The sequence below is a fragment of the Dendrobates tinctorius genome, unplaced genomic scaffold, assembly GCF_039654945.1.
Source record: "Dendrobates tinctorius isolate UK_male_01 unplaced genomic scaffold, ASM3965494v1 ptg000120l, whole genome shotgun sequence".
Classification (NCBI taxonomy): Eukaryota; Metazoa; Chordata; class Amphibia; order Anura; family Dendrobatidae; genus Dendrobates; species Dendrobates tinctorius.
In genome coordinates, this window is record NW_027361788.1 from 33,834,630 (window position 1) to 34,103,051 (window position 268,422).

Below are 268,422 nucleotides of genomic sequence, written 5' to 3' on the forward strand. Positions count from 1 at the left end.
TCTCTCTTGGAAAAACTGCACTTCTCATCGATCACACATTAACAGTTCCCATTACCAGATCACACATCTAGCCAGCAGCTCTTGTTTTGGCCAAAAGATTTTTTAAATAATAATAATAATCTTTATTTATATAGCGCCAACATATTCCGCAGCGCTTTACAGTTTAACAGTTTCAAAACACAAGTCATAAGTAACAACGTTAACAATACAATAATTGAAGCAAAATAAGACGAAATGAGACGACCCTGCTCGTGAGAGCTTACAATCTACAATGAGGTGGGGGAGATATAAAGTACAGGTGTGTATTTACAATTGTGTATTTACAATGAAGGTCCAGCCATCTTGAGGGAGTGAAGGATGGATGGAGATAGTGAATGGGCTACACAAGCACACTTACACTGATAATTACTTTGATCAGTGAACGAGATAGGACGCTCTGAACAAGTGTGTTTTGAGGGAGCGCCTAAAACTATGCAAATTGTGGATAATCCTGATTTCTTGGGGTAGAGCATTCCAGAGGATAGGAGCAGCACGGGAGAAGTCTTGGGAGTCGGGAGTGGGAGGTACGGAATAGTGCAGAGGTTAGTCGAAAGTCGTTTGCAGAGCGCAGCAATCGGCTAGGCCGATAGACAGAAATGAGGGAAGAAATGTAAGGGGGTGCCGCACTGTGGAGAGCTTTGTGGGTGAGAACAAGTACTTTGAATTGGATCCTATAATGAATGGGCAGCCAATGTAAGGACTGGCGAAGAGCGGACGCGTCCGAGTACCGATTAGCCAGATGGACGATCCTGGCCGCTGCATTAAGTATGGACTGGAGGGATAGTCGAGTGACAGGGAGGCCAATTAATAGAGCATTGCAGTAATCCAGGCGGGAGTGGATCAATGCAACAGTGAGGGTTTTTGTTGTTTCCATAGTGAGAAAAGGGCGGATTCTAGAGATGTTCTTTAGATGTAAGCGGCAAGAGCGGGCAAGAGATTGTATATGGGATGTGAAGGAGAGATTGGTGTCAAACAAAACACCCAGACAGCGTGCCTGCTGCCGGGGTGTTATTGTGGTACCATCCACGGAGAGGGAAATGTCAGATTTAGGGAGGTTAGTAGACGGCGGGAGCAGAAGAAGTTCAGTTTTAGAGAGGTTGAGTTTCAGATAGAGAGTGGACATGATATTGGAGTCTGCGGACAGTCACTGGCGTTCTGTAGTACAGCGGGGGTGAGGTCGGGGGAAGATGTGTATAGTTGTGTGTCATCAGCATAAAGATGGTACTGAAAGCCAAATCTGCTGATGGTCTGTCCAATTGGGGCCGTGTAGAGAGCGAAAAAAAGGGGACCAAGGACTGAGCCCTGAGGTACCCCAACAGCAAGAGGAAGAGGAGATGACGTGGAGCCAGAGAACAAAACACTGAAGGAGCGGTCAGAGAGATAGGAAGAGAACCAGGAGAGAGCAGTATCCTTAATGCCTAGTGACTGGAGCCTAGAGAGTAGGAGATGGTGGTCAACAGTATCGAAAGCTGCAGATAGGTCAAGAAGAATGAGCAGAGAGTGGTCACCATTACGTTTTGCTGTCAGAAGGTCGTTGGTCACTTTGATGAGTGCAGTTTCAGTCGAATGTAAGGGGCGGAAGCCAGACTGTGAAGGGTCTAGACGGGAGTGAGTGGAGAAGTAACGGGTAAGGCGGGAGTAAACTAGGCGTTCCAAAAGTTTAGAGATAAAGGGGAGATTGGAGACTGGTCTGTAGTTGTTTGTGCAGGATGGGTCGAGAGCAGGTTTCTTTAGTAATGGAGTAACAATGGCGTGTTTGAAGGAGGATGGGAAAATGCCCGAGGAGAGGGAGAGATTAAAGATTGTAGTTAGGTGGGTTGTGATGACTGGAGGAGATGTGAGGGCATGGGGTCGGTAGTGCATGTAGTCGGACGAGAAGAAGAGAGGAGTCTGGAGACTTCTTCTGTGATGGGATCAAATGTGGAAAGTGAGCCAGGGGAGATGCAGGAAGGGATGGGAGTCACAGCACTTGGTGGTTGGGAGCAGATTTCTTGATGGATATTATCTATTTTTTCTGTAAAGTGGGAGGCCAGGTCATCAGCACAAATGTCTGTGATAGGGGCTTGTGCTTTTGGCCTGAGGAGGGAGTGAAAAGTGTCAAAAAGTTTCTTGGGGTTGTTGGCTAGTGAGGAGATCAGGGTGGTGAAGTAGGTCTGTTTGGCGAGGTGAAGGGCAGCGTTATAGGTTCTTAACATAAATTTGAAGTGGATGAAGTCTTCTGGTGTGCGGGTTTTTCTCCATAGGCGTTCAGCACTCCTGGAGCATCGCTGGAGAAGTTGAGTTTGCGATGTGAGTCAGGGCTGTTTTACTCTGTTTGGAGGTTCTGAGGGTGAGGGGAGCTACTTGGTCAAGGGTGCTTCTAAGAGTGTCATTGTAGTGATGAACAGCCAGATTAGGACAGGAAAGAGAGGAGATTGGGGACAGTGATGAGTGTAAGGAATCTGAAAGTGTCTGAGGGTTAATGGCTTGTAGATTTCTGAATGTGTGATAGGTAGGAGTGTGCTGGGGTGGGTGAGGATTTGTGAGCGTGAAGGAGAGAATGTTGTGGTCAGAGAGTGGAAGCGGTGAGTTATTTAGGTGGGAGATTGAACAGAGCCGGCAGAAGACCAGATCAAGGGTGTTACCGTCCTTATGTGTCTCAGAGATTGAAAGCTGTGAGAGGCCTAGAGAGGTGGTTAGTGATAGAAGGTGGGATGCAGATGTGGAAGTAGGGCTGTTAATGGGGATGTTGAAGTCTCCCATGATGAGGGTTGTTAGTTCTGAGGACATGAAGTGCGGCAGCCAGGCTGAAAAGTGGTCAAGGAAGTGGGTGGGTGAGCCTGGGGGCCGGTATATGACCGCTACCCTGAGGGAGAGGGGACGGAAGAGCCTGATGGTGTGGACCTCAAAAGAAGGGAATAAGAGTGATGGAACTGGGGGGATGACCTGGAAAGTGCATTGTGGGGACAGGAGTATGCCGACTCCACCACCATGTCTGTTTGTGGGTCTCGGGCAGTGAGCGAATTGTAAGCCACTCTAACCTATTAAACATTTGCTAAAATATCCAATACAATTTAGGGATATTTTTTTATTTTTCAATTTTTAAAATGACCAATAATATCACATCCAAAGGGACAAATACCACCGCACCATGTCCAGACCACATATTACCACCACATAGTGAGCTATAATACCACATACAAAGAACAAATACAGCCACACCATGACCAGACCACATATTACTACCATATTTACCAAATAATATCACATACAAGGAACAAATACCACTGCGCCATGACCAGACCACATATTACCATCACATAGTGACCTATAATACTACATACATGGAACAAATACAGCCACACCATGACCAGACCACATATTACCACCACAGAGACATAATAATAGCACATACAAGGGACAAATACCACCACACCATGTCCCAAACACATATTACCACCACATGGTGACCAATAATACCACATACAAGTAACAAATACAGCCACACCATGACCAGACCACATATTACCACCAGTGACAGAATAATAGCACATACAAGGAACAAATACCACGGCACCATGCCCAGACCACATATTACCACCACATGGTGACTGAATACTACAATACTGATCATTCATAAAAAAAACATACTGTCACCATACGTGCTATTATACACAGGAGAGCTGTACTTAGCATGTAGTGTCTGTGTACAGGTAATACAGTGATCACCGGTGACATTATGCACAGGACCTCTGTATATAGTGCCAGTGTACAGGTAATACAGTGATCACTGGTGACATTGTACAAAGGCACTCTGTATATAGTATACAGGTAATACAGTGACCACTGGTGACATTATACACAGCTCTGTATATAGTCTCAGTGTACAGGTAATAAAGTGATCACTGGTGACATTATACACAGGAGCTCTGTATATAGTGTCAGTGTACAGATAACAGTGATCACTGGTGACATTGTACAAAGGCACTCTGTATATAGTGTATAGTGTCATTGTACAGGTAACACACTGACTCACCATTGACGTCTCTAGGTGAAGTCCTTCATCTTTGTTTTTCATCTTTCATCCAGCATACACCGCCATCACGTCTTCCAGCCAGGGCTCCTCTCTGCAGGAAATAACAGATTTATCTAGAGCTCCGCTTGCAGAACACATTACTTCTTTTTTTCCCAACTTCTACACTATACCAGATGAAGAAAAAAAGGCGACAATGTCGCTCTGCACAGTAACAGGACCGCCTCCCCCATTTAAAACAGTATCATCAAAAAAATAAAATAAATACATCACTGCAGTAATAATATCCCCCATCCTGGCCCCCATGTGTCTCATTCCTGGCTTCAGCCATATTTTCTCTCATCCTGCCCTCAAGAGTATCCATTCTGCCCCCATATGATCTCCCGATCCTGCCCCGTCTACATGGTATCCATCCTGCCCCATAATCCTGCACCATGTGTCTCCCATCCTGCCCCCTGTGTCTCACATTCTGCCCCATCCTGTGTCTTACTGTCACATTTTGCCCCCATGCCTCACATTCTGCCCCTCCTGTGTCTCACTGTCACATTCTGCCCCCTCCTGTGTCCTATTTTCACATTCTGCCCCTTCCTGTGTCTTACTGTCATTCTGCCCCCGTGCCTCACATTCTGCCCCCTCCTGTGTCTCACTGTCACATTCTGCCCCCTCCTTACTGTCACATACTGCCCCATGTCCATTCTGCCGCCTCCTGTGTCATTACCGTCACATTCTGCCTCCTCATGTCTCACTGTCGCATTCTGCCCCCTCCTGTGTCACTACTGTCAGATTCTGCCCCCTCCTGTCTCACTGTCGCATTCTGCCCCCTCCTGTGTCCTATTTTCACATTCTGCCCCTTCCTGTGTCTTACTGTCATTCTGCCCCCGTGCCTCACATTCTGCCCCCTCCTGTGTCTTACTGTCACATACTGCCCCATGTCCATTCTGCCCCCTCCTGTGTCATTACTGTCACATTCTGCCCCCTCCTGTGTCTCACTGTCGCAATCTGCCCCCTCCTGTGTCTCACTGTCACATTCTGCCCCCTCCTGTGTCTCACTGTCACATTCTACCCCCATGTCTCGCATTCTGCCCCCTCCTGTGTCTCACTGTCACATTCTGCCCCATCCTGTCTTACTGGCACATGTCTCGCATTCTGCCCCCATCATGTCTTGCATTCTGCCCCCATCATGTCTTGCATTTTATAATAATAAATTTTATTTCTATAGCGCCGACATTTTACATTTTAGAGGGGATTTGTACAGACAATAGACATTACAGCATAACAATCACATAGATCATAGCAGATACCAAGAGGAATGAGGGCCCTGCTCGCAAGCTTACAATCTATGAGTAAAAGGGGAGACACGAAAGGTGGGTGGTAACAGTTGCCCTGATTGTATGGACCAGCCATAATGTTAAGTGTGTATAGGTACAGACACAGAGGGCTAATGGATGCATAAAGCATGTGGGAACATGATGCGGGGAACCTGGTTATGGTAAAACTTTTGGCTGTGCCACACAGGGATAGATTAGGTTAATATGTTGAGGCGATAGGCCTGTCTGAATAAATGCGTTTTCAGGGCATGCTTAAAATTGTGGGGATTGGGGACTAATCGTATTGACCTGGGAATTGCATTCCAAAGAATTGGCGCAGCACGTGTAAAGTCTTGGAGACGGGAGTGGGAGGTTCTGATTATTGAGGATGCTAACCTCAGGTCATCAGCAGAACGGAGGGCGTGGGTAGGGTGGTATACTGAAACAAGGGAGGAGATGTAGGATGGTGCTGAGCCATGGAGGGCTTTGTGATAAGATAAGATAATCCTTTAATCGTCCCACCATGGGGAAATTCAGAGCATTACAGCAGCAAGGCAGGAACAAGTACAGATACAGATGCATAAAGGCATTACATTGACAGTAGGTAGGTACATAAACGAAAAAAAAAAAAAAAAATAATCGGACTATCACAACTTTGGATCTATCAGTTCACTGTTTGGGTCTTCTCCGTTTTGGACAGTGCTGGTTATACAGCCTAACTGCAGCAGGAAGGAAGGACTTTCGATAGCGCTCCCTCTCACATTTAGAATGAAGTAGCCTAAATATGATGTGGGTGAGGGTAATAAGTTTATACTGAATTCTGGAGTGGATGGGTAGCCAGTGAAATGACTGGCACAAGGTAGAGGCATCGGTGTACCGATTGGTGAGGAATATGATCCTGGCTGCAGCATTCAAGACAGATTGGAGGGGAGAGTTTGGTAAGAGGGAGACCGATTAGAAGTGAGTTACAATAGTCGAGACGAGAATGAATAAGAGAAACAATAAGAGTTTTTGCAGAGTCAAAAGTAAGAAAAGGTCGAATTCTAGAAATGTTTTTGAGGTGCAGATGACAAGAGCGAGCCAGTGATCGAATGTGGGGGCAAAGGAAAGCTCGGAATCAAGTATGACCCCAAGAGAGCGGGCATGTTGCTGGGGAGTAATAGTGGAGCCACACACAGAAATGGCAATGTCAGGTATAGGTACATTAGTAGAGGGAGGAAACACAAGGAGTTCAGTCTTTGACAGGTTCAGTTTCAGATATAGTGAGGACATGATGTTAGACACAGCGTTTAGACAATCGCCGGTGTTTTCTAAAAAGGCTGGCGTGATGGCAGGAGAAGAAGCGTATAATTGGGTGTCATCAGCATAGAGATGGTACTGGAAACTGTTAGGGACGACGGAACGCACTAAATATTAAATAGAAAGTGTGTTCGCCGCCCAGGGTCCACCGTGCAGTAGGTGTTAAAACCGCTGCTAGACAATGGCAGATGCGCTATATGGTGGTATAATGCGCACGGGTTCAACGTCACCCGATGTGCGCAGAGCGGACTCTGTTAACTCACAGAGGCGCTGTAACATGTCAGGAGAAGCGTATAATTGGGTGTCATCAGCATAGAGATGGTACTGGAAACCAAATCTACTGATTGTTTTACCAATAGGGGCAGTGTACAAGGAGAAGAGGAGGGGGCCTAGGACTGATCCTTGAGGAACCCCAACAGTAAGGGGAAGGTGAGAGGAGGAGGAACCGGCAAAAGATACAGTAAAGGAGCGGTCAGAGCGATAGGAGGAGAACCAGGAGAGAACGGTGTCCTTGAGGCCAATGGAACGGAGCATAGTGAGGAGGAGCTGATGATCCACAGTGTCGAATGCTGCAGAGAGATCCAAGAGAATTAGCATGGAGTAATGACCATTAGATTTAGCTGTTAGTAGATCATTAGAGACTTTAGTGAGGGCAGTTTCAGTGGAGTGTAAGGAGCGGAAGCCGGATTGGAGAGGGTCGAGAATAGAATTAGACTTACCGGTAATTCGGTTTCTAGAAACCTTCTACGACAGCATAGCATAGGAGGTTGTCTCCACGCCCTAATGGGGGACAGGAAGTACGAGAGATTAAAAGGTCCCACCCACCTCCCTCTCACCAGTGACTTATAACTGATTATCATAGCACCGGTTACCTTAAGATTCTCAGAATTTTGTCCAAGAATGCAGGGAGGGAAATAGTGGTGTCGTGGAAGGTTTCTAGAAACCGAATTACCGGTAAGTCTAATTCTATTTTCTCTAGCAACCTTCCACGACAGCATAGGAGGCATAACAACCTATACTGCACTAGGGGAGTGACAACGGCCTGAAGAACTTTTCGGCCAAAGACTAGATCCCTGTTGGACACAAGGTCCAACCTGTAGTGTTTAGTGAAAGTATGTAAGGAGGACCAGGTTGCTGCCTTACAAATCTGCTCCGAAGATGCGCCTGCCCTCTCAGCCCATGAAGTAGCAGTAGATAGTGTTGAATGCGCTTTGATCCCCGTAGGGGGAGCGATGTTCTGCGCCAGGTATGCTTCGGAGATGGCTTTCTTAATCCAATTGGCAATGGTGTTTTTTGCTACCTTCTTTCCCTTGTTTGGACCAGAAGTATGGATAAATAGGTTGTGATCAATTCTATAGGGTTTGGTACACTCTAAATAGTAGAGAATTATGCGCCTCACGTCCAGCGTATGAAACACCTTTTCCTTAGGGTTCGCTGGGTTTTGACAAAACGAGGGAAGAATGATTTCCTGCGATCTATGAAAATCAGACACAACCTTTGGTAGGAACGATGGATCAAGGGAAAGAACTATGGAATCGTCCCTAATGGTTAGATAGGGATCCCTGATTGAGAGAGCTTGGAGCTCTCCTATTCGCCTTGCCAAGGTTATCGCTATAAGGAAGGCCACTTTACAGGAGAGCAGCTGAGAAGTACAGGATGGCAGGGGCTCAAAGGGTGATTGAGTGAGTCCCGTAAGTACCACATTCAAGTCCCAAGGTGGAATGGCGACTAGCCTTTTTGGCTGTAGCCTAGTGGCTGATGTGATGAATCTTTTTATCCACCTATGGTTGGCCAAGTCACAGTCGAACATGGAACTTAATGCTGATATCTGAACTTTAAGCGTGCTGGGTTTTAGACCTAGCTCAAGCCTCCTCTGTAGGAAATCCAGGATACGGGGAAATGTTAGGGTTTTCTGGGTCAGGCAAATCTGGCAGACACCAGGAGGAAAATTTTTTTTCATATTTTGTTATAAATAGCAATGGTGACCGGTTTCCAAGATTTCTGGAGGGTTTTTATTACTGCTTCTGATAGCCCCCTGGCCCTCAGGTTCTGGGTCTCAGTAACTAGGCCGCTAACTTCATTCCCCGGAGGTTTGGGTGATGTAGAGGGCCCTGCAACAGAAGGTCGTCTTCCAGGGGTACGTGGAATGGCCCGTCTACCTGTAGCTCCATAATTAGAGAGTACCAGCTCCTCTTTGGCCATAGCGGGGCTACTAGAATGGTTTGGGTCCGATCCTCCCGGATTTTCCTCAGGGTTGCGGCAAGGATTGGAACTGGCAGGAATGCATACGCCAGACGAAATCTCCACCTGTGGGCGAAGGCATCTACCCCCAGGGATCTGTCTCTGGGGTTCACGAAGTAGTTTCTCACGCGGTCATTTTCTCTTGAGGCCAGTAGATCCACCTCTGGAAGACCCCACCTGTTGACCAGCCTCTGAAAGACTCTTTGGTTTAGGCTCCACTCTCCAGGCTGGATGCATTTTCTGCTCAAGAAATCTGCTTGAAGATTGGAGGTACCCTTTAGGTGGACTGCCGTTGGAGAACGGAGGTGTCTTTCGGCCCAGCAAAATATTCGACCAGAAAGGCCCTCTAGGCTGCTGGATCTCGTGCCGCCTTGGTGTCTGAGATGGGCCACTGTTGCTACATTGTCCGAATAGACTCTGATATGATGGCCCTGGACTAGGTGTCTTGCTGCCAGAAGAGCTTCCTCCACGGCCTTCAGCTCCCTGAAGTTTGAGGATTTTGCACTCATTTTCTGGCTCCACAACCCCTGGAATGGTTGTCAGGACACCACAGCTCCCCAGCCTTTTTTGCTGGCATCTGATGTTACCGTGACCAGGGGAATCTGGGACCAGTTGATTCCCTTGCACAGATTCTTGCGGTCCATCCACCATACTAGAGAAGCTTTCACCTTTCCTGGGGTCTGGACTCTTTTGTTCAGGCAGGTATGATCCGTGTTCCAGCTCCCAAGATGTGGGACTGGAGTATTCTGGAGTGGGCCTGTGCCCAAGGCACTGACTGGATGCAGGAGGTCATTGACCCTAGTATAGACATGGCTGACCTGAGTGTTGGGGACCTTTGTTCCCTGAAAGCTGAGATCCTTGATATTATGGACCTCTGATGTTCCTCTGGGAGGAAGGTCATTTGTTGTCTTGAATCTAGGAGGACTCCTAAGAATTTTATCTCCTGGGAGGGCTGGATCTGTGACTTTTTTATATTCAGGATCCACCCCAATGATTGAAGAATACTCAGGGTTTGAGTCACCTGGCTTTCCAGGATCTGGTAGGAGGCTCCTATTATCAGCAGGTCGTCCAGGTAGGGCACAATGCATATGCCCTGCCCTCTGATGTGGGACACAGCTTCTGCCATAACCTTGGAAAATACTCGAGGGGCAGAGGATATTGCAAAGGGAAGCACGTTGTATTGATAGTGCCTGACTTCTGTACCCTGGCGGATCACAAACCTCAGATACCTCCTGTGAGAAGGATGTATGGGGATGTGAAAATAGGCATCCTTTAAGTCTATGGTTGCCATGAAGAGAGACAGCCCTATCAGAGGAATGGCGGTCTTCACTGACTCCATCTTGAATCTGTGATATACGATGTGTCGGTTGAGGCCCTTCAGATTTATTATTATTCTTGCCTCTCTTTTCTCATTAGGAACAGTCTGGAAAAATGCCCTCTTCCCCATTCCTCCACAGGGACCGGAGAGATGGCGTTTGATTGGAGCAGGAGCTGGATGCCAGTTTTTAGTGCTGGGGACTCCCGAGGTGGTAGGGAAGTAACTCTTATACCCCGCGGAGGGAAGGATTCGAGTTCTAGCAGCAGGCCCTCCCTGATCACGCTGAGGACCCAGGGGCTGTTGGAAATCATCTGCCAAGAGTGAATAAACCTCGAAAGCCTTCCCCCCACCGGGGTCGAGTCATTGTTTTTCTTGTGGCTGTTGCTGCTGCTGGGGGACCAGGATGTTCCTGACTCTCCCCTTAGCATAACTCCATCTTCCCGTCTTTCCCTTTCCTCTCGCCTAGGATGGCTGATTCTGGGGGGTTCGAAAAAGCCACTTTTTGTGGTCCTGTGCTCAGGAAGCACCTTCTTCTTATCTGTGGCCTTTTCAAGGATTTCATCTAAGGCCGGGCCAAAGACATGTTCACCCTTGAAGGGTGAGGAGCAGAGTTTAACCTTAGAAGTCACATCCCCGCTCGTTTTAAGCCAAAGGGCCCGTCTTGCAGAATTGGACTGGACCATGGCTCTGGCAGGGGTGCGGATCATCTCCATTGATGCATCGGCCAAAAAGCCTTTAGCTCTCTGTAGTATGGGAAGGGAGTTAAGGAGGTCACCTCTTGAGGTTCCTCGGGAAATATGACTATCTAGTTCCTCTATCCATTGGAAGAGAGACCTAGAGACACATGCGGACTCTATTCCTGATTTTAGGGAGAAGGCAGAAGTTTCCCAGGCTTTTCTTAGGAGGCTTTCTGCCTTACGGTCCATCGGGTCTCTAAGCTGGAACACGTCATCAAATGGAAGGACCGTTTTTTTCACCACTCTCGCCACCTGGACATCAACCTTCGGGATGTCCCAATTAAACTCCTCTCCTTCCAGGGGGGGGGGGGGGATCTATGCCTGAGCTCCGACGGGGCTGAGTAGCGCTTCTCTAGGTACTCCCATTCCTGAGAGATCATGTCTACTATGCTCTTATGAACTGGGAAACCTGTTTGTCTGGGTCCCTCAAATCATCCGAACATGCGGTCCTGTGCTGACTGAGTAACTGGTTCGTCCTCTAGGCCCATGGTGGCCCGCACTGCACTGACCAGCTCCTCCACATATTCCGTAGAAAGGAGGTATCTCCTAGTTCCGGCTGATTTAGAAGTTCCCGGTTGTTCCCAACTCTCGGAGCCTGAATTATATGACCTCTCTGATTCGGATTCCGAGTCCTCTATTTGTATTTTCCGTTTTTTTGGGGATGGGGAGCATACAATCGGAGGAGGAGGTGGTGGTGGGGGAGACAGGGCAGCCAGAGAGGTCTGGACCTGATGAGTAACCAGGCTGCGGATTTCGTCAATTAGTGACTGGTGCTCAGCCCTGACCACCCTGTCCGTGCAAGCCTAACAGTTTTTTCACCCAATTTGAGGGATGTTTTGAACTGCATATGGCACATTTGGCTGACTTGCTGGTGGTATTGGTGCTTTTGTGGGCAGGCTTTTCTCCCTATAAAAAAGGGGGAGAAGCATTTTGAGGACCTCTATCCCAGGACCGCATCACTAGGACCCACCCCAGGTAACACTCACTGTGGCTGGGACAGCGCTGGGCTCTGCAGACGCAGGGCAGGAAGAACCGTCCATGCTGACAGGGGATTTAGTCTTACCTGTCGGCGTCTTCCGGCGGGTTAATAAGGGGTTAACCCCGCCCTCAGCGCAGTTTTTCTTTTTTCCCCCCTCCTCCTCCCTGGGTCCTGGAGCAGGCACAGCGGGTGCTGGCGAGGTCCACGTGCCAGCAGCTGAATGGGGGCCGCCATGATAGGAAGTCGTCAGACATACCCCGGAAGTGACCGCGCGTGACGTCACGTCCGGGTCACCGCACAGCACGCAGCAGGAGGAGGGGAGACCGGAGAGCTGCGGGAGGCCTCCGGTCGGGGATCACTGGCCTGCTTTACTCCCCCTGGGAGAGCACGGGTGGGCCAGGAACGGTCCCGAATTCTACGAAGACGGGAGCAGTCTGGAGGAGGGGAGGCAGCGCCACCGACCACCACTGCCCGGCTTAGGATACTAGGTACGCTGCAGCAGCCGGCCACACAGCATACCGAACCTCTCCATGCCCCATGGGGGACAGAAAAGACACTGGTGAGAGGGAGGTGGGTGGGGCCTTTTAACCTCTCATACTTCCTGTCCCCCATTAGGGCGTGGAGACAACCTCCTATGCTATGTTGTCGTGGAAGGTTGCTAGAGAAAAGAGAGTTATCAGAGAGATAGCGGATAAGACGGGAGTGGACCATGCGTTCCAGGAGTTTAGAGATGAAGGGAAGATTAGAGACAGGTCTATAGTTAACGGCACAGTTTTGGTCGAGGGATGGTTTTTTAAGTAGTGGATGTATGATGGCATGCTTAAATGAGGAGGGAAAGATACCAGAAGAGAGCGAGAGAGGTTAAATATTTTAGTTAGGTGAGTGGTGACAGCAGGGGAAAGGGACTGGAGGAGATGTGACGGAAATGGGTCACTGATGCAAGTGGTTGGGCGAGAAGATGCAAGGAGCCTGCTTACTACTTCTTCTGTGACTGGTTCAAAATCAGAGAGTGAGCTAGATGCAGTGGGGGAGGGAGGACAGTGCATGGTATGAGGTGATTAGGAGATAATTTCCTGTCGGATCTGGTCAATTTTTTTCTTTGAAGTAATTGGCCAGATTGTCAGCTCGGAGCTCCGTGGTTGAGGCCTGTACTCTTGGGTTGAGTAGAGAATGAAAAGTGTCAAAGAGACATTTCGGGTTATTGAACAGTGAGGTGATGAGGGGGTTGGAGAGGTGAAGGCAGTGTTGTATATTCGAATCTTCGTGTAGATTGAATTTTCTCCACAGACGTTCGGCGCACCTGGAGCACCGCTGCAGGAAACGTGTTTGCAGGGTGTGCCAGGGTTGTCGCCGTCTGTGTGGTGTTCTATTTATAGCGGGTGCAAATTCATCCAGGGCACTTTGAAGTGTTTCTTTGTAATGCTTCAGTGCAGAATCAGGACATGAGAGGGAGGAGATAGGGGCCAATGTAGACTGCAAGTTCTTCGTAAGTTTCTGGGTGTTAATGGCCTGTATGTTTCTAGAATTATGGACAGTGGGGGTGACCTGAGCAGCCTGGCAGTTCTTGATAGATAATGAAAGAAGATTGTGGTCAGAGAGCGGGAGAGGGGAGTTTGCGAAATCATCCACTGCACAAAGCCGAGAGAAGACCAAGTTGAGGGAGTTTCCGTCTTCATGCGTTGGAGAATTAGTAAGCTGCAAAAGGCCAAACGAGGAGGTTAGAGATAAAAGGTGAGTAGCAGATGGGGAGAGGGGAAGAGCAATGGGGATGTTGAAATCTCCCATGATGAGGGTAGGGATGTCACAGGAGAGAAAATGTGGAAGCCAAGTGGCAAAATGATCCAGGAACTGAAGGGAGGGGAGGAGGACGATACACCACCGCCACTCGCATGAAGAAGGGGGTGTAGAGTCTGACGGCATGGACCTCAAAAGAAGGGAAGACTAGTGAGGGTAGTTCACGGATAACCTGAAAGGTACATTTTGGTAATAGGAGCAGACCAAGGCCTCCACCTGCTCTATTGTCTGATCTTGGGGTATGAGAGAAGTGTAGTCCACTATATGAAAGAGCAGCAGCGGTAGGGTCTGACTGCTGGATCCAGGTTTCAGTAAGAGCCAGGAGCTTAAGAGAATTAGACAGGAAAAAGTCATGAATGAAGGAGAGTTTGTTACACACTGAGCAAGAATTCCAAAGTGCACAATTAAGAGAGACAGATGGCATGCAGGGAATATTAAGATTAGAGGGGTTTCTGAGTGTAGCAGTTGGGGGGTTTGACTTTCTATAACATGGGAGACCAGGGTTGGGAGCAATGTCTCCTGTGACTAGGAGGAGGATAGAAAGAGTGAGCAGATGGTTGAGTGATTTGTGAGAGCGTCTCTGATGTTGAATGGTGGGACTGAATGGATCTGTGCAATTTAGCAATGTGAAAAGAGCATGAGTGCTATACATAGGAGAGGAAAGGAGTGAGGGGCCAATATGGATGGAGTGTAGAGAGTTAATGCCAGGGCGGTGGATGTGTGTGAATGCAGCGACCAGGATATAAGTTACACAAATGCATATGGTATATATTTGTTGTACTCCAAATGTACAGGGAGTAGATGTATATAAATGTCTTACCTGTCTCCTGCCTTGTCTAACTGCCATGTTATAACTGCCAGTACTTTGATAAACTGTACTTCAATAAAGTGTGCATAAATGCCCCCTGCATAAATGCTTTCCCCAAACTATGTCTGAATATATAGGAGGCTAAGGATTGATTAACGAGGAGAGAAAAAAAAAAAAAAATCAAACTAAATTGAAACAGCAGGGCACAATAAAGGTAATTATCAGACAAACCAATGTCCAGGCCTACATGCATCATAAACCACTTTGAAAAGTTCCTTGACCTCAGAGCAAAAGGGGACAAGCAGAGTAAGTTGAAACAAATATATACCAGATATAAGCTTGCAGAGTTGAAAAGACATATATAGCATTCAGGATTAACTGCTTGCTGACACTGAATGGAGGAGTTGATTCAGAGCAGAGATTGAAAGAGGTGGTTACCAGATATAAGCTTGCAGAGTTGAAAAGACATATATAGCATTCAGGATTAACTGCTTGCTGACATTGAATGGAGGAGTTGATTCAGAGCAGAGATTGAAAGAGGTGGTTACCTGTATGAAGAGAATAGAGAGGCATTTTGCCTCCGTGTCTACATATTTGCCCCTGTGTGTCTCCAATCCTGCCCCCGAGTCTCCATTCCGCCAGGGAAACATATTACCCCTTTCAATAATAAAATAAACTTTTTTCTTACCTGGCCTTGCTCCTGTGTTGAAGATGGAGCTGCAGCTGTGTGAGCTGAAAGAACCTGTGGCGACGTCATCGTCATGTGATCAGGGGGCGGAGCTGATCAATGGTGAAGGCCTGTGGTAATGATGACGTCACCACCGGTCCTTCAGCTCCGATGTCGACCGCTGTGGCGGCTCTGCTGATGTGTGCGCTGCAGGCCCGGCCGCAGTGCACATTTGGGGCCCGCATGGCACCCCATGACACGCAGCACTTGGGGCCCGATGACTGGAAGCACAGGAGCGGGGCCCCTGATCTGCGGGGCCCCCTTCTGTATTGCTGTTCATGGGGCCCCATACAGCAGTAAGTGCTGTCATGCCCTGATGGCGGCCCTGATCGAGGGTGTCAGGGATGAGTATGGCAGTTTGGTGAGTTTGTGTACATTTTTCTTTACTATTCAACATAGTAGCCGGATGATGGAACTACTATCCCATCATCGGCTAATGCTGTCGCTGTTCTATGTGACAGCAGACATAGCCGGATGGGACTAGCAGTCCCATCAAACAATGCCTGGCTAAATACAGACAAGCACAGCCGCAGACACACGCACATCTTCTCCGCCCACACACTCTTCCTCCTCCTGATCTGCGTTTTCCTCACGCAACTCCGCAAGCAAAACCGCAAATCTTTTTACACCTGCGGTTTTGACTGGCTCAATGGGTGCAGAAACGCTGCAGATACGCAAAAATAATTGATGTGCTGCGGAAAATAAAATGCGAATCCGCGCGGATTTTTCCACAGCATGTGCATACCAATTCTGGATTTCCCATTGATTAACATTGGTTGTACACTACAGATTTGATGCAATTCTGTGCGTCCAAAAACGCTGCAGATCCACATTAAAATGCACATGTTCACATAGCCTAATACTCCTTTGGGAATTTAACCCCTTTCCCACATCGGGCGTACATTTATGCTGATGTCGGACTCCCCTCCCTTTGATGTAGGCTCCGGTGGTGAGCTGACATATGCCCGCAATAGTCGTGGGTGGATCGTAATCCACCCGCAGCTATTAACCCGACTACGGCATTTAACAAACACTTCCAGCAATCACGCCAGCAATCCGCCCACTGGTGACCTGCGTCACATGATCGCGGGTCACTGGTTCGTTAGCACGACAGCCAGCGGTCAACGCTCAGAGCAAGTGAGTAATTCTGCTATATAGAGGCGATCTGATCATCACCTCTATGTAGCAGAGCCGATCAGGTTGTGGCAGCTTTTAGTCTCACTAGGAGAATATTGAAACATGCCAAAAGTAAAAGAAAAAAAAGTTTTAAAAATATAAAAGAAAATATAAAAGTTGAAATCACCCCCCTTTCACCCCCAAAAAAACCCCACACATTAGGTATCGCCACTTTCAGAATCGACTGTTCAATAAGAAAATTAACCTGATCGCTAAAAGTCGCAGCGACAAAAGGAGATTTTTGTGTACTCACTGTAAAATCTCTTTCTCTTAGCCTTTAATTGGGGGACACAGAACCGTGGGTGTTATGCTGCTGTCCACTAGGAGGCGACACTATGCATAATCTGAAAAAGATTAACTTTGGCTCCTCCTCTGCAGTATACACCCCTGGACGGCGTCGGCCTTCTCCAGTTTTGTGCCAAAGCATAAGGAGGAACGTAACCAAATAACATAACCATGCCTGTAAGAAGGCTACTATGTACGAGCTCAAAGAACAATATGAGAACTCAACAGTAAACAACGGCCCGTAAGGGCAACAGGGTGGGAGCTGTGTCCCCCAATTAAAGGCTAAGAGAAAGATTTTACGGTGAGTACACAAAAATCTCCTTTACTCTGTCGCCTAATTGGGGGACACAGAACCGTGGGACGTCCCAAAGCAGTCCCTGGGTGGGAAGCAGTGGACGAATATTGTGTTGACAGTTCCCTAGACTTGGGGTACTGCCGCCTGCAGAACCAGTCTACCTAGGCTCGCATCCGCTGAGGACTGGGTATGAACACTGTAGTGTTTCGTAAACGTGTGTAGGCTAGTCCAAGTGGCCGCCTTACACACTTGTTGTGCCGAAGTCTGATGCCGAATGGCCCAGGAGGCCCCTACTGCCCGTGTAGAGTGTGCCGTGATACCGGCCGGAAGAGGGGAACTGTTAAGTCGGTAGGCCTCATGTATGGTGGACTTGATCCACCTGGCAAGGGTAGCCTTGGAAGCCGGCAGTCCCTTGCGACTACCTTCTGGAAGAATGAAGAGGGAATCAGACTTCCGGAAAGGTGCAGTCCTGGACACGTAAATCCGCAATGCTCTGACGAGGTCAAGCGTATGCAGAGCCTTCTCCACTCTATGAACCGGAACCGGGCAAAGGGATGGCAGTGAAATCTCCTCATTGAGGTGAAAGTTGGACACAACCTTCGGAAGGAAGGATGGTACCGTGCGGAGAACCACCTTGTCCTGGTGAAAGGCTAGGAAAGGCCGTCTGCAGGAAAGTGCTGACAATTCCGACACTCTGCGTAACGAGGTGATCGCCGCTAGAAAAACCACTTTCAAAGACAGAATGGAGAGTGGAACTCCTCTAAGAGGTTCGAAGGGTGAAGCTTGCAATGCTGTCAGGACCAGATTGAGGTCCCACGTATCCAGCGGACGTTTGTAGGGAGGAACCAATCGGGAAACTCCCTGGATGAAAGTCCTTACTTGCGGTTTAATAGCAATACGCTTTTGAAAAAGGACTGAAAGCGCCGACACCTGACTCTTAAGCGAACTTAAGGATAGCTTGGCATCTAGGCCCGATTGAAGAAAACCTAGTACCTTCGGGAGGTAATAAGGGAGTGGGACTTGTCCATGAGATTCGCACCAAGAAAAGAAAGCTCTCCACCAGGTACGATAATAGATCTTGGTGGAGGCAGGCTTCCTTGCCCTGATCATAGTTGCAATGACTGCCGGTGAAAAACCTGCCTGGGTTAGAATCCAGGTTTCAAGGGCCATGCCGTCAAATTGAGAGCCCCTGAATTCTGGTGGAAGAACGGACCTTGAGACAGAAGGTTGTGACGGTCAGGTAGACGCCAGGGGGCGTCTGCTGTAAGTTGGACGATGTCGGCGTACCATGTACGTCTGGGCCAGTCTGGCGCGATGAGGATGGTCGGAACTCCCTCTTGCTTGATCTTCCTCACGACCCTGGCGATTAGGGGGAGGGGTAGAAAAATGTACAGGAGTCGGAACTGGGACCAGTCCTGGACCAGAGCATCCGCTCCGAGCGACCGCGGGTCGTGTGTCCTGGCCGTGAAATTGGGGACCTTGGTATTGAGATGGGATGCCATTAGGTCCACCTCCGGGGTTCCCCAGCGTTGACAGATCTGGTAAAAAAATCTCGGGATGGAGAGACCACTCCCCCGAGTCCATTCCTTGCCTGCTGAGGAAGTCGGCTTCCCAGTTTTCTACACCCGGAATGTGTACCGCAGAAAGTACCGACCTCGTGTCTTCCGCCCAGCGGAGGATATGAGCCACTTCTCTCATCGCCTGGGCGCTGCGGGTCCCGCCTTGGTGGTTCACGTATGCCACAGCCGTGGCATTGTCCGACTGTATCCGTATGTGCGAGGCTGCAAGCGAGTGATGAAAGGCTCTCAGTGCCAAGAGGATGGCCCTGATTTCCAGAATATTGATGGGCAATGTCACTTCCCTCGGTGACCACTTGCCTTGTGCCCTGTGATGTAGGTGCACCGCCCCCCAGCCTGTCAGGCTTGCATCGGTAGTCAGGATCTTCCATTGTCCTGAGAGGAATGGCTTCCCTCGTGTAATCGAGGTTGGTTTGAGCCACCAATGCAGGGACCTCCTGGTTGATGACGTCAACCTGAACTCCCTGTCGAGGGAGAAGGGGTTCCTGTCCCAAAACCTGAGTATGGCTAGTTGAAGGACCCTGAGGTGAAACTGGGCAAATGGCACTGCCTCTATTGCTGCTGCCATCCGGCCTAGGACTCTCATGGCAATCCGGAGAGATCGAGGAGGACTGCGAAGGAGTGTGCGAACTCCCAGACGGATGGCCAGTGTCTTGTCCTTGGGAAGGAGTACCAGGCCCCTGGCGGTGTCGAATACCATTCCCAGGAATGTTAGAGTCCGAGTTGGGACAGTCGACGATTTCTGTAGGTTGACTAGCCATCCCAGGCGACTCAGAGTGTCTAGTGTGATTGAGACACTGACCTCGCAGTCCTTGAAAGTGGGAGACTTGATGAGGAGGTCGTCCAGGTACAGGATGACTAGAATGCCTCTTGAGTGCAGGGCGTCCATGGTGGCCGCCATGACTTTGGTGAACGTTCTTGGAGCCGTGGCAAGTCCGAACGGAAGGGCGACAAACTGGTAGTGATTTTGGTTGACCGCGAACCTGAGAAACCTTTGGTGGGCGGGAGCAATTGGTATGTGGAGGTACGCATCCTGTATGTCTATGGAGGCGAGGTATTCTCCCTGGTCCATGGATGCAATGATGGACCGGAGGGACTCCATGCGGAAATGACGGACCCGTACGTAATTGTTGAGCTGTTTTAGGTCCAGAATGGGTCAGATGCCGCCTCCTTTCTTGGGGACTACGAACAAATTTGAGTAGAATCCTCGGAATCTCTCGTTCGCGGGAACCGGCACCACAACTCCTGATTGAAGGAGAGAGGAAACCGCTTGGTGGAATGCACGAGCCTTTTCTGGTGGTGTTGGAGGAATAGAAAGGAAGAACCGGTTCGGTAGAGTTCACTTCCGTTCCATCTTGTATCCGGAAGACACTATTTCCCTGACCCACCTGTCTTCTGTAATAGGCAGCCAGACTTGCTGAAAGAGTAAAAGTCGGCCGCCTACTGGTGGGGTGTCTTCCGGAGGTCGCGAGTCATGATGAAGCGAAGTTCTGAGGTTTTCCTCCCTTGGGTTTCGCTTGGCCTGCTTTCGACTGCCTAGCCCTGTCCGGTCGCTGCTGCGTCCGTGGGTTGTCCCTGCGTGGAGAACGGTTACGGTTTTGCACTGGGTGCGAAACGGACCAGCCCGAGGAATTCCGAAAGGATCGGAATCGCGTCTGGTTTCTTCGTTTAAACGTGCGTTTCGGTTTTAGTTGAGGGAGAGAGGTACTCTTACCCCCAGTGGCATTGGCAATCATGGTGTCCAACTTTTCGCCGAAAAGTCTCCCAGTAAAATACGGAAGTCGCGTGAGGGACTTCTTTGAGGCCGCATCCGCTTTCCATTCTCGCAGCCAGAGGATGCGTCGGATCGTGATGGCGTTTGATGCTATTCCCGCTACACCTCTGGCGGAATCCAGGGCTGCATGAATCATGTAGTCTGCTACCACTGCTATCTGGACCGCTTGGTCCGAGAGCTCAGGATTTGAAGCCTGAAGACCCTCCTGTAGTTTTTTGGCCCAAGCCAGGATGGCCTTGGCTGCCCAAACTGAAGCAAACGCAGGGCCCAGAGAGGCGCCTGCCGCTTCGAAAATAGAACGAACCATGCGTTCTACTTGCCGGTCTGCTGCGTCCCTGAGGGTTGAGCTATCCGGCAGAGAGAGTAAAGTCTGCGCTGCTAGCCTAGAAACCGGAGGGTCCACTTCAGGTGGATCTGTCCATTGTTTGGTGTCTTTCTGTGGGAAGGGGTACTTCGCTTCCAAATATTTGCGATTAGCGAATTTTTTCTCAGGCTGCGCAAACTGTTTGGTAAGTATTTTCTCAAACTCATCGTGATTAGGGAAGACCTTAGGTGGTTTCTGAACACTTTCGAAGCAAATCCTATGTTCTGGGACTTCCGGGGCCGACTCTGGAATTTTTAGCACCCGATGAATGGCAGAAATTATGTCCTCAACTAGCGCTGTATTGCTAGGGGGAGAAGGTACCACGGACCTGACCGTTTCGTTATCTGAGTCGGAGTCACAGATGCCCTCCGAATCCTGTGCCTCGCTAAGGAGATCCCTGGAGGGCGACCTGGGGCGGGGGTCTTCTGTGGTGGGGGATCCCTGTGGTAAATTGCACTGTCTGTCTGTGGCAGGGGACTGCCCAGGAGACCTGGAATGACGCTGTCTCTCCCTGGAGGGGGACGACCTTGTGCTATAGTGCGACTCAGGTGATCGAGACCTGTGGGTCCGCTTACGTCTGTGAGAGTCGGAAGCAGCATGTTCCTGAGACAAGCTGTCCGTTTGCTGTGTACCGTCCATAGCCGGGGCCCGACTCTGCAGAGCTTGCAGCAATGTGGCAGTTAGGTTGTCTATGGACTGTGTCATAGACTGTGACATCTGAGTTGCCCATTCCGGCGTGGCCTGTGACACTGAAGCGTCAGTAGGGACTCCCTGGGGTTCTGACCCAGAGTTCAGGATGCAGTCCCAGCAGTGCGGATACGTGCTGCCACTAGGGAGCGTGGCTTTGCAGGCTGTGCAGAATGCATAGAAACATCCTGCCTGGTTCTCTTCCTTGAGCCCGGCATAGTGCACAGAGGCTGGCTATAAGGGATCGTACAGGGGTGGCTACGCAGAGGGAACCCACAGAGAGCCTTATAGGAAGTATAGATTCACAGCTGAGTATGAGAACCCAGCTGTGAGCTTACCCCTCCGGTGTGCCCCTAGGTCCAGCGCCGACAGATCCCAGTTCTGTGCCCCCCGGAGACCGCTGTGATGCTCCTCTCCTGGATCTCATCCAGAAAAAATGGCCACCGGGACTCTGAGGAGAGGGAGGAGGGGGCGGAGAGCTGAAAAGGGCGCGCTGGGCTGTGTAAAAACGCGCCCTTTCTGCCTCAATCCGCCCCTTCTATGACACTCCAGCGTGTCATTTTGGTCATCCGGGGGGCGGGGAAAAGGCGGTGGCTTCGGCTAGGCCGAAGCCGCGGTCTAAATTAGAAGCCTGATGCCCGGGAGGGCTCCAGAGCGGGGCGGTAGTCCGGGGGGGGGGGGGGGATTTGTACCAGACCCCCCCAGAATGGTCGACTGGATAGCGGTGGGGGTAGCAGTTTCCATATGGGGGGCCCCTGAAGCGCTATGGAGCCGCTGCTGTTGCAGAGACAGGGATGCAGAAAAGCCCTGTCTCTGCTGTGCCATCCAGTCCGCACCCTCCCCCGGCCCCAACAGGATCCCTCAGCCGGCCTGGGGTCCCTGGAAGCTGCGGAATGCTGCCTGATCTCCGACCCTACCTGAGGCGTCTCAACCTAATGCCCCCTGCGGGGGAAGAGGGAGGGTGCGTCTGTCACCGTCAGGGGGTCTTCATCCTCACCTCAACCCAGACCCCTTAAAGGGGTTGGGGAGGGAGGGGGGTCTCGACCTCGAACCAGGACCCGAAGGACTGGGGAGGGAGCGACATGGGGAATAGCCACCTCGACCTCAACCGGGTACCCCTGATAGGGGACCGAGGAGGGAGCCATGCCGGGAGTCTCGCTGGAGACCCACTTTTCTTCATCTGTATTTCCGGACGAAAAAAGGAAAAAATGGAAGAAAAAAAAGGTGTGCCTCCTTGCGACACTAAGCAAAAACTGGAGAAGGCTGACGCCGTCCAGGGGTGTATACTGCAGAGGAGGAGCCAAAGTTAATCTTTTTCAGATTATGCATAGTGTCGCCTCCTAGTGGACAGCAGCATAACACCCACGGTTCTGTGTCCCCCAATTAGGCGACAGAGTAAAAAAGTCAAAACGCCAAAATTACGCTTCTTTGGTTGCCATGACATTGCATTAAAATGCAATAATGGGCGATCAAAAGATTGTATCTGCACCAAAATGGTATCCTTAAAAACGTCAGCTCAGCACGCAAAAAATTAGACCTCACCCGACCCGAGAACATGAAAAATGGAGACACTACGGGTCTCGGAAAATGGCGCTTTTTTTTTTTTTTTTTTTTTTTAAACAAAGTTTGGAATTTTTTTTCACCACTTTGATAAAAAAGAACCTAGACATGTTTGGTGTCTATGAACTTGTAATGGCCTGGAGAATCATAATGACAGGTCAGTTTCAGCATTTAGTGAACCTAGCAAAAAAGCCAGACAAAAAACAAGTGTGGGATTGCATGTTTTTTGCAATTTCACCACACTTAGAATTTTTTTCCCGTTTTCTAGTACACGACATGGTAAAACCAATGGTGTCGTTCAAAAGTACAACTTGTTCCGCAAAAATAAGCCCTCACATGGCCATATTGAAGAAAAACAAAAAAAGTTATGGCTCTGGGAAGCGAACGGCGAAAAAAGCTCTGGGGGTTAGATATGCAAATATCCTCTTCAGAGAAGAGGACAGGAGCTCTAGTGCCACCTACTGGGTGCAGTAATCCTAAAAGTCAATAGCGACCCTTTAGCAAGATACTTCTTGGTCAAGGTGGACAACCCCTTTTAATAAGATTACCTGTCTATAGTCACAAGTTTAACTCGGTCTTTTTCTTTTACATATCAGACACTGCTACTATTGGATTGTGCTAAAGCATTGCTCTGCATCAGCGATGTAACTACAGTCTGATGGGCACTGGTGCAAAATTTAGACCTGGGCTCCCAGCTGCATCTTGGTTATATGAATGGCTCCTCGTAGTGTTCTAGATCCTATAAAGACGTGTTCTGCAATCCTTCCCCCAATATAAGATGCCACATCCTGTAATGTCTCCCATCATGGGCCCCTTCTTGGTATAATAGCCCCAATCATGGGGCCCCTTCCTAGTCTGTCTTCTGTCCTTTTCTCCTTTTTTTTTTTTTTTTTTTATTTAAAGATTTTTCTTACCTTCCTCTGTTCCCACGACGAGCAGCATCCTCTTCTATAGCCCGTGCAGAAGCCAGTAGCTGACTTGACTGTGTCATTCAGGGGCAGCACGACTTCAGTGCCATGATCTGCCTGTGAGGGGCACCCCGACGTCGGCTCCTAGCCTCTGCTGGGCAGGGAGCAGGTATTGCAATGCAACCGGCGGGTCTCTGTACCAGAATACATTTCAGCAGAATGTGCGTCTTCTTCTGATGCACATCCAAATGAAATTTGGCAGTGTCAGCTAGCCCCCTGCTGCATGAGCCCAGTCATATCCTCTGCAACTGTTACACCCCATGCTCTGCATCCCCCACTTCCCTTTATATAACAAAAAAAAAAGTCTAAATGAAACTGGCCATATGTTAAAATGCTTTAAGACAAGGGACACTTTTCACAGATAACACTATTACAACATTATACTATTATATAGCGCCCCCAAGAGGCAGCACTAAGTAAAACTTCACGGTCATAAATTTTCTACGTTGTAGGTAATAAATTAGAGTCTTCAGTTCCTTCTGTAAAGGAACTGGGCCACCTTGTGGAAATACATGAAAGTCGCTGGCATTGTACGGAGGTTAGACCCCCTCACCCTGCTGCGAGGGCCTGCTCGCTCCGTTCTGGTTTAGCTGCTCTTGGAAGTCACGTCGGGCCTGACGATTGGATTCTAGAAGATCCTGAAGCTGAGCGTGCAGGAGATCATTTTTCTCCTCCAAGTGATCCAAGCAGAAATTAATCTGGTCCAACATGAAGTCCAAGGCGGCGTAGTCTGAAAAATAAGCAGAAGATGTTAAAAAAACAAAAACAAGCCACCTTGGGTTGAATTGGGATGAAGAATCAAATAGGAATTCGCTTTCCTCCCCCTTCTCCACTCCCTCGGGGCCAGCACATAGCCTAGGAGCAGTCAGGTGAGAGATGTAAAAGGTCGAGAGACTTTATTTTCCCTGTCTTCACCTTCCTTTTGTAGTAAAGTTACAACACCCAGAGCTAGTTACCGGCTGTTGTAACTTGATCTAGACAACTGGAGGGCGTGCACTGATGTCCAGGAGTTCCACAAGGGTTAAGTAACTGAAAGACGCATATAATGCTGTTATTTCCAATGCAATAACAAACTGTAAGCTAACTGAAAAGATTTGGCCCCCTTGAAGTGATATTGTTAACAAACGTATGTATTTTTGGCTATAAGTTATTTTCGCAATCGGGTTTCATCACAAATTTTGCACCGTTTGCATTTGATAGCTTGTGTGCTGCACGGTCTATTCCTGGTTGCAGAATGAGTTAACTGAGAATCCATCAGTAAACTTATTCTCATGGGACTTTTCCTTCTTGTGAGCGCTCAGGTGATTTATGACCATACAGTTCATCTCTTCTTTCCTGGTTACCAGAGGTTGTAATGGAATCCTGGGGGGGGGGGGGGCATTTTCTCACCATCTCTTCCCATTCAGGGTTTTTTTAATCTGTTCTGTATTAAAGTGAATGGTGATATACAAAACTACGCCTCGTCCAGCAAAAATATTACAGCTATGGGGATGGAAATAAGGGGGAGTTCTGTCTTATTGAAGACGGGAAGAGGAAAAAAAGAGCACAAAACCAAAGTGTGTCCAGGAGCGAAGGGGTTAAAGACCCCCTAATCCAGGGTCTGTGACCGCCTGGAACCAGGCACTGCTGCCCGCATACAGACAGATGGGTGTTTATGGGTAAACAGGACCTGGCCGAGAAGAGATGGCGGCTACCAGTGTTATGTATAGCAGCTATTGCACAACTACAAGTCCCAGCAGGAGACGCCCAGCTTGGGGAACAGCGGGTTAATAAGCAGGTACATTCTCACCTTCCTCCGCGGACACTTCGCCCAGAGGAACCTGCGGATCCCCGTTAGGTCCTGACATGATCACCGCCACCTCGTCATGTGACCGCCAGTCATGTGACCATATCCTTATATACCTCTGCCGGCTGTGACAGGCTGCTGAGTTCTGCGTGCTGATTGGTTCACTTTCTGGCGCTTACTGTGAAGGGGCGGAGTTTTCGTATGTGGGCAAGATGGCGGCGCACAGAGTTCAGGAGTTGGGCAGGGTGTCATGGCGACTAGCGGGGCAGTTGAGGGTTGGGGCCGTAGTGACGGGCAGTGGAGCCGGTGTCAGGAACTTCAGCCGGATTTCTTATCCAGTGAGCCAAATAAAGGGGAGACCTGTACCCTTGACTGCACAGCAGAGCTGGGATTGCCTGCAGTACAGCTCCTGGCGTGGGTACAGGGCTGGCTGGCGATGGCAGGAGGCAGGAACAGGGGGCTGGAAGACCTGGGGGCTGCTGTTTGCCTTCGGGGGAGCATTTGGGGTGATGCAGACCCTGAAATATTCCTTAATGGAGGAGAGAGCGGCACAGGAGGAGAAGGTATGGAAAAATGTGCCAGGGAAGGTCATGGCTATTACAGGGGCAGACTGACTCATTGCTGTCCTCCATACAGGGCTAGGGAATAGCTTTAGTAGCTGTTGCCTGGTACATTGGAAACACATCCTGGCGTCTGGGAGGGGAGATGTTTCCCTCCGTCCCGGCTGTGGGCGCTGGTATGACCCATGTATGCCCAGCTCTGCCGATCGTGCATGTGTTGTGTGTGGGAATAGGAGACTGGCAGACCCCTCTGCTGGGGGCTGATCTCCCCACAGGACAAGCCCACCCTACTGCTGCTATGGGGGAGAATCGGGCCTCATACACATTAGATGGCTTGCTTTTCCAATATATTCTCCGCCTTAATTATAAAGGTTGGGGTCATTGAAGAATTCTTCCTATCCCAAAATAGAAATCTGTGCCTTGATCACTGGTGGTCCAACCATTGGGCCCCCCAAGAATACTGAAAACTGAGTCTTGTCCTGAGTACAGCGATGGTGCACATGCCCGACCTCCACTCCAGTCTTTATACATGGGACTGCTGGAAATAGTGGAGCGCTGCGCTCGGCCTTCTCCAGCAGTCCCATGTATAATGAATGGACCAGAGGTCGGGCATGTGCACCATCGCTGTACTCAGGACAGGATTCAGTTTTCAGTATCTCTGGGGGTCCCAATGGTTGGGCCTCCAGCGATCAGAGCACAGCTAGCAGTTTTGGGAATGACCCTTTAAGGATGATCTGTGCTCTCCATGCGGTACGTGCAATTGTAATGCTAATATTGTCTTTTGTCAGGACTCCGGAGGCCTACAGCTCACCCTTTACCAGTACAAGACGTGCCCTTTTTGCAGTAAGGTCCGCGCGTTCCTCGATTACCACCAGCTGCCCTATGAGATTGTAGAGGTGAACCCCGTCCTCCGAAAAGAGATTAAATTCTCCAGCTACAGAAAAGTCCCCATTCTCATAGCCAATGCTGCCTCCACGTTGGTAAGTGGCTTTTCTCAGCATAAAGACACCGAAGAAGGCGCAGCCGCTTTAAGAAAACGCAGCTTCGCCTTGGAAAATTCAGCGGCTGTGCCGGTATCTAAATGATGCTGTGTGCATGTACCCTAAGTGGGGTTTTCTCATTAAATGTTTAACAAAAAGAAAAAATATATAAAACTATTATATTTGGCCTTTTCCTAAGACGCCCCCACTGATAGGAGAATTGCCAGGTCGTTCTGTTCCTCGCGTGCCTGCCATATTCTTCTGGTCTGTGCGGTTTACGAGTCACCGTACGTTATATGTGATAAGTATAGCGTGGCACTACCACAAGGTGCACAAGTAGGTTACCCAGACCCAAGTGAATAATAAAGTAACTTGGCACTCAACTTAATGATCCTTTTTTGAAAAGAATTTTATTGTGTGTAGTCTTAAATACTGTGACTGCAGTCGGGTAGGCCAACCTTTTCATTTTTTTCATTCTCTTTTCTCCACCTAGTCCTTTGGTCACATGATTATTACATGTTATGGAATGATTTTTTATTTGCATTCTCTGTGATCTTGTATTTATTCTCCTTATTGGATGTAACATACTTGTCAATTATGTATTGTATATGAGGACTTGTCATATATATTTTTTTACATGTCCGTCTCATATTTGTCATAGCTGACTGACTAAGGCCTGTTGTGGGCCAAAACGTTTCTAAGACTGCACACAATAAAATTCTTTTCAAAAAAGGATCATTAAGTTGAGTGCCAAGTTACTTTATTATTTTCGTACGTTATATGACTGTCGCAGAGTGGTCACTTTGGGAGGGGGGCACTTTTTTAACACTTCTTACTTTATTCATTTGTTTTTTCCATCAGCAATTAAACGACTCCTCTGTGATCATCAGCGCTGTGAAAACTTTCCTCGTGTCCAGGTAAGAACAGCTGGGCTAATGTTTCCCAGTTGCGTAACGTCACGTCAGCTTTGTGCTTTCTTCATGAAGAATTTTTCTTTTCTTTTTTTTTTTTTACTTGTCAGTATTTTTATCTTAATGAAGGAAAAGCCTGGAGGAGATTGTATCTTACTATCCGGGTATAAAAGTGACAAATGAGAACGGGAAAGAGGTGACCGAGTACCAGAACCGATACTGGCTCATGCTGAACGAACAGGAGACGCAGCGTCTGTACAAGTCCAAAGAGTCCCAGAAGTGAGTGTTAGATGTTATGTAGGAGCAAACGTATCCTGGCTTTGTGTGTAAGAACAGTATGGGCCTAGAATTGCCCTCCACACATAACTAGCCATGAGACTGTGCTGGTTATATAGCGGTGCCCATATGTGCCAGGCATGGGGTCCCTGGAATAACGCTATGGTCTCCATCACAGTTCTTTGTTCTAGGTGAGAGATGTCAGAAATCTAGTACGTTGGGTGTCTGCCAGATGTGAAATCTTTTCTTGCAGGGAGGAAATGAAATGGCGTAAGTGGGCAGATGACTGGCTGGTTCACCTCATCTCTCCTAATGTTTACCGGACCCCCGGAGAGGCACTGGCTTCGTTTGACTACATTGTTCGTGAAGGGAACTTTGGCTCAGTGGAAGGCATCTTCGCCAAATACTTGGGCGCAACCGCTATGTTTTTCATTGGCAAAAGACTAAAGAGCAGGTGTGTGTAAAATATTCACTGCACTTATCGATTTGGTCCTAGTTTACTGTTCCTAGTAAACTACAGATAGACGTGTGGAATTACATGATGGGCTTTGAGCTACAGCATGCAATGCAGTTTAAGATCAGAACAGGAGCGTTTCCGTTCTGCCTTATAGGAGATCCCCCCCCCCCCCCCCCCCCCCTCTCCGATCGCCTTATGCCCTATTAGGTCTTCAGGAAACAACCTCTTTAATAGGGTATAATATCTGCCTCCACTACTGCATCCTTATTTGCAGAGGTGAGGTGGTTTATACTGTATATTACCCTTAAGCCTATCATTGGACGTCTAGCTTGCGACAGATTGCATACCAAGGCTTCCTTCAGTCAGAGAGGAACCCTTTGTAAAAAGGTTGTATACAACATTGTTTTTTGGTGTACTATAAAGCACAAGCCACTACACTCTATAATAAAATGATATGCCGCTGGTTACCTGTCAGATTGAGACCAAGAGGATTCTCTATGGCCTCCATCCGGTCAATTGGGGTCTACACATTTTTGCTGGGAGCTCAGTGCACAGAAAATTCTAAGACCCTTGAATTACTTTTATTTCCTTGCAGACACAACCTACAAGATGATGTCCGTCAGGATCTGTATAGAGCGGCCAATACCTGGGTGGCAGCCTTGGGAAAGGAGAGAAAATTCCTGGGAGGCTTACAACCAAATCTGGCGGATCTGGTAAGACCAACTTCTTTCCCTTACTCAAAGGCCCCCATTTTACATTCAATAGCTGTCAGATGAACGATCATTCCATTGACAGCCATTTCTTTATGAGAAAGTTGCTGTCAGATTCCTCTCTCTAGTAGTATGTTATCTTCTGCATACAAAAGGATTGGACATTAGAAATCTGACATGCCTGATCCTTCTGTTATGTCAAGGGGAAGTCGGCAGGCCCCCCCATAAACATTACTGTTGGCTGATATTGGCCTACTGAAGTTTGATGTGTATGGTGGCCTTAATTAGCATTAGGTATCCCCACAAAGAACTAATCAGCCTGGGGACTCTCTTCTTCTCTGCAGGCTGTTTATGGGGTCCTGAGAGTCATGGAAGGTCTACAGTCATTTGATGATATGATGGCAAACACCAAGATCAAGCCCTGGTACCAGAGGATGACCAACGCCATTCAGGACCACCCAAAGTCATAATGATACCTGAGGACATTATATAGGACATATCAATAGTTTAAGGGCTTCACATCCTTGATCAGAGTCTAAACGTTTTTTACTCTGCCCCACAAGATTACGGTTAATTGTGAAATCCAGGTAGTGACGGACAAGTGACTGCTGGGGTCGTATTAAAGGGATATCTCCAATTGTGGTGGCTGTTGGGTGACATGGCTGTTCCTTACCTGCTTTTAAAATTGGGGGTACGTCTCTGCATACAAAGTCATTGTTGCTGCATCTCTGCATCGAAGGTCTCCAGAGTCAGAGACACGTTTCTTAAAACCAGGCAATCCCTTTAATAGATTCGGAAGCCACGTTTATTCTGATGACATCCTATGCTTGGCACTTGATGGCAGTGGTGCTTAAAGCATCATAGGTATTTAGGTAACTTTCATTAATGACGTCCTAGATACCATATCCCCAGCCTTAATACAAGTGTCATCATTGCAGTGATTATATTACTTCTACAGTATCTTTAAAGGGGTTGTCCAGATATCTGAAGGATAGATCATCAGTATCAGATCGGTGGTGGTCCAACACCCAGTATCTCCACAGTCGGCTGTTACCAGATATGGTAGGTCAGTACATGGAGTAGTGGCCTTTCCTGGGTACTATAGCTTAGCTCCTATCCTAAGCAAAGGTCACCAGTATCTAAGTCTTGGACAGTCCCTTTAAGAGTGAAGTAGTGAAACTTTTACTTGTTTCTTTGGTTATTTTAGGATTTTTTTTTTTTATTTATGACTATACAGATTTGCACTTATTTTTAAAATGGCTGTAAATTGTAAAGTAAAAGAAGTTAAAGATGTATCTGCTCTCAGTTCAGATCACAGTCTGACTTATGACCCACGGCCCACGGGCGTCAATGAAACCGGATCAGAGCCATGTTATGAAATATTCTGGATTACTGGACAGCCATAGATGGAAAAAAAAAAAGTATATGCTGTTAATCTGCTACTAAAAAAAAAATTATTGCAGTTCTTAACCAAGCAAATATTCATTCATGTTACAATTCATACAAAATCTTTTATTGCTGTACGGCCGGGTTGTGGTTCACACAGCAAATGTGAATATAAATCATTAAGTTAGCACTTTTCATAAATAATAGAAAAAAAGATATAAAATACAATGCAAACTCAGTAATAAATTATCTCCGGTGCTTGGGATTTAGCCTGGCTGGGGGCTGTCCAGTCCCTGTACCCCTTAAGGGATTCATTATTAGAGGACGGTCCTGTGTTTGGGATCCCCAGATCCTGACTGGTGGAGGGGGTCTCACTCTGGAGGACTAGTTCTGTCCTGAATCACACCGATAACCTGTGGACTCGGTGTAGTGCCTCACTTTTCCTGTATTGTCGGGGCAGGGAAACTAAACGCTTCTTGCTAGATTTGTGCAAAAATTATAGGTGACCAATGAGGTTCTCCATAGAGGATACTGTGATTAGCTCGTTAAGGGATTCTCCAATGGATGTCCAAAGTGGAGATCCCTTTAAGGACACCTGGTTAGTTTCTTTAAATTCTCAGTGGCTTTTTCTTTATCACTTCATTGGGGACACAGATTACCATGGGTGTATGCTGCTGCTGCTAGGAGGCTGACACTATGCAAAAAAGGAAAATTAGATCCTCCCCGGCAGTATACACCCACCAACAGGCACCAAGTACCTCAGTTTGTGCTTAGTGTCTGTAGGAGGCGGACCGGGATCTCCCCAGATCCGCAGTTAACAATCCCTTTTTTCCTTTTAGGTTTTTAGTTGTGTGTATTAATGTTTTCCCATTTATTTTTCAGATTCAGCTTCGGGAAACGGGCTAAATGTTCACCCTGCTTTCCCATATCAGGTGACTGAGCGAGCAATGTGGTGTTGCCCACATCGCAACTCTCAGGACTGCAGGCAGGACCTTTTCCCTATCACCTTCGGGTGCTACGGGCTGACGACAGGTGGCCGGTCCTTGCCGATTCCCCTCCTCACCCCTCTCCCGGGACAGGGCTGAGAGGAAGACGGCGGTCATCGGCGGTGACGTTCCCTTCTGATAAAAAGTTTTGGCGCCGTCATCTGCACTACTCAGACATGGTGCGGGTACAGAGGATCTTCATTCCCAGCGGCCTCCCCTCAACGTGGGCCCCTGTGGTTATCCTCGTCAGGGAAGCATGTGGACGTCAGGTAAGCGGTCTAATGCTCCCACCAGCCCCATGCTCGCCCCACATGGAAGTCACCGAGGTCTGCGCCGTTGATAGCCGACTTGGACCATTCTCCTTTTTGAAATTCCCGACGTTTTTGGCAGGCGCGTGCCTCTCAGCTCTCCGCCCGCAGGGGGGTTCGGCATTGAAGCCGTAGACAGCGGGTCCCCCATCCCCTTACCTCCCTCATTGCTGTGGCATCACGGGCACCGGGTGCATCTATTCTGGATGAGAGACTACGGGGGTGGAAACCGGCACCACGTTTTTACTTTCACTTTCTTCGCCCGTTAATGCCCCCTGCCTTGCGCGCGCGCTCTGTTGGCGCCTTTTCTTAGCCCATCACAGAGCTACTTTCTTTTAGTTGCTCCCCTCCTCTCCTCCTTATCCGCACCCCTCGCATTCTCCAGCCAATCACGCAACACTGCCGTCCAGCACCGCCCATCGCTAAGGTCCTGCGGCTCTCTGGGACCCCGTGTGACGGCACACCACGGATCTCAGCTTGGGGGACACATCGGCTGTCTGCTGCGCATAAGATTAGCGAGCTGGACACGGTAGGCTCTTCCCATATTTCTGAGCCCCTAATTAGCTTTCCTCGGCAGTATTCCCTCACTCCCTGCAGTACTCTCTCACATTTGCTGCTGTAATACTGCAGTCTTCACATATGCCCAACCCTGCAAGGGCTCCTTATCCTAGACCCACTGTTACTCACTACGTCTGCGCGCGCTGTAAAAAGAAGTGGGCGTCAGGTCAGTCGTCTCCCTTCTGCCCGTCCTGCAGGCCTTTCACTATGTCTGCCCCACTGGACCACCCAGAGTCCCGGGATGAGAGCACTCCCCCCTCCCCCAGAGTGGGCCGTTGCAATGTCTGTTGGTCTCTGACCTGCCTAAAGTTTCTCAGTCCCTGGTCCAGGTCTTAGAATGATTACCTCAGCTATCTACAGCTACCTGTGCGCTGACCGCCTCTCACGGTGAGTCGCCTGCACCTGACCGTGACCTCCAGAGGGACAGACCGGGTTGGAGTTCTAGGAAACGGGCTCTGTCTGGCTCTTCTTCCAGCTCGCAAGGTCCTTCCGCTCTGCCCAGGCGACTTTCCTCGTCTCCTTCCTCAGAAGACGACTTTAGGTCAGACTATGATTCCCAGTCGGGATCTGACTCAGAGGCAGACATGTCTAAAACACAGGACATGGTAAATAGTCTCATATCGGCTATTTCTCAAACGCTCAAAATAAAGGAAGACAAGGCGCCCCTCCAGGACTGCTCTGTCCCCTTTAAACGAGCGAAACCTCCCTCCCAAACCTTTCCTAATCACAAGGAGTTCGAGACTACTTTAACCAAACACTGGGAACACCCGGAGAAGCGTTTCTCAGGCCGCAGGTACTTAGGCGTCCTATATCCCTTTTGATGCGGATCTTCTCACTTCATGGACAAAAGCTCCTGAGGTGGATCCACCAGTTTCCCGTCTTTCCTCTAAGACGGTTCTATCCCTTCCGGACGGGGCATCTCTTAAAGATCCAACAGACAGGCAAATAGAATCACTGGCTAAATCAATTTTTGAGTCATCCGGCGCATCTCTCTGCCCTATTTTCGCCTCCTCCTGGGTGGCAAAAGTCCTTTCAGCTTGGGCAAAAATTCTTTGCAAAGGCATCTTGGCGTCGGCTCCTCAGGACGAGTTGGCAGATTTAGCAGACCAAATTAATCATGCGGGTAAATACCTCTTGGCCGCCTCCTTAGCTCTTGCTGCGCACCCCGCCGCATCCAACAGCAACATAGTAGCCATACACCGTATCCTTTGGTTGAAGGCATGGAGTGCAGACACTACTAAAAAGTCACTCACCAGCCTGGCATTTCACGGTTCTAGGCTCTTTGGCGCCAAGCTGGATCAGATAATTTCTGATGCCACTGGAGGTAAAAGTACCTCCCTTCCCCAGTCTCGGCCTAAACGGTTCTTCAACAGAAAAGCTTCTCGGCCGTTTAGGTCCTTTCGCCCCTTCTCTTCCGCGGAAGGGTTATCTCAGCAGGACCGGCCCTCTACCCCCAGTGAATGGAGAAAACCATCGTATAAGCCCGCTCCCCGCTGGAAATCAAGAGGCCAACCCTCCAGGTTGTCAGGCTCCCGCTCCGGTATATTTTCCTCTAAGTGACGGGTCACCCCCACCTGGAAGTTCTTCCAGGGTGGGAGGCAGACTTTCTTCTTTCATGGACGCATGGCTGTCTGTTGTCACCACATGAGGATCCTCCACTTCAAGATAGAGTCCCTGCGCTCGGTGATAGCCTCGATGGAACCCGGAGAGTTCCTCTGCTCTGTGGACATACAGTATGCCTATCTTCACATCCCTGTTTATCTGCAACATCAGAGATATCTTCGTTTTGCAATTCAGGAAAATCACTATTAGTTCACGGACCTTCCCTTCGGCCCTTCCCCCGTGTCTTTACGAAGGTGATGGCAACGGTCATGGCCATTCTTCGCTCCAGGGGGATTCTCATTATCCCTTATCTGGACGATCTGTTGATCAAGGGCTCGTCCCGCCAAGACTGTCTTCAAAGTCTTCAGCTATCTCTGGATACTCTTGCACGTCTCGGTTGGATGGTCAACAAAGAGAAGTCCATCCTGCACCCTACTCAGCGTCTGACTTTCTTGGGCATGGAATTCGACACAAATCTAGCCCGTGTGTTTCTTCCGAGGGACAAATTTTCAGCCCTTTGCAAGGGAATCCGACCCCTAAAACGACCAAGGCCCATTCCCCTTCGGTCCTGCATGAGGGTCCTGGAGAAGATGATAGCTTCCATGGAAGCAGTGCCTTTCGTGCAATTTCACACTCGTCCTCTCCAGCTGTCCCTACTTTCAGCCTGGGACAAGACCTCTGTTTCTCTGGACCGCCCCATAATCCTTCCTCTCAGAGTACGGCAATCCCTGACTTGGTGGACAATTCCGGCGTCAGTTCTACAGGGGAGGTCCTTTCTCCCACTTCAGTGGCAAGTCATCACCACCGATGCCAGTCTTCTAGGATGGGGGGCGGTTTTCAACCAGAAAACAGCTCAAGGGCGCTGGAACGCCCAGGAGACTTCTTCCCATCAACCTTCTGGAAATCAGAGCGATCTTCCTTGCCCTCAGCTGGCAGCCTCTCCTCGCAGGCAAACCAGTCCGCATTCAATCAGACAACGCCACGGCCGTGGCGTACATAAACCACCAGGGCAGTACTCGCAGCAGGCAGGTAATGGCAGAAGTGGCAAAGATACTGCGTTGGGCAGAGCGTTATGTTCCGGCGATCTCCGCCGTTCACATTCCAGGGGTGGAAAATTGGGCAGCCGACTTCCTAAGTCGCCAGGGCCTAGCGTAAGGCAAATGGTCCCTTCACCCCACAATCTTCAGTCAGATATGCCAGCGTTGGGGCACCCCAGACATCGATCTCATGGCATCTCTGATGAACCACAAAGTTCCTCACTTCATAGCCAGGTCCAGGGACCCTCTAGCTGTCTGTTGCGACGCCCTGGTAATTCCGTGGTCCCAGTTCCAACTTCCTTACCTGTTTCCTCCTCTTGCCTTGATCCCAAGGGTGGTCAAGAAAATAAAATCAGAAGGCATCCCAGTACTTCTCGTGGCCCCAGACTGGCCAAGACGACCTTGGTATGCGGAGCTGGTGAACATGCTCGTGGACGTTCCCTGGAGGCTTCCAGACCGTCCAGATCTTCTCACAAGGCCCCCTTTACCACCAGAATTCTCAGTCTCTGAGTTTAATGGCATGGCCGTTGAGGCCGCAATTCTGAGAGAATCAGGTTTTTCCAACCAGGTCATTCAGACCATGATCAGAGCTAGAAAGCCAGCTTCCTCCGGCATTTACCATAGGTACTGGAAGGCTTTTTTCCGTTGGTGCGACGATAATGTTTTTCCATTGTCGTTCTCCATTCCATCCATACTTGGCTTCCTCCATTCCGGCCTTGATGTGGGCCTGTCCCTCAGTACCCTCAAAGGCCAGGTCTCGGCTCTGTTGATTCTTTTCCAGAGGGATCTGGCCCCCTTACCGCAAGTTAAGACCTTTCTCCAGGGAGTCGCCCACGTGGCTCCTCATCATTCTCCGATAGATCCGTGGGACCTTAATCTCGTTCTCGGCTCTCCAAAACACGCTGTTCGAGCCTATCCAGGACATTCCTCTTTCCCTTCTCTCATGGAAGGTAACTTTCCTGATCGCCATTGCATCCATTAGGAGAGTTTCGGAGCTGGCGGCTTTATCCTGTCGTTCCCCGTACCTAATCCTCCATCAGGATAAGGTCGTTCTCAGGCCCGTCCCCTCCTTCCTTCCCAAAGTGGTATCCTCTTTCCACATTAATGAGGATATCGTCCTTCCCTCTTTTTGCCCTGCGCCTGTTCACCCTCTGGAAAAGTCACTCCACAAACTGGATGTGGTGAGAGCCTTGCGTGTCTATCTTGCCAGGACCGCTTCTCTTCGTCAATCCGATTCCCTGCTTGTCATCTCTGAAGGTCGACGGAAAGGGCTTCCGGCATCCAAATCTACAATTGCTCGCTGGATTCGTTCTACCATACTGGAAGCTTACCGCCTCCAGGAGAAACTGCCCCCTTCCGGAGAGCCCACTCCACCCGGGCAGTAGGGGCTTCTTGGGCTGTTCGACACCAGGCTTCGGCTTTACAACTTTGCAAGGCCGCGACCTGGTCGTCTTTGCACACGTTTGCGAGGTTCTACAAGGTTCATACCCAGGCCTCGTCTGATGCAGGTTTCGGTAGGAAGGTTCTGCAGGCGGCGGTAGCACACTGGCCGACCTAAGCCTTTCCTTCTCGTTCCTTTATTGCTGTTCCTACCCTCGGGACTGCTGTGGAACGTCCCATGGTAATCTGTGTCCCCCAATGAAGCGATAAAGAGGGATTTTTGGGTTCTTACCGTAAAATCTCTTTCTTGGAGCCTTCATTGGGGGACACAGCACCCTCCCTGTTTAAGTTGTACCGTGTTGGGTCTTCGAGTCCCTTGTTGGGTTGGTACATATTTTAAGAGTTTTTGTTGCTTCTCCTACTGCTTTTTCACTAACTGAGGTACTTAGTGCCTGTTGGTAGGTGTATACTGCCGGGGAGGAGCTAATTTTCCTTTTTTGCATAGTGTCAGCCTCCTAGCAGCAGCATACACCCATGGTACTCTGTGTCCCCCAATGAAGGCTCCAAGAAAGAGATTTTACGGTAAGAACCCAAAAATCCCTCTGTTTGGCCCATTAGAGAATCTACTAATGGCCTCAATCTGAACACTAATCCTGTACATCTAAATATCCATAGGACAATTATTGAAGTTGCCATGAGGCTGACGTCCCACATCCGACCTTCAGCGCCTGAGTACGGCTGAAACGCGACCGACTCATATGAGTCAGGAGACCCAGGACCTGTTTGTACTCGGATGATGAATGTCGCATGGGTGAAGCCAGCTTATTGCATTACGCCTTCAGGGCTGCAGCTATCCTGCTTGGTGATGGTTTCTGGGTAGCATCAGAGTAAATGAAAAAAAAAAAAATTATAGATTTGCAAAAAAAATTATAAAAACACTATTGTCCTGAGTTTTAAAGCCCACCCAAGAATGAGATAAATATGGAGATCATGGTCCCTGGGGCCAGGACACCCAATTAGTGAGAAGATCCCTTCATACAGTGCACAGCGACCTCTGTGTATTAATTCTTGCACCAACTTCTAACTGATCAGATGTCTTCTTCCATTTTGTAACCATCATAGAATAATAAAATCTGGTGCTCAGATAAAGCCTGTACCTTGTTACACAAGATAGTATGTGATCAGGGTGCACAGTAATGGATGAAAACCGAAGTCTGAGCGCAGAAGACCTGGGTTTATACCTGGATTTCCAGAAATGTAAAAAAAAATATAAATTAGGAGAGGGTTTCTAATTTAGCCTTTTTAGTCAAATTTTGGTCCCTGCAATTTGTCCTTTCGTCGATGTCCTGTTATCCGTGGACTGTGCAGATCTAACTTCAGAGAGGGGTTCGAGGACGGATCGGGGAGCTGGATAAAGTAGCCTCCCCAAAAACATTGTTATATGAGGATTTCAGGAACTGGACATAGTTCTGCATGCTGCGGTTGGTGCTTTCGGACTGTTCCAGTCGGTCTTTTAGATCTTGTAAGCGACTCTGAAACCGTCTCTCAGCCTGGATGGGAGAAGAGGTATCAAATTGTGATCTTGTAAATAAGCCAGAAGCTCAAAAAGTAAAGCAAAAACCACTGCACACAGTAAACATCTATAGGAAGAAGGGGTACAGCTTGTACTCAGCACACAAACGGTCACCTTCCAGTACTGTCTCCACTGCACCGGCCATACGGCGGCAGGGGGGGATAGGAAGAGGGAGGTGTCAGGATTACAAAAGGGTTAAATTAAATCTTTGTATATGGTCTTACTGAAACGGATTAAAGGGTTAAAAATGCCCAAATTCACATAATACGGCCCTGTAACTCACATATTCAGTAGCTGCAGGGCCTCCTACAAGTACCCGTAATCCTTACCCACCAAAGTACAGGTGTCCCTTCTTATAAAGGCGCTATATGGAGGGACTGGAGCGGTGGTCGAGCGTGTGCACTAGGGTGACTGGATCTCAAATTGGGGGAAAAAATGTCAGAATCTTGTTCGTCTGGACCCCACAAAACGATTCCCCTTTCCAGATATTGAGAGAGCCAAAATTTGAGCTCGATCAAACGACGTTAACCCGTGCCGCTCATCGCTCAAAGTTTGAAAAAATCCAAATTGAGGTGTTTTAAGATTTAGGTATTTCTCGTTCGCCTTATTGGGGGACACAGAGACCTTGGGTGTATGCTGCTGCCACTAGGAGGCTGACACTATGCACAAAAAAAGGTTAGCTCCTCCTCCGCAGTGTACACCCCACCGACCGGCAGAGAATTCCTCAGTTTAGCTTAGTGTCAGTAGGAGGTGGACACGGGTCTTTTATTAGACCCATATCTACCTCGTCGTGCGTCGTTCCTTTTCAGGTTCTACGGAGGGATACAGAGTGAAAAGTCACATCTGTACTCCCACATGGAGTCTGCAAGTACGGCGTGTACTGCCACCCCGTATCCTTGCAGTTCTCCGCGGCAGGACCAGCCAGACGGACGCCGACACCAAGACGTGCCAGCGACTCCAGGGGTCCTTGTCGCCAGTCTCCCTCCCACTCGCCTACCAGAGCCTGTCGGTTGGATGAGACGCAAGACTTCTTCAGACAGGTAACGGATCGTGGATGGGTATTTTTTTTTTTTTTATTTTTATTTATTTACCTGGCTGCCCATTCCCGACGGTCGCCTCTTCAATGGTCACAGGGGAACCCCGGTTGTAGGCGCTGCGGTCGCTCGCAGTCGCCACAAGGCTATAGGCAGCTCAATGTTGCTGGGCATCCCCTCCTTCCCTCCCCCCTTTCTGGGGACAGGGAGCACAGGGTTTTTTCCCATTGGGAGCGGCTTGCGACTGCGGCGTCCCACTTTTTCGGACCTCCGCGCCGACCCCCTGCTGACAGGCGGCCGCCGCAACTAATTTAGGCCCCGGCTTCAGTTCGGGCCTACCGCTGCGTCGCGGCCACGCCCCCCGCCCCTTTCTTCTAAGCGGGCTTCTCTCCCGCTCTTCCCAGGCCCTCCCACCGCCTGTCCTTCACCTGCCCAGCCTGTTATTGGCTAGAGGGCGGTGAATTATTAACCCTGCGTGGTGCTCCGCCCTCCCTCCTCTCCTGAACGCGCGCTTTTTCTCAGGAAGGCGCCATTTTCCCAGCCTGTTAGCCGGGCACCAGCTCCTCACTGGATAGCATCTTCTCCAGCTGGTTTTTTCAGGAGGTCTGTCGGCCGGATTTCGCTCTGACCTGCATCCACTGACAGGTCGCAGAGCATCGCTTCTGGGGACACCGGACCGTGAGTAGCTCTGCACTGCAGACTGACCCTTCTCCGCCCTCTGTCCCCCAACCTTCCGGCATTACCTCAGCTTTTCACTATGTCTAACTCTAAGTCTGATCGTACCCGCTCTACCGCCCCCCCCTGCACTTTAGTCAAGTACTTTGCATGTTCTTCGTGCAATCGCAAACTTCCCTCAGGCCAGTCCACTCCCCTCTGCCTGGATTGTAGCAATCCAATTCAGCCTGAGGCCGTCCAGGAGCCATCTGCGGCCCCAGGTGAGAGTGAGCCCCCCATGCCTGGCTGGGCCTCCTCGCTATCTCAATCAGTGGCAGACCTCACCAGGGTGTCTCAGTCCCTGGTGGCCGTTCTTGATAAGTTGTCCCTGGACTCTTCAGCAGGGCCAAGCAGGTCCCAAATTGTTCCATCTGAATCAGCCAGCGGTAGTCGCAAAAGACCCAGGCAAGATTCCCAGCCGGAATCCTCTCCTAGTCCCATCTCACCGCATAGCCCTTCTCACCAGCCTCCCTCTCGGGCCTCCTCCCGAGTCAGGGGAAGCGCTTTCGGAGAGGTCATCTGAGGGGATTTTAGAGCTGCATTCAGACCAGGATGCAAGCATGAAGGTCACAGTGCAGGACCTCATTGCTGCGATCCATCATACCTTCGATATTGCTGACTCCCCTGCGAAATCCTCAGATCAGGAGGTTTCGTTCAGACGGGCAGAAACTCCCTCCAGGGTTTTTCCTTTCCATTCCGAGTTTGGGAAAATTTTTACCAAGGAAAGAGAGGATCCGACCAGACGCTTTCAAAGAGGAAAACGTCTCGGCATACTCTACCCATTTGCTAAGGAGCTCACGGACAACTGGTCGGCCTCTCCCTCGGTCGATCCGCCCGTGTCCAGGCTATCCAATAACACGGTTCTCCCGCTTTCAGGCGTGGCGTCCCTAAAGGATTCTAATGACAGCATTATAGAATCCCTGGCGAAGTCTGCCTTTGAAGCGGCTTCAGCGGCGGTGTGTCCAATTTTTGCTTCATCCTGGGCAGCAAAGGCCATAGCCACGTGGGCAGACGACCTTCGTCAGGGCATCTTAGATAAGGCGCAACCGGAGCATTTGGCCGATCTCGCCAATCAGATCTCCCATGCTGGGGACTATCTTCTCTCCGCTTCCTTGGATGCTGCATCCTGTGCAGTTCAGGCGTCAAGCAACGTTGTTGCAATTCGACGTACAATTTGGCTAAAGGCATGGCAAGCTGACTTGTCTTCTAAAAAGTCCCTCACTAACCTGCCTTTTCAGGGGGTGCGCCTCTTTGGGTCCCAATTGGACCAGATTATTAAGGACGCCACCGGAGGCACGAGTTCACTCCTCCCTCAGTCCAAGCCTCGCAGACCCCCACTAAGGTGTCAGTTTCGACCCTTTCGGACTTTCCGCCGTTTCAATACGGCGGACAACTCCTCCAGCCAACAGAGACCGCAGGCTCGCCAGGAGAGAAAGAAAGAGTTTCCTTCAGACCCACTCCTTCCTGGCGACCCCACTCCTCCCAGGGCAGACCGTCCAGATCTAGATCTGGACGGTCTACTTCAGCATGACTATCATCGGGCACGCGAGGGGCCTTTCCAATTGGGAGGTCGACTTCTTTCCTTCAGGGACGTTTGGCTGGCCGCCGTGGAGGACGCCTGGGTCAGGGAGGTCGTATCCTCAGGATACAAGATAGAGTTCGTCTCTCTCCCACGGGATCGTTTCTTCGAATCCCGGCCTCCAAAGGATCCAGCCTTGATCCCGGGGTTCTCTACGGCTATCGCCGCTCTCCTCAGTTCCGGGGTGATTGTGCCCGTTCCCGAATCGGAGCGCTTCACGGGGTTCTACTCGAACCTGTTTGTAGTGCCGAAAAAAGACGGCGCAGTTCGACCCATCTTGGATCTCAAGCTGCTCAACAAGAGGGTCCGCCTTCGCCACTTCCGCATGGAGTCGCTTCGCTCGGTCATCGCCTCCATGGAGGAGCAGGAATTCATGTGCTCAATAGACATCCAAGATGCCTATTTACATGTTCCAATTTTCTCCGGACATCAGAAGTTCCTGCGCTTTGCGATTCGACAGCACCACTACCAGTTTGTCGCACTGCCCTTCGGTCTTGCCACCGCTCCCAGAGTCTTCACGAAGATCATGGCTGCGTTGATGGCTTTGTTGAGAGTCAGAGGCCTCGTTCTTTTCCCGTACCTAGACGATATTCTGATCAAGGCTCCCTCATTCCAAAAGGCTCACCAAAGTTTGTCAATCGTCCTGGACACTCTTTCCAATTTCGGGTGGATCGTCAACAGGAAAAAGTCCTGTCTGGTTCCTACCCAACGCCTGGTCTTTCTAGGTCTTCTGTTCGACACTCGTCGGTCAAGGGTCTTTCTCCCACAAGAAAAGATTCTCTCTCTGCAGCAGGAAGTACGATCGCTGCAGACCTCGAGATTCCCATCCCTCCGTACAGCCATGAGGGTCCTGGGAAAGATGGTGGCGGCGATAGAGGCAGTTCCCTTTGCCCAATTTCACGCCAGGCCTCTCCAGCAAGCCATTCTGTCGAAGTGGAACAGGTCGCCTCGGTCCCTGGATCGCCCTGTCCATCTTTCTTACCGGATCAAGCGGTCTCTCAACTGGGGGTTGTCGTCACCTCTCATTCTATCGGGTCGATCCTTCCTTCCCATTCACTGGCAGATAGTAACCACAGATGCCAGTCTCGGTTGGGGTGCTGTGTTCCGCAACCACACTGCCCAGGGTCGATGGTCGGATCGGGAATCAGCGCTGCCGATCAACGTTCTGGAGATTCGAGCGATCCATCTTGCTCTGGTCCACTGGGAAAGGCTCCTCAAGGGACTGCTGGTACGGATTCAGACAGACAACGCCACAGCGGTGGCATATGTCAACCGCCAAGGGGGAACACTGAGTGTCTCAGCCCTGGCGGAGGTGTCCAAGATTCTTCGTTGGGCGGAGATTTCCGTTCCGACAATTTCCGCGGTTCACATTCCCGGCGTAGACAACTGGGCCGCCGATTTTCTCAGCCACGAGGGTCTCGCGGCGGGAGAATGGTCCCTACATCCGGAAGTGTTTCATCTGCTCTGCCTTCAGTGGGGAACCCCGGATGTAGACCTCATGGCGTCTCGCCTCAACAGGAAAGTCCCACAATTCGTGTCCAGGTCTCGGGACCCTCTGGCAGTGGGCGCCGACGCCCTGGCCGTTCCTTGGTCCCAGTTCGAACTTCCCTACCTGTTCCCTCCTCTGCCTCTTCTTCCCAAGCTGTTGAAGAAGATCAAGGCAGAAGGACTTCCGGTCATTCTCATCGCCCCGAATTGGCCCAGAAGGTCTTGGTTCGAGGACATTGTCAACCTTCTCGCGGACGCCCCCTGGAAGCTTCCAGACAGAACAGATCTGCTGTCTCAGGGTCCGATTTGCCACCCCAATTCTCGGCCGCTCAATTTAACGGCGTGGCTGTTGAGACCGAGGTTCTGAAACGAGCAGGATTTTCCGACCACGTAATTCAGACCATGATCCGAGCCAGAAAGCCATCATCTTCCAAGATTTACTACTGTACTTGGAAGGCCTATTCCACTTGGTGTGAGACCAATGACGTCGCGCCCATGTCCTTTTCGCTCCCTTCAGTCCTAGCGTTTCTTCAGGCAGGATTGGATGCGGGGCTTGCCCTCAGTTCCCTGAAGGGTCAAGTTTCGGCGCTGTCCATTCTGTTTCAGAAAACGTTGTCTTCCCTTCCTCAGGTTAAGACCTTTCTTCAGGGCGTGGCTCACACGGTCCCGCCGTACCGGGCGCCCGTGGATCCATGGGATCTTAATCTGGTTCTTGAGGTTCTGCAAGGTCCGCCCTTTGAACCCCTCAGGGATATTTCCCTTTCTCTCCTTTCTTGGAAGGTAGCCTTTCTGGTGGCCATCACCTCCGTCCGGCGCGTGTCAGAATTGGCAGCTCTTTCGTGCTCTTTCTGGTTCTCCACCAGGATAAGGTAGTTCTGCGGCCTCCGCCCTCGTTCCTTCCGAAGGTGTGGTGTCCTCGTTTCACCTCAACGAGGATATCGTGCTACCGTCCTTTTGTCCGAATCCAACTCATCCCCGAGAGCGGTCCTTGAACAAGCTGGACCTGGTTAGGGCGGTAAGAGTCTGTCTAGGACGACTTCCTTGCGAAAGACAGAGTCTCTTTTCATTATCCCTGATGGAGCGCGGAAAGGTCACCCGGCGTCAAAGGCCACCATTGCTCGCTGGATCAGATCGGCTATCCTGGAAGCCTACCGTGTTAAGCGTCTCGGAGCCCCTCCGGGTATCAGAGCCCACTCTACTCGGGCAGTGGGTGCCTCCTGGGCGGTGCGCCACAGAGCTTCCGCACTGCAGCTTTGCAAAGCTGCAACATGGTCATCGGTTCACACGTTTGTGAAATTCTACAAAGTCCACACCTACGCTTCGGCGGACGCCAGTCTAGGTAGACGGATTCTGCAGGCCGCGGTGGTGAGTCCGCTGGCCTGATGGAAGTTTGTTTCCCACCCCAGGGACTGCTTTGGGACGTCCCAAGGTCTCTGTGTCCCCCAATAAGGCGAACGAGACAACAGGATTTTTGGGTTGCTTACCGTAAAATCTGTTTCTCGGAGCCTTCATTGGGGGACACAGCACCCTCCCATGTTTTACAGCTCCTGTTCTTACTTTGGTTGAATGGTTACAGTTGAGTTGTTTATGTTGTCAACCTATTCTGTTACTTCTCCTACTGCTTTCTCACTAACTGAGGAATTCTCTGCCGGTCGGTGGGGTGTACACTGCGGAGGAGGAGCTAACCTTTTTTTGTGCATAATGTCAGCCTCCTAGTGGCAGCAGCATACACCCAAGGTCTCTGTGTCCCCCAATGAAGGCTCCGAGAAACAGATTTTACGGTAAGCAACCCAAAAATCCTGTTTTTGCATAGTCTGTTAGACTATAAAGAATGTGACAACAACATTGCAGAAATAGCCCTGACCAAATTTTCGAACCATTTGTGGTATTTGAATGCAGAGTTGGTGGAATTATCGTTTTTTGATCCCACCATTACAGACAATGAAAAGTTGTTAATGGCTAATAAATTGCTCAGTAGCACAGATGAACCATCAGAGCACGCTAAGCTACACGAGTTGATAATTTTACATAGTTATCTAATCTATTCTAGAGCTTTTGTTAAAGTAGTTTTTGAAACGTCAGAATATAATGCTCGGCATTTGCTTACAACTTGCAGGACAAATTGCTTTTGTTCTTCATCTTTTGTCAGAAGGTCGTTAAAGTCGGTTACTTCCTACCTCTTAATTTTTCTTTCCTAACTTTTGGATTTACAACCCTAGCGTGCTCTGATGGTTCATCTGTGCTACTGAGCAATTTATTAGCCATTAACAACTTTTCATTGTCTGTAATGGTGGGATCAAAAAACGATAATCCCACCAACTCTGCATTCAAATACCACAAATGGTTCGAAAATTTGGTCAGGGCTATTTCTGCAATGTTGTTGTCACATTCTTTATAGTCTAACAGACTATGCAAAATACCTAAATCTTAAAATACCTCAATTTGGATTTTTTCAAACTTTGAGCGACGAGCGGCACGGGTTAACGTCGTTTGATCGAGCTCAAATTTTGGCTATCTCAATATCTGGAAAGGGGAATCGTTTTGTGGGGTCCAGACGGACAAAATTCCGACATCGATTTTTTGCGGTCACCCTAGTGTGCACTGCCGATCAGGTTGGGTCCCAGCCGTCGCACACCCACTGATCAGCAAGTATTCACCTTCCTGGCTTGTTTTCATTGGACAACCCCTTTAAGAGGTACACTCCCAGTGCATTTTCCTCTGTCTTCATTTTACAGTGTCAGCATTGAGTGTGAGATTTAAGAAATGGCATGAACACGTAGCTAAAATGCGGCATGTCTGCTGTACAGATGCTATGTGAGAACAAACGGTAAAGAGATGAAGGGAGTAAGTCTGGCCCTGCACAGAAGATAGTAGTCTGCTGGACATTCACGGTTAGCTGAGAGCGATTCTTCCTAACCTCACCAGCTGCTTATTTCATTTAAAAGAGAGGTCCAGCATTAGAAAAAGATGGCTGCCTTCTTCTGAAAACGACGCCACACTCGTCCTAGACGCTGGTGGTCTGCAGGTCACCAACTTTGTGTAGGGATAAGACATGATATTTCCATTCTGACATTCACATGAATCTGAACCCACAACTTACGTCTTCTTTGCTGCGGCGAAATTGGTTTAATTCAGTTTTGGTTCTGCTTAGTTGAGTTTCCAGATCCAGAATTTTGGATTGTGTGACCCTCTCTTTGGAAGACGCTCGCTCCCTGGTCTGCTCTACCTAAAAAAAAAAAAAAGTGTTTTTGATTAGGGCTTAGAAAATTATGGCAGGGGACATCTTGTATAGTGATTGCTGGATGCAGTGCCGTCGCCTTACGCACCTTGTATACGCCCATAGGCGGAAAGTTACCATAGACCCCTATTCATACATAGAAGGCTAAAAAGGGTGTGTACGATGAATACAAATGCCTTAAAGCCCAAATTCAGGGTGCAAAGATCTTGAAAGGGAATATGGTTGCATAAAATCAAACCAAGCACAGGTGCTCAGTGCACCCTTGGTGTGGCCAGACAGTTCAGTGTGTTTTCCCTCCCACTTGTTTCCCCTCTATCTTAGCCCTCTTCCTTGAGTGACAGCTTTGGCTTTACAGGAGCCAGATGAGGGGTGATGGATGTAAAACAAGTAATTAGGAAGGAGCACTGAACTGCTCTGCAGCACCAAGAGTGCACCCTGTACCTGTGCTTGGTTTGAAAAGTTGTAAATGTCCCTACTTGCCTGTCTACGGGAATCCTCGATGGCAGCCTCCAACTGTCGAGATAAAGAGGCACACTCCCGGGTTTTCTCCTCCAGGCGGAGCTGGTTCTGATGAATCGTCTCTTCTCGTTTGGCCACAACTTGTAGAAGTTCCCGGTTCTGAGCTCCAGCGTCGTCCAGTCTCCTTTATCAGAAGAGCATCGCGTAAAGTTTAGCCATGTGGGCGAGTGTGCAGCAACATTGCTGGGTCTGTGTCATGTGTGGTGCGGGTTGGGGGGCTGTACAGGACAAGAGTCCTCTCTGATGCCCATGAGTTGGGTCTTGCAGTATGCACGCCCAGAGTACTGATACTTGGCGCCCTCATGTTACAGATCACCTACCTTTCTAACTCTTCCAGTTTTAGAGCTTGAAGTTTGTTCTCTTCCATTGCAGACTGATAGCGATCTCTTGTGGACTCCATCTTGTCTCCTTGCTGCTCCATCTACAACATGAATAAAAAGTAGAGCCATTTGTATTCATTAACAACTTTACACTGCAGGTTACTGGTTGTCAGCCAGCTCTCCGAAATGCCTCTATCCTTTGGTCCACTTCCTACATTCTCTGTCTGGCGTTTGCTAATCCAGAGTCTGATGGTCCGATACTGTATGAGAACTGTGGTTTTGCCTCCTTTCCACCTCGCTTCTCCAGAATCTTCATGGTAGAGCCTGTTCCTTACCAGAATCCGCAGATCGGAGATGATGGAGGAAAGCTCGGCATTCTTCTGCTCGTACCCCTGCAGCTGGTCCTGACAGTCCTGAAGCTTCAGCTCCGTCATCTTCAGCATCTCTGGTAGCTTTTCCAATTCCTCCAAGCGATTCTGAAACTTTCGATGAATCTGCAGACAAGGGGGAGGCTACTTTGAGATACATCTATGTGCAGGGAAAAGGCTAGTCTACGGGTACTGTTCTGGAAACTGGTGGACACAGACACCAAGAAGTTGGATCCCTTCGTGGAGTAAGAGGTGGCCATGCCTGGTCCTGGAGACTGGCATCGCTTCATATCCCAAATCTAGCTATAGGTCTGGCGCTCAATTACAATGGTTGTCCAGTTTGGCAAATCCATTTCCATACACGCCATTAGTTAGTAGAGGGGATCCATGTCTTGGACCGAGTGGATAACAACGGACCCGTCCTGTCCAAAATTTTACAAACTACTGACTTGAATGGGCTCTGTGTAATACTTCACTTCCTCTATGGTGGCGCTGCAGGAAAAACTATAAAGTGGCAGGAGTTACCACAGATCAGTGGAGGGTCCCAGCAAGAGGGATGTATTGTGATCATTTTAGGGCTTGTCCAGTCCAGAGAACCCTTCTAATACATGTTGCAGATGGACGGCACAGAAGTGTAGAAAAATCGACATCAGATCCAATCATTTTACTAAGTTGGAAAATTCATAAGTAGCCATTTGTAAGAATAAACGTTTTAGGTCAATCCTGTAATCTTCGGTAGCTGGCGCTGATCATCTGCTGGACCGGTTGTCCGATGCCTCAGTATTGTTAATAGCAACGTCTGATAACTTAATATTTTCACGAATGTAAAAATATCTGGTAATATGAAAACTGTAAATGTCCCATCCTCCATTGTGTCTGTGTCCACCAATTTCCAGAACACATCGGATTATGCAAAAGGAAGCCATGGTGGGTATGTGCTCAGACGGTACGTTCAATGTTTTATTATGCCCATATACCTTACATAAGGCAGCTGATCTACTGACATTGCCCCCACCATACACATTAGAGGGGGCTTTAGGTTATGAGGACAGCAACAGTCTCTGTATAACGCTGCATTCACACATTGGTCTCTCAGAGTCTGTGATTCACGGACCAGCAGGATACACAGTCCTATGTGCCTATGAGGCTGTTGAGTTCAAGTCAGAAGACCCTCATCTGGTCTGTGAATGCGGCCTAAGGGTGCTGTGCAGTCAGCCTTGTCCCAAAGCTGGCTGGTCAATATGAGCCGAATGCTGTGGCGCCACTACACTGCAGACATGGCACATGTAGGACTGCATGTGTATCCTTTATTAGAGGTTATAGACTTGGAGATCGTGTTGTCCAGAATTAGGAACACAAGGCTGCCTTTCCCTTTCAGAGACAAGTCCAGCAATACCTTCACGTACTTAGTTCTTTATTGAGAAATCAGAATTTGATTTAATATGCAAATGTGGCTGAAGAGCGATGGTAGATCTGAAGCCTCTGTCACTCCGGCTCTCTTCACTGACAAGCATAGCCTCCTCCTCGGGATTCGGTGCTTGACCCAGGGAGTAAAGCATACCTTGGTTGCCTTTCGTAAAACTGCAGCTAGGTGACGGGGTTCCAAAATCGGAAAAAAAACTCTTTAAAAAGGTGAAGAGTGCAGAGGTACAATCCCATAGCCAACCTGCAGACAGGTGGTGCTGTTTTGAAGCAGCGTTTGGTAATCCAAGCCAACCACTTTAAATAAATCACTTATACCTGCTCCAGCTCCACGTTCATTTCCTCCTTCATGTTCTTATTCTCCATGTCCGATCTTTCCAGCCGGACGCACATTTGATCGGCCTCCTGACGAGTTTTCTTCATCTATAGGAGAGAATTAGTGGGGTCTTTATGGATTGAACATGGGCGGTTGTGGAGCTTTGTCAGGGTGTAGCGCTAGGTGGTCCATGATATGGTATGTGGAAGGTAGTAGGATCAGTATTGGTTCTCACAGTGTATATTAGATTATCAGCCATTACTAGCGAGGGGGAACAAACCTGATCCTTGTAGGTGTCTACGAGACCCTCGTACTGCCGCAGAGAGCCCTTGAGCTGCTGCACCTCGCTGTGAGCCAGAGTCAGCTTTTCCTCCACCGTGGTTAGTTGTGCCTAGATAATAGTAACACAGTGACATTTCTTCTGACCGCTGCCCTGTATCTCTTGACCGCTGCAGCCAATCAACACTTAACAGCTGCGGCCTTCAGTATTCCCTTAGAGAGGAAGTAAAGGCTGCAGCTGTTCAAAGGTCGCTGATTAACTGTAATGGTCACATGGTGTAGTCATACGACTGCTGGGAAAAACAGCTTTGTGATTGGAGGAAGGGTTCCTGGAAGACAGTATGCACTTTTTTCTATACTACAGTGGAGCTCTGAAGAAGGAATTATCCAGGGGTAGAAAACCCCTTTAAATATCACTATATGGGTCATAAGACATTATCACTATCATTTACCTTCTATTAAAACACACAAAAAAACACACAGAGTTATGCGATTTACTCAGTATGGTGCCATGACACACATGCTCAGTCACTGCTGCCGAGTAGGGATCATCGCGAGCAGCCAATAGACAGCTTTCTGGCCTGTGCATGGTTGTGGAGCCAAAGAGACACTCAGCAGGGATAGTAATAGGGGATGTCCGAGGGAGAAGGAGACGGATTTTGCTTATAGCCCACCATCAGCAGATCAGTGGGATAAGTAATTGCTGCGAGACCCAATTAAAAGCTAAAACAAAAAAAGGGGCACATTTTTTTTCCTACTATTAACAGACCTTAAGCTTCTCATACTCCAGGCGGAGGCTAGTGTTCTCTGCTGTCTGCTGGTGCAGTCGGTCTAGTATGGATTCTCGTTCAGAGCGTGACTTCTGCTCGCCATGCTGCTTTTCTTCTAACATTTGGCTCATGCGGCTGTGAACACAGGACAGATTCAGATCTGAGGGCACAACTTTGGTAGATTTACAGTGAGTAATCAGAAAACACCCCATTAAAAGGGGTTCTCTGGGAGTTTTAATATTTTTGTGAATGGGGCTAACAAATTACAGGCAGATTCTGCATGGCGTGGATCTCTGCCAGCGATTCTGCGACTTCTGATGTCCTCACGTCAACAAAGTAGAGTCTTACGCTCTGTTGATGGGGCGACTCTGCCCATGCCATGCTGATTGATAGGAAGTAGGGGGCCAGCGAACTGAGGGGGTTTTGTATCAATCAGCCTGGCATCAGCAGTCAGAAATCACAGAGATCTTCCCTGTGCAGAACAGGCAGGTAATTATCAACTACCTGTTCATTTGTCTTTAGCCCCATACATAAAAAGAATAATGGTTCTGGATAACCTCTTTAAAGCGTAGAAAAAAAGATCATAGTGCAGGACCGGGCAATATAATTTTCCCCATTATTAGAGGTTTTTGCTGTAAATCTGCAGCACCGACCACTGAAGTCCGCTCTGCACTAACCTGTGTCCTGCTCGGCTGCGTCTTCAGTGCGGGAGTGAGAATCATATGATCTTACACCGTTAGTTCCAGCACTGAAGCCGGGAGCTGCCTAGGATAGTGCAGCACAGACTTGGGCTGTCGGTGATGCAGGTTAATAGCAAACACCTCTAATAAAGTAATTGTAAAGAACGATTATACTGCCCAGTCCTGCATATTAATGGTTTTTGTTCTGAAAGTGGATGAACATGTTTTTTTCCAGTTCAGAACCAGTGGTTTATACTGGTGTCGGCAATGTTCCCAGCACATCTGGTCTCCTGTCCTGTAGAAGCACTGCGTTGGATTGCAGTCGATAGTTGGGCTCATCTTACTCATTCAGCAGGGCAATCTCTGACTCCGTCTGACTCCTGTCTTTCGTCAGGACATTACATCGGCTCTTCAAGGTCTCAATACTTGCTAGAGCTGAAGAAAGCTCGGCGTCCTGTCATAAAAAATGGTGGCATTGAGCTCATGCGACCTACAGACAATAGGACAGCCAATGCGGACATTGATGGAGACTCAGCGGCTGGGTCTCACCCGTTCACACAATGACACTGACTGCTACTCGCCTTTGCCAGGAGCTGATTATTAAGCAGCTGCACAGTCTCCTCACTTTTCTCTGCCCGATGCTTCTGGGCACGAGCAGATTTCTTCAGACCCTCCTTGTCGGACTCCAGTTTGTGCCGGAGTTCATCAAGTTGTGCCGTCAGCAGTTCAAGTTCTTCCTTATGTCGGACTTCATTGTGCTCCATGTTCTGAAACCAAAAGACTGGTTAAAGGGGTACCCCAGGCTAGATAAACTATCATCAGTGGGATAGGTTATAATTGTTAGAGGAGTTTGGGTCCTACCGCTGGGACCCCTCTGACTACCAGAATAAAGGATTTGTGTCTCAGTTCTGCAGCTCCTTTCAGCTCCTACTGGTTTCAACCGTGAAGGAACCAATGGAGACTGATTGCTGCGGGTCATACCTCTGAGACCATCCCCGAAAAGGAGAACAATTATCCCACTTCCATTTAAGTAGGTTAGTTATAGTGTGCTGACTCCTTTCCCTGCATTGTACTGCACATCCCCAATTGTCACAACTCTGTTGTCAGATTACCAGGGGCTCCTTCCCTGTCCCTAACACTAGGGGCGCCCTAGCTATCCCTGCGCCCTGGATTACTTTTGATGGTGAAGACGCCGGGGTCATGTACCTTGCTAAATTTCTGAAACAGCACTATATCTGCCTGCCCAAGGGAGGACGTACAGGGATAAATGAATAGAGCAATCATACAAATATGCACTCACAGACAACAGAGAGGAACCCCGGGGAGAAAAGGAAGGAAAACAAAATAGGAGAGTATGAGGATTTGCATGCAGCAGAATTATTATGCACCACTCCCAATGCCTCTACCAACAACGGACTCCTCCACTCCACACCAGGCAGTACAAGACTAACTCTGGCAATCCAGATTGTCAGGTTGAGTATATATATATAAGAGGAGAGAGTGGCCAACACTGAGCAGCTGAGATCATCCAAGCAGGAAAGCTTCAGAGACTCTAAGGTGAACGGTTTAATCCCTCGACTGCTAACAGAAACCTGCACAATTTAATATGAAGGAAAAGTGCTTCTAACCAGTAGGAAAGCTCAGACTCTGCAGTCTTCTGGCTCTTCTCTGTGACGGCAAACCCATGACACCAATAAGGCAAACATGGGGCTGTGTTCTTACCCTCATCTGGACGGACAGTCGATTATTCTCAGCCTCCCGGCTCCGTAGCTGCCCCTGTAGGTGAGCTCTCGTTGCTTCTACAGATTTGGTAAATTCAGTTGATGTTCTACATAAATCCTATGGAAAAATAAATAAATCAGAACTAAAATTAAGAACTTCCCCAATCCCCTCTCTGACAGACAGATGGGAATATTCCTCAAACCTTTTCTGTCTTCAATTGTACCCTGAGGTCTTCCAGCTCTTTATCCCTCTCGTGGAGTCTCAGCTGGAGATGCTATGGGAGCACAAGAAGGATTAGAGGTGGTCTTAGTGTACAGATGAGGGTCTTGGCAGAATTGAGACAGGGTGTATATTTTCCATCTTTAGCAGCAGACGTATCCTAAGTGCTCACTTTGTTAAGGTCAATTTATCCCCTTTGCACACACTGATGTACATGTCTGTATGTATGAGTGAGCACTGGCAATTATAGGGCAGATGTCGGCTGCGTAATACAGCCCGCACCTGCCTCTAACAGCAGAGACCAGAGCTAGGTCTAGTAGGTGACGATGTGCGTGTGTATTGGTGCTGGCTCTGACATGGCAAATCATAAAGGAAAAAAAAATGGAAAATGACTTATTTCAGTGTCACCGCTCCCAAAAAATGCAAGGAAAAAGTGATCAAAGTGTTGTATATATCACTAGGTGGTATTGTTTAAAATGCCAGCTCGCGACACAAAAAGACAAGGCGTCACACAGCTCCACGGACAAAAAAAAAGTTACAGGTCTCTTAAGTTTAGAATTGTTTTTTTAAATTATATATATAAAAAAAGTTTGGCAACACTGTAATTGTCATGACATGGAGAATCGTGTCACTGGGTCAATTTTACTTTATGATGAATGTCGTAAAAACAAAACAATGGTGAAAGTTTTATTTTTTAACTATTTCACTGCACTAGGATTTTTTTCCTGTTTTTTTTTCCAATAAATTAAATGGTGAACTGAAAGTTTTAAATCTATGACTCGTCCAGCAAAAAAAAAAAAAAAAAAAATCACATGCTTATGTTGACCGTAAAATAAAAAAAAAAAAAAAAAAAGTAGTTCTTGGAAGAAAAAGCGGACAAAAAAACGGAAGTGCAAAAATTAAAAATGCAGTCAGGAAGGGGTTAACTACCCATGGCTAATATATATATATATATATATATATATATATATATATATATATATATATATATATATATATATATATATATATATATATTATACAGGTTTTAGATTTCTGCAAGCAGTAGTGAGGAATCCCATCACCTCTGGATTGCTGTCACCTCCCTCAGTTCCCCAGTGGAGGGCAGTGTCCATACCGCTCTCTCCGTGTCTGCATCTGACAACTTTCTCAGTAACAGCTCCTTCTGCTCCAGTAGTCGATGAGTCTCTGTCTGTTGGAAATTCAGAGTACATATGCCATCAATTATATTGCTATTGGAAAGCGCCTTTGATGTACTTGGGAACGCTTTCTCTAACCTTAATGAGTTCTGTGATCGCTAAAGTGTCTCATAATTTATAACATTTACCTGTATATCTGACGGATTTATCGAAATTGTTGTGCACAAAATGTATGGAGGATTGATGAAATGTGTGGCATATTGGTGAAATGCGGGGAGGATTGGTGAAATGTGGGGAGGATTGGTGAAATGAGGGGAGGATTGGTGAAATGAGGGGAGGATTGGTGAAATGAGGGAAGGATTGGTGAAATGTGTGGAGGAGTGGTGAAATGAGGGAAGGATTGGTGAAATGCGGGGAGGATTGGTGAAATGTGGGGAGGATTGGTGAAATGAGGGGAGGATTGGTGAAATGTGTGGAGGATTGGTGAAATGAGGGGAGGATTGGTGAAATGTGTGGAGGAGTGGTGAAATGAGGGAAGGATTGGTGAAATGTGTGGAGGAGTGGTGAAATGAGGGAAGGATTGGTGAAATGAGGGGAGGATTGGTGAAATGAGGGGAGGATTGGTGAAATGAGGGGAGGATTGGTGAAATGAGGGAAGGATTGGTGAAATGAGGGGAGGATTGGTGAAATGAGGGGAGGATTGGTGAAATGAGGGGAGGATTGGTGAAATGAGGGGAGGATTGGTGAAATGTGTGGAGGAGTGGTGAAATGAGGGAAGGAGTGGTGAAATGTGTGGAGGAGTGGTGAAATGAGGGAAGGATTGGTGAAATGTGTGGAGGAGTGGTGAAATGAGGGAAGGATTGGTGAAATGAGGGAAGGATTGGTGAAATGAGGGAAGGATTGGTGAAATGCGGGGAGGATTGGTGAAATGAGGGAAGGATTGGTGAAATGAGGGAAGGATTGGTGAAATGTGGGGAGGATTGGTGAAATGAGGGGAGGATTGGTGAAATGAGGGGAGGATTGGTGAAATGTGGGGAGGATTGGTGAAATGTGTGGAGGAGTGGTGAAATGAGGGGAGGATTGGTGAAATGAGGGAAGGATTGGTGAAATGAGGGAAGGATTGGTGAAATGTGTGTAGGAGTGGTGAAATGAGGGGAGGATTGGTGAAATGAGGGAAGGATTGTGAAATGTGTGGGGGACTGGTGAAATGAGGGGAGGATTGGTGAAATGAGGGGAGGATTGGTGAAATGAGGGGAGGATTGGTGAAATGAGGGGAGGATTGGTGAAATGAGGGGAGGATTGGTGAAATGAGGGGAGGATTGTGAAATGTGTGGGGGACTGGTGAAATGAGGGGAGGATTGGTGAAATGAGGGGAGGATTGGTGAAATGAGGGGAGGATTGGTGAAATGAGGGGAGGATTGGTGAAATGAGGGGAGGATTGGTGAAATGAGGGAAGGAGTGGTGAAATGAGGGAAGGAGTGGTGAAATGAGGGGAGGATTGGTGAATTGAGGGGAGGATTGGTGAAATGAGGGGAGGATTGGTGAAATGAGGGGAGGATTGGTGAAATGTGTGGAGGAGTGGTGAAATGAGGGGAGGATTGTTGAAATTTGTGTAGGAGTGGTGAAATGAGGGGAGGATTGGTGAAATGAGGGGAGGATTGGTGAAATGAGGGGAGGATTGGTGAAATGAGGGAAGGATTGGTGAAATGAGGGAAGGATTGGTGAAATGTGTGTAGGAGTGGTGAAATGAGGGGAGGATTGGTGAAATGAGGGAAGGATTGGTGAAATGAGGGAAGGATTGGTGAAATGAGGGAAGGATTGGTGAAATGAGGGGAGGATTGTGAAATGTGTGGGGGACTGGTGAAATGAGGGGAGGATTGGTGAAATGTGTGGAGGATTGGTGAAATGAGGGGAGGATTGGTGAAATGAGGGGAGGATTGGTGAAATGAGGGGAGGATTGGTGAAATGAGGGGAGGATTGGTGAAATGAGGGGAGGATTGGTGAAAAGAGGGGAGGATTGGTGAAAAGAGGGGAGGATTGGTGAAATGTGGGGAGGATTGGTGAAATGTGTGTAGGAGTGGTGAAATGAGGGGAGGATTGGTGAAATGAGGGGAGGATTGGTGAAATGAGGGGAGGATTGGTGAAATGAGGGGAGGATTGGTGAAATGAGGGGAGGATTGGTGAAATGAGGGGAGGATTGGTGAAATGTGGGGAGGATTGGTGAAATGTGGGGAGGAGTGGTGAAATGAGGGGAGGATTGTTGAAATTTGTGTAGGAGTGGTGAAATGAGGGGAGGATTGGTGAAATGAGGGAAGGATTGGTGAAATGAGGGGAGGATTGGTGAAATGAGGGGAGGATTGGTGAAATGTGTGTAGGAGTGGTGAAATGAGGGGAGGATTGGTGAAATGAGGGAAGGATTGGTGAAATGAGGGGAGGATTGGTGAAATGAGGGGAGGATTGGTGAAATGAGGGGAGGATTGGTGAAATGAGGGGAGGATTGGTGAAATGAGGGGAGGATTGGTGAAATGAGGGGAGGATTGGTGAAATGTGTGGAGGAGTGGTGAAATGCGGGGAGGATTGGTGAAATGAGGGGAGGATTGATGAAATGTGTGGCATATTGGTGAAATGTGGGGAGGATTGGTGAAATGTGGGGAGGATTGGTGAAATGTGTGGAGGAGTGGTGAAATGAGGGAAGGATTGGTGAAATGAGGGGAGGATTGGTGAAATGAGGGGAGGATTGGTGAAATGAGGGGAGGATTGGTGAAATGAGGGGAGGATTGGTGAAATGAGTGTAGGAGTGGTGAAATGAGGGGAGGATTGGTGAAATGAGGGGAGGATTGGTGAAATGAGGGGAGGATTGGTGAAATGTGTGGAGGATTGGTGAAATGAGGGGAGGATTGGTGAAATGAGGGGAGGATTGGTGAAATGAGGGGAGGATTGGTGAAATGAGGGGAGGATTGTGAAATGTGTGGGGGAGTGGTGAAATGAGGGGAGGATTGGTGAAATGAGGGTAGGATTGGTGAAATATAGGGGATTGGTGAAATGAGGGAAGGATTGGTGAAATGTGTGGGGGATTGGTGAAATGTGTGGAGGAGTGGTAAAATGTGTGGGGAACTGGTGAAATGAGGGGAGGATTGGTGAAATGTGTGGAGGATTGGTGAAATGAGGGGAGGATTGGTGAAATGAGGGGAGGATTGGTGAAATGAGGGGAGGATTGGTGAAATGAGGGGAGGATTGGTGAAATGAGGGGAGGATTGGTGAAAAGAGGGGAGGATTGGTGAAAAGAGGGGAGGATTGGTGAAATGTGGGGAGGATTGGTGAAATGTGTGTAGGAGTGGTGAAATGAGGGGAGGATTGGTGAAATGAGGGGAGGATTGGTGAAATGAGGGGAGGATTGGTGAAATGAGGGGAGGATTGGTGAAATGAGGGGAGGATTGGTGAAATGAGGGGAGGATTGGTGAAATGTGGGGAGGATTGGTGAAATGTGGGGAGGAGTGGTGAAATGAGGGGAGGATTGTTGAAATTTGTGTAGGAGTGGTGAAATGAGGGGAGGATTGGTGAAATGAGGGAAGGATTGGTGAAATGAGGGGAGGATTGGTGAAATGAGGGGAGGATTGGTGAAATGTGTGTAGGAGTGGTGAAATGAGGGGAGGATTGGTGAAATGAGGGAAGGATTGGTGAAATGAGGGGAGGATTGGTGAAATGAGGGGAGGATTGGTGAAATGAGGGGAGGATTGGTGAAATGAGGGGAGGATTGGTGAAATGAGGGGAGGATTGGTGAAATGAGGGGAGGATTGGTGAAATGTGTGGAGGAGTGGTGAAATGCGGGGAGGATTGGTGAAATGAGGGGAGGATTGATGAAATGTGTGGCATATTGGTGAAATGTGGGGAGGATTGGTGAAATGTGGGGAGGATTGGTGAAATGTGTGGAGGAGTGGTGAAATGAGGGAAGGATTGGTGAAATGAGGGGAGGATTGGTGAAATGAGGGGAGGATTGGTGAAATGAGGGGAGGATTGGTGAAATGAGGGGAGGATTGGTGAAATGAGTGTAGGAGTGGTGAAATGAGGGGAGGATTGGTGAAATGAGGGGAGGATTGGTGAAATGAGGGGAGGATTGGTGAAATGTGTGGAGGATTGGTGAAATGAGGGGAGGATTGGTGAAATGAGGGGAGGATTGGTGAAATGAGGGGAGGATTGGTGAAATGAGGGGAGGATTGTGAAATGTGTGGGGGAGTGGTGAAATGAGGGGAGGATTGGTGAAATGAGGGTAGGATTGGTGAAATATAGGGGATTGGTGAAATGAGGGAAGGATTGGTGAAATGTGTGGGGGATTGGTGAAATGTGTGGAGGAGTGGTAAAATGTGTGGGGAACTGGTGAAATGAGGGAAGGATTGTGAAATATGTAGGGGATTGGTGAAATGTGTGGAGGATTGATGAAATGAGGGAAGGATTGGTGAAATGAGGGGAGGATTGTGAAATGTGTGGGGGACTGGTGAAATGTGTGGGGAAATGGTGAAATGAGGGTAGGATTGGTGAAATGAGGGTAGGATTGGTGAAATATAGGGGATTGGTGAAATGAGGGAAGGATTGGTGAAATGTGTGGGGGATTGGTGAAATGTGTGGAGGAGTGGTGAAATGTGTGGGGGACTGGTGAAATGTGTGGGGGACTGGTGAAATGTGTGGGGGATTGTGAAATATGTAGGGGATTGGTGAAATGTGTGGAGGATTGATGAAATGAGGGAAGGATTGGTGAAATGTGTGGAGGATTGGTGAAATGAGGGGAGGATTGTGAAATGTGTGGGGGACTGGTGAAATGTGTGGGGAAATGGTGAAATGAGGGTAGGATTGGTGAAATGAGGGTAGGATTGGTGAAATATAGGGGATTGGTGAAATGAGTGAAGGATTGGTGAAATGTGTGGGGGATTGGTGAAATGTGTGGAGGAGTGGTGAAATGTGTGGGGGACTGGTGAAATGTGTGGGGGATTGTGAAATGTGTGGAGGATTGGTGAAATGTGTGGAGGAGTGGTGAAATGTGTGGAGGAGTGGTGAAATGTGTGGAGGATTGGTGAAATGTGTGGAGGATTGGTGAAATGTGTGGAGGATTGGTGAAATGTGTGGAGGATTGGTGAAATGTGTGGAGGATTGGTGAAATGTGTGGAGGAGTGGTGAAATGAATGGAGGAGTGGAGAAATGAGGGAAGGATTGGTGAAATGAATGGAGGAGTGGTGAAATGAGGGGAGGATTGGTGAAATGTGTGGAGGAGTGGTGAAATGAGGGGAGGATTGGTGAAATGTGTGGAGGAGTGGTGAAATGAGGGGAGGATTGGTGAAATGTGTGGAGGAGTGGTGAAATGAGGGAAGGATTGGTGAAATGTGTGGAGGAGTGGTGAAATGAGGGGAGGATTGATGAAATGTGTGGAGGAGTGGTGAAATGAGGGGAGGATTGATGAAATGTGTGGAGGAGTGGTGAAATGAGGGAAGGATTGGTGAAATGAGGGGAGGATTGTGAAATGTGTGGGGGATTGGTGAAATGTGTGGGGCAATGGTGAAATGAGGGTAGGATTGGTGAAATGAGGGAAGGATTGGTGAAATGTGGGAAGGAGTGGTGAAATGCGGGGAGGAGTGGTGAAATGAGGGAAGGATTGGTGAAATGTGGGGAGGATTGGTGAAATGAGGGGAGGATTGGTGAAATGAGGGGAGGATTGGTGAAATGAGGGGAGGATTGGTGAAATGAGGGGAGGATTGGTGAAATGTGGGGAGGATTGGTGAAATGTGGGGAGGAGTGGTGAAATGCGGGGAGGATTGGTGAAATGTGTGTAGGAGTGGTGAAATGAGGGAAGGATTGGTGAAATGAGGGGAGGATTGGTGAAATGTGGGGAGGATTGGTGAAATGAGGGGAGGATTGGTGAAATGAGGGGAGGATTGTGAAATGTGGGGAGGATTGGTGAAATGAGGGTAGGATTGGTGAAATATAGGGGATTGGTGAAATGAGGGAAGGATTGGTGAAATGTGTGGGGGATTGGTGAAATGTGTGGAGGATTGATGAAATGAGGGAAGGATTGGTGAAATGAGGGAAGGATTGTGAAATGTGTGGGGGACTGGTGAAATGTGTGGGGAAATGGTGAAATGAGGGTAGGATTGGTGAAATTAGGGTAGGTTTGGTGAAATATAGGGGATTGGTGAAATGAGGGAAGGATTGGTGAAATGTGTGGAGGAGTGGTGAAATGTGTGGGGGACTGGTGAAATGTGTGGGGGATTGTGAAATATGTAGGGGATTGGTGAAATGTGTGGAGGATTGATGAAATGAGGGAAGGATTGGTGAAATGAGGGGAGGATTGTGAAATGTGTGGGGGACTGGTGAAATGTGTGGGGAAATGGTGAAATGAGGGTAGGATTGGTGAAATGAGGGTAGGATTGGTGAAATGAGGGTAGGATTGGTGAAATGAGGGAAGGATTGGTGAAATGTGTGGGGGATTGGTGAAATGTGTGGAGGAGTGGTGAAATGTGTAGGGGATTGGTGAAATGTGTGGAGGAGTGGTGAAATGTGTGGAGGAGTGGTGAAATGAGGGAAGGATTGGTGAAATGAATGGAGGAGTGGTGAAATGAGGGAAGGATTGGTGAAATGAATGGAGGAGTGGTGAAATGAGGGGAGGATTGGTGAAATGTGTGGAGTGGTGAAATGAGGGGAGGAGTGGTGAAATGTGTGGAGGATTGGTGAAATGTGTGGAGGAGTGGTGAAATGAGGGGAGGATTGGTGAAATGAGGGAAGGATTGGTGAAATGTGTGGAGGAGTGGTCAAATGAGGGGAGGATTGATGAAATGTGTGGAGGAGTGGTGAAATGAGGGAAGGATTGGTGAAGTGAGGGGAGGATTGTGAAATGTGTGGGGGATTGGTGAAATGTGTGGGGCAATGGTGAAATGAGGGTAGGATTGGTGAAATGAGGGTAGGATTGGTGAAATATAGGGGATTGGTGAAATGTGTGGGGGATTGGTGAAATGTGTGGAGGATTGGTGAAATGAGGGAAGGATTGGTGAAATGAGGGAAGGATTGGTGAAATGAGGGAAGGATTGGTGAAATGAGTGGAGGAGTGGTGAAATGAGGGGAGGATTGGTGAAATGTGTGGAGGAGTGGTGAAATGAGGGAAGGATTGGTGAAATGTGTGGAGGAGTGGTGAAATGAGGGAAGGATTGGTGAAATGTGTGGGGGAATGGTGAAATGTGTGGAGGATTGGTGAAATGTGGGGAGGATTGGTGAAATGAGGGGAGGATTGGTGAAATGAGGGGAGGATTGGTGAAATGAGGGGAGGATTGTGAAATGTGTGGGGGAATGGTGAAATGAGGGGAGGATTGGTGAAATGAGGGGAGGATTGGTGAAATGAGGGGAGGATGGTGAAATGTGTGGAGGATTGTGAAATGTGTGGGGGATTGGTGAAATGAGGGGAGGATTGTGAAATATGTAGGGGATTGGTGAAATGTGTGGAGGATTGGTGAAATGTGTGGAGGAGTGGTGAAATGAGGGAAGGATTGGTGAAATGTGTGGAGGACTGGTGAAATGAGGGAAGGATTGGTGAAATGTGTGGAGGAGTGGTGAAATGAGGGGAGGATTGGTGAAATGAGGGGAGGATTGTGAAATGTGTGGGGGAGTGGTGAAATGAGCGGAGGATTGGTGAAATGAGGGTAGGATTGGTGATATATAGGGGATTGGTGAAATGAGGGAAGGATTGGTGAAATGTGTGGGGGATTGGTGAAATGTGTGGAGGAGTGGTAAAATGTGTGGAGGAGTGGTAAAATGTGTGGGGAACTGGTGAAATGAGGGAAGGATTGTGAAATATGTAGGGGATTGGTGAAATGTGTGGAGGATTGATGAAATGAGGGAAGGATTGGTGAAATGAGGGGAGGATTGTGAAATGTGTGGGGGACTGGTGAAATGTGTGGGGAAATGGTGAAATGAGGGTAGGATTGGTGAAATGAGGGTAGGATTGGTGAAATATAGGGGATTGGTGAAATGAGGGAAGGATTGGTGAAATGTGTGGGGCATTGGTGAAATGTGTGGGGCAATGGTGAAATGAGGGTAGGATTGGTGAAATATAGGGGATTGGTGAAATGTGTGAGGGATTGGTGAAATGTGTGGGGGATTGGTGAAATGTGTGGGGGATTGGTGAAATGTGTGGGGGAGTGGTGAAATGAGGGAAGGATTGGTGAAATGAATGGAGGAGTGGTGAAATGAGGGAAGGATTGGTGAAATGTGTGGAGGAGTGGTGAAATGAGGGGAGGATTGGTGAAATGTGTGGAGGAGTGGTGAAATGTGTGGAGGAGTGGTGAAATGTGTAGAGGAGTAGTGAAATGAGGGAAGGATTGGTGAAATGTGTGGAGGAGTGGTGAAATGTGTGGAGGAGTGGTGAAATGAGGGAAGGATTGGTGAAATGTGTGGAGGAGTGGTGAAATGAGGGGAGGATTGGTGAAATGAGGGGAGGATTGTGAAATGTGTGGGGCAATGGTGAAATGAGGGTAGGATTGGTGAAATATAGGGGATTGGTGAAATGAGGGAAGGATTGGTGAAATGTGTGGGGGATTGGTGAAATGAGGGAAGGATTGTGAAATATGTAGGGGATTGGTGAAATGTGTGGAGGATTGATGAAATGAGGGGAAGATTGTGAAATGTGTGAAGGATTGGTGAAATGAGGGAAGGATTGGTGAAATGAGGGGAGGATTGGTGAAATGAGGGGAGGATTGTGAAATGTGTGGGGGACTGGTGAAATGTGTGGGGGATTGGTGAAATGAGGGGAGGATTGTGAAATATGTAGGGGATTGGTGAAATGTGTGGAGGATTGGTGAAATGAGGGAAGGATTGGTGATATGTGTGGAGGATTGGTGAAATGTGTGGAGGATTGTGAAATGTGTGAAGGAGTGGTGAAATGAGGGAAGGATTGGTGAAATGTGTGGAGGAGTGGTGAAATGAGGGGAGGATTGGTGAAATGAGGGGAGGATTGTGAAATGTGTGGGGGATTGGTGAAATGTGTGGAGGATTGTGAAATGTGTGAAGGAGTGGTGAAATGAGGGAAGGATTGGTGAAATGTGTGGAGGAGTGGTGAAATGAGGGGAGGATTGGTGAAATGAGGGGAGGATTGTGAAATGTGTGGGACAATGGTGAAATGAGGGTAGGATTGGTGAAATGAGGGTAGGATTGGTGAAATGAGGGTAGGATTGGTGAAATATAGGAGATTGGTGAAATGAGGGAAGGATTGGTGAAATGTGTGGAGGATTGGTGAAATGAGGGGAGGATTGTGAAATGTGTGGGGGACTGGTGAAATGTGTGGGGGATTGTGAAATGAGGGGAGGATTGTGAAATGTGTGAAGGATTGGTGAAATGAGGGAAGGATTGGTGAAATGTGTGGAGGATTGGTGAAATGAGGGGAGGATTGGTGAAATGAGGGGAGGATTGGTGAAATGAGGGGAGGATTGTGAAATGTGTGGGGGACTGGTGAAATGTGTGGGGGATTGGTGAAATGTGTGGAGGATTGATGAAATGAGGGGAGGATTGTGAAATGTGTGAAGGATTGGTGAAATGAGGGGAGGATTGTGAAATGTGTGGGGGACTGGTGAAATGAGGGGAGGATTGGTGAAATGTGTGGAGGATTGGTGAAATGAGGGGAGGATTGGTGAAATGAGGGGAGGATTGGTGAAATGAGGGGAGGATTGGTGAAATGAGGGGAGGATTGTGAAATGTGTGGGGGACTGGTGAAATGTGTGGAGGAGTGGTGAAATGAGGGAAGGATTGGTGAAATGAGGGAAGGATTGGTGAAATGAGGGGAGGATTGGTGAAATGTGTGGAGGAGTGGTGAAATGAGGGGAGGATTGGTGAAATGAGGGGAGGATTGGTGAAATGAGGGGAGGATTGGTGAAATGTGTGGAGGATTGGTGAAATGTGTGGAGGAGTGGTGAAATGAGGGAAGGATTGGTGAAATGAGGGAAGGATTGGTGAAATGAGGGGAGGATTGGTGAAATGTGTGGAGGATTGGTGAAATGAGGGTAGGATTGGTGAAATGAGGGTAGGATTGGTGAAATATAGGAGATTGGTGAAATGAGGGAAGGATTGGTGAAATGTGTGGAGGATTGGTGAAATGAGGGGAGGATTGTGAAATGTGTGGGGGACTGGTGAAATGTGTGGGGGATTGTGAAATGAGGGGAGGATTGTGAAATGTGTGAAGGATTGGTGAAATGAGGGAAGGATTGGTGAAATGTGTGGAGGATTGGTGAAATGAGGGGAGGATTGGTGAAATGAGGGGAGGATTGGTGAAATGAGGGGAGGATTGGTGAAATGAGGGGAGGATTGTGAAATGTGTGGGGGACTGGTGAAATGTGTGGGGGATTGGTGAAATGTGTGGAGGATTGATGAAATGAGGGGAGGATTGTGAAATGTGTTAAGGATTGGTGAAATGAGGGGAGGATTGTGAAATGTGTGGGGGACTGGTGAAATGAGGGGAGGATTGGTGAAATGTGTGGAGGATTGGTGAAATGTGGGGAGGATTGGTGAAATGAGGGGAGGATTGGTGAAATGAGGGGAGGATTGGTGAAATGAGGGGAGGATTGTGAAATGTGTGGGGGACTGGTGAAATGTGTGGGGGACTGGTGAAATGTGTGGGGGATTGGTGAAATGTGTGGAGGATTGATGAAATGAGGGGAGGATTGTGAAATGTGTGAAGGATTGGTGAAATGAGGGAAGGATTGGTGAAATGTGTGGAGGATTGGTGAAATGAGGGGAGGATTGGTGAAATGAGGGGAGGATTGTGAAATGTGTGGGGGACTGGTGAAATGTGTGGGGGACTGGTGAAATGAGGGGAGGATTGTGAAATGTGTGAAGGAGTGGTGAAATGAGGGAAGGATTGGTGAAATGTGTGGAGGATTGGTGAAATGAGGGGAGGATTGGTGAAATGAGGGGAGGATTGGTGAAATGAGGGGAGGATTGTGAAATGTGTGGGGGACTGGTGAAATGAGGGGAGGATTGGTGAAATGTGTGGAGGATTGGTGAAATGAGGGGAGGATTGGTGAAATGAGGGGAGGATTGGTGAAATGAGGGGAGGATTGTGAAATGTGTGGGGGACTGGTGAAATGAGGGGAGGATTGTGAAATGTGTGAAGGAGTGGTGAAATGAGGGAAGGATTGGTGAAATGTGTGGAGGAGTGGTGAAATGAGGGGAGGATTGGTGAAAGGTGTGGAGGAGTGGTGAAATGAGGGAAGGATTGGTGAAAGGTGTGGAGGAGTGGTGAAATGAGGGGAGGATTGGTGAAATGTGTGGAGGAGTGGTGAAATGAGGGAAGGATTGGTGAAATGTGTGGAGGAGTGGTGAAATGAGGGGAGGATTGGTGAAATGAGGGGAGGATTGGTGAAATATAGGGGATTGGTGAAATGAGGGAAGGATTGGTGAAATGTGGGGAAGATTGGTGAAATGAGGGGAGGATTGGTGAAATGTGTGGGGGACTGGTGAAATGTGTGGGGGACTGGTGAAATGAGGGGAGGATTGTGAAATGAGGGGAGGATTGTGAAATGTGTGAAGGATTGGTGAAATGAGGGAAGGATTGGTGAAATGTGTGGAGGATTGGTGAAATGAGGGGAGGATTGGTGAAATGAGGGGAGGATTGGTGAAATGAGGGGAGGATTGTGAAATGTGTGGGGGACTGGTGAAATGTGTGGGGGACTGGTGAAATGTGTGGGGGATTGGTGAAATGTGTGGGGGATTGGTGAAATGTGTGGAGGATTGATGAAATGAGGGGAGGATTGTGAAATGTGTGAAGGATTGGTGAAATGTGTGGAGGATTGGTGAAATGAGGGGAGGATTGTGAAATGTGTGGGGGACTGGTGAAATGAGGGGAGGATTGGTGAAATGTGTGGAGGATTGGTGAAATGAGGGGAGGATTGGTGAAATGAGGGGAGGATTGGTGAAATGAGGGGAGGATTGTGAAATGTGTGGGGGACTGGTGAAATGTGTGGGGGACTGGTGAAATGAGGGGAGGATTGGTGAAATGTGTGGAGGATTGGTGAAATGAGGGGAGGATTGGTGAAATGAGGGGATTGGTGAAATGAGGGGAGGATTGGTGAAATGAGGGGAGGATTGGTGAAATGAGGGGAGGATTGGTGAAATGAGGGGAGGATTGTGAAATGTGTGGGGGACTGGTGAAATGTGTGGGGGACTGGTGAAATGTGTGGGGGACTGGTGAAATGTGTGGAGGATTGATGAAATGAGGGGAGGATTGTGAAATGTGTGAAGGATTGGTGAAATGAGGGAAGGATTGGTGAAATGTGTGGAGGATTGGTGAAATGAGGGGAGGATTGGTGAAATGAGGGGAGGATTGTGAAATGTGTGGGGGACTGGTGAAATGAGGGGAGGATTGGTGAAATGAGGGGAGGATTGGTGAAATGAGGGGATGATTGGTGAAATGAGGGGAGGATTGGTGAAATGAGGGGAGGATTGTGAAATGAGGGAAGGAGTGGTGAAATGAGGGAAGGATTGGTGAAATGTGTGGAGGATTGGTGAAATGAGGGGAGGATTGGTGAAATGAGGGGAGGATTGTGAAATGTGTGAAGGATTGGTGAAATGAGGGAAGGATTGGTGAAATGTGTGGAGGATTGGTGAAATGAGGGGAGGATTGGTGAAATGAGGGGAGGATTGTGAAATGTGTGGGGGACTGGTGAAATGAGGGGAGGATTGGTGAAATGAGGGGAGGATTGGTGAAATGAGGGGATGATTGGTGAAATGAGGGGAGGATTGGTGAAATGAGGGGAGGATTGTGAAATGAGGGAAGGAGTGGTGAAATGAGGGAAGGATTGGTGAAATGTGTGGAGGATTGGTGAAATGAGGGGAGGATTGGTGAAATGAGGGGAGGATTGGTGAAATGAGGGGAGGATTGTGAAATGTGTGGGGGACTGGTGAAATGAGGGGAGGATTGGTGAAATGTGTGGAGGATTGGTGAAATGAGGGGAGGATTGGTGAAATGTGTGGAGGATTGGTGAAATGAGGGAAGGATTGGTGAAATGAGGGGAGGACTGGTGAAATGAGGGGAGGATTGTGAAATGTGTGAAGGAGTGGTGAAATGAGGGAAGGATTGGTGAAATGTGTGGAGGATTGGTGAAATGAGGGGAGGATTGTGAAATGTGTGGGGGACTGGTGAAATGTGTGGGGGACTGGTGAAATGTGTGGGGGACTGGTGAAATGTGTGGGGGACTGGTGAAATGTGTGGGGGACTGGTGAAATGAGGGGAGGATTGTGAAATGTGTGAAGGATTGGTGAAATGAGGGAAGGATTGGTGAAATGAGGGAAGGATTGGTGAAATGAGGGGAGGATTGGTGAAATGAGGGGAGGATTGTGAAAGGTGTGGGGGACTGGTGAAATGAGGGGAGGATTGGTGAAATGTGTGGAGGATTGGTGAAATGAGGGGAGGATTGGTGAAATGAGGGGAGGATTGTGAAATGTGTGGGGGACTGGTGAAATGTGTGGAGGATTGTGAAATGTGTGAAGGAGTGGTGAAATGAGGGGAGGATTGGTGAAATGTGTGGAGGAGTGGTGAAATGAGGGGAGGATTGGTGAAATGTGTGGAGGAGTGGTGAAATGAGGGAAGGATTGGTGAAATGTGTGGAGGATTGGTGAAATGTGTGGAGGAGTGGTGAAATGAGGGAAGGATTGGTGAAATGTGTGGAGGAGTGGTGAAATGAGGGGAGGATTGGTGAAATGTGTGGAGGAGTGGTGAAATGAGGGGAGGATTGGTGAAATGAGGGGAGGATTGTGAAATGTGTGGGGCAATGGTGAAATGAGGGTAGGATTGGTGAAATGAGGGTAGGATTTGTGAAATGAGGGTAGGATTGGTGAAATATAGGAGATTGGTGAAATGAGGGAAGGATTGGTGAAATGTGTGGAGGATTGGTGAAATGAGGGGAGGATTGTGAAATGTGTGGGGGACTGGTGAAATGTGTGGGGGATTGTGAAATGAGGGGAGGATTGTGAAATGTGTGAAGGATTGGTGAAATGAGGGAAGGATTGGTGAAATGTGTGGAGGATTGGTGAAATGAGGGGAGGATTGGTGAAATGAGGGGAGGATTGTGAAATGTGTGGGGGACTGGTGAAATGTGTGGGGGATTGGTGAAATGTGTGGAGGATTGATGAAATGAGGGGAGGATTGTGAAATGTGTGAAGGATTGGTGAAATGAGGGGAGGATTGTGAAATGTGTGGGGGACTGGTGAAATGAGGGGAGGATTGGTGAAATGTGTGGAGGATTGGTGAAATGAGGGGAGGATTGGTGAAATGAGGGGAGGATTGGTGAAATGAGGGGAGGATTGGTGAAATGAGGGGAGGATTGTGAAATGTGTGGGGGACTAGTGAAATGTGTGGGGGACTAGTGAAATGTGTGGAGGATTGATGAAATGAGGGGAGGATTGTGAAATGTGTGAAGGATTGGTGAAATGAGGGAAGGATTGGTGAAATGTGTGGAGGATTGGTGAAATGAGGGGAGGATTGGTGAAATGAGGGGAGGATTGTGAAATGTGTGGGGGACTGGTGAAATGTGTGGGGGATTGATGAAATGAGGGGAGGATTGTGAAATGTGTGAAGGAGTGGTGAAATGAGGGAAGGATTGGTGAAATGTGTGGAGGATTGGTGAAATGAGGGGAGGATTGGTGAAATGAGGGGAGGATTGGTGAAATGAGGGGAGGATTGTGAAATGTGTGGAGGATTGGTGAAATGTGTGGAGGATTGGTGAAATGAGGGGAGGATTGTTGAAATGTGGGGAGGATTGGTGAAATGAGGGGAGGATTGGTGAAATGAGGGGAGGATTGGTGAAATGTGTGGGGGACTGGTGAAATGTGTGGGGGACTGGTGAAATGTGTGGGGGACTGGTGAAATGAGGGGAGGATTGTGAAATGTGTGAAGGAGTGGTGAAATGAGGGAAGGATTGGTGAAATGTGTGGAGGAGTGGTGAAATGAGGGGAGGATTGGTGAAAGGTGTGGAGGAGTGGTGAAATGAGGGAAGGATTGGTGAAATGTGTGGAGGAGTGGTGAAATGAGGGGAGGATTGGTGAAATGTGTGGAGGAGTGGTGAAATGAGGGAAGGATTGGTGAAATGTGTGGAGGAGTGGTGAAATGAGGGGAGGATTGGTGAAATGAGGGTAGGATTGGTGAAATGAGGGAAGGATTGGTGAAATGTGGGGAAGATTGGTGAAATGAGGGGAGGATTGGTGAAATGTGTGGGGGACTGGTGAAATGTGTGGGGGACTGGTGAAATGTGTGGGGGACTGGTGAAATGAGGGGAGGATTGTGAAATGAGGGGAGGATTGTGAAATGTGTGAAGGATTGGTGAAATGAGGGAAGGATTGGTGAAATGAGGGGAGGATTGGTGAAATGAGGGGAGGATTGGTGAAATGAGGGGAGGATTGGTGAAATGAGGGGAGGATTGGTGAAATGAGGGGAGGATTGGTGAAATGTGTGGGGGACTGGTGAAATGTGTGGGGGACTGGTGAAATGTGTGGGGATTGGTGAAATGTGTGGAGGATTGATGAAATGAGGGGAGGATTGTGAATTGTGTGAAGGATTGGTGAAATGTGTGGAGGATTGGTGAAATGAGGGGAGGATTGGTGAAATGAGGGGAGGATTGTGAAATGTGTGGGGGACTGGTGAAATGAGGGGAGGATTGGTGAAATGAGGGGAGGATTGGTGAAATGAGGGGAGGATTGGTGAAATGAGGGGAGGATTGGTGAAATGAGGGGAGGATTGGTGAAATGAGGGGAGGATTGTGAAATGTGTGGGGGACTGGTGAAATGTGTGGGGGACTGGTGAAATGTGTGGGGGACTGGTGAAATGAGGGGAGGATTGGTGAAATGTGTGGAGGATTGGTGAAATGAGGGGAGGATTGGTGAAATGAGGGGAGGATTGGTGAAATGAGGGGAGGATTGTGAAATGTGTGGGGGACTGGTGAAATGTGTGGGGGACTGGTGAAATGTGTGGGGGACTGGTGAAATGTGTGGAGGATTGATGAAATGAGGGGAGGATTGTGAAATGTGTGAAGGATTGGTGAAATGAGGGAAGGATTGGTGAAATGTGTGGAGGATTGGTGAAATGAGGGGAGGATTGGTGAAATGAGGGGAGGATTGTGAAATGTGTGGGGGACTGGTGAAATGAGGGGAGGATTGGTGAAATGAGGGGAGGATTGGTGAAATGAGGGGAGGATTGGTGAAATGAGGGGAGGATTGTGAAATGAGGGAAGGAGTGGTGAAATGAGGGAAGGATTGGTGAAATGTGTGGAGGATTGGTGAAATGAGGGGAGGATTGGTGAAATGAGGGGAGGATTGGTGAAATGAGGGGAGGATTGTGAAATGTGTGGGGGACTGGTGAAATGAGGGGAGGATTGGTGAAATGTGTGGAGGATTGGTGAAATGAGGGGAGGATTGGTGAAATGAGGGGAGGATTGGTGAAATGTGTGGAGGATTGGTGAAATGAGGGAAGGATTGGTGAAATGAGGGGAGGACTGGTGAAATGAGGGGAGGATTGGTGAAATGAGGGGAGGATTGTGAAATGTGTGGGGGACTGGTGAAATGTGTGGGGGACTGGTGAAATGTGTGGGGGACTGGTGAAATGTGTGGGGGACTGGTGAAATGTGTGGGGGACTGGTGAAATGTGTGGGGGACTGGTGGAACTGATTAATAAATTGTATTTATAGACCTGTTGGTGTCAGCAGAGATCTGGACTAGAAATCATTTTGTTAAATATATTCACACTCCTTTTTTTGTAGCATCTTAATGTTTTGTTTGTTGTCATAAATGAAGTAAATAACTTTAAAGCGTTAATTAAAAAAAGGAATTATAAAAAAAAAATTGAGTATGTGAGAACAATCTATATTCTTAGTGCCGCCACCATTTACCTGGCAAGCTCACATATTTAGGAGCCACAAAGACAAGGGGTTGTCAAAGAGCATCTGTGCACTTCTTCGGGCTAGTCACAGAGTCACCCAGGCTTCCTATAGACGCCTAGCCCCTGCTTTGCGTCCATAAGCCCCTATGGCTGCCAGGCATTGCCACTACTCACAGCCACCACCAGGAGACGCCCTTTTTGCTGCTCACCTCCCGGCAGTGCTGCGCTCTCAGCAGAGTCCTCAGTGACCGGTTTGTCTCCTCAAATGTGCTCAGCTTCTCCAGCAGGGTTTCCTTCTGCCGAGTGAGAAGGTTGAAGTCTGTACTTGTCATTCTCTTCTCCTGCAATGAATATGAGTCCTCAGAATGTGGATGGGGGGGGGCTTCATCTACGGGATCGCCATACAAATGCTGTGTGATCTACTGATCACCTACATGTCTCATCTGATTAATGGTGTCCCGCAACTGGTCAACCTGTCTCGCAGCCTCGGCCCCGTCCATCTCAGCCTCCACCAGCTTAGACAGCAAATGCGACTTCTCCTGCTGCAGCTGCTGCTTCTCCCGCCTGAAGTTGTGGATAGAAAATACAACACATACTATACTGGGGGAGCTTTATGGTGCCTTATGGAGGGGCATACAGCCTCTATCAGCCATCACACTAGTCATGTTATTCTCCAATATCAATCTTGCTACCGTAAGTGTCTGCAATCTTATAGTCACTTTGTCAATTTTTCAAAATCCTCTGCTTGCTGTCAATCATTGCAAACATTCAGACCCCCAAACACCTGCCAATTAATGGATCCCATATAACAATGTGCACAGATCTCTTTTATCCAGCCCTGCAGCTAAGGTTCCTACAATTTGGGATTTTTAACCCCTTTGAGACCCAGCCTGTTTTCACCTTCCTGACCGAGCCAATTTTTACAATTCTGACCACTGTCAATTTGAGGTTATAGCTCTGGAACGCTTCCGTTGATTCTGACATTGTTTGCTCGTGACATATTGTACTTCATGATAGGGGTAAAATTTCTTTGATATGACATGCGTTTATTTGTGGAAAAAGCGGAAATTTGACTAAAATTTCACAATTTTCAAACTTTTAGTTTTTATGCTCATAAATCAGAGTTATATCACACAAAATAGTTACTAAATAACATTTCCCACATGTCTACTTTACATCAGCACAATTTTGGAAATAATTTTTTTTTGTTAGGAAGTTATAAGGGTTAAAAAATGACCAGCAAGTTCTCATTTTTACAACAAAATTTGCAAAACCATTTTTTTTTTTTTTTTTTTTTTTTAGGGACCACCTCACATTTGAAGTGACTTTGAGGGGTCTATATGACAGAAAAAACCCCAAAGTGACACCATTCTAAAAATTGCACCCCTCGAGGCGCTCAAAAGTTTATTAACTCTTCAGGTGCTTCACAGGAATTTTTGGAATGTGGAAGAAAAAAATAAACATTTACTTTTCTTTCACAAAAATTTTCTTTTAAACATTATTTATTTTTACTTTTGCAAGGGTAAAAGGAGAAAATGGACTATACATTTTGTTGTGCAATTTCTCCTGAGCATGCCGATACCCCATATGTGGGGGAAATCTACTGTTTGGGCGCACGGCAGTGCTCGAAAGGGAAGAGCACCATTTGAATGCAAAATTTGATGGAATAATTAACGGACACCATGTCACGTTTGAAGAGCCCCTGATGTGCCTAAACAGTGGAAATCCCCCACAAGTGACACCATTTTGGAAACTAGCCCCATTAGGGAACTTATCTACAGGTGTATTGAGCACCTTGAACCTACAGGTGCTTCACAGAAGTTTATAGCATAGAGCCATGGAAATTAAAGAGAAAAAAAAATTAAATCACATTTTTCCCACAAAAATCAATTTTAGCTACAAATTTTGTATTTTCAAAAGGGCAAAAGGGACCCCAGAGTTTGTTGTGCAATTTCTCCTGAGTACACCGATACCCCATATGTGGTCGAAAACTACTTCTGAGGCACAGTGAAAGCCTCTGTTCAGCAGTGTCCTTTTCAGAAGTGCACAAAAATGTGCACTCTAAAAAAGCTGGACACCGCCGGATCACAGGTCCTATGGCATCCACAGTGCCTCCATCTGCCTCATTATAGGGAATCTTTCACTGGAGGTTCTGTCTGAATCATGTACTTCAGAGATTTACACGGCAACCCCGGTGTAAGCACTCAGCGTAGAGACCAAGATAAATGTGCGCCGAACCTTACTGCGATCTTTGGGAGGCAGAATGAAAGCGATACCTCATTTATATCATTTTTTATGTTTTGGCGCTTTTACACAATAAAAACTTTTATAGAAAAAATAATTATTTTTGCATCGCTTTATGCTGAGAGCTATAACTTTTTTATTTTTTCGGTAATGGAGCTATATGGCGGCTTGTCTTTTTCCGGGACAAGATGACGTTTTCAGCTGTACCATTTTTATTTACATCCGTCTTTTTGATCGTGTTTTATTGCACTTTTTTCGGCAGTATGATGATAAAGCATTGTTTTTTGCCTTTTTTTTTTTTTTTAACAGTGTGCACTGAATGGGTTAACTAGTGGGACAGTTCTATCGAGTGGGTCATTACAGATGTGGCGATACCAAATATATGTACTTTTATTTTTTTTGTTTTTTTTACATAAATAAATGTATTTATTGGTAAAATATTTATTTTCTTCATTTAGGGGTTTTAAAAAAAATATTTTTACAATGTCATATTTTTTTTTTTTTTTTTTACTTTGTCCCAGTATGGGACATCACTGTATAATCCTTTGAAGCTCAACCAGAAGGCTGACACCAAGGGTGCATTTAGCAGCACTCACCTGCCATAACATCCAATCATCATCCTGCAATCTCATTGGAAGCCTTCCCACTATCCTACTCCCTCCATGTAGCCACTGCCATTCATTGGCAACATCATTTAAATGGGTAAAATGAATTGCTATACCCCTTACAGGTGACCGCCTATCCAAAGTTTGAGTATCTGGAGGGTCGCCCCTCTGATCCCAAGAAAAAGGCTGTGAAACACCCCCTTGGAGCCCAATTAATTCTCTTAAAGATGGCTGCAGATTGTCCAGTACTCTGTTATCTCCAACAGTCTCATGTACATAAGCGTGCACATGCATCGGCAGCCAATGCTCCATCAGACAAGGCTCTGATCTCGGGATCGCTGAGGGTCCCCATTAATCTGCAATCCCGTAATACCTACAAGCTAATGTCGGTCTCCTCCTTGATCCGGTCAATGCTCCTCCTCAGACGGGAGTTTTCATTTTCAGTCTCTGCCAGTTCCAGTGACACTTCGTTCAGCTCCTCGTTCCTGGCGGTCAGCGCCCGCTTGGACGCTGCCAGTCGCTCCTCATATCGCTCGGTGGAGTGGTCCCTCTTCTGCTGCTCCACCTGCAGAGGTTGGATTGTCATCCTTGTGCCAATGCAGTACGGCGGTCGCCCCTTGCTGGTCCCCTTACCTCGTTCTTCAGGGTGCCCACTTCAGACATCAGGCTGTCAATCTTCTTTTCGTAGGAGTTGATCTTGCCGCGCATGTACTCCTCCTCGTCGGTGGACAGGTCGCTCATACGCAGGGCGGACATCATCTTCTCCACGTCCGGGGGGGTGATCTCCAAACGATGGCTCAAACCCTAGGGAAGATGAACCTGGATGTGATTTTTATAATCACTGCACCAGTTAGATTGGTAGAAACTGCAGTCGAGGTCCGATCAGGGGCGAACACGAGAACTACAAATTCTGCTATGGAAAACAGCCTCATACATAGAATAAAAAAAAGTTATGGCTTGTAGAAGAAAGGGGGGGAGGGGGGGGGAGATTGGCTGCAGCGTGGCAAGGTTAACCCTCTCTATCTCTCTACATTTGCCTGGCGATCACTTACCTCCCACTTGAAGCCGGCATCCCGCATAGATGTCTTTCCCGGGGGAATCCAAGGAACTCTGGTCTTTACCTTAACACTTCGCCGGAAGTTTCCCACGTCGCCCTTTATTTTGCTTTTGGTCCCTTTCTGTTTACAGAATCAAAAATATTACAAAGCAGCAGCACCTCTTGAATCAGCTGATTGGCCGGGGTGGTGGAAGATACTTAGGATAAGTGAACAAATTTATAGTTATAAAGAATCCCTTTAAATAATAAAACTGTCACTAGGTGGCGCTCACAGCAGACGTATTTAATAGGAGTCTAAAGCAAATCCCCCCCAGTGGCTGCTGCAAGTACAACGTGATTAAAGGGGTGAAAAGTTTTCCTGGTAGCGGTTGTCCTACCTGTACTTTGGAAGTGATTTTCGGACCCTTCTTAACATGGACGTGTACGGGAGTGCTCTCGTCTACATGGACGTGCAATGGTGGAGACGGGGAGCGGTTCTTCATTGCTCTCTGTTGGATGGTTTTCTGAAAAAAAAAAAAAAAAAAAAAGCAAAGAAGAAATAATATGTAAAAAAAAATAAATAAATAAATTCCACCAAAAATCCTCAAGACTGCAGCAACATGTGCTTATATATTAATTCCTCATATATCACATTCCTCAATAAATAAGACGTTCATCAGACAACATGCTGCCGCCTAGGGCAGCCTGTACTATGCAGACCGCTATCAGACAGCAGCAGACGTCAGGAAGGCTCTTAATGGGGTATTTCTAGAATAATCCAGTGCAAAATGTCCAGATTTTGCTTGAAATTCATCTGCACAAATCCACAATCTTCCCGTTATATTTGCATCTTCCCCGATGATCTGGATCAGAACAGACTCCCATTGATGCGGATTAAGCCCATCTGTAGTCAGCAGCGCTGAGAGCGAGCCTGATGGGCTGGGGGAAATGCTGCGGCCCTGGGGAGATGACGGCCATGCTTATTTATCCCCATGGAGCATTGCTGGTACATCTGGATCTGTTCCACCAGAAGCAGCACCCGGAGCACTCACTAGAGGAGACGGCAGATATACTGGCAGCACGGCGGCATCCTCCCGGGTGCTGAGGAGCCGTCTCCTGGGCTGCACCGACTGCAGCGATCCCCGGAGACTGTAAACTGTCCCTATAGTTACCGATGCTTCTTACAACTGTCTGATCCCGAAGCCAAGACGCTCCCTGATGTGGGAGAGGCCGAGTGACATAGGAGCTCAGGACACCGGGTGTGTACAGCATGAGGGACAGCGTACACAGCACGAGAGACAGTGTATACAGCATGAGGAATGGCGTACACAGCATGAGGGACAGTATATACAGCACGGGGGGACACAGCAATACAGCATGGGGGACGGCTTACACAGCACGAGAGACAGTGTATACAGCATGAGGGATGGCATACACAGCATGAGGTACAGTATATACAGCACGGGGGACGGCTTACACAGCACGAGAGACAGTGTATACAGCATGAGGGATGGCATACACAGCATGAGGTACAGTATATACAGCACGGGGGACGGCTTACACAGCACGAGAGACAGTGTATACAGCATGAGGGATGGCATACACAGCATGAGGGACAGTATATACAGCATGGGGGACGGCTTACACAGCACGAGAGACAGTGTATACAGCATGAGGGACGGCATACACAGCATGAGGTACAGTATATACAGCACGGGGGACGGCTTACACAGCACGAGAGACAGTGTATACAGCATGAGGGATGGCATACACAGCATGAGGGACAGTATATACAGCATGGGGGACGGCTTACACAGCACGAGAGACAGTGTATACAGCATGAGGGACGGCATACACAGCACGAGAGACAGTGTATACAGCATGAGGGATGGCATACACAGCATGAGGTACAGTATATACAGCACGGGGGACGGCTTACACAGCACGAGAGACAGTGTATACAGCATGAGGGATGGCATACACAGCATGAGGTACAGTATATACAGCACGGGGGACGGCGTACACAGCATGAGGGACAGTATATACAGCACGGGGGACGGCTTACACAGCACGAGAGACAGTGTATACAGCATGAGGGATGGCATACACAGCATGAGGTACAGTATATACAGCACGGGGGACGGCTTACACAGCACGAGAGACAGTGTATACAGCATGAGGGATGGCATACACAGCATGAGGTACAGTATATACAGCACGGGGGACGGCGTACACAGCATGAGGGACAGTATATACAGCACGGGGGACGGCATACACAGCAAGAGAGAGAGTATATACAGCACGGGGGACGGCATACACAGCAAGAGAGAGAGTATATACAGCACGGGGGACGGCGTACACAGCAAGAGAGAGTATATACAGCACGGGGGACGGCGTACACAGCATGAGGGACAGTATATACAGCACGGGGGACGGCATACACAGCAAGAGAGAGAGTATATACAGCACGGGGGACGGCGTACACAGCAAGAGAGAGTATATACAGCACGGGGGACGGCGTACACAGCAAGAGAGAGAGTATATACAGCACGGGGGACGGCGTACACAGCAAGAGAGAGTATATACAGCACGGGGGACACAGCAAGAGGGACAGTATATACAGCATGGGGGACGGCGTACACAGCACGGGAGACAGTGTATACAGCATGAGGGATGGCATACACAGCATGAGGTACAGTAAATACAGCACGGGGGACGGCATACACAGCAAGAGAGAGAGTATATACAGCACGGGGGACGGCGTACACAGCAAGAGAGAGTATATACAGCACGGGGGACGGCATACACAGCAAGAGAGAGTATATACAGCACGGGGGACGGCGTACACAGCATGAGGGACAGTATATACAGCACGGGGGACGGCATACACAGCACGGGAGACAGTGTATACAGCATGAGGAATGGCATACACAGCATGAGGTACAGTAAATACAGCACGGGGGACGGCATACACAGCAAGAGAGAGAGTATATACAGCACGGGGGACGGCGTACACAGCAAGAGAGAGAGTATATACAGCACGGGGGACGGCGTACACAGCAAGAGAGAGAGTATATACAGCACAGGGGGACGGCGTACACAGCAAGAGAGAGAGTATATACAGCACGGGGACACAGCAAGAGGGACAGTATATACAGCATGGGGGACGGCGTACACAGCACGGGAGACAGTGTATACAGCATGAGGGATGGCATACACAGCATGAGGTACAGTAAATACAGCACGGGGGACGGCATACACAGCAAGAGAGAGTATATACAGCACGGGGGACGGCGTACACAGCAAGAGAGAGAGTATATACAGCACGGGGGACGGCGTACACAGCAAGAGAGAGTATATACAGCACGAGGGACGGCATACACAGCATGAGGGACATTAAATACAGCACAAGGAACAGTATATACAGCACTGGTGACAGCGTACACAGCATGAGGGACAGTATATACAGAACAGGGGACAGTATATACAGCACGGGAGACGGCGTACGCAGCACGGGGGACAGTATATACAGCACGAGGGACAGCGTACGCAGCTTGGAGGACAGTATATACAGCACAGGAGACAGTATATACAGGACGGGGGACCGAGCAAGGGAGACTGTATATACAGGACGGGGGACCGAGCAAGGGAGACTGTATATACAGCACAGGGGACAGTATATACACTACCGTGTAGAAGTTTAGGGTCACTTAGAAATGTCCTTATTTTTGAAAGAAAAGCACATTGTTTTCCAATGAAGCTAACATTAAATGATTCAGAAATACACTCTATATATTGTTAATGTGGTAAATGACTTTTCTAGCTGCAAATAACTGGTTTGCAATGCAATATCTTCATAGGTGTATAGAGGCCCATTTCCAACAACCATCACTCCAGTGTTCTTATGGTACTTTGTGTTTGCTAACTGTGTAAGGCGGCTAATGGATGGTTAGGATACCCTTGGAAACCCTTGTGCAGGTATGTTAGTACAGCTGAAAATAGTTTGGCTGATTAGAGAAGCTATATACCTGACCTTCCTTTGAGCTAGTTGAGAGTCTGGAGCATTATATTTGTTGGTTCCATTAAACTCTCAAAATGGCCAGAAGAAAAGAACTTTCATGTGAAACTCAACAGTCTATTCTTGTTCTTAGAAATTAAGGCTATTCCATGCGAGAAATTGCCAAGAGACTGAAGATTTCCTACAACGGTGTGTACTACTCCCTTCAGAGGAGAGCACAAACAGGCTCTAACCAGAGTAGAAAGAGAAGTGAGAGGCTCCCCTGCACAACTGAGCAACAAGACAAGTACATTAGAGTTTGTAGGTTGAGAAATCGACGCCTCACAGGTCCTCAACTGGCTGCTTCATTAAATAGTACACGCAAAATGCCAGTGTCAACGTCTACAGTGAAGAGGCGACTCCTGGATGCTGGCCTTCAGGGCAGAGTGGCAAAGAAAAAGCCATATCTGAGACTGGCTAATAAAAGGAAAAGATTAATATGGGCAAAAGAACACAGACATTGGACAGAGGAAGATTGGAAAAAAGTGTTATGGACAGACGAATCCAAGTTTGAGGTGTTTGGATCACACAGAAGAACATTTGTGAGATGCAGAACAACTGAAAAGATGCTGGAAGAGTGCCTGACGCCATCTGTCAAGCATGGTGGAGGTAATGTGATGGTCTCGGGTTGCTTTGGTGCAGGTAAAGTGGGAGATTTGTACAAGGTAAAAGGGATTTTGAATAAGGAAGGCTATCACTCCATTTTGCAACGCCATGCCATACCCTGTGGACAGCGCTTGATTGGAGCCAATTACATCCTACAACAGGACAATGACCCAAAGCACACCTCCAAATTATGCAAGAACTATTTCGGGAAGAAGCAGGCAGCTGGTATTCTATCTGTAATGGAGTGGCCAGCGCAGTCACCAGATCTCAACCCCATTGAGCTGTTGTGGGAGCAGCTTGACCGTATGGTACGCAAAAAGTGCCCATCAAGCCAAACCAACTTGTGGGAGGGGCTTCTGGAAGCATGGGGTGAAATTTCTCCAGATTACCTCAGCAAATTAACTGCTAGAATGCCAAAGGTCTGCAATGCTGGAATTGCTGCAAAGGGAGAATTCTTTGACGAAAGCAAAGTTTGAAGGAGGAAATTACTATTTCAAATAAAAATTGCTTTTCTAACCTTGTCAATGTCTGGACTAGATTTTAAATTCATTTGGCAACTCATTTGATTAATAAAGGTATGAGTTTTCATGGAAAACACAAAATGGTCTGGGTGACCTCAAACTTTGGAACAGGGGACCGTGTATACAGCACAGGGTACAGTGTATGCACCACTGCCATACTGGCTCCCAGAGTGGACTCCTTTTACGTTTGGCTTCTGTAACGTTCTTCACTGAACACCGCACAATGCTCACTGTTGACATTCTTTCTTCCTTCCCAGACCTCTGCTTGCTGTTAGTGAATGTACACGCCATTGTTGTGCCATGATGCCGCTGATTATCAGGATTTACACAGGAAGGTTCTCATGGACTAAAATCAAGCAGAGGTCCAAAACAATCACTGCCTATAGATTGGTGGTCTCTAAAGTGCAGTCCCTCGAAACTGCTGCAAAACTACAACACCCAGCATGCCCCATCCACTCAGGCTGCGAGATGTGTCTGTAGAGGCCTTGGGCATGCTGGGAGTTGTAGTTTTCCAGACTGATGAGAAAAGATTTGAGACTACCACTATGGAAAAATAATCAAGGTCTAAGTGGCAGGCGATATGGGACTACAAGTCACAGAAAAACCATAATACCATTCATCAGGACTGCTGAGAGTTGTAATCTCCCAACTATAGCAAAACAATAACTCGTCACCCACATTATCCCCACCAGCTTCGCTCTTACCAATGGCGGCGGCATCTTTAGCAGCGACCACTGCCAAAACCCCTTTCTCCCCCTATTGGAGTCCCATCAGCTTCAGCAGCTCTGCGGCTCAGCTTTGTTCCGGGACACGCCCCCTCGGGCCAATCATTGGTTACTTCAAACGTCGTCCCAAATGAATTCGCCCTTTGATTGGTGGAGGCAGAAAAAAGGGGCGGTACTTTGAAACGGCTGTTGTCCTGACAACACTCGAAGACGCGTTCGGTTTCCTGGTTTGGTGAAGTCATGACCCGGAAGCAGTAAGGCGTAGCCCGGAAGTGGTCGTTCTGTGTTGCCGTTGCTGCTGCCGTTGCTGCTGCTTTCGCCGAGATCTGCAGCCATGCCGAGGAAGTTGGACATGGAGACCCTGGAGGCGCTGAGGAACTCTTCTAAGGGGAGGCTGCAGTATAACAGAGGCAGGGGATTGGAGGTAAAGGTTCGACCACCACTGAGGACCACTACAGCTCCTCTTGGGCTGTCTGATCGCCCCAGCTGTGGAATAAAGGGAATGAGCCATTAACCCCTTCCAGCCAGCACCAAGTTTCATGTTGTGCTTTGTTTTTTTCCATCCCCTTTGTACCATCCCCTTTGTATTCTCTCGTCCTCAACGCCGTATGAGGCTCGGGTTTCTGAAGGGCGAGTTGTCATTTTGAATGACACCGCTCAAAAAAATGGGATAAAAATCCCCTTGCCCCCCCCCCCACCCCATGTAAAAAAATGAACACCCCGGTGCCCGTGCTGTTCCAGCGGTGTCAGCACTGGCTCTCCTGTGGATCGTGTCACATTACGTCACGCCATCCCTGGGGCTAATGAGCGCTGGCTTCTCTCTCCTTTCCTAAGGACAAGTAAAGAAATCAGGAGAAAGTGAGAGCTGTGGCCGCCCTCTCGCTGCCTCCAGATGTCAGTCATGTCCTTAGGGGAGGAAAAATTAGTCAGAACTGATCGACCCCAGGGATTACATGACAGCCAGTGTTGGCACCAACACCGCAGAGGTGAGGGTAGATGTTATTTTACTAGTAGTAAATGTAGGGGTTCAGAGGTGGTAAACTGAGTACTGGGCAGCCCCTTTGATACCTTATGTGATATTTTGATCACTTTTCATTGCATTTTAGAGTAACGGCTACTGCTTTACAGCTTTCATCTTATAACTTAAAGGGGTTGGATAAACATTTACCGAATCCTAAGACCCTGCCTAAATTGTATCGTCATTAAGTTGTCAATGATTGACAGTAGCCTTTAGGCCTCATTTAGACATTAGTGATTTATTTTATTCAGTGTTTGGTCCAAGTGTCCATCTTTACCATCAGTGTCTCATCAGTGATTTTCTTGTATGCAAAGAAAAGAAATATTGCAAAGCTTCTTTTTGCCATTACAATGTCCAAATTATAACCTAATGATGCCATAGAAAATGGATTTTTTTTCTGGACACTTAATCTGTAAAAAAAAATCAAAACAGGACATGTGAACAGACTCATAGATTACAGTGAGTACATTTTTGATGTCTGAGGTCTTAAACCAGGGATGGGGAACCTCAGGCCCCAGGGCCATTTACGCCCTCGATGACCCTTTATCAGGCCCCCGAGCAGATTCTCAGGGACTGCATTCTTGGGCAGGGAGCTGTATTTTGTTTGCCACAAGCTCATTAATTTCTTCTTGCTCTGTTAGCACCCACACGCAGTGTTCACTACTGAACATTGAAGGGCATGCAATGAAAGATTAAATCATGAAACCAGTGCCAGAGTCAGGATGTACTTTGTGGGCGGAGTTTGTACAGGCCACGAAGGATGGTATAAATATCCAAATGGCCCTTGGCAGAAAAAATTTTCCCCACCCCTGTCTTAAACTATGTATACACACCCGAAAATTGTGACTTGCTGGGTGTACTCCAATCCTGAATCCACTCCATACTCCCAGACGTAACGTTTTGTAGCTGGAAGGAGTTAATTAGAACAGGACAGACCTACTGATACCTTCCTATTATGTAAGTACAGTGGGGAAAAAAGTATTTAGTCAGCCACCAATTGTGCAAGTTCTCTCACTTAAAAAGGCCAATAATTGACATCATAGGTAGACCACAACTATGAGAGTCAAAATGAGAATACAAATCCAGAAAATCAACTTGTCTGATTTGGCATGATGTATTTTTCAAATTATGGTAGAAAATAAGTATTCGAACACCTAAAAACATGCATTATTTCTGGCTCTCACAGAACTGTAACTTTCTTCAACCCCTTAATGACCGCCGATACGCGTTTTAACAGTGGTGGTTAAGGGTACTTAAACCGTTAATTCACAGCGCTGTGGAAAAAGTTTATAGCGCCCCCCCAGAGTCGGATTTTCTCCGAGGTCTCGGCTGCTGGGGGGGTAGCCGAGACCCCAGACAACATGATTTGGGTCGGCTTTGCGATCGCCATTTTTTACCGTATTACGGCGACCACAAACAAAAAAGTGAGATGTGCCATTTAATTTTTCTCTCCAGTGTCCTTCTGTCTCCAGGCCCCCCCCCCCCCCCCACAGTCGTCGGTGTCTTCTTCCAATAAGAAAATGGCGGGCACATGCGCAGTGCGCCCGCCGAGATGGGACGGCCGGTACCCGTGAACAATAAAAAGATTTTTCCTATTGTTTCCCCCCCCCTTTATTACCCCCTCAGTTAGGGAAAAATAATGAAATAAAGAAAATATATTTACTTTAATTTTCCCATTAGGGTTAGAGTTGGGCTAAAGTGAGTTGGAAGGGGTCTCCAAATGCGACATGGTGCCACCATTGATTCCAGCCAATTTTGCGTTCAAAAAGTCAAACGGTGCCCCCTCCCTTCCGAGCCCCAACGTGTGCCCAAACAGTGGTTTACCCCAACATATGGGGCATCAGCGTACTCAGGACAATTTGCACAACAACATTGGGGGTTGAATTTCTCCTATTACCCTTGGGAAAATAAAAAATGGTGGACTAAAACATCATTTTTGTGGAAAAAAAAATCTTTTTTTTTATTTTCATGGCTCGGTGTTATAAACGTCTGTGAAGCACTTAGGGGTTCAAAGTGCTCACCACATATCTAGATAACCTCCTTGGGGGGGTCTAGTTTCCAAAATGGGGTCACAGGTGGGAGGTTTCTATTGTTTAGGCACATCAAGAGCTCTGCAAACGCTACATGACGCTCGCAGACCATTCCATCAAAGTCTGCATTTCAAAACGTCACTACTTCCCTTCCGAGCCCCGACGTGTGCCCAAACAGTGGTGTCCCCCCCCCCCCCCATATATGGGGTACCAGTGTACTTGGGACAAACTGGACAACAACTTTTGGGTTCCAATTTCTCCTGTTACCCTTGTGAAAATAAAAAAAAATAGCTGGCTAAAAAATAATTTTTGAGGAAAAAAAATTATTTTATTTTAATGGCTCTGCGAAGAACTTGGGGGTTCAAAGTGCTCACCACACATCTAGATAAGTTCCTTAAGGGGTGTAGTTTCCAAAATAGTTTCCACTGTTTAGGCACATCAGGGGCTTTCCAAACGCGACATGGTATCTGATCTCATTTCCAGCCAATTCTGCATTGAAAAAGTCAAACGACGCTCCTTCCCTCCTGAGCTCTGCTGTACGCCTAAACGGTGGTTTACCCCCACTTGGGGTATCGGTGTAATCAGGACAAATTGCCCAACTTTGGGGGTCTAATTTCTCCTGTTACCCTTGTGAAAATAAAAATTTGGGAGCGAAAAAATAATTTTTGTGGAAAAATGATTTTTTATTTTCACGGCTCTAAGTTATAAACTTCTATGAAGCACTTGGGGGTTCAAAGTGCTCACCACACATCTAGATAAGTGCTCACCACACATCTAGATAAGTTCCTTAAGTGGTCTAGTTTCCAAAATGGTGTCACTTTTGGGGGGTTTCCACTGTTTAGGCACATCAGGGGCTCTCGAAACGCGACATGGCATCCGATCTCAATTCCAGCCAATTCTGCATTGAAAAAGTCAAACGGCGCGCCTTCCCTTCCAAGTCCTGCCATGCGCCCAAACAGTGGTTTACCCCCATATGTGTGGTATCGGCGTATTCAGGAGAAATTGCACAACAAATTTTGTGGCTAATTTTCTCTTTTTACACTTGTGAAAATAAAAAAAATTGGTTCTGACGTAAAATGTTTGTAAAAAAAAAAAAAAAAGTTAAATGTTATTTTTTTTCCTTCCACATTGCTTCAGTTCCTGTGAAGCACGTAAAGGGTTAATAAACTTCTTGAATGTGGTTTTGATCAGCTTGAGGGGTGCAGTTTTTAGAATGTTGTCACTTTTGGGTATTTTTTGCCATATAGACCCCTCAAAGTGACTTAAAATGTGAGGTGGTCCCTAAAAAAAAAAATGGTTTTGTAAATTTTGTTGTAAAAATGAGAAATCACTGGTCAACTTTTAACCCTTATAAGTTCCTAACAAAATATTTTTTTCCAAAGTTGTGCTGATGTAAAGTAGACATGTGGGAAATGTTATTTATTATCTATTTTGTGTGACATATCTCTCTGATTTAAGGGCATAAAAATTAAGTTTGAAAATTGCAAAATTTTAAATATTTTTGCCATATTTCCGTTTTTTTCAATAAATAAACTCAAGTCATATCGATGAAATTTTACCACTAACATGAAGTACAATACGTCATGAAAAAACAAACTCAATTAGCGGGATCCGTTAAAGCGTTCCAGAGTTGTAACCTCATAAATTGACAGTGGTCAGAATTGTAAAACTTGGCCTGGTCATTAAGCTATAAATTGGCTCCGTCACTAAGGGGTTAAGAGGCTCCCATGTCCTCCACTCATTACGTGTAGTAATGGCACCTGAACTTGTAATCAACACCTGTCCACAACCTCAAACAGTCGCACTCCAAACTCCACTATGGTGAAGACAAAAGAGGTGTCGAAGGACACCAGAAACAAAATTGTAGCCCTGCACCAGGCTGGGAAGACTGAATCTGCAATAGGCAAGCAGCTTGGTGTGATTAAATCAACTGTGGGAGCAATAATAATAAAATGGAAGAATCCCAGAACCACACGGGGGGACCTAGTGAATGACCTGCATAGAGCTGGGACCACCGTAACAAAGGCTACCACACTATGCTGTCAGGGACTCAGATCCCGCAGTGGCAGATGTGTCCCCCTGCTTAAGCCAGTACATGTCCGAGCCCATTTGAAGTTTCCTAGAGAGCATTTGGATTATCCAGAAGAGTATTGGGAGAATGTCATATGGTCTGATGAAACCAAAGTAGAACTGTTTGGTGAAAACAAAATACGTCGTGTTTGGAGGAGACGGAATGCTGAGTTGCATCCAAAGAACACCATACCTACTGTGAAGCATGGGGGGTGGCAACATCATTCTTTGGGGCTGTTTCTCTGCAAAGGGCCAGGATGACTGATCCATGCACATGTACATAATCAATGGGGCCATGTATCATGAGATTTTGAGGGCAAACCTCCTTCCATCAGCAAGGGCATTGAAGATGAAACGTGGATGGGTCTTTCAGCATGATAATGATCCCAAGCACACCGCCAGGGCAATGAAGGAGTGGCTTCGTAAGAAGCATTTGAAGGTCCTGGAGTGGCCTAGCCAGTTTCCAGATCTCAACCCCATAGAAAACCTTTGGAGGTTGTGGTGTAGTGACCACTGTGTCCGCTAGGGGGAGCTGTGTGGATGTCCCAGGACGGGTGTACAGGCACATCCAGTTTGGTAACAGGAGTAGGGTTCTAAAGGATCGTTATGTATCCCAAGGTGGGTGGCCTTGGGATGAAGGCTTGATTATGTGCTGATCAGCAGAGCTACTGCTGATCTTCTGTTCCAATGTGTTAGGGAGAAGCCTTCAAGTGATTGGTGAGACGGGTGGGATCAATCGCCTACAAACCCACCCAGGGGCGTGTGTCTAGAACTCCATAGTAAAGTGTATGTGTGTGAATGGTTGTAGGACCTGCGATGAGGTCATAGCCATGAGATCCGGTGGACGTGGCTATGGACCATATAAGGTGGCCAGGGTTGGTCACATGAGGGAGTGCTTGGACCCGGTTGGTCCGTATGGAAGGTCTCGTCAGGCAGACTGCAGGAAGATGTGTCTGCCTTCCTGAGTGCACGTGTATCATGGCTGCACATGTCTGAGAATTCCCAGGACAGGGAATGAACGTCAGGACTGAGAAGCAGCTATGAGGTAACCCAGACAGGGGAAATAACTGTGAGGCTAAAGAGCCTGCGTACCGGACATAACCCTGTGGTCAAACAGGCTTTGCTAACAGAGCGGAGCTCTGACATGGACGGTATGCTTATCTGATATGAACTTTATATTGCTGTTGATGGTTTATGCTGCATAATAAACCGAATGGACTGAGTTATGTTGAGAAACCTGTGCTGGACCTGATATATCGGCTGCCTAGCGAGTATCCCCTACCTAAATGACAAGCGCTACCTTACAAGGGATTTTAAAGTCCGTGTTGCCCAGCGACAGGCCCAAAACATCACTGCTCTAGAGAAGATTTGCATGGAGGAATGGGCCAACATACCACCAAAAGTGTGTGCCAACCTTGTGAAGACTTACAGAAAATGTTTGACCTCTGTCATTGCCAACAAAAGATATATAACAAAATATTGAGATGAACTTTTGTTAATGACCAAATACTTATTTTCTGTAGTAACCCTCCAGGACAGCACACCTGGAGTATGTTACCCCTTTCCTAATAGGGAGAGGAAATGACAGAGGTTAAATAACCCCTCCCACATCCTCCCCCCTCAGTGTTCTTTCCTGGCCCTACTAGGGATGAAGAGGTCATCCACGGTGTGCTGTGCCGGCAAGTCACTGGGGGTAAAGAGATTCTGGCTGGGCAGAAGGGGAGCAGACTTACCTCTCCTCCCCGAGTGCTGCTCCCGTCTCCATCCTGGACTTGGGACTCCCCTTTCAGTCTTCACCTTCGGGTAAGGTCTGTGGGGGATTCTTCGGCTGGAGGCCTCTGAGTTCTCCAGCCCTTCTCCGCCTCCTACTCCTGCGCTGTGGAGCAGCGTGTTGCGCTGGGCGCTCACTCACAAAGACTTCCAGATCTGAAGCCAGCAGCAGGATATGACGTCACACACCGGCCGACTTCAGCATACCGAGAGGATTTTCGCGTTCCACGCTAAAAACGCATGGCCAAGGAAAACATCTACGGTAGGACCACGGTGCAGTAAACAACATGGAGATGTCAGGTTTCTCTCGCTCTGCTTCTGCAGATCCCAGCGCCCTCTCGGTCCCAGTAAGTACTCTGTTACTGGGTGTCCATTCCCTGTGTGCAGGTTTAGAGCTTTATTATTCCTTCTCCCCTTTCTTGTAGGGGAACAAGGAACCTGCACGAGGAAGCAAGTTCAAGACTTCACGGAGATGTGCAAAAAAAGCTGGCCGCTTTGCATAAGAAGACATAATGCAAAGAGTGCACTGAGAGAAGGTCATCAGGGAAGAGCAACCATTCTTGATGGAAGAAATTAAGGGCTTAAGGTACTGTCACACTTAGCGATGTACCAGCGATCCCGACCAGCGATATGACGCGGTCAGGATCGCTGGTACATCGCTAAGTGGTCGCTAGTGAGCTGCCACACAGGCAGATCTCACCAGCGACATCGCTGGGGACGGGGATCGCTACTTACCTGTCACACCAGGCGATCCTGCGTCCTCCCGCCCGGCTCCACGCGTCGCTCGTCCTCACAGCAGGAAGCGCCGCAGGAAGCAGACGACGAGAAACAGTCCTGAACGTTCTCGCGCGATCAGCGATAACCAGCGGGGGAGCCGGTCGTAGGTAAGTATCACACATAGCGATATCACTAGCAATATCGCTATAACGTCACTAGTTATAGCGATATTGCTAGCGATATCTCTTAGTGTGACATGCCCTTTAAACCAACAGGAGATAAAAACCTCCCTGGCTGCTTTTTCCCAGCCCGCACCCTTTCCCAGTGTCTCTCCAGAAGTTAAAAGGAGGAAGCTTAATTTAGAGGAGGAAAGGGATGATGACTCGGGATAAAACGTCGATCCCAGACGAACCTCTGGAAGAAGGCACATTAATCCAGGACCCAGAGGTCTCCCAACAGGAGAGAGATTATTTCCCCTCAGGGGATAGAGAGGAACTCCTCAAGGCAGTAAGGAAGACCATGGAGATTGAGGAGAAGATTGCCCAGATGGTACAGGAAGAAATGTTTGGGGGGGGGTCTCCGTTCTAGGAAGAAGCAGGTGTTTCCCATTCTCCAGAAAAGAGGCTGACCATTCCAGCGGTGATTAAGTACAGGTTCCCTGTAGACAACAAGATGGCAGCATGCTGGTCAGAGATTCCAAAGGTCGACGTCCAGATTGCTTGGGTAGCTAAGAAGACCAAACCACCATTTGAGGATGTCTCACAGTTGAAGGACCCTTTGGAACGCAAGATGTCATGCAATGTCATCAGCAGCACATGTCTCTGCAGACTTAACAGGGTTCTGGTAATCAGTGGGACTTTGCAATGAATCTTTAATCTAGCTGATATGAACGGGTTTGATTTCAGGAATAAGGAGAAGGCTTGTCAAGAGTAGACTGTCCCTTTAAATTTGCATTGCTCCTTGTCATTTATTATAAGAAATCAAGATGTTGTTTTTTTTTTGTTTGTTTTGTTTTTCCAGAAATGGAATTATACCTGACCGTGGGTTGTTTCTGGGATTAGAGTTTTCTTGAAATGAAATGAATGGGAATGAGTTGTAATACCACACACTCTCTGGAGATAAATGAGGGCACTGTTTATCACAACCCTTTTTAACTTTTCTGATTATTTCTCTTTCATTTGCCTTTTAGAATACTCTGAGTTTCAACGAGTCTACTGTGATGTTATCCGAATATGCTGGCTGGGTCCTGGATAACATCATCAACCGCTCAGAACCAGACAATGATTCCAGAGAGAGGCCTTCACCTCAAGATGACTTGTCCATCACACGCAAAGAATCGGTAAGGTCATTATGTCCCCTGCTGTTTCCGTGGTTGAACTTTTTAGTTCTCACTATCCTACCTTCTCAGGAGAAGACGCGCTCCGAAGAGTCACTTACAGAAGTGGAATCGTCATCAAAACTGCGGATGGAGAAAGTCATGGAAGTGGAAGGCAGTATAATATTGTATGAAAAAGCACAAGAGATGAAAGTGAAGGTAGGTTTATAGGAAGGTGTTCGATTGATAATGGAGTTTCTGCAGAAACAATGCCACCCCTGTCTACAGGTTATATGTGGTACTGCAGAACAGCCCTATCACTTCAGTAGGGCTAGTACCAGATACAGCCCATGATGTGACCCTACTGCTAGAAAAAAGTAGCCACATTTTTCTAATTGTATACAACCCTATACAATATCTGCCAACTTTCAGGAACCCACACCTATCAGCGTACTGTAGCTCAGTTCTACCCAAATGAATAGGACCAATCTGTAATATCAGGCACAGCCATTAATGAATGCCTCTGGTAAACAATGTAGGGAGCGCCACTGCCCCAGCTCATTTGATTGTGGGGAGCTCGTTGTCTTATACCGAACAATTCTAAGTCTTGGTTAAAGAATTGGGCAAAATGATTTACAGAACCTTGATCCATTGGTCACGTCAATGGTCCATGATTCATCTGTGGTGGTCATTGGTTTGGTCTGATAAGAATGACGTTATTGTTCCGACACATACATGACGTCATATCAGGCTTACTAATCAGAAGAGGCCTGGCGATGCTGGCAGGTTTGCAGAACTCTGGCTTGGAAGTCACGGACCACCGACGTGACTGTCGGACTAGGGTCCTACAAATCTTTTTGCGCTATTTTGGTACTTTATCAATATCTCAGTAAGTCCGTTAACTTTTTATGTCATTAACGGGCACTTTTTATCTTTGTTATCTCAGTTGCTTTATTGGAGGGCACAGAAACCTGGAGGCAGACACTATAATAACGTCCTAAATGAAAATTTGCTCCTCCCCTGCAGACTATACCTCACCTACTAGCGTCAGGACTCCTCAGTTTTTTGTAGTGTCAGTTGGAGACAACAGAGGTCTGAGTCTCAGACCCGTTTTAAGCCCTTTTAGGTTAGGCGTTATCCGTCTCTTGCTTTCTATTTTGCAAATGGATTACTTGGAAGATAACGGGGTGTAATTGTGCACTCAGGTTCACCCACGTAGTGATGGAGAGTACATCATGTACCTTGATGCATTCGGCAATCAGGTACTGGGGTGCTGGTTCTTCAGCCAGGTGTCTCCTGCCTGTCCGCTCACCATAGCGCGTGTTGCATCGGGCGGAAGATGTAGCATATGAAGAGGTTCTTCAGGACATATGAGTATGCAACTGCTGCAACCCTGCGTTGCGGCTAATTCCCTTGACATTTTTGGGGGGCATTCCCCCCACACATGCCGTTATTTCATGTTTTTGGTTGTCTATCCCCCTCTCTCGCCCATCTCCCTTCTTGCGTTGGGTGTGGGCTTTGAGATTCACATGCGTGGGGTCACCCTATGCGCACGGTGCTATGAGAGCCAGATGTCTTCACTGGCAGGGAGTGTGCAGATAGCACATTGCCTATTAGGTCTCTGCTCTGCCCCCAATGTCGCTATGCGACATGTATGCGGTGACCAGCCAATCAGTAGAGCTTTTGTTGATGGGTTATCAGGGCGGCCAGCTGTCATGTCAGCAACCAATGAGCGTGGCTTCCTCTGGGAAGTCTGTAGGCCAATCAGAACAGTCAGTGGTAGTGATCAACCAATCATTTGCGGCCAAGCCATGTGACAGGTCCCACCCTCCAGCCAATCAGTGTGGCCCGTGGGATGGACCGTGCGGCCTATCTAGTCACAGGGGTGCTCTCGCATGGTTGTTCCTTTTCGATCCAATCATGCTGCTTACATGAGACTTATGAAGCAAAGGTCTGTACCCCCTCTCTCAGGGTTAAGGGGTTGTCCGGTCCAAATAGATAAGTGTGCAGTCACTCTCTGTGACTGCAGATTTATGAATCCTCCAGTGCACGCACTGTGTGCTGTGTGGAATCGCCAGTTTCTGATATGGGAACAGAGGATATATATGCGTTAAGCATACTCCCGGCCAGACCCAGTCCAGTGGGCATGACATCGTTCCATACAAGTGAATGCTGACTTATAGATTTGGACCAGACAACCCCTTTTAAGGCTCACTTTATGTGGGTGGTAGGAGCTTCCTGGGCAGTTAGTCACCAGGCATTGGTTATTCAACTCTGTAAGGCAGCTACTTGGTCATTGATGCATACCTTCTTTACCTTCTTGATGTTTTACAGGGTCAACACATTTGCTTTGGCAGGAGTATACTGCAGGAGGCAGTTTGAGCAAGAGTGGAAAACTCCTGTAGTAACAATATAATGTTTAATTTTCATTCCCACCCCATGGACAGCTTTGGGACATCCCGCAGTTTTGTATCCCCCTAACCCCCATGAAGTGACTGAGAAATTGAAGATTTTTGGATTTTTTGGATATTTTGGTGAAATTTTTCTTGTAGTTTTTATTGGGGGGACACAGCACCCACCCTTGGCTGCTTGGCTTGAGTGTGCGTTTACATTGTTTTTCTCTGGGGATGTATTTGGATTATTTTCCTTTCGTACTTTTAATAATTTTTGCATCTTCTACTGCTTTCTCACTAAACTGAGGAGGCCAGATGCCGGCAGGCGAGGTATAGTGTGCTGGGGAGGAGCCAGTTAGTGTCAGCCTGCAGGTGGCAGCAGACTAACTCACAGTTGTTTGTGTCCTCCAATGAAGACTGCGAGAAGGATTTTACGGTGAGTACCAAAAATCGGGGGCGTGTCCGGATGAGGAGCTGAGCAGTCGCAGACAGCACTAGCTTTGTGCTTCTGCAGACCTGTAGTGGCTCAAAGCAGCAACGGTGGGAGAAACCTGCACAAACGTTCACCGCAGCCTCAGGCACACTCCAGGCAACGATGGGGTGCACTACCAGGAGCAGGGGAGCAGCGCCAGGCAGGATCGCGGTCTTTGTAACGGAGCCTGGGAAAATCCAAGATGGCTGCGCGGCACTCACCATGCGGCCGCTGGCGGTGTGGAGCGCTCTGGGGCGTCTGATCTCCTGACAACGGGTCAGACCTTACCGGAGAACAGCCTCGGCGTAGCGGAGCAGGCACAAGAGGAGTCGGGCAGATCTTCACCCAGGAGCCCAGAGAAATCATCAGACAACAAACCGCAAGTACCGGTATATGCACTTGACACAGGGCACAGCTCTACTCCCATCACAGAGGCCACACTAAGGCACTGCTAGGTGATCTAAAGCAGGCTATACACATTGACATTACGTCAGCTGCACTACAGAAAGACATTGGGCACATATGGGACAGAACAGCCCACATAGAGGAGAAGGTGGAGGAGTTCACCACAGCCCACAACCGCTTAGTGGACGCTCACAGTGAGGCAGATGAGGAGATCACCGCTCTAAAACTGAAGCTGGAGGACCGCTCCAGGTTCAACAATCTGCACTTCAGGGGATACCAGAAAGTGTTGCTCCATTGAAGGAGTTCCTAACTGATTTTGTTACCGCACTAGTCCCCGAGGCAGAACAGCAAGACCTCATAATAGAGCGCACAGAATCCCCAAACCCAAAAGTGCCCCCGCCTCTGCGCCCAGGGATGTAATTGCCCAACTTCACTTTTACCACTTCAGAGAAGCCATCAGTAAAGCAGCAGCGGGCGGACCGGAGCTCCTAGAGAGGTTCAAGAGCATCATGGTGTTCACTGACCTCTAACCCGTCACCCTGAACAGAAGGCGGGAATTCTCCACAGCCACCAAGATCTTACAGGACAATGGGATCGCGTACAAGTGGGGCTACCCTGTGAAGCTGATCGTCAGCAAGAATGGAGCCACACAGGGTCCCGACTTCCCCTCAAGAGGCTATGACTCTGCTGCAGAATTGGTCGCTGGCGACAGTGGACGAGGATGCCAGCTCCCCGCTGAAGAAGCCGCCCCCCCTGATGAGGGAGTGGACATGAACAAGAAAGCAGAAGATAAGACTTCCTTTTCACCATGGTCTGCGGAGGCATGAGAGGAGAGTGTTCATTTCCCTCAGTACCCCCACTATATACTGGATAGTGGAGCATATCCAGGAAGTTCACTTAGAACCCAACTCTATTTTTGGAACCGTTAGTTTTTCACAAATTTAAGATATGGTTTTTGTTAATCCCCCAGTTGTTTTAATTGTCTAGTTCCAAAGGAAAAAAGAGGGGGTCTCCAGCACCAAAATTAGTGAAAAAAGATAAAACTCACATTTATTAGGAAGGTTTTAAAATCATATTAATAAGCCACCATGACAGGCAAGGCTACCTTACGCGTTTCAGACAGATATTACACATGTCCTTAGTCATAGGTATATCTTATCAAAACTAGGAAGCTTAAATAAATGAATACATCAAGAGTCTCTGGTCTAATAATGTGGGTAGATAGTATAGAACATGGCAGTAGGGGGATTTCAGATCATAGCCCTGTCGTTCTTAAACTTAAATACGGACCACTCAGCAACAGGATGGCATGGAAAGTAAACCCCTTTTGGCTGAAGTTGATAGAATTAGTCGATCAATTACATTGCTTCATTTCATCCCACCCTGAACCTCGGAATATTAACTTATTTTGGGATGCCCTTAAGGCAGGGGTGGGCAATTAATTTTGCCATGGGGCCGCATTAGAAATTGGGATGGTGTCAGAGGGCCGGACTAATATAATTAACTCAGTTGTACCCAATACTATATATGTATATAATATATAGTTTACATATGCTATCTTTTCAGAAACAAACAGTATGTTAAATAATGCAAAGATTTACAATACAATGAAATTAGTCTCGTAATGGCGACTCAAATTGTAACCTTTAAACACAGCTATGTGCTCTCTACAAACTAAGCACACAGCTTTACCTTTGGCTTCAGCAAATATTTAGAAGTCCATTCCTTGTTAAAAACTCTGCATTCTGCATCAATCTTTCTTTTTCAGCCGACATATTTAATGGCTATAACAGCTAACCTTGCCTAATTCTTCTAATGGGAGTCTCTGCCCAAGTTTCAGAAGAACGTGGCTGCTGCAGGGGACAGGGGAGGAAGCAAGTGGTACTGTGTACCACTCCTGTCCTGCTCACAGGAGCTTTATTAGGCGCTGACCACTCTACCCAGAGTCCCAGACCCTGGCCTGACGTAAACACCCAGTCCAGACCCAAACACCCAGTCCAGACCCAGTCTAAAGTAATTGATGCCAGCCTTACGTTGCACCACAGTGTCACTGGTCTGCTTGCAGCAGTATAGATCACTCCACGCCCGCACGTTTTAGCACAAAGATGGAGGCGTGGCGTGATGTATACTGCTGCAAGCAGACGCCACCAACGGCATCTGCGCAGCCCTCTCTCAGACCACCAGGCAATGTTTCTGTGCCGCTCTCAGGAGGTCGGGGTCCTCTCCGCTCACCACCGCGTCTGCCGGGACTCCTCAGCTTTCTGCTTTCCTCAGGAATGATTCATGAGGAAAACAGGAACCGGAGAAGTCCCGGACCCCTCCGCGGGCCGGTCACAGGCAGTGGGCGGGCTGGATGCGGCCCGGGGGCCGCCCCTTGCCCAGGTCTGCCTTAAGGCATACTTGAGGGGCTGCTTATCTACGATTTCTTATATAAAGCAAGTGACATCGAGGGAGGATGATGAGGTGGAGCGGCGATTGAGAGACTCGGAGGCCGCCTATATATATATCTGATCAGACTAGTGGCAATAGGGTGGAGTGGCTGGCTGCTCAAAGATTATATACTCAACACATAGACACCAGGTCCAAACGTAAATTATTTTTTGGCCCGTCAATCTTATTTCGAGCTGGGGAACTGTCAGGAACACCGCACTGCACTTGCTCACTGAGCCAGAGCGCGTGTCCTGAGTACAAAGACTGTGCACAAAGATACCTGCGGAGCGGGCAGCAGTGGTGACAATGCATGCTCCAGGACCTGAATCACGTGACTGCTGGGGGCGTGGCCTAAGCTCCACGGAGCTAGGAGCTGCAGGGAAACTCCTAGAAAGGTAACTACAGGACATTGTTACCAAGGGGCATAGACAGAGACAGAAACCAGATCAAGCCGAGGTCAAAGCACGAGATAGCAATACAGTACCAAAGGATTAGACAGAATGGATAGTCAGGACGTAGCAATAGATCAGAAAACCAGAACGGGCATTACACGGTACAATAGGGGTAAACTGTAACAGAGTAACGATAGCCAAGCCAGGAGGTCAGAACCAGAAAAGACAATGGTACCAAAACGAGAGACTGAGTACAGAGTGAAGGAACAAGCCGGGTCATACACGGGAAGCAAACAAACAACGCAGAGTACACGCACACCAGGGGTCAGACACACCAGAACAGCAGTATAACTGACAGAGAATGCTAGTTTGGAGTGAGTATAAATACCCCTCCCAGATCCAAAGAGAGGCCGGCAAAAGTTAACCCTGTGAGAACAGGACATTAACCATGTCCTAACCATGACAGGAGCCAGGCAAGTAAATTATTGGCCTATTTGGTACGTTAACACAACACTACTAACACAATATTACAGATCCGTAGCTTAGATGGTACTCTGGTATCTTCAATGAAGAAATACTGAGCTGCTTCCATAACTATTATAGATCACTTATACAACTCTAGAAGTGATGTTGATAGTCAGGGATGTTTGGAATACCTATCGGATATCACATTTCCTACACTAAGCCCTTCCCAGCGGACCTTTATGGATGCTAAATTTACTTTGGAGGAGGTAGAGAATGCCATAACGGGCATGGCGTCTGGGAAGGCCAGTGGACCCGATGGGTTTCCCATTGAATTATACAGGAAATACCGGGAGATATTAGCACCACTGTTGTTGATGGTGTTCCAGGGGATTTGGGAGGGAGGGTCTATGCCAGAGTCCTTCTATGAAGCTAACATAATAGTACTTAAAAAAAGAGGGGAAGAACCCATTAGACTGTGGATATTATCGCCCCATATCATTAGTGAATGTGGACTATAAGATTTTTGCGAAAATTTTGGCTACCAGGTTGAATTCGATTATATTAGAACTTCTACATCCTGATCAAACTGGCTTCATGCCTGGTAAAAGCACTTCTATTAATATTAGACGAGTCCAGTCAGTGGTCCAATATAGCTCCTTGGTACCAGATAATAAATGGGCATTGGCATCGCTGGATGCGGCCAAGGCTTTCGACTCCCTTGAGTGGCCCTTCCTATGTGCATGTTTATAGAAATATGGGTTTGGCGACAGGTTTCTAAAATGGGTTAGTACATTATATATGAAACCTAAGGCTCGTGTCATTTTAAATAGTTCTATATCTGAGTCCTTTTCATTACATAGGGGAACTCGTCAGGGTTGTCCCCTTTCTCCAGCCCTTTTTTGCCCTGGCGATCGAGGCATTGGCTATTTGTATAAGATCTTCCCCTACTATTGAAGGTATAGAAATAGCGGGTCGAGTAGACACCATAGGCTTATACGCTGATGACATGGTGATTTTTATGGGTAATGTGGAGGACACATTGGCACGGGTAATAGCCACTATCAATGAGTTCAGTAAACATTCCGGCTTATATATAACCATATATAAACATATATATAAACATATATATATATATATATAACATATATAAACATATATATAATATATATATGTAACCACCGATCGACCAAACCGCTGCACGACCAGCTCTACCCTCACCTACTGTATTATCACCCATCCCTTGAAGATTGTGAGCCCTCGCGGGCAGGGTCCTCTCTCCTCCTGTACCAGTTATGACTTGTATTGTTTAAGATTATTGTACTTGTTTTTATGTATACCCCCCTCACATGTAAAGCGCCATGGAATAAATGGCGCTATAACAATAAATAATAATAATAATAATAATAATATATAAATAGGGAAAAGTCTGCCCTGATTCCCCTCTCCCATGCCCCGATGCCACGACTGGATGCCCTCTCCTCATTACCTGTTGTACCCAGTTTCAAATATCTAGGTGTTCACATATCTCAAAGCAGTTTGTTGGATTTGCGGCTCAACATATACCCATTGTTGGAAATGGTTAAAGCTAAATTTCTAATCTGGAGTAAACTCCCGCTTTCTGTAGCCGGACGTATTAATTTAATCAAAATGATACTGCTCCCTAAGCTCAGCTACTCTCTTCAGCACAGTGCTGTGGTAGTACCCCGATCCTTCTTTGCAAATTTGAACTCTCAAATTACGTCTTTTATATGGGAAAAGCTAGGCCCAAACTCGGGTTGTCCACCCTGCAAAGACCAAAAAAGGAATGTGGGGCAGCGCTACCACACTTTTTTCTATATTATCTGGCTGGACAGGCCAAAGCCATATGCAAGAGGATGCCTGATGATCACCTCACTAACTCTGAAAGCCACTTGCTCCATGCCGCACGAGTTAGCTGTCCGCTGGGCTTCTTAGAATTGGAAAAAATAAATGTCTGCCGTTTGCTGCCCCTGCTTCGCCTGGCACGATCAGTGTGGAGGCAGATTAAGAGAGTAATTGGATTTGGAGACATAGTGGCTGAAATGCCCCTGTGGAATAATGGTTATTTTCCAGCATTGCTTGAACACCCGACTGCCAAGTTCTGGACTCAACACAATGTTTCCATCATGGAACCTTGGTGTCTTTTGAACAATTACAGGTCAAATGTAACGTCCCAAGATCCCAATTTTTCCGTTATCTACAATTGAGGTCGGCCTTTCAATCATACATGAGAAATATGGGGATAAACAAAGCTATATCGTCTCTGCCCTTCATAGGCATCCTTAAATGGCAAGGTCCCCAGGGTCTCATCTCCACTTTGTACACATATATGCTATCAGTAGGGGCGGAATCCGCCATAAACTCGGTTAAAGGGAAGTGGAAGAGACTCATCCCCGATGCACAGGGAGAGGAATGGGGAGAAATTCTGGAATCTCCGATCGGGGTGTCTCCATCTATCAATAACAGAATGACACAATTATATATTATAAATCAATCATATCTGACCCCGACCCGACTATTCAGGATGGGCCGATTCCAATCATCGGAATGCTTGATATGTCACTCATTGGATGCAGACTTTATACACATGATTTGGCAATGCCCTATTGCACAATATTGGAAGGAGGTGACGTCATTATTAACTTCCCTGGTACAAGCTCCTGTTCCCCTTGAGCCGCTGGTTTGTCTGTTTGGGGTGTGGGATGATGAATCTTGGGGTCATTATATCGGGATCTTTTTACGGGAAACTTTATTTATGGCATGAATGGTTCTGGCACTGCGTTGGATGGGGAACTCATGTCCCTCCCTCAGGATTTGGATCGAATTGGTGAATGCGGTTATTCCATATGAGTGTATGCTGTATCGAAATAGAGGGTGCCCGGGCAAATTCGAAAAGATCTGAAAGAGGTGGAATTCCTCTCATCTTACCTTGTAGGAGGGAGACATTGCATAATAATTAGCTGATTATGTGGAACTAGGCTGCGAACTGGTAGTTATAGTTTGGTTTAGTAAGTTAAAAAGACTTTATTGATCGAATAACAATACAAAAGCTTGCATGGTTAACCTGACACTACATTTTATTCCATGTGTAAACTGACGTACGCATGTTGTTTTATATCTAATACTGTGGAAAGTGTATATACGTTATGCAATGCTTATCATCATATATAAGTGTGTATGTTGTTTTGTCTTGTTTATGGTTTAATAAATGAATTAAAAAAAAAAAATAATTATCTAATTACATCTCATAAAATTAGACCCCAATTACAGGAAGTATTAACAGAATTCTTTACAATTAATAACACTCCTGAAGTGTCCTCATTTACAGTATGGTGCCTACATCCGGGGTAACTGCTCCAAATAGCGTCCCAAAACAAACAAGCGAGACTACGCCATATAGAGGAAATTAGTCAAAACATAGTCGCACTAAAAGACACACAAACGTAGCCCCACAAACGCAATTCTCCAAAAATTACAGAAACTAAGGTATGAACTATACCAACTGCTCCAATACAAATACGAGCACAATTTATGGAAAATTAAAGTCAAATATTACTGGCAACGAAACAAAGCGGGCAAAATATTAGCCAACAAAATCAAAGCCAAACTGACCAAACAAAGGTTATCCCACATACAGGACGACCAAAACATAATATATAACCCTAAGGAAATCGCCACTACCTTCTCAGATTACTATTCCTCCCTCTATAATCTACAGGAAAACACCGCAATACCACAACCCACCCCCAACTAATAAATCAGTTCTTAAGGCCCTTTTACATTTAGCGATGCACCAGCGATCCGACGAGCGATCCGACCCGGTCAGGATCGCTGGTGCATCGCTAAATGATCGCTAGTGAGCTTTCATACAGAAAGATCTCACTGCGATGCAGCAGCGACGCAGCGCACGATACTCACCTTTCACACACAGCGATCCTGCGTCCTCCCGCCCGCGTCCAGCGTCGCTCGTCGTCACAGCAGGAAGCCCAGCAGGAAGCGCCCGACGAGAAATGGAGACGGACATTCTCGCGCGATCAGCGATGGACAGCGGGGGAGCCGGTCGCTGGTAAGTATCACACATAGCGATATCGTTAGCAATATCGCTATAACGTCACAAAATCGGTGCTAGCGATATTGCTTAGTGTAAAACTTCCCAAGATACTGGAGGAGGCATTACATATATTAACCCCTTTACCCCCAAGGGTGGTTTGCATGTTAATGACAGGCCAATTTTTACAATTCTGACCACTGTCCCTTTGTGAAGTAATAACTCTGGAACGCTTCCATGGATCCCGGTGATTCTGACAATGTTTTCTTGTGACATATTTTACTTCAAGATTGTGGTAAAATTCCTTTGATATGACTTGCGTTCATTTGTGAAAAAAAACGGAAATTTGGCTAAAAGTTTGAAAATTTCGCAATTTTCCAACTTTGAATTTTCATGCCCTTAAATCACAGAGATATCTCACATAAAATACTTAATAAGTAACATTTTCCACATGTTTACTTTACATCAACACAATTTTGGAACCAATTTTTTTTGTTAGGATGTTATAAGGGTTAAAAGTTGACCAGCGATTTCTCATTTTTACAACATCATTTATTTTATGGACCACTTCACATTTGAAGCCACTTTGAGGGGTCTATATGATAGAAAATGCCCAAAAATGACACCATTCTAAAAACTGCACCCCTGAAGGTGCTCAAAAACCACATTCAAGAAGTTTATTAACCCTTCAGGTGCTTCACAGGAATTTTTGGAATGTTTTAAAAAAAAAAAATGAACATTTAACTTTTTTTCACACAAAATTTACTTCAGATCCAATTTTTTTTTTATTTTACCAAGGATAACAGGTAAAAGTTGTTGTGCAATTTGTCCTGAGTATGCCGATACCCCATATATGCAGGCAAACCACTGTTTGGGCGCATGGCAGAGCTCAGAAGGGAATGAGCGCCGTTTAACTTTTTCAACACAAAATTGGCTGGAATTGAGATCAGACGCCATGTTGCGTTTGAAGAGCCCCTGATGTACCTAAACAGTGGAAACCCCCCCAATTCTGACTCCAGCCCTAACCCCAACACACCCCTATCCCAACTCCAACCATAACCCTAACAACCCTAATCCCAACCCCAACCCTAAGGCTACTTTCACACTTCAGGTTTTTGCCGTCAGTTGCAAACCAGCATAGTGTGAAAAACAGATCCGTTTCTTTTTTGCAACAACCTGATGCAACCAGATCCGTTTTTTGGACGGATACAGCGCTCTTTCGAGAGAGAGACAGAGAGAGAGATTCTTTTGCAGCTTCAAGGGTTAACATGCATGCCAGAGGAAATCTTCGGGGCATGCGCTGTTTAAAAAAGTGGTCCGGCACAGAAAAAAAACGTTACATATAACGTTTTTTCCTGATGCCGCTCCGTCACTCTCTGCCGTATCCAGCAAAAGCCGGACGCACCGCCTATCCATGCGGCGCAATGCGGCTACCATGTACGTCAATGTAGAAAAAAAACGGATCCGGCGCCACATATCACAGAATCCGGTTTTGCACATTTTCGACGCAAAGCGCCGGATTCAGAAAGCCAGAAGTGTGAAAGTAGCCTAACTTTAGCTCCAACCCTAAACCCAACTTTAGCCCAACTCTAACCCTGTGAGAATCAGCTGACACCCGGTCGCGATCGGCCACACACCACCTGTGTGCTCGGCCGATCTCTGTGACGTACTATATCGTCCATGGTCAAATTGTGCCGGGTCTCATGGCAGAAAGGGGTTAAACCAACCAATATCTCAAACAGAAATACAGCAAACAATTAGAGGAATGAAAAACAAGAAGTCCTCCGGCCCTGACGGACTAACGAGCGTGTACTTCAAAATATTTCAAGACATACTAATCCCTCACATGACACAAATTTTCCAAAATTGTATGCAAAGCAGGAAAATCCCAAGAGATGATTCAGGCAACAATTATACCCATCTCCAAACCAGGAAAAATCCCTGATTGGACCATCAATTTGTTAAGTCTAGAGACAGACCCTGGATGGTACTAGGAGGATGATTGATATAATCCATATAGCCAGGGGGGAGGCAGACCCCCTCTATGCTCCCCTCTTTAGATGCCGAAATGGCGCTCGATCGGGTGCATTGGGGTTCTTGTTCGAAGTGCTGTCCAGATTTGGGTTTGGCAGTAATATACTCCGGGTGATCACACCTCTATACTCTAACCCGTCAGCCTCAGTTCTCATTTCAGGAATAATGTCAGATACATTTAATATCACTAATGGAATGAGGCAGGGGTGCCCACTCTCTCCCCTAATAATCGAACCCTTAGCTGAAAAAATCAGATCACACCCTGGAATAACCGGTATTAAAATTTGCAATGCAGAGCACAAAATCGGGTTATTTGCTGGCAACATTTTTTTTACCCCTTATCAATCCCGAAGAGTCGCTTAATAGCGTCATGGAAATGATATACTCCTTTACCCAAGTCTCATATTATAAATTGACTATCCCTAAATGCCAAATTCTGAATCTAACGCCCTCTGTCCCGCACCTTGTAATCCTAAAAGCTAAATATCCCTTTAGATGGGACAATGAAAATATAACCTCTCTTGGAATCTGCTTTGCGCCCTCAGTAGATGAAATGCTCTCATTAAATTATGAGGCTCTGAGACAAAAGATCAAAGGCAACATGCTGTCCATGAGACAATACGACGTCCTGGCTGGGAAGAAAAGCGTCCGTCATAATTGCCCAAATATTGTACGTATTCCGCAACCTCCCATCGCAGTCCCCATGAAAAAACTCAAAAAAATTACAAATAATCATATTAAAGTATATATGGCAGGAAAAACAGCAGAGAGTTAAAGCAGATATACTATATATCCCAATAAAAGGGAGGACTGGGCTTCCCCTCAGTGGTGAGGTATTATAGAGCGGCCATATTTGAACAACTGAGGTTGATGTGGAATGATAAGGATGACAGACATTGGATAGATATTGAGAAACATCCAAAATCCCCAAATGTTGCATAGTTTTTTTACTCACATATCATTATCGGGCCTAACCCCAGCAATGATAGGAAATTGTGTCTGCCACCAACAGTGGAAGCGGCGCTGGGAGTGTGGAGCATTCTGATCAATAAACTGCAGACTATTACATTCGCGCTCTCTAAAGCCCCGATAGAGACTTTGGAGCGGTGTATTCCGGACCTCCAGATTCGTAATTGGAAATCCCTGGGAGTCCTATTGGTTGGGGATATGTACGAAGGAGGAATATTGTTGACCTTCTCTATGATCAGAAAGAAATATCTCCTTCCACAAAAAGATCATAATAAATATCTACAAATAAGACATTTTCTACAGCAAAAAAAAATATCATATTCTCACAACCCTCCAAACTATATTCGATGCTCCTCACCCCAGCACGGCAGATGAGAGCGCTGTCTGTAAGCTACAATCTTATGCTGGAGGATATCTTTCCCTCTCTGGACTTGTATCTCCACAAATGGGAGACTGACTTGCAATGCGGAATCACCCCGGGGCAATGGCGGACGTCCTTCTCAATGATAGGGACACACTCTAAATGCACCAATGACATGGAGAACGCAAGAAAGCTGCTATACAGGTGGTACTTCACACCATACAGATTGTCTAAGATCTACCGCAGCTCCCCCGATGTGTGCTGGAGGTGCAGAGACGCCAACGCAGATATGTTACATGTCTGGTGAAGGTGCCATACGGTGGAGCAGCTCTGGGCGCAGTCTCCCATTTAGTGTCTCAAATTAGTGGCATCCCAATGAAAATTGGGAAAGAGCAGGCGCTTCTGGCCATTGACCTGGATTTAATTCCATATGAGTACAGGACAGTGATTGCACACATCCTCATAGCTACTAGAATTAAAATCGCAGGATATTGGAAAAACCCGTGAATGACCATTGTTTATCAGAGAAGATAATTGCTTCATCCACCAATAATACAATATCCTATCTCAAGAGATGGGACAGCTGGCGATCGTTCAGACAGAACACTGTAGTCGTAGAGATGTAATAGTTATAAATGGTAATATATGGTATAATGATCTGTTTTAATCACCCCTTCCCTTTCCCTTTTTTCCATAATATTTAATTGTTAAATTAATAGTATATTTATCTGTCAAATGATTGAGAAAGATATTGTAACGATGTACAATGGAGTTTAAATTGTTGTAAAATATAACTTATTAAAATTAATAAAAAGTTTATGGTCAGTACCAAAAATCTTAATTTTACATCCTAATTTTTGCCTTTGTTTTTAAGGAGGAAATTCAGGCTCGTATTGACATGTGCGACCAGTTTAGCAAATCTCTAGCTGAAAAGTCTGTTGAGCAGCTGAAGCGATTTGAGGAGATGATGGAGTTGAACCAGAGACAGGAGAAGAATCAGCTGCTGGAACAACTGAAGAAGGGGTGAGGGAGCACACCACCGGCATGGTCCTATGTGATGTTATACAGGGTCCGGGGGATCGATAACTAATGTCTACATCCTGTTCTTTTTATGAAGCTCTAAGGAGGCCTTGGGACAGCAAGAAAAATTAAAGGAGGAACATCGTCATAGAGCAAAGGTCAGTGCCAAGTGACAAACTGACTTTCTGGAGGAGTTTTTAGCACACTGTTAATGGGGAAAGTGAATTAAAAGCCCCATATCTTCTGTGAATGTAAGCTACAAATCCAAATGGAAAGTCCTAAAAAGTGATGATAAATCCCAAGCACTTTGGCTGCACTGTTGTTCTATTTCCATTGGTGCCCATAATCCTTTTTGTCTCTCACTAGTACACACCATATCTTTGCAGTCAGTCGGGGTCTGACCTATTGGATCCCCATTAATCTTGAGAATGAGGGGCACTGCTGTGCTTTTTTTAGTGGCGTGTTCCCCTTCTGGCCAGTGTACAGAGAAAAACCTAGATAAGGATGCAACATTACACCAGCATGGCAGCCCCTTAACCCTCAAGAGTCCCATAAAGTGAATACCCCTGTAAGATTTATCAGTCAGAAGATATGTGACGATTCCTTTTCTTGCTGGAATGCCCCTTTAACTAGCGCTCACTGGACTATAGAGCACTATATCACACAATCTCTCCATGTGTCTCCAGTCTGTAACTTCTTTTCTCTGTTCCTTTTAGCTCCTGACTTTGAAGCTTCGTGAAGCCGAACAGCAACGCCAGCAGGAACTGGAGAGGATCCGTCAGGAGGAAGGTCACGAGAGGATGAGGCGCCTGTGGTTTTTACAGCAAGAGGTGCTGCAGCTCGTCCAGAAAATTCAAGTAGATTACAAGCAGCAGGAAGCTTTGCGCGTGGACCTCTCTGCATACGGCCATCGGGGGAACCAGATATGCGGCATTTTATCATCAGTCGTTCGCTCTAGTAGTGAGGTAATATGGATTCTCATGCAAAATGCATACTAATATACGCTAAAATATCACCCATCATGTTAAAGGCTCCATGATGCTGGGTGACCCCATGAGCCCTATGTTCCAAGTCTGGGATTTAGGGCAATCATCAGTCGATTCTTTACATACAACCATAATGATCCTAATCGGGGTCTTTCTCCACCACAGAGAGGTTTCCCCACTCAGGAAGATGTAAGTGTTGGTGAACAGTCCCTGCAGGAGATGCAGATGTTGGCTAACACCATAGAGAAGGAATTGGCTGCAGCGGAAGAGAGGAAGAAGGCTGAAGAAGCTGCTGCCAAAGAGAAGCAAAAACAGGCCGAACTGCTATGGCAGCAGCAACAGGTGGCGCCACAGACCCCAGCGCCAGCACAGGACCACAGGCAAACTAAGCAAGAAGGTAAGTACTACTTAGAGGAGTCTTTCCCAGCAATCGCCTGGTGTCCAGTGGTTTACTTGCTGCTCAGTCGCAGACCTGCATGTCTTGGAATTGTATAGTGGAAAGTTCTGCAACTTTTTGCTTGTGGATCTCCCACTGTTCTTGCATTCAGTGAATGGAAATCACCCAAATGCTAAAAACCCAATGCATAACTATTAGTGATTAAATTTCTTAGGATATGGAACTATATGTATGAGGATGCCCAGCCGTTATATATGCCGTATATATTCTATAGATGGGTGCTATATGAGTAAGCCAATAAACGTACAAAAAACAAGGGGAAAGAGCATTTAAAATGTAATAAGCACACAAATCCGTATTAATTAAAAAGAATATATTTTTATTGAGACATATATGCAGAATTAAAAAAACACAAAATTACCCATAACTTGGACTGCTGCAAGATTATCCAAATGATTAAATAAATGCGAAAATTACATTATATCAAGTCACTGGAAATGACAAAAATACTATGTAGGAATATATAACCCAATAATCAAAAAAAAAAATGTACACAATGTGTGGTCACTAAAACGCGACCAGAGCAAATGGAACAATACTACATGACAAAGTGCAATAAGTATAGAAAATATATATGTAATAAATATCCACAGTAACTATATGTGATGCCTAATACTTATTAGAGGGAAAATCATCCCTAAATACCTGGCACATACCTTAAAAATAAATCGTATTGATGATGACTGATCAGTCATTAAAGGGATCAGCGATATATGGGATCCAAAGACCAGAAAAAAATATATAGCAAATATATAACGAGCAAGTCAGAGAAAACGAGCCCCACGTGTATCTCTGCAAGCAAGCAGCTTCCCCAGGGGAAATGTTGTTGTGATATATCACCAGTTAATGAGTAGTGGGGGGTCCTGACCACTGGAATTCCCACCCATCCTGAGAATGGAGGGCCCATAGAAGTGATTCAGAGTCACAGCCGGCCTACCGCTGTGCAGGGAAACTGCAGCAAAGCTCTATGAAAATGAATTGGGGCCACCTGCAGTCTCCATACAGCAAGTGGCTGCAGTGCCGCTATTCAGGGAAGAACAGAGAAAGGGCCGTAGGGCTGAATCAGTGCTGCAACCCTTCCATTCGCAGGACCAGTAGGATACCAGTGCCCAGACTTTCATCAATTATAAAGTGATTGCATGCCCTAAAGATAGGAATTCCTCATTATCCCTCACAGCTGAGGGTTTGCTACAGGTTTCTCAGATGCATTATATCAAACTTAAGCCCAGGATGGTCAGCCCCCAGAGCTAATGCTGTGTATGGCTACTGTCATTCTGAGGCCACTTCTGAATTACTGGAAAAGATGCCCCATTAACCTATAATATCTTGTTGGTAGGACTTCAGAGAAAAGCTTCCCAGTGCACATTGCAGAGATACCAGGAGCTGAAGAAAGTCTTGGAGCAGCATCAGAAACTCTGTGAAGATTTTGCCATGTCCGAAGATCCTCAGGTACCCAAAGCCCTCCTCATATGTAGTCTTTCTTTAATATCTTTTATCTAATTGTGTCACCATTTCCTCCAGGCAAAAAGTTTGAGATCTGATCTCCAGAGGGTCATTAGCACCATCGTCAGCCAAATATCCAGTGTGTCAGGTGAGGTCAGATCAATGGCTGCTGCAGTTCTTTATTTTTGGGTTGTACTTACTGTCCAATACTGAAATCATTAATGAAGCTGAAGTATTGAAGCTTTTGTGTTCCATTTTCCTTCGCCCACTTCAGGATCAATAGCGAAGGACTCATTTGACAAGATCAATAATATCCTGATGGGTAAGCCACCCGTCTTTGCCAGGCGGACAATTCTTCTGTCTCAGCATCCCCGGAGTCTCGACTTTGTGGCTTTAAAATTGGCGGAAAAGTTAGTGGTGAGTAGTTCAGAAGACATTTTAGATAATGGCTTCAGCTCTTTATATTAAACTGTTTACTTGAGAGTTAAGAAAACAATATAAAAAAACAGCGCCTCTCTTGTCCATAGGCTGTGGGTGGTAATGCAGTTCAGCCTCATTTTACATGAATGGGGCTGTCCCCCAATGCCACACAACTTATGCACGTGTGTGCGCTGTTTCTGGAAAAAATACAGCCATGTTGGGGCTCAATATATAGTGTGTATATTTGTATATTGAACAATAGTCTTGTATCCACAGGATCAAGGGGAAGAGGAAGTGGCGTCTAATCATAATACCGCCTTTCTTATTGCATCCGTGGCCTTGGGTCTATCAGAACGATATCCCAAAGTGGGTGAACTATTCCTTGCTAACCTGCACAAAAAATGTCCTTATACTGTGCCATTTTACCCTGCCTGTAAGGAAGGAGCTCCCCTAGAGGAGTGTGGGAGGTAAGAACAATGGCCAAGTTGCATTTGGCCACTGGCTCACATTTCCATGAGTAGACAAGGTAACCAATCTGTGTAACACGAGTGATATGTACTGGAGACCATAAGCTCAAATTCTCAGCAGCTTTCCACTGGTCCTCGCCTTTTTTTTCTCCTTCGTCTCATTGGGGGACACAGAGACTGTGGGTGTGTGCTACTGCCGTCTGGAGGCCGACACTAAGTATACAAAAAACAAGTTAGCTCCTCCTCCGCCGCATACACCCTCCCCCCGACAGCGGGCGGAAACCAGTTTTTTGCTTAGTGTCTGATGGAGGCACACGCAGTCTGGGTCTCTCCAGACTATATATATATATATTTTTTTTTTTTAACATTTTCTTGCTATGAAGAGGAGACTGGGGCGACGGACCCTATTGAAAGGGTCCGATCTCCCCCAAACATCAACGGGCGAGCACGCGCGAGTATTCCTCCGCGTATCCTTTCCCGCACCGAGGGACATCTCTGGGACTTTTCCCCAGACATCTATTTTTCTTTTTTATTTTAAAGAAGATATGACAGGGGTAACGCATCCTATTGAAAGAATCCGATTTCCCCAAACCATCAACGGGCGACCACGTGCGAGTGTCCCTCCACGTTCCCTCTCCCGCGACGTGGGACATTATGCCAGACTTAGCCCTGTCCACCCCTAGGTAGCGAAACCATGGGCTTGCACAGAGGCACAAGACTAGTCTGTGCGGCCCCACGGCTACGCCAATCGGGTACTGCGTGGTGGCGGACGGTCCCTCTCCTCGCCCAGCCAAGGCGGACGGAGCTAGGGTGCCTGCACCGTCCGAAGATGTAGTTTACCTCAGGGTAAGCAGGGCTCCTGGGCAGCGGGAGGTTTTTTCCAGGCCAGGGCTGCAGCGTACTTTCCAGGGGCTGGAGCGGCTCCCCTCTTCTGCCTGCAGGCAGAGCAGGTGGGCTTCTTCGGCGCAGCAGGGGCAGCGGCGTGTTCCCCTTCTCCCTCGCCACGGCACTCGGTGGCCGGGCGGGGGAAGGAGCACGCCGGGCTGAGTAGGCGCCAGTTCCAGGGCGAGTTAGGCCGCAGGGAAGAGGGCTCAGGTTTAGCCCCCGGCTTCGGCCTAAGCCGCGGGGAAGGCCCGCCACCTGGTGCGGCGGGCGGGCAGGGCTGAAATTTAGCCCGCGGCTTGCGGCCTAGGCCGCGGGGAAGGCCCGCTCCCCGCTGCGGCGGGCAGGGCCGAAATTTAGCCCGCGGCTTGCGGCCTAGGCCGCGGGGAAGGCCCGCCCCCCGGTGCTGCGGGCGGGCAGGGCCGAAATTTAGCCCGCGGCTTGCGGCCTAGGCCACGGGGAAGGCCTGCCCCTCGGAGCGGCGGGGGGCAGGGCCGAAATTTGGGCCGCGGCGTTGGCCTAGGATGCAGGGGGAAGGTCCGCCCCCAGCGTGACGTCGGGTCCGGCGCCCGCCCCCCAACGACGTCAGATCCAGCGCCGCCCCTGGATACTGGGCGGGCGCTGGATTAAATGGAGGCCCCGGCGTCAGAATGGGGTAGGCCGCGGTCAGGAAGCATCGCAGCCTACCCAGGGAGACAGCAGCTGGGAGCCTCCACACGGCAGTCGAGCGCCAGCAGCACCACAGGAGCACGGGGAGGCAGCCGGAGCTCGGGTAAGTGCGACCCCGTCTTGGCCACACTAGGGCAGGTTGTCCTCCTTCTCCTCATACCCCTGGAGGCCATAAAAAAAAAAAAAAAAAAAAGACATAATATATAGGAAAAGGTTTTTTTCCGCAGTATGTCTGGAAAAGGGAAGAAGCACACCTTCCTTTATACCGCATGCATTTCCTGTGGGGCTGTGTTCACGCGAGCGCAGACCATTAAGATATGTGAGGCCTGTAGTTCCGAACGCGCCCAGGAGCCCTCCCCGCCAACGGAGCCCAGGGGGTCGGAGCCCCCGGAATGGGCGTTATCGCTATCGCGGTCTATGGCTTCACTTACGAAGGCGATCGAGACCCTTCAGGCCCCGGATAGGGGTAGAGACAACGGCTCTCCGGTTTGGGAAGGTTCATCCACCTCACTTGAGCCGCTGGCCTGCAGGGGCCGTACCCTCTCTAAAGAGGCGTACAGGGAAAAAACCCATATGGCGTCTCCGGGCCCCTCCGGTGCTTCGGCATCTGTGAGTGCGGCATCTCGCTCTCCATCACCATTGTCTGAGAGCGAGCAGAGTTCGGATGAGGATAGGCAGGAAGCCTTGGATCTGGATATTCCGGGGGGTCGGGAGACAGTGGACAGTCTCATTAAGGCCGTCAATCAGACTCTTGGTATTGAGGAGGATGTCTCCCTGGCCGCTGGGCATAAGATATCTTTTAAAAAGGCCAGGCGCCCACATAGGGTGTTTAGCACCCATCCTGAATTCGAGGACACGGTACAGCGGCACAGGGAACGCCCAGACAAGCGTTTTTCAGGGCAGAAAACGCTAGAGACAAGGTACCCGTTTGCACCACAGTTCTGTAAAGAGTGGGCAGAATCTCCGATTGTGGATCCCCCAGTGTCACGCCTGGCTTCAAGATCATTGTTGTCGGTGCCTAGTGGGTCTTCCATTAAGGACCCCACGGATCAGCTCATAGAGGGTCTAGCCCGCTCGGTGTATGAGGCATCGGGGTCAGCGCTTTTGCCTTCCTTCGCAGCTACATGGGTGGCCAAGGCCATGATGTCGTGGTCGGAGTCTTTGAACAAAGTCCTGCAGGACAGAGATTTGCCGGTAGAGGTGTCTGAGATAGCAAATCAGATCTCGATGGCAGGAGACTATCTAATTAATGCATCCTTGGATGCGGCTAATTGCGCGGCGCTAGCCGCAGCAAACGCTATCGCCATTAGGAGAGCCTTGTGGCTAAGGCTATGGCGGGCCGATTCGATTTCTAAAAAGTCGTTAACATCTCTGCCTTATCAGGGTAATCGGCTTTTTGGGGAGAAGCTAGACAAGCTTATTTCAGATGCCACGGGGGGAAAGAGTAGCTTTCTCCCACAGCAGAAGAGCAGACCGCCCTTTCGTCAACCACAGGCGCGCTTTCGGGCATTTCGCGCCCCAGGATGGGCATCAGCGGCCGGTTCTACTGCCCCGGCTCGTCGCAACCAAGACAGAGAGCGCCAGGTCACGTATAGAGCCAACCCGCTGGGGAGGATGCGGGGCCGTCCACCCAGGTCAAGGGGAGCTAGGTCTCAGAGGCCCTCTACAAAATGACTTGAGGCATCAGGTACCCGAGGACACCAGAGTAGGCGGTCGTCTGCTCAGGTTCCGCCACGTCTGGGTCAAGGTGGCACACGACGCATGGGTGGCGGAATTGGTGTCATTCGGGTACAAAATAGAGTTTATCGGACACCCTCCAAGGAGATTTTTTCAATCCCGTCTTCCCAAATTGCAATCCCAGGCAGAGGCATTGCTAGGGGCCATCAGGATTCTTCTGCACAACAGGGTCATTATCCCGGTACCAGAGGGCGAAGAGGCCCAGGGATTTTATTCCAACCTGTTCGCAGTCCCCAAGAAGGACGGAACAGTAAGACCGGTTTTGGACCTAAAGCTCCTAAACAGGTTCTTCAAGGTCAGGCACTTTCGGATGGAATCCCTCCGGTCAGTGATATCGGCCATGGAGCAGGGAGAGTATTTGGCCTCAATCGATGTCCAGGATGCCTACCTGCACATCCCTATTTTTCCTCCGCATCAGAAGTTCCTTCGTTTTGCGATAAATGGCCGGCATTTCCAGTTTGTGGCTCTGCCGTTCGGGTTGGCCACGGCACCCAGGGATTTCACGAAAGTGATGGCGGTCGTTATGGCCATTCTTCATTCTCGGGGCATAGTAGTGCTGCCATACTTGGACGACCTGTTAGTGAAAGGATCGTCTTTTCAGGCGTGCGAGGAGAATGTCGGCATTACGCTGGACACCCTATCCCGCCTGGGATGGTTAGTCAATGGGAAGAAGTCATGTCTTACCCCAGCTCAGAGGATTCCATTCCTGGGGATGATTTTCGACACTTCCCAAGGGTTGGTAATTCTCCCTCGAGACAAGGCCCAGGCGCTAAGGCGAGGGGTTCGGAGTCTTCAGCGGCCAGGCCCTCACACGATTCGATTTGGGATGAGGGTGCTAGGAAGGATGGTAGCAGCAATAGAAGCAATCCCGTTTGCGCAGTTTCATCTTCGCCCCCTGCAGCATGCTCTTTTGGCAGCATGGGACAGGAGTCCTTTCTCCCTGGATCATCAGTGCAGGTTGTCCTTTCAGGTCCGGCGGGCACTGCAATGGTGGACGCGCGACTCCTCTCTCCTTCAGGGGAAACCCTTTCCTCCAGATCAGTGGTTGGTGGTCACAACCGACGCGAGTCTTCTCGGTTGGGGAGCAGTGTTTCGTCATCACACAGCTCAGGGGCAGTGGTCTCCCCAGGAGGCCCTTCTGCCGATCAACTTGTTGGAGATTCGAGCAGTGCGGTTGGCGTTGCAGCATTTTCAGCACTGGCTAGTGGGTCGCCCAGTCCGGGTCCAGTCAGACAACGCCACGGCAGTGGCGTATGTGAATCACCAGGGAGGCACGCGCAGCAGGGCAGCCATGCGCGAGATAGAACATGTACTTCGTTGGGCCGAGAGGCACCACTCAGTAATTTCAGCGGTCCATATACCAGGCGTGGAAAATTGGGCAGCAGATTTCCTGAGTCGGCAGGGGGTCGCGGCAGGAGAATGGTCCCTGCACCCCGAGGTTTTCCGGCAGATTTGCCAGCGGTGGGGAACTCCGGACGTGGATCTGATGGCTTCCAGAGAGAACGCCAAGTTAGACAGGTTTGTCGCCCGGTCTCAGGACCCGCGAGCGATTGCAGCGGATGCATTGGTTCTTCCATGGAGCCAGTTTCGGCTCCCTTACCTTTTTCCCCCTCTGCCTCTTCTCCCGAGGGTAATCAGGAAGATCAAGAGGGAGAGGGTTCCGGCAATTCTGCTGGCCCCAGACTGGCCCCGTCGAGCCTGGTACGCGGATCTAGTACAGCTCCTCGCAGACGTGCCATGGCGTCTACTGGAACGGCCAGACTTACTGTCCCAGGGGCCGATCTACCACCCGAACTTAGGGGCCCTGTGTTTGACGGCATGGCCGTTGAGTCCTGGGTCCTGACCCCGGCGGGGTTTGGGCGTGAGGTGGTAGCCACGATGATTAACGCCAGGAAGCCGGCCTCGGCGAGGATCTATCATGGTACTTGGAAGGTTTTCTTTCTCTGGTGTCGAGAGCACGGGGTTGCGCCCTTGTCCTTCTCGGTTCCCAACATTCTGGCCTTTCTGCAGTCAGGCCTGGACGCAGGGTTGGCTCCGAGTTCCCTGAGGCGACAGATCTCGGCTTTGTCTGTTCTGTTCCAGCGAAAGATCGCTAACGTTATGCAGGTCAAAACTTTCATTCAGGGAGTCTCGCATTTAGTGCCCCCCTTTAGAGCTCCCTTAGACGCCTGGGACCTTAATCTGGTGCTGGGGGTCCTGCAGGAAGCTCCTTTTGAGCCATTGCAGGAGGTCGGATTGCCATACCTTACCAGGAAGGTCGTGTTTTTGGTAGCGATAACCTCTATTAGGTGGGTCTCGGAGCTGGCAGCCCTATCCTGTAGAGCACCGTTTCTGACCTTTTTTAAGGATAAGGTAGTCTTGAGACCACTTCCGCCGTTCCTGCCGAAGGTGGTGTCCTCATTCCATATTAATGAGGACATCGTTTTGCCTTAATTTTGTCCAGCTCCAGTACACAGAGTTGAGAAGGCGCTCCACACGCTGGACCTGGTGAGGGCCCTCAGGAGGTATGTGTCGAGGACAGCGCCTTTTCGCCAGACAGATTCGTTGTTTGTGATCCCTGAAGGGCGCAGGAAGGGACTCGCAGCCTCACGGTCGACCATAGCCAGATGGATTCGCCTTACTATTCAAGAGGCTTATCGTATTAGAGGCACGCCGGTTCCACCTGGAATAAGGGCGCACTCGACTCGGGCAGTGGGCGCCTCTTGGGCGCTTCGGCATCAGGCTTCGGCAGAGCAGGTATGCAAGGCGGCAACGTGGTCAAGCCTGCACACGTTCTCTAAACATTACAACGTACATACTCAGGCTTCGTCGGATGCGAGCCTGGGTAGGAAAATTCTCCAGGCAGCGGTGGCACACCTTTAAACAGGTGGGCATGCGGTGTGGATTGGTGAGTTGCTCCCACCCAGGGACTGCTTTAGGACGTCCCACAGTCTCTGTGTCCCCCAATGAGACGAAGGAGAAACATGGATTTTTGTGAGTACTTACCGTAAAATCCTTTTCTCCGAGACGCTCATTGGGGGACACGGCACCCACCAGGATAGCAAGTTGACTCTTGTTTAATTAATTCGTTATTTATTGTAGGGTGGTCCTTTTTCAGACATATAGTTTTCTGCGTTAAGGCTAATTTATTGTTATGTTCTCCTACTGCTTTTGCACTAAACTGGTTTCCGCCCGCTGTCGGGGCGAGGGTGTATGCGGCGGAGGAGGAGCTAACTTGTTTTTTGTATACTTAGTGTCGGCCTCCAGACGGCAGTAGCACACACCCACAGTCTCTGTGTCCCCCAATGAGCGTCTCGGAGAAAAGGATTTTACGGTGAGTACTCACAAAAATCCATGTTTTTTTTTCTTTTAAAGGCATGGAAAAGTAACTTAAAAAGGGGGTTTTATATAAGGGTCAGCAACTCATTGGACAAGTAGGATATGCACTTTGTTATAATTATTGGGGGGTGGGGGAGAAGTGCCGGCGCATATAATACTGCCAGATTTCTTATACCATAAATCATATACACCAGACCAACACCCACCAAAGGTGAAATCTCTCAAGGGTGCAATGATGTATGAATCAAGCTCAGTGCAGGAAAATTGAAAATCCTATCAAGAAAAAGCACTAAAAGAACCATAGAGCTAAAAGTAAAAAACTATGCAAATATCAATAAAATTGCATAATGTAGAGACATACAGGGATGACAAAGGAATGACAAGGGTCAGCCATGAAAAGGTAGCACCACAGTAAGGTAATCAAAATCAGAAACAAGGTAAAATAATATAGATCTAATGGTTAGCTCAGAAAGTGCATGTGCATTGTGCAACAGATTGTATCAATATGTCTTAAGAGTGAAAGGTAAGTTTAAGAGTAGATACACTGAACACAACAGAGGTTTACATAAAGTCTGATGGCCAGCATCAGAAATAGGTACAGAGCCAAGACCAATGAAGAAGATAACATATGGAATTAAATAGATTACCTGAAGGATCGTGTCATGGTCACGTGTGACTGGACACACCGCCTCCAGCAGGGCGAATTTATATGACACGCGTGACCCTGGATACACCGCCTCCAGCAGGTGAATTTCAGTAGTACATGTATGTCTGGATACACCGCCTCCAGCAGGACGAATTTCAGAATAAAGAGGAAAACCAGGAAAACAATTACAATGGTGGCCCTGCGATAGGGAACTGTGACGTGGAGACCTCCTGCACTCCCCTGAGTCAAGTGTCACTACACTCCTATCGATCCCTAGGCCGGTTCCGCACCGGGCGCCGATCAGGATACCTGAAATCCCTAGCTCGCCCTGAACCAATCCCTGACTAGTGAAGTGGACGGTGCAGAAACTAATCACACCACTGCACTAAAACACACATTGAGGAAAGTGACAAACAGGGAAACACCACTTAGCTTTGCTTTGTTGCTAATGCTCCAAGCAACAGAGTCCGACACCTGAGTGCATCTTTTCCTCCAACTGGATCCAACACCTGAGTGCAGCTTTCCAGCAATGGAGTCCCGCATCTGAGTGCAGCTTTCCAGCAATGGAGTCCAGCATCTGAGTGCAGCTCTCTTCCAGCAACAGAGTCCAGCATCTGAGTGCAGCTCTCTTCCAGCAACAGAGTCCAGCATCTGAGTGCAGCTCTCTTCCAGCAACAGAGTCCAGCATCTGAGTGCAGCTTTCACTATAGCTGCCACTCCACCAAGCTTTGCAAGAACTCCTCGCTGACACCATAGCTGCCACTCCACCAAGCTTTGCAAGAACTCCACACTGACACCATAGCTGCCACTCCTCCAAGCTTTGCCAGAACTCCTCGCTGACACCATAGCTGCCACTCCAGGATTCTGACTGAGCTGCCAGGAACTCTCTCTAGCTCCTTCCTTCACCAAGGATGGTTGGAAAAGACCAATATCACCAACAGTGATTGCAACCACCTGACACTCTTTTATAGGTAAGAGCCAGCAATCACACCTGCTTAATAATCACGTGCACTAAACTAAAGTAACCAGAGTGCAATGACCCAAACGGCCACCGGGGCCAAAAACTAACTTTCTCTATCGCTTCATTGGGGGACACAGGAAACCATGGGTGTATGCTGCTGCCACTAGGAGGCTGACACTATGCACATAAAAAGTTAGCTCCTCCTCTGCAGTGTACACCCCACCGACAGGAACTAGAATGTTCAGTTTAGCTTTGTGTCAGTAGGAGGTGGACACGGGTCTTTCATTAGACCCTTATCTACCTCAATGTGCGTCGTTCCTTTTCAGGTACCCGGAGGGATACAGTGTGAATAGTCACAACTGTACTCCCACAAAGAGACTATGAGTACGGCGTGTACTGCCACCCCGTATCCTCATATGTCTAGTCGGCAGGACCCACAGCCCCTAACAGAGAAGCATGATTTTTCTTTATTTACTTAATCTCAGGGGTCGGAGTGTGGGGATCCCCTTTGGATCATATCCTCTAGTTCGCAGACAGATTAGGGCACCAGGCTACCTTTCTGACGGGCTTCTAAAGCCTCCGCGCTGCTCCCTCTGCTCCGGCGGACACTGGTTGTAGTTCAGGTCTGCGTGGCCGGTAGGGTTACCCGGTGTGTAATTTTCGGGGCCTCCGCGCTACCATCCCCTGCTCGGTGGCCGCGGCTTCTAAATTTAGTCCCCGGCTTCAGCATGGCCTAGTTGCGGCACTTTAGCCCCACCCCCTTCCCTTCATATCGGCGGGCTTTTCTCCTGCCGGTCACAGGCACGCCCCCTCTCCTGCCGCCGTCTGGGAACTCCGCCTCCCTCACCTCGGGGCCTGTCTTTTCCTCTTTCCCCGGTGGTTAACTCCGTCTCCTCCTGGCCGACCGTCACTCCGGCGGTTAGACACGCCTCCAGTAGCCTCCTTCAGTCGGCCTTTTCGGGTAGCACCCTTTTCTCTCCCCCTTCAGTGGCGCGTATTCAGCGCGCACCTCGCTGAGGTCACCATTTTCTGGTGTTTGTTCCCGGAAGATGGCGCTTTTCTGAAGGAAACCGAACATCTCCTGCTGTCACTGTTGGCTCTGTTCAGGGGGGAAACTGGATTAAGAGGTAGGCTTCAGAGCATGCATCTTCATGCCTGTATTTCTGCTCTGCAGTCAGACTCCCCTCAGCATATATCCTTCTGTCCCCTAACCCTCTATTTTTATGTGGGGTACAGGATCCCTGCTGTTAGTCAGTGGTACAATAGTTCTCTGGAGCCGTGCAGTCAGTGGTACAATAGTTCCCTGGAGCTGTGCAGTCAGTGGTACAATAGTTCCCTGGAGCTGTGCAGTCAGTGGTACAATAGTTCCCTGGAGCTGTGCAGTCAGTGGTACAATAGTTCCCTGGAGCTGTGCAGTCAGTGGTACAATAGTTCCCTGGAGCTGTGCAGTCAGTGGTACAATAGTTCCCTGGAGCTGTGCAGTCAGTGGTACAATAGTTCCCTGGAGCTGTGCAGTCAGTGGTACAATAGTTCCCTGGAGCTGTGCAGTCAGTGGTACAATAGTTCCCTGGAGCTGTGCAGTCAGTGGTGCAATAGTTCCCTGGAGCTGTGCAGTCAGTGGTGCAATAGTTCCCTGGAGCTGTGCAGTCAGTGGTGCAATAGTTCCCTGGAGCTGTGCAGTCAGTGGTGCAATAGTTCCCTGGAGCTGTGCAGTCAGTGGTACAATAGTTCTCTGGAGCCGTGCACCTACTGGTGCAATGGTATTCTAGAGCTGTGAAGTCAGTGGTGCAATAGTTCTCTGCAGCCGTGTAGTCACTGGTACAATAGTATTCTTGAGCCGTGCAGTCACGGGTGCAATAATTTTCTGGAGATGGCTCTCCTATACCATCCTCCGAGGTTCTTCCCACGCTGATTTGGTCACATGTTACTGAGAGCTGATTGCAGCTGTGCTCCATCCGCCATCCAGGCTTCAGACGCACCACCGACTAGGCACAGTAGGGTAGTTTGAAAATGTTGTATTTCAGCAGACCAGACGTGTTTCCAGCTGACTGCTACAGTGGTACTGATGTTCTGGACCGTATTCAGGTGAGTCAGACGCTCGACTTCATTTTCCTTGTGTCCTATTGTAGTAGTACTCTATCCTTTATCCAGGACTTAGATGGTCTTCTACCAGTCAGGTTAAGTCAATACAGGCTGTTCTTCTGGTGGCTCAAACGTACCCGAGGTCGATTGGCTGCATCAGCTCGACTCTTCTGTCCCATTGACAGGTGAGTCAGAAGCGCCCTCTATCACGCTCCTCAGAGTCTTTTGCAACATATGCCTAAGCTCCTGTCCATTCACCACTTGTGAGAGGTCTTCGGTATTCATCACTCCCGGTGGGCTGCAGCAGCGGTTGCAGGCCGTATTCAGGTGAGTCAGAGGCACCTTCGGCAGCAGGTTTCATGTTCAATAACATCTGTGGTCTGTTAACAGTTAAGCAAGAAATCTTCCACGTGCCACAGTGTGGATCTCAGTACCACAATGCGGATCTTGACGGCAGCATAAGTGGACACTTCACTTTCTGGTAGGTAAGACACACTTGTGTCAGGTATCGGGTATCGCATGGTTGCAGTTTTTCCTTCAGCCACGACCTGCGCCCTAAGTGTGAGTTGCTCCACAGGGGTTTTTTTTTTACACCTTCTGACTATTCGTGCTTAACTCTAACAACCCGGTTGGTCAGCTTACAGTACTGCTCTCTGGCTAATTCTACTGCCCCCGGTATTACGCCTATCATTAATGATTAGCCAATAGTAGATTATAAGTTCTAGTCTACCCTAAGGGCCCTTTTAGGCTACCACAAGATCGAAGTCTCTGTTTCTTTGCTAGTACTTACCTATTCTTTCTTGCAGACACCGGTTAGAGCCTCCAGCAGCTCCGGGATGTGACTTCCGAGCGTGACAGGAACAAGTCTCCCACCTCGGACAGGAATGGGTTCTTACTCGCCGCAAGCATTGACCATGGTAGAAGACTGCTCCAGTCCTGGATCCAATGAAAAGTTTGGTGATAACACGTTTCCTTCTTTCAGCTAGATTCGTATCTTCACTGTTATCCTTGGGCGCGTGGTGTCTTATACTTAGGTAAGCGGGCCTACACATTACAACCCCCTCCCTGGTCCGGACGGATCAGGATGGATATGGTCTCTCAGATCGTCATAGGGAGTGATCTTCCTTTAATCAACCTAGTTGTCTTCTGGAGTCGATGTGTGGTTCCTAGACCCAAATTTCCATGCAGCTGACATACTCCATGTTCTTCTTTTTTTATGGTCCTTCCTTGACCAACGGCTTAGGCAGTCTGTTCTTATATCGCAACGATGAATTCCAGGGTATCCCTAGGTTCACAGTGGCCCACTCTTAGGGCTTTCCTTGGCATTTTCTTAGAAGATCTTCGCTAAGCCGCTTCCAAGGAAGGGAGCGCCTCAGGATATCTCTTCTCCCCTGAGCGCATCGCAAATTAGACGGTCCTTCCTCTCAGACGGGCATCCCTTAGGGAGACCAACGGCGGTTTCATAGGACCCTTAGCAGGATCGACCTTGGATGCATCCGCTGCTACACTGTATCCTGCCTTTGCCTCCACCCGGATTGCAAGGTTTATAGACGCGTGGGTTAGGTTGCTCATCAGAGCATTCTTTTGGAGACGGATCGGACGAATCAGCCGTCCTCGCTGACCAAAAATTTCTTCCGCAGGAAAGTACTTGGTTTTCCTCCTTCCCGATGCCAGCAAACCGTGTCCAGCCGAAGGACCTTTTGGCCTACAGCTTGACGGACGAACTTATCCCTCACCATCTTGCCTTCCGGGTTCCGTGGGTTTGGCTCCAATAGGACCAAATTTCTAATGAGGTCACCGGAGGGACGAACTCTCTTCTCCCTCAGGCTACACCTTGTCGTTCTCCAGTGGTTTTTCCTCTGCAGAACTCGTGGGGGGTCAAAGATTAAGTCTTTTCTTTTCAGGAGAAAATCCCTTAGTTCAGTATTGGCTTTCTGAGAACCGCATGATTTTTCTTTACTCTGTCGCCTCATTGGGGGACACAGAACCATGGGTGTTATGCTGCTGTCCACTAGGAGGCGACACTATGCATAATCTGAAAAAGATTAACTTTGGCTCCTCTGCAGTATACACCCCTGGACGGCGTCAGCCTTCTCCAGTTTTTGCTTAGTGTCGCAAGGAGACACACCTTTTTTCTTTTTTTCCTTTCGTCGGAACAGATGAAGAAAAGTGGGTCTCCAGCGAGACTCCCGGCATGGCTCCTTCCTTGGCCCCCTTTTTAGGGGTGCCCAGTTGAAGTGGAGATGGCGGTTCCCCATGTCGCTCCTTCCCCAGTCCCTCGGGTACTGGTCCGAAGTTGAGACCCCCCCCTCCTTCCCCAACCCCCTTCAGGGTCTGGGTTGAGGTTGAGGCAAGGACGAAGACCCCCTGACGGTGACAGACGCACCCTCCCTAATCCCCCGCAGGGGGCATTAGGTTGAGACGCCGCAGGTAGGGTCGGAGTACAGACAGCATTCTGCACCAGGGACCCCAGCCCAGCTGTGGGATCCTGCTGGGGCCGGGGGAGGGTGCAGGCAGACGTGGCACAGCAGAGACAGGGCTTTCTGCTCCCCTGCCTCTGCAGCAGCAGTGGCTCCATGGTGCTCCAGGGACCCCCCACACAGGTACCGCTAGCCCTGCTGCCCCCACCGCTAGCCAGTCGCCCATTCCGGGGGGGTCCGGTGCAAATCCGACCCCCTCCCGGACTACCACGCCGCTCTGGAGCCCTCCTGGGCATCAGGCTTCTAATCTAGACCGCGGCTTCGGCCTAGCCGAAGCCGCCGCCTTTTCCCCGCCCCGCCCCCCCGTATGACTAAAATGACACACTGGAGTGTCATAGAAGGGGCGGATTGAGGCAGAAAGGGCGCGTTTTTACAAGCCCAGCGCGCCCTTTTCAGCTCTCCGCCCCCTCCTCCCTCTCCTCAGAGTCCCGGTGGCCATTTTTTTTGGATGAGATCCAGGAGAGGAGCATCACAGCGGTCTCCGGGGGACACAGAACTAGGATGTGTCGGCGCTGGACCTAGGGGCACACCGGTGGGGTAAGCTCACAGCTGGGTTTTCATTACTCAGCTGTGAATCCATACTTCCTAGAAGGCTCTCTGTGGGTTCCCTCTGCGTAGCCACCCCTGTACGATCCCTGATAGCCAGCCTCTGTGCACTATGCCGGGCTCAAGGAAGAGAACCAGGCAGGAATGTTTCTATGCATTCTGCACAGCCTGCAAAGCCACGCTCCCTAGTGGTAGCACATATCCGCACTGCCGGGACTGCATCCTGAACTCTGGGTCAGAACCCCAGGGAGTTCCTACTGACGCTTCAGTGTCACAGGCCATGCCGGAATGGGCAACTCAGATGTCACAGTCTATGACACAGTCCATAGACAACCTAACTGCCGCATTGCTGCAAGCTCTGCAGAGTCGGGCCCCGGCTATGGACGTTACACAGCAAACGGACAGCTTGTCTCAGGAACATGCTGCTTCCGACTCTCACAGACGTAAGCGGACCCACAGGTCTCGATCACCTGAGTCGGCCTATAGCACAAGGTCGTCCCCCCCCAGGGAGAGACAACGTCATTCCAGGTCTCCTAGGCAGTCCCCTGTCACAGACAGACAGTGCAATTTACCACAGAGATCCCCCACCACAGAAGACCCCTGCCCCAGGTCGCCCTCCAGGGATCACCTTAGTGAGGCACAGGATTCGGAGGGCATCTGTGACTCCGACTCAGATAACGAAACGGAGAGGTCCGTGGTACCTTCTCCCCCTAGCAATACAGCGCTAGTTGAGGACATAATCTCTGCCATTCATCGGGTGCTAAAAATTCCAGAGTCGGCCCCGGAAGTCCCAGAACATAGGATTTGCTTCGAAAGTGTTCAGAAACCACCTAAGGTCTTCCCTAATCACCAGGAGTTTGAGGAAATACTTACCAAACAGTTTGCGCAGCCTGAGAAAAAATTTGCTAATCGCAAATATTTGGAAGCGAAGTACCCCTTCCCACAGACAGACACCAAACAATGGACAGATCCACCTGAAGTGGACCCCCCCGGTTTCTAGGCTAGCAGCGCAGACCTTACTCTCTCTGCCAGATAGCTCAACCCTCAGGGACGCAGCAGAACGGCAAGTAGAACACATGGCTCGTTCTATTTTCGAAGCGGCAGGCGCCTCTCTGGGCCCTGCGTTTGCTTCAGTTTGGGCGGCCAAGGCCATCCTGGCTTGGGCCAAAAAACTACAGGAGGGTCTTCAAGCTTCAAATCCCGAGCTCTCGGACCAAGCGGTCCAGATAGCAGTGGTAGCAGACTACATGCTTCATGCAGCCCTGGATTCCGCAAGAGGTGTGGCGGGAATAGCATCAAACGCCATCACGATCCGACGCATCCTCTGGCTGCGAGAATGGAAAGCGGATGCGGCCTCAAAGAAGTCCCTCACGCGACTTCCGTATCTTACTGGAAGACTTTTCGGCGAAAAGCTGGACACAATGATAGCTAATGCCACTGGGGGTAAGAGTAACTCTCTCCCTCAACTAAAACCGAAACGCACGTTTAAACGAAGAAACCAGACGCGATTCCGAACCTTTCGGAATTCCTCGGGCTGGTCCGTCTCGCGCCCAGCGCAAAACCGTAACCGCTCTCCACGCAGGGACAACCCACAGACGCAGCAGCGACCGGACAGGTCTTGGCAGTCGAAAGCAGGCCAAGCGAAACCCAAGGGAGGAAAACCTCAGAACTTCGCTTCATCATGACTCACGAACTCCGGAAGACACCCCACCAGTAGGCGGTCGACTTTTACTCTTCCAGCAAGTCTGGCTGCCTATTACAGAAGACAGGTGGGTCAGGGAAATAGTGTCTTCCGGATACAAGATAGAGTTCACTTCCGCTCCACCGAACCGGTTCTTCCTTTCTATTCCTCCAACACCACCAGACAAGGCTCGTGCTTTCCACCAAGCGGTCTCCTCTCTCCTTCAAGCAGGAGTTGTGGTGCCGGTTCCCGCGAACGAGAGATTCCGAGGGTTCTACTCAAATCTGTTCGTAGTCCCCAAGAAAGGAGGCAGCGTCCGACCCATACTGGACCTAAAACAGCTCAACAATTACGTACGGGTCCGTCACTTCCGAATGGAGTCCCTCCGGTCCATCATTGCATCCATGGAGCAGGGAGAATACCTTGCCTCCATAGACATACAGGATGCGTATCTGCACATACCAATTGCCCCCGCCCACCAAAGGTTTCTCAGGTTCGCGGTCAACCAAAACCACTACCAGTTTGTCGCCCTTCCGTTCGGACTCGCCACGGCTCCAAGAACGTTCACCAAAGTCATGGCGGCCACCATGGACGTTCTGCACTCAAGAGGCATTCTAGTCATCCCGTACCTGGACGACGTCCTCATCAAGTCTCCCACTTTCCAAGACTGCGAGGTCAGTGTCTCAATCACAATAGACACACTGAGTCGCCTGGGATGGCTAGTCAACCTACAGAAATCGTCGACTATCCCAAGTCAGACTCTAACATTCCTGGGAATGTTATTCGACACCTCCAGGGGCCTGGTGCTCCTTCCCAAGGACAAGACACTGGCCATCCGTCTGGGAGTTCGTACACTCCTTCGCAGTCCTCCTCGATCTCTCCGGTTTGCCATGAGAGTCCTCGGCCGGATGGCAGCAGCAATAGAGGCAGTGCCATTTGCCCAGTTTCACCTCAGGGTCCTTCAACTAGCCATACTCAGCTCTTGGGACAGGAATCCCTTCTCCCTCGACAGGGAGTTCAGGTTGACGTCGTCAACCAGGAGGTCCCTGCATTGGTGGCTCAAACCAACCTCGCTTACACGAGGGAAGCCCTTTCTCTCAGGACAATGGAAGATCCTGACTACCGATGCAAGCCTGACAGGCTGGGGGGCGGTGCACCTACATCACAGGGCACAAGGCAAGTGGTCACCGAGGGAAGTGACATTGGCCATCAATATTCTGGAAATCAGGGCCATCCTCTTGGCACTGAGAGCCTTTCATCACTTGCTTGCAGCCTCGCACATACGGATACAGTCGGACAATGCCACGGCTGTGGCATACATGAACCACCAAGGCGGGACCCGCAGCGCCCAGGCGATGAGAGAAGTGGCGCATATCCTCCGCTGGGTGGAAGACACGAGGTCGGTACTTTCTGCGGTCCACATTCCGGGTGTAAAAAACTGGGAAGGCGACTTCCTCAGCAGGCAAGGAATGGACTCGGGGGAGTGGTCTCTCCATCCCAAGATTTTTTACCAGATCTGTCAACGCTGGGGAACCCCGGAGGTGGACCTAATGGCATCCCATCTCAATACCAAGGTCCCCAATTTCATGGCCAGGACACACGACCCGCAGCCGCTCGGAGCGGATGCCCTGGTCCAGGACTGGTCCCAGTTCCGACTCCTGTACATTTTTCCACCCCTCCCCCTAATCTCCAGGGTCGTGAGGAAGATCAAGCAAGAGGGAGTTCCAACCATCCTCATTGCGCCAGACTGGCCCAGACGTACATGGTACGCCGACATCGTTCAACTTACAGCAGACGTCCCCTGGCGCCTACCCGACCGTCACGACCTTCTGTCTCAAGGTCCGTTCTTCCATCAGAATTCAGGGGCTCTCAATTTGACGGCATGGCCCTTGAAACCTGGATTCTAACCCAGGCAGGTTTTTCACCGGCAGTCATTGCGACTATGATCAGGGCAAGGAAGCCTGCCTCCGCCAAGATCTATTATCGTACCTGGAGAGCTTTCTTTTCTTGGTGCGAATCTCATGGACAAGTCCAACTCCCTTATTCCCTGCCGAAGGTACTAGGTTTTCTTCAATCGGGTCTAGACGCCAAGCTATCCTTAGGCTCGCTTAAGAGTCAGGTGTCGGCGCTTTCAGTCCTTTTTCAAAAGCGCATTGCTACTAAACCGCAAGTAAGGACTTTCATCCAGGGAGTTTCCCGATTGGTTCCTCCCTACAAACGTCCACTGGATACATGGGACCTCAATCTGGTCCTGACAGCATTGCAAGCTCCACCCTTCGAACCTCTTAGAGGAGTTCCACTCTCCATTCTGTCTCAGAAAGTGGTTTTTCTAGTGGCGATCACCTCGTTACGCAGAGTGTCGGAATTGTCAGCACTTTCCTGCAGACGGCCTTTCCTAGCCTTTCATCAGGACAAGGTGGTTCTCCGCACGGTACCATCCTTCCTTCCGAAGGTTGTGTCCAACTTTCACCTCAATGAGGAGATTTCACTGCCATCCCTTTGCCCGGTTCCGGTTCATAGAGTGGAGAAGGCTCTGCATACGCTTGACCTCGTCAGAGCATTGCGGATTTACGTGTCCAGGACTGCACCTTTCCGGAAGTCTGATTCCCTCTTCATTCTTCCAGAAGGTAGTCGCAAGGGACTGCCGGCTTCCAAGGCTACCCTTGCCAGGTGGATCAAGTCCACCATACATGAGGCCTACCGACTTAACAGTTCCCCTCTTCCGGCCGGTATCACGGCACACTCTACACGGGCAGTAGGGGCCTCCTGGGCTATTCGGCACCAGGCTTCGGCACAACAAGTGTGTAAGGCGGCCACTTGGACTAGCCTACACACGTTTACGAAACACTACAGTGTTCATACCCAGTCCTCAGCGGATGCGAGCCTGGGTAGACTGGTTCTGCAGGCGGCAGTGCCCCAAACTTAGGGACCTGCTAGCACAATATTCGTCCATTGCTTCCCACCCAGGGACTGCTTTGGGACGTCCCATGGTTCTGTGTCCCCCAATGAGGCGACAGAGTAAAGGAGATTTTTGTGTACTCACCGTAAAATCTCTTTCTCTTAGCCTCTAATTGGGGGACACAGCTCCCACCCTGTTGCCCTTATGGGCCGTTGTTTACGGTTGAGTTCTCATATTGTTCTTTGAGCTCGTACATAGTAGCCTTCTTACAGGCATGGTTATGTTATTTGGTTATGTTCCTCCTAATGCTTTTGCACAAAACTGGAGAAGGCTGACGCCGTCCAGGGGTGTATACTGCAGAGGAGGAGCCAAAGTTAATCTTTTTCAGATTATGCATAGTGTCGCCTCCTAGTGGACAGCAGCATAACACCCATGGTTCTGTGTCCCCCAATTAGAGGCTAAGAGAAAGAGATTTTACGGTGAGTACACAAAAATCTCCTTTGTTCCATGAAGCCTTTATCCAGGTCCTGATTCTTCAGGTCTTCGGAGATTCCTGTCTTTTTTTTGCGAGAATCTTATACCTTTCCCTTTTTTATAGCTTTACCTTTCAGGCTCTCATCCAATCCCGGAGTCTCACGGAGTCGGTGGCAGTGGGGGTGCATTTTCAGCAACTTTAAAAAAATAAAAATAAAAAAAAAAAAAATCTGCAGTCTTCGGGATTTAGACGCACACAGCCCGGGCAGGGTGCTCCTCCTGGCGGTACTCTTAGAGCGTCCGCCCGGCACCTTTCCAAGGCGATGTTCTGCCCTTCACTCGTCCTCAAGGTTTTTCAGAGCTCAGGCCTAGCTTCGGCGCAGTAGAAAGACCTTGCAGGGCACCTTGCAGGTAGCGAAGGTGAGTGCTTCGTCCTGATTAGTGTTTCTGCTGTTTCCCACCCCAGGGACTGCTTTGGGACGTCCCATGGTTTTGTGTGTCCCCCAATGAAGCGATAGAGAAAACAGGATTTTTTGTTGCTTACCATAAAATCTGTTTCTCGGAGCCTTCATTGGGGGACACAGCACCCTCCCAAGTTGAACAGCTCTGTATTATATTGTTACAGTTTGAGATTGTGTTTTTTCTGTGGTTTCTACCTCTTTTACAAATTGCTTCTCCTGCTTTCTCACTAACTGAACATTCTAGTTCCTGTCGGTGGGGTGTACACTGCAGAGGAGGAGCTAACTTTTTTTTTCTGCATAGTGTCAGCCTCCTAGTGGCAGCACAATACACCCATGGTTTCCTGTGTCCTCCAATGAAGGCTCCGAGAAACAGATTTTACGGTAAGCAACAAAAAATCCTGTTTTAAGCACACAGCTTAAGGAAAGAAAAAAGGTTACTTATTCAAAACCTGTCATATCCAACCTGGATCATGACAGACCGTGGCTCTTTTACTTATCTTTCACTCTTAAAACAAGTATTGATACAATCTATTGCACAATGCACTTTCTGAGCTGACCATTAGATCTATATTATTTTACCTTGTTTCTGATTTTGATTACCTGGCTGTTACCGTGGTGCTACCTTTTCATGGCTGAGCATTGTCATTCCTTTGTCATCCCTGTATGTCTCTACATTATGCAATTTTATTGATATTTGCATAAAGTTTTTTACTTTTAGCTCTACGGTTCTTTTAGCACTTTTTCTTGATAGGATGTTCTTATACTATGTACAGTGGCTGCCCCTGGATTGGCGTGCATGGCAAAAAAGGATCAGGCTGCTGCCTATCAATGATATCTGTAAGAACAAAGTGACCAAAAAATGGGCTTATTTCATATTTAAGTGAAATTATAAGTTCACTTTCAAGTATAATCCCTCCTAATTGCATTATAGTTTGAGAGTTATGGAACAAGGCAAATTGGCAACCATGGCAGTGCGCAAACTAATAGATCTAAAGAGTGTAACTGCACTTTTAGAAAAAAATTGACATGTCAGCAATTTTGATCAATGGGGTCTAGTTGCTGAGCCCACCCTTATTCATCGCTACCATGAAGCAGACTTTCTATTAAGGCTGTCATATGTCTCGGAACAGAGCAGTACTAGGCTCACATAGCGGACTGGTACTGGCGAGCCCCCTCCACATCAGTTCTACCTGGTCAGGCACTGGCAAACACCCCCCTCCCCCATTCTCCCTGACCAGGCACCGGTGACAACACTCCCTCCTCCTGTCCTCCTTGGTCAGGCACTGGTAACCCTTCCGCCGTTCTCACATGTCAGGCAATGGTAACCCTTCCTCCATCCTCCTTGGTTGGGCACTGGTAGCCCTTCCTCCGTCCTCCCTGGTCGGCATTGGTAACCCTTCCTCCGTCCTCCCTGGTCGGGCACTGGTAACCCTTCCTCCCTGGTCAGGCACTAGTGTGGTCAGCATGTTTTTCATGGTTATTGTGGGAATGTTGTCTGTCAGAGCAGTCTGTCCTCTTTACAGGCCACATTTCCTTCTTCAGCTATGCTTCAGCTATGCACATGTACATCCGCGTTATTGCAGTGATTTTACAGATCGTTCTGATTTGTATGCTTTCACCCCTCAGTGAAATGGGGTACCAAGTGAGGGACTCTAAAGTGGAACCACAAGAACGCTTCCTGAAACGGATGTCGGGGATGATTCGCCTGTACGCTGCCATCATTCAAGTTCGCTGGCCTTTTGGGACAAATCAAGGGGTGTGTACCTTTTTACAAGGGGAAATAGAATTTTAAAGAGGTGTTTATGGCATATGTGCAGGATCTGACATGAATATTACTAGGACAGGTTCAGTTTCTGGTAAATATTTGTGAGAATCTGGGTCCCCTGTAGAGAAGTGGCTGCACTTTGTCATTTTCGTTAGTTTGTGGGGGTTATAGATACAATTAAGCATCCCATATTATATTGAAAGAAACAGATTCTCTAGTGATGATAAAAAAAAAACGGGATTCTCCACAACCACCGGAGATCTAGCAAAGCACAATGTGTTAGTCATGGTATCCATGGTGAACTTTTACTCCTTTTATCATTTCTGGAGAATCTGTTTTTTTCCTTGCTCTCCCTCCACTTTCCCATGTTGCATACTACTGTGAAGGGTGGGGGACTGGATATGCTGCCACTTTTCTTTTGCGTGGACCCCCACTCCATTTACAGTCTACAGGAGCAGTGAACTCTCACACTACTGCTCCTGTAGAAATCGATGGAGCATGCTCACATCTGTTCCATTCACACAGAGGAATTAGGGACCCCCCAGTTCTGGTGATTGGTTGGCTTTCCAACTATCATAAGTTTGGGGAATCATCCACTCTAATACTATTGATGGGATATGCTGCTGGCAGAAACATCTGCTGGCTTTGCTTATCTTTGAGACAGAGATATGTCTTTCTCCCAGTCTGATCTCATGCCAGCGTCTGGCAGATCTCGGTGCACTAGATTAGCTGGATCCGGCCACTATTGTACAGTCAGCAGGATCACCCGGCAATTATTTGTCGGTGGACTAGGGCCAGAGGATACCAGAATGGCGCATGGCAAACATTCAGGTCTCATTAATCTCTCGGGCTCTGTTCACATTTGTGATGTATATCACAATGCCGTAACCTAAACCACAATGTAGTGCTGGATCAGTCATAAGCTGGAAACCCGCTGGGATCACTGGACTCGTATAATGGGCTTTATTCACACATCTGTTGTACACGTCTGTTTTTTGTTTTTTTCAGACCTCACACAGACCCATAAGGGTTTCATGGATCCGTTCCCATGTGTGTATCCGATCCATGCGGCTCTGAGCATGGGCAGACAATGTATTTTAGGTTTCTGTCCGAGTTTCATCATTTTTTAACTGATCCATTGCTAATCGTTAGTGGATAACACGTGTTCAAGCAGCAACTTATCTCCCGGAGATCAAGAAGACCAGCATTATGCATCTGCTGACTCCTCCATTTTCCTGACATCCTCTGTCGGAGGAGAGTCAGGTGGCCTCCATACATAGAAGATCGTCGGCAGCTTCTGCCAGCGTTAGGCTAATTTGTTTGGGGCCTATAGGAAAGTGGTCTGTTTACATTTCATGGATACGTCACATTCGGGAAAGCTTTCAGCACACACGTCTATTGTAACTATAGACCCCACACATCATACTAGCAATGCAATGATGCACATCTAAGGTATAAGGTAACACAGGTTGCTTTTATCTTTTAGAACCATCTATTTGGATTAAATCAAGGTTGGCATTGGTTGGCACAGATGGTGAACATGGCGCCTCTTCCCAATATAACGGCTACAGCGCTGTATGTTTTCTTGGAGGTGGGTGACACTAAGAATATCAGTGTGTGTGTGTGTGTGTGTGTGTGTGTATGTATATATATAGAGAGAGAGATGGATGGATATATATATATATATATATATATATATATATATAGAGAGAGAGAGAGAGAGAGATAGCGATAGAGATACAGGCAAAAATTGAGACCACTTCAAAATTTTCAGTTTGTCTGATTTTCTCTTTATAGGTATATTTTTTAGTAAGATGTAAATTGCTCTTTTATTCTGTAAACTACTGACAATTAGTGATGAGCGAGTGTACTCGTTGCTCTGGTTTTCCCGAGCATGCTCGGATGTCCTCCGAGTATTTTAGCGTGCTCGGAGATTTAGTTTTCGTCGTCTTATCTCCATGATTTGCGATTGTAGACAGCTTGAATACATGTGTGGAATGCCTGTTTGTTAGGGAATCCCCTCATGTATTCAGCCTGCCTACAAGTCACAAATCATGCAGCTATGACGACAAAAACTAAATCTCTGAGCACGCTAAAATACTCGGAGGACACCCGAGCATGCTCTGGAAAACCAGAGCAACGAGTATACTCACTCATCACTATTGACAACATGTCTTCGAATTTCCAAGCACTAAATTTTGTATTTATTTTCAGAAAATGAGAAATGGTCAAAATAACAAAAAAATGCAGTGCTTGCAGACCTCAAATAGTGCTAAGAAAACAAGTTCATAATCATTTAGAAACAATAATACTAATGTTTTAACTCAGGAAAAGTTCAGAAATCAATATTTTGTGGAATAACCATGATTTTTAATCACAGCTTTCATGCGTCTTGGCATGCTTTCCTCCAGTCTTTCACACTGCTTTTGGGTAACCTTATGCCACTTCTGGTACAAAAATTTAAGCAGTTCTTCTTTGTTTGATGGCTTGTGACTATCCATCTTCCTCTTGATTACATTCCAGAGGTTTTCAATGGGGTTCAGGTCTGGAGATTCGGCTGGCCATAACAGGGATTTGATGTGGTGGTCCTTCATCCACACATTGATTGACCTAGCTGTGTGGCATGGCGCATTGTCCTGCTGGAAAAACCAATCCTCACAGTTGGGGAACATTGCCTGAGCAGAAGAAATCGACTGTTTTTCCAGGATAACGTTGTATGCGGCTTGATTCATACGTCCTTCGCAAAGATTAACCTGCCCAATTCCAGCCTTGCTGAAGCATCCCCAGATCATCACTGATCCTCCACCAAATTTCACAGTGGGTGCAAGACACTGTGGCTTGTACGCCTCTCCAGGTCTCCGTCTAATCATTAGGCGACCAGGTGTTGGGCAAAGCTGAAAATTAGACTCATCAGAGAAGATTACCTTACTCCAGTCCTCTATGGTCCAATTCTTATGGTCTGTGGCAAACTTCAGCCTGGCTCTCCTTTGCTTCTCATTGGTGAAAGGCTTTTTTCTAGCTTTACATAACTTGAGCCCTGCCTCAAGGAGCCTGCTATGAACTGTTCTTGCCGTGCACTTCACCCCAACTGCTATTTTCCATTCCTTTTGAAGGTCACTTGATGTCATCCTGCGGTTGCTGAATGACATTTCGAATAAGATGACGGCCATCCTGGTCAGTGGAGAGTCGTTTTCGCTCTCTGCCGGTCTGTAGCTTTGTTGTCCCCAATGTCTGCTGCTTGACCTAGTTGTAATGGACTGCCATCTTAGAAATTTTAAGGATGGAGGCAACAAGACGCTCACTGTGTCCCTCTGCTAGTAAAGCGAGAATTGAGCCCTTCTTTTCCTCACTCAAGACTTTTCTTTCCAACTCCTTTGGCATGGTTAATAGCTATTTTTTCATTCCTATTACTTTTGGGATATTACTAGCACTTGTTTTGCCATCCAGCTTGTCCTATTGCAAGAGGATGGTGAACACCACAGCAGGGTTTTTTATACTTTCCTTCGTTAAATAAGATTTGGTTCAGGTGATCACCTAACCAGAAGCACATTAAGTAGAATGAGGTGTACTCTGGTTGGAATTCAACTGACAATGGAATGGAATGGCTGTCAGACATGTAGAGAAGCTGATTTTTATTAAACTGTGCAGTGGTCTCTTAATTTTTGCCAGAGTTGTGTGTGTGTGTATATATATGTATATATATAATATATATACTGCTCAAAAATATAAAGGGAACACTAAAATACCACATCCTAGATTTCACTGAAAGAAGTATTCCAGTTGCAAATCTTTATTCATTACATAGTCGAATGCGTTGAGAACAATAAATCATAAAAATAATCAATGTAAATCCGAATTAATATCCCATGAATGTCTGGAATTGGAATGATACTCAAAATCAAAGTGGAAAATCAAATTACAGATTTATCCAACTTCAGTGGAAATGCCTCAAGACAAGGATATTATGCTCAATAGTGTGTGTGGCCTCTCCATGTGCCTGTATGACCTCCCTACAACGTTTGGGCATGCTCCTAATGAGGCGGCGGATGGTCTCCTGAGGGATTTTCTCCCAGACCTGGACTAAAGTATTCGCCAGCTCCTGGACAGTCTGTGGTGCAACTTGACGTTGGTGGATGGAGTGAGACATGATGTCCCAGGGCCAGTCCATAGCTTCAATGCCTTCATCTTGCAGGAACTGCTTACACACTCCAGCCACATGAGGTCTGGCGTTGACCTGCATTAGGAGGAACCCAGGGCCAACTGCACCAGCATATGATCTCACAAGGGTGCATGGAGGGAGGTCTTGGAGCTGCCACGAGATGAATCCAAATTAGACAAGCCAATTCACGTGTGGAGGGTGCACGTACAAGCTAGTTAGCGTAGGGGAATCAGGAAAAAAGGAGATTGACGGCACTCCAGGAATAAAGAAAAAAATATATTTTATTGTGGCAAATTAAGCCATATTAAAATCAAGTTGCCTGACGCGTTTCGAGTGCCTTGTGTGCACTCTTAGTCATAGGATACATAAAATTGGTACAGCCACAATTATATCCATAAATTGACCAATGAAAAAACACACAATCATGAAAAACACACATGCAAAAGACAGAAAGTGAGAAAGCACCTGAGAGACAAATTAATGGGTTAAATCACATATAGAACAGATCAATGGATGTATACCAGTTCATTCATGAACAAAAATAAATTGCATATAAGGCTAAGTGCACACGTACCGGAACTCTCGCGGAAATTACCGCGAGATTTCCGGAATTCCAGTCCGCGGGAAAATCGCATTTTAAATTCCCGCGATTTTCCCGCGGAAAAACTAGCATTTTGCAAGCGTATTTAGCTTGCAAAATGCTAGCGTTTTCCAAGCGATCTGTAGCATCGCTTGGAGAACTGATTGACAGGTTGGTCACACTCATCAAACATAGTGTTTGACAAGTGTGACCAACTTTTTACTACTGAGGCCGCCTATGCGGCATCAATAGTAAAAGATAGAATGTAAAAAAAAAAAAAAAAAATGGTGTTATTCTTACCTTCCGCCGTCCCTCGCATCGGTTCCCAGTAATCCTTTGCGAAAATGCCCGCGATGACGTCCGTTCTCGCGGGATCGCGACGTCTCGCGGTAATTCGCGATGACGTCGCGCAAATGACCGCGAGACTTCGCGATCCCGCGAGATCGGACGCCATCGCGGGCATTTTCGCAAAGGATTACTGGGACCGGAGCGTGGAGAGAAGCGAGAATGCTGCGCAGGACGTCGGAGGGTGAGAAAAACAATATTTTTTATTTTATAATTCTATTTTTTACAGGGATATGGTACCCAAAGCCCGGAGGACAGTCTCCTCTCCTCCGGACCGTGGGTACCATCCGCAATTGTTCTTCTTACTTTCCGCATGTTGTGCACAGCCACATGCGGGAAATAAGCGGAACAATGCATTCCTATGGGTGCGGGATCGCCGCGATTCCGCAAAATAATGAGCATGCTGCGTTTTTTACCGTGAAGCGATTCCGCTGCGGTAAAAACCGCAGCATTAGCACAGCATTGCGGAATCCCATAGGAATGCATGGGATGCTTATTTTTCGCGTTTTCGCGGCAAAATCGTGCGGTTAAAACCGCCGCGGAAACGCGAAAAAAACGCCACGTGTGAACTCAGCCTAAAGCAACTCAATAAATATAAAATAAATCATTTTTGGAGTTGATACTTAGGGGGAATCTGGTATTGCGTTTCAGAATCCAAAAAGCTTCCCGCATGAAAAGCATTTTTTGTTTGTCACCTCCATGTGCAGGATTTAAAACTTTTTCAAAAGCAAAAAATCTAAAAGATGCAGAATTAGCATGGTGAAAATTCACAAAATATTTGACAGCCCCGGAGTAACAAGCATTTTTGCCAGAAATATTAGAAAGGTGCTCAGCAATTCTTTTTTTGAGTTTTCTAGAAGTACATCCTATATATTGAACATTGCATATGTTACAAAAAATACAATAGATGACATTTTGGGAATTGCAATTAATAAATGAAGAAATCTTTTGAACAAATCCAGGAGCTGAGAAAGAAAAAATTTCTTTAGTTTTATCATGGGCAAAGCTGCAAACATTACAGCGGCGATCTGCACATTTGTGGAAACCTTCCACAGATAGCCATGATTTTTAGCATGAACGCTCTTGGAATAAACTAGGACAAAGCACATTGCTGAGACTGGAGCCCCTTTTAGCTACATAACGACATCCTTGACTAATAATGGAACTGAGTTTGTCATCTTGGTTAAGAACAGATGTTTCTGAATAATTGCTTTAATTGCATTGAATTGAGGACTATAAGGTGTGGAGAACGTAATAGCAGAGCTAGAAGAGCCTGTTTTTTTTAGAAAAAAATGTGGGTTGTTCAGATACCTGATTGAAAGTATGTTTGATTGCACATTCATTGTAGCTTCTGTTCAGAAGGCACTGAAAGACGGTGCGGCTTTCATTGAGGAAAGAATTATACTCAGAACATAGACGTCTGGTTCTATTGAACTCCCCATAGGGGATTGCTTTAATGGTGTGTCTGTCATGTGAAGAAGTAAAAGAAACAAAACGGCGCATCCACTGTGTGAAACCTTTAAAACACAATTGTAATGGTGGGGCAAGGAGAGACTCACCTGATAGGGTTGTGAAACTTCGGTCACAACACCTACAAACGCATGAAACAGCTGCTGCAGTTTGCACAGGGTCCAAGGACTTGTAAGTGAAGATGGCTTTAAGGTGCAATGATACACTGCGCTGCTGTAGGTATAATTCAAGGAAATTTATTGGTGCCTACGCGTTTCCTGAGCTGTCCCAGCTCAGTCATCTTCACTTACTTGTGAAGAAGTAGAAAGAAGCAATGTATTACCTGAAACTTTTTTTCGAAGAACAGAAGTATTAATTTTTTGATCCTGAATATTGCCCGATAACCAAATATCAAGAAAAGACAGCTCGTTACCAATGCCACTAACAGTAAATGATAGATTCAAATTATAGGTATTCAAAAAAACATGAAAAGAATATAGAATTTTTTGTGGACTTTTCCAAATAAAGATTAAATCGTCCACATATCTACCGAACCAGTGAATATGGGGAGAAAAATGATTAATATCAGATAATAGGGATTTTTTGTGTACTCACCATAAAATCCTTTTCTCCGAGCCAATCATTGGGGGACACAGAGACCGTGGGGTGTTATGCTGCTTGCCACTAGGAGGACACTAAGTAAGCTAGAAAAAAGTTAGCTCCTCCCCTGCAGTGTACACCCTCTCGCTGGATGAGATTTCTGCAGTTCGGTGAAAAAAGCAGTAGGAGCTTAAACAGTCAACAATAACCATAACTACGTCAAAACCTAAGAATGCTACAGTGAGCCAATAGGCTAAACGGTGGGTGCTGTGTCCCCCAATGATTGGCTCGGAGAAAAGGATTTTACGGTGAGCACACAAAAATCCCTATTTCTCCTACGCCTCATTGGGGGACACAGAGACCGTGGGACGTCCTAAAGCAGTCCCTGGGTGGGGAGCATACATCTGCTAATACCCCATGTACCACTAAGTCAACACTGGTACTGCCGATTGCAGGATGCATCTAACGAGAGCTGCATCCGCAGAGGCCTGAGTGAATTTGGTAATGTTTTGTAAAAGTATGCAGACTGGACCAAGTCACAGCCTTGCAGACCTGTTCTGTCGAGGCCTGGTGCCGAATGGCCCAAGAGGCGCCCTGTTATGATTGGGTCACTGAGGAGGAAAGCAAGACCAAGCTGAGCCACAGAAAACCAGAGAGCTTGGTAACTAAGCGGATTGCAGACCCCTGATCCTATCCACACAACTAGCAGTAGCCGTGGAGCGTACCTACGATGATCCTAGACGCCTCAACACAGCCGGAGAACTAAATAAGCCTAAAGCAAGAAAGGGGAAATCTAAACTGCCACAGAGCAGACCCCAAAGGAATAGATAGCCCCCAAACATATATTGTTTGGTGAGACAAGATGAAAACACAAATGCAGGTAGAAAAATAGACTGAGCAAACGATGGGGCCCACACTAACTAGACAGGACAGGAAAGGAAAGACTGTCTGCAAGCACACAAAAAAACCCTGCAAAAAATGCCCAACACGTCTGATAGAAAAATACTGAAGTCACTAGACTTTGCCCACTATATCAGCATTCTGGTATATTCTGAAAGCAGAGCAAAAAGAGTCCAATCTAATAAGGGACAAAAACAAACTGGCACAAACGGTAACATAAGGATGGAAATTCAGCACAACCCCAGCCGCGGCTGGCTGACCACACACAACTGAAATAGACCAAACCAAATCAAATGTGAACAATAGCAAAAGAACACTTAGTTTCCAGCTCAGTCCCTGCATGCTCAAGCGAAGACCTCAGGAGGCAGGAAAAAATCACCAGCAGGGATAGAGGGAGTCGGCTCGCTTAAATCCAGTCAGAAACTCCAGATATCCAGTCATCCTCCTCATTATCAGGTGGCAGGCCTCTGCTAATTAAATCAGCTCCATTACCTCCAGTAACCACCAGAGGGAGCCTGGGAAGAGAACTCACGTCCCCTCTATCAATATAACCAGCTCCACTACTTTCACTAGTAATCAGAGGTAGGCCAGAAAGCGAATTCACAACAGCGCCCACTGAGCGAGTAGAGTGCGCCTTAATCCCCCTGGGACAGGCGCGTTCCTTACACGGTAGAATTCCTGAATCGCCAAGCGAATCTACCTGGCTAGTGTTGCTTTTGAAACGGCTAGACCCTTCCTATGCCCCACTGGATGTATGAACAGGGCATCTGACTTGTGGAAGGGAGCCGTCCGCGAGATGTACCGTCTCAGAGCCCTAACCACATCCAGGGTGTGGAGGGCCTTCTCAATGCGATGGACTGGTGCCGGACAAAAGGAAGGCAAAACAATTTCCTCATTGAGATGGAAAGAGGAGTTGACTATGGGCAGGACCGACGGGGACATCCTGAGAACTGCCTTGTCCTGATGAAGATTCAGGAACGGAGGACAGCAGGACAGGGCCGCCAATTCCAAAACTCGTCTAATTGACGTAATTGCCACTAGAAAGACCACCTTGCAAGAGAGAACGGTCAGTGGCACGTCCTGCAGCGGTTCGAAAGGAGCCTTCTGTAAGGCCCCGAGATCCAGGTTAAGGTCCCATGATTCCAATGGCCTTCTATAAGGAGGCACAACATGGGAGACTCCCTGGATGAACATCTTGAACTGAAGTTTGGTGGCAATTTTGCGTTGGAACTGCCCTGACAAGGCCGAAATTTGGCCCTTGAGCGAGCTAATCGCGAGGCCTGACTTTAATCCGGATTGAAGGAATTCCAATATGGCCAGAATGGAAAACACCAGATGGGATCGACCATGATCCTTGCACCATGAAAAGAAGGTTTTCCAGGTGCGGTGATAGATGCGCATGGACACAGGCTTCCTAGCACTAATCATGGTGGCAATCACGTTGTGAGAGAACCCAGCCTGTGCTAAAATCCAGGTTTCAACGGCCACGCCTTCAAAGACAGGGCCCCGGAGTTCTGGTGGTAAATCGGGCCCTGTGAGAGTAGATCCATACGATCTGGAAGTCGCCAGGGGACGTCGGCGACTAGTTGTATTAGTTCTGCGTACCATGCTCGGCGCGGCCAATCTGGGGCGACTAGGATCACTGGTACTCCCTCCACTCTGATCTTCTTGATGACCCTCGGAAGCAAGGGAAGAGGGGAAAAGATGTATGGAAGCCGGAACCGGTGCCATGGCAGAACTAGGGCACCCGCTACGATGTCACATGGATCGCGCGATCGGGCAATGAACCGAGGAACCTAAAGTCTTGAGGCCATGAGATCCACATCCGGAGTCCCCCAACGATGACAAATCTGCTGAAAGACTTCCGGATCAAGAGACCACTCTCCCGAAGCAATGCCTTAGCGACTGAGAAAATCTGCCGCCCAATTTTCTACGCCCGGAATGTGGTTTGCTGAGATGGGCGAATGGTTGGTCTCGGCCCAATGGAGGGTGTGACTCACTTCGCGCATGGCCATCCTGCTCAGAGTACCTCCCTGGCGGTTGATATACGCTACAGCCGTAGCGTTGTCGGATTGGATCCTGATGGGGTGATCTGCGAGGAGATGGTGGAAACTCCGTAGAGCAAATCTGATCTCTCGTATTTCCAAAATGTTGATGGGGAGACGTGACTCTCGGGTTGACCAATGACTCTGTGCCATGTGGTGACGAAAGACCACACCCCAGCCTAGAAGACTTGCGTCGGTGGTTACTACCAACCATCTTACTGGGAGAAAAGACCTCCCTTGATTCAGGGAGGACCTCAGTGTCCACCACTTGAGGGCTTCTCTGACCCGCAGGGACAGACGAAACCGACGGTCCAGGGAGAAAGGGTTCTTGTCCCAAGCTAACAGCAACGCATGTTGTAAGGGACGGAGATGGAGCTGTGCGAATGGGACAGCTTCCATCGCTTCCACCATCTTTCCAAGAACTCTCATGCTGAAAAGAATGGAGTGAGACACCTGTCGGGAAAGAGTCCGCGCTGCCTGTTGTAAGGCTTGGGTCTTTTCTGGAGGGAGAATGACCAACCCACAGGAAGTGTCCAAGATCATTCCTAAAAATGAAATCTGCTGAGCCAGTTTTGGGAAAGACTTTTTGAAGTTTATCTGCCATCCCAGGCGAGAAAGTGTATTTACTGTTATCTCCACGGATTCCTCGCAGGCTGGAAGGGACGGACCCTTGATGAGCAGGTTGTCCAGATACGTTCACACTACTACTCCCCGAGAGTGGAGAATGGCCATGACAGCCGCCATGACCTTGGTAAAGACCCTGGGGGCGGTGGCGAGTCCGAAGGGCAACGCAGGAACTGCTGGTGGGACGGGCAGATCGGATTGTGAAAATAAGCGTCCTTGATGTCGATGGATGCTAGGAACTCTCCTTTTTCCATGGAAGCGATAACTGATCAGAGAGATTCCATTCAGAATTGCCGTACCTTGACAAACTGATTTAACAGTTTGAGATCCAGAATGGGCCGCATCGTTCCATCCTTCTTTGGAACCACAAGAAGGTTTGAATAAAAACCCCTGAACCTTTCGTGATGAGGGACCGGAATGATGACTCCGTCCCTTAGCAGAGCCTGGACAGCTTGAAGGAAGGCTCTTGTCTTTTTCTTGGGGGGAGAGGATGGGAAAAACCGTGTCGGAGGGGGAGAAGAAAATTCTATCTTGTATCCGGAGGACACCACCCTGACCCACTTGTCGGGGACAACCGCGAGCCAGGTGTGACCTGAAGGAAAGTAGGCGACCGCCTACTTTGTTGGTGTCCGCCGGATACCGCAACAAGTGATTGGGTGGAACATCTATGAGATCTGGCTCCCCTAGATCCAGATGCCCTAGGCCTGGGCTTCCGAGAGCGGTTAGGTCTGTATGAGACCTGGGATCCTATTGTCTCCACGCGGGGACTGACCTGAACCGGAAGAGAAGGTAGAAGAGGACCAACTGGAGTTGTTGCGAAAAGATCGAAAACGCGTCGGCTGTTGGTTTCGAAACAGTCGAACAGCCTTTTGTTGAGGAAGGAATTTACTTTTTCCCCGGTAGTATCAGAAATGAGCTGGTCCAGTTCTCTCTAAAAAGACGACCAGTTTGATAGGGGAGAGAAGACAATGATCTTTTAGATGTGGCATCCGCCCGCCAGTCGCGGAGCCATAGGGCTCTTCTAATGGAGATCGCATTAGCGGCAGTTTGAGCAGCACAATTGGCAGCATCTAAAGAAGCGTCCTCTACAAAGTCCGCTGCGTGAATTATCTGCCTGGCGACCGTGGTTGCCTCCAGAGTAAGATTGGTGCCCTGGAAGGCAGTAATTAAGACTTCTGCCCAAACGGCCATTGCCTTAGTGACCCAAGTTGCCGCGAAAGAAGGAAAAAGCGCAGCTCCTGAAGCTTCAAAAACTGAGCGGGCAAGGTAGTCAATTTGACGATCGGAGGGGTTTCTGACTGAGGAGCCCTCAGAAACGGATAGGAGCGTTTTTAGAAGCAAGACACGATACAGGAGGGTCCACCGAAGGGGACTGTAACCAATCCTTCATTAGGTCTGGATCAAAAGGGTATTTAGCCTCAGTAGACTTTTGCCCTGTGAACCGCTTATGTGGCCGATCCCTATGTTTCTGGACGATGTCCTTAAACTCCGGATGGCTGGTAAATAACCTGCGTACCTTGTTTGTTTTTTAAATGAGATAGCGTGTGCTGGAGCGGGAATATTTTCCTCCTCCAACTCCAGAATCCTGTTGACTAATTCTATAAGAGAATCAAGCGACTCTTGATCAGTTGGGGGATTCTGAGGGGCTGACGTGTCAGATTCGAATTCAGAGTCGTGCTCGCTGCGAACCTCCGGAGAGCGAGAGGCAGGAGTCGCCGATGCTGAGGCGCGAGCGTGACTAGGGGACGCGTCATGGGTTCGCTTTCTAGAGACCTGACCATCCCTTGAACAAGTACGGCCCCTGCTGGTGGACGGTTCCCGGCCGTCGCCAGAGCCTTCCTCGGGAGGTAAAGACGCTTTCTGACTTAGAGGCCTCCCGGAGGGAGAATATAGCCTGGGTCAGTGACTCCACAGACCGTGACAGGGACGCAGCCCGCTCAGGGTTATTAAACGCAGGGAGCCCGTCAGCAGTGGCGGCGAGGGGCGTTTGAGCGCTGGCCTGGTCGCAGTCTGTGCACTGGGCAAGGCAGTCTTGCAAGTGGTACACACGGTAAAAAACGCAGTGTGCTTCTTAGGCCTGTTTCACACATCCGTTTGTGTCCATCAGTCAAAATCCGCCGTTTTGAAAAAAAACCGGATCCGCCATTTTTCTTGGATCCGTTTTTTGCGGAGCCGGCAAAAATTTTGATGTCTGCCGACATGCCGAACGGACCATGCAACGTTTTTTCGGGCGGCAGGATCCGTATTTCTCACTGCACATGCCCGAAAGACTTAACTCAGCCGCAAATTTATCCCTAAACTCTGTTCTGGCGGCTGAAAAATCCTCTCTCTCTCAGCGGTTCCTTTAAAATTCTTCCTTTGACGGATCCGTTAAAATAACGGTCCGGTGCCAAACGTTGTGGTCAGTACAGGAACGGATCCGCTATCCGCCATTTTAGCGGATTTTGACTGACCAAAAAAACTGATGTGTGAAACAGGCCTTAGCAGCCCGTTTAGCCTCCTTAGATTGAGACATAGCGCTTCTGAAAGGGTTAAAGGCAGAGTCTGGTCTGCAGCTGCAGGGAATGTGCCGGGAAGGGGTTAAGCTTTGTTCTGAGGGCAGATGCAGCTTACCCCGGTCCTGTGCTGTGTCCCCGGGAGGAATAGCGGTGGCCCTGTGGTGTCACCCGTAATCCGGCAGAGTGCGCGCCTCACAGCCTGTGTCCAGAGCAGGTTGAGGTAAATGACATGGCCCCCGAGACTAGGATTGCACGTCTCGCTAGGGACAAGAGGCGCCAAGGAGGGGGGCGGCGACGCTAGCGTGGGCGGCGCTATTCAAATTGCGGCCTGGTAGGCCTGAAAAGCCAGTGACTAAATTTGGCCTACCCGCGGTAAGCGCCGAGAGTGATGGGGGGGCCGCGATGGGGCGCCGGTGCAACACCGCTGAGACAAAGTCAGCACCTCTCCCGGGGACCAGGATCCGACCCCATACCTTTACTCCAGTGCTCAGGCAGGCCGTGCTGTCCGGGACCATCCATGCCGTTCTTCTCATCCTCCTGGGCTGATGTAGCAGAGCTAGAGGAGTTCTTAAAGGGGTATGCTCAATCGATCCTCCCTATGAGCAGGGGGATGGAGAGCTATGGGGCTGATTCAGGGCATTCGGAAGCGCTGTTCCATTCTTTTCCATGCGCTTGCCCTCGTATCCGTGGATTACCGGGACCGTAAGGGATCATCGCCAGAGGAATCATCATCGCCAGAGGAATCATTATCGCCAGAGGAATCAACCCCAATCGTCGCAGGAAAGGGGACGGGGAGGTATACTTCGCGTGCTTGCCTGTTGTTGGTTTGGGGGAGAGCGGGCCGTGGAAAGGAACCGTGGCCCCCTTCACTCCGTTAATTAAAAAATAAAAATTAAATTTACGGAAATATAAAGAATGAAAATAAAAACGGTGGGGTCTGAAGCCAGACCCAAGTGCCTCCTACAGACACTAATCAAGAACTGGAGAAATCTCATCCAGCGAGAGGGTGTATACTGCAGGGGAGGAGTTAACTTTTTTCTGGTTTACTTCCCACCAGGCCATATATAGTATGGCCAGGGAAGGGGAGAATTTTAAGCCCATCAGGGCACCAAGTATTTGCAAAAAAAAACTTAATATTGAACATAAAAAAATTAAATTTGAGCAAATATGTAAGTGCATCAATCAAAAAAGATTTAAGTTCCACAGAGCAATTACTGAAACTATTTAAATGATGGTTGATAGCTTGTAAAGCAAGGTTATGAGGGATAGAAGAATAGAGGTTGACAACGTCGCATGTGAAAAAACAAAAAAAATTTTTCCATTGTATGCTATCAAACGCCATTAAAACAGAAGTGGAATCTTTCAGATAACCAGGGATTCTTGACACTAAAGGTTGCAAATGGCTGTCCACCCAGGAACTGAGATTTTCATTGAGAGAACCTATGCTTGAGATGATGGGTCTTAATGGAGGAGGAAAAACCTCTGTGTGTTTTGGGTAAACCATGGAAAATTGGCAAAATGGGATGTTCAGGCAACAGCCATCTGCCAATCTTTGTGTCAATAACACCAGACGATATACCTTGCTGGATTAAAAAAGACAATTTAGTTTTATAAACGGACGTAGGATCAGCAGATAGTGGAAGATATGTGTTACTATAATTTAGAACAAAATTCACACAATGCATATAAAGACCCGTGTCCAAAATCACAGTGCAACCCCGTTTGTCTGATTAGCGAATCACCACATCGGGGTTATTTTGCAAATCAGAAATGGCACTGGCTTGTTGAACAGTCAAATTGTGTTCAAAGTGCGGTTGATTAGTTTTTTTTATCAAGATTTTTTTAAGTCTTTTTCAACTAGAGATTGAAATAAATCTAGATAGGGTGCACGTGATTGGAGAGGGTAATATGAAGCGTTTTGGGGGCAAAACAAAATGTAAGGGTCCTGGACAGCATCAGAGTTGAAGCGTGGATCCTGCAAAGAAGATAAAATGGATACCGTTTTAAGGTCATCAAACAAAAAAGATGGAGGTACATCAGACAAATTCTGTGGAGCTGATAAAAAAAAATTTCCACCTGGGTAGAGTCCTGCGAAAAAAGTCTTTTTACGATTAGAAGCCGCGTAAATCTGTTGGTGTCTTTAATGGTCTGAAATAGATCAAATTTCTTGGACGGTACAAAGTTCAATCCTTTGGAGAGAACATCTAGATGATCCCTGGAAAGCACAATGGGACTGAGAACTAATACATTGGATCAGGCATTATCTACTTCATTTGTTTGTCCCGTGTAGGATAGCGTTTCCAGGTGTAAGGCTCCCTTTCTTTTTCTTTGCCCGCCCCTCCTGCACCTCCTGCGTTTTTTGAAGGAGTATAGACAGTATTGCCATTATCAAAATTTCGTGGTTCATTGTCTCACACGAATGAATCCGTGTCCTTATCAGAGCTGCAGAAATCCGAGGATGAAAAGGTATCTGATCGATTATTTCTGTGACCTCTGTCATAATCAAAAGGTGAATTTTTCAGGATAGATTTCCTAGGTGTCACCGACTTTTTCCAGTCATACACCTTATTGTTTTTGTAGTTACGAGTGTCTCTTGCTAGCTTGGATTTTTCTGTTTCCAAAATATTGTTCTCCAAGGTTTCGATGGTGTCCTTGATTTTCTTCATGCAGTTATCCAAAACAGACCGTGTAGCAAGATGATTCAAATCACTGGTTACAGTATCGATTTCTTTTTTTAAATCGGATAAACGTGATTCCTCGTGCGTTACAATCAGCTCCATAAGCTTGAAGGAGCAATGTGATAGAACAGAGTTCCATTGTGTGAAAAAGTCATCAGAAAAAATATACGTGGGCAATTTTTTAAATCTTAAACCTCGAGGTATTTCTTTTTCGAGGTATTTTTAAAAAAAATTATGATCCCACCATGTTTTCAGTTCCTGGCTCAAAAGTTTATTGAGCTTGATGAACAGTTCATTCGTTTGGATTGAAGTTTCATCTGGCTGGTCTGTTTCATTGAAAAGACTGGCTAGTTTCTATGAGGGAGGTCATGATGCGACAATAGTGGATTTCAAGAGCTTCACACAAAAGTCATATGCACAAAAAATATAAGCATAGGCTTGTATAAAAATTCACAAAATATGAAAAAATGAACAATGTCCAGAGTAAAACATACCTCAGGTATAATGGATCTCGGAGCTCACTGCTAAACAGAGAGGTGCATGGAGGGAGGTCTTGGAGCTGCCACGAGATGAATCTAAATTAGACGAGCCAATTCACATGTGGTGGAGGGTGCACGTCCAAGCTAGTTAGCGTAGCGGAATCAGGAAAAAAAGATTGACGGCACTCCAGGAATAAAGAAAAAACATATATTGTGGCAAATTAAGCCATATTAAAATCAAGTTGCCTGACGCGTTTAGAGTGCCTGGTGTGCACTCTTAGACATAGGATACATAAAACTGGTACAGCCACAATTATATATACATAAATTGACCAATGAAAAATCACACAATCATGAAAAACACATGTGCAAAACCACCTGAGACAAATTAATGGGTTAAATCGCATATAGAACAGATCAATGGATGTATAGCAGTTCATTCATGAACAAAAATAAATCGCATATAAAGCAACTCAATAAATATAAAATAAATCATTTTTGGAGTTCATACCCAGGGGGAATCTGGTATTGAGTTTCAAAATCCAAAAAGCTTCCCGCATGAAAAGCATTTTTTGTTTGTCACCTCCACGTGCAGGATTTAAAACTTTTTCAAAAGCAAAAAATCTAAAAGATGCAGAATTAGCATGGTGAAAACTCACAAAATATTTGACAGCCCCGGAGTAACAAACATTTTTGCCAGAAATATTAGAAAGGTGCTCAGCAATTTTTTTTTGAGTTTTCTAGACGTACATCCTATATATTGAACATTGCATATGTTACAAAAAATACAATAGATGACACTTTGGGAATTGCAATTAATAAATGAAATCTTTTGAACAAATCCAGGAACTGAGAAAGAAAAAATTTCACAAGGGGTCTTAGGATCTCATCTCGGTACCTAATGTCAGTCATGCTACCTCTGGCGAGCAAATGGAGGGCTGTGCGGCCCTCCAAAGAAATGGCACCCCACACCATTACTGACCCACTGCCAAACTGGTCATGCTGAAGGATGTTGCAGGCAGCATATCGCTCTCCACGCATCTCCAGACTCTGTCACGTCTGTCACATGTGCTCAGTGTGAACCTGCTTTCATCTGTGAAGAGCACAGGGCGCCAATGGCGAATTGCCAATCCTGGTGTTCTGTGGCAAATGCCAAGCATCCTGCACGGTGTTGGGCTGTGAGTACAACCCCCATCTGTAGACGTCGGGCACTCAGACCATCCTCATGGAGTCGGTTTCTAACCATTTGTGCAGACATGCACATTTGTGGCCTGCTGGAGGTCAGTTTGCTGGGCTCTGGCATTGCTTCTCCTGTTCCTCCTTGCACAAAGGCGGAGGTAGCGGTCCTGCTGCTGGGTTGTTGCCCTCCTACGGCCCCCTCCACGTCTCCTGGTGTACTGGCCGGTCTCCTGGTAGCACCTCTGGACACTACGCTGACAGACACAGCAAGCCTTCTTGCCACAGCTCGCATTGATGTTCCATCCTGGATGAGCTGCACTACCTGAGCCACTTGTGTGGGCTGTAGAGTCTGTCTCATGCTACCACGAGTGTGAAAGCACAACCAACATTCAAAAGTGACCAAAACATCAGCCAGAAAGCATTGGTACTGAGATGTGGTCTGTGGTCCCCACCTGCAGAATCACTCCTTTATTGAGGGTGTCTTGATAATTGCCAAAAATTTCCATCTGTTGTCTATTCCATTTGCACAACAGCATGTGAAATTGATTGTCAGTCAGTGTTGCTTCCTAAATGGACAGTTTTATCTCACAGAAGTTTGATTTACTTGGAGTTATATTCCGTTGTTTAAGTGTTCCCTTTATTTTTTTGAGTATTGTGTGTATATGTTTAGTGTGTGTGTGTGTGTGTGTGTGTGTGTGTGTGTGTGTGTGTGTGTATATATATATATATATATATATATATATCCAATACTCCTTCACATCATACTGACCCCCGGCGCGTCTCTGCAGCCCCCCTGCTTCTCTCGGTCTCAGGGACCTTCCTTCAGCGGTCACGTGGTACCGCTCATCAAAGTCATGAATATTCACATATTCATGACTTTAATGAGCAGTACCACGTGACCGCTGAAGGCAGGAAGAGCTGCCGGAGACGCAGGGGCTGCAGAGACCGCGCCAGGAAGGGGGTGAGTATATGCGATAATCACCTATCCCCGGTCCACCGCTGGGCGCCGCTGTCTTCCGCGTCCTCTGGCTGTGATGTTCAGATCAGAGGGCACGATGACGTAGTCAGTGCGCGCCCTCTGCCTGAACATCACTGACAGAGGACCAGGAAGACGGAGGGGCCCGCAGCGATGGACCGGGGACAGGTAAATATCTCAGGTGCTGGGTCCTGAGCCAGCGGTGACACTGGCACCTGGCCCCCAGCGGCGGAGAGGTGAGTGTGTCATTTTTTTTTTTTTTTATATATATATATGCAGCGGCAGCAGCATATGGGAGCATAATCTATGGAGCATTTTATGGAGGCATAATATATGGAGCATTTTATGGAGGCATAATATATGGAGCATTTTATGGGCCATATTCTATGGAGCATCTTATGGGGGCATATTCTATGAAGCATCTTATGGGGCATAATCTATGGAGCATCTTATGGGGCATATTCTATGGAGCATTTTATGGGGCATAATCTACGGGACATTTTATTGAGGGCGTAATCTATGGGACATTTTATGGGGGCATAATCTTTGGGGCATTTTATTGGGTGCGTAATCTATGGGACATTTTATGGGGGCATAATCTATGGAGCATCATATGGGGCAAAATCTTTGGAGGATCTTATAGGGGCATAATCTATGGAGCATCTTATGGGGGCATAATCTATGGAGCATTTTATGGGGGCATAATCTATGGAGCATTTTATGGGGGCATAATCTATGGAGCATCATATGGGGCATAATCTATGGAGCATTTTATGGGGCAGCATATGGGGCATAATCTATGGAACATCTTATGGGGCCATAACCTTTATGGAGCAGCATATGGGGCATATTATTCTATAGAGTATCTTAAGGGGCCATTATTAACCTTTGTGCAGCATTATATGGGGTGTATTTTGTATGGAGCATCTTATGGGGCCATCATGAAATGTATAGAGCATTATATGGGGCTCCTGATTCAATATGGATATTCAAAAACCTTTAACCTACTGATGTCTCAATTAGTTTTACTTTTATTGGTATCTATTTTTATTTTTGAAATTTACCAGTAGCTGCTGCATTTCCCACCCTCTGCTTATATGCGAGTCAGTAAGTTTTCCCAGCTTTTTGTGTCAAAATTAGGGGGGTCGGCTTAAACTCGGGTTGGCTTATACGCGAGTATATACGGTGTGTGTATATATATTATTATTATTTATTGTTATAGCGCCATTTATTCCGTGGCGCTTTACATGTAAGGAGGGGTATACATAATAAAAACAAGTACAATAATGTTAAACAATACAAGTCATAACTGGTACAGGAGGAGAGAGGACCCTGCCCGCGAAGGCTCACAATCTACAAGGGATGGGTGAGAATACAGTAGGCGAGGGTAGAGCTGGTCATGCAGCGGTTTGGTCGATCGGTGGTTACTGCAGGTTATAGGCTTGTCGGAAGAGGTGGGTCTTCAGGCTCTTTTTGAAGGTTTCGATGGTAGGCGAGAGTCTGATATGTTATGGTAGAGAGTTCCAGAGTAGGGGGGATGCGCGAGAGAAATCATGTATGCGATTGTGGGAAGAGGAGATAAGAGGGGAGTAGAGAAGGAGATCTTGTGAGGATCGGAGGTTGCGTGCAGGAAAGTACCGGGAGACGAGGTCACTGATGTATGGAGGAGACAGGTTGTGGATGGCTTTGTATGTCATGGTTAGGGTTTTGTACTGGAGTCTCTGGGCAATGGGGAGCCAGTGAAGGGATTGACAGAGGGGAGAAGCTGGGGAATAGCGGTGGGACAGGTGGATTAGTCGGGCAGCAGAGATTAGAATAGATTGGAGGGGTGCGAGAGTGTTCGAGGGGATGCCACAGAGCAGGAGGTTGCAGTAGTCAAGGCGAGAGATGATGAGGGCATGGACTAGGGTTTTTGCAGATTTTTGGTTGAGGAATGAACGGATTCGTGAAATATTTTTGAATTGAAGTCGGCAGTAAGTGGAAAGGCCTTGCTATGTGGTTTGAAGGAGAGATCAGCGTCAAGGATTACCCCGAGGCAGCGAGCTTGTGGGACTGGGGAGAGTGGGCAGCCATTTACTGTAATGGATAGGTTCGTTGGGGGGGTCACGTGAGATGGGGGAAAGATAATTAATTCTGTTTTGTCCATGTTAAGTTTCAGAAATCTAGCGGAGAAGAAGGATGAAATAGCAGACAGACATTGAGGGATTCTGGTTAGTAGGGAGGTGATATCTGGTCCAGAGATGTAGATCTGTGTGTCATCAGCATAGAGATGATACTGAAAGCCATGAGATTCTATGAGCTGCCCCAGGCCAAAGGTGTAAATATATATAATATATAATTATATATATATATATATATATATATATATATATATATATACACTCACTGGCCACTTTATTAGGTACACCTGTCCAACTGTGTGTTAAGACTTAATTTCTAATCAGCCAATCACATGGCGGCAACTCAGTGCATTTAGGCATGTAGACATGGTCAAGACAATCTCCTGCAGTTCAAACCGAGCATCAGTATGGGGAAGAAAGGTGATTTGAGTGCCTTTGAACGTGGCATGATTGTTGGTGCCAGAAGGGCTGGTCTGAGAATTTCAGAAACTGCTGATCTACTGGGATTTTCACGCACAACCATCTCTAGGGTTTACAGAGAATGGTCCGAAAAAGAAAAAAAATCCAGTGAGCGGCAGTTCTGTGGCCGGAAATGCCATGTTGATGCCAGAGGTCAGAGGAGAATGGGCAGACTGGTTCGAGCTGATAGAAAGGCAACAGTGACTCAAATTGCCACCCGTTACAACCAAGGTAGGCAGAAGAGCATCTCTGAACGCACAGTGCGTCGAACTTTGAGGCAGATGGGCTACAGCAGCAGAAGACCACACTGGGTACCACTCCTCTCAGCTAAGAACAGGAAACTGAGGCTACAATTTGCACAAGCTCATCGAAATTGGACAGTAGAAGATTGGAAAAACGTTGCCTGGTCTGATGAGTCTCGATTTCTGCTGCGACATTCGGATGGTAGGGTCAGAATTTGGCGTAAACAACATGAAAGCATGGATCCATCCTGCCTTGTATCAACGGTTCAGGCTGGTGGTGGTGGTGTCATGGTGTGGGGAATTTTTTCTGGGCACTCTTTGGGCCCCTTGGTACCAATTGAGCATCGTTGCAACGCCACAGCCTACCTGAGTATTGTTGCTGACCATGTCCATCCCTTTATGACCACAATGTACCCAACATCTGATGGCTACTTTCAGCAGGATAATGCGCCATGTCATAAAGCTCGAATCATCTCAGATTGGTTTCTTGAACATGACAATGAGTTTACTGTACTCAAATGGCCTCCTCAGTCACCAGATCTCAATCCAATAGAGCATCTTTGGGATGTGGTGGAACGGGAGATTCGCATCAGGGATGTGCAGCCGACAAATCTGCGCCAACTGTGTGATGCCATCATGTCAATATGGTCCAAAATCTCTGAGGAATGCTTCCAGCACCTTGTTGAATCTCTGCCACGAAGAATTGAGGCAGTTCTGAAGGCAAAAGGGGGTCCAACCCCTTACTAGCATGGTGTACCTAATAAAGTGGCCAGTGAGTGTATATATATATATATATATATATATATAGTTGTTTTTGTTAATCTCTTATTTTCTCTAAATAAATATATTAATAGGTATATATTATAACAAAATATATTTAAGATATATTAATATGTATATGTTATTATTATCGTATTGTAAGTGTGTATGTATCAGGAAAAATTAGTAACAAAAAATGTATGCATTTATGTGTAAAAATATATATTTAACAATATATACAAAAAGATATATTAATAAAAATATGTAGGCACTATTAATATTGTATTATAAATGTGTTTGTGTATATATGTATAGACATATGTATGTGTGGGTATAAATTAAATATTAATATGTATAATTTATTATAATGTTTATTTTTTTCTTTACAATTTTGGCCTTTCTTGTGTCTTTTGCAATACTTTGAGCAATGACTACTTGCTCTATCTTCGGTAATGATTTCTTTGTCCACCTACAGGCATGTGGCAACGCCTTGATGAAACAATACCAGGGTCACTTCTGGACACTTCTTTTTTTAATCAAAGATCAGTATGTTCCAAGGTAAGTCTATATGGAAGTTGATTCAGCGGTTGTATAGCAGTGTTACCCCAATTCCAGTCCTTAATCTATCATGTTTTCGGGATATCCTTAGTATTCAGGTGATGGAATTATAACCAGCCAATAGTAAGGAAATTATGAAAGCTTGATGAGTTGTTGACTCTTAAGGGCCAGAGTTGGGGGACCATGATGTATAGTACTGTATATACAGTAGACAAAGTGGTCACTGAGTAGACCAGGTACGGTGTATGGCTGGCAGGTATCGCATACATTGTGGACACAACATCATCAGCGCCTCTCGCTGCCATTTGCAGAAGTGAGCGATCCTGAAGAATAGCTTTGCGAGCTCCCTACACCATGCATTATATGGCACTGTTGCTTCTGTACAATGTCCTTTTTCCTTCAGGATTGAGAAGATCACAGATACAGAAAAGGCTTCATTGTCTCGACTCAAAGCCTTCTTAGAGGTAAGTTGTCTTGCTTTATAGCTAGGGCGTAGGCCCAGTAAACACTTACTATAAAGGCTTTTTTTTCCTCCTGTATTTTAGGAAGTGATACGGCAGAGGGATATCCCTTTGCCCAAAGGATACCTGCACTCTTCATTCTGGAGGACTTGATCCTGCAGCTCTCAGCCACTGTCTGTATACAGTCATCCATGTGTATTCGCCTCTAAAATAAAAGTCCTAATTTTTAAAATAATTTTTTTGTTGCTATACTTATGAATAATTGTCTTTGTATATATCAACCTAGCTAAGGCAGATCAGGATGCCAAATATATAGGGCAGGGGACAATCTGTGACCCTATTGATTTTTAATTATTATCTATAAACTGACCCTCCCATGAATTTGTTCCCCCATACGCCTCTGTATAGACCGACATTAAATGGATGTTCACATCTTTGGCTAGTTTCACACTAGCATTTTGAGGCGCAGCGCATGCTCGCCATGAAGCTCCGCCCCTGCCGTGCCTCCTCCGGTCAGCTCCGCCTATGGGCGCATGACGCTGCATGCGACCTGCGTACCCTCTCTTTAGCATTTGGTACGCAGGCCGTGCGCAGGTATGCTTTTGCCGGTGTATGCGTCCTTTTGACGGTGCGCCGGCCGCACCAAAGTGCAACACGATGAGTTTGGCGCAGGTCGGCGCACCGTCAAAAGCACGCATGCGCCGGCAAAAGCATACTTGCGCACGGCCTGCGTACCTAATGCTAAAGATAGGGTACGCAGTTCGCATGCAGTGTCATGCGCACATAGGCGTAGCTGACCGGAGTAGGCGCGGCAGGGGGTGGAGCTTCACGGCAAGCATGCGCTGCGCCTCAAAACGCTAGTGTGAAACTAGCCTAAGTGATGGCGTATTGCTAGGATAGGCCATCATTTAATGATTGCTGTGGGTGCTACCTGTGGTTGCCTTTCCAACCCGAGAAGGAAGGGGATGCAGCACAGCTTAACGGAAACCTGACGGCACCATGAATCCTTAGAAGGTGTTTGGAGCGCCTTATACACGCACGGCTGCTGTCAGGCTACCTTTTTTAAGCACTGTGTCCTTTTCACAGTTTTTTGTATACATTCATTCTCTCAATCAGTGGGGTCCCAGAGGTCACAGTAATCATTAAGTGATTCCATATCCTAGCGATATGCCATCCCTTAAAACAATAGAAACACACCATTTTTTAAAGTGTTACATAGATGGGTAGTGTATGTAAAAACAAGCACTTTTGCAATTTGCTGCTTATTAAAATTCATAAGTTTTTGAGATAGTAACACTTTTCTTTTGTTACAGCTTGTTGCCTAGGAGACCGACCACCGCTGGTGCTATTTCTTTTGTAAGCAGTGTGCTGAAGATGAAGCATCGAGCCCCAGCAATAAAATAGAACAGAAAAGAGCTTGTAATTGCTGTGCTTGTTCTGAGGTCTAGCAGCGGCGGTCGGTCTCCAAGGCAATGAGCTGTAAGCAAGAAAAAAAGGTTAATATTTCAAGAACAGCTGAAAATTTTTAAGAAGCAATAAATTGCTAATTTGCTTGTATTTGCAAGCTCTGTCCGACAATACCCATTTCTGAATATAGGAATGACCCTTTAAGGTTATGTTTATATGCAGCAGATGAACGAGACAGTCGCTCAAAGATTTTGCATGTGAACATGCCTGAATAGGCTTATAAAGGTGCGGAATCTTTATAAAAAGTTTTCAGACCATCTAAAGTAGTAAGAACGATGTAAAATGTTCATTTTTTTATGTGTTTCTGACCATTAATGTATTCTGCTACTTGTCTTTAAAGGGATTTACCAAGACTGGAGTTAGAGGCTGTGTATAAGCCCAAATCAGTAATAGATCCGACGGGAATGCGAAGCATAAGTCCTTCCTTAAGGCTGTGTGCCCACGTAGCAATTTTTAAGCGTTTTTGCCGCGATTTTCGGCGCGAAAACATTTAAAAATCGTGTACAGAACACGCCCCATGCATTCCTATGGCATTCCGCACATGCTGTGCTAATGCTGCGTTTTTTTCCGCGGCGGAATCGCATCGCGGAAAAAATCGCAGCATGATCATTCTTTTGTGCGGAATCGCAAAGAATTGCCGCGATTCCGCACCCATAGGAATGCATGAGAATCGCTTACTTCCCGCATGTGGCTATGCCCACCATGCGGGAAGTTAAGCGTCTCGTGCAGTTGGTACCCACGGTGTGGAGGAGAGGAGACTGTCCTCCAGGCCCTGGGTACCATACCCCTGTAAAAAAAGAATAAAAAATCGGGGTATATTTACCTTCCGGCGTCCCGCGCTGCATTCCCGGCCTCCGCGCTCCCAGTAATGCCTTGCGGCAAGGTCCAGTGATGACGTAGTCTCGCGTGACTCTAGCGGTCTCGCGAGATCGCTATAGCAACGCGAGACTACGTCATCACAGGTCTCGCAAGGCATTACTGGGAGCGCTGAGGCCCGGGAATGCAGCGCGGGACGCCGGAAGGTAAATATACACTGATTTTTTTTTCATTTTTTTTAGCATTTTAACATTCTATCTTTTACTATTGATGCCGCATAGGTGGCCTCAATAGTAAAAACCTGGTCACACTTGTCAAACACTATGTTTGACGAGTGTGACCAACCTGTCAATCACTTTCCAAGCGATGCTTCAAATCGCTTGGAAAGTGCTTGAATATCGCACACGAAAATCGCGGTGAAATCGCGCGGAAAAAAACGCGCGATTTCTGGGAATGAGTCTGGTTTTTGGTGTGCGTTTTAACACGCACCGTGGGCACATAGCCTTATAGTTCCCATTTAGATCCACTTCTGGCTTTTGCTCTAAAAAAAAAATCAATTTGTGATGCCAGTTGTGTAGAATCCATTAAGAGTGGGTGAGAATCTGTCAGCAAAATTTGTGTGTGTGTGTATATATATATATATATATATATATATATATATATATATATATAGTAGGGTCAAACAACTTAACTTAAGTCTACTATTTAGGCTTCATTAAAGCTTGTTTTTATGCACATCTGTATCTAGAAGTTGTAAGGGTCCTTGGTTTACTTGAGAATCTGTCAGCCTCAAATATTGTACAAATCTGTAAATAAAGCTTTTACTAATTATTGTTCCTGTCATTTTTGGGGTGGATCAGTGGTCTCTGAATGGGTGCTCATCTTTCTATTTTGACTTTTTTCCATCTGTGACAACTCCTAATTTTGTTTTTTATCTGTGACATTGTCTTTAGCTTTATGAAACCTCAATGGGTAAAATACTTGAAAAATCCTGAAAAAAAATAATGTAACAATTTATTCCAAAGTTTCATTATATTTTAGAAATTATCATTATTTTTATAATTTTTTTTAATTACTTTAACTAGGACCCAGTTGTATTCCCCAAGAAATAACATTAACTGGAGCATCAAGTGTTATGTCCCTGTGTTATTCCTCCTGGAAACGTATGAATTTGTCATTCCCTTTTTCAAAAGTGTGTGTCCCTATACTATATTATAATGCCAGCACTGATTGGATCATGTCAGACTGTGCAACAACACCCCCTCAACTGGTCACACCCGTTTGTCAATTTATTCAAACATTTCTAGGAATAATGACAGAAGAATGGCTCAACATGGAGAAATAAGAAAAACAAGTTTGTATATTATGGAGAACGCAATTATGTACTAAAACTCCTGTCAGAAGAGCGGACACATCCCTTTTATAACATTAAAACACTGAATCTCCTGGTGTTCTGATCTATAGATGTAGTATTACATGGCAGCTATGGCCATTACAATACGTGGATGGATCCAATTTCACCAAGATGTGAGCTGCGGACACTGACAAGGGAGACTAATGTTTTTTAAAGGGGTTGTTCTAGATTGGGAAAATATAGCTGCTTTCTTCTAAAAAAAAAAAAAAAGGCGCCACCCGTCTTACAGGTTGGGTGTAGTATTACAGCTCTGCACCAGTCACTTCACTGCAGTTAAGCTGTGAGGTCGGACATGAACTGTAGGGAAATGCAGTATAAAATGTGAGCCAGTGTGCATTCTGCCGTCTCTGCAATGGCTCATGCAATATAAATTTCTCCTTCGTCTCATTGGGGGACACAGAGACTGTGGGTGTGTGCTTCTGCCGTCTGGAGGCTGACACTAAGTATACAAAAAAAGAGTTAGCTCCTCCTCCGCCGCATACACCCTCGCCCCCAGACCGGGCGTAACTCAGTTTTTTTGCTTAGTGTCTGATGGAGGCACACGCAGTCTGGAGCTCCAGACTAGGTTTTTTGGTTTTTTTTTTTCCTCTATGAAGATAAGACAGGGGCGACGGATCCTATAGAGAGGATCCGATCTCCCCAAATCATCAACGGGCGACCACGTGTGAGTAATCCTCCACGTGTTTCTCTCCCGCACCGAGGGACACATCTGGGACTTTTCCCCAGACAACTATTTTTCTTTTTTATTTTGAAAGAGGCGGCAACGCATCCTGATAAGAGGATTGCGGTTTCCCCATCGTCCCCAACGGGCGAGCACGTGTGAGCGATCCTCCACGTTGTTCTCTCCTGCAACGTGGAAATGCCCCTACCACCCCTAGGTAGTGAGTCCAGGGGTGGAGTTGGAGGCGCAGGTAAGCCGGGGATTGAAGCGGAGAGCAGAGAGCGGTACAGTAGCCTCCCCCTCCCTGCCCAGGGATGGGGTTGAGAAGCACCTCCGTGGAGCCCCCTCGGCGGCCCGGCTCACCTTTGGTTGATCAGGCCGGGACCAGGTAGTCCGTCTCTCACCCGGCACTGCCCCCGGTGGGTAAGCAGGAGATCCGTGAGCGCCCGCCCGCCGACTTGCGGAGAGCGGCGGGCGCGCACAGTGACCGGGGAGCTCCCGCCCCCTCCCTCCAACGCCGCACGTGGAGTGCGGCCAGAGCCCCGGGGCGGCCACGGTCCCCACTGTATGGGGAGGTCCGGAGTCCGCGCGCCCGCCGACTTCCGGGGATGGCCGGAAGCCCCGCCCACTAACTTCCGGGGGCGGAGAGCGGCGGGCGCGCACAGTGACCGGGGAGCTCCCGCCCCCTCCCTCCAACGCCGCACGTGGAGGGCGGCCAGAGACCCGCAGGCGGCCACGGTCCCCGCGGTATGGGGAGGTCCGGAGTCCGCGCGCCCGCCGACTTCCGGGGATAGCCGGAAGCCCCGCCCACTAACTTCCGGGGGCGGAGAGCGGCGGGCGCGCACAGTTACCGGGGACCTCCCGCCCCCCTCCTTGCATTTCCTCCGAAGTGGGGCCGGAAGCCGCCCCCTATCTCCTGGAGTGCGAGTGCCCCGGCGGGTAACGCTGCACGGAAGAGACGCAAAGTTGGGCCATTACCGGTGGGTAAGTGCATCCCCGTTGCGAGTGCCGCACTAGTATTCAAGGAAGGGGTTATCCTCCTCCTACCCTACCTTGCAATATGTCTGGCAAAGGGAAAGCTCACTCTTTCCTATACGCTGTTTGCGTTTCCTGTGGGGTCAGGCTGCCTAAAGCACAGCCGGGTAAATTTTGTGAAGCCTGCAAGTCGGAGCGAGCCCAGGAGCCCCCCATTGTTGCAGAGCCCAGAGGTCAGGACCCTCCAGAATGGGCGGTGTCTTTATCAAACTCTATGATATCCCTTACAAAGGCAATTGAGTCTCTCCAAGGCCCAGGTAGGGACAAGGATGGTGGTCTGCCAGCGGAAGACAGCTCGTCCACGTCTCAGGACCCTCCGACCGTTAGAGGCCGCTCCAGCACCAGACAAGCTCATAGCAAAAGAGCTCGTTCCCCGTCGGCCGGACCCTCTGGGGCTTCGATGGCGGGTATTAGGGTATCTCGTTCCCCGTCGCCGAGCTCAGGAAGCGAGCAGGATGAGGGCGAGGAGGAGGAGGAGGCTTGGAATCCAGAAAGCCTGGGATACCAAGACTCGGTGGACAGCCTCATTGAGGCAGTCAACCAGACTTTAGAGATCGAGGACGATGTGTCCACGGCCTCAGGTCACAAGGTCTCCTTCAAAAAGACCAGGCGACCGCATAGAAGGTTTGCCACGCATCCGGAGTTCGAGGAGCTAGTTCAGAAACATAGGGAACACCCGGATAAGCGTTTTGCAATGCAAAAAGCGCTGCAAGCTAAGTATCCGTTTCCTCCTGAACTCCATAAGGGATGGGTGGAGTCGCCAGTAGTGGACCCACCGGTATCTCGTTTAGCGTCAAGATCGCTATTGTCGATACCCAGCGGTTCTTCTATCAAGGACCCAACTGATCGCCTTATAGAGGGGCTTGCCCGCTCGGTGTATGAGGCAGCGGGGTCGGCCCTTGCCCCCTCCTTTGCAGCTACTTGGGTGGCTAAGGCCATGGTTTCGTGGGCGGACGCTCTGCAGAATGCCCTCCAAGACAGAGACCTGCCTGCGGAGGTCTTGGAGGTGACAAATCAGATCTTAGGGGCAAGTGATTTTCTCGTCAGCGCCTCTCTGGACGCGGCCGAGTGTTCTGCGGTGGCAGCAGCAAATGCGATCGCCATTAGGCGAGCATTATGGCTGAGATTGTGGAAGGCGGATTCTATCTCCAAAAAGTCCTTGACCTCATTGCCGTTTCAGGGCAATCGGTTGTTCGGTGAGAAGCTTGATAAGCTTATCTCAGAAGCCACAGGGGGGAGGAGTAGTTTCCTCCCGCAGCAGAGGACTTGGCCAGCATTCAGGCAGACACAGAGGCGTTTTCGGCCTTTTCGTAACCCCTGGAGGGGGTCTTCGGCCAGAGCATCCACCTCCGCAAATGATGGTCAGATTAGGGAAAGGCAAATCTCTTACAGAGCCAATCCGCTGGGTAGAGGCCGAGGCCGTTTGCCCAGAACAAGGGGGGCCAGATCCCAAAAGCCTCCAGCAAAATGACTCGAGGCGCTTAGTACCTTCGGACGACAGAGTGGGCCGACGCCTACTAAAGTTCAGCCACGTTTGGGTCGCAGTGGCACGCGACGCTTGGGTGGCAGAATTGATATCGTCCGGGTACAAGATAGAGTTTCTCGGGCTCCCGCCACGGCGATTCTTCCGTTCCCGGCTCTCCGGAACAGAGTCGCAGGCGAAGAGTTTGTTACAGGCCATAATGACGCTACAGCGCAACGGGGTCATTGTCCCAGTACCGAAAAGCGAAGAGACACAAGGTTTTTACTCCAACCTGTTTTCGGTCCCCAAAAAGGACGGGACAGTAAGGCCAGTATTGGATCTAAAAATCCTAAACAAATTCATCAGAGTCAGGCGGTTCCGGATGGAATCCCTCCGTTCGGTCATTGCAGCCATGGATCCAGGGGAGTTCCTGGCCTCGATCGATGTGCAGGATGCATATCTGCACATTCCGATTTTTCCTCCACACCAGAGGTTCCTGCGTTTTGCGATCGGAGGGCGACATTTTCAATTTGTTGCTCTGCCCTTCGGTCTGGCCACTGCTCCCAGAGTCTTTACGAAGATAATGGCGGTGGTTATGGCCATCCTGCATGCTCGGGGCATAACGGTACTACCTTACCTGGACGACCTTTTGGTAAAGGGGCCGTCCTTTCAGGCGTGCCAGGAGAATGTCAGTATCACGCTGGATACCCTGGCGCGTCTAGGCTGGTTGATCAATCGGAACAAATCGTCCTTGGTTCCAGCCCAGAGAATTGTATTCCTAGGCATGGTTTTCAACACCTCCCGGGGGCTGGTGATTCTCCCTCAGGACAAAGCGCGAAAGATCAAACAGGGGGTACGGAACCTTCTTCAGCCAGGCTCCAGATCCATCCGGTACGGCATGAGTGTGTTGGGCAGAATGGTGGCGGCGATGGAGGCAATCCCGTTTGCCCAGTTCCATCTCCGTCCGCTTCAGCATGCGCTCTTGTCAGCATGGGACAGAAGGTTGCTATCCCTCAGTCATCGGTGCAATTTGTCTCCGCTGGTCCGACAATCACTCCGGTGGTGGACTCGCGACTCGTCTCTTGTCCAGGGGAAACCCTTTCCCCCGGAACAGTGGTTGGTGGTGACGACCGATGCAAGCCTGCAAGGTTGGGGAGCAGTTTTCCAGAGTCACACAGCCCAGGGGCGGTGGTCCATTCAGGAGAGAATTCTCCCGATCAACATTCTGGAGATACGGGCAATACGATTGGCCCTGCAACATTTTCAGTGTTTCCTGAGACACCGGCCGGTGCGCATTCAGTCGGACAATGCTACAGCAGTAGCATATGTCAACCATCAGGGGGGCACGCGCAGCCAAACAGCCATGCGCGAGGTTGGACTGGTATTGCGTTGGGCCGAAAAGAACCACGTGGTAATTTCAGCGGTGCACATTCCGGGAGTCGAAAACTGGGCGGCAGATTTTCTCAGCCGACAGGGGGTCGCGGCAGGGGAATGGTCCCTGCACCCCGAGGTTTTTCAACAGATCTGCCAACGGTGGGGGACACCAGACGTGGACCTTATGGCATCCAGAGAGAACGCCAAAGTGCAAAGGTTCGTCGCTCGATCCCTCGACCCGCAGGCGATCGCAGCAGACGCTCTGGTGCTTCCATGGAGCCAGTTTCGTCTCCCATACTTGTTCCCCCCGCTACCTCTGCTTCCAAGGGTCATCAGAAAGTTAAGGAGAGAGAAGGTTCCAGCAATTCTGCTAGCGCCAGACTGGCCTCGGAGGGCCTGGTATGCAGATCTGGTTCAGCTAGTGGTGGACGTACCCTGGCGTCTACCAGATCGACCGGACTTACTGTCCCAGGGGCCGATCTGCCATCCGAACTTAGGGGCCCTGTGTTTGACGGCGTGGCCATTGAATCTTGGCTGTTAACACAGGCAGGATTCAGGCGCGATGTGGTGGCCACGATGGTGAGTGCCCGAAAACCTTCCTCGGCGAAGGTATATCATCGGACTTGGGAAGTTTTTTTCCGTTGGTGTAGGGATCGCGGAGTGGCTCCTCTGGTTTTTTCAACCCCCAACGTACTGGCTTTTTTGCAGGCAGGGCTGGACGCAGGGCTGGCTCCGAGTTCGCTCAGGACGCAAATCTCGGCCCTGTCGGTCCTTTTTCAACGAAAGGTCGCTTCGGTCTGGCAGGTTAAGACGTTTATGCAGGGGGTCGCACATTTAGTACCCCCCTATAAGGCGCCGACGGAATCATGGGACCTGAACTTGGTGCTCAGAGCCCTTCAGGAGCCCCCCTTCGAACCCTTGCAAGAAGTCTCCTTACCTTACCTATCCAGAAAAGTCGTTTTTCTGGTAGCTATTACGTCTATTAGGCGGGTTTCGGAATTGGCGGCTTTATCTTGTAAACCGCCGTTCTTGACTTTTTATAAGGATAAGGTAGTTTTAAGGCCAGCTCCCCCCTTCTTGCCGAAGGTTGTCTCTGCATTCCATATCAACGAAGACATTGTCTTACCTTCGTTTTGCCCGGCACCGGTGCACAAGGTAGAAAAGGCTTTGCACACACTGGATCTGGTAAGAGCTCTTAGGAGGTATGTGACAAGGACAGCATCTTTCCGCCGGACAGACTCTCTATTCGTGATCCCAGAAGGGAGACGGAAGGGGCTCGCTGCGTCCAAAGCGACTTTGGCCAGATGGGTTCGCCTGACGATTCAGGAATCTTATGAAATCAGTGGCACGCCGGTTCCGGCAGGGATCAAGGCACACTCGGCTCGAGCAGTGGGTGCCTCATGGGCACTGCGACACCAAGCTTCAGCGGAACAGGTGTGCAAAGCAGCTACCTGGTCCAGTTTGCATACGTTTGTCAAACATTATAACGTACATACCCAGGCATCCTCGGATGCAAGCCTGGGAAGAAAGATTCTTCAGGCAGCAGTTGCGCACCTCTAATCAGGGGCGCAAAGTAGCATGGATTGGGTGAGCTAAGATCCCGCCCAGGGACTGCTTTAGAACGTCCCACAGTCTCTGTGTCCCCCAATGAGACGAAGGAGAAACATGGATTTTTGTGAGTACTCACCGTAAAATCCTTTTCTCCGAGACGCTCATTGGGGGACACAGCACCCACCCTACTAGCCAGTTGGCTTTTGCTTATTTTAAGTTATACAAATCCTTATGTAAGGATCAGGGTGGTCCCTTTTCCAGACGTATAATTTCTTGCCTGAGTTTAAGGCGCGTTCTCCTACTGCTTATGCACTAAACTGAGTTACGCCCGGTCTGGGGGCGAGGGTGTATGCGGCGGAGGAGGAGCTAACTCTTTTTTTGTATACTTAGTGTCAGCCTCCAGACGGCAGAAGCACACACCCACAGTCTCTGTGTCCCCCAATGAGCGTCTCGGAGAAAAGGATTTTACGGTGAGTACTCACAAAAATCCATGTTTGTACATTATAAGATGCAGTTGTAATGAATGATTGATGGCACGTAATGATCTTGTCTGAGCAATTGTAAAGGCTCTTAGTGTGCTGATCCAGATTGCCAAGACCGGTGCAGAGGGGTGTGGGGAGAGAGGACGATGGCCGTTTCGCGTTACCATGCTTCAGCGGATCCAGGATTGGACTGGATCATTGTGCATTACCAGGGCGACAGCGCTCATCACAGGACCGGTAATGACCATAATGTAAGGTCCTACAAATGATGGATTTCAGCAGCAATGGTTAACAGCTTTACTTGACTGTAGCTTTATAACCATTTTTTTATCACGTCATCATTGGGGGATGATGATTTGTGCTGATTAATTCTATTTTCTATCTTCATATCAGTGAGATCTCTTTTGCTTGCAGGCAAAAGTAGAGGGACCTTAATGCAGACTAGTTAGTCATTGTGTTCAAGGGAAATCCATGTGCACAAAGATTTCTGCAGCAGGCGGCACACACAGGAGATGTCAATCAGGCTAGGTGGGCAAAGATTCCGCAGCTTCATGGGGAGGGACATTGAGGAGCTGGCATTCAGGCTAGGTGGGCATAGATTCCGCAGCTTCATGGGGAGGGACATTGAGGAGCTGGCATTCAGTCTAGGTGGGCAAAGATTCCGCAGCTTCATGGGGAGGGACATTGAGGAGCTGGCATTCAGGCTAGGTGGCAAAGATTCCGCAGCTTCATGGGGAGGGACATTGAGGAGCTGGCATTCAGGTTAGGTGGGCAAAGATTCCGCAGCTTCATGGGGAGGGACATTGAGGAGCTGGCATTCAGGCTAGGTGGGCAAAGATTCCGCAGCTTCATGGGGAGGGACATTGAGGAGCTGGCATTCAGGCTAGGTGGGCAAAGATTCCGCAGCTTCATGGGGAGGGACATTGAGGAGCTGGCATTCAGGCTAGGTGGGCAAAGATTCCGCATCTTCATGGGGAGGGACATTGAGGAGCTGGCATTCAGGCTAGGTGGGCAAAGATTCCGCAGCTTCATGGGGAGGGACATTGAGGAGCTGGCATTCAGTCTAGGTGGGCAAAGATTCCGCAGCTTCATGGGGAGGGACATTGAGGAGCTGGCATTCAGGCTAGGTGGGCAAAGATTCCGCAGCTTCATGGGGAGGGACATTGAGGAGCTGGCATTCAGGCTAGGTGGGCAAAGATTCCGCAGCTTCATGGGGAGGGACATTGAGGAGCTGGCATTCAGGCTAGGTGGGTTGGACACTGAGCTGTCATTCAGGCAAGTTAGGCAGATTCAGCAGCAGGGAGGAGGGATATCAACAAATTGTTATTCAGGCTAGATGGGTGGAGATTCAGCAGCTGGGGCAAGGGATGAGGAGGCGTCATTCAGACTAGATGGGTGTGGATGGATCAGCAGGGGGAGGGACACTGGGGAGCTGTCATTCAGGCCAAGTGGGGGGACGTGCAGCAGGGGGAGGGACACTGGAGAGCTATCATTCAGGCCAAGTGGGTGGACATGTAGCAGCAGGGAGAAGGGACACTGGGGAGCTGTCATTCAGGCCAAGTGGGTGGACATGTAGCAGCAGGGAGAAGGGACACTGGGGAGCTGTCATTCAGGCCAAGTGGGTGGACGTGCAGCAGGGGGAGGGACACTGGAGAGCTATCATTCAGGCCAAGTGGGTGGACATGTAGCAGCAGGGAGAAGGGACACTGGGGAGCTGTCATTCAGGCCAAGTGGGGGGACGTGCAGCAGGGGGAGGGACACTGGAGAGCTATCATTCAGGCCAAGTGGGTGGACATGTAGCAGCAGGGAGAAGGGACACTGGGGAGCTGTCATTCAGGCCAAGTGGGTGGACGTGCAGCAGGGAGGAGGGACAATGGGGAGCTGACATTCAAGCCAAGTGGGTGGACATGTAGCAGCAGGGGGAGGGACACTGGGGAGCTGTCATTCAGGCCAAGTGGAGGGACGTGCAGCAGGGAGAAGGGACAATGGGGAGCTGATATTCAAGCCAAGTGGGTGGACATGTAGCAGCAGGGAGAAGGGACACTGGGGAGCTGTCATTCAGGCCAAGTGGGTGGACATGTAGCAGCAGGGACGCTGCTTCTTTATAGATATGACATTTTTCGATACAATTGTGGACCTGTTCTGTGAATTGTCCCAGATCTATAGTTATTTTAGTGCTTTCTCTATAGGAATCTTAAAGCCCCCCTTGTCCCCCAATATATCAGCTGTTGGCCCATACTCTTCTGGTGGGGTTTGCCCCTTACAGAGGGGCTGCATTGTCGGGGAACATTTGATCTGTGAGGTAGAAGCCGAGCGCTGTTCTCTGACCTGGTGATGGGGTTTTACATTCACTTTTGAGGCCATCTTCCAGGACTTATTTCAGCATCATGGCCGTCTCCACCCCAGACACCTATTGGTGACATTTTCTACATTTCTGACATGTCAGATGTCCTCTCACAGTACAGGCGTGGTCCAGACCCTCACAGAATGGTGGGACAATTCCTGTTGCTGCAGCACATGGACATCAAATAGATGTATATCTATGGAAAGCTTTTTGCCCTTTCAGGAAAAATAAATCTGGAGGGGAATTCATCATTTAGTTGTGGGTTGCTGACAATAGATGTTGTATCTCAGGCCGCAACTGAGGTAATGATAGTGCGGGAAGAACGGTCTAAAATGTTCTAATCAGACCCTAACAGTCAGAGTGACAACTCCTACTCCCTATTTTAAAGGTGGTGCTTAAATTAATAAAGAATTGCTATTCTTAAAGCATTTCCACTAATTCGAAATCCGGACCTAGTTTCATACAACAGATCAATTCCTTGAAGCCGCCATTTCATGCTTCGTCCGAGCCTTCGGCAATTTCCGGCATTCCTCGTTCACCTTCGCGCAGGATCCGCAGTCACGTTTGGAGCAGTGGGCGTGGCCTGTACGACTCGGCTTTAGCATCGTGGTTTTCCGGAGAGGTTGCGCAGGGTGACGTCAGCGCTTCGGGGCCCCGAGCATAAAAAGAGGCGAGAAGCCGCCGGAGCGCTCACACGAAGATCCGGAGAGTAGGAGTGAGGAAGCTGGAGTGCAAAACGCCCTCAGAACTGGTGAGGCCGCACCCCTCTCCCCCGCATATCCCCGGCCTGCGGACACACTGTACACACAGTGCAGGCTCCCGACAATACACAGTGTCACCCTCTAGAATGGCTGTGCCTGCATACCCTTCTAGTGCTTGCATTTAACTCTTCCATGCCCAGGGCTGCTGCAAAGCTCCTTATACACCTAGCATTAATACCCGGCGACTATGAATATTCACCTGTAATAAATTTGCAGTGTAATTTGCAGCTAATATATAATTGTGCATTAATTGCAAAAAAATAAATGTATTCCTGTTTGAGCTCAGGATGATTGTTTTGACACCATGTCTTGTCAGATTAGGGGTTAATTGTCGCCACTATGGCCGGTGATGATGCGGTAACGCCGCGGTAGAGATGAATGGGGGCGACTATAGATCTCTTATTGTGGGATGACAGGTCTTAGAGGACTGGTTTAGCTCTGATGGGGTTAAAACATCATCGATGTATCCTATATTGTGTATTACTTCCTGTATAAACATTACATATTTTTGATACATTGTTGCATTGTTACTTCCTGTAAAGGGTTATAGCCTGCGCTTTATTATGGCCGCCATTGAAAACAAATGATGGCTATTGATGCTGCCCCTATTCCCCTACGCTAGGACTACAGATTGGGCTTGCATTGCCCACCAATCAATGACAGGGTGTGAGGGGGGTGGACACATTAGCAAACAATGGCTGTAAAATCCACATAGGGAATGGTGCCCTTTAAATATCTCGCTTTGCCATGTAAACACTCCTAGTCTCTCCCATGGCCACCGCATACATTTTTAATCCTGTTACTAAGGCTTCTAGGAGCTGGGCGAAGCGTTTAACCCCTACCCACCCGGCTGCGTCTTGTGTCGCATTGTTGCTGTTGCCTCCGCAGACAGGCCTCGGCGTCCTACGATTGGGTGTAGTAGGGCGTTAGCTGCAGGAATGTCATTCAGGAAAAATGAGTGCATGTCATTTCCCAGGACGAGGGCCTTCTCCGGATTGAACTCTCATACCGACCCACCTACTCTGCCCTCCGGGAATATGGGGATTTTATTGTTACAAGGTCATTGTGCTCGAACACACTTGGCTGCGTGAGGTTTAATTTCTAATAATCTCAGTCAGTCGGCACACAATAAAAAAAATGGCATTGACTTTCCACTGATTTCAAAACTACAAACCTCAGCGTGCCCTTATGGCCACAGACTGTGGTGACCTGCTGGGAATTGTAGTTTTGCAGTGGCTGGAGGCTTCTATGGACCCATCCTGAGTTAAAATATGCCATACTTTAGATGATGCATAGGTTGTAAGCTGTTAAAATAGGCAATTGCATAACTAGCAACACCCTAATATTAGGTGAGTTGCCTATTATAGAGTGAGATCTAATAATAATTTTAGGGTGGTAAATGTTCCCCATGATTGCACCTCCGTTGGTAGCTATGTGGGTCACTAGTGCGTTGACATGATGCAGGCTGCTTGCATTATGCAGACACTACCATGGGTTGGGTTGCATTATCACTCAAATAGAGGGAGTTGCTAGTCATGTAATTTCCTAAAGTGGCTCTATTCATTTTCAGAACCTTGCATAGTGTTCAGTGAAGGCAGCATTATCTAACGCTGTGTGCGGAGATATTTCTCGCCATGCACACATGCCCTGCATACTAAGGATTCCAGGCATGCACTGATATCTCTGCTCCAGCCAGCTGCACTCGGTGTCTGACCCCCATCTGCTCCGTCTTGGCACGTGCTTAAGTCTACTCCAATGTCTAGTCTTACACTCCACTAACGCATTTCAATGAGAGGTACTAACCTCAGGTATGGGGAATGGATAAAGAGCATTTCCCCTTTTAGGACAAACAAAAATCACTGCAATTATAAGGCAGGGGCTATGCGCTAAAGATTAATGTGTGCCATTGTGACATCATGGGGTACTGCAGGAGAATGGGGTTATATTTGGACCCACAAGGTACTGCGACCAGGACAGATATGTCGCAAGAAAATCAATATGGCCACTATTCAATCTCGTGCTATTTGGTCACCCCAGATTGCCAACAAGAATTCGGGTCAAGCTGAATCTCGGCCATTAAGGTTTTTAAAAACATAATTGAAAATCAGAAATAGCAGGCATACTTGCACTACAGTGTCCAGATACAAGTGCACAAGAGAATAGCGACCAATACCTCATGTATTATATACAGGTACGTCTTGCACATTTTTATGCAGGGGGCAAGGTAATGTGGGGTGCCTGGTCTGTGGGTGCACATATGGTACTAGCAGCTTGCCTGGTGTAATCGTGGAAATGACACCCTATACAAGCCTCTGTGCACTGTGAATACTAGTCGCCCCCCCCCCCCCCCCCCCGGGAGGTTTGGTGGGTAACTAAGTGGTTCTTAGGGTGTGTGCACACGCTGCGGATTCTGCGGATCCGCAGCGGACTTGACCCTGCGGATCCTCAGCAGTTCCGCAGACAGTGTACAGTACCATGTAAGTCTATGGGATTTACAATCCACAGTGCACATGCTGCGGTTTTTTCACTGTGGAAAAGCTGCGGTTTTAAATCCGCAGAAAGAATTGACATGTCAATTCTTTCTGCGGATTCCGCTGCGGTTTGACACCTATTCCATCGTCCAGGTGTCAAACCGCTGGCCAATCCGCAGATAAAACCGCAGGTCAATTTACCTGCGGATCCGCTGGTGAATCCGGAGCGTGTGCACATAGACTTAGTATTTTGCACCTATGCTTCCCCCACCTTTTATCATTGGGACCTTTTGTGCATTTGTGTCTGGACATGGTATTGCACGCAGGGCTGCTATTTCTCTTTTCAGTAATGTTTTCAATTGATTTTGTCCTTTTTTTCAGTGAATTCTTTATGGTTTATACCCAGCTTTGTTTTTTTTTTTTTTTTTTTGTTTTTTTTAAATTCTCTTGTCACCCAGCTTTCCCAGGATTTAGTATAACACATCCTGAGCTATGTTCACGTCTCTAGTTTTAGGCAAGTTGGATATATACGCCAGGACAGATACTTTGATAAGCCCATGGGCCACAAGCACCCAGCATGGGGATAAGTCACATATACAGCATGACTTATGTTTTTACATTGGTAGTTCATAGTCGTCGTCTCATTAGGTGCTGCCGTCCCTTTAACTTTTAAGCTCGATGGCTGACGCAGTGCAGGCCAGAAACTAAAAAAAAAAAGTAAATGTGCATGCCCCAGGTAACTCCAGAAATAACCTGCTAATGTAATGCAGCTAAGTTAATTCTAGTGATTTCCTGAGGGAGCCCAATAGACTTCTGAGTCCAGATAGGCTGCACTGTGCCAGTGCATAAATGGACCATCCTGGCACACACAATGATGGTGCCCTGCAGGGAAGATGAGTGACAATGTGATTGGTGATGATCTCTGGTTACAATGACCTGTCCTGTTTTTAAAGGCCTTAGACTTGTCTGGCGCCATGTTGTCCCTCCGTAAGATCAGAGTCCAGGTACCCGGGTGTGCCGTGCTTGCAGTGATGGGTTTTGCAAATGCTTTTCCACTTTCTATGCTTTTTTTTTTTTTTTTTCCTCCTTCTTTTGGGGTTGACTCTTATATCGTGTGGTCTTGATGTGGATCTGTACTGTATTTGCATGACTGTGTATGGCAAGCCTTGCATCGCCACGCGCCTCGCTTCTCTAATTACTTCATTGGATGGCATTACACTCGGATTGTAACGCCATTGCGTTATTATTGAATAATAGGAGTAGTAGCACTTGAAGAATATGGTCAGTGTTGTAAACCAGATGGTGGGATTTATGAAAGCCAAATATTTGCCATTGATCATGTTCAACGTTATTTAGGAGCGTTAAATTCTGATCCTGGGGAAAGTTGGGTGACTATCAAAAGTCCTCAATTAAGTTCCTACATGGATAGTCACTAAGCTTTTCTCAGGCCTCTGTGCAACAATTTGCCTTGTAGGATGTATATTAGTTACATTTGCCATTCAGGGCAATGGGAAAGCTGTGTATGAGTTGTCATGAAAGTCCTATGAGATTTAACCTGGTTTTCCCAGTGTGTAGAACGGAATCTGTAAGCCAAGAATGGGTGGTTTGCTTTTCATTTTCTATGGCGTAAGGTGGTGTGCTATAAAAACATAGGTGAAGGTGTAGTACAATGCAAGAGCTTAGAATGTGCAGCTTTCGGAGCATGATGGGAGTTGTAGTGTCCAAACAGCTTGCAGACATTGATTCTAGGGGCTTACGAGAAAGGGGCCTTATTATGACATCAGGCTTGTCAGATAAGATGCCCTGGTTCTGATGCAGCAGAGTAGAAGGTGCGGCATCTGGCACCGTGTCAGACTTCATTACTAGGATATTCTGCAGTCCTTTGGAGTTGGATCTCTGCAGACTTTCTGATTTCTTGTCTTCTGCACCAGAAAGTAATGTAATAAAGACTAGCATGTATGCAGATATAGCAGAACTGAATGCCTCTTTACCTTTAGCTCCATATCTAATTTATTGTGATGAATTTCTTATAAAGGTCTATTTAGATGTAGCAAATCATCAACTATATTATCTGGGGTGTAAATGGGTCTTAAAGGGTTATTCCCATCTTCACAGGTGGATAGTACTTGCAAGTACAAGCAACTTTGCGCTTAACTGCTTTTTAAAATTTTCAGCCGCTTGTGAGATATTAACACTTTTGTTTATAGCTTGTTGCCTTGGAGACCGACCAACACTGCTAGATAGCAGAGAACGCACAATGATTACAAGCTCGAGAGAAAAGATGTTATGAGCGCACTTTTGAAGCTGGCCAAGATCGCTGGAGTGTGCTGTTACTTCCTAATAATCCCATTAAATGGCAAAATCTACTACCCTGCTTGATCTTGCAAGCACCACTTTATTATCCACCATTTTGATGCAGTTCCTTCTGTGTCTAGCAGTCCTCAGATGTGAACATAGGTCCTTCTGTAAAATGGCTGCATTAATTCGGAGTTGGTCAGGGACCTTCTCAGTGAAGAAGCCATGTTTTGCTTTAGCAAGCCATTCCCGAGACCTGCCCTCGGCCTGCGTCAGTCACACTACAACCTTGAAGTAATGCTGTCCAACCAACGCCGCACCTTGCATGGTCTCAGGCCGCCAAGATGGAGCCGCAGAACTGGTTTGCTCTAACCTGCATTTTCGCACATGTAATAAGCACGTGCGGACGTAGTCGGTGACTAAGCCAAGCAGCAATCCTAAATGGGGTTTTACACATAGCGATATCGCTATAACGTCACCGATTTTGTGACGTTATAGCGATATCGCTATGTGTGATACTTAAGGCCCCTTTACATCTAGTGATGCACCAGCGATCCGACCTGGTCAGGAACGCTGGTGCATCGCTAAATGATCGCTAGTGAGCTTCCACACAGAAAGATCTCACAGCGATGCAGCAGCGACGCCGTGGACGATACTCACCTTTCACACACAGCGATCCTGACGTCCTCCCGCCCGCGTCCAGCGTCGCTCGTCGTCACAGCAGGAAGCTAACAACGAGAAATGGAGCCGGACATTCTCGCGCGATCAGCGATGGACAGCGGGGGAGCCGGTCGGAGGTAAGTATCACACACAGCGATATCGCTATAACGTCACAAAATCGGTGATATCACTAGCGTCACAAAATAGTGATATCGCTATGTGTAAAACCCCCTTTACCTCTGACCGGCTCCCCCGCTGTCTATCGCTGATCGCACGAGAATGTCCGGCTCCACTTCTCGTCAGCTTCCTGCTGTGACGACAAGCGATGCGTGGAGGCGGGCGGGAGGACGTCAGGATCGCAGTGTGTGAAAGGTGAGTATCGTGCGCTGCGTCGCTGCTGCATCGCTGTGAGATCTGCCTGTGTGACAGCTCACTAGCAATCATTTAGCGATGATCCTGACTGGGTCGGATCGCTGGTGCATCGCTAAATGTAAAGGGGCCTTAAGTGTAGTGTGGTCTCTGTTATCAGCCACTTGGGGAATTATTGATAGTAGGGAAAATGATGACTGACATGGAATACAGGAAAATGGTTCTATCCCCAATGATCACTTATTGATTAAAAAGATAGGAAAAGTCCAAAAAAAAAAAGTAAATTTGGGAAATTTGTGGCAACCAATCAAAATCTAGCTTTTGCTAAGATTCTGGTAGCCAATATAGCCGCCAGTACTGTTCTTACAAGGGTTGTCACCCAGCTTTCTATAGATTTGAATGGCAAATTTGCTTGGTTCTAGAGGGATGAGTCTCACAAGATGACATAGAGGCCAATATGGTTCCTCTGTGTGGGGTGACAGTTCTAATGCAAATTGTAATAGTGACCTGGTGGACATTTGCACCGATGCATATCAGCAGGAGCTATCACTTTGTGAGCATTAGGAGGCTGAGATGTTATGGCGGCCATGTTGGTGGTCACCAGCCTTTTTGGCTATAAAAACAGAGTAAAATAAACCATCTATCTCTGTTGCCACTGGCAACCAATCACAGCCCAGCTTTCATTTTTTAAACAGCTCTTATAGTGAAAGCGGCTGTGTGATTGGTTTCTATGGGTGACACAGCTCTAATAAATGAGGCCTAATGATTTATATGGCATGAGGTAAAATTGCAGCCCAGGAAGCGTGGTGGGCCGAACTAGTGAGCCCCACTCGCACCACTGAGACATACTGCCAGCAGAAAGTGCAAAGTGCCTGCATTGCCGCTCTATAAATATCGCCGCAGGAATGTCTTTTATCAGGCAGTTAAGATACCTTGCCCTGTGCCCTCAGCATAGCAATGAGGAATCATGGGGGAAGTAAAATGGTCATTACAGTGTGAATTATGCCTAATAGCAGCTGGTAACAGGACTGTATACTTGGCCTTCTAACAAGGGTGAGGCCCTGAGTGTATATGAATGAGTTGTTTATAAAATATATATTGTTTTTTTTTTTATATATAAAATAATCTATCCATATTTTCTGTACACGGTATAGGACCATTGAGTCTGTCACCACTCACCCTTTGTCCTTATCTGCAGAGCTATCATGGTTGCATTGTTTGCAGTGGTGCTGTGCGCACAATGAATAGGAGAAACATTGCATGTGCTGTGGGGCTGTAGACCTCTGATGGGGCAGTGTTGCCTGATCAGACCTGATGCAATACCTGGAAGACACCAGGGACAGTATGGTATAGAAGTAGTGTCCCAGAGGTCAGGCCCGGCCAGTTTTAGGGGCCACTAAGCGACTGTCCTTTTATGCCATACTGGACATGGTGACGCAGTGTAGTTTGTTTTTCGGCAGAGGGAAACCCAGCTTGAGGTCTGGCAGATTCTGGAGTTATCAGTGAGGTGCAGCTGGAGGGGTGTGTGTCTGGGCTCCGCACCCCTGTGATGACTTCTGCAGCAAAATGGCGCCGAAGAGCTGCACGCAGTGTTATCTGAGGCTGGAGGATGCTGATAGGAGCGGTTGTGACACAAATACTGACGTGATGGCACTGAGCAAAGGTCCTTACTGGAAATAGCCAGCAAAATAAGTTATAAAAAATAATTACAGGCAATGCCTTTTTTTTTTTTTTTCTCTTCAAGATGCATTGATTACAGCCTTTGAATAAATGTGGGGGGGTCTCTTCAATGTATATCTGGGCACAGAAGCTTATGCACTGCTGAGGGGTGGAGGGATCCAGTCCAATCATTGGAACCAAGATAATTTCAGTAAAGGATATTCTTGAAAAACCCCTTTAATGAAGATCTTTATAGGTAATGGGTGGGGTGGTCGAGAATCCTGTCTGAGCTGAAAATGGCTAGCAAGATTCCTAGGTTGGTCGCACCTCCTATAGGTGATTGGGCAATGTCATGCAGCATTTCCAGAAGACCTTGGTTTCTGGATCCCTTCTGTCAGAGAATAATTACCATCTAGTATCATACTTACTGCTCAGTGTCATTATGGTAATGTGATTGCATAATGCATGAAAAGTGTTATATAAATGCAGACATATCAGGGTGGTCCTAACTGGTTGAATGCAGAGGGTCTTGCTTTGCCGTAACGCTGTGCACTGCATTGCTGGGTGTCTGCAGGAATCTGCACTGAGGCTGTTATTATTCTGGCTGCAGCAGGCTGCGGCACTCGTCTCCTGGTTGGGAGTCTGCAGAACGATTCTGCTGGGCAGGTTTTTGGCATCAGACACACAGTGATGCCAGCTAATGTGCTGCAGGAAAGATCCGGCCATTGCCCCATGGCCCGTCAGAACAATGAACCGCTCTGCTGACTGTCACAGCCTTTTATCCCGTTAATACCAGTATGGAGGCCGGGGCGGTCAGCTGCCTCAGAACATCCCAGAGCTTCTCAAACAGCTTATCTTTTGTTCATTTCCTGCATCTTCCTAGTGCCAGTGGGTCATCTCCAGCCTCTTGCCTAAAGAGCTTCTACTTTTAAACTCTCTTATCCCTTTTTGATAAGTTGTTAAACCTTTTACTGCCATTTTGTACTTGTATTGGATAATGGAAAGTTGGATGACAACCATTATGTCCTGCATTCCAGCTCACCTCCTATAGGAGTTGTCACCCAACTTTCCAAGAGTCCTGACTGGCAAGTAATCCATCAAGGGATTTCACTAGGTTCGCTGAGAGTAGTTAGCTGCCTAGTTATGTTCCTAGTTTTGCTGTGAGACTAGAACGGTTTACCTTTCAGTACTGTGGGAAAGCTGGGTGATGATGGCTGTAGCAGTCACACAGCTTTCCTAGAAGTGAAGGGGGATTGATTACAACTTGTCCAATGTTTATGCTGGTAGAAAACTGCACATCCTTCCTCCACATTCCAGGCACAGTGACGCAATGCAAACCATCAGGAAACCTTACTCCAGAGGATGGGGCCCATTGCTGCAGATTTCATAGGGTTGGGCCTGAGAACAGAGCCGCCATATACAACCCTGTAAATTCAAACAAAAAAGGAAGCACACTGTAGCGCCATAACATGCAAACATTAAATATGAAACATGAATTGCATTGCTGCATTAGAAGTATGAAAAATTTAGAAAGTTTAGCGCATAAGATGGCCAATTTATGTGTACCTGGAAGCCACGGTAAGGCATTTCTCGTTGTACACAGCGGAGGAAATTAACTTATGAGTGGGAAAGTGAAACCACAAGCAATCATGTTCCTGCTCTCATGTCTCTAGAATTAGGCAGACTTGCTGCGAGCCCAGGAAACCATAGAAGCCGATCTTCCATAAAGTGGGCTATAGATGCCCCCATAGAGCCTGCCCTGCAATGACTCCCCCAGTTGTAGTTATAGGTACCTTCATAGGTGAACACTTTAGGATATAAGGCACTTAACATTATGGTTGGTCCAAACAATCAGGGCAACTGTTACCACCCACCTTTCGTGTCTACCTCTTTCCTCCTAGACTGTAAGCTTGCGAGCAGGGCCCTCATTCCTCTTGGTATCTGTTATGATCTATGTGATTGTTATGCTGTAATGTCTATTGTCTGTACAAGTCCCCTCTGAAATGTAAAGTGCTGCGGAATATGTCGGCGCTATAGAAATAACATTTATTATTATTGTTATAGGGGTGGAGTACAATATTGCTTGGAATAGGTGACCCAAACGCCCAATAGTTTGATGCTAGTGCCTCCCTATTTTGGTTGTTCTTTTGAGATTAATGGTAGGATCTACAGAAATGGGCAAATCTGCTTATGGGGGTTGGTGTCACACATCAAACTTCAACAAGGGCAGTCTGTACATCAGTCTATACCCGAACAGTGCATGTCAGATCGGCCATGTGGTGGCCATACACACGATCTTCCAATCAAGTGTATGAAGGTGACCTGACCTCTTTCTTCTTTGGAAAATATCTGGAAAGAGAAAAGTCAGACATGTTGTAATCGAAAATTCCCATTACTTCTGGCCATCCATGTTGGCCTGAACACCGTAGTTCACTTAATTCTCCTATCTAAAATGTGTGGCTAGCTTTTAAAGCTTTGTTCACACAACGTATCATACAACCGATGCCAAGTGTGCCTACAAGCGAACAGTGGCACTTATGCCACATGAAGGGGTTAGCTTGAGTCTGGAGACCATGGTTGGTTGACATAGATTGCAGGCTGTACATGGGTCGCATAATACGTTTGTGTGACCGTGACCTAAGATGTCCGTCCACGTGAGATTATAGACTAGTTTCACACTAGCGTTTTGGAGCGCAGCGACGGCCTGCACACGGCCGCCGCTAAGCCCCGCCCCTGCCGTGCCCCCGCCGGTAGCTCCGCCCACCGGCGCATGACGCTGCATGTGCCCTGCGTCCCTTATCTTTATCGCAGGCCGTGCGCAGTATGCGTTTGGCGGCGCATGCGCCTTTTTGACGGTGCGCCGACGCAACCAAACTGCAGCAGGTTGCGTTTGGCGCAGGTCGGCGCACCGTCAAAAGGACGCATGCGCCGCCAAACGCATACTGCGCACGGCCTGCGCCCCCTGTGATAAAGATAGGGGACGCAGGGAGCATGCAGCGTCATGCGTCGGTGGGCGGAGCTACCGGTGGGGGCGGGGCTTAGCAGCGGCCATGCGCAGGCCGTCGCTGCGCTCCAAAACGCTAGTGTGAAACTAGCCTAAAGAAGCAGAAAAAATTCTGAATAGCTGACTAGTTACTATATAATGTACACGGGGCCATCCATCTCTCCACCATTGGGAGGGAAGCGTAGAATCGCGCATGTTCGATTTTAACATGTCCAGTCCCTTGTTCTCTTTAGAGATAAGGTATCCGAAAGTGGCTTTATGCCGATTCGTGTTGTAAATGCATGCATGCTCAGGAAAACTGAGTGTGCATGTGTATTGGAAGATGAGGAATAGCAGATGGCCAAATGACCCTTCGTCTATGGGCAGATTTAGTGTCTGCAGAGTATTGCCCATCTATAGCATAAGCTGCCTATATACATTATATAAATGTGTGCTGAGGCCACTGGTCCATGAGCAAAGTTATATGGAGGCCAGCCCCCTCCAAAGTCTTGTCATAACTTCCATGCCGGTTTTGCTGGTGATCCCACCAATCATATGGTCTTGCGCTCAGCTTTGACGTTCTTTTTCCGCTATTGCATTGGTAAGAGTTTTCCTTAGACATGCATTATATTTTAGTGGTGGGCTGCAGCTGATGCCTAAACTTCATTACATAGACCTCTGGCTCTAGTTCTACTGGCGATCACGTCAGCTGCTGTCTGGCTGCTTTCCCCCATGCGATAACAGCGAGGAATGTGGCTGGTAACGTTCCAGATCTATCCAGCATGTAAATGGAAGCGAGAAAAAGGCTGAAGCCGGAGCGAATCTCTGGGGGAGGGGAGCTCGTTCTAGGTGTGGCTGTCCGCTGCGGGAATGCAATTCTTCCCATCTGTCCAGCTCCATTGTCGCCTCCTGCAGCAGCGCTCCTCTACTGATCCTGACAGCTTTATTAGGTAAAAAGCCCCAAATATCCCCAATCGGGGCGCAGGGATGATGTACACAGCTCTAGTGCAGCCAAATGGTAGAAGTGCTTTTCTATTGCTTATGTTATTCATTTGCCATGAAGATGCATCATTCTATCCGGGGACAGATCACATAAAAAAATGAAAGTTTAAATCTCCGCCATTTTCTATATTACAGAGGAGGCGCATTTTGCTTTTTATGTAATTTGCAACTGGTGCGACGTTGCAATATAGATCCCTTGACTTTACCACTGCGGCACTCTGCTTTGGCATGGTTGGAGTAAGTTTTACAACAAGTGTGGAGATGCCTCGTAAAAAACACCTTTAATTCTGTAGTAATGCAGATTACCTAAATGTTATTCACGGACTTACTAGAATTGTTTCTTTCAGAAAATGGATTCAAGTGGGGTCAAAGTGCTGGAGACAGCGGATGACATCCAGGAGAGACGTCAGCAGGTCCTGGACCGTTACCTGCGGTTCAAGGAGCTGTCCACTCTCCGTCGGGCAAAGCTGGAGGATTCCTATCGCTTCCAGTTCTTTCAGCGCGATGCTGACGAGCTCGAGAAATGGATCCAGGAAAAACTGCAGATTGCATCCGACGAGAACTACAAAGATCCAACTAACCTCCAGGTGAGATGATCTGCAGAGGTGCAGTGTACGGCAACACAGTGTGGTCTCCATATGTTATTGGAGGATATGCTGCAGTGTAACAATGGAAAAGGCGTTAATATAAGGTGTATCTGCTTACAGGGGAAACTGCAGAAGCACCAGGCCTTTGAGGCAGAAGTACAGGCCAATGCTGGAGCTATTGTAAAACTGGACAACACCGGAAACAACATGATTTCTGAGTCCCACTTTGCCTCCGAGACCATCAGAGTAAGTAACAGAGGCTGCGCACGTATCTTGCAGTAGGCTTACCGGTTTTCCTCTGTTTTTCCTCTTGAACATGCGTGAATAAATTGGCAAGTAATTCCTTTACTTTTGTGCATGGTCATCCACACTAGACTGACACTTGTCAGCACGAATAGGCCTGTTGGACGCTTTAGGGACACACCACAAACTGGTAATTCCCATTTATTCATACATTTCCAGGAGGAATAACAGAGGACTGGCACAAATCAGTTGAAGCAGAATATAATCAAGCATTACACTTCCTTGTAGACATATCTGCAGAATGGACAGGTCTGTTGTAAAGTTATTCTAAAATGAAAAACTATCCCCTATCCATAGGAAAAGTGATGACTTCCTGATCGTTGTTGGACGGGTGCTGGGGACCCCTCAGTGATCCTCAGAATGAATCCCCCTCCCACATTCACTGCCTATGGGACTGCTGGAAATGACCAAGTATAGCTCTGTATTCCCGGACGTCCCAGAGACACTGAATCAAGGCGAGCCTTGTTCTTGGAGTCACCCAGCAATAAGGACCCCTGGCAAACAGAAAGTTATCCACTATCCTATTAATATGAACTTCTTTAGTTTATTACAAGCCCCCTATTGATCTCATGGATATTGTTCACCCCATGGTGAATACCTTCCACAATGACCCTCCTGAGATTGCCCCTTTATACATGTTCTCCCTGTAATAATGGCGATTGGTCCATCACTGAGTAGTCTGTTGTTTGCACTGATGCCAGACGTGGCGATACCTATGTGACACGCATATTTGTGGTTTAGTCTTTCACGCCGTACCGGACTGCACAGCGACCCATAGTGACCAGTGTTCAAGTTGGGTCTCACATGCGCGTAGGTGGAGGCGTCTGGACGTGCAGTGATGATTTTCTACTTTGCTACTGCATGATCTCTATCAAACTCTCTGGATCCTTCCACTGCTCACTACAGTGGGTTTTTTTTTTTCTTCTATTTCAGCTTACGGTATTGAGGGGGCACACAATTGCCTAATGGTCATACATACTTCCCTAATGTTAGATTTGTAATTGCCCCCCCAGTAGGAACATGTGGCATTAAAGGTTGGTCCAAGACCTGGATATTAAAGACCCATCATCCCCCTTATTAGTCAGCTGTTTGTAGCTTCCAACGCTGCCAGATATAAAGTGTATGGAGCCAGAACAGCACAGCTCAATACACGGTGTAATGGCCAGTCTCGACTGTTATTGAAGTGAATAGGAGCTGCAGTACCTAAGAACAGCCACTAGCCAGTGTATGGAGATGTGCTGACCTGCCTCCATGCATGTGGTACCTATGGGGATGCCGAGTATAATGGTGCTATACGCCACCCATAGGAACCCTTACTTACTAGGCCTCTGATTGTAGAGATCTCCATAACTCTGCACCATACTTTAGCACATGGTGTGCCTGCAGCATCGTAGAAACTGTGTTATGGCTCAGCCATTTTCATGAGCCCTTATTCATTATGTGTTCCTTATGTAGCGCCCCCGTATTCTGCAGCACATTGCAAACATTAGTTTACACACTCAGGTAAGAAAGGGTGTGCGCTGCAAAAGAGACTCCTATATCCTCTTTCCTGGGCACAACAACATGGTTCTCGGGAGTTTATGCTCTTAAAATGTATGTAGGTAGATGGAGTTTTTCTTTCTTTTTCCTCTTATTTCCATCCTTGTTTGCGTTTGCATGCGCAGTATGATGAATGCCGCAACTAATCACGCTCTTGTTCTTATATCAGACACGTCTTGTAGAGTTGCACCGCCTGTGGGAGCTGCTGCTGCAGAAAATGCAAGAAAAGGGGATCAAGCTTCAGCAGGCACAGAAGCTGGTCCAGTACCTGCGAGAATGTGAGGACGTCCTGGACTGGATCAATGACAAGGTATGGCGATAAGGGAAGGGTCCTAAACGCTAATGGTCTATACCTAGTCTTATACATCAGTGTTTGATCATCGGGGTCCGACACCCCTCCCCACTCACTGCACATTGGCTACTCAGTTTTCTCTATGTTGATGACACAGGCACAGTCAAATAATGGAGGGGAGTTAATGGACCCCAATACTGTTCTCCCCTGACCTATCCTGTCGATAGAACGTTGAGTTTTACACCATTATACTGCTACTTGAATTGTAGCTCTTTATTTTCACCATACCAGGAGGCCATCGTGACTTCCGAGGAGTTGGGACAAGATCTTGAACACGTGGAAGTTTTGCAGAAAAAGTTTGAAGAGTTTCAGACTGACCTGGCCGCCCATGAAGAAAGGGTGAATGAAGTCAACCAGTTTGCCAGCAAGTTGGCCCAGGTAATTACTCCCCTCAATAAAACTTAATTTGTCTAGGAAGCTGGGGTAGGTTTTATTGGCCTGCTTTCTTTTTGTCCCCAGGAGGAACATCCAGAGCTGGAATTAATCAAGACCAAACAAGATGAAGTGAATGCGAACTGGCAACGCTTGAAGGGGCTGGCACTGCAGAGACAGGGGAAGCTATTTGGAGCTGCAGAAGTCCAGCGATTTAACAGGTCCGCAGCAGGGTTTATTTACTATGCAGCCCTGCCCTGTGGATACATGATATTGTCATGTGCTGCTGGGTCAGGCTGTGATGAATTCTGTCTAGTCTCTGTAGACCAATGCAGTCAGTTCTCACTTTGCCTTCTCCATTCCTGTCTGCAGAGATGTAGATGAAACTATTGGTTGGATCAGAGAGAAGGAGCAGCTGATGGCATCCGATGACTTTGGCCGAGACTTGGCCAGTGTGCAAGCACTTTTGCGCAAGCATGAGGGCCTGGAACGAGACCTTGCAGCCCTAGAGGAGAAGGTATGTACACCCCAAATATTCCACACTGTAAGAGACCATTAGAAGCAGTCAGGTTTCAGTGATTTCTTCGATTACCAGGTGAAAGCTTTGCGCTCCGAATCTGATCGCCTGCAGCAGTCGCACCCCCAGAATGCACCCCAGATTCAAGTGAAGGGGGAGGAGCTCCTTACAAATTGGGAGCAGATCCGAACTTTGGCTGCAGAACGTCACACCCGTCTCAATGACTCCTACAAGTGAGTGATCATCTTCGACTTGCACAATAAATTGCTGACTGTATGCGATGTCGTTGGATCATTCATTGTGTATTTTCTTCTTTTCAGATTACAGAGATTCCTGGCAGATTTTAGAGACTTGACCAGCTGGGTGACTGAAATGAAGGCCCTCATCAATGCTGATGAGCTCGCCAATGATGTAGCTGGAGCTGAGGCTCTTCTTGATAGACACCAGGAGCATAAGGTAAATGCAGATGGTTGGTAGGTGGTCAACGTGAACCCAAAGGATCACATTAATGCTGACATCGATTTGAAGTTTGCCCATTTGTTAAGACAGGAGGGCAGAGTGCTAGGGGCTGTGTTTTCCATTGTGGTCTCGGTAGATATCAGTACTATGCACTGTAGTCATTGGGGAGCTAAAATCTCTTCATCCAGACACATTTAGTCCACAACATCTGTTCCTGGTTTTATAAATCTGTGGTTAACCTCTTGATTTCCTTCTTAAATCCAGGGTGAAATTGATGCTCATGAAGACAGCTTTAAAGCTGCAGACACTGCCGGACAAGCCTTGCTGAATGCCGGACACTACGCCTCAGAGGAAGTCAGAGAGAAGGTATTCTGTCAATATAATGGGGTTCCTGTAGGTTTTATATATAATCACTTCTTATTAAAGTAGTATTCCCCTACCATAACGTTGCAACGCACTGTTAAGATTTATCATTACCCTATGTTCTGGGGGTTCAGGCCTGGGAAAACCTCGAGAGCCGAGGTTCATTTTGGCTTTTTTCTTGCACATAGGTGCCTCCATATCTCCAGCTGTGCACAGGAAGAGCTTCAGGCCCTTCATTCTGAAGATTGGTTTACTTATAATGGTGGTAAAAGCCCTTGTTTTTTTTTTTTTTTGTTTGTTTTTTTTTACTTCTAGATCACCATCTTGACAGAGGAGAGAACTTCCCTCTTGGAGCTGTGGGACCTCCGCAGGCAGCAGTACGAGCAGTGCATGGATCTTCAGCTTTTCTACCGAGACACTGAGCAAGTAGACAACTGGATGAGCAAACAAGAGGTGTGAAGCTTCAGTCGCCCAACATGTCTAGGTATCTCCCACATAAAGACCTCTTCTTCACTTCCATGTGGTTTGTACTTTTTTAGGCTTTTCTGTTAAACGAGGATTTGGGTGACTCTTTGGACAGTGTTGAAGCCCTTCTGAAGAAACATGAAGATTTTGAAAAATCTCTTAGTGCCCAGGAGGAGAAAATCACGGTATAAAATTATCACTATAGTCTTTTGCAGAATTCTTCTGGTCGATGATTATATGGAATTACCAAATTATCTACCTTGGCATTTAACATGCATGCTGCTGCACTGGGTGCAGTCTATAGCCTCTCCTGTGCCTTAGCCTGCATAATATGGAATATATTATAATGGCTTCTGTTAGGCATCATATCTATGAAATAATTTACATTATTCTGTTAGAAGCTGTGTGAGGAATATAGAAGAACAGTGTTGTAAAATGGGTGATGTTCAGAGCTTATGTAATTTTTGTACTTTTTTAGGCTCTGGATGAATTTGCCACAAAGCTGATTCAGAATAACCACTATGCAATGGACGATGTTGCCACACGCAGAGACGCGGTAAGATGCAGTATTTCCTCTAATTCTCGGGTGGGTCCATCCTTTTTAAAATTATTCGGCATAAATATAATATATTGTGACATAACTTGTCTTTTCAGCTCCTAAGCCGCCGCAATGCCCTCCATGAGCGGGCTTTGTATCGCCGCACCCAGTTGGCGGACTCCTTCCACCTGCAACAGTTCTTCAGGGACTCTGATGAGCTGAAGAGCTGGATTAATGAGAAGATGAAGACTGCCACTGATGAGGCCCACAAGGTGAGGTCTGATGGGTGATCTCCAACCATATTCATTGGTTGCTGCATCACTTATCACTCTGAACTTGTTCTTTGCTTCCTCCCAGGATCCATCCAATCTTCAGGGTAAGGTCCAGAAGCACCAAGCTTTTGAGGCTGAACTCTCTGCTAATCAAAGCCGCATTGATGCACTGGAAAATTCTGGCCAGAAGTTAATCGACATGAACCATTATGCATCTGATGAGGTAGCGGCGCGTATGAATGAAGTGATCACCCTGTGGAAGAGGTTGCTGGAAGCCACAGATCTCAAAGGTGAGGACTTGCTTGTCATCTGAACAGGGAAGGTGTTTTGTAGAAATGGCCAATATCATGGCAGCATCTCTATACAGGCGTCAAACTGCGGGAGGCTAACCAGCAGCAACAGTTCAACCGAAATGTGGAAGACATCGAGCTGTGGCTGTATGAAGTGGAGGGACATTTGGCGTCCGATGATTACGGCAAGGACTTGACAAACGTGCAGAACCTTCAGAAGAAACATGCTCTGCTGGAGGCCGATGTTGCAGCTCACCAGGTACCTGCTACATCTCTTTAGTGCCTTTTCGCTACTATAGGGAGTGCTATTGACTCCTATATGTGATCACTATTACCAGTTCTTGTCAGAGAATTGTGTATCTAGCCTTAGACCTCAGCAAATGGTTGTGTTAACCACACAGGACCGTATAGATGGCATTACCATCCAGGCGCGCCAGTTCCAAGATGCAGGTCACTTCGATGCAGACAACATCAAAAAGAAGCAGGAGGCTTTGGTTGCGAGGTATGACTCTTTAAAGGAACCCATGGTCGCTCGCAAGGAGAAACTGTCCGACTCTCTGCGTCTGCAGCAACTTTTCCGTGATATTGAAGATGAGGAAACCTGGATAAGGGAAAAGGAACCAATTGCAGCCTCCACCAACAGGGGTAAGGTGCTGATATTCTTGCTGATAACCCACCTTGTACTTGTGGGGTCAAACCTTACATTGACGCGTTTTGTGCTCCTGTCTCCAGGCAAAGACTTGATTGGTGTTCAGAACTTACTGAAGAAGCACCAAGCTCTGCAGGCGGAGATCGCTGGGCACGAGCCCCGTATTAAGGCCGTCACCCAGAAAGGAAATAATATGATCACTGAAGGTAATTTCATCTCATGTGCAGAATAGTGATAGAACGATGTAATGCTTCCCTTCTCCTGGGGTGGCACTACAGAGAACTAACACACTACTGGATTCTCTCCAGATTACATCTCCTCACTGGAAATTTTGACCGTGAGATCATATAATCAGCTTGTTGCCAAGTGACTATTTAGTAATTGGGGATTGTTCAGGGTGGAGGACTCCCTATGCAGTACAGAGAATTAAAGAGAGGTTCACACAAGGTTTCCTCTTTTTCATCTTTTTGTTAAAAGCTGTGATTAAAAATTGCCTTCCCAGATCCAGTGCTGAGTCTACCCTGCTGTTCTGGTGATTTTTGTATAGGCTGCAGCGGTGACTTCACTTCAACAGCACTGCAGTCACTCGCTGAGCTCAGTGCTGTTGACAATGAAAGGGTTAAACTCCTGTATTGGGTGTACATGCTACATTTAAAGGGATTTTCATGATCACAATATTATGGTCTATTGTCAGACTAGGCCACAAATATCAAATTGCTGCAAGTGCCGTCACCCGTCAGTCACTTTTTTTTTTTTTTTACAGATTGCACCATCTGCCACACACATAGTAGCAGCTGTGCTGGAAATTGTAGTGTAGTCCCTTTTTAACTTTATATTCTCAGTCCTCGCCGTACACTGGAGAGGCTGCAGTACTTGGTCCAACCAAACAGCTGATTATTTGGGGTGAGGAGTCAGACTTCCACTGGTCTGATATTGATGTATAGACTGTGAATATTCTGATCCTGGTAAAACCCTTTAAGATGTCTGTGTTCTTGAAAATTCTGTTGCTGACTTTCTCCAATTCACAGGACACTTTGCAGCTGATGACGTGAAGGTGAAGCTGAAGGAACTGAATGACAAGTGGCTGTCCCTCAGAAATAAGGCGTCTCAGCGCCGGCAGGACCTGGAAGACTCTCTACAGGCTCAGCAATACTTCGCAGATGCAAATGAAGCCGAATCATGGATGAGGGAGAAGGAGCCGATCGTTGGGAGCACGGACTACGGCAAAGATGAAGATTCTGCCGAGGTGCGATGCTCCTGCCATGTACTACACCACACAGTACAGTGTATATACCTGGATTATTAATGCTGCCATCCTCACTACAGGCTCTGCTGAAGAAACACGAAGCGCTGATGTCTGATCTGCGGGCCTACGGAAGCAGCATCCAAGGGCTGAGGGAGCAGGCCCAGGCTTGTAGGGTATGTACAAGGAAAGTCGTGAGCTCATTAGTAGTGACTGCAATCCCATTGATGGGACCATGACAATACCGCCAGCAGTATTTAGCGGTGGAAATGTTACACAGTGCGAGATTCCTACTGATGGACTTCATAATTGATATTTTAGCAACAAGTGGCACCAACAGATGACGAGACTGGCAAGGAGTTGGTTCTGGCTCTGTACGACTATCAGGAGAAGAGCCCACGGGAGGTGACAATGAAGAAAGGAGACATCCTGACTCTGCTTAACAGCACTAATAAGGTAAGCTGCTGTCAAACCACAGCCAAAAAACATTAAGGAAAAGGCATGTGAAATGGGACAGAGTTGCAGCACCAGATGCAGCCTGTGGACAGATTTGGCGCTGTTTTGTAGAACCCTTTACTAATCCTGGACAACCCCTTTTAAGTGTCTGCCTACCACTCGCTATGTTTTGTGTCCTCCAGGATTGGTGGAAGGTGGAAGTGAATGATCGCCAGGGCTTTGTGCCCGCTGCGTATGTGAAGAAGCTGGATCCAGCACAGTCGGCTTCTCGGGAGAACCTGCTGGAGGAGCATGGAAGCATTGCCCTTCGACAGGAGCAGATCGATGGCCAGTAAGTGCCCGTTGCACCCATAGGATTTGTTTTTGTACAGGTCATTTGATGGCGCGGACATGAAGTGTCAGAGTTCCTGCGTTTTCTGCTTTCACTGCACACATCATAAAGATCATCGCACTCTGTCACCCCTACTCTCGCATGTTATAATATTCATCAATCACAAACACGTTCAAATTTACTCTTCTCATCTGTGATGTCACTTCTGGCACCGTTCTCCTCCTCCTGCCCCCGTAATCACCGCACAGATTAATATCTGATGTCATTGATTCTTCTGTGAGATTTGATAAGAAGTAACATTGCACCTTAAAATAATAATCATCTTTGGGGTTGATTAAAGCTGTATAAAAGAAGTGTATGTGTCATGAAATGACGTGGCTTGTCAGTGATGTCCACAACAATGCCCCCTGGTCTGCAGTGTGTGTGATCAATACTGCAGGTCAAACTTAAAGCAGCAGTGGGGTAATACTTTTTTATTTTATTTTTTTTATACAGCTGGCTGGACCCCGGTCACCTGTTTTATGATAATTTAAAAAAAAAAATTAAAAAAAAAATTAAAGGGCATGTCCACTTCTACTGGTTTAGTATTACAACATTTATCTACCTAGCCGTACATTACAGAACAGTATTTTCAGTTATGAGAGGATTTAGACTGGTGGGTGGTTAACTATTGGAACCCCCATGCATAATGGAACATGAGCAACGCCACTGCTGTGCTATATGTTCTTCCTGACCCTAAATGGGAATGTGAGCTGGTTCAGCTGACCCTTATCTAACGTGTATGGCCACCCTCTGAGGCCATAGATAAAGCAGATTGATGGTAGACAACTGTACTATGTGGAGAGACTTTCTAGGCACCGGTACAGGTGGACCGCCCTGTGATCTGTGACCCCCTGCACACCAATACGCTGCACTCCCTGCTAATACGGCTCGCTGATCGAGCAGCACCCTCCCTCCTGCCTGTTGGTAATCACTAATTGTCTGCATGCCTTTTTTGCTGTGCTCCCTTCTCGTCTGTGCAGGACTCATGTATCTAAGGAAGCTGGCAGTGTGTCTCTGCGTATGAATCAGGTTGCAGAACTGTGAGTAGACCTGTTCCACCGTCACCTGTTCACTATATTATAACTTTGGTATCAGCCATTAGTGACTTCTGATGACCACGAGACTTCTGACACATATTTGACAATGGTTGTGGGGCACATAACATCCAGTTAGTTGGTGTGCTATGCAATCACCTAGAAGAGGACTTCATAAACATATCCTTCTGGGGTAATGCCGGCATCCTTTCCAAAAGATGGGAATGCTGATTGCTGGCACATAGTATACAGTCCCAAGCCCTTTAGTGCCTGGAATATTTAGTATTAAAGGGGTTTTCTGTCCCCAGGCTGTAGTTGGTCTTTAAAAAAAAAATACAAACTGCACTTTACTTGCCCTCCCCAGGTCCAGCACTGAGTCTTCGCTGCTCTGTATCTGCTGTTGCCTGCAGATCTGACGTCTTCTAGACACATGGCTTGTGATTTCTACCTGGACAGTGAATCTGAGTTAATTGATTGGCTGCAGGGTCAGAATCAGTGCTAGACGCAGGGAGGATGGGTAAAGCGTTTTTTTTAAACAAGCTGCAATGGGGACAGGTTTTATGAAAGCAGAAATCCCCTTTACAGCACTCCACTCCAAACATAAGTGTCGCTATACGTTTCTCATACTTGCTGCTGCTGACTCACTTTGTAAGATTGGTAGCCCGTTCCCCTTAATGTCTGCCGTTGGGGACATGGGGTGTTGCTGTGGAAAGTCTGAGCCGTGCCTCACCTGCCTGTTGCCAGCACAGTCAGGTCAATCCCACACCAACAGTAGGACAAGGAAGGTTTGGCTCAGACTTTTTTTTTTACAGCGCTCCCTATATCTCTATGGAGGCCATGTTGGAGAAGAGGAAATTGGGCTCCTGATCGAACAGGTAAGCAGCAGAGCGGAAGCAGTAGGTCTAGTGACTGTACATAGGACATGTATAGTAACTTTTAAAGGGTCGCTTTTCTCTTGTAGCTGTTTAGTCTCGTGATGAGGTGTTTGCTCCTGCATCAGTAGCATGACTTGTTCCCGGAGCTCACGCTCCATAGAGATCTGCTGTGCTGAACAGAGGCACCTGACTGCGCTCACTATTTGTAGGTACCAGAACATATTGGAAGTGGGAGAGAAGCGCAAAGACATGCTGGAGAAAAGTTGTAAGAAGTTCATGTTGTTCCGTGAGGCGAATGAGCTGCAGCAATGGATCAACGAGAAGGAATCTGCGCTCACCAATGAGGAGGTGGGAGCAGACCTGGAGCAGGTTGAGGTGCTGCAGAAGAAGTTTGATGATTTCCAGAAGGTAATTCCACATGTTTGATATCATTAGAATTGATATGGCACATGGGGCGCTCATCACACCCACTCTTCTTTTTATCCTCCTACAATTAACACCATGGCTCCTCCAGTCACACACACCACTAATGAAAATCTCACTCTTGTCCCTCAGGATCTGAAGGCTAATGAATCCCGTCTGAAGGATATCAACAAGGTGGCAGATGACCTAGAGTCTGAAGGGCTCATAACAGAGGAGGTTCAAGCTGTGCAACAGCAGGTAAGATGTCGTCTACTCTGTTATCCCCCTATTGAAGGCACTGTCTTCTCTGCCTGGGGAGTAATGTTTTATTTTTCCTCTTTCCCATTAGGAGGTGTATGGTAGCATGCCAAAAGTAAGTAGCAGTGTGTGCTTCAGAGTGGGCGTCATTCCCAACTTGCTCTTATAATGGTGTTCTTTACTCTGTTGTAGGATGAAGCGGACAACAAAGGAGCTTCACCATGGAAGGTAAGAGCCTGCCGTGTCCCCGGCCTGTTAGATCTCCGTTGTCTGTGTGTCCTTGTTGTAACCTCATGTATATATGTATTGCAGGCTGTGCGGACAGTCGTGCATTCGGTGGCCACTTTCAACTCCATCAAGGTAAGACCTGAGGCTTCAGTACACCCTCAATACTCTGGTCCTGGCTCCCTGTAATGTCTTGTATTTTCTCTCGTCCTCTAGGACCTGAATGAGCGTTGGCGGTCCCTTCAGCAGCTGGCAGAGGAGAGGAGCCAATCGCTTGGCAGTGCCCATGAAGTGCAGAGATTCCACCGGTAAGAGACAAAGACCCAATGAATGTGAGTAATATCCCGGCATTTACGATACATGGTTACACGCAGATTTTAATACCTTTTTTGTAGGGATGCCGATGAGACTAAAGAATGGATCGAGGAGAAGAACCAGGCACTGAACACTGACAGCTACGGGCACGATCTGGCCAGTGTCCAGGCTCTGCAGCGCAAACACGAGGGATTCGAGAGAGACTTGGCTGCACTGGGTGATAAGGTGAGGCCACGCACAGCGGAGGATGCCCACCCTGAATATTCATTCGTCAGAGGGTCCCTTCTCCAACACCTCTGTCCTTAGGTGAACTCCCTGGGAGAGACCGCCGAGCGCCTGATCCAATCCCACCCAGAATCCGCCGAGGACATTCAGGAGAAATGCACAGAGCTCAACCAAGCTTGGAACAGCCTTGGCAAACGTGCGGACAAACGGAAGGAGAAGCTGGGAGATTCTCATGATCTGCAGCGATTTCTCAGTGACTTCAGGTAAGGAAACCGCACATCTGATTGTAATCCAGCATAAACGTCAGTATTAGACTCCATCTTGTGTCTCTCTTGGCATGCTGGAAAGACTGAGGCTAGAGACCTCTGCATTAGATTAATGGACGTATCGCTCTGATTTTAGGGACCTCATGTCCTGGATTAATGGAATTCGCGGCTTGGTATCATCTGATGAACTTGCAAAGGATGTCACAGGAGCTGAAGCTTTGCTGGAAAGACACCAGGTCAGTAGTACTGTACTCTTCAGAGCATATACCAGTGCTGATGAAACTTAAGCTGTCTCTGTAGTACTATATGCAGAACGCTCTTAACCCCTTCGCACCCAAGCCTGTTTTTGCCTTCGTGAAAGGGCCAATTTTTTCAATTCTGACCAGTGTCAATTTATAAGGTCATAACTCTAGAACGCTTCAACGGATCCTACTGATTCTGACATTGTTTTCTCATGACATATTGTACTTCATGATGGTGGTAAAAATTTTTAGATATGATCTGCGCTTATTTGTTAAAAAAAATCAAAATTTGGCGAAAATTTGGAAAATTTTGTAATTTTCAAACTTTTAATTTTTATGCCCTTAAATCAGAGAGTGATATCGCACAAAATAGTTAATAAATAACATTTCCCACATGTCTACTTTACATCTGCACAATTTTGGAAACATAATTTTTTTTTTTTTTTTAGGAAGTTATAAGGGTTAAAAGTTGACCAGCGATTTCTCATTTTTACAACAAAATTTGCAACACCTTTTTTTTTTTTTAGGGACCACCTCACATTTGAAGTGAGTTTGGGGGGTCAATATGACAGAAAATTCCCAAAAGTGACACCATTCTAAAAACTGCACCTCTCAATGTACTCAAAACCACATTCAAGAAGTTTATTAACCCTTCAGGTGCTTCACATGAATGAATGGAATATGGAAGGAAAAAATAAACTTAACTTTTTTTCACAAACATTTTACTTCAAAACCATTTTTTTTTATTTTCACAAGTGTAAAAAGAGAAAATGAACCACAATTTTTTGTGCAATTTCTCCAGAATACACCATGGTATGTGGGGCTAAACCACTGTTTGAGCACACGGCAGAGCTCAGAACGGAAGGAGTGCCGTCTGACTTTTTCAATGCAGAATTGGCTGGAATTGAGATCGGATGCCATGTCGCATTTGGAGAGCCCCTGATGTACCTAAACAGTGGAAACCCCCCACAAGTGACCCCATTTTGGAAACTAGACCCCTTTAAGAACTTATCTAGATGTGTCGTGGACACTTTGAACCCCCAAGTGCTTCACAGAAGTTTATAACGTAGAGCCATGAAAATAAAAAATCATTTTTTTCCATAAAATGAACTTTTAGCCCCCAATTTCTTATTTTCACAAGGGTAACAGGAGAAATCGGACCCCAAAAGTTGTTGTCCAATTTGTTCTGAGTACACTGGTACCCCATATGTGGAAGAAAACTACTGTTTGGGCACACGGTGGGGCTCAGAAGGGAAGTAGTGATGTTCTGGAATGCAGACTTTGATGGAATGGTCTGCGGGTGTCATGTCGTGTTTGCAGAGCCCCTGATGTACCTAAACAGTGGAAACCCCCCACATGTGACCTCATTTTGGAAACTAGACCCCCCAAGGAACTCATCTAGATGTGTGGTGAGCACTTTGAACCCCCAAGTGTTTCAGTAAAGTTTATAATGTAGAGGCGTGAAAATAAAAAAATCATTTTTTTTCCACAAAAATGATCTTTTAGCCCCCAATTTTTTTTTTTCACAAGGGTAACAGGAGAAATTGGACCCTAAGGCTGGCTTCACATTTGCGATTTTGTGCGCAGCGCATCGTGCGCACCCATGCGCACTGCGCACCTCTGTTTAACATGACGTGCGCATGGTCTTGCGCACACTTGCGTTTTCGTGCGCATGCGTTTTTTTGTCTTTCGCGCCAGGCGCGCCAGACGCAACATGTTGCATTTTTTGGTGCGCCCTGTCTCGGCAAAAAAAACGCATGCGCACGGAATGCGCAAAAACAACACATTGAAGTCTATGGGAACGCATGCGTGCGCATGGTCTTGCGCACGGTTGCGTTTTTTTGCGCATGCGTTTTTGAGTTAAACAAGTCTAGAATGTTCTCTAGACAATGGAAAAAATGACACACCTAAACGCATGTGCATAAAAAAACGCAAACGCATGTAAAACGCAAGCAACGCTGCGTTTTTTTGACGCATCAGCGTGCGCATGACGTTAAAAAAACGCGCGTTTGTTTTGCGTTTTTCGCTGCGTTTTTTATGCGCCCGATGCGCTGCGCAAAAAACGCTAATGTGAAACTAGCCTAAGAGTTGTTGTCCAATTTGTCCTGAGTACGCTGGTACCACATATGTGGGAGAAAACTACTGTTTGGGCACACGTTGGGGCTCGGAAGGGAAGTAGTGACGTTCTGAAATGCAGACTTTGATGGAATGGTCTGCGGGCGTCATATTGCATTTACAGAGCCCCTGATGTACCTAAACAGTGGAAACCCCCAATTCTAATTCCAACCCTAACTCCAACACACCCCTAACCCTAATCTCAGCCCTAACCATAACCACAAACCTAACACCAACACACCCATAGCCTTAATCCTAACCCTAGCCCGTGTACCTGCTTTTTTTTTTTTCTTTTTGTGACAAGATCGCTGCCCTACGATCTGACTCATAGTAACGCCACTTCTCCTCTGATCTCACACTGACAGATGATCAGAGGTGAAGCAGCGTTACTATGTGACAAGATCGCTGCCTGGCACACAGTAACGTGACTTCTCCTCTGATCTCACAATGACAGATGATCAGAGGTGAAGCAGCGTTACTATGTGACAAGATCGCTGCCTGGCACACAGTAACGTGACTTCTCCTCTGATCTTACACTGACAGATGATCAGAGGAGAAGCAGCGTTACTGTGTGACAAGATCGCTGCCTGGCACAGCTGTGCCAGGCAGCGATCAGCTGTGCCAGGCAGCCATCTAGTCACACAGTAACGCTGCTTCACCTCTGATCATCTGTCAGAGAAGTCGCGTTACAATGAGTAAGATCGCCGGGAAACAAGCAGCTTTCCCAGCGAGCGCCCTCATTGGTTCAGGTCCTGATGACGTCAGTGTCACAGCAGCCAATCAGGTCTCGATGACGTCGGGGGTCCCAGCATGCATTGTGCACCGGGATCCCCGCGTTATAAGCTATGTGGGGGTCCCGGGGGGCACAAAACCGCCGACAGTAGAAGCCCAGCAAGCGCCAACGTTTATCTACAGTGGGCGGTCGGGAAGCGGTTAAAGGGCTATTTCCAGATTAGTAAGTGATGGTGTATCCCTTTAAGGATATCAGTACTTCTCCATACTTGGGAAGATGTATCGACCTTTCCATCTTTGAATTACATTTGACTTTTTCTCCCCTCAGGAGCACCGTACAGAGATCGATGCCAGAGCTGGCACTTTTCAGGCATTTGAGCAGTTTGGACAGCAGCTTCTAGCACGAGGCCATTATGCCAGTCCTGAAATCAAAGAGAAGCTGGATATCCTGGACCAGGAGCGTGCAAGCTTGGAAAAGGCCTGGGTGCAGCGCAGGATGATGCTGGATCAGTGCCTGGAGCTCCAGGTAACCCCACGCCACTTTACTATTTCTCCCTCTGTTCTGTTACATTCATCCTTTTTAACACTTTTTTTTTTTTTTTTTTTTTTTTTTTTTTTTTTTATTTACTCCTTAGTTGTTTAACAGAGACTGTGAGCAGGCAGAGAACTGGATGGCCGCACGTGAAGCCTTCCTCAACAGTGAAGACAAAGGGGATTCTCTGGACAGTGTGGAGGCACTCATCAAGAAACATGAAGACTTTGACAAGGCAATCAATGTGCAGGTAATACGTAACCCGCCATCTGGACACTGCCATCATTAAAGGGGACCACTGTCCTGTAACCTCTACTATGGGTATGTCTCTCAGGAAGAGAAGATTGCTGCTCTGCAGTCCTTCGCGGATCAGTTAATATCGGCTGAACATTATGCCAAGGGAGATATAGCTTCCCGTCGCAATCAGGTCCTGGACAGGTAAGTTTGTGTTGCAGGCTATGCCATTCTTCTTGCTGAGCCACTGAGACATCTGATTGAAGAACAAATGTGAACAGTCTTATCCTTTTGCTGTCCTGCTTCTGGCAGGTGGCGCCGTCTTAAGGCTCAGATGATCGAGAAGAGATCCAAATTGGGGGAATCTCAGACTCTGCAGCAGTTCAGCAGAGATGTAGATGAGATTGAAGCTTGGATTAGTGAGAAGCTGCAGACTGCCAGCGACGAGTCCTACAAAGATCCCACAAACATCCAGGTGGGTGGAAAACAGGGGTTTTGTGGTAGACTGTAAGGATGAGCATCTGAATGTGACTTATAGGGCAGAGGAGGTCATATAATAGCGGATTCTAATCGTGATGAGAGCAGATAATGGGTTATTGCCATGTTGGCCTTTCATGCAGAAATAGTCTCACCTTCCCCCGACCACTGGAGGTGATGCTACAGAATCGGCCCAGAACAGACAAACTACACCTTGTCCTTAATGCCCAGAGAAATGGGAATTGTGACAACAGTAAAGCTGTTTGCCTTTTTTAATGTGACAGACCGGCTGGTGGTGCAGAGATCACGATACCAACACGGTCCTGTAATAGGAGCCACTGGGGTAATCAGTGCGTTTGTGACATTTCTTCCCTCTTGAATCTTCCCCATCACCTGTGAGTGATATTATTGACAAGTGGAAATAATCACAGCAATTCAGCCATGAAGTGGAGACCCTGTAATGTTACAGAGCGGGGTCACAGAATCCTGAGGAGCAGAGGGCAGAAAAGTCACCAACCCTCTGCTGACTCCATAACTGCAGAGTCCAGACCTCTTCTGGTATAACATCAGCTCAAACACTGCGCCTCTGCCAGGCGCTTCATGGCCAAGCATCTGCATGCAGCCTTGCATCTCCAAGCACAATGCTGAGCATCGAATGGAGTAGTGTAAAGCCGCCACCACTGTACTCTGGAGGAGACGTGTTCTGTACAGTGATGGATCACACTTCTCTATCTGGTGGTTAATGTGCAAGTCTGGATTTGATGAATGCCAGAACACCCTGACTGCATTGTGCCTGCTGTACAGATGGTGGAGGAGGATGATGCTATGGGCTGTTACCAGGGGACAGCCTCGGCCACTTAGTCCTAGTGAAGGGAAATCTCAATTCTTCAGCACAAGACATTGTGGACAATTGTCGGAACATTTTGGGGAAGACCCTTTGTTTCCCATGACTGTGCCCAATGCAAAAGAACCATGCAGACATGGAGGACTAAGTTTATGGAAGAACATGAGCAGCCACATAAATCCTGGACCCTGCCCCCGCCCCCCGCCCCCCTCACATCAGGGTCTGACCCCAGAAAAGCTCTTCTGGATGAAGGAGCAAAAATTCCCCCAGACACCTTCCAAATCTTGACGAAATCCTTCCCAGAAGAGCGGGAGCCCTTATATGACCTTATATGTGCAGAGGGACGACCATATTATGTCTATGGATGTAGGAGGGGAGGTGAGAAAAGCCCCTGTAGGTGGGATGTGGGGGGCACATACTTCTCTCTACATAGTGTGTCAACAAAAACAAACAGTGCCTTGCGAAAGTATTTGGCCCCCTGGAACTTCTCAACTTTTTCCCACATATCATGCTTCAAACATAAGGATACCAAATATAAATTTCTGGTAAAGAATCAACACCCAAGTGGGGCACAATTATCAAGTTGAACGAAATTTATTGGTTATTTTACATTTTTTGTAGAAATTCAAAAACTGAAAAGTGGGGTGTGCAATATTATTCGGTCCTTTTAACGTAATACTTTGTTGCGCCACCTTTTGCTGCGATTGCACCTGCAAGTCGCTTTGGGTATGTCTCTATCAGTTTTGTACATTGAGAGACTGAAATTCTTGCCCATTCTTCCTTGGCAAACAGCTCAAGCTCAGTGAGGTTTGATGGAGATCGTTTGTGAACAGCAGTTTTCAGCTCTTTCCACAGATTCTCAGTTGGATTCAGGTCTGGACTTTGACTTGCCCGTTCTAACACCTGGATACGTTTATTTGTGAACTATTCCATTGTAGATTTTGCTTTATGTTTGGGATCATTGTCTTGTTGGAAGACAAATCTCCATCACAGTCTCAGGTCTTTTGCAGACTCAAACAAGTTTTCTTCAAGAATGGTCCTGTATTTGGCTCCATCCATCTTCCCATCAATTTTAACCATCTTCCCTGTCCCTGCTGAAGAAAAGCAGGCCCAAACCATGATGATGCTGCCACCACCATGTTTGACAGTGGGGATGTTTTGTTCAGGGTGATGAGCTGTGTTGCCTTTACGCCAAACATACCATTTGGCATTGTTGCCAAAAAGTTCGATTTTGGTTTCATCTGACCAGAGCACCTTCTTCCACATGATTGGTGTGTCTCCCAGGTGGCTTGTTGCACACTTTAAACAACACTTTTATGGATATCTTTGAGAAATGGCTTTATTCTTGCCACTCTTCCATAAAGGCCAGATTTGTGCAGTGTACGACTGATTGTTGCCCTATGGACAGACTGTCCCACCTCAGCTGTAGATCTCTGCAGTTCATCCAAAGTGATCATGGGCCTCTTGGCTGCATCTCTGATCAGTCTTCTCCTTGTTTGAGATGAAAGTTTAGAGGGACGGCCGGGTCTTGGTAGATTTGCAGTGGTGTGATACTCCTTCCATTTCAATATGATCGCTTGCACAGTGCTCCTTGAGATTTTTAAAGTTTTGGAAATCATTTTTTATCCAAATCCGGCTTTAAACTTCTCCACAACAGTATCACGGACCTGCCTGTTGTGTTCCTTGGTCTTCATGATGTTCTCTGTGATTCAAACAGAACCCTGAGACTATCACAGAGCAGGTGCATTTATATGGAGACTTGATTGCACACAGGTGGATTATATTTATCATCATTAGTCATTTAGGACAACATTGGATCATTCAGAGATCCACAATGAACTTCTGGAGTGAGTTTGCTGCACTGAAAGTAAAGAGGCCGAATAATATTGCACGCCCCACTTTTTTCAGTTTTTGAATTTCCACAAAAATTTAAAATAACCAATAAATTTCGTTCAACTTCACAATTGTGTTCCACTTGCTGTTGATTCTTCACCAAAAATTTACATTTGGTATCTCTATGTTTGAAGCATGATATGTGGGAAAAGGTTGAAAAGTTCCAGTGGGCCGAATACTTTCCGAATACTTTCTCAAGGCACTGTGTGTGTGTGTAATTAATATATATGTTGTTTTTTTTTTTTTTGTTTTTTTTTTTCCCTTTACATTTCTCACTGTTTCATTGCAGCCATTTGGTAAATTCAAAAAAGTTTTTTTTTTTTTTTTTTTTTTTCTAATTAATGTACACTCTGCACCCCATCTTCAGCTACATTAATGAGAACCAAAAAAATGAACTTTTTTGAATTTACCAAATGGCTGCAATGAAGCAAAGAGTGAAAAATTTAAAGGGGTCTGAATACTTTGCGTACCCACTGTGGGTGTGTGTATGTTTAGACAAATTTTCAGCTTAAATGTTTCCTTTACTTGTATATATCTGTGATCTTTGCTCTTACTACTTCAGCATTGGTCGCACATTATACAGATGTCCTAAAGCGGTTGTCTCATGAAGGTGACCGCTCCTACAACTGTTGGGACCCAGCGATGAGTTGATTTGCCATGAGTGCAGCCCATTGTGGCACGTGTGCCAGCATTATCTTACTGAGACAACCTCTTTATAAAAAAAAAAAATGAATAAACACTATAGTAAACCAAAATTTGCCATTATTGTAGTTGCTTGGTTTACGCTTCATGTACTCAATGCCTTCTCTTTTTAATCTGTTTTATAGCTTTCCAAACTGCTGGTAAGTGGTCAGGCAGTGTCCCCTTCTGTCCTGTGCCTCCCCCTGCTCCTTATAGCTTGACAATGTGTTTCTTATTCCATTTAACCACCCAGTTGTTCTGGTTTTTGCTTTTGTTCTAGTCATTAGATGTGGCTGGTACTACCACGGGTTCTGTTTCATCTTCTCAGTAAGACACTCTCTGCATGAATCTGATACAGGGGCGCCATCCTCCACCCTCTATGGGGAATTTACTGCTACACCCAGGGATGACAGAGCCATTATTGGAGAACTGTAGGAATATTTAGTGTCTTTTAAATTTGACTATTAGAGGACGACCCCATCACGCTAGGAGGATGCTTTTTTTGGGTACCTGGTATTAACACACATTCAGTTTTAGTTCAATCAACCCGATGGGTAAAAACTAAATGTAATAGTCTATGACCTGGGATCTGAGGACGACTCCTGATGGACTAAACTAAATTACAATCTGTATGGGCCTTGGAGTCCACTCTGGTTGCCTCCATCCATTATGAGAAATTACATTAAGGGCCCTGAGCCCACATTGGTTACCACAGTTTAGAGCATCAATTAGGGGCTGAGACTCCATCGTGTTCCCTCCATCCACTAACTGGGACATTATTTAACAGCCCTGAAAACATAGAAGTTACCTAGATCTCCTATACATATTATGACATGAATAAAACCTATGGTAAAAATTCCATTTCGTTCTACTGGACTGGTGACCAGTCTGGGGTTCCAGTCCCTGAATATCATACTGGTCTGTGTACCCTGTACCTCATGCAGAACGTGTTCAGTCGCAGTCTGGTCATTTTTGTGTTATGTCCTGTTTTTTTGTTTTGTTTTTTCTTGTAGATGTTTTGTCTTCATTGCATCTCTTGGGCTTTGTGGACTTTTAAGAACTCCTCACATGTTTCCCTGGTCCACATACAACTAATATACTAGCCATTTGCCCTCTAACATTTAAGGGTTTCTAAAACCCACCAAGCAGAGACCTGGAAAACTTGGATTTGGTTGTGGGACCAAGGAAACATGTAGGCTTGTCCCTATATGGGACTCCATTACTGTCTTAGATGTCAAGTGACTTATAGATTCTTGTCCAACAGAGCAAACATCAGAAACACCAGGCCTTTGAGGCAGAACTTCATGCCAACGCCGACCGTATTCGTGGAGTCATCGATATGGGCAACTCACTCATTGATCGCGGCGCTTGCGCTGGCAGTGAGGATGCCGTGAAGGTGAGTGGCTTAACTGGAAAGTCATCAGGTTGTCCAAAGTGATCCACCCCCTTTAACAATGACCTTGCACTCCTGAGCTAGCCCTCTTAACCTTATAATAATTTTTCAGGCTCGTTTAGCAGCACTCGCCGATCAATGGCAATTTTTGGTTCACAAATCTGCTGAAAAGAGCCAGAAACTGAAGGAAGCCAACAAACAGCAGAACTTCAACACAGGCATCAAGGACTTTGACTTTTGGCTCACTGAGGTAAGAGGGATGGACATGTGCACCAGGTAGATGGATTAATACACAGACCATTGACAATTGTCTCGCTGTCACCAGGTGGAGGCCCTGCTTGCCTCTGAGGACTATGGAAAGGACTTGGCATCGGTCAATAACCTTCTGAAGAAACATCAACTGTTGGAAGCTGACATCTCGGCCCATGAGGTGAGCTTGAATCCACAGCCTTAAAACATGGAGAAGCAAAATGTAGAATTTGGAGGCTCATGTTCCCATTTAATTGTCTCCAGGACCGTCTGAAGGATCTGAACGGACAAGCAGACAGCCTGATGACCAGCAGCGCCTTCGACACCTCTCAAGTAAAGGACAAGCGTGATGCCATCAATGACCGCTTCCAGCGCATTAAAAGCATGGCGTCCGCCCGCCGCAGCAGGCTGAACGAGTCCCATCGCCTTCATCAGTTCTTCAGAGACCTTGACGATGAAGAGTCCTGGATCAAGTAAGTGCAGATTGCCAGTGTAGCATTCTAGTGACGTCCTGAGACCAGGCCAAGAGAGTCCCAGCACAGTCTGTATGGTGCATTTGTTGCTTTCAGAGAAAAGAAGCTGCTGGTTGGATCTGATGACTACGGCCGAGATCTCACTGGCGTGCAGAATCTGAGGAAGAAACACAAGAGGTTGGAAGCAGAGCTTGCTGCTCATGAGCCGGCCATTCAGGTTGGCGAAGAACTGCTTTCTGCTAAGGAAACTTGTTAAAATGTGGAAGTATGGCAAAAAGTAAAAACTGAGGTCTTTTTTTGTGATATTAGGGTGTGCTGGACACCGGTAAGAAGCTGTCTGATGACAATACTATTGGGAAGGATGAGATTCAGCAAAGGTTGGCCCAGTTTGTGGAGCACTGGAAGGAATTGAAACAGCAGGCATCGGCCAGGTGAGAACTCTTGTTCCCCAGTTGCTACATGCAGATGTGCTATCCTGCCATGTTTACAATCTGGTTGGGGTTGCAGGGGTCAGAGGTTGGAAGAGTCTCTAGAGTATCAACAATTTGTTGCCAATGTGGAGGAAGAAGAAGCCTGGATTAATGAGAAGATGACACTTGTGGCCAGTGAAGACTACGGCGATACTCTGGCTGCCATACAGGTGAGTCGACCATAATATAACTTGTATGAAGAGCCAAAAAGCCTGCTGTAATAGTTAATCTTTCCGTGTCTTAATTTTCCAGGGATTGCTGAAAAAGCATGAGGCATTTGAGACAGATTTCACCGTCCACAAGGACAGAGTTCATGATGTCTGTGCCAATGGAGAAGACCTCATCCAAAAGGTGAGACTGGCGATGTGCAGCATGGTTGTATTCAAGCGGATGCCTTCCATCTTGGTCAATCCAATTTTACTTTCGTCCTAGAATAATCACCACGTGGATAATATAACTGCAAAGATGCAGGGTCTTCGTGGAAAAGTGGCAGAACTGGAGAAGGCTGCTGCTCAGCGCAAGGCTAAGCTCGATGAGAACTCTGCTTTCCTTCAGTTTAACTGGAAAGCAGATGTGGTGGAGTCCTGGATTGGTGAGAATTTCTGATACTTGTATGTTGCATTGATCACATGATTACACATGGGCTAATATTTCTTTTGGTCTGTAGGTGAAAAGGAGAACAACCTGAAGACCGATGACTATGGCAGGGACCTGTCCTCTGTGCAGACACTACTCACGAAGCAGGTGAGCTATCTTAGCCCAGAAATATGCCGGTTATGTGATTACATTATGGTACGCCGATTAATACGTGCGATTTTCATTCTTTCAGGAAACATTCGATGCTGGTCTCCAGGCATTCCAGCAGGAGGGCATCACCAACATCACTGCACTGAAAGACCAGTTACTTGCAGCCAAGCATGTGCAGTCCAGGGCCATCGAGTCCCGCCATGCGTCTCTCATGAAGAGATGGAACCAACTGCTGGACAACTCCGCTGCTCGTAAGAAGAAGCTTCTGGAGGCTCAGGAGCACTACCGAAAGGCGAGTAGATATTCAGAATTTGATAATTTGCCAGCCCATGTTATGCTAAAGGATATAGTAAATTGGTAAACAATCTTCTTAATGTTAAGCAGCTTAGTAATCCTTTTTTTTTTTTTTGCGCTTTCTTAGGTCGAAGATTTGTTCTTGACATTTGCCAAGAAGGCATCTGCTTTCAACAGCTGGTTCGAGAACGCGGAGGAGGACCTGACTGATCCAGTTCGCTGTAATTCCCTGGAAGAAATCAAGGCGCTGCGCGAGGCACACGACGCATTCCGAAATTCTCTCAGCTCCGCGCAGACTGACTTCAACCAACTGGCCGAACTGGACCGACAGATTAAGGGCTATCGTGTAGCGTCCAATCCTTACACATGGTTCACCATGGAGGCTTTGGAAGAGACTTGGCGCAACCTGCAGAAGATTATAAAGGTAAAAATGACCAAACGTCTTAAAGAAAAAAAATTTTCTTTTCTAGCTGTTGGACGCACACTGAGGCTCTTTTACATCTTTGTCAGGAGCGAGAACTGGAGCTACAAAAGGAACAGCGAAGACAAGAAGAAAACGACAAACTGCGGCAGGAATTTGCACAACATGCTAACGCATTCCACCAGTGGATCCAGGAGACCAGGTTACTGCTCGCCGCCTCTGTCCTGCGCAGTGTATCTGTGTTCTTCATCCTGTGTCCATCTCTTTTAGTTTCAAACTGCTCTGTAATCTGGAGATTTTGCAATGTATATCAAATCCGTGATGCTTTTTTTCACCGTTTGTGTGTTCTTTTTTCCCGATCTGTCTGCTGCTACCTTCATTTGCCTCTCTCCATAGGACGTACCTACTGGACGGGTTAGTATTTTTGAGATTTTGTGATGCACTTTTTTAGTTTTATGCACGTGTGCATTGATTGTGGGGTGTCTGTATTTCATATGACGAAGACTAGTTAAATATTTCAATGGTGGCATTATAAAGGGTCATTCTTTGTAATGCCCCATACCCCTGTGATGGTGATGCTGTAGATGAATTCAGCACTTGCTGCCCAAGTCCTCCACGGATTGCAATTAAATGCTGGGTTTATTGCATCCAAAAATCTGCCTCTTCAATGGCCAATATATACATTTTCATAAGGGTTGTTTGGCACCGCTCAGTTTTGCGTTGACAAGTGAACAGCACTGATGGCGTTACGTCCACATATGCCTATCGGGATGCAAGTGCTTTTCCCAACAGGCATGAGTAGACGTGATGCCATCAGTACTGCTCGCCTCTTGATGTGGAAGTGAGTGAAGCTAGACAACATATTGACTCTGCGGGACTATGGGGAAGTCAAAACCTCCATCTGCTCTGTAGATGCTGCGCCAGTATTCAGCAGGGAGTCCTGATGCCGTATTACAGCGGTTCCTTAGCATTTGTGCATGGATACAGTTCTGTTGCCTCCAGTCGGCCCCACATTGTGAGGGATTCTTATACAGCATCGTTGTGAGGATGTGACCTGGTGTGGTGTGTGGGGAATTCACCATTGGGTCTCTCTTCTTTAGCATAGCCTATCGCAGAGTCATACGTGTGTATCAGTATGAAGTTGGGGATGATCTCTCTGTAAGGTTGCGTTTCCTCTTATTACTTTCTCCACTGGTGTTCTGTGGCACTCTGTGATGCTTTTCTGTACTAACTCACACGGCCGTGGACTGCTATAAAGGAGTGTTCACCTCCCTGCACCGCTAGCGTAGGACAACCGCTGCGTACAAGCTAATGTCAATCTATGGCAATAATCCTGATCATAAGCTGGAAACCCAGAGAGAAAACTCCTGAAGAGGGGTGGACAGAAGTGCTCAGCCAGGCCCTGCTCTTAAACTGAATAGAAAGTCAAACAATCTATGAGAAGGAGAGCTCTTATGGCCCTACCTTCGGTGGGACTCTCTGCACCTGAACCTCCATGGATCAAAATTTCTGACTTGAGAAAAAAGTTTCTGAGAGAAGAAAAATGGGATAAAGATCACAATCATTTAAATGGCATGCATATGCTGTATCAATTTCAGCGACTATACGTTGCATGGTGTTGTGACAGTTCTGGTGTAGCATGGCCCCTTCATTCAGCTGATCAGTGCAGGGCAGGAGAAACCCTTTAAGCTTGCCATACACTGTTACTGTAAGAATTGACCTTTTAAAAAAAAAAAAAAATCTAAGAATTAAACAAAGGCATGTTTACAGATGTTTGTCACTGAATGCACGCTTGCCTGTGACTCCTTTTTAAAGGGGTGGTCCAGTGAAAACAAGTGATCACCTAGCCCTAGGATAAGTGATGCCTTATCAACTGAGGGTGTGATCAGTTTTATTCCTGTTAGAATGGAGCACCAGCTCGCCTCTCTGACCGTTTCCCCCTGTATTTAATAAGGGGCTGCACGTGGCTTTTTCTGCCAGCCCCATGGAGAATGAATGGAGTGAGGGGTGGGGAATCTGATCTGCTGCTCCACTATATAATGGGAACAATGGGGGAATTTTTATTCCTCTCTGTGTGGGCCCCTGCGGTCGCGCCGCACAATCAGTGATGCATCGCCTATACTGTGGATAAGTGACTTACTTTTTTTTTTTTTTTCACCGGACGATCTTTCACTGCGACAGAAGTGAATGGTGTAGGCTGCCACCACTCTGTTCTTTTTCTGCCTGGACATAGTTGTGGGACTCTTAATTTGTGGATATGACAAATGTCTAAGGTAAAAATGCCCTTTTTATAGTGTAGAGCAGTTGTGGCGGTCTGTAGTGCCCAGAGGCAATTACATGGTCATTGCTGCCGGCCTGAATGCATTGGATGGTGTGGCTTCCAGGGTACGGTATCCCCTTCCACCTTAGTAATGATGGGCACTGTGTGCTGTGGTCTCTTACCCCCACATCTTGCACTGATGGTCATTTTGCACCCACCACGGTTTGGTAGTCCACCACTTGATTGGCTGGAGTGATTATATGAATGCCGTAAGGATACTCTGGTTCTCGGTCTCCATCTTGATTTTGAAGACACCCAGTGACTGCTCACTAACCTGTAGCGTGGCTGAACTAGAGAGGGGCTTTGGCGTCTGGGCACCTTTTGGCTCTTCTACGCTGGTCAGGTGTCTAGTTGCAAAGCAGCGCTTGGCATGGATCTGACTGAGCTCTGCCAACCTTATTGTTATCATGATGCACATTAGCCATGGTGCCACGTTAACTGTAAGGTATCTACATGAACGCATCCATTACATGTGCTCACTGGTCTTCGTCTCCTGCAGGTCTTGCATGGTGGAGGAGTCCGGCACACTGGAGTCTCAGCTGGAAGCCACTAAGGTTTGTGAAGCACTTACAGGCCATTGTTTTGTGGTTCTTTCACAATTTTCTTTTTTGTTTTAGTCTGACTTGTTTGGTTTTGTTTCACCTCAGAGGAAGCATCAAGAGATCCGTGCGATGAGGAGTCAGCTGAAGAAGATCGAGGACCTCGGAGCCGCAATGGAGGAGGCTCTGATATTGGATAACAAATACACAGAGCACAGTACGGTGGGGCTGGCGCAGCAGTGGGACCAACTGGATCAGTTGGGCATGAGGATGCAGCACAACCTGGAACAGCAGATCCAAGCAAGGTGAGAAGGCAGCACCCTGTATTAATTATAGTGAGGCTTTGTAACTGTCTGCACGCTCCAGTAGCTCTCCACAGTGCTGACAATAGCCCAAATTTTAATATTTAAAAGGATCATCAGTTTTTGATAAGTGTGGCCATTGGCCTGTGGCGGGAGGGTAGAGCTTTTTCCGCAGCAAAAAGGACATGTCTCACTTTTTACGTATTGGTAGAGACCTGTCAAACATGGCAGGCGAGCTTGAGCCAGATGGAACTTCCCTACGAGAGCAGTCAGGTTGTCATGCTGTCTGTGGTTTCCTTTGAATCTTCTGGTAAGATTTCCTGTACTAGATGGATATCCCAACCAGTTAATTCCCAGTGGCTGGTGATCTGTAGATCTGGGGTCTCACAAAATGGTTGGCATTCGACTAGGGCACGGCTTCTTCGGAACAGCAAGTTTCAACCGTTCATTGCATAGCAACTGTCTGTGCAGCTGATGATGGGCAAAAGTCTGGAAATATTTTGTCATCAGTCCATCCCTCAGCGCTTTTTCTCATTAGTGGCAATACACGAGTTCTGTTCTGAGTCTATATGTAGATGATAATTTCCCTTTTTGTTTTCTTAGAAACACAACGGGAGTCACAGAAGATGCACTCAAAGAATTCAGCATGATGTTCAAGTTAGTAAGCTCTACATCGCAGTCTATGGAGACGTCTTGGTTTCCACATGCGTCGTTTCCTTTACGTTCCACCTTCTTCCACATCCTCCAGGCACTTCGACAAGGATAAGTCTGGCCGTCTCAATCACCAGGAGTTTAAGTCTTGTCTGAGGTCTCTTGGGTACGACCTTCCGATGGTGGAAGAGGGAGAACCTGATCCAGAATTCGAAAACATATTAGACGTTGTAGATCCCAACAGGTCAGTGTCCTAGATGTGGGGAATGAGCACTTAAGGTCTAGTGCTGTTAATATGTACTCCTAACCCACGGTATGTTTTCCCTTTTAGAGATGGGCACGTGTCCTTACAGGAGTACATGGCCTTCATGATCAGCCGGGAAACAGAGAACGTCAAGTCTAGCGAGGAGATTGAAAGTGCATTCCGAGCGCTCAGCACCGAGCAGAAACCGTATGTCACTAAGGAAGAGCTATATCAGGTGAGGACACAGGATGTCTGTCCGTCAAACATGGTGACTACAGCACAGAGTCCTGCTAATGGTCAGCAACATATCTCCAGTCTTCCCATTCATAATGTATATGGCATATCCAATAGATGATTCTATAACTGAGTTCTCCAATCCCTGGAACAACTTAGTGTCATGGATGGATTAAAAATGAGGCCTACTTGTATCTTGTCACCCTGTGAACCAACCTGGGGTCTGGACTGTAAGAGTGTGTTCACATCATGTTTTATTCAGGTAGGTTTGGAGCAAGTCTGCTTCAAAAACCTCCTGCAAAAAGTGCTAAAAAGAAGGAACTTAGTCATGTATAAACTACTTGCTACTCAGCCTTTTCTGCATCTTTTAAACTCTTCAGGTATTCAAAACCGCCACGTGGTTAAAATAACTTCAGGTGTTTTCTGTTCTGAAGACGCTCTGTACTTAACTGTAGCAGTCACTGGGAAAGATGGAGGACGCCTGGGCTTCTTTTAGCGTTTTGCCTGAATGCAGTCTCTTCATTGCTAAAGCGTCTTAAAAAGACTCTGCTGGCTAGCTCTTCTAGAAAAAAAAGACCATGTGTGAAAATGCCCCAAGGTGTTATGTCCAGCTTGTCAATCACCTGATCACTGCAGCAAATCACAGGCTTAAGTGGTAAAGTGACCAAAGAGCAAGACATCGTCTCTCCCACTATGTGTGTCTGATATTCTTAGTTTTTAACATCTTCCATGACATTAGTTTTCCTTTTCTGGGACCCTTTTCTACATCAGTGTGTGTAGAGGGTCTGCACTATGGACACCCCTAGATTTAATGGCTTACCACCACATGGTCTTAGCACTACATTATAACAGACCCTTTAATTCAGTGTTTTGGAGAGCTCTTCACTCTGTAAGACATTGTTCACATAAGGCATTTTATAATCTGTTATGGTCACAAGTCTTGGCGCAATCAGCACCAGTATGGCAGGGATGATTAGCAGGTGGGGACACTTGCTATCGGGCAAGGGCAGAAAAATGCCCCCACATCCTGACCGTCTGAGATTGCGACCTAAGTCTTGCAGTGTGATACTGTTAAGTCTGTTGCTAATCTCCATGTTGTTCCTTTTCAGAACCTTACACGTGAACAGGCAGATTACTGCATCTCGCACATGAAACCCTACATGGACAGTAAGGGCCGGGAGCTGCCCTCCGCGTACGACTATGTGGAATTCACGCGCTCGCTGTTCGTGAACTGACACAGCCGAATTAAAGCCCCTTGCTTGTGCCTGCTGACTCTGGCTGTGCATGTCTTCCTCTTGCTGCGATCCTCCACCCTCACTGTCTTGTCATTGTTTTAGCCATCTGAAGAAGCGATATAAGCAGTGTGCTTTAATAAATGCTAGTTATTCACCGTATGGTGTCTGCATTAGTGCGGCTCTTATCACATGAAGCCTTCATCTTTACCCATACGCTTTCTAGGCTACAATTAGAGGGGGGACACTGTGCCACACCAGTCCATGGGTTGTGTGTGGTATTGCATCTCAAACACACTTTTGCAGCACAGAACCTAAGAGTGATCCTGAATTATTATTACTACTTTTTAAAGCAAAGTAATGGTGTGTTGTAAAACTAGCACTTGTACCCCTTCCCCAATATACCAGACCCAGAGATTGGGCATTCTGTCCCCCATAAATGAGACTTTATTTACACTGGTATAAATGTACAGGATGGCTCCAATGGCTGAGGTTCAGTCTGTGACAGCGGTGGCCAGCTCCTCAAGTACTTTCATCTCGCCAGCTCCTTGCTCTGTGAAGTCAGAGCTCAGCTGCCATATTTTCACCAAACCAGTGCTGTCTCCAGCAGCCAGGAGCTTGGTCTGCACTCTGTTGAACTCCAGGCAGTGAACTGGTTGCTCATCTGATGTCTGCTTTATGCTGAGTGATGGCTTCTGGGAGCTTTTTCCAAAATCAAAGAGCAGAACTTCACCTTTTGGCAAAATAAGTGAAAGTTATGTTGTGGACAGAGTTCAGTTATCTTCGGGCTACAAGATATATTCCCCCCCCCCCCTCCCAAAAAGGCCATGTCGTCATGTTCTCTTGTTACGGTGCATTGCAATATTCCGATCATTGGCTAAGTGACTAAGCTCACAGCACATATACAATAAACGGAATCTGTAGAAATTGGCCAACTACTCTAATAGTGATGATCCAGCGGCAGTGTACAACCTTGTTAGGCTGTGTATGCACACGGTGCGGATCCGCAGCAGTTTCTGCTGCGTTGTACAGTACCATTGTATGCAGTGGTAAAACCAAAAATGCTGTGCACATGCTGCGGATTTTTCCGCGGGTTACAATCTGCAGCATATCAATTCTTTGTGTGGATTCTGCTGTGGTTTCACACCTTCACCATTGTGAGGTGTGAAACCGCAGGCTAATCTGCAGGTCTGTTGACCTGAGACTTTACCTGCATATTTACAAATCCGCAGGACAAAAATCTAGCCTTAGACATGAATTGTTCCTCTAGTCTTACCTTCTCCAGAAGCTGCTGCAAAAACCAATGGGCGCACTGGAGACCACTGAATGCCAAAGAGATATTTCTGGGACAGCTGCAGCAAAGTCAGCGGTTTCTCCTGAAGCATGGAGTACAGGTGAGCGTGTCCATCGGTCCCTGCACTCAGGAAGATATTCCTACAAAGACAACACAGGAGTGACTGTGGCAAAAGTAACGGCTGACATTTATAGAAGAGATTAAGAATTTACCTCCAGGAGCATTGTGAAACACCATGGTATAGACTTCTGCCACTAGGGAGCAGACATTCATGCCCCAATTGATCAAGACTTGGTGCATTTTTACCAGCCCTGATGAGGTATGGTGGAGTCAGACACCCCTCACCCATAGTGCACACCTATTGAAGAGTTGAGTGGCTGACAAGTGTATGCCTCCAGTCAGTGACTGGAGTGACAGCTCTAGTATACAACACCACAGCTCATCCTGAATTGGCATCCCACCCTAGTTTTTCCCTTTTCAGCACAGTTGGGAGAAACTGGTGTGAGAAAAGTATCTGATGATGCAAATTGTGTATCCTGTGAAATTTAGTACCTGGAGAGAAGAAAAACTAGAGGCCCCATGGTAGCACCAACGACGTCCCCACTGTATGGGTGGAGTGAGACTTGACTTGGAAAGTGGAACATGTCCTTTGCCATGATACACCTTGCCACTGGCCGCCCTGATCCCCAGGGTACTTTGGTGAGGGTTGTTTTAAAATGGTGGAAAGGAGAAAGCATGAGATAAATCACATGAGCATGTCCAATGCCTAGACAATGTAGAGCGTGCTTCTTAGGTTGTAAAGGTAAGAGGGCAGTATGAAGGGAGGAGGAGGCAGGTCCGAGAACTGCCTTGTCCTAAAGAAAGTTGCAAACTGCATCACTGCTGAGAATCCAGGTATGATTTGAAAATCAGAAACCTTCTAGAGCAGACCTGGGCAAAGTGTGGCCCACAGGCCCCACCATGCCCTCCGCGGTCCATTCACCACCATTATCTGGTTGCAGATGGCAGTGAATACATTGGTGGAGGTTAAGGTCCCCGGCCCCTTTTTCCACAAATCCGCGTGTTGAGACAGCAGCCACGATAATGTAATTTCATTGCATCTGCTGTGTACTGCATAAAGTGCATTAGAAAGAGCAGAACGCCGGAGGAACGAAAGCGAGGCAAGTGTGGTGGGTTTTTTCATGTGTATGGGATATTTGTATATAAGCGGCTATGTGAGGGCTTACACTGTATATAGAGGGACTATGTGGGGGCTCACACTCTATATAGGGAGACTAGGGCACATGGTGTATATAAGGAGCTAGGTAGGGCTCATACGGTATAGGGGAATGTCAGCATACTAAAGTTTGCTCAATACTAACTGATTCAATTATTAAAAATTATTCATTGTAATTAATTGAAAAGAACTAATTTTACCCTTGGCTCAGCACTCCGCCACAGTTGCGGTCTCTGAAGTGGTCCCTCAGGAAATTTAATTGCCCACCCCTGCTCTAGAGATAGGATGGACCCTGTAGAGGAGAGACGCTTACATCAAAGACCTTTTGTGTAGTTTATAGTACAGATTCCCAAGCAACGAGAAAGCAATAAAGGAGACAGACGGAGACCCGAGCTAGAAAAAAAATCCCTGAAGATCCCATATAGAAAGCAAAAGGAAGTGAGCAGCAGAGGAAGCCATTAGTAGGAAGAGTGGAATCTTTGGAAGAAGAATAGGGACTAATTGTAGAAAAAGAAGAGGTCGAGGAGACAGAGAGGGAACCGTCGAAACTCCATCTTTTACAGGGTTAACCTATTGCCGAAAAAAGTCTGGTATAACTAGTTGAGAGGAAGAATTGTTCACCCTCCACGTTTGGGAACACATTGTCACAGGAGCAGGGGGTTTGTGTTGTGGATTCGGCACTAGATGATATTGGTGTCTGCAGGACCTGTGGCCTGTGTCACCAGAGCTGCCTCCTAGTGGCAGCAGTAGAAACCTACAATCTTCTGTCCCTGTGGTGTCGCCTAATGCAGCAGATGCACAGGGCCTGACTTACAGAGATGATTATTTAAGAATTATTGATCTTATGCAATGTTTCTTACCTGTGGAAAGGTGAGCAGTCAACACAATAGACAGGTCCTCCGTGGGGTGAGAAGGTAAACTGGGCCGGGGCCCTCAATGGAATAGAGGAAGGCATGCTGGTTGAGGCCGCTGTTTGGACGACCATGGAGCACTTGATCAAGTAACCACCTTCTACTCCAACGATGAAGACACTCGGATCGAAATGTGAAGGGGAGAGGCATGTCACCCCCACTGCGGTGTCGCTACGGCCGTGCTGCAAGAGTACAAGCACACGTCACATACGTCTAATGTAGGAAAAGTCATCTGTCTTAGCACTACTGGGCAATGATAAACCCCTACGACCCATAGAGGGGTCCTGGGGTGCATTTATCTCCTTATGTGAGGATCCTGGTAATTTCCGGCCTGGCTTTTATACTGTAGGTTCGGCCCAGAATGTTACTGGGAAGAGGTGATTTGTCTTCCCACACCCTTAGTGGATCATGTTTGTGAAAATGATAAGACAATGGAGGGGAAGGAAGGAGGGGTTATCAAAAATGTTATAATAGTAATAATTTTATTTCTATAGCGTCGACATATTCCGCAGCACTTTACATTTCAGAGGGGACTTGTACAGACAATAGACATTACAGCATAACAATAATCACAAAGATCATAACAGATACCAAGAGGAATGAGGGCCCTGCTCGCAAGCTTACAATCTAGGAGGAAAGAGGTAGACACGAAAGGTGGGTGGTAACAGTTGCCCTGATTGTATGGACCAGCCATAATGTTAAGTGTGTAACAGTACAGATGCGGAGGGCTAATTGATGCATAAAGCATGTGGGAACATGATGTGAGGAACCTGGTTATGGTAAAACTTGGCTGTGCCTCACAGGGATAGATTAGGTTAATATGTTGAGGCGGTAGGCCAGTCTGAATAAATGTGTTTTTAGGGCATGCTTAATATTGCAGGGATTGGGGACTAATCGTATTGACCTGGGAAGTGCATTCCAAAGAATTGGTGCATCACATGTATAGTCTTGGAGACGGGAGTGGGAGGTTCTGATTATTGAGGATGCTAACCTCAGGTCATCAGCAGAACGGAGGGTGCAGGTAGGGCGGTATACTGAAACAAGGAAGGAGATGTAGGGTGGTGCTGAGCCATGGAGAGCTTTGTGGGTGAGGGTAATAAGTTTATACTGAATTCTGGAGTGGATGGGTAGCCAGTGTAATGACTGGCACAAGGTAGAGCCATCGGTATAACGATTAGTGGGAAATATGATCCTGGCAGCAGCATTCAAGAAAGATTGGAGAGGGGAGAGTTTGGTAAGAGGGAGACCGATTAGAAGAGAGTTACAATAGTCCAGACGAGAATGAATAAGAGAAACAGTAAGAGTTTTTGCGGAGTCAAAAGTAAGAAAAGTTCGAATTCTAGAAATGTTTTTGAGGTGCAGATAACAAGAGCGAGCCAGTGATCGGATGTGGGGGTGAATGAAAGCTCGGAGTCAAGTATGACCCCAAGTCAGCAGGCATGTTGCAGGGGAGTAATTGTGGCACCACACATGAAAATGGCAGTGTCGGGTATAGGTACATTAGTAGCGGGAGGAAACACAAGGAGTTCAGTCTTTGACAGGTTCAAGGGGTGAAAGTAACAGCCCATTAGGGGAAGAAGATTGCAATGGGGCAACATAAACCTGCAAAGGCAGATGGAAGGTCAAGACCCCCACCAGTGTGTGCTGAGCACCTACCTTAGGGAAGTTTGGTAAACGCCAAGGATGCAGTCAACACTGAATGGAAAAGTTACAATCTTAAAATGGGGAAACTGACTGCAAAATTTAGAAAACGCTGATGAGAGAGACTTAAGGGGACATGTAAGTCCACATCCATTATGTCCACTGAAGAGAGACACTGTACTTCTTCCACGGAAATGATCACTGACCTCAGGAACTCATTGCAGAGCATATTTGTTGAGAAGCTTAAGGTACAGGACTGAACTAATAGATCTGTCCCTCTTGGATTCCATAAAAAGGTTTGAACAAAACCCCCAAAAACATTGTCGCCTCATTGGGGGACACAGAACCATGGGTGTTATGCTGCTGTCCACTAGGAGGCGACACTATGCATAATCTGAAAAAGATTAACTTTGGCTCCTCCTTTGCAGTATACACCCCTGGACGGCGTCGGCTTTCTCCATTTTTTTTTTCCATTCTTTTTTTGTTTTCTGTCAGGAACAGATGAAGAAAAGTGGGTCTCCAGCGAGACTCCTGGCATGGCTCCTTCCTTGGCCCCCTTTTTAGGAGTGCCCGGCTGAAGTTGAGATGGCTATTCCCCATGTCGCTCCTTCCCCAGTCCTGCGGGTACTGGTCCGAAGTTGAGTCCCCCTCCTTCCCCAACCCCTTTGGGGTCTGGGTTGAGGTTGAGGCGAGGATGAAGACCCCCTGATGTTGACAGACGCACCCTCCCTAATCCCCCGCAGGGGGCTTTAGGTTGAGACGCCTCAGGTAGGGTCGGAGAATAGGCATCATTCCGCAGCTTCCAGGGACCCCAGACCAGCTGAGGGATCCTGTTGGGGCCGGGGGAGGGTGCGGACTGGCATGGCACAGCAGAGACAGGGCTTTCCTGCGTCCCTGTCTCTGCAGCAGCAGCGGCTCCATAGCGCTCCAGGGGCCCCCCAGATCCACCTGAAGTGGACCCCCCCGGTTTCTAGGCTAGCAGCGCAGACCTTACTCTCTCTGCCAGATAGCTCAACCCTCAGGGACGCAGCAGACCGGCAAGTAGAACGCATGGCTCGTTCTATTTTCGAAGCGGCAGGCGCCTCTCTGGGCCCTGCGTTTGCTTCAGTTTGGGCGGCCAAGGCCATCCTGGCTTGGGCCAAAAAACTACAGGAAGGTCTTCAAGCTTCAAATCCCGAGCTCTCGGACCAAGTGGTCCAGATAGCAGTGGTAGCAGACTACATGCTTCATGCAGCCCTGGATTCCGCAAGAGGTGTAGCGGGAATAGCATCAAACGCCATCACGATCCGACGCATCCTCTGGCTGCGAGAATGGAAAGCGGATGCGGCCTCAAAGAAGTCCCTCACGCGACTTCCGTATCTTACTGGAAGACTTTTCGGCGCCCAGGGAGAGACAGCGTCATTCCAGGTCTCCTAGGCAGTCCCCTGTCACAGACAGACAGTGCAATTTACCACAGAGATCCCCCACCACAGAAGACCCCTGCCCCAGGTCGCCCTCCAGGGATCACCTTAGCGAGGCACAGGATTCGGAGGGCATCTGTGACTCCGACTCAGATAACGAAACGGAGAGGTCCGTGGTACCTTCTCCCCCTAGCAATACAGCGCTTGTTGAGGATGGGACTGTATCCAGAACTCTGGGTCAGAACCCCAGGGAGTCCCTACTGACGCTTCAGTGTCACAGGCCACGCCGGAATGGGCAACTCAGATGTCACAGTCTATGACACAGTCCATAGACAACCTAACTGCCACATTGCTGCAAGCTCTGCAGAGTCGGGCCCCGGCTATGGACGTTACACAGCAAACGGACAGCTTGTCTCAGGAACATGCTGCTTCCGACTCTCACAGACGTAAGCGGACCCACAGGTCTCGATCACCTGAGTCGGCCTATAGCAACTGGGGGTAAGAGTACTTCTCTCCCTCAACTAAAACCGAAACGCACGTTTAAACGAAGAAACCAGACGCGATTCCGATCCTTTCGGAATTCCTCGGGCTGGTCCGTCTCGCGCCCAGCGCAAAACCGTAACCGCTCTCCACGCAGGGACAACCCACGGACGCAGCAGCGACCGGACAGGTCTTGGCAGTCGAAAGCAGGGCAAGCGAAACCCAAGGGAGGAAAACCTCAGAACTTCGCTTCATCATGACTCACAAACTCCGGAAGACACCCCACCAGTAGGCGGCCGACTTTTACTCTTCCAGCAAGTCTGGCTGCCTATTACAGAAGACAGGTGAGTCAGGGAAATAGTGTCTTCCGGATACAAGATAGAGTTCACTTCCGCTCCACCGAACCGGTTCTTTCTTTCTATTCCTCCAACACCACCAGTCAAGGCTCGTGCTTTCCACCAAGCGGTCTCCTCTCTCCTTCAAGCAGGAGTTGTGGTGCCGGTTCCCGCGAACGAGAGATTCCGAGGGTTCTACTCAAATCTGTTCGTAGTCCCCAAGAAAGGAGGCAGCGTCCGACCCATACTGGACCTAAAACAGCTCAACAATTACGTACGGGTCCGCCATTTCCGCATGGAGTCCCTCCGGTCCATCATTGCATCCATGGAGCAGGGAGAATACCTTGCCTCCATAGACATACAGGATGCGTATCTGCACATACCAATTGCCCCCGCCCACCAAAGGTTTCTCAGGTTCACGGTCAACCAAAACCACTACCAGTTTGTCGCCCTTCCGTTCGGACTCGCCACGGCTCCAAGAACGTTCACCAAAGTCATGGCGGCCACCATAGACGTTCTGCACTCAAGAGGCATTCTAGTCATCCCGTACCTGGACGACCTCCTCATCAAGTCTCCCACTTTCAAAGACTGCGAGGTCAGTGTCTCAATCACAATAGACACACGACACACTGAGTCGCCTGGGATGGCTAGTCAACCTACAGAAATCGTCGACTATCCCAAGTCAGACTCTAACATTCCTGGGAATGTTATTCGACACCTCCAGGGGCCTGGTGCTCCTTCCCAAGGACAAGACACTGGCCATCCGTCTGGGAGTTCGTACACTCCTTCGCAGTCCTCCTCAATCTCTCCGGTTTGCCATGAGAGTCCTCGGCCGGATGGCAGCAGCAATAGAGGCAGTGCCTTTTGCCCAGTTTCACCTCCGGGTCCTTCAACTAGCCATACTCAGCTCTTGGGACAGGAATCCCTTCTCCCTCGACAGGGAGTTCAGGTTGACGTCGTCAACCAGGAGGTCCCTGCATTGGTGGCTCAAACCAACCTCGCTTACACGAGGGAAGCCCTTTCTCTCAGGACAATGGAAGATCCAGACTACTGATGCAAGCCTGACAGGCTGGGGGGCAGTGCACCTACATCACAGGGCACAAGGCAAGTGGTCACTGAGGGAAGTGACATTGCCCATCAATATTCTGGAAATCAGGGCCATCCTCTTGGCACTGAGAGCCTTTCATCACTTGCTTGCAGCCTCGCACATACAGATACAGTCGGACAATGCCACGGCTGTGGCATACGTGAACCACCAAGGCGGGACCCGCAGCGCCCAGGCGATGAGAGAAGTGGTGCATATCCTCCGCTGGGCGGAAGACACGAGGTCGGGCCTTTCTGCGGTCCACATTCCGGGTGTAGAAAACTGGGAAGCCGACTTCCTCAGCAGGCAAGGAATGGACTCGGGGGAGTGGTCTCTCCATCCCGAGATTTTCTACCAGATCTGTCAACGCTGGGGAACCCCGGAGGTGGACCTAATGGCATCCCATCTCAATACCAAGGTCCCCAATTTCATGGCCAGGACACACGACCCGCAGTCGCTCGGAGCGGATGCCCTGGTCCAGGACTGGTCCCAGTTCCGACTCCTGTACATTTTTCCACCCCTCCCCCTAATCTCCAGGGTCGTGAGGAAGATCAAGCAAGAGGGAGTTCCAACCATCCTCATCGCGCCAGACTGGCCCAGACGTACATGGTACGCCGACATCGTTCAACTTACAGCAGACGTCCCCTGGCGTCTACCCGACCGTCACGACCTTCTGTCTCAAGGTCCGTTCTTCCATCAGAATTCAGGGGCTCTCAATTTGATGGCATGGCCCTTGAAACCTGGATTCTAACCCAGGCAGGTTTTTCACTGGCAGTCATTGCAACTATGATCAGGGCAAGGAAGCCTGCCTCCGCTAAGATCTATTATCGTACCTGGTGGAGAGCTTTCTTTTCTTGGTGCGAATCTCATGGACAGGTCCCACTCTCTTATTCCCTCCCGAAGGTACTAGGTTTTCTTCAATCGGGCCTAGACGCCAAGCTATCCTTAGGCTCGCTTAAGAGTCAGGTGTCGGCGCTTTCAGTCCTTTTTCAAAAGCGCATTGCTATTAAACCGCAAGTTAGGACTTTCATCCAGGGAGTTTCCCGATTGGTTCCTCCGTACAAACGTCCGCTGGATACATGGGACCTCAATCTGGTCCTGACAGCATTGCAAGCTCCACCCTTCGAACCTCTTAGAGGAGTTCCACTCTCCATTCTGTCTCAGAAAGTGTTTTTTCTAGTGGCGATCACCTCGTTACGCAGCGTGTCGGAATTGTCAGCACTTTCCTGCAGGCGGCCTTTCCTAGCCTTTCACCAGGACAAGGTGGTTCTCCGCACGGTACCATCCTTTCTTCCGAAGGTTGTGTCCAACTTCCACCTCAATGAGGAGATTTCACTGCCATCCCTTTGCCCGGTTCCGGTTCATAGAGTGGAGAAGGCTCTGCATACGCTTGACCTCGTCAGAGCATTGCGGATTTACGTGTCCAGGACTGCACCTTTCCGGAAGTCTGATTCCCTCTTCATTCTTCCAGAAGGTAGTCGCAAGGGACTGCCGGCTTCCAAGGCTACCCTTGCCAGGTGGATCAAGTCCACCATACATGAGGCCTACCGACTTAACAGTTCCCCTCTTCCGGCCGGTATCACGGCACACTCTACACGGGCAGTAGGGGCCCCTGGGCCATTCGGCATCAGGCTTCGGCACAACAAGTGTGTAAGGCGGCCACTTGGACTAGCCTACACACGTTTACGAAACACTACAGGGTTCATACCCAGTCCTCAGCGGATACGAGCCTGGGTAGACTGATTCTGCAGGCGGCAGTGCCCCAAATTTAGGGACCTGCTAGCACATTATTCGTCCATTGCTTCCCACCCAGGGACTGCTTTGGGACGTCCCATGGTTCTGTGTCCCCCAATGAGGCGACAGAGTAAAAGAGATTTTTTGTGTACTCACCGTAAAATCTCTTTCTCTTAGCCTCTAATTGGGGGACACAGCTCCCACCCTGTTGCCCTTATGGGCCGTTGTTTACGGTTGAGTTCTCATATTGTTCTTTGAGCTCGTACATAGTAGCCTTCTTACAGGCATGGTTATGTTATTTGGTTACGTTCCTCCTAATGCTTTTGCACAAAACTGGAGAAGGCTGACGCCGTCCAGGGGTGTATACTGCAGAGGAGGAGCCAAAGTTAATCTTTTTCAGATTATGCATAGTGTCGCCTCCTAGTGGAGAGCAGCATAACACCCATGGTTCTGTGTCCCCCAATTAGAGGCTAAGAGAAAGAGATTTTACGGTGAGTACACAAAAATCACCTTTTTCTGGTGGCAGGAACAATCCCTCCCTCATGTTGTATAGAGTGTACAATACCTGACAACAGGAGAGAGCTATGAGAGGGAGGCGGGAAAAATCGGATTGCCAAAAAAAAAAAAAAGAGTGGGAGTAATATAGGAAAATATGATGAGGCCTGAAAAGACAACCTCCCAGACCCAAGAGCTAACGATGTGAGAAAGCCAGACATTTTTGAGAAGTATGTGAACCCCCATCCGAGCTGAATCAAGTGGGGACTGTCATATAGACCAAAGCGGAGACATGGGAACGAGAACACCAGGGAAGCTGGGTAAGAAGGAAGGTGTTTGCTCTTTGTCTCGTGCTGAATCGAGGGTTCTCAAAGGGTGGTACTCTTTGTGAGACGGGAGATGGGAGATCCACTCTTGGGGACACACACTACTCCACCTATATAAGGGTGCAGCAATGCGGCCTCTTTATGCTCACAATAACGGTGTAGGAATGTCAGTGACACCATCTAGGAGGGCAACCTATATAACACAAGGACTCCACCTATGGAGGGACATCTGTGGAATGATCACTGCCTGCAATGATGAGGAAAAGAAGCCTTATCATAGAAGCTGTGGACTTCTGCATTAATGCACTACTCCTGGGGGCACAGGACGGCCACGTAAGCTTAAGGCTGTGTGCCCACGTTGCTTTTATTAAGCGCTTCCGCAGCGCTTTTAGACGCGCGTTTCTGCCGCGGAAACGCTTAAGAAAAGCATCCCATGTAATCATAATTGAATCCGCACATGTTATGCTAATGGTGCGCTTTTTTTCGCTGCGGAAACGCTTAGCAGAAAAAACGCAGCATGTTCATAAATTTTGCGGAAACACGTTTCCGCATACATACAATTGTATTGCAAAAACGCTTAGGAAAACGCATGCTAAAGCGCTTAACAAAAGCGTCAAAAACGCTTACAAAAGCGCTTCATAAAACGCATTTCCCGGGAAGAGGGTGTGAGTTTCCGCTCAGGAATATTCTGCTTCAAAAAAAGCAACGTGGGCACATAGCCTTAATATCCACAGCTACCTATGCCACCAGTTAACTGCGTCCCTCAAGGAGGAGAGCAGGTACAGACATTTTAGCGGTGTTGCTATCAGTGTGTCAAGAGTGGGAGAAGGTTGCATTGACAATCCAACACAATGGGCAGCACTTTGAACACTTTTTATAAGTGGTCATAAACTTGTAAATAACTCATGAAAGAATAAAGTTACGTTAAAACCAAGCACACCATTGTTTTCTTGTGAAATTCTCATTAAGTTTGATGTGTCACATGACCCTCTTCCCATTGGAAAAAATAAAGTTGGATCCAAAATTGCCGACTTCAAAATGGCCGCCATGGTCACCACCCATCTTGAAAAGTTTCCCCCCTCCCATATACTAATGTACCACAAACAGGAAGTTGATATCACCAACCATTCCCATTTTATTTAGGTGTATCCATATAAATGGCCCACCTATACAATGGAGTATAAAGGATTTTGACACGTACAGTGGGGGAAAAAAGTATTTCAGCAAGTTCATTTTCTGGATTTGTTTTCTCATTTTGACTCTCATAGTTGTGGTCTACCTATGATGTCAATTACAGACCTCTCTCATCTTTTTAAGTGGGAGAACTTGCCCAATTAGTGGCTGACTAAATACTTTTTTCCCCACTATATAGCTGAGAAATATTTAATCACTTTATAAGATGGGAAGGACTCATGAGCAGAAGACACTTGCAATACCCGGCGAGGACGGGCCCGCGAGTCTTGTACACTACCTTGCTTATCTGGGAGTTGCTGGGCATTTGCTGAGTGACCAGAGCGAACCCATTGTGCAGCACGAGCTGTCCGTCCTTTTCCATCTGCCAAACAAGGATCTTCCCATCGGAAGAAACACTCAGGACCTGCAGCCGCTGAGGTTGTGGGACCTCTGGAAGCCAACGAACCTGTCAGACCACAACGAATGGTAAAGAAGGAAGAAACTGAACAGAGTCTACAGAAAATATCTGTAGTTAGGCGACAACCCCTGCAAGATAAATGACAGACTTGTGCGTCTCACCATACATTACACATAGATAAAGATGCCATATTAACGTCCATCAATACCTGGTAGACGGCATCCATATGGCTGTCTATTGAGAGTCCAGTTCTTCCAATGAGTGGATCATCTGCTCGACTTGTGTCCCACACTAGAACTTCTCCGTTAAAGAGACCACCTGACAAAAGGGGGAGTGATAGAGTTAACGTAGGGAGACTAATGCAGCAGAGTTGGATTTGTCTCAGCCATCATAAAACAATCACTCGAAGTTACACATTCAGCTCCATTACATCTGTAGGCTCCAATTCAGATTTTAACCCCATTCAGACATTGGGCGTTAAGGTACTGTCACACTTAGCGATGCACCAGCGATCCCGACCAGCGATATGACGCGGTCAGGATCGCTGGTGCATCGCTAAGTGGTCGCTAGTGAGCTGCCACATAGGCAGATCTCACCAGCGACATCGCAGGGGTCGGGGGTCGCTACTTACCTGTCGCTCGTCGGCGCCACAGGAAGCTGACGACGAGAAACGGTCCAGGATGTTCTCGCGCGATCAGCGATAGCCAGCGGGGGAGCCGGTCGGAGGTAAGTATCAGACATAGCGATATCGCTAGCAATATCGCTATAACGTCACAAAACCAGTGACGTTATAGCGATATTGCTAGCGATATCGCTTAGTGTGACAGGCCCTTAAATCTACGTCGACGTCGGACACCCTCCCTTTGATGTGGGCTCTGGCCTTGAGCCCACATCTTTCCTGGCACATGTCAGCTGTTTTGAACAGCTGACATGATCCAGGAACAGCCGTGGAATCACGATCCACCCACGGCTATTAACCCACTACATGCCGCTGTAAAACGTTGACAGCGACACTTAACAGGCGTTTCTGGCAATCGTGCTAGAAATCCGCCCATCGGTGACCCCCGTCATGTGATTGCGGGTCACCGATGGGCTGACAATGCAACCAGAGGCCTCCTGGAGACCTCCTCGGTGGTTACTGCCGGATTGCTATGAGTGCTGCCCGGTGGTCGGAGCTCATAGCAAGTGAGTAATTCTGCTACATACAGGTGATCTGATCATTGCCTCTATGTAGCAGAGCCAAGCGGGTTATGGCAGCTTCTAGTCTCCCATGGAGACTATTGAAGCATGCCAAAAGTAAAAAGGTTTAAAAAAAAAAAAAAAAATTAAAAAAATATTAAAAGATCAAATCACTCCCCTTTCGCGCCATTCAAAATAAAACAAAACAATAACAAAAAAAATGTAACATACACATATTTGATAGAATCGCCCGATCAATTAAAAAAAAAAAGGATTAACCTGATTGCTAAACGGCGTAGCGACAAAAAAAAGATAAAACGCCAGAATTAGGTTTTTTTGGTCGCTGTGAAAATGCATTAAAATGCAACAATGGGCAAACAAAAGATCGTATATATACCAAAATGGTATCAAAAACGTCGGCTGGGTGTGCAAAAAATAAGCCCTCACCCAACCTGAGATCATGAAAAATGGAGACACTACGGGTCTCAGAAAATGGCGCAATTTTTTTTTTACAAAGTTTGGAATTTTTTTTATCACTTAGATAAAAAAAGAACCTATACAGTTGTGGCCAAAAGTATTGACACCCCTGCAATTCTGTCAGATGATGCTCAGTTTCTTCCTGAAAATGATTGCAAACACAAATTCTTTGGTATTATTATCTTCATTTAATTTGTCTTAAATGAAAAAACACAAAAGAGAATGAAGCAAAAAGCAAAACATTGATCATTTCACACAAAACTCCAAAAATGTGCCAGAGAAAAGTATTGGCACCCTCAGCCTAATACTTGGTTGCACAACCTTTAGCCATAATAACTGCGACCAACCGCTTCCGGTAACCATCAATGAGTTTCTTACAATGCTCTGCTGGAATTTTAGACCATTCTTCTTTGGCAAACTGCTCCAGGTCCCTGATATTTGAAGGGTGCCTTCTCCAAACTGCCATTTTTAGATCTCTCCACAGGTGTTCTATGGGATTCAGGTCTGGACTCATTGCTGGCCACCTTAGAAGTCTCCAGTGCTTTCTCTCAAACCATTTTCTAGTGCTTTTTGAAGTGTGTTTTGGGTCATTGTCCTGCTGGAAGACCCATGACCTCTGAGGGAGACCCAGCTTTCTCACACTGGGCCCTACATTATGCTGCAAAATTTGTTGGTAGTTTTCACACTTCATAATGCCATGCACACGGTCAAGCAGTCCAGTGCCAGAGGTAGCAAAGCAACCCCAAAACATCAGGGAACCTCCGCCATGTTTGACTGTAGGGACCGTGTTCTTTTCTTTGAATGCCTCTTTTTTTCTCCTGTTATCTCTATGTTGATGCCTTTGCCCAAAAAGCTCTACTTTTGTCTCATCTGACCAGAGAACATTCTTCCAAAACGCTTTAGGCTTTTTCAGGTAAGTTTTGGCAAACTCCAGCCTGGCTTTTTTATGTCTCGGGGTAAGACGTGGGGTCTTCCTGGGTCTCCTACCATACAGTCCCTTTTCATTCAGACGCCGACGGATAGTACAGGTTGACACTGTTGTACCCTCGGACTGCAGGGCAGCTTGAACTTGTTTGGACGTTAGTTGAGGTTCTTTATCCAACATCCGCACAATCTTGCGTTGAAATCTCTTGTCAATTTTTCTTTTCCGTCCACATCTAGGGAGGATAGCCACAGTGCCATGGGCTTTAAACGTCTTGATGACACTGCGCACGGTAGACACAGGAACATTCAGATCTTTGGAGATGGACTTGTAGCCTTGAGATTGCTCATGCTTCCTCACAATTTGGTTTCTCAAGTACTCAGACAGTTCTTTGGTCTTCTTTCTTTTCTCCATGCTCAATGTGGTACACACAAGGACACAGGACAGAGGCTGAGTCAACTTTAATCCATGTCAACTGGCTGCAAGTGTGATTTAGTTATTGCCAACACCTGTTAGGTGCCACAGGTAAGTTACAGGTGCTGTTAATTACACAAATTAGAGAAGCATCACATGATTTTTCGAACAGTGCCAATACGTTTGTCCACCCTCTTTTTTATGTTTGGTGTGGAATTATATCCAATTTGACTTTAGGACAATTCTTTTTGTGTTTTTTTCATTTAAGACAAATTAAATGAAGATAATACCAAAGAATTTGTGTTTGCAATCATTTTCAGGAAGAAACTGAGTATTATCTGACAGAATTGCAGGGGTGTCAATACTTTTGGCCACAACTGTACATGTTTGGTGTCTATGAACTCGTAATGACCTGGAGAATCATAACAGTGTTAGCGCGGGTCAGGAGCGGGAGCTCCGAGAGTGGACCCTCTGGACCGTGGCACCGAGGGACCCCGGGCGAGCTGCCAGGTGGAACCGACCCCTATACAGGGACCGTTAGGAGCAGGCCCAGGGGTTCGAGTACCACGGTAGCCGGTACCGAGAGCGGCGGCTCAGGATGGACCGGAGTAAGACTGAGACTGGAGTAGGACGGCAGGAGCACTGAAGACAGGACTGGAGTAGGACAACAGGAACACTGAAGGCAGGACTGGAGTAGGACGGCAGGAACACTGAAGGCAGGACTGGAGTAGGACGGCAGGAACACAAGGCAGGACTGGAGTAGGACGACAGGAACACTGAAGGCAGGACTGGAGTAGGACGACAGGAACACGGGTAGCAGGACTGAGAAGCTGCTGTGAGGAGCAGCCGAGACAGGAACTGCAGGAGCAGAGTGTGCACGATGGAGCGAGGCCAGAGTGTCAGGAAACACAACGATCAGGCGCCTCCCTCAGGGGGAAGCGGCCTGATATGGCCCCGTCTGGTCAGCCATTGGTCCAAAGGTGCTTCCGGGTCAGGGCACAGCCGGAGCATAAGAAGCAGGAAGGAGGCGCGGCCGCGGCCTATGGCGCATGCGCATAGCATGCAGGGAAGGCATCGGTCGCGGGCCTGTCTCAGGTGACCGCCGCGGCCGTCGGGTGGAGAGAGGCTGCGGCGTGGGAGCGGAGGGCGACTGCGGCGTGGGAGCGGAGGCCGGGTGAGTATGGCGGAGCGGTGTAACAGTACCCCCTCCCCTAAGCCGCCCCCCCCGGAGATTAACAAGAAACCTCTTGAGGATACGGGGAGCATTAATATTCTCCCGAGGCTCCCAGGATCTCTCCTCAGGACCAAAGCCCTTCCAATCAATGAGAAAGAAAGTCCTACCTCTATCCCTTTTCACAGCGAGGATGTCCTGCACTTCAAAAACGTTGTCGGCACCCACCGGCTGAGGACCAAGATCAAGCGAGGAATGGAAACGATTCAGCACCACAGGCTTCAGGAGAGAGACGTGAAAGGTGTTCGGGATCCGGAGCGAAGCAGGCAACCTCAATTTGTAGGCAACTTCGTTAATACGTCCCAGAATTTCAAACGGACCGATGTAGCGTGGACCCAACTTGTAGGAGGGCAGTTTTAGTCGGACGAATTTGGAGGAGAGCCAGACCTTGTCGCCAACACGATACGGAGGAGAATCCAACCTCTTTTTGTCTGCATAGTTCTTCATCTGATCAGCGGATCTCTTGAGTGATATGTTGGTCTCAGCCCAAATCTTAGAAAATTCCGAGGACAAGGCATTGGCCGCGGGTACCTCAGAGGCAGGGGTTATCGGAAGAGGGACACCAGGATGTCTGCCAAAAACAATGAAAAACGGAGACTTGGCCGAAGACTCACCAGCATGGTTGTTATAAGCGAACTCTGCCCAGGGGAGTAAGTTGACCCAATCGTTCTGGTGGGCGTTAGAGAAGTGGCGTAAGTATCCTGTAAGCGTCTGGTTGGTACGCTCTACTTGTCCGTTGGACTGTGGATGGTAGGCCGAGGAGAAGTCGAGGGAAACGTTCATAAGCTTACAAAGCGAACGCCAGAACTTGGAGGTAAACTGAACCCCTCGGTCAGACACAATGCGTCGAGGTAGTCCATGAAGCCTGAAGACTTGATGAATGAAGATCTCGGCCAGCTCTGGCGCTGAGGGAAGACCGGGTAGAGGGATGAAGTGAGCCATCTTGGAAAAACGATCCACCACCACCAGAATGACTGAGCAGCCCGCAGAGCAGGGTAGGTCGGTGATGAAATCCATGGCGATGTTCTCCCAAGGAACCGTAGGGACAGGCAACGGAAGCAACAAGCCGGACGGAGATCTCCGTGGCACCTTGTTCTTCGCACAGGATGGACAAGAAGCCACAAAGTCGAGTACATCTTGGCGAAGTGAGGGCCACCAGTAGTGACGTTTGATAAGGTCAAGGGTCTTCTTAGTTCCGGCATGGCCGGCCAGTTTGGAGGAGTGCCCCCATAGAAGAACCTTTTGCTTGAGATTCTCTGGCACAAGCGTCTTGCCAGGCGGAGGAGTAAGCCAGTTCACTGGAGCCACGGTGATGATCCTAGTGGGATCAATGATATGTGACGGTTCCTCCGTGGATTCGTGTGGTTGGAAGACCCTGGACAGGGCGTCGGCTTTGGAATTCTTGTTGCCGGGACGGAATCGGAGCTCGAAATCAAATCGGGCAAAAAATAAAGACCATCTGGCCTGGCGAGGGTTTAGTCTCTGGGCAGACTGGAGATAGGCCAGATTCTTGTGGTCCGAGAAGATGACAAAAGGATGGACAGCTCCTTCCAGGAGGTGGCGCCATTCCTCCAAGGCCAACTTGATGGCCAAAAGTTCCCGGTCACCGATCGAGTAGTTACACTCGGATGGAGAAAAGGCCTTCGAGAAGAAGCCACAAGGGTGCAGGCGACCGGAGGCGGTTCTCTGGGACAGCACCGCCCCGGCACCAGTCGAGGAAGCGTCCACCTCGAGTACAAAAGGTCAATCACTCTCAGGGCGATGCAGGACCGGAGCCGTGGAGAAAGCCCGTTTTAGGGACAGAAAGGCCTCCTCTGCCTCAGGAGACCAATCCTTGGAAGTAGACCCTTTACGGGTGAGCACAGAAATGGGTCTTGTGATCGCGGAGAAGTGGGAGACAAATTGCCGGTAATAGTTGGCGAACCCGAGGAATCGTTGTATCGCCTTTAATCCGACGGGGCGAGGCCATTTGAGGATGGCAGACAACTTCTCGGGATCCATCCTTAGACCAGCGTCGGAGATAATGTATCCCAGAAATGGCAGAGAGGTCTGTTCGAAGAGACATTTCTCGATCTTTGCATACAGACGGTTCTCCCGAAGACGCTGAAGCACCAGGCGGACACTCTTTCTGTGGGACGAGAGGTCCGGCGAGAAGACGAGGATGTCGTCTAAGTACACGACCACACAGGAGTACAAGAGATCCCGGAAGATCTCGTTGACGAACTCTTGAAAGACTGCAGGAGCATTGCAAAGACCAAAGGGCATGACCAGGTACTCGTAATGGCCATCTCGAGTGTTGAAAGCGGTCTTCCACTCGTCACCTGCACGGATACGGACCAGATTGTAGGCTCCTCTGAGGTCCAGCTTGGTAAAGACCCGAGCCCCTCTGAGACGGTCAAACAGTTCCGGAATGAGTGGAATAGGGTACCTGTTCTTGATGGTAATCTCATTCAAGCCCCTATAGTCAATGCATGGCCGTAGAGTCCCATCCTTCTTTTTGACGAAGAAGAACCCGGCTCCCGCAGGCGAAGAGGATTTCCGTATAAAGCCTTTGGCGAGGTTCTCTCGGACGTACTCGGACATGGCGGTGGTCTCCGCGGGAGACAGAGGGTAGATTCTGCCCCTTGGGGGGGTTGAACCAGAAACAAGTTCAATTGGGCAGTCAAACGGCCGGTGTGGAGGGAGGACCTCCGCTTCCTTCTTATCAAAAACATTGGCGTAGGAGCTGTAAGCTGGAGGAAGACCCGGGAGGTCTGGAGGTGACCGTGGAGCGGCCGCCAGGCGGACAGGAGTCAGACAGCGAGCTTGGCACGGGTGCCCCCAGCGGAGTATCTCCCCAGAAGACCAGTCGAGAACAGGCTGATGAGTCCTTAACCATGGAAGACCGAGTAGAATGGCGTGAGAGAGCTTAGGTAAAACGTAAAAGGCTATCTTCTCTCGATGTAAGGCTCCGATTTGCAATTCCACCTCTTCAGTGACCAAGGTGACGGTCACCTGTAGCGGTTTGCCATCCACGGTGGCAATCTGAATTGGGTTAGATAGAGTGACTACAGGAATTTGGTATTTGTCTACCTCTTCCGGCCGAATGAAGTTACCCGCTGAGCCCGAATCCACGTAGGCCACCTCGGAACCACGCCTCCCTCCTGAAACCAAAAGCACAGAAATCGTAAGGGGTTGAGAGGAATCATCATCATCACCTAGGAAGGCCTCTCTTACCTGACCTAGGTGGAGTCGTTTCCCTGTCTCTTAGGACAGGTGCGGATATAGTGTGACGAATAACCGCAATAGAGGCACAGACCTTGTGCCCGTCTCTCTCTCTGACGTAACTCGGCCAACCTGAGATGATCTATCTGCATGGGCTCACCCGAAGAGAGGGAAGAAGATCCGACTGAACGAGAGCTGGCCGACTGAGTGAAAGGAGAAACTGACCTGGAGGAGCGCCTGTCTCTCACTGACTCCCGAGCGCGCTCCAGGAAGCGCAGGTCAATGCGGGTAGCCAGCGAGATAAGGTCCTCTAAGGTGGACGGGGTATCTCGACCTGCGAGTTCATCCTTTATTTTAATAGAAAGACCGCGCCAGAATGCCCCCACCAAAGCTGCGTTATTCCAGCCGAGCTCAGAGGAAATAGTGCGAAAGCGAATAGCGTACTGTCCGACCGTGAGAGAGCCCTGGTGTAAGTTAAAGAGTGACTCAGTGAGAGAGGCTAACCGGCCCGGCTCATCGAAAACCTTACGAAACGTATCCAGGAAAACCGGGAGACTCGAAACGACCGGGTCGTCACGTTCCCAGAGCGGGTTTACCCAAGAAAGGGCCTCTCCCTCCAGATGGGACATGATGAAGGCCACTTTGGCCCGGTCCGAGGGATATTGCTGCGGCAGCCATTCAAAGTGGAGACTACACTGATTTAAGAACCCCCTACAGAGCTTGGGATCCCCGGTGAAACGAGGCGGCTTGGCGAGGCGGGGCGTCGGAGGAGCAGCAGACGCAGGGGGAGGAGTCGGCACTGCAGCGGTAGCCTGGAGGGCCGACAAGCGACTATCAAAGGAGGCCATGTAGGACAAAATGTGGGTTTGAGTATCTTGCTGCTGACCCAGCTCCTGTTGGAGACTGGCCAGCTGAGTGGCATTTCCAGGATCGGCCACCTGTAAGGCCGACAAACGGGTGTCCATCGACTTCATGATTGACATAATGCGCCCCTGATTCTCCCGTAGGAATAGCAACTCTTTCTGGGTAGCAGCCGTAGTACCGGCGGAGTCCATGGCCTGATCGTACTGTTAGCGCGGGTGGTCAGGAGCGGGAGCTCCGAGAGTGGACCCTCTGGACCGTGGCACCGAGGGACCCCGGGCGAGCTGCCAGGTGGAACCGACCCCTATACAGGGACCGTTAGGAGCAGGCCCAGGGGTTCGAGTACCACGGTAGCCGGTACCGAGAGGGGCGGCTCAGGATGGACCGGAGTAAGACTGAGACTGGAGTAGGACGGCAGGAGCACTGAAGACAGGACTGGAGTAGGACAACAGGAACACTGAAGGCAGGACTGGAGTAGGACGGCAGGAACACTGAAGGCAGGACTGGAGTAGGACGGCAGGAACACTGAAGGCAGGACTGGAGTAGGACGGCAGGAACACTGAAGGCAGGACTGGAGTAGGACGGCAGGAACACAAGGCAGGACTGGAGTAGGACGACAGGAACACTGAAGGCAGGACTGGAGTAGGACGACAGGAACACGGGTAGCAGGACTGAGAAGCTGCTGTGAGGAGCAGCCGAGACAGGAACTGCAGGAGCAGAGTGTGCACGATGGAGCGAGGCCAGAGTGTCAGGAAACACAACGATCAGGCGCCTCCCTCAGGGGGAAGCAGCCTGATATGGCCCCGTCTGGTCAGCCATTGGTCCAAAGGTGCTTCCGGGTCAGGGCACAGCCGGAGCATAAGAAGCAGGAAGGAGGCGCGGCCGCGGCCTATGGCGCATGCACATAGCATGCAGGGAAGGCATCGGTCGCGGGCCTGTCTCAGGTGACCGCCACGGCCGTCGGGTGGAGAGAGGCTGCGGCGTGGGAGCGGAGGGCGACTGCGGCGTGGGAGCGGAGGCCGGGTGAGTATGGCGGAGCGGTGTAACAAACAGCAGGTCAGTTTTAGCATTTAGTGAACCTAGTAAAAAAGCCAAACAAAAAACAAGTGTGGGATTGCACTGTTTTTGCAATATAACCGCACTTGGAATTTTTTTCCCATTTTCGAGTACACAACATGGTAAAACCAATGGTGTCACTCAAAAGTACAACTCGTCCCACAAAAAAAAAGCCCTCATATGGCCATTTTGACCAAGAAATAAAGTTATGGCTCTGGGAAGAAGGGGAGGAAAAACATGGATTTTTGTGATAACTCACCATAAAATCCTTTTCTCCGAGACGCTCATTGGGGGACACAGGACTGTGGGTCACAGGATTGTGGGTGTATGCTACTGCCGCCAGGAGGCTGACACTAAGTGAATGAAAAAAAGGTTAGCTCCTCCTCCGCAGAAAACACCCTCGCCTCAGTTGCAGGTGAAACCAATTTGGTGTAAAAGCAGTAGGAGATCACAAAAAGACAAAATCAACCTTAATGCAGGTAACAACATGTCTAGAAAACCCACCTAGTTTCATAAATACATATTAATAAACAAAACAAAAAGAGCCAATTGGCTAACAGGGTGGGTACTGTGTCCCCCAATGAGCGTCTCGGAGAAAAGGATTTTACGGTGAGATATCACAAAAATCCATGTTTCTTCTTCGCCTCACTGGGGGACACAGGACTGTGGGACGTCCTAAAGCAGTCCCTGGGTGGGGAGACAACTCACCGATCCAAGCTACATGCACCTCCTCTCTTAAAGGTGCTCCACTGCTGCTTGGAGAATCCTTCTACCTAGGCTCGCGTCTGCTGAAGCCTGAGTATGGATATTGTAGTGCTTGGCGAATGTGTGCAGGCTGGACCAGGTTGCTGCCTTGCAAACCTGTTCCGCCGATGCCTGGTGCCGAAGAGCCCAAGAGGCGCCCACTGCACGAGTAGAGTGCGCTCTGATACCTGCTGGAACCGATGCGCCTCTGATGCGGTCAGACTCCTGAATGGTCAAACGAATCCACCTGGCTATGGTCGATCTTGAGGCAGCGAGTCCCTTCCTGCGCCCCTCAGGGAGCACGAACAGCGTGTCTGTCTGATGAAAGGGTGCCGTCCGTGACACGTACCTCCTGAGAGCTCTCACCGGGTCCAACGTATGAAGAGCCTTTTCCACACGGTGTACCGGTGCTGGACAAAAAGAGGGCAATACAATATCCTCATTAATGTGAAACAAGGAAACGACCTTCGGCAGAAAAGGAGGAGCTGTTTTGAGAGCCACCTTATCCTTGTGGAAAATCAGAAACGGGGCTCGGCAGGATAGAGCCGCCAGCTCCGAGACGTGCCTGATTGAAGTTATAGCCACAAGAAACACTACCTTCCAGGAAACGTATGACAAAGAGACATCCTGTAGCGGTTCAAATGGAGCTTCCTGCAGAAGACTTAGGACCAGGTTAAGGTCCCAGGTGTCCAGGGGCGCCCTATAGAGAGGTACCAAGTGGGAGACTCCCTGGATGAAATTCTTTACCTGCAGATTGGTAGCGATCTTGCGCTGGAACAGGACGGATAAGGCCGATATTTGTCTCCTGAGCGAACTTGGCGCCAAACCTTAGTCTAGGCCAGACTGGAGAAAGGCCAGGATGTTAGGAATAGAGAATCTCAGTGAATAACAACCGTGGTCCCGACACCATGTGAAGAAAACCCTCCAGGTGTGGTAGTAAATACGTGCTGAGGCAGACTTCCGGGCGCTAACCATTGTAGCAACCACATTGCGGCCGAACCCAGCCTGGGTTAGAATCCAAGATTCAATGGCCAAGCCGTCAAACACAGGGCCCCTGGGGACATCGGCGAGTAGCTGCACTAGGTCTGCGTACCACGCCCGAAGTGGCCAATCTGGGGCCAGCAGAATCACTGGAACCCCTTCTGCTTTGATCTTCTTGATGACTCTCGGAAGTAGTGGCAGCGGGGGCCCATGTTGCGGGAGAGGATACGTGGAGGCGACACTCGCACGTGCTCGCCCGTTGTTGGTTTGGGGAGATCGGACCCTTTCAATAGGGTCCGTCGCCCCTGTCTCATCTTCATGGGAAAAAAAAAAAAAGAGCCTGGGAAAAATACAGACGTGTGCCTCCAATGAACACTAAGCAAAAACTGGTTTCGCCTGCAACCGAAGCGAGGATGTATACTGCGGAGGAGGAGGAGCTAACCTTTTTTTCATTCACTTAGTGTCAGCCTCACAGTCCTGTGTCCCCCAATGAGGCGAAGGAGAAAATGAAAATGCAAAACCAAAAATACTTCTGGTCGAGGGGGCGTGGCTATGGAGTGAACAGGAGAAAGCTCCTCATGATCCTGTAATATCCTGAGATTTAGACCCTTTCTATCTGGAGCGGCACGGACCCATGTGGACAGCGGGACCCCTTTGGACCATCATAGGAGGACGGGAGCAGTCTTCTATCAGCGGAAGACTAGAGCGGGCGGCTGCTTCGCCACGTGGCCGCGGCCATCTTGGGCGCGTGGCTCTACTATAGAGAGATGAGGCGTCGCTGGCACCGCTGCACTGCTACTTGGGCAGCGAAGATAACGACTCACAGAACGGGGAGGATGCGCTGTAAGTGCCCTGAAAAAATCAGGCCCTGCGTGCTCTTTCCCCTCAGCCATTTCACCGCTGCACCGGCCGGCGTTAGTACTGTGGGAGGCCTTGCGCACCCTCCCCCCGCGGCTGCTGTCTCTGTGGGGACCCCTCTCCCTCCCCTGGCCGCAAGGAACATTAGCCATTCAATGTAAATCGCTGCCCTCTTAATTTCACACAGCCCTCCCTCATCTCTGTGGCCTGAGCCATAATTATTTATTAATAATCCTGCTGTGCGTACTGCCTGCGGTGGACATTTTCAGAGCACATATCTCCAGCTTTCTTACTGGGTCAGACTGCAGCAGCCATGAGCAGATTTAAAGGGTCGGGAGCGGCAGCAGAAAAACTAAAGGAGTATGCAAGACCCGATCCCTCTGAAAGTGCACGACTCCTGAAGAATACCTCATCCCAAGTTCAACGTAAGAATCGACCTTCGGGGGGTGAGGAGGAGGCTGAGCAAGAGGAATTGACCCTTAAACAGGCGTCTGAGCAATTGATGCAGGCCATTTCCCTCACCAGAACATCTCTGACACGAAAAATTGAGGATGTTTACACGGAGGTGGGGAGACTTCGTCACGATATACAGACCATGAAGGGACGCATTACAGAGGTGGAAACGAGGGTGTCCAAGGTGGAGGATTCTGTCACACCTATGGAGGCCAAGTTAACGAAAGTGGCGGGCTCCGTGAATGCTTGGAAGCAAAAGGCGGATGACTTGGAGAACAGGACGGGTCGGAATAATATTTGCATCGTTGGTCTGCCTGAACGCTCGGAAGGTCAGCATCCTGAGCAGTTTCTGGAAGATTGGCTTAAGACCTCCCTGGGAGATGATTTCTCGTCAGTGTTCGCTGTTGAAAGGGCTCATAGGGTCCCTACAAAACCTCTGCCTCCAGGGGCCCCACCTCGGCCCTTCCTGGCATGCCTCCTCAATTGTAAGGACAGAGACACCATTCTGCGTCTTGCAAGGCTAAAAAGTCCCATTAAGTTCAATAATGCTGTGATCTCCATCTTCCCAGACTTTTCCATGGAACTGCAGAAGCAGCGGGCACAATTCGTCGAGGTCAAGAAACGGCTCAGGGAAAGAAATACTGCGTACTCAATGATATATCTGGCCCGACTTCGGATTGTCCACGGAGGTACCTCCGTGTTCTTCACGGATCCGGTGGGGGCGACTGAATGGCTGCGGTCCCATGGGGGATCCCCTGCAAAGGAATCCTGATGTGATGGCTGTTAATTTAGATCTTTTCATTTAAAGGTCTAATTAGAACTTTCTTGGCAGGTATCTGGTTACCAACAATACCGGACACTGTGCTCAGTGATGGTATCCCCTTGCCTATTTTTTGATGGGGGCGTGAGACTATGCTCCTATATTGTTAGGTTCTTGTTTTGTTTTCTCTTTTTCAAAAGTTTTTGTTTTTCTGGTTATTTAGGTAAATGCCGCAGCCGATGCCAACTCTACTATCTAGGTGATATCTCTACATTTTGTTCGGGCACCGCTATGCAACATATATGGATAGGCGGAAATGGGTTCTGAATTGATATGCATGACCTGGAATGTAAGAGGTATAAAAAAAATCCCGGAAGACAATTAAGGTGTTTTCACAAATTAGGCAATATCGTCCTCACATTATGGCCCTGGTTGAGACGCACCTGACCAGAGATACCGTTCGGTGTGTGCAAAAACCGTGGGTACAATGGTTTATACATGCTTTTCATACCAGCTATTCAAGGGGGGTTTCATTGTTAATCCATAAAGATGTTCGATGGGAGACCAGAGAGGCCCGGAAAGATCCTGAGGGACGGTTTGTGTTCGTACATGTGTTGATCAACTCTCAGAAATATGTTATCCTGTGTGTTTACAATCCCCCTCCGGCCAATATGTCAATTATCCAGAAGGCACTGAGCTTTGTCCTAAATTACCCAGATGCACATGTGATTTGTATGGGTGACTTTAATCTGGTCATGAATAATCATCTTGATAAACTGAGATTGGGTGATGGAATACAGAGTGGGGTCTCCTCCCCAGGCACATCCCGGCTGTCACAATTTATGGCGGGTAGTGAGTGGCTGGATTTATGGAGATTGCGCCATCCAGAGACAAGGGAATATACGTGCCATTCCTCCACTAAACGCTCCCTGTCTCGTATAGATTACATCTTTGGATCCAGCAGCCTAGCGACAGGGGTGGATGATACTGAACATGGCAGTAGGGGGATTTCAGACCTCAGTCCGGTTGTTCTTAAACTTAGGTATGGACCGGTGAATACCAGGATAATATGGAAATTGAACCCTTTCTGGCTGAAATTGATAAAACCACCTGATAAGACGATTGATCAGCTGCATTGCCTCGTCTCGTCCCACCCTGAACCCCGAAATATTAATTTATTTTGGGACACTCTTATAGCTTATTTGAGGGGTTGTTTATCCTCCACAATCTCTTATATTAAACGAGTAACATCGGAGGAGGATGGTGAGATGGAGCGACGTTTGAAAGTTTCAGAGGCCGCCTACATATCTGACCAAACTAATAGTAATAGGGTGGAGTGGTTGACAGCTCAAAGGTTATATACTCAATATGTTGACACTAAAACTAAACGTAAATTATTTTTTGCCCGACAATCTTATTTTGAGATGGGGAATCAGGCAAGTAAATTTTTGGCTTATCTAGTGCGGCAACATAATACAACTAACACAATCCTACAGATTTGCAGCTCTGATGGTACTTTGGCCTCTACAACTGAGGAAATATTGAAGTGCTTTTATGACTATTATAGTTCACTGTACAATTCTAAGTCTGATGTTGACGGCCCAGGGTGTTTAGACTACCTATCTGATATAGAGTTTCCCACATTAAATCCTTCCCAACGGGCCTTTATAGATGCTGAGTTTACTCTGGAGGAGGTAGAGGATGCCATGAAGGATATGGCTTCTGGGAAGGCCCCTGGGCCGGATGGATTTCCTGTCGAACTGTATAGGAAGTATCGGGAGATACTAGCGCCTCTTTTGCTAAAAGTGTTTCGTGAGATTTGGGAGTGGGGATGCATGCCGGAATCCTTTTATGAGGCCAATATAATAGTTCTGAAAAAGGAGGGGAAGAACCCTTTGGATTGTGGATCTTACCGCCCTATATCATTAGTAAATGTAGATTATAAGATCTTTACGAAAATTTTGGCCAACAGGTTGAACTCAGTCATATTAGACCTCATACACTCTGACCAAACTGGCTTTATGCCTGGTAAGAGCACTTCCATCAATATTAGACGAGTCCAGTCGGTTGTCCAATATAGCTCTCTGGTGTCGGATAATGAATGGGCATTGGCATCGCTGGATGCGGCCAAGGCCTTTGACTCTCTTGAGTGGCCTTTTCTTCATACGTATTTGCAGAGATATGGATTCGGAGATAAATTTCAAAAATGGGTCAGTATATTATACATGAAGCCTAGGACCCGAGTCATCGTAAATAGCTCCATATCTGAATCCTTTTCATTGCATAGGGGAACTCGCCAGGGGTTCCCCCTTTCTCCGGCCATCGAAGCACTGGCAATTCGTATTAGATCAACCCCTAATAGAGCTGGGATAGAAATAGCGGGTCAAATTGATACCATAGGCCTATATGCTGATAATATGGTTATATTTATGGACAAAGCGGAGGAAACCCTGGCGAGAGTGATCACCACTGTAAACAAATTTGTTAAATATTCTGGCCTATATATAAATTGGGAGAAATCTGCTTTGATGCCTCTTTCCCACTCTCCAATGCCACGACTTGAAATTCTCTCATCACTGCCCATTGTAACCAGTTTCAAGTATCTGGGTATCCATATTTCCCAAGACAGTGAGTTCGATCTGCAACTTAATATACATCCACTGCTGGAGATGGTTAAGGCCAAATTCTTGATCTGGGGTAAACTTCCGTTGTCTGTGGCTGGATGTATTAATTTAATTATAATGATATTACTCCCCAAGCTTAGTTACTTTCTCCAACATAGTGCTGTAGTGGTGCCCAGATCCTTTTTTGCTAATCTGAATTCCCAGATCACATCTTTCATATGGGGGAAGACAAGGCCCAAACTCAAACTATACACTTTGCAAAGACCTAAGAAGGGAGGGGGGGCAGCGTTACCCGATTTCTTTCTATATTATTTGGCCGGACAGGCAAAAGCCATAAGCACATGGATGTCCGGTGGTCACCTTCCTAATTCTGAGGATCATCTACTTCATACTGCACAGGTTGGTTGCCCGCTGGGTTTTTTTGGAAATGAGGAAAATAAATGTCCCACGGTTGTTGCCCCTGCTTCGTCTGGCACGGTCGGTGTGGAAACAGATTAAAAGGGTGGTTGGATTTGAGGATATCATAGCTGAGATGCCTCTGTGGAATAATGGTTACCTTCCAGCGTTACTCGAACACCCATCTGCTGAGTTTTGGGCTCAATATAATGTTTACATGATAGGCGATCTGTATGATCGTGGAACTCTGGTATCTTTTGAACAACTACAAGTTAATCGCAATGTCCCGAGATCCCAGTTTTTTCGGTATCTACAACTGAGGTCAGCTATTCAATCGCATATAAGATCTGTAGGTATAGACACTTATTTCATCTCTACCCTTGATAGGGATCCTTAAGTCCCACGGCCCCCAAGGTCTCATCTTCTCTCTATACACATATATGTTGTCAGTGGGGACAGGACCTGCTATAGACTCTTAAGAAAAAATGGGAGAGGCTCATCCCGAATGTGCAAGGAGAGGAGTGGGAAGAAATATTAGCGTCCTCAATTAAGGTGTCTCCATCTGTTAATAATAGGATGATACAATTATATATTATAAATCAATCATATTTAACTCCAACTCGACTCTTTAAGGTGGGCCGATACCAATCATCGGAATGTTTGAGGTGTCATTCAATAGATGCAGACTTTATCCATATGATCTGGTGCTGTCCTGTCGTTGCACAATATTGGAAGGAGGTGACATCATTATTAACATCCTTGGTACAAATTCCTGTTCCCCTTGAACCGCTGATCTGTCTGTTTGGGGTCCGGGATGAGGAGACATGGGATCAATATGTTGGGATTTTTCTTCGGGAGACATTGTTTATGGCACGAAAGGTACTGGCATTGCGGTGGATGGGAGGTTCATCACCGTCTCTTGGGTCCTGGGTAAATTTAGTGAACTCGATCATCCCATATGAACGCACACTATATCAAAATAGAGGGTGCCCGGGTAAATTTGAAAAGTTCTGGGAGAGGTGGAATTCCTCTCACCTTACTTTGCAGAGTGGAGATGTCGCATAATAAAGGATTAATGGTGTGGAAGTAGGCTGCGGAATAGCTTAGTTTAGGTTTATGTTTTTTGGAGATGTAGATGCGGCTTAAAAGTCAAGCAGATCTCATTATTCAAGTAATAATACAAGACCATTGTGATTTAAATGACATTATATTTTGCTTTAATCTGTATACAACTGGTACGCACATTTTGCTTTATATTTTCATATCATATGAACATATATATATTTTGTATTATGTTTAACATTATTTACCAGTATGTATATTGTATACCTGTTTATGACTTAATAAACGAATTTAAAAAAAAAAATATATATATACTTCTGGTCATTAAGGGGTTAATCTCGCAGTTGAGAAGCAATCAGGGCAGGCAGCTGTAGGGGGCAGCACTTATATCTATAATGTACACCCAAGTGTCATACATATGCACCTACCGGCTATAAGAGAAGGCCTGGAAGGATGAAATGCCAGACACATGACTGAACTGGGTACATCTAGGATAACATCGGGATGAGTGGGGTTAAAGCCTCGTCGGTCCAGATTCCATGTGCACACATAGGACTTCTCGGTGCTCCAGTCTCCGTCTCCTAACCTGATGATGGCCAAGAGGAAATCGAGAAAAAAAATGTGAGAAAACAAAATATATCCAAGGAAAAGGAATGGTTTGCTTTACTACAGAAAAAGCAAGCCGCAAATCACTGAAAACTGCTGGATGCTCTGCTGAGTCCATCACCCGCATCCATCTGCAACATTTTCTCCTTTCTTCTGATCATAAATCTAAGTTTAAATCCAAATTTAATTAGATTAGAAATGGACATGGATCCATGTTAAGCTCTGGAGATGGAGCTGATAGGGAGTCCCAGCTTTCAGGACTAACCATGATCAGCATGGAGCAGCTTGCAATGTATTGTTACATATGTAAGCCGCAGAAGCACAATGAGTGCAACCTAAAAGAAGATGCCCATAGTCTGCAACACTGGCTATCCTAAACAACAGCTGTTAAGGCTCACATATCACTACCTCACCTGCCGTAGGAACAAGCAATGACAGATCCCGTGGCGTTCCAGGTAACACTGGTGACTTGAAAATTTTCAGCCACTGCATCAGGATACTGTAGACTCTGCAAGCAGGACACCTGTATATACAAACGGGGGAAGGACAAATGAAGAGATGTCACTTCCAGGCTGCAGAAATCCTTCATCATTCCCAGGCTCTATACAGATACTCCTATCAATTACCGTGTACATACTTATTATGCACGCTCGTCTTGGATGAGTGTGCATGTGTTCTGAATGAGAAAAGGGCAGAAAGCCGCAGCCAGACACCTATAGAGGATGCCTATTTTTGCTGAGAACAACAGCCCAAACCTTCAATCAGCCGCTCGGTTCAGACAACATTAATCAACTGTGTATGGGCAGCGAATCCGTGTGTGCATGTGTACGGGGGGCGTCGAGAGTGATAGCTGTCAGTACAGGTTAGCTAAGGACTCACTGATATGTCATTTGATTCATGCTGTCCAAACCTCAGTCATTATGTGAACTGATGTGACTCCATACACTATATACATCTGGTCACCGCTTATACCATAAATGGTAGATCAGTGAGGGTGCTGGGTGTCAGACCCCCACTAATGTGATACTGATGACCTATCCTGTAGATAAGTCATCGATATCCCAGTCCAGGAAAACGCTGTTTAATTACCTGTGGGTTCTGTTCCTCCCATGTCACTTCAAAGCCATCAAAAGCATGACTTCTCCAATTCTTCTTCAGCTCTCGGATCATGTCGTCTTCCACGCGTTTCAGAAACTTTCCTACATCAGGGTAATCCAGAAGAGGTCCAAGGTCGATATCTAGAACTCGCTGATCCTGCTTCCACTCGGTCTGTGTGCCGGCCTCACTAGCTTCATGCACCTGCACAGAGGACTCCTTACTGGCAATAGGACGTGTCTGGCAGCTTCTCTGAAGAAAGAGAGAAACACACTTACATCAGGAACACATAGGAAATAGAACTAGAAATGGTATGGAAATTAGCTATAGCACCAACATATACTGCAGTGCTGTACAAAGAATGTAATCACTCATCAGTTATTGTCTGCAGTGTCTAATCTACACAAAAAGACCAGATCAAAGTATGTAGCATCTGGAGAGGTATGCGAACTAGAGAACCCACAGTATATCCACCTAAAGCGAATGTCTCTCAGAAATTGACCTAATATTTAAACCAGTTTTTTGTGTTACATATAGTTTTGATTTGGGCATTTCTTTTTTCAATTCACTTTATTAAAAAACAAAATTAATAATCTTGGAATATTAACACTGGCAACTGGGGCTCAAATTTCCTATTCCTTCCAGAAAAGTTTTCAGCAGACTCCTTATTATCAGAGGCAGGATTACAATGACTGATAACACCTCTATGTACAGTAGAAAACACAGGATCCACAATAAGTTATGTCACAGCTCACCTTCTCCTCCTGTCCAATGACTGATAACACCTCTATATATACAGTAGATAACACAGGGTCCACCATTCACAAAAGGTGATGTCACAGCTCACCTCCTCCTCCTGTCCAATGACTGATAACACCTCTATGTACAGTAGACAACACAGGATCCACAATTCACAATAGGTCGATGTCACAGCTCACCTCCTCCACCTCCTGTACAATGACTGATAACACCTCTACATACAGTAGATTATGTAGGAATCACCATTCACAAAAGGCGATGTCACAGATCACCTCCTCCTGTCCAATGACTGATAACACCTCTATATACAGTAGATAACACAGGGTCCACCATTCACAAAAGGTGATGTCACAGCTCACCTCCTCCTCCTGTCCAATGACTGATAACACCTCTATGTACAGTAGACAACACAGGATCCACAATAGGTCGATGTCACAGCTCACCTCCTCCACCTCCTGTACAATGACTGATAACACCTCTACATACAGTAGATAACACAGGATTCACCATTCACAATAGGTGATGTCACAGATCACCTCATCCACCTTCTGTACAATGACTGATAACACCTCTATATACAGAAGATAACACAGGATCCACCATTCACAATAGGTGATGTCACAGCTCACCTCCTCCTGTACAATGACTGATGAAATGAAGATAGACTAAGGAATGCAAATACTAAAAAGTATATCAATTTATTAACAAATTGTTAAAAACAGAGCAAAAAACACAATAATGAACATGAGTGTGGGTGAGGAAACTAATAATTAACTAAGAATGCCATAGCAGCTTTTTGGAAAGAAAAATCTGTTCCAGTTATAAGTGATATCATTGATAAGATTAATCTTCACAATTCTTATGAAAGGTGCCATGCAATTAATTACTAACAACTATTATGCTTCTTACCATAAAAGATGGGAATCTTGGCTCAACTACAATTCTTAAGCTTTTTATTTTATTTTTACTTTTCTTCAAATTTAAACGGATTGTGTATTTGAATTTGTTCGGAATACTACTCTAAACGCCTATCCGCATCTGAGTGGTTATAAATACTACTAATATACCCTTTCCCTCTTCCCTTGAATATTCCCCAATAAAACATTTTTTTCCTTACCCTTTTACCAAATTCCCCTTCCTATCCCATATACTGTATTATATATTAAAATGTTCAATAAAAATTGTTTGAAAAAGGAAACAGTTAGGCTGTGTGCACACGTTGCATTTTTTTAAGCGTTTCCGCAGCGTTTGTGCCGGCTCAGACACTGCAGAAATGCTTACAAGAAGCTTCAAATTCATTTGCATGCGCTTTTGGCTTTTTGTGCCAATGCATGCGTTTTTAAACGCTCAGGAATCGCTTAGCGGCTAAAAACGCAGCATGCTCATTAATTTCCGCATAGCTGAGCGTTTTTAGCATTCCCCCAATGTTTCCAGAAATCGCGTGTCAAAAACGCATCAAAAACGCGCATCTTTTGTGCAAAAAACGCACAAGAAACGCACGGAAAAAAGACGCGCGTTTTCTGGGAAGGGGATCAGTTTCCTGTGCGTTTAAAAACGCTAACGTGGGCACATAGCCTAATAATGGCCCGGAGGAATAATCCGACATTTACACTGGAACTTTCTATTAGCAAGGCACAGGATCCACCATTCACAATAGGTGATGTCACAGCTCACCACCTCCTCCTGTAAAATGACTGATAACACCTCTATACACAGTAGATAACACAGGGTCCACCATTCACAATAGGTGATGTCACAGCTCACCACCTCCTGTACAATGACTGATAACACCTCTATACACAGTAGAAAACACAGAATCCACCATTCACAATAGGTGGTCACAGCTCACCACCTCCTGTACAATGACTGATAACACCTCTATACACAGTAGATAGCCCAGGATCCACCATTCACAATAGGTGATGTCACAGCTCACCTCCTGTACAATGACTGATAACACCTCTATATACAGTAGATAGCACAGGATCCACCATTCACTACAGGTGATGTCACAGCTCACCTCCTCCTCCTGTACAAAGACTGATAACACCTCTATATACATATACCATTTATACAGATACTGATATGAGGGGATAGTTATGGCTGTCACTATTAGGTGTCACCCAGCTGACATTGTTAAGGGGGTCTTCTGACGGTCACTACACCTTGTACAGGAACGAGGGTCCTGTCCTCTGTCATTATTATGAGTTACTGTGGCTGGTATTGTTATGGGGGTTCTATGACTGTCACTATTATGTGGCGCTATGTCTGTTATGGAGGTGCTCTGACTGCCACTGTGGCTGTTATGGGGGGGTCTCTGACTGTCACTGTTGTGTATCACTATGGCTGTTATTGGGTGTCTCTGACTGTCACTATTATGCGGCACTATGTTTGTTACGGGGATGCTCTGACAGTCACTATTATGTGTCAGTATGGTTGTTATGGAGGGTCCCTGACTGTCATTATGTGTTGCTATGGCTGTTTTGGGGGGTCTCTGATGGTCACTATTATGTGTCACTATGGTTGTTATGGGGGTCTCTGACTGTCATTGTTATGTGTTGGTATGGCTGTTTTGGGGTGAGGGGTCTCTGATGGTCACTATTATGTGTCACTATGGTTGTTATGGGGGGTCTCTAACTGCCACAGTGGTTGTTATGGGAGTCTCTGTCACTATTATGTGTCACTATCGTTGTTATGGGGGTCTCTGACTGTCATTTATGTTTCATTATGGCTGTTATGGGGGTCTCTGACTGTCACTATGGCTGTTATGGGGGGTCTCTGACTGTCACTATGGCTGTTATGGGGGTCTCGGTCACTGTTATGTGTCACTATGGCAGTTATGGGGGGTCTCTGACTGTCACTATGGCTGTTATGGGGAGGCTCTGTCACTGTTATGTGTCACTATGGCTGTTATGGGGGGTCTCTGAATCACTATGGCTGTTATGGGGGTCTCTGTCACTGTTATGTGTCACTATGGCTGTTATGGGGGGTCTCTGAATCACTATGGCTGTTATGGGGGTCTCTGTCACTGTTATGTGTCACTATGGCTGTTATGGGGGGTCTCTGAATCACTATGGCTGTTATGGGGGTCTCTGTCACTGTTATGTGTCACTATGGCAGTTATGGGGGGTCTCTGACTGTCACTATGGCTGTTATGGGGAGGCTCTGTCACTGTTATGTGTCACTATGGCTGTTATGGGGGGTCTCTGACTGTCACTATGGCTGTTATGGGGGTCTCGGTCACTGTTATGTGTCACTATGGCAGTTATGGGGGGTCTCTGACTGTCACTATGGCTGTTATGGGGGTCTCTGTCACTGTTATGTGTCACTATGGCTGTTATGGGGGGTCTCTGAATCACTATGGCTGTTATGGGGGTCTCTGTCACTGTTATGTGTCACTATGGCAGTTATGGGGGGTCTCTGACTGTCACTATGGCTGTTATGGGGAGGCTCTGTCACTGTTATGTGTCACTATGGCTGTTATGGGGGGTCTCTGACTGTCACTATGGCTGTTATGGGGGTCTCGGTCACTGTTATGTGTCACTATGGCAGTTATGGGGGGTCTCTGACTGTCACTATGGCTGTTATGGGGAGGCTCTGTCACTGTTATGTGTCACTATGGCTGTTATGGGGGGTCTCTGAATCACTATGGCTGTTATGGGGGTCTCTGTCACTGTTATGTGTCACTATGGCTGTTATGGGGGTCTCTGAATCACTATGGCTGTTATGGGGGTCTCTGTCACTGTTATGTGTCACTATGGCTGTTATGGGGGTCTCTGAATCACTATGGCTGTTATGGGGGTCTCTGTCACTGTTATGTGTCACTATGGCAGTTATGGGGGGTCTCTGACTGTCACTATGGCTGTTATGTGGAGGCTCTGTCACTGTTATGTGTCACTATGGCTGTTATGGGTGTACTCTGATGGGGTCTCCCCCCATGGCCCGGTCCGGGTGACTGGAATAACTCACGGAGTCACATCTCGCCCCCTGCGATTTCCTCCACACAGACTCCGCCGACACCACATCTGTGACCTCATCTACGAAGCTCATGGTCCGAGCGCGTCACCGGCGGTCACCACTCACCGATGGCCCAGGTTACCTCGGCAACCACAAGCTGGTACTAGCGGCGCAGCTAATGACGTCAACAGCGCGACATCTTGCTGCGCCTACCGCCTCCACACCAGGTTATTCCTAATTTTATTCTTCATCTGAAAACTGAAGACTTGTGAAATACAGAGAAAACCAATACATCTGCAGGACAAGCAAAATTTGCAGAACTACGCGTTTTAAGTACGCCATTGAAGAAAGTCACCTCTAATGACACACCGGTCGCCATCTTTAAAATGGGCAGCCTCATAAGACCCGAGTAGTCGTATCGAGATGGACATGTTGAGTGTTCAAACACCGTAGTCCTTACATCCATCGACAAGTTCGTGAAAGAAAAAATAGCTTTGAATGATATTATTGGGCGCTCGGCTGAGAAATGTGTGCCAGTAACAAACATGGCGCTTGATAGATTTTGCCATGTGACAGAGAACTAGAGCATGATGGGTAATTTCAAGCCACAGGGGTCTATTTAGTACTGCAGCCTCCATTGTTGCTTAATTATTATCACGAGGTTCAGTTTACATTCTGTAGCATTACAAGTTCCTGTAAATACATTGTCTAGTAATCATACATGTCATAAAGACAATAAAATCCAACCATAACCTGAGATTTTTAAGCTAATAATTCCACCCAATCTAGCCTTAATATGCGTTGCTATGGTGATCTTATTCAAAACTGCATATAGTAACCGTGATGAGATCTGTGCAATTATTTCCAAAGGATTCAACCGTATTGGATCTTTTGCAATTATGAATATCACTTTATGGCCCCCACGCGGTACGGATTCCCCCACAATGCTTGTGCACACAGTACAGGGTGGGCCATGTATATGGATACATCTACATAAAATGGGAATGGTTGGTGTTATCAAAATCCTGTTTGTGGCACATTAGTATATGGGAGGGGGGAAACTTTTCAAGATGGGTGGTGACCATGGCGGCCTTTTTTAAGTCGGACATTTTGAATCCAACTTTATTTTTATCAATGGAAAGAGGGTCATGTGACACATCAAACTTATTGAGAATTTCACAAGAAAAACAATGGTGTGCTTGGTTTTAAAGTAACTTTATTCTTTCATGAGTTATTTACAAGTTTATGACCACTTATAAAATGTGTTCAAAGTGCTGCCCATTGTGTTTGATTGTCAATGCAACCCTCTTCTCCCACTCTTGACACACTGATAGCAACACCGCAGAAGAAATGCTAGCACAGGCTTCCAGTATCCGTTGTTTCAGATGCTGCACATCTCGTATCTTCACAGCGTAGACAATTGCCTTCAGATGACCCCAAAGATAAAAGTCTAAGGGGGGTCAGATTGGGAGACCTTGGTGGCCATTCAACTGGCCCACGATGACCAATCCACTTTCCAGGAAACTGTAGGAACACTCGGACCTGACGCCCATAATTGATGGTATGGTGTGGTATATGGGGTACAAAGATAGTGGGGCCATTCTTCATCAAAGGAAACCTCAATGCCACTGGATATCGTAGAATGTAAGTCCGCAAGGACAGAGTCCCCTCCCCTCTGTACCAGTCTGTCATTGTAAATTTATTTACTGTTAACGATATCTATAACTTTGTATGTAACCCCTTCTCATGTACAGCACCATGGAATTAATGGCACTACATAAATAAATAATAATAATATCTGAAATGGCTACATGATGATGTGTTGCCCTCTTTATGCACTGAAGATGGCGCGTTCCCTGCATTTTTCCAGCAAGATGGTGCACCACCACATTATCGGTGTCAGGTCCGAGCATTCCTACAAGGGAATCTGACCCCCTTAGACTAGCATTGATATGAAGTTGATATCACCAACCATTCCCATTTTATTTAGGTGTATCCATATAAATGGCCCACCCTGTATAATACCCCACACATACATTGATGCCCCCACAGTACCCATGTTACTCACAGTATTGTACCACCCCCAGGGTGTTGCCCTGGCTGTGCCTCCTTGACATATTGTGAAGCCCTACATTGATACCCAGCGTCCAATCCACAGCACCCAGATGTTACAGCATAGTGGAGGGGATTTTATGAAATCCCGTCTCCACTATACGTGCAGGGCCGCATTCGGCGGCCCTGCATATCCGGACATGCGGCGCATCTTTCCAGACCGCAGCATGTCTATTTATCTTGCGGAGACGCTCCATCTCAACTCACCACAAGATAAATAGCCCAGTCTATGGATACGATGCGGTGATTCCGGATGTGTTCAATGAACACATCCGGAATCACTGCGCGTACAACAGGGGGCGGGGCTTTGGGCAGAGTGGGCCAGTACGCAGCGCGGACACATACCCCTACAGTATTGTGCCCACCCCCAAGGTGTTGCCTCTTTTACACATAATGAAGCCCCATATTGCCACCCCACACGTTACCGCACAGTTTGATGCTGCCGCTGCCCCCCATCCACACACACAGTTATGCACCTACTCACGTTATGATGCCCCCAATTCCCCTACACATCTGCTGCCTCCAGAGCCCCAAATGATGCCCTCACTCAGATTGTCATGCTCGTAATCCCCCCCACACACAGTATGATGACCCCAGTGCCCTACGCACAATGATGCGCCCACTCTCATTATAATTCCCCCAATGAGTGCCCCCCACACATAATGATGCCCACCACCTAGTAAGGTGCAGGACATGACAGCACCTCCTGCACCGGACCTCAGACAACACAGGTGAATAATGGAGAAGGAAAGTGATGTCTGGGAGACATGAATGTGCCAGTAAGATGAATATGCGCCTTAATCACTGTAATGCCTTGCTGCCTAAGGCCCCACCACCGGCCTCTGACAACCCTTTTTCAGTCCTAAAATATAGTATTACATGGCTTCCTTGTATTGCTCCGTCACCAACTGTTTATTCTGACCAAAATATGAGGGTCCCAAGTAAGAGATGCCTACTTCCCCAGGACATCCATAAACTCGAATCAGAACAGTCTCTGGAGCAGCTAATTCCCAGAGTTACTGAGACACATGTGTTGACCAATCATTGCCATCAGCTGTACTCCAAATGAGTCCGGTCTGATATCAGTGCAGCTGAAGAAAGGCAATGGATCAGGGAAAAGTAGTCATTTAGAAGCTATTTACATAGGGTTATTTTTTACAAGAGTGTGTAGAAATCCCTAAGGCCGGCGTCACACTAGAGAGAAATACGGATGAGTGAGAGGTATTAAAAAAAACACATTGCACATGGAACAATTATTCTCTATGGGGCAGCTCCCATCAGCCGTATTTTTTTTGCGTATTTTTTAAGGGCCGAGCCAATCGCAGCATGCTGTTATTGTCAGCGTACTACGCCCGTAGTACGCCAATGCAAGTCTATGGGTGAGCAAAAAATACGCATTACACACGGAACACACATGTGACCTGCGAGAAATACGCATCCGGTGTCCTTTAGAAAAGCCGGCAATTCAGTGCTCTATACAGTAAAATCACACTGACAGGTTTAATAAAGAATAGAAAGAATAGATCTAGACACATAGAATACATATATATATATATATATATACATGTCATTGAGATTCTATGTGTCTATATCTATTCTTTCTTTTCTGTTAGAAACACTGTCATTGGGCTCCATTATATGTCCATTTTGCAAGCCGGCGAGAAAATCTCGCCATACGGATGTCATACGGATTACATACGGATGCTGACATGCGCAAAATACGCGACCACACCTTGATTACGGATGACATACGGAGCACTATTTAGGGACAATTTATGCGTATTACGGACGTACAATACGGTCCGTATTTTTCTACGTTGTGTGTGACGCCAGCCTAAGTAAAGTGATTTGCAGAGTGTCATAACGTTTCCTGCGTGGCAAAATAACCCAAAAAATATATAGACGACACCCATCATTATCTGTATGATTTTGAAAAATTAAAGGCTAGAGTGGATCTGCAGAATACCGAAGCACCCTGAATCCTGGAAAACCCAAAGTCATAGTGTACCCAGACCCATCACATGGACCTTCCTGTGGTTCAGCTAAACCGAACCTAAATCCCCACTGAACACTAAAGTGATCTTTGTATCCCTACATTATATCCTACTGTTTTTGTGGCACAAAAGGGTTTGTCAGTGACACCAATGAGTGCGCACAAAGGGTGTCCATTGTGATTGTAGGTTTGCAGGACAAGGGTCTCAACTGTTGTGCCCTATATAATAGGCCAGATCTAAAGGGGGTTTTACACATAGTGATATCGCTAGCGATATCGCTATGTGTGATACTTACCTCCGACCGGCTCCCCCGCTGTCCATCGCTGATCGCGAGAGAATGTCCGGCTCCATTTCTCGTCGTCAGCTTCCTGCTGGGCTTCCTGCTGTGACGACGAGCGACGCATGGAGGCGGGCGGGAGGACGTCAGGATCGCTGTGTGTGAAATGTGAGTATCGTGCGTTGCGTTGCTGCTGCATCGCTGTGAGATCTGCCTGTTTGGTAGCTCACTAGCGATCATTTAGCGATGCACCAGCGATCCTGACCGGGTCGGATCGCTGGTCGGATCGCTGGTGCATCGCTAAATGTAAAAGGGCCTTTAGCCAAGAGTTGTGACTCCACTGCTTCCAGTTTATAGGCAAGTGCTAAATCTATTCTGAACTTTACCCATGTGAACGGGAATTGCCTACTACGCCAAAGCCAATATACGGTATAAATACTGGTATCACGATTCCTATTTGGAGCAATACTGTATAGGACGCAGCCTATGGTAGGACTGGTACTGTCTCTGAACAACACCTTTTTTTCTCAGCTTCAATAGACCCTAAAATGAGTACAGATTAAAGACCAAACCCCAGACTAACCTTAATACATGCAGCAGAACAGACCTCCAATATAATTATAGACTGTTGACCAGGCATCCTAGACAGATACAGACCCCAGACTAAATACAGACTGCACACCAGACCTACTGACGGCAGAGGAAGGCAGAAGCTGAAACGTGCGTTGGGACTGGCACTATCACCCACAGGAGGTAATGTATTGCACATTTTTTTTCCTTATGTACTTTGTAGATTCATTGACTACATGGTGCTTCTGATGTTTGAGTTAGAAGGTTATTTATTAGATCTACTCATTATGTGCAGCCTCCAATTTGTCTTACTGTGGGTTTTGGTGCCATTTTTGGTTTCCCACTTTTTAAACCTTGTCTGTTTTTTTTAATGTATTTTTTCTATGTAATAAAATTTGTATTTTTTCATTTTTTGATTCTTGTGTACAATTTTTTCTCGGATTTAATGAATAACATCCATCGCATCCATGGCCCCCTCTGCTATATTTTGTCTGGTCCCATCCATTGTACAGCATGCATCCCCTCTCCCTGGAGTCTAACTTCCGACTACTCACCCTTGGTGTATAACCTCCGACCCATCCCCCCCAGTGTATAACCTCCAGCTCCTCATCTCCCACCCCCAAGTGTATAACCTCCGGCAACTCACCCAGTGTATAACCTCCAGCTACTCATCCCCCCCCAGGTGTATAACCTCCGACCCATCCCCCCCAGTGTATAACCTCCAGCTCCTCATCCCCCCCAGGTGTATAACCTCCAGCTCCTCATCCCCCCCAGGTGTATAACCTCCAGCTCCTCATCCCCCCCAGGTGTATAACCTCTGGCTCCTCATCCCCCCCAAGTGTATAACCTCCGGCCACTCACCTAGTGTATAACCTCCAGCTCCTCATCCCTCCCGTGTATAACCTCCGACCACTCGTTCCCCCTGTGTATAACTTCTGGTCCCTCTCCCCGTGTATAACCTCGGACCACTCGTCCCTCCTTGTGTATAACCTCTGACCACTTGCCCCCCCCCATGTACAACCTCCGACCAATGCCCCCCCTTCCTGTGTATAACCTCCGCGGCCCCTCACCCCACAGTGTATAGCCGCTGGTCCCACCTCAGGTGTATAACAAACGGCTCCCCACCCAGTGAATAACATCCGGCTCCTCGCCCCACCCAGTGTATAAACTCTGTTCCTCCCTTCAAGCCGTCTGCGTTTACTAACGTGATAGAATGGCTGGTAGTGAACACCTCTCTGATACCAGTGCGGAACCGCCGCAATTCAGCCACAAAGTGAAGACCCCGTAATGTTACAGGAGGGGGGGGGGACGAGTGCTGAGGATCAGAAAGAAGAAGAATTACCAACACTCTGCTGATTTCATAACTGCAGAGTCCAAACCTCCTCTAACATAACATCAGCGCGAACACAGCGCCCCCGCAGGGATCTTCATGGCCGAGCAGTTTTATGCAGCCTTACATCACCAAGCACAATGCTGAGCGTCGGATGGCGTGGTGTAACGCCGCCACCACTGGACTCTGGAGGAAACATGTTTGTGCAGTGACGGATCACACTTCTCTAAGAGGAGGATAATGCTATGGGCTTGTTATCAGCCCCTTAGTTCCAGTGATGGAAAATCTTAATTCTTCGGCACAAGACATTGTGGCCAATTGTAGCCTCCAGCTTTGTAGGAACAGTTTGGGTAAGACCCTTTTCTGCCCACCATGACTGTGCCCAGTGCACAAGGACCATACAGACATGGAGGGGGGTGGGGGGGAGTTTGATGGAAGAACATGAGTGGCCGCACAGAGCCTGGACCTCAGCCCCATCCAAGAGCAGAGATTGTGACCGCGGCCTCCACCCAACATCAGGATCTGACCCCACAAATGCTCTTCTGGATGAAGTGGCAAAAATTCCATAATCTTGTAGAAATCCTTTGCAGCGATTATATCTGCAGAGGGGCTGACTCCATATTATTTTCTAAGGCTATAGAAAATTTTGTAAATCTCATACAGGTGTATACAAACACTTCAGTCCATATAGATATAGTGTATATATACAGGAGATAGGTACTAATCTGTGACATACCACCTAACAAGTGCCATTAATAATTCTTGTGTCTTTGTCAGGGGGATATCGAGCCCCTCAGGTCCCATGCTCTTTCATCTCCCTATAAAAAGTGCTCCTATTTAACTTGTGATATTCCTTCAATTTTGCACCATAGGTCACAGACGGGTCAGATAACAGCCTTAGTGCACAGTGATTGCAATGAAGTAAGATCATGAAGTGTAATATTCCCAGAAATGTTATCGCCCTATCCTAACTTCTGACAGCAAAAAAATAAATCCTACACTGTCCACTTTTGTATTATTTTCTTCATTAAACTATTATACTTGAAGCCAACAAATGTAGACATTAAAAGGGTTATGTTACTTTTTTCCTTTTTCCCAATCCTGGTGCATCTTATGCAAAAACGAAATGAAACTCTGATCCGACCGCCCCTCACACACACCCGTCTCTGCGCCGATAAATGGCCCAGACCTAAAATTTGAGCCGATGAATCGACCGAGTACAACAGACATCAGGATTTTGTGACAATCTAAGGCCGCGTTCACACATCCATGTTTCATAGATTGGCTGCCGATCTCCTGCCCTGCACGCCTGTATTCCTATGTGGCTGTCGAGATTTGGGGAGAACACCTGCGGCAGCTCCGAACACGATGACCAGACGCCCCCTTATTACAGCATGTAGACCTCATAGAGGGGCTTTCCTGACACCCTCGTCTCCAACCTCTGCTGGTATTCCACACTTCAGTGTTGGATTATGAACTTTTACATACCGGATAATTATTTATTATATATATATGTAATGGAAAAAAAGGAAAATAATTGCCATTGTTTGGGCTGCGCAGTTCCCCGCAGACCACTGACAAAACTATCGCAAGACCCCCTGCTGCCTCTGGAAGAAGGGGCCCATTTTCTAAGGCCGCCAAGAGGCATTTAACAATGGTCCTCTACTGAAGGCGCGGGGGGGGGGGGGGGGTCAGAATTTAGGAAGGGGGGGTATGTACAAAGCCTCTTCAGAGGCCACAACTGTCTACAGTGCTGTCAAAAAAAATTATGCAAAAACATGTCAGCGATACAGAGGAATCCCCAGAGTTGTGAGCCGCGCTCCCGCGTCCATCGTGCAGGTCTGGCCACCAAGAGACGCCCTGACAGAAGTGGCAGGGGTGAGGCGCCGATGGGTGGGGGGCTCTGATGGACCCGTGTCTGCCATTGTTTGCACTGCTGTGAAGACGGTGGGAATTTTGCAACATTGCAGTATATTTTTATATATATATTTATGAATTTATTATATTAGTGACCACAGGTTCACCTCCCCCCCCCCCCAAAAAAAAAAAAAAGGTAAAAAAATATTACAGGTTCAACTCCTCCACCCCCAACATAACTGAGTAAAAATGTATGAGAATTATTTATAACATTTCAAATAAATTCTACAAAGAATAGCATTTCTAATAGAAGATTGCAACATCTGTGGTGGCCGCCTGAGGCCTCCGCTCTGCACCATGTGCTCCACTTGTTAGGAAGCCACCAGGTGACCGACAGCTCCAGCCATCAAACTGATACAATCCCAATTTAGTCGGGAGTTTCCATGGCTACCGACAGCACAGACCTGACAACCGCCACCCCCCCCCCCCAATAATATAATAGGACAACGGGTCCGGCACCGAACGGGTGGCAGGGCCACGGGTGCGGGGCTGGGAGGAGCCTCCTCGCCACACACCCACTCCACTCCACACGGCGTGCGGCGGGAACTGAAAGCGCATTCACAAGCCTAGCAATCTCCCCCGCCCACAGCGCCACGTGACTCCATGACGCTCCCTCTCCCGTCCAATAGGATTGCGGTATCGCCCCTAACGCTCCCAAGACAGCCCCCACGTCTTCGGGTCGCCCCACCCTCGTAAGATAAGTGAAGGGGGAAGTAGGCGGAGCTGCTGCGTACAGAAGTTGTACTTCCCGCCCTGTTGCTAGCTACCACCCCTTTGCTGGGAGGTGGTACCGTCTAGAGCGGGAGCGAGTGTTGGTGCCGAGCGCAGTGCGTCCCTCCCACCCCCTCCTTTCTCTCACACACACATTGGTCGGGAGCGAGATTTACCTCACACAGCAGCGGCCATCGCGCTCCCCGCTCTCTTTCTCCCGCTCTAGGTCGTCGCTCTTTTCCGCACAGCAGCCACTAGGAGAGGGGGCATACTACCGCAGTGTTCCGTCCCAGGAGCGGTCCCTGCACCGCCTCACCGAGGAGCTTCCTCTCGCCTCCTCCTGCTGCCAGCCCGCCAGGCCTGAGCCTGCACCTCCTCACCCTTCTCCGCGCTCCTCGCCTCTTTCTCTCCCCGCACTCCCAACATGTCGGCGCCGGCGGCCAAACTTAGTAAAAAGGAGGTGAACTCCAACCACGACGGAGCGGACGAGACCTCAGGTGAGAGACGCGGCCGCTGTGTGTTGGGTAGAGGAGGGGGGGTGGGCGGCCATTTTCCGCGGCGGAAGGCGGGCTCGCCGGGGAACAGCGGGAGAGGCCCTGGGGACCCCGGGACGGCGGTGCTCGCCTGTGGGGGACGGGCGCTCAGCGTCGCGGCGGTCGGGACGGCTCGGGGCCGCTCTGGGGAGGTGTTCCCCGCGCTGCGCAGGAAGGAGCCCGCGGCTTCATTGTCCTCCGCCATGATGCTTCCGTCCGGATCCGCATGGCGCAGGCCGCGGGAGGTGGAGGCGGCGGCCCCGGGGTGCTGCGCCCCTCTGCACCCGCCTGTAGCGCCCCTGGCCGCGGCCTAGTCTCCACGTGGGTCCCCGCGGCCTGTGGGTTTTGTCCTTCCCGCTGTAGTGAGCAGGCCTCTTCCGCTCCCCCCCTCCTCCGCCATCGCAGTCATCCCACGTGTGTGCCCGGTGTTTACTAGTCCTGCCCTCCGGATCCCGCGTGTCTCATGCCCCCAGAGTTTGAATACGAAAAAATCACCCCCTCTTGACAGTATTTTTGGTACTGTCCATAGTCGAGTTTTTTTTCAGAAACTTTATCACTATTATAAACAGGCTTTCATTGCCGATTTCCACATGGTGAATCCATCATGGATCATGACTGTAACGAATCTGCCTCTTCTCTGCTGCGAGTGCACTGAAAAATTGCGTCACGTCGGCTTCAGTTGTGGTTTTTCATGTCTTGCAGTACAAAGGGATGCGGGGGTATTTGTTTCATCTATTGAGTGTTGGGCCAAGCCTGTCACCTTAGACGTTTTTGTGATGTAGTTTTGCAAAGCCCACAGCCATGGCAGCCCTCTGTAGACTTGAGGCTAGAGAAACATGGGCTATCCTTGCCAACTTCTGTGGGATCTGGTGTTCTCTTGTGTAGAAGATCCATCCAACTCTGCAAATAAAAAAAAAAAATTGCTGATCTGATCCAAGCTCTATACCCTTGTGGTGGTCCTATGTCGGCTCAGTCTATATTCGAGCAGTGTTTCACAGGCCTCTGCATTCGCGCCCCTTCAGAAAAGAGTATGGGGTGATATAGGAATAGGAGCTTTCAGGTGACTTGATTCTGATTCCTCTTTGAGAAGTTTCTTGATATGTCCTACCTAATGCAGCATATAGAAGGGGCGGCTTTGTAAGATGTCCCCCAACATTTCCAAGACTACTTCTGATCTCCATGTGCTGCTTCCTTGCAATTTGTAAACATTTTCTTGGGTTGCAGAATGTGGCTGTTTCATGTACAACTTCACCATAGTTAATTCCACCTTTTTATATTCCAGAAAAAGAGCAACAGGAAGCAATCGAGCATATTGACGAAGTACAGAATGAAATAGACAGGTACGTCTGCTTGATCAGTGGATGTCCAAGTGTTAGGAGCAGGAAGGTTCAACTCCAGGCCTCATGGGCCACCAACAGTGCAAGTTTTCAGGATTTCCTTAGTATTACATAGGTGATGATTTAATCACCTGCACAGACAATGATTCCAACTCCTTGTGCAATGCTAAAGAAATCCTGAAAACATGCACTGTTGGGGGGCTGGAGTTGTGCACCCCTGGTGTATAAGGATGGTGTGTAACTCACAGGATGTCCATATCACTGCTGTGAGTTCAGACTTAAGCCTAGCAGTGGTGCTGGTTTCTCCTCTACGACCATCACTTACCAGAATTCAGAACCCACTTTTTGGTGATGGAGGTTCAGTGCTGTGTAGGAGTGATCCTTTTGCTATTGCTTGTCCTGTACGGCCATTTTTTTTTTTTTTTTACTTTTTCCCGTTTCCCTATTAATCCCAGTGTTTTTTTTTTTGTTGTTTTTTTTTTTAATAGACTGAATGAACAAGCCAGCGAGGAAATCTTGAAAGTAGAACAGAAATACAACAAACTCCGCCAGCCATTCTTTCAGAAGAGGTCAGAACTGATTGCCAAAATCCCAAATTTTTGGGTCACGACATTTGTCAACCACCCACAAGGTAAGAATGGAGAATTATATGGTTGATTTGTCCAGGGAAACACATGGTACTAATACCTACAAGTACTACCATTCCCAGCATCAACTGTAGTGTAACAGGATACAGGACTTATGCCTAAATTGAGGAAGGGAGGTAGATTTACTATAACTGATGTAAAGCAATAGTGGAGCTGTCACTTTTCCTTTATAGAAGTCTGGTTTCTATGAGCAATTTCTCCACTTTACCTTTTGCATTCCTTTTTGAAAATAATTTCTTTTTAAGCTTCTAAGCAGTGGAAATGGCAGATGATGACCACATGGCATTTTTTTATGCTTTGTGTATAATAGCGCCACTTTTGTGTGTATAGGCTGTTACTGGTATTGTAGCTCAATCCCATTCTAGTAATAGAGCTGCAATCCAAGTATATTTTCTTAAACTGCTGGGGCTAATGTAAGTAACTAACGTGTCTTTATGTGCAGTCTCTGCGCTCTTGGGTGAAGAAGACGAAGAAGCCCTTCACTATCTGACCAGAGTGGAAGTGACAGAGTTCGAGGACATAAAATCCGGATACAGAATAGATTTTGTAAGTTGCGTTTTCACACTTTAAGTGTCGGACAACTATGTTAATGGGCGATAGTGAGCATTTTAGTTTATTTTGCAGAATTTTGATGAGAATCCTTACTTCGAAAATAAAGTTCTCTCTAAAGAGTTCCACTTAAATGAAAGCGGAGACCCATCTTCAAAGTCTACAGAGATAAAATGGAAAGCTGGAAAGGTATGTCTTCAACTATGGTGACATCGCTCTGTTTTGGCTTGTTAGTCACTTCCTCTTATCAGCTGTGAATATGGTCCAAAAAGACTGTTGCTTCCCACAATCACTACTTTTATACTTGTGTATACTTGCTTGAAGGATTACTACAATTCAGTCAATGCTCTTTATAGATTCAGAAGTAGCAATGGGATAAGTCTGGATTATTTTTGTACAATTTTAAAGACTTTAGGTGCTGTGTGACGAAAGCAAAACTCTTAACGCAGTTGCATCAAACTTGGAGTTTACGTTCTGTAACTTATTGGTAAAGCTTAGGCCCCGTGTCTGGCAAATGCATTCAGATGGGGCATTAATTTTAAGCCGCACCTGTTTTATTTTTTGTTTTCACTGCTCTGCTTTTTCTCTAGAAGCTGAGTAATGAGCTCTTTCTGGAATCCAGTGCAATTTTTCCAAGGCCTCAGAGCAACTTTAACCAAAAAATAAACTGTTCCATTTTGGGAGATGGGAACTTGTTACCTACAAATACTTCTATGAGGATATCCATTTAGGATATGTATTGTGGTTACTATAAATGTAGAAATCTATTTACTGTCCTATTAAATTGGGATTTTTACTGGCCTAACGCTTTGATTCTTCGTTTTAGGATTTGACAAAACGTTCCAGCCAAACACAGAACAAAGCCAGCCGAAAGAGGCAGCACGAAGAGCCTGAAAGCTTCTTCACTTGGTTCACAGATCATTCAGATGCTGGTGCCGATGAGTTAGGAGAGGTCATAAAGGATGACATCTGGCCAAATCCATTACAGTACTACCTGGTAAGTAGCAGATGCACTTTTTTTTTTTTTTTTTTTATAGTCTCTTCCTGGAAGGTGGAGATTTTTTCATAACCATTTTATTTATTTCGCCCATTATCAAAGGTTCCTGACATGGAAGACGAAGAAGGTGAAGGTGAGGAAGAAGATGATGATGACGAAGAGGAAGAAGGATTGGAAGACATCGACGAGGAAGGGGATGAAGATGAGGTTGAAGGAGAAGAGGATGATGATGAAGACGAAGAGGGAGAAGAAGCCGAGGTATGTACGTAAAATCTCACTTACTATATGCATGCAAATTCATTGTAGTAAAGCCTGAGAAATGCCAGATTACTGTCCTTAGTTGTGTGTTTTTTTTGTTTTTTTTTGTTTTTTTTTTTGTTAGCTTTGGAGCTGCTGTTGCTGGACATGCATTAATGGTGTTGCGTTTTCTGGCATATTGTGAGGATGTGCCGTAAATGTCTGGTAGATACAAATCTGCAACAGGTTCCCATTACGCTGCCAGGAGCGGAGCGTTTTCTTTAACCGTTTGACAGGGCCCTGTTCTCAAAATCTCCATCTCAGACATTTACGGCACATGCTTTCAATATGCCAGAAGACACAATACCACCATTCATTGTCGTCCAGCAAAAGGTGGCCACACTCATACCTCTTTGGGGGGGTGAAAGTAAAACCTAGTAGCCATAATTACTAATCAGAACTATTGAGAATATTTATCCTTTTATATACTGAGACCTTTTTGTTTTATCTCTACAGGAAGATGAAGGTGAAGATGATTAAGATTGCAATGTTTGGATTCCACTCTTTTTATTTTTTTTTTTTTTTTTTGTAATTTTCATCCAGTCCCTGGGAGCAAGATGCTATTATGTTTCATTTTTTCCCCTCTCCCTCCCTCAGATTTTCTTATCCCTTTTTTTTCTATTTTATTTTGTGTGCTCAGTCGCCTTGTTCTTGGTCCTTTCTTCCCACCCCCCTCCCCTCTTTATACCATGATTCATAACTTTATTTTTGGGGGGAGAGGTGAGAACTGAGTAAAAATACAGTCAAAATCTCTAAACCTGTTTCTGTTCACAAGTCATTCTTCATTCAATAAACAATATGCATTGTACCATCTTATGGTGTAAGGGACCCAGATGCCCCTCTGCCTGCCACTGCTGGTGGAGGTTCGGAGGATCCCGGAACATTGTGATAGTGTATAGCAGCGGTCTAGCCTTTTCTCTTAAATTTTTTTTCCCTTCCTTCCTGTGTATATTGGGCTCAGAGATTACACTGTTTCCATGTGAATATGGACACATAGCATTTACCAACATGTATCAGTCTATTTTTTTTTCTTTACAAAATAATGAAAAAAGGTAAAAAAAAAAAATATAAATACTGGGGTGGGTTAGAAAGTGAGGGGTTTTCAGACAACAGGGGTGGGTGGGCTAGGTTGGGCATTTTGGAAACATGGCTTTTTCTCTTTTGGCATGTTTGTGATGTTTTTGAAGACATCCATGCAATTTAAGACACTTTTAAAACAAGCAAAAGAAACAAAATCCGGCGGCTCTCGGCTCTGATATCCTTCAGGTGCCTCCTCTCTACAGGCCCTTGCAGGAAAACATTAGAAACGGACTTTAACAATCTTTTTTTTTTTTTTTTTTTTTTCTTTTTTTTCCTCTGGATAAAGACAAATGCTCAGTTTTAAACATTAAAGTGTACAAGTTGCTTTGTTACAATAAAACTAAATGTGTACACAAAGGGACTACTGGTTTTCACTTGGATGCCGCCTTCTTCCCTGCCTGTATGTTGACACCCTCATTTGATGTCATTTTGTTTTCCCCCGACCCCCCCCTCCCTTCTTCCTAACTTCCAGACAGATAATGTTTTTTGATACAGGGCATTTTGTAGTAACCTCCAAACTAACCAGCCAAGCAAAGTCAAGAGGCGCATGGCGCTGGTTGTCAGCGGTATATGGTCAGCACCTCTCCATGCTCCGTCTAGGATGGAGTTTTTGTGGTTAAAAAAAACAAACTTTTTTTTTTTTTTGTAATTTGCTTGGCAAAGGTGTTTAGGCACTTAATCTGATTCCTAGTCTGTTATAAATCTTACATATTTGCTGTCAGATTTCTGCCTGTCAATCAACACTACAAATAAAGTAATTGGTGTGATCTGTACATTGACTGTTGCGTTTTATACCACCCCAGAGGTTTCCTCACCTGCGCATCGGGATAAATATGGTGGCTATGGACATCTTATTTTTAGTACAGGGTATGGAGCAGGTGTGCTCTTTAACTGAGGAATATGATTGCTATGCGACCCAAAGGGGTAATTACATAGGCACATTGACCATGGATTCATGAAGATCAATGTTACTTGCATTTAACAATTACTGTAATGGGCACCAAGACAAAGTGCAGAAAGTATATAGCTGGGAAAGGATGTGGATGAAATATTCATACAGTAGCCAAGTTGTGTAAGGTTCTACGGAGCAAAACTGGCAATTCAGTGTAGGTTTATGGCTTGTACGCTTTATTATAAAGGTAATAAAATATGCTATGTGGTACCTTTATAAAGAAAAGCAATACATGCTGCAGATGGATGGCAACTCTGAGTTTCCTTTAAGAGGCGACCGTATGTCCCGCTGTCAGGATAACTAGTTAGGAACTTGCAGCTCTCTGGCACCCTCTATCCTAAGTGCAGCTCTCTGGCACCCTCTATCCTAAGTGCAGTTCCCTGACTGACCTGAGGGTAAGTGGTTTCCGGATTGGCTGCCTGGTCACGTACTGGCTATTGGGCAAACTGCAGTGACGGCTGTATGTGTATCACCAGTCCCAGGCTGGGAATACACAAACCTATTCACTGCCAAGGGTCCCCATTATTACCAGGACGCTACACTGCCACCAATTCTTGTTTGATACCAGAGCCTATATCAAGTCAGGAAACAACCCAAGGTAGCGGGATTTCGCATGGAGTACGTGTCTGATCCTAGAGCAAAAAAGAACAAAACAATTAAACTTATAAGTTTATTCTAGAAAATATGGACAGTATTTACAAAACTACAAAAGGGAGACTCAAAACTATGTACAACAGTTAGAAATAAAAGGGATTAAAATATGGAACTTTAGGTCCCGATACACCAGCGATCCTGACAACGATACGACCCGGACAGGATCGCTGGTGCATCGCTAAATGGTTGCTAGTGAGCTGCCAAACGGGCAGATCTCACCAGCGATGCTCGGCGGTCGTTGCCTGTCACGCAGCACTGATGACTACTTCCACTTGCATCCATGCATCGCTCCAGCGAGAAGAAAACGTCCCAGGACGTTCTCACGCAATCAGCGATATCCAACGGGGGGCGGGGCGGTCGGAGGTAAGTGACACACGTGAGATCGCTAGCGATAAAACTTTTGTGCCACAATCGGTGACACTTTAGCGATATCGCTATGTGTAAAAGGCCCTTTATGGTGTGTGCACGCTGCGGATCCGCAGCGGTTTTGGTCCTGCGGATCCACAGCACAATTGGCTGCGTTGTACAGTACCTTCATAGCCTAAGGGAATTGAAAACCGCTGTGCAGACGCTGCGGAATTTTCTGCGGTTTTCAATCCGCAGAAAGATGACATCAATTCTTTCTGTGGATTCCGCTGCGGTTTACCATCTCCATTGTAGAGATGCTAATCCGCAGATAAACCGCAGAGTGTGCACACACCCTTAGTCACAGGTATGACGTGTCGATAAAGGGGGAGGAGAGCCCTCCCAAAGCAATGGGTCAGCAGCACAGCTTGTCTAACAGACTGGCGTCTGACAACTCCCCAAATGTGCTTTTCGGTTTATGCTTTGCCCACAAACCTAGGGACTCCTCCCTTGCTGACCTCACTGGTGGGCTGGGTTAAAGGACATTTTGAAAATTTATTAAACGCTCCTATCTTTCATAACTTTGGCTGGAAAGCTCACAGGGCGACAATAGGGGCATCACATTTTCCCCTGCGAAGTGACCGTTCTTTTGAGACCAAATATGGCATGTCTTGAGTTGCTGGGGGCAGAAAGCCATTTTCTAGTTTTCTGATGGCCCTAAAGGCCGCAAAACGTTGCCATGCGTAGGCCCAATTACCCTGGTCCTGGAAATCTACGTTTCCTGTCCCTAGGATTATTATAGGTTATGGAATTCGATCTGGAATCTTAAGCCTGATGGACAAAGGAGTTTTGGAGGGAAAAAAAACACTTCTACCAGAGCTGGCATGTAATAAAAGTGACAATTTGCTGAAGGGAGGGGGGAGTGGATAGAATTTCACAGAGGCAGACTGAGGGGGCTGCAGCAGTGCAAGGGGGACTGCAGTGGGTACTGTTTTTTTTTCAAAAACCAATGAAGAGAAAAAACAGGCAGCTGTATACAGTTGTGGCCAAAAGTATTGACACCCCTGCAATTCTGTCAGAATACTCAGTTTCTTCCTGAAAATGACTGCAAACACAAATTCTTTGGTATTATTACCTTCATTTACTTTGTCTTAAATGAAAAAACACAAAAGAGAATGAAGCAAAAAGCAAAACATTGATCATTTCACACAAAACTCCAAAAATGGGCCAGACAAAAGTATTGGCACCCTCAGCCTAATACTTGGTTGCACAACCTTTAGCCAAAATAACTGCAACCAACCGCTTCCGGTAACCATCAACGAGTTTCTTACAATGCTCTGCTGGAATTTTAGACCATTCTTCTTTGGCAAACCGCTCCAGGTCCCTGATATATGAAGGGTGCCTTCTCCAAACTGCCATTTTTAGATGTACCAACAGGTGTTCTATGGGATTCAGGTCTGGACTCATTGCTGGCCACCTTAGAAGCCTCCAATGCTTTCTCTCAAACAATTTTCTAGTGCTTTTTGAAGTGTTTTGGGTCATTGTCCTGCTGGAAGACCCATGACCTCTGAGGGAGACCCAGCTTTCTCACACTGGGCCCTACATTATGCTGCAAAATTTGTTGGTAGTCTTCAGACTTCATAATGCCATGCACACGGTCAAGCAGTCCAGTGCCAGAGGCAGCAAAGCAACCCCAAAACATCAGGGAACCTCTGCCATGTTTGACTGTAGGGACCGTGTTCTTTTCTTTGAATGCTTCTTTTTTTCTCCTGTAAACTCTATGTCGATGCCTTTGCCCAAAAAGCTCTACTTTTGTCTCATCTGACCAGAGAACATTCTTCCAAAACGTTTTAGGCTTTTTCAGGTAAGTTTGGCAAACTCCAGCCTGGCTTTTTTATGTCTCGGGGTAAGAAGTGGGGTCTTTCTGGGTCTCCTAACATACAGTGCCTTTTCATTCAGACGCCGACGGATAGTACGGGTTGACACTGTTGTACCCTCGGACTGCAGGGCAGCTTGAACTTGTTTGGATGTTAGTCAAGGTTCTTTATCCAACATCCGCACCATCTTGCGTTGAATTCTCTTGCCAATTTTTCTTTTCCGTCCACATCTAGGGAGGTTAGCCACAGTGCCATGGGCTTTACACTTCTTGATGACACTGCGCACAGTAGACACAGGAACATTCAGGTCTTTGGAGATGGACTTGTAGCCTTGAGATTGCTCATGTTTCCTCACAATTTGGTTTCTCAAGTCCTCAGACAGTTCTTTGGTCTTCTTTCTTTTCTCCATGCTCAATGTGGTACACAGAAGGACACAGGACAGAGATTGAGTCAACTTTAATCCATGTCAACTGGCTGCAAGTGTGATTTAGTTATTGCCAACACCTGTTAGGTGCCACAGGTAGGTTACAGGTGCTGTTAATTACACAAATTAGAGAAGCATCACATGATTTTTCGAACAGTGCCAATACTTTTGTCCACCCTCTTTTTTATGTTTGGTGTGGAATTATATCCAATTTGGCTTTAGGACAATTCTTTTTGTGTTTTTTTCATTTAAGACAAATAAAATGAAGATAATAATACCAAAGAATTTGTGTTTGCAATCATTTTCAGGAAGAAACTGAGTATTATCTGACAGAATTGCAGGGGTGTCAATACTTTTGGCCACAACTGTATGTGTACCTAGGATCATAGGAAATAATTCTAATTTCCCTAACACCCACCATCGTGGTCTACTATTTAGACTGAAGTAATACGATCTGAACCAGGCATAATGTGTATATTTGCTGCCAGGTAAATGTGCCACATATCTTCTGATAACAGTGAGCTTTGAAGAAAAGTTTGCCTATTGCAATGCCACCTCCTCCACATAGGGAAGGGAAACCATATAAGAAAAAGATTACTGCTACCGCAATGCAGGCCTGGATAAAGGGTAAGCAATCATGCATACTGTAGACTTTCTGAATTTTAAATTTTAGTTTAAGATGTATGTCTATTGATATATTGGCTGCAAATCACTGCTAAGGCCGGGATCACACACAGAGAGATACGGCCGAGTCTCGCAGGTTAAAACCAAGCTCTGGCGCCGGCACTCCGGAGTGGAGCGTGCAGCCGCACAGCAATACATGGAGCTGCACGCTGCGCTCCGGAGTGCCGGCGCCAGAGCTTGGTTTTAACCTGCGAGACTCGGCCGTATCTCGCTGTAGTGTGACTCCGGCCTAACTCTGAATTTCTGACATGTTAACATGCAAATTGTCTCTACAGAGAGGAAGAGGACTAGAACTCTAGTGCCACCTATGGGAAGTAGCAATCCTGAAAGTCAGTGTCGACCCTTTAACGAGCCTTGTTACATGACTTAGGATATAAAAGCCAAGCCAGAATCTCAATTTGCAGACACTGTGTTTCGGGGTACTGACCTTTGTCAGTGCAAAGAGTGAGATCTGGTTTGGCTGTGTGAGAGGTGTCTGACCGATTTCCAAGAAGTATCGTTTCTCCTTGCGAGTTTGACATGCTAAGCATGTCGAGGTGAGGAGACTTAAAGCCGCAATGCTCCCCTGGGAAACATGCAAATTTTCTCTTCAGAGAGGAAGAGGACTAGAAGTCTAGTGCCACCTATTGGAAGTAGCATTCCTAGAAGTCAATAATGAGCCTTGTCACATGACTTAGGATAAAAGCCAAGCCAGAATCTCAATTTGCAGACACTGTGTTTCAGGGTACTGCCCCTCATTGCAAAGTGTGAGACAATTTGTATGTTTCCTAGAGGAGCATTGCGGCTTTAAGTCTCCTCATCTCTGCATGCTTAGCATGTCAATCTCCGCAAGGAGAAACAATACTCCCGTGACATGTTAACAGACACATTTTGCACAGTGCAAAGAAACGTGAGAAATTGGGAGACATAATTTGTATTTTATCAAGACCAACCTTGAGCACTATGCCTTTCTTGGTGATGAGGGGTCGTGGTGCGGTCTGAGGCACCTGAGGTCTCAATGAATCAAGTGCATTCTAAGTGTCTTGTGCCTCACCATCAAGCTTTCTATAGTCAATGACTAATAAGATTTGTGGCCTAAGGGTACACCACAACTCAAATTACATGAGTGGGCATGGACGGTTACAGAAGATGCCGCTGAAATGTGTGAACATGCCAAGTTGCAAAACTTGTGCACAACACTGACTTTTCAAAGCATTTTACCCCACATTTCTGCTGTAAACACTTTGATGAATTGGGGTTTATTACTTTGTGTTTATGGACCAAGCCTGGCTTTTCTTATCAGAGGGTGCAGAAAGGTGCAACAAACCCATGGCCTGATAAATTATAGTAAGTATGGAACAGAGAGCGTAAGTTGTGGTAGAAATTTCAGATGCTGGCTCACAGGAGTTACAAAAGATTCTCTTGGCACATCTTACACCAGATATTAAACATTCTACATATTCCAAACCATTCTCCCACTCCCTTTCAGAAAAAAAAAGATCCCCACCAACAAAATCTAATTATTGTGCACAGCTGCGTCAGAAAATGTAAAATATATTATAGAAAATTACATAATGTTTTCATTATTAACCCCTTTTTTCCCCAAGGGTGGTTTGCATGTTAATGACCAGGCCAATTTTTACGATTCTGAGGTAATAACTCTGGAACGCTTCCATGGATCCCGATGATTCTGACATTGTTTTCTCGTGACATATTGTACTTCATGATAGTGGTAAAATTTCTTTGATATGAAATGCGTTTATTTGTGAAATAAACGAAAATTTTGTAATTTTCCAACTTTGAATTTTCATGCCCTTAAATCACAGAGGTATGTCACAAAACCACATGTTTATTTTACATCAGCACAATTTTGGAACCAAAATATTTTTTTGTTAGGAAGTTATAGGGGTTAAAAGTTAAACAGCGATTTCTCATTTTTACAACACCGTTTTTTTTTCTCCTTCGCCTCATTGGGGGACACAGGACTATGGGTGTATGCAGAGGCGTATCCAGGGGGGGGCAGCCAGCAGGAGGGCGCAGTCGGGCCGCCTAATGCAGCGGTCCGCAGTGTCTCCCCCGGCGGCTGCGTTCTGCCGCCCCCCCCGGCCTGAGAGTCGGCGGTTCTCTGTGTCAGCTGTCAAGCTGACAGCCGGCGCAGAGAAGGAGGCTGCGCCGGCTCCCAGGCAGCAATTGTACTGGCGTCTATACAGACGCCTGTACAATTGAAGCTCTGACCGCCGGGTCAGAGCGACGTCAGCAGCGTGATCATGACATGTGATCACGCTGCTGACGTCACTCCCCGGCGCCCAGAGCAAACGCTGGTGGTAAGTGTGCTCCTCTGTGGAGCTGAAGAACCACCGGAGATGGGGGGGTGTTATTGAGTGGGGATGGGGGTTAATGAGTGGGGGTTAATGAGTGGGGGGGTTAATGAGTGGAGATGGGGTTTAATGTGGGGATGGGTGTTAATGAGTGGGGGGTTATTGAGTGGAGATGGGGGTTAATGTGGGGATGGGTGTTAATGAGTGGGGGGTTATTGAGTGGAGATGGGGGTTAATGTGGGGATGGGGGTTAATGAGTGGAGATGGGGGTTAAAGTGGGGGGTTAATGAGTGGAGATGGGGTTTAATGTGGGGATGGGTGTTAATGAGTGGGGGTTATTGAGTGGAGATGGGGGTTAATGTGGGGATGGGGGTTAATGAGTGGAGATGGGGTTTAATGTGGGGATGGGTGTTAATGAGTGGGGGGTTATTGAGTGGAGATGGGGGTTAATGTGGGGATGGGGGTTAATGAGTGGAGATGGGGGTTAAAGTGTGGGGGTTAAAGTGTTGGGGTTAATGTGGGGATGGGGGTTAATGAGTGGGGGGATAATGAGTGAAGATGGGGGTTAATGAGTGGAGATGGGGGTTAATGTGGGGATGGGGGTTAATAAGTGGGGGGTTAATGAGTGGAGATGGGGGTTAATGTGTATGGGGGTTAATGAGTGGAGATGGGGTTAATGAGTGGGGATGGGGGCTAATGAGTGGAGGGGTTAATGAGTGGGGATGGGGGTTAATGAGAGGGGGTACATAATGTGTGGGGGGATTTGGGAGTAGGGACGAGGGATTATTGAGTGGGGATGGTGGATACTTAATGTGTGGGGGGATTTGGGAGTAGGGACGAGGGATTATTGAGTGGGGATGGGGGATACTTAATGTGTGGGGGGATTTGGAGTGGGGATGGGGGGTACTTTAGCCCTCTGTGTCTGTACTGTTACACACTTAACATTATGGCTGGTCCATACAATCAGAGCAACTGTTACCACCCACCTTTCGTGTCTCCCTCTTTCCTCATAGACTGTAAGCTTGCGAGCAGGGCCCTCACTCCTCTTGGTATTTGTTATAATCTACTGTATGTGATTATTGTTATGCTGTAATGTCTATTGTCTGTACAAATCCCCTCTGAAATGTAAAGTGCTGCGGAATATGTCGGCGCTATAAAAATAGAATTTATTATTATTATTATTATTATTACTTAATGTGTGTGGTGGATTTGAGATGGGGGGGATTTGGAGTGGGGATGGTATCTAACGTGTGTGGGGAGATTTGAGGACACAAAATGAAGAGTATGTATGAGGGCATATATGAGGAAGCAGTATGGGGGATGGGTGCAGACAGCAAGGGGTGCGAACGGGTGAATGTATGTGGGCACAGTATGGGGAGTGAGGGTGATGGGATGTGTGCAGACACAGTATGGGGAGTCAGGGGTATGTGTGAGCAGACAGTATAGAGAGTGAGGGGGTAAATATATGAGGAGACAGTATAGTGAACAGGTGGAATGTTAGAGGAGACAGTATGAGGAGGGAGGGGAATAGCGTGAGGCGACAGTATATTGCAGACATTTTTATTTAGGAGCATTATAATGACACTTCTATCTTTAAGGGCATCGTGTGGAGAGTTGCTGCAGAAGACCGGAGAAGATGGAAGTCTGCAGAGACGAGATGTGGATGAGAAAACTCATCATGGGGTTGGGACAAGAAGAAGAAAAGGAGACGGACTGCAGAGACGACGTCATATATAAGGTACCTGGATGTAAATATTATTAGTGATACTAATTCTCATGTTTTTATTTGTTAGGAACATTAAAGGGGTTCTCCAGGTTTGTGCTGAGTCTGCAGACATTCTATGTGACTGCAGACTTCTGAATTCTCACAGTGCTCACTGAACGCTGTCAGGATTCTCTCGTGCCGGTAATTTACATACATGCGGTCACATGCTGACGAGACATGTGTGGCCTCACTCAATGAAAATGAACGGAGCGAGGCCGGGCACGTCTAGTCGGAATGTGGCCAGAAGTATATAAATCACATACTTGTGCTGACATGACTGTACATCGGCAAGGGAGAATCCTAAAAGTGTGCAGTGCATTCGTTGTGAGAATTCAGAAGCTGCAGTGTCAGGACTCAGCTCTGCAGGTTCCAGTACTCATCACATGGACAGCTCACTCATATGCGATTTTCATAGTTATGGTCTTGTGACAATGAGCTTCTCATCCTGCTTTCAGTTTTTTACTGAACATTGAGAGGATTAGGGAGAGCGGCTCGTGGCTACATGGCTAAGTGTGCAAGTCACATATGTACTTTTTTTTTTTGGGGGGGGGGGGGGGGGGCGCCGAACCAAATTCTTGCCCCGGGTGCCAGAAAGCCTAGATACGCCTCTGGGTGTATGCTTCTGCCACTAGGAGGCTGACACTAAGTGAATACAAAAAAAGTTAGCTCCTCTGCAGTGTACACCTACTACTAACTTCAGCCCGAACCAGTTTATACTTAGTGTCCGTAGGAGACACATTGGTCTGGTCTTCAGACAATAAATTTTTATTTTATTCTTTACTTTTTACCTTTTACATATTTTCTGCGAGGAAAGTAGGGGCGAAGGATCCTTTCAAGGGTCCGATTTCCCCAAACCAACAACAGGTGATAACTTGGAGTGTCACCTCCCCGTACCCCCTCCTGCACCGTTGAAAGCCATGCCTGAGCTGATTTTAGGGGCGACGGGTCCCTTCAGGGCACTGATCTCCATGCACCAGCAACAGATGGGAACATGGAGTGTCGCCTCTACGTACTCCCTTCTGCAGCCAGGCTTACAGCCGGACAATAGCCCTGTCCCATCCTCGGGGAATGAACCTCTAGGACGTACAGAGGCATCTATGGCGTTCGTGCAGCCCCCACTGCATCACCACTGATAGACCAGCGGTGATGGAAGGAGGTGGACGCTCCCTCTCCACCTCCCTAACAAATGGATGGTGGATGGAGGGTTCCTGCACCGTCCACGATGCAGCACATGACCTGCAAGCAGAACAATCAAGCTCTGCACTTTTTTCACGGGCCTCCGGATCTTGCAAGTAAGTGTAAAGATCAGCCTTGATGGGCGTGCCCTCTTCTCGGCGCCGAAGCCTAGTCATCCGCGGCGGCTCCATGCAGGGACGCGCACCGCTGGTGAGTGAATCCGGTCGGCGGTGGGCTCCTGCAGTGGGTATTTTTCAACACTTCCCTGTGGCCTCCTCCTCCCCCAGGTAATGCTCCGGCCGGTCGCAGAAATTTAGGCCCCAGATTGCATCTATTCACGGTGCATTCCCGAGGCCCACCCACCGGATGACGTCACACCCGGAGCCCCACCCCCGAACTGGTGCTTCCCGCTCACTGCGTGACTACCGGCCTCTGCGAATTCCGAGGGCCATCTTCACCCGGATGTCTCACATGCCGGAACGCTGAACAGATCCCAGCGGCGCTTAAAGGGGCACATCGACGAGCATCAAAGTGGCTCAGTGGATACAACTGGTGCTTTACAGCATGGGGTCCTGGGATAAAAATTTTGCCATGGATGACATCGGACCTGCAGCATCCACGGGCAACAGTCCTATGTAATTGATCTGACCCTGAGCCAGATACATCAGCTCCATTGACCTTCCCTGCAGAGGATGCGGGTTTAACGAGTCAGGAGGCATTCTGTGGTACATTAGGTCAACCTCATTTTGCAGGGACTAGGGTCCAGACTGCACCCAGGAGCCCCAAGTGTACATAGCCCCCCAAGTGGGCTTTGTCACTGTCGCAGTCTATGGTGTCATTGGCCAAAGCAATACAATCCCTTCATAATCCCCCCTCTACCAGTCGGG

At 47.5% G+C, this 268,422-nt stretch overlaps 7 protein-coding genes across 14 annotated transcripts; 4 read left to right on the top strand and 3 right to left on the bottom strand.

Moving 5' to 3' along the window:
• Positions 1–24,267: 24,267 nt before the first annotated feature.
• BBLN (bublin coiled coil protein) lies at positions 24,268–25,850 on the bottom strand. The gene is made up of 2 exons (XM_073541111.1): positions 25,737–25,850; positions 24,268–24,677 (listed from the first exon to the last, which is right to left on the bottom strand). The coding sequence occupies exons 1-2, from the start codon at positions 25,792–25,794 to the stop codon at positions 24,487–24,489; spliced, it is 249 nt and encodes an 82-aa protein (XP_073397212.1). The 5' UTR covers positions 25,795–25,850; the 3' UTR covers positions 24,268–24,486.
• Positions 25,851–25,869: 19 nt separating this feature from the next.
• Positions 25,870–30,920, top strand: PTGES2 (prostaglandin E synthase 2). The gene is made up of 7 exons (XM_073541110.1): positions 25,870–26,296; positions 27,082–27,273; positions 28,135–28,190; positions 28,314–28,463; positions 28,714–28,914; positions 29,513–29,630; positions 29,972–30,920. The coding sequence occupies exons 1-7, from the start codon at positions 25,946–25,948 to the stop codon at positions 30,095–30,097; spliced, it is 1,194 nt and encodes a 397-aa protein (XP_073397211.1). The 5' UTR covers positions 25,870–25,945; the 3' UTR covers positions 30,098–30,920.
• A 7,177-nt stretch (positions 30,921–38,097) lies between these two features.
• On the bottom strand, positions 38,098–81,057 carry ODF2 (outer dense fiber of sperm tails 2). 3 transcript variants are annotated; one of them, XM_073541106.1, is made up of 20 exons: positions 80,929–81,057; positions 75,439–75,564; positions 75,057–75,182; positions 74,638–74,808; positions 74,382–74,569; positions 71,590–71,719; positions 71,365–71,496; positions 54,243–54,317; positions 53,109–53,180; positions 52,907–53,023; positions 51,766–51,951; positions 51,529–51,638; positions 50,504–50,639; positions 49,736–49,846; positions 49,458–49,562; positions 47,685–47,843; positions 47,350–47,450; positions 46,991–47,153; positions 46,373–46,498; positions 38,098–38,434 (listed from the first exon to the last, which is right to left on the bottom strand). In XM_073541106.1, exons 1-20 carry the CDS (start codon positions 80,941–80,943, stop codon positions 38,261–38,263), a joined length of 2,523 nt encoding a protein of 840 aa, XP_073397207.1. In that variant the 5' UTR covers positions 80,944–81,057; the 3' UTR covers positions 38,098–38,260. The 3 variants fall into 3 exon arrangements, with proteins under 3 accessions (XP_073397207.1, XP_073397210.1, XP_073397209.1); XM_073541109.1 differs by lacking the exon at positions 80,929–81,057 and adding an exon at positions 76,093–76,197; XM_073541108.1 differs by lacking the exon at positions 47,685–47,843.
• Positions 81,058–81,134: 77 nt separating this feature from the next.
• On the top strand, positions 81,135–152,596 carry GLE1 (GLE1 RNA export mediator). The gene is made up of 16 exons (XM_073541112.1): positions 81,135–81,373; positions 89,744–89,893; positions 89,963–90,088; positions 104,731–104,879; positions 104,974–105,034; positions 105,593–105,841; positions 106,028–106,259; positions 107,656–107,768; positions 107,841–107,910; positions 108,037–108,179; positions 108,459–108,649; positions 129,112–129,241; positions 130,737–130,841; positions 151,818–151,900; positions 152,304–152,364; positions 152,446–152,596. Exons 1-16 carry the CDS (start codon positions 81,284–81,286, stop codon positions 152,512–152,514), a joined length of 2,022 nt encoding a protein of 673 aa, XP_073397213.1. The 5' UTR covers positions 81,135–81,283; the 3' UTR covers positions 152,515–152,596.
• Positions 152,597–165,570: 12,974 nt separating this feature from the next.
• On the top strand, positions 165,571–207,026 carry SPTAN1 (spectrin alpha, non-erythrocytic 1). 4 transcript variants are annotated; one of them, XM_073541113.1, is made up of 57 exons: positions 165,571–165,718; positions 177,515–177,754; positions 177,875–178,000; positions 179,766–179,906; positions 180,180–180,326; positions 180,408–180,541; positions 180,693–180,837; positions 180,916–181,070; positions 181,158–181,293; positions 181,561–181,662; positions 181,975–182,112; positions 182,199–182,309; positions 182,603–182,680; positions 182,779–182,934; positions 183,020–183,224; positions 183,302–183,483; positions 183,626–183,869; positions 183,957–184,079; positions 184,902–185,119; positions 185,200–185,292; positions 185,438–185,572; positions 185,755–185,903; positions 186,926–186,985; positions 188,064–188,262; positions 188,410–188,514; positions 188,606–188,629; positions 188,707–188,742; positions 188,827–188,874; positions 188,956–189,047; positions 189,135–189,279; positions 189,361–189,542; positions 189,682–189,781; positions 192,963–193,160; positions 193,270–193,416; positions 193,501–193,604; positions 193,713–193,875; positions 197,442–197,456; positions 198,560–198,691; positions 198,801–198,938; positions 199,014–199,118; positions 199,202–199,410; positions 199,507–199,627; positions 199,720–199,841; positions 199,918–200,050; positions 200,133–200,231; positions 200,313–200,472; positions 200,548–200,624; positions 200,710–200,919; positions 201,049–201,345; positions 201,432–201,544; positions 201,739–201,756; positions 204,162–204,216; positions 204,310–204,506; positions 205,107–205,160; positions 205,252–205,398; positions 205,486–205,633; positions 206,742–207,026. In XM_073541113.1, exons 2-57 carry the CDS (start codon positions 177,518–177,520, stop codon positions 206,865–206,867), a joined length of 7,434 nt encoding a protein of 2,477 aa, XP_073397214.1. In that variant the 5' UTR covers positions 165,571–165,718; positions 177,515–177,517; the 3' UTR covers positions 206,868–207,026. The 4 variants fall into 4 exon arrangements, with proteins under 4 accessions (XP_073397214.1, XP_073397215.1, XP_073397216.1 ...); XM_073541114.1 differs by lacking the exon at positions 197,442–197,456; XM_073541115.1 differs by lacking the exon at positions 186,926–186,985.
• Positions 207,027–207,288: 262 nt separating this feature from the next.
• DYNC2I2 (dynein 2 intermediate chain 2) lies at positions 207,289–243,243 on the bottom strand. Of its 2 annotated transcripts, none has more exons than XM_073541119.1 (9): positions 243,137–243,243; positions 238,289–238,546; positions 237,613–237,722; positions 237,022–237,179; positions 219,580–219,689; positions 219,252–219,419; positions 210,235–210,467; positions 208,141–208,298; positions 207,289–207,597 (listed from the first exon to the last, which is right to left on the bottom strand). In XM_073541119.1, exons 2-9 carry the CDS (start codon positions 238,367–238,369, stop codon positions 207,359–207,361), a joined length of 1,257 nt encoding a protein of 418 aa, XP_073397220.1. In that variant the 5' UTR covers positions 238,370–238,546; positions 243,137–243,243; the 3' UTR covers positions 207,289–207,358. The 2 variants fall into 2 exon arrangements, with proteins under 2 accessions (XP_073397220.1, XP_073397219.1); XM_073541118.1 differs by having other exon boundaries at positions 243,023–243,205.
• Positions 243,244–251,960: 8,717 nt separating this feature from the next.
• On the top strand, positions 251,961–258,134 carry SET (SET nuclear proto-oncogene). 2 transcript variants are annotated; one of them, XM_073541121.1, is made up of 8 exons: positions 251,961–252,418; positions 253,737–253,794; positions 254,280–254,422; positions 254,881–254,984; positions 255,063–255,176; positions 255,814–255,984; positions 256,087–256,246; positions 256,738–258,134. In XM_073541121.1, coding segments are annotated over exons 1-8 (825 nt in total). In that variant the 5' UTR covers positions 251,961–252,345; the 3' UTR covers positions 256,740–258,134. The 2 variants fall into 2 exon arrangements, with proteins under 2 accessions (XP_073397222.1, XP_073397221.1); XM_073541120.1 differs by having other exon boundaries at positions 256,087–256,242.
• Positions 258,135–268,422: the final 10,288 nt, after the last annotated feature.

Coding starts and splice junctions, on each gene's coding strand:
- BBLN (XM_073541111.1), bottom strand. CDS start 25,794: ATGTCAGGACCTAACGGGGATCCGCAGGTTCCTCTGGGCGAAGTGTCC. Junction 24,678..25,736: donor CGAAGTGTCCGCGGAGGAAG/GTGAGAATGTAC, acceptor CTTATTTTTCAG/ACTACGCCGCCTTGGACTTC.
- PTGES2 (XM_073541110.1), top strand. CDS start 25,946: ATGGCGGCGCACAGAGTTCAGGAGTTGGGCAGGGTGTCATGGCGACTA. Junction 28,191..28,313: donor AAAACTTTCCTCGTGTCCAG/GTAAGAACAGCT, acceptor ATCTTAATGAAG/GAAAAGCCTGGAGGAGATTG. Junction 28,464..28,713: donor AAGTCCAAAGAGTCCCAGAA/GTGAGTGTTAGA, acceptor CTTTTCTTGCAG/GGAGGAAATGAAATGGCGTA.
- ODF2 (XM_073541106.1), bottom strand. Junction 51,952..52,906: donor GACTGTCCGTCCAGATGAGG/GTAAGAACACAG, acceptor TTTTGGTTTCAG/AACATGGAGCACAATGAAGT. Junction 38,435..46,372: donor TTCGCCGCAGCAAAGAAGAC/GTAAGTTGTGGG, acceptor TCTCCCATCCAG/GCTGAGAGACGGTTTCAGAG.
- GLE1 (XM_073541112.1), top strand. CDS start 81,284: ATGCCGAGGAAGTTGGACATGGAGACCCTGGAGGCGCTGAGGAACTCT. Junction 107,769..107,840: donor CCATGTCCGAAGATCCTCAG/GTACCCAAAGCC, acceptor CATTTCCTCCAG/GCAAAAAGTTTGAGATCTGA. Junction 107,911..108,036: donor CCAAATATCCAGTGTGTCAG/GTGAGGTCAGAT, acceptor CGCCCACTTCAG/GATCAATAGCGAAGGACTCA.
- SPTAN1 (XM_073541113.1), top strand. CDS start 177,518: ATGGATTCAAGTGGGGTCAAAGTGCTGGAGACAGCGGATGACATCCAG. Junction 199,842..199,917: donor AAACAGCAGGCATCGGCCAG/GTGAGAACTCTT, acceptor TTGGGGTTGCAG/GGGTCAGAGGTTGGAAGAGT. Junction 200,920..201,048: donor CTCAGGAGCACTACCGAAAG/GCGAGTAGATAT, acceptor GCGCTTTCTTAG/GTCGAAGATTTGTTCTTGAC.
- DYNC2I2 (XM_073541118.1), bottom strand. CDS start 243,103: ATGAGCTTCGTAGATGAGGTCACAGATGTGGTGTCGGCGGAGTCTGTG. Junction 219,690..237,021: donor CAGGCCTTCTCTTATAGCCG/GTAGGTGCATAT, acceptor CCCTTTTGTCAG/GTGGTCTCTTTAACGGAGAA. Junction 219,420..219,579: donor ATATGGATGCCGTCTACCAG/GTATTGATGGAC, acceptor GTGGTCTGACAG/GTTCGTTGGCTTCCAGAGGT.
- SET (XM_073541120.1), top strand. CDS start 252,346: ATGTCGGCGCCGGCGGCCAAACTTAGTAAAAAGGAGGTGAACTCCAAC. Junction 253,795..254,279: donor GTACAGAATGAAATAGACAG/GTACGTCTGCTT, acceptor TTTTTTTAATAG/ACTGAATGAACAAGCCAGCG. Junction 256,243..256,737: donor AAGAGGGAGAAGAAGCCGAG/GTATGTACGTAA, acceptor TTATCTCTACAG/GAAGATGAAGGTGAAGATGA.